Raw genomic sequence first — 243,793 nt, forward strand, 5'->3', positions numbered from 1 at the left:
TAAGAAGCATGGAGGGAGCCTGTGGTTGTGCAGGAACCACCAGGAGTACGGGTGCTGGCAACACTCTGGGCGCTATGTGCTTGGCCGCAGCAGGCTTAGGCTGAATGGGCCGGTTCACCAGCTCCGGTTCCTCACCATCTAACCTGTGTGAATATTAAACATGTGATGATGAGTGTCAGTATGATTTATCTCCACACATTACAAAATTTCTACATTTCTAGCAATGACGAGCTTAAATAACTTACCACCGCTTCTCACCACGCCTTTTACCAGCAACGTGATGAACCTCCTGGTACTGCACCTGAGATCGATCTGGTGGTGGTAGGGATGTTGGCAGAGCTGGAGCTGCTGGCATTTGCTCATGTGAGAGCACTGTCCGGTGAGGCTTTGCTGTTGGTATTACTGTAGCCCTGTAGCTGGCCTTCTTCTCCTCTCTGGTGATGAAATTAGAGATGGATCTGGCATTCAGATTGGGCAGAGGGATGGAGAGAGTGCAGAGGATGGGGTCGTCTCTAACTCTGTCAACAATCCTTTTGTACTGCCCCTTTATGGAAGATGTTATTTTACTGGGGGAGGAGAGGCGATTGGTTGGTGGCAGATTTTTGAGCATCTTGATGACGAGGTACAACAGACGACTATCCTCTGTCACCTGCGCTAACTGAGGGTACCTCATCCACCCAAACTTTGTTGTCTGGGCTTCTCTGGTCTCGGGTGTGTCAGCCCCAAGACACCGGCCAAACAGCGTGTAGCCCCACCTGGACTCATACCTCTTCACGAAGTTGGCAGCAGTCTTGTCATGCTCCGGAAAGGAACCTTCTGCCTGAGGTCAGCTGGCACAAGGTGGTGGTGACTGTTGTCTGCCAGTTCAAGCTAACGCCTCCACTTCCTCTATTCCTGGCAGATGGAGATGTCGCCGGGTCATCAGCACATCCTGCAGAGCGGGACTATCCTCCTCCTCCACGTGTTCTGCTTGGGTGAGGATAGCGTGTTTCCTACAGATGTCATCAATAGGATCCTCCTCTGCAGGCATGTCGATTCCCTCATCTGCCATCTCCTCCTCGCTTTGCTCAGCCAACTCCTCTTCGTCACGAGTCTGCTCTTCCTCAACTGCAAATATGTAATTGTTCTAATCACAAATGTGTCTGGCCAGTTGTAACCACTTGTAGATTCATGCATACACAGACCTGCACATAATATGTCAGTTTTTTTTTTTTTTCATATTACCGGTAATAGGAAATTTAACTTTATCATGTTTACTGTCATTGCTAGAATATGCACGAATAATAAAGGGATAGTATAGCCTCATATGTATGTATATTGTTGAAGTGTGCAATTAGCTTTACCTCTCTGGGCATAGTAATTCCTCGCAGTGAAGCTTGTTGACTGGCACATGGCATGCTCCACACCAAGGAGCTCCTCCTCTTCTGGGTCCCTGTACTGATCAGGGTAGGGCATAGGAGCAGCGAAGTTGGGCTCCAGGACATGGTCTTTGCCGAAGAGCACCTCAGCCTGCTGTTTCATACGCTGGATCTGCCGTGAGTCCATTTATGACGTCTGCCGACCCTGACCATCAGCAACCCGGATTGACTCCATCCGATTGTTCCACTGCACAGCAAACGCAATCAGATATACCTGAAACACTGCCCCAGAAAATGCTCCTGTCATTTTACACCTGTGCCATACAAAGCATCATTACATATAACATCATACACTCTTAAAACTGCTGGGTTAAAACTAACCCAAATTGGGTGAAATTGCTAACCCAGCGCTGGGTCCAAAAGGGATCGAGCCAATGCTGGGTTATTTATACCCAGCGCATTGGGTTGAGGATTTGACCCAGCGCATTGGGTTGAGGATTTGACCCAATGCGCTGGGTCTAAATAACCCAGCGCTGGGTCCAAAAGGGACCGAGCCAATGCTGGGTTATTTATACCCAGCGCATTGGGTTGAGGATTTGACCCAGCATGCTGGGTCAAGATTTTGACTCAACAATGGGTAAAAACTACTCATGCTGATGAGTTAAAGCTACCAAGAAATGGGTTACCAGGTTATCAGTATAGCTGTGGTAAAAAACAATATCAATTTTATTACCAACATTTTCTAAGAATGTTTCATTTAATTTACTTTAACTTCAGTGGATGTAAAATCGATATAAATTACTATTAAATGATCAAACAACAAAATACTCTTCAAAACATTATTTTATTGGTCATGAAATGTAATTTAACTGTCACGACATAAAACAGTATTTTAGAAAAAGATTACATCAAAACAGTTTACTTTAACTTGAATTACAGGCTGAATTCACAGAGACTTAGAGGCCATGTCTCTCAGCTGACCTGGGAACGCCTCGGGATCCCCCGGGAAGAGCTGGATGAAGTGGCTGGGGAGAGGGAGGTCTGGGTCTCCCTGCTTAGGCTGTGAGGAAACTACCAAGAGGACTTTCAGTGGGAGGAAGAAGTGAGAATTTACTGCAACGCGCAACAATAAATAGTTAAAATCATACAGAACAACAAGCCCAAATATAAATATACTTCTCCCCACTATTCTCCATGGACCATATCCATGGATATTGTTGCACAGGCTAGCGGAGTACATCGTAGCGGGATAATTCGATGTCGAGACAATATAAATTTGATAACAACACACTGCTTGCTCGAGTGTGATGTCACAGACGTCACTTCAAACTATGACATGCCTGATCTCAAACTCACACTGCTGTACCGAGAAAAAGCTGACATCGACAAAGTTGAGGGCCACATGTTACACCAGCTCTATGTGAATACCTGCCGAGAGTGAATCGATGTTTGCACTGAAAAGAGACAAAAACACAACTCACCCACTCTCCTCCAGTGACACGTTATGCAGCAACCTTCCGCGTCCAGCATAGCGTCCAGGCACTGACAAAACACGTCAGAGTCCTCCTGGCGTGCCTGGTGTAGCATCCCCGGCTGAATGATGGTCAGACTCTCCTTAACTGATGGTTTATTGCAGGAACCTTTAAACACTCCTTCGAACACACCATAAGAACTACAAAAAAGGTATAAAAAATAGATGCAAATATCTTCCTTCATGAATCATGACCTTATTGTATCATAAATTCACACAAAATATAATCATGCATTCTTCTCTTAGCTTCTTCAATCATTGTTACATTCACAGAAAAATCATATTTTAATCTGTTTTAACTTAAATGACAACCTCTATTAGAGAGCTATATGAATTGTTTTTAACTTATAATTAAACTTTTAACCAGGACATTTGTATTAAATATTAACTGTTAACTTTATATATTAAAGTCACTTAAAACCACACAAAATGCCTTTTTTTTATATTAACAAACATACAGATGAAATGAATGAAATGACCAGCAGCCTCATTTCTGCTCCTCTGTACCGACAGGACGGTTGGGCTAATGCTAATTAGCGTTCCCGCTAGCTTAAACACGCTATATCAAAACTGTTCAAAACTTTATGGTCTGAATCAAATACTAAACATGTCATGAAGCGACAACAAATGACAACAACAAACCTTGTGCCCTTTATCAGCCAGGTGCTAAGTAACTCATTTTCATTATGTTCAGCAAAACCTTGTAGGCAGACTTTCAACATGGAGACACACACGATTCACCAGCACACACAACAGATGCTTTTTGTTCACAGCGAGACGGTTTCAAAATAAAAGTCCCGCATTTGGCGTCTCATATAATTAATTAAATAATAACCTGGCTTCAAAGAATATTAGTAAACTGAATGAACGGAACCACGTATTTTATGTGGTGAAAATAACTAGTTAGCGAAAAAAAAAAAACTAGCTTGCCGAGCTCTCCCCAGGTGGTAATCTGTGTGGAGACCGGCACCTCAGACTTGTCAAGGACTTTTTCTGATGAAGAAATGCCACAAAAATGTATTAACTACATGGCTTCATATGTAGTAATGAATTTCACAAACCACAAATATTTCTCAGATTAGAAATGGCTGTAATGTTCTGAAGAAGCTTTCTTAATCTGCATAATTTTACACAAAAATTGTGTAAGAGTGGTTACGGCCATACCACTCTGATCACGCAGGGTGAGAGAGAGAGAGAGAGAGAGAGAGAGAGAGAGAGAGAGAGAGAGAGAGAGAGAGAGAGAGAGAGAGAGAGAGAGAGAGAGAGAGAGAGAGAAAAACATGCTTTAACTCAAAACGAGTCCAAAGATCAACTCATGCTCTATAACAGAACATAAAACATTGTTAAGGCTCCATATGTTGGAGAACTCTTCCACATTATTTGTGGTTCTGTAAAAACTGAAATCAATGTGTAATCTGGCCTTAACCATTCTAACAAATAAGGTAGCTGCATCAACATCCAGAGAATTTTCTAATTTATTCCTTCGACTGAGGTAGATCGCCATTTTAGCTTGGACCAAAATAAAATTAATCAATTGACATTTCAGTCTCTTCTTCTGTAGGTAAGGACAACCTAAAATGAACATTTCCTTAGAAAAAGTGTTTCCGAGCATCGTGAACATTCGCTGCAGCAGCTGAAACAAGGAGTCCAGTCTGCCACAGCCCATGAAGCAGAGAGAGAGAGAGAGATCTTTCTGTTTGTTTAAGTTTTGTTTTTCTTTTCAGCACTCAATGTGAGTTTTTCTTTTCTCTTTTTTCTTCCTCCTTCTCTATCCCCCAGCAGTGATTTACTGTCTGGGGGGATAGTGTCTTCCCCTCTCCAAATCGGGCTTTTGCTCACGGATTGACAGCATGGCGATGATAAGAGAAAACTCTTCCGGGACCATAAACCAGACCAAAGGACAGAGAGATCATGAGACAGAAAAAGAAAAAATCAACAGGATGGAGAAAAAGATCAACTATGAGAAAGACCTAACAGTGCAAGTTGAATTAAACGGAGAGGAAACAGTCACAACGATGGAATTAATGAAATGTATAAGGGACCTGTGCGGAGGATTAATAGCCTGCCGACTAACTGGAAACGTTTGAGATAACAATGACAAATCAAACACGCAAAAGCAGACTAATGGATGGATTTAAAATCGGGACGACAAACATCATTGCAAAGGAGCTGTGCAATGATGAACTCGTGGTGTCTTTCCTGGGATTACCAGCCTACATTTCCGACGAGGACATTCTGGAGAAATTACACGGATGGGGAGTTTCGGCAGTGTCTCCAATAAAAAGGAGGATGTGGCCAGGAACGAGGATTGCAGACGGGACAAGATTTGTAAAAGTCAAATTCAATGAAACAGTGCAGTCTCTCCCATACTCTGCAAGGTTCAACACAGCGACAGAGCAAGAGCATTTCAGAGTCTTACATGACAGACAAGTATGCAGGATATGTATTCAGCCTGGGCACATCCTCAGAGAATGCCCTGAATTTATGTGCCACAAATGCGGAGTTCAGGGGCATTATGCGAGAGAATGCGTTAAAATTATAAGGAGATGTGAACTGTGCCACAATAATTTAGAAAACTGCGTCTGTCATAATAGCAAAAATGAGGAGGATGTTTATGAAGGGTCTGAGGCTGGCCAGCTGGGAGATGAGAGTGATGAAAGCAAAGACGAAGAGGGAGAGGATGACATGGAGTGTAACACCAGAGCGGAGCGGCTGGTCAAAGAAAGCGCAGTGCGAGCGTCGGAGCTGAGCGCCAGCTTAAACACAGCAAAGACCGGCGATTCCTCCTCGGGACAAAGCAGGCACACTGAGGCTAGGACAGAGTCAGGTAAAGACTCTGAGTCCGACAAACTCCCTGCCTTAAATGGAAAACTCTCACCGAAAGGTGAGACTGACCTTGTGACTGGTGTTCCCTAGAGTCTCCCTCCCTCCGGGGAATCCTCCCAGCTGCTCTTTCCTCAGACTGCCGGCTCGGACTCCGACGTAGACATCCTTCAAATCCAACAAATCAGAAAAAGGCAAAATCCGGGAAGACAGGAAAGAACAAGTAAAAAAATCAAAGCAAAAACGAAAACATGAATATGGCACTTTCATTATTCCATCTACTCATGATAACCATTCTCTCACTCAATGTCCATGGCCTCCGCAGCAGAGAGAAAATGAGCCACATCTTAACAACAGTTAATTGTGATATGGACTTCCGGTTATGGCGTCTACCTGAGCAGCAGCGGGATCTGGAGCTCTGACCTAACGGGCTTATATTTGCTTTTCCATTTCGCTATAGAGTCACTCAACTGTTCACGCCTGCCCCAGTACTGACTTTACTACAACTTTGTCTACGAAAATGCCAAACCCACGCAGAAATAAACCGAGGAATGCGGGTGAAGTCGACGACGCTAACGAGGCCAACACAGACCGCACCTCGCTGGACGGAGAGGACGAGGAAGATGCTAATGCTAGCGCTAGCGGCCAGGTAGATGAAGAGGCTAATATTTTAGCGGCCATACGCTTATTGAGAGCGGACGTCTCTACTCAAATGCGAGAAGTCATAACATCTAACCAAGAAATAAAAGAGGCAATAGCTGTTTTCTCCGAGAGGCTGACCTCGGCCGAGACCCGTATCAGCAAAGTTGAAGACGACATCTCTTCGCTAGCTAGCAAAGAGTCATCCCTTCAAAAGAAAGTTCACGAGCTCACCCTGAAACTGGATGATCTGGAAAACAGACACCGTCGATCCAACCTGCGGCTAATCGGCCTGCCTGAGGGAACCGAGGGGGGAGATGCAGTGTCTTTCCTTCAAACCTGGCTGCCAGAAGTTTTGGGCACGGATGCACTACCAAGTCCAATCATCATAGAGCGGGCCCACAGATTACCGGGTCGACAGGCTCCGAACGACCCCCCCCGCGCCATCATCATGAAGTTTCTCAACTACCAGGACAAGGTGAAGGTGATGAAGGCGGCGCGTCAGAGTGGGAAAGTGATGTACCGCGACCGACACATTATGTTCTTCCCGGACTTGTCCACGGTGGTACAAAAACAACGGAGACAATATGACGGGGTGAAGCAACAGCTCCGGGAATTAAACATCGGCTTCGGACTAATTTTTCCGGCGAGGATGAGGATTTTCCACCAGGGCAGCCGAAACCTTTTTCACACAGCAGCGGAGGTGGAGGATTTCATCCGAAGGGTCCGACAACAAAGTGCTGGTTAACCATCCTGAGGTTCTGTAACCTGCTGCACTGAGCATACTGTTGCTCAATGATTCACCTGCATGTCGTGTTTATCCTAAAGTCTGACAATTCAGAACTGGCATTTCAATTTGCTTTCATTTTCGTACAAGTTTAATAACTATATATGTGAGGAAAAGATACTGTGTACTACAGGCATATTTCATTTAGGTAAGTTTTAAGGTGACCACTATGAGGCCTCTAGGGTCGGATCATAGGTCTGTATTAACAGTAGGTCGATTTCTCTGCTCCTTTTAAAGGATCAGGGACTATAACCGCGTCTTTTTTGTTGGGAGGGGGGGACAACTGTGCAGACTAGTCACAGGTGGGAAGTTGGGGAGTGGGAATTTGTTCACAAGTTTTCAATGTCTTTTCAGAATGTTCAGTTCTTCAAGTTGTAAGGTGCTTGCTTTTGTAGATAAGGCTAAATGTCATGAACAGGGTTCGGCCCTACAAATTATTTTACTAGGTAAATGAGTAGGAGTTTTGACCTGGAGCTTGGCTCATGGAATGTTAGAGGCCTGAGGAAATTCGTTAAACTAAAACAAGTAATGACCAGACTAAAACAGTACCACCCAAAAATCATTTTTTTACAAGAAACTCACTTACTCCCAGGTGAGACAGCTCGATTAAGGAAAAGATGGCCAGGCAAAGTAATAACTTGTTCCTTTTCATCGCACGCCAGGGGTGTGGCCGTGCTTGTGCATAAATCCATCCCACTACGCATACAAAAAACTGTGTTGGATCCAAAAGGCAGATTCATAATTATACAGGGTTCGTTACTGCAACAAGATCTGATTCTGGTTAATCTATATGGACCCAATAATGATGACCCAAACTTTTATAATAATCTATTCTTATCAATTTCTTCACTACACGGAGACATAATAATAGGCGGTGACTTCAACTGCACCCTTGATCCAGAACTCGACCGTTCTTCAGGCTCGGATATTTCTCACCCAAGAAGCAGGAAGATTATACAGCAGTTTATGGTCGAACTTAACTTAAAAGATATTTGGAGAGTTAGAAACCCAACAAAGAAAGAATATTCCTGTCACTCTGCTAGCCATAACACCTACAGCCGTATAGATTATTATCTAATTTCCAGTACAATTGTTTCCAAAGTTAAAGATTGTTTGTATAAGAGCATCCTAATTTCGGACCATGCTTTAATCTTGCTCAAGTACTCTGCTTCTGATGACCTTAGAGGTCAGACTATTTGGCGATTAAAATCATTTTGGTTACATAACCCCGCGTTTTTGGAATTCGTCAGTTCAAATATTGTGGATTACTTCCGTCTTAACACGACTGAAACTACTACAGCGGTAAGATGGGAGGCCTTTAAAGCCTTCATTCGAGGTCAAATGATGGGATACACTAAAAATAAATCAAATAAGCAATTTTTACAGATGTTAGAGCTTGAAAATGACATAAAGGAGCTTGAACTGGAAATATATACAAACAATAGCAGTGAGGCGCAAAGAAAACTTGCAATTTTGAAAGCAAAATATATTGCGCTATCCACTAATAAAGCCTCTGCAGGACTAATCAGACTGAAACAGACTTATTATGATCAGGGAGAGAAGGCGGGGAAACTCCTAGCATGGCGCATAAAAACGCAGCAAAACGAGAAAACAATTAATGAGATCATAGATACCAATGGGGATAAGATAACAACCCCCCAAAAAATTAACAATCTTTTTGAGACATATTACTCACAGTTATACTCATCAGAAACCCATATAACCACTGAATCTTTCCATAATTTTTTTGACCATATTTTAATTCCTTCACTTAGTGAAGAAGCTAAAGCTGAGCTAGACTCACCAATTACAAAAAAAGAAATTTCGCATGCCATTGATAAATTGAAAGGGGGAAGGGCCCCGGGTCCTGATGGACTTCCATTAGATATATACAAAATTTTTAGAGATAAATTAATATCTCCCCTATTCGATATGTTCATGGATAGCTTTCAAACAGGTGAACTTCCTACATCCCTGCGTAATGCTCTCATAATTGTATTATTAAAACCTGGGAAACCACCCACAAAATGTGAGTCATATCGACCAATTTCACTAATAAATTCTGATGTTAAAATATTAGCAAAAGTACTGGCACTTAGGCTTGAGAAATACCTGCCTGTTCTCATTGATCCTGATCAGAATGGGTTCATCAAGGGGCGCCAAGCTTTTCATTGTGTCCGCCGAGTCCTAAATATTATTCATGCAAAGTCAGAACATCCGGATACAGCATTATTGTCTCTGGATGCAGAAAAAGCCTTCGATCGAGTGGAACACCACTATCTCCATGAAGTGCTTTCTCGTTTCGGTCTAGGCAATTATTTCTCCACATGGGTTAAAATATTATACAATAACTCAGTAGCGTCGGTGGCGACAAATAATATAACATCCAAAGGATTTAAACTTGCAAGGGGCACACGCCAAGGCTGCCCCCTTTCTCCACTCTTGTTTGTGCTGGCAATAGAGCCTTTGGCAATTGCCATTAGGAGCAATCAAAATATCCTGGGTATAAATATTAATAATATGGAAAATAAGATTGGACTATTTGCGGATGACATTATTGTGTTTTTATCCCATTTGGATAAGTCACTACACTATCTGCTTGACATTATTAAGACTTTTGGCTCTTTATCAGGCTATAAAATCAACAAAGCAAAATCTGCTATTCTTTTCCTTAAACAATCAGATAGAGTAAATCCACCTATTCAAACACCGTTTAAAGTAGTCTTAGATAGCTTCACTTACCTAGGCATAAAAATCACCACTAAAATTGATAATTTAATATCTGCAAACTATGATCCAGTAATCGAAACGGTGACGGATTCAATTAATAGATGGTCATTGCTACCAATTTCCATGATAGGCCGTATAAATATTCTTAAGATGAATGTTCTACCGAAGTTCCTTTACCTTTTCCAGTCGATTCCTCTAAGTCCTCCTACTCATTTTTTTGCGAAAATGAAAAGCATGTTGTCTAAATTCATATGGAACAACAGAAGGGCCAGGCTTCGCTTATCCTTACTTTATCTCCCCTATGAAAGAGGGGGTCTTAAACTCCCAAATCTCCAGTGGTATTATTGGGCAGCCCAACTTTCTACTGCTTCCTACTGGTTCACATCAGAAACACAGCTGTCTTGGGTTAATACTGAAAGAGGTAACACATCCCATTTACCTCTTAACTCATACTTATACTCAGATAAACCAAAAGACCTTAAGAAAAGTACTCAGAATCCCTTTGTTAAAAACACAATACAGGTTTGGTATGAGGTACATAAACACAGAGATGAAACACTGTTGTTGTCCCAGTTTTCTCCGATCTGGGGTAATGGTCACTTTGCACCTGGTAAGAGCGATATGGGCTTTAAAATCTGGGCTGATAAAGGCATATGTAAGATTGCAGACCTATTTGACAAGAATGTTCTTATGTCTTTTGATGAGGTGCGACAGAAATATGACATTCAAGCCAAGCATTTCTTTAAATATTTACAGGTCAGGAGTTTCATATTTAAGTCGCAAAAATCACTATCTTTACCTTCTCTCACCTCTGTGGAAGAAATATCAGTTAATCACAACTCCAAGAGGGGCCTGATCTCTCGCTTTTATGCGTTAATTGTGGGTGGCTCCCAAGTCTCCTCAGAAAATAAAAGGGAGGCATGGAGTGAGGACCTAAAGACTGTCATCTCAGTGGAAGAATGGCAGGGTGTCTGCTTAAAAGCCCAAACACAATCCATAAACACCCACTTCAAATTAATTCAATTCAAGTGGTTAATGAGAACCTATATAACACCAATCTTGCTAAATAAATTTAATCCCAATACCCCTGATATGTGTGTTAAATGTGATATGAAAGGTACTTTACTCCACTGCCTTTGGGACTGTCGAAGTATTCAGACTTTCTGGTTGGAAGTTTTACATACCCTTTCATGTGTCACAGGTGTGAAATTACCTCTATGCCCAAAGTTGTGTATCCTCGGGATTTTCCCGACAAACTGTAAACTAAGCAAGGATGATAAGAAAATGACTGTATATTGTTTATTACAAGCTAAACACTCCATCGCCAAATCTTGGAGATCTGTTAACAAACCAGGTTTACAAGTGTGGCTTGCTGGACTATCAAACTCTCTTGCCCTTGAAAAACTTACTTTTGTGAGCAAGGGTAAATATTCTACCTTTGATAGGATTTGGAGTCGTTTTCTATCTTTTCTGGAAGGGAAGAAAGCCACTGAAGCCTTCCTGCCATAACAGTACTACTTCTTTTGATATGTATCATTCTTTCTTTGGTTGTACGTTTAATTTTATTTGGAAGCATGCTGGTGTTTACTCCAGACCATGAAGAGTGACTCAATGCAGTGCCCTGTCATAGAACTGTATTGGAAGATGTTTTGCCGCTACCCTGCACCTTACTTGTTCTTTCTTTATGTGTGTCTGTCTCTGTAAATAATTAAAATTTAAATAAAAACATTTAATTAAAAAAAAAAAAATTGTGATATTCTTTGTCTTCAAGAAACAAATTGGGATAACAACATTATGGACCAGGTCAGAAAACTATGGAGGGGACCTGTGTATCATGCGCATGGCTCGGCATCTGCCTGCGGAGTAGCGATCTTGTGCAGAGAAGACACATTTGATAATATTGTGTGTGCTCAGCAGGAGACTACAGGAAGAATGGTGGTAGTTGACATGAGGAAAAATGAGAAAAAATACAGAATCATAAATGTCTACGCACCAAATGTTGAGAAGGAAAGGAAAATCTTCTTTTAAAAAATCCCAATATGGTGCAATAGTGAAAGCATAGTGATTGGAGATTTCAATGTAGTACTAAGCAAAAAAGACCTGTCTGCACAGAATGTGTACAAAGAGGACGCAAGCAGACAAATCATTTACAACATAATGAATGATAACAATCTGATAGACATATGGCGAATAATAAATCCACACAAAAAGATTTATTCCAGACAACAAATAGTCCAGGGGAAATTGAAACAGACCAGGATAGATCTATGTCTAGTTTCATCCTCTATGGCATCCCAGATTAAACATGCTGAATACTGCTTTAACAGTTGGAGCGATCATTCTTTTCTAGAGGTGAAATTGAGAGCACCAGCAGAATCCGGGAACGGAGGACTCTGGTGTTTCATCTGCAGCCTCCTAGAAGAAGAAAGATTCAAAAACAAAATCAGAAAACTACTACAGGCAATGACAGAAGAATTACCATTCACAGAAGACATACTAGAATGGTGGGAGGGAGCTAAAGTGAGGATCAAAAAAGCGTGCATCAATTATAGTAAACAAAAAAGATGGTTAGAAAAGAAAGAAGAATCAGAGATCAAAAAACAAATTAGTAAAGAACTGAGGGAGTTAGAGGAAAATCCAAACCATGACCATATTCTAAAAAACAAAGCAGATCAGATTGAAACCAAAAGATGCAAGGGAGCAATAATTAGGAGCAAAGCGAAACACATAATAGAAGGAGAAAAATCCACTGCTTACTTCTTAGGATTAGAGAAAAAGAAACAAAGCAAAGTTGCCATTAAAGAATTAAGGAATGAAAGAAATGAAAAGATAACAGAACCATCAGAAATACTAGAAGCAGTACAGCACTTTTACAAAAAACTCTTCACCAAGAAGCAGATAACAGAGGAAAATATGAGAACAACGATAAGCAGCATACAAAACAAAATATCTGAAGAAGATAAAGAATGGTGTGATTCACAACTAACGGGAAAAGAAATTGAGGTAGCCATGAACAAGTTGAATAAAAACAAAAGTCCAGGAACAGATGGACTAACAGGGGAATTTTATAAAGCTTTCAAAGACAGCTTGGTTCCTATCTTACTGGCAATATACAAAAATATGCAAAGTAGGAATCGTACTCCTGGGACCCTTACACTTGGCCTGATAACAATAATATATAAAAACAAAGGAGACAGATCCCTGCTTGACAATTACAGACCAATCAGTTTACTTAACACAGATTACAAAATCCTGACTAAAGTACTCGCAAACAGGCTAAAAACAATCATAGCATCAATAATCAACTGGTCTCAAGCTTACAGCATTCCTGGGCGAGACATCACTGACACAATGCTATCAGTCAAAGAAACTATAAATCAGATGACAAAACAAGAAGGAATTTATTTGGGTATTGATTTGGAAAAAGCATTTGACAGAGTTGAACATTGTTTTCTGTGGGCAGTTCTGGAGAAATTTGGATTCGGCAACAACTTCATCAACTGGTTAAAACTATTGTACAACAATTCATACAGCTGTGTCAAATGTAATGGACAAATCACAAAGAAATTCCAAATCCAAAGATCAGTAAGACAGGGCTGTCCCCTTTCCTCCCTATTGTACAGCCTGGTGGCCGAACCCCTCGCCCTATTAATCAACCATGACAAACAAATAAAAGGCATAATATCTCCCACAGGAACGGAATCAAAAATCATACAGTACGCGGATGACACAAATATCACAATAAAAGATGAAAATAGCATAGAAAGGGTATTGACACACATCACAGAATACAGTAAAGCATCAGGAGCCAAAATAAATGTAAATAAAACAGAAATAATGTACTGTGGCGAGGCAGTGCGGCTACCAGGCAAGTGGCAATTCAGGGAGGCAGGAGAAAGTGTCAGGGTCTTGGGAGTACACCTAGGACCAGATCAGGGAGCTGCAAGAGATAAAACATGGAGAGAGGTGCTCAGTAAAATCAAAAATACGCTGACTCTGTGGAAGATGAGAGGGCTGACGCTGAGAGGCAAGGTGGTTGTCGTCAACTCCCTTGTACTCTCAAAACTAACTCATATACTCTCAGTCTATGACATGCCCAGCCGATTCCTCACCGACATTAACAACAGCATCTCAGCATTTCTATGGGGGAGCAAAAAGAACTTAATAGCACACAAAACAATAATAAGTGACTACAAAAACGGAGGACTGAAGCTTGTTGATATTATCACCAAAAAACATGCACTCAGAGTCAAAATCATTCAAAAGTACTTACAAACCTCCAATAATCATGTATGGAAAGACTATTTTCAAAAATCTCTAGCATCCATTGGTCATTGTGGAGATTACAATCTCTGTCAAATTCACCCGTAAAAACAATACTGTCATCTTGGTCCATTTGACAAAGAAGTGTTTGAGGAGTGGTCGCACCAACCTCCAGGCTTCAAAGTAAAAGCTGAAAACAAAACCCAAGTTCTGCAGCTCCCCTTTCTCCACAACCCAGATATCACATATCTGAGCAGCTCTCTGGCCTGCAGCTCCCTGACACAGGCAGAGATGCATAGAGTCAGAGACATTCTTGGCAGACAAGGACAGATAGATACAGAAAAAATACTAAATGTAATGAGAAAAAAGAAAATTAGATTCAGAAGAAAACAAATCATTAACATGTGCAAAAAAATTGAAGAAGGCTTGCCTCCAGAATGGAGACAAGTCTTCTCCAAATCTACAGCTAAGGTGCAGAATGACAATCTGAATTTCCTCCTGCTAACCAGCCCAAACCCCAAGAGCATCCAGAACACAACAAAACAACGGTATACCACACTTCATCACTTCAAATCACGAAGAGACCCACCTCAGAATCACATTGGCAAAAAATATTCCCAAATAAAAATATACCCTCAATTTGGCACAACTTAAATCCAATACTAAGCAACCCAAAATGTGTTAATACAGACTACAAAATAAGACACAGGAGAATCTTCACCAGCATCATCCTGCATCAAATAAATAAGAATGCATATGGGAGAGACTGTACTGTTTGCAAGGAGAAAGAGGAGGACATAGAGCACCTCTTTCTCCACTGTCCCGTCTGTCCGTTTTGCTGAGCAGGTAAGAAATCTCCTCTGGAGTCGTTGTGGACTGAAAATCCCAGAAGGTGACGATGGGAGATGGATCCTACTATTTGGACTAACAAAAAAGGTAAAAAGGACAAATACGCAACTAATCAACATTCTCCTAGCAACAGCGAGACACACAATCTACACTGCCAGAAACTACAAACTATACGAGAACAAGGACATTGACAGATGGATTTTCTTCAAGAACTCACTGAGAGATCACATCAAGAGTGTTTACTCGGCCAACCCAGCACACTTCAAAAGAACATTTGAACACAATGCAAATCTGGTGAATACAGAAGGAGAAGAACTAACTTTCAATTTTTAATTTGTTTAGAATGACCCCTGTATAACCCTAATCCTGTTTGTGTTTTTTTTTTTTTTCTTTTGACACATTGGACAAAACCAACACTTCATCACACTCTACAACTCACAATGTTGTTTGCAAACATAGTTTCTGCCAACATAATGAAGAAATGTTTTAACATGTTTTTGCTTGCAAACAAGTGCAAATGCTAAAATGTAAATAGTGTGTAAATGTTTGAATAAATTTGTACTTTTTTTGATAATAAAAGAGAAAAAAAAAAAAAACACGCCCGATCTCGTCCGACCTTCTCCGTTGCAGAGGGCGCTGCCGCTCCTTCACTGGAGACACGGCTTTGAACAACAGAGGAGCTTGCCTGGGAAAGATGTTCAGCCTTTTCTTTGCCGCTTGCGTTTTGCTCGCGTTCACATATTTGCATTAGTGTGTACGAATTATCTCATGACGTGCCTCGGAAAAAACTTGAACAATTGACTGCATGCCTTGCTCATGCAGAGAAATTAAAAAGTTTACAGCACCTGGTATTCCCAGGCGGTCTCCCATCCAAGTAATAACCAGGCCCAACCCTGCTTAGCTTCCTAGATCGGACGAGAACGGGCGTGTTCTTTTTTTTATTTATTTTTTTATTCTTTTTCAATCCACAAATTTACATCAGCAAACATCAAAGAGTAACATTTTCATGTAACCTCCTTATGGTAAATGGGGGCAAGCAAAAAACAACCTTTTACAATCATACCCAACATAAATTGCTGCGTTTCCCTATATCCCAGAGCACACTTTCCATATAAATATATATAGCTATTTCAGGGGGTGCAGGTGCTGCTTAGCCCCCCTGCCTTTTTCACCAGTTAAACAAAATCTCTCCCCCCTCTCCTTCATAGATCAGTTTGTTCCCACTCACAAAGAATTGTTTCGCCCCCTCCTCTCCATATTTGGACATCAAACTAACGTCTCTCTTCATCAGCGATTTAAACAAGTCTTTTATCTTAACTTTCTGTCCCTCGAAGTGTGCATAGTTCCTCCTGTGCACGACTGCAAGTCTGGCATGGCTCAAGACGAAGTTCATTAGCTGGAAATTAACCCCTTTTCTTTTTTCAAACATACCAAACAGAAACAGTGTCCTCCATCCTCCCTCCAAATCCAAGTCTCCCGTCCAGTTCTCTTTCAACAGTGCTTTTAAGAACTCAAAAAACTCAACTAGGCCTTCACAATCCAGGAAGTAATGTAAAAAGCTCTCATGAGCACTTTGGCAAACCTCACACATTGGATTTACATCATTATTGATTTTGTTTAGCACCACATTTGTATAAATCCTGTTGTGTCTGATCATAAAATCATTATTCTCGCACTCTATGCTGTTATAGCGTATCCCTATATTTGACCATACTTTTTCCACATCCATTCCCGCAAACACTCTGCTCCACACTTTCTCAGCTGCTGGTTCTTTCCGTACATCCATTATCAGCCAACTATACACTTTCTTCACATTCATCCGTTTCACTGTAATTTTCTTCCCGTTCTCTATCACGTACAGCTCAGGCATACTTGTCTCTCCTTTCGTCACACATTCGCTTTGGATGAGTTTAGTCCACTCCGGGGGTATACTTATTTTGATCTTTTCGTATATTTTATTTACTTTCTCTCTGTTATCCATTCCTTCCAACTCGCATACCTGGTCATAAATACAGTTGCTTCGTAGGAAACCTGGGATCACCTCGTAGATGATGTCCTTTATTTGTCTTATCCCTCCTGTCATAAATTTCGGCTCATCTAGCGTTTTACCATTGTGCTTAATTTTTTCATTGAGAAACAGGGGCAAATTTACAAGCGGTTGTATTGTGTTACATTCATATTGCAGCTTGGGTAGGAATCTCCTCCAGGCGTCTAGGACCTCTCTATAAAACTCTGGGATATTTACAGTCATTGACTGTTTTAAGCCCACGTACAGCACGTGTTGTCCCATGCCTCCCACCTCTTCGATGTATTTCCCCATGAATTCCTTCCATCCATATTTGCAGCTTCGCTCCAAGTATTTATTCACTGTTTTAATCCTCAGTGCCGCCTTTTTATTTCTATATCCAGTAGATTCAGCCCCCCTTCCCACCTCCTGCCCACCAGTGTTCTCTGAGCAATCTTGACTCCCTTCCCCTCCCATATGAAATCACATACAATTTTGTTAAGGTCATTTTTAGCCCATAGTGGCATTTCTAGGACAGTCAGCACATATACGCACACTGAGAGCAGTCGGCTATTCACTACAGCTACTTTCCCTTTTAGCTTGAGCCTCCTGGCCTTCCACCTCCCAAATACAGTTTTTATTTTGTTGATAACTCCTGTCCATGTAGCCTCGGTTGCTTCTTTAGTTTTGACTCCTAGATACACACCGAGTCCCTTGTCTTTTTTAATTTGTAGGGCAAAGGGCTCTGCCGCGATGGCATACAGCAGCGCTGATAGCGGACATCCCTGCCTTATTGATCTCCCTAGCTTGAAACTGTCAGTGAGAACCCCGTTAACTTTAACACGGCTCCTGGCATCTTTGTACAGCGTCTTCACCCACCCCACTAGTCTCTTGCCAAACCCAAATTTCCCCAGTGCTTTAAACAGAAATTCGTGCTCCACCCTGTCAAATGCTTTGTTCCAATCTATCCCTAGTACTATTTCCCCTGTGTTATCACTCTTCATGTGTTCAATTATGTCCCTGACTGTCCCTAATGTGTCGGCTATGTCCCGACCAGGTATGCTATAGCTCTGGGATATATGAATTATTCCCCCCATTAACTTCTTTATCCTATTTGCTAATACTTTGGCCAAGATTTTGTAGTCGACATTCAACAAGCTTATGGGCCTATAGTTTTCCAGGTCTAGTATACTACCTTTCCCCTTAAAAACTAGAGTGATCACGCCTTCTACCATGTTGCCCTGTGCTCTCCCTGTGTTTTCAATGGCCCTAAAAACCTCAACCAGAATTGCTGATGTCTCTTCCTTGTACACCTTATAAAGTTCAATCCCTATCCCATCGCTCCCTGGGCTCTTCCCGCTGCTCAGCCCCTCTATTGCCTCCATCACTTCCTTCCTATTTATGTCTCTATCACACCATTCTCTGTCCTCCTCACTCAGCTTGCTGTCCACACTATCAAGCACCTCCTGAGTACTGTCCTCCGCTGTTCCACCTCTTATACAGCTCACCGTAGAACTCCTGTACCCTCTCCAGTACGGCCACGTAATCCTCTGTTTTCTCCCCTTCCTTATTCCTGATTTCATGTATGTATGTTTTGCTTTGTTTGATTTTTTCCAGACCCAAGAAGTACGCTGTGCACCTTTCTCCCTCTAGCACATATTTTGCCTTACTTCTTAATATTGCTCCTCTACATTTCTCAGTCTCCAGTCTCTGCAGTTCCATCTTTGCCACAATATAATTCTCCATGCTATAGCCCTCCTCATCTTCCGCTTTGCTAAGCTCCACCCTCAGTCTTTCCCTCAGCTCCTTTTCTTTCCTCATCTTTTTCCTTCTTCTTTTCTTACTATACCTAATACTGATTGTTTTGATCTTATTCTTGATTTCCTCCCATCTCTCCCCGATGTTAGTGTCTACCATATTGTTATCTGTTTTCTTTTATCTTCTCAGTCTCGCATTCTAATAGCTCCCTGATCTGTTGCTTGTATTTGTCCTCTTCCATAAGCGCTGCATTCAGGATCCACATCCTTCCTCCGTCTCCTCTCTTCCTACCTTAATCCTAAACCTCACCCCGTCATGATCACTCACTGTGTTTATTTCATGTCTTATTCTGTCTATATGTTTAATATTCTCTCCTTGTGTCAGAACCAAGTCTATTCTGCTTTGCTTTAGCACTCCATCTCTCATCTGTCTCCTAGTAAATTCTCTCTTCCCTGGGTTCTCATATGTCCAGACGTCGACTAAACATTGCTCCCTCATCATCTTCAACAACATTTCCCTTGACTTTTCCCATCTGAAGACTACCCCTTTCCCTATATCTAACCTGCTGCATCTAGTATTAAAGTCCCCTAATATTATACATCTCCCTATCACTAGCCCTTTCAATTCCTCTATCGTGCTTCTTTTGTCTATCTCTATATTTGGGACGTATATATTGATTAATCTAAACAGCACATTTCGGTGTTTGAACTCTATTGCTATTATTCTACCTGTCTTATCTTTACATACCTCCTTTGTTTCATCCACACTGTGTTTTTTAATCATTATAGCCACTCCTCTTGCGTTCTTAGCCCAGTTGTTATAATAAATCTCCCCCCTCCACTCCTCCCTCACTTCTTTCACTTCGTCCCAATGTGTCTCTTGTGTCTCCAGGATATCGCTTCTATATCTTTATCTATCTATATATATCTATATATATATATATATATATATATATATATATATATATATATATAGATATATATATATATATATCTATATATATATATATATATATATATATATATATATATATATATATATATATATATATATATATATATATATATATATATATATATATATAGGAGTGACTTTAGTTTGTCTCTGTCCCTTAGGCCGTTCACGTTGATCGAGGTTAATATGGTCATGAGAGCTAAATAAAAAGAGAAGAAAACTAAAATTCCAACAGTTAAAGCAAACATCACATACCAGCCCGTGGTCCTTTATTCCTCTCTCCCCGTGTCTTATCTTCCTCTGCTTTCCTCTTTGCCGCCAGTCTCTGTTCCTCAGCTGTCTTCTTTTTGGATCTCTCTTCTCCCCTCTTTTCTCCCGTTTCTTGTCTGCTCTGCTGCCTTTGCTCCCCGTCCCCTTCTCTGGCCGGTTTTTCTTCTCTCCCTCCTTTATCGGTTGCTTCCCCGTGTGTGTCCTCTTCCCCCGCTTCTCTCCCCTGCGCCATTTCCTCTCCATTGCCGTCTTTCTCTCCACTACCGCTGCTGTCAGTTCTGTACCGGTACTCCAGCTCTCTTTCTGCTTCCTCGCCGTCGCGTCCTGCGTTCTCCCCATCCGCGCCTCCGTCCTCGCTCTCCTTCATCTGTTCGGTTCTCTCCTCCTCCTCCTCGGCTGCCGCTGCGTCCCGCTCCTCGCACTCCCGTGCGTAATGCCCCGTCTTCTGGCATCTGAAGAACCTAAAGTCAGGGCATTCTCTGAAAATGTGCCCCGGCTTGATGCAGAGCTGGCACACCCGCACCTGTCGGTCGTGTATGACTCGAAAGTATCCCGCTCCTCTCAGGGTCTCAAACTTTGTTGAGTACGGGAGTGATCGGACTTGTTCGTTAAAGCGGACTTTCATGTATCTTGTCCACTCCTCCAGCTTTGCCAGTATCGGGGCGTCTTCGATATATACTGGCAGGTTTATGAAGGACACCACCATGTCATTATTAACTCACTGACTGCCGTGGACCTCTATAAACGTTTATATAAATACAACCCTTGACTGCCAAAAACGTCCATAGACGTTAATTATGTTTTTCAACGTGGCAGGCGAGGGATCAGTCTGGTGCAGCTTGTCACTAAAAATCAGGCATGTAAACAGAGAATTTAGCGAACTGGCCCGCTAGGTGGCAGCAGTGCTACTTCGGATCGGATGGGAGATGAGTAACGTTACAGAGTAATGAGTGAAGAAAGAGAGCATGGCGCCATCGAGACGTAAGAGAAAGTTTAGGCAGCTAACACTTGAGCAGAGTATGTGTCGTACTGACCGAAATCCCGTCGTGATCGTTGAAAACAATCGAGACGATAAAGCCACTGAACAAAATCCCGCGCCAAGCGAAGGAAGTATCACACGGCGTCTTTCACCACTGCTCGGCTCAGACAGGTCCGAGTCAGATGACGATTTCAGCGAACCTGACCCGGATTCGTCAGATGAGTGGTTGCCGTCTGGATCAACTGGGAACAGCAGATCCTCATCCCCAGACGCGGCTCCAAGAAGACATGAGGGAGGTAAGAATGAACTTTTCCCCCTTCCCCTACTGATGTGAAGGAATTTACAATTTAGCAGCTAGCTTTAGCTACAGATTGTGCATCCAGGAGAGCTCTGTTAGCCCACTGTTATCTTAAATCCATGTCACATGAACGCCATTTAGTCCCACTAGTTCATAAACGTATATGTTGCCTACTGATGTGAGGGAATTTACAGTTTGTGCAGCCAGCAGAGCTAGCACTCCCACTACCATTGGTAGCTTCAGTCCATGTCACATGAAAACCATTTAGTCTCACTAGTTCATATTGTAACATCTGTTGCCAGTTGCATGCTGATGTGAAGCAATTTTCAATTTACACACTGTAAAAAATTTTAGGCTGGTTAAACTTAAACACTGAATACACAACTCAACTTAAAACACATTTATTTGAATTACAGCACCTTACAGTTTCATTCTTTGTTGAATGCAATTTTAACAGGTGGCAATCCTAAAAGCCAGTCATTTATGCATGTTAAACAAGAACCTCCTCCCTTCCTCCCTCTTTTTTCTTCATGCCTCCCTTCTTTGCTTTATTCCCTTCTGTCTTCTCGTTTGGAATGGCCCCTCATTCGCCTTCATAGCCTATCAGGATTCCAAGCTGCATCTCCCTCATGGCTTCATCCAGGCTCTCAGCATGAGACTAGAAAAGTAGAAACATATGACAATGTTCATCCACAACTACATCAGCTTTACAACACCATATCAAAATCAAAGGTTTGGAGAAGAAGAGCAGATCAATAGTGTTGAGGATGAGGCCAACTACAGAAGATATTTTAGCCAATTCTAACCTCTTAAAAGTCCCACCGTAAAGTATAAATGTCAGTTCAAGTGCAAACCGTTGCCGTGTTCCAATATCCATACTTTCCGTACTTACTATACTTAGTTTGAGTACGTAGGGTGTTCCGATATCTATCGCGGTGAAAAGAAGTGTACTTGAAGGACCCGGATGTTGCACTCATAACGGCAAAATCGTTGAGTGCGCAAAGATGTACACTTTGCGCACTCAACGGCCGCCATCTTGTCTACGTAGCGGAAGAAGCGGAGCCAGGCAGAGGCGCTCCGTTCGGATTTTTTTTTTTAAATAGCTTCTGAGACAACAGCGCCTGCAGCGGAGCCATATTGCAGGATTGTAGGATTGTAATTGTTAAAAAGTAAAGCCGTAGATGTCTTATGTTCACCGTTCAAAGCGGGATGTTTTTGCCGCCGCGGCGGCTGTCGCGATCGTAATTTCCGGTAAGTGCACCACGGAGTATTAGATTTGGAACAATACTCACCTGCTGAAATCTGCGTACTTAGTAAGTGTGGATAGTGTACTACGTTTAAGTGTACTCATGGAAGTATGGATATCGGAACACAGCACGTATTTAAATATTTTTTCGAAATAAAAAAATGTCTTACATCACACATCCTGATGACATTCGATGGATCTTCGCCTGATATGTAGTATGGCAGACCAAGCAGAGCAGCAGCCCTTCTTCTCTCATTTGTGTCCTACAAAACAAAGAAACAAGCAGTAAAATGAATGTTATGACAATCACAACAAAGGCTGCCTAATTTTCTAGTCATCCCCTCTTCCACTTACATCTCTCACAACAAGGCAGTCCAAAATGTTTTTAGTGACTGCTTCTTTTCAGATTTGGTTGCCGCATTGTACACCTTCAGCAGTCTTGGGACCAGACCATCAAGTCCTTCAGAAAAGGTTCCAGGAGGTCTACGGTGATAACCTTCCTTAATTCTGCCATAATCTGAGGAGACAGACAGAAAATACTGATCAACACATTTCTCAATAGGACACAGTAGCCAAACCGCAATGAATGGTCCAGCAGCACCTAAAACACACAACATACATTGTTAGAGTATGGTATGAACGCCTTAGTCATGCGAACTAGAAACATGAGCAAAAACAGTACAGGGATAGTTCCATTTTTTTTAAGTGGGGTTGTATGAGGTTCTAGTAGCCACCAAGTGTATTAGCGACAGTAGAGAACTATCTGCTGTCCCCCAGTACGTCATACAGCACACAGTGCCGGACAGAGATACAGGCAATAAACTGCAGTGAACAGTCCCACAAGTGACACACACACAACAGCATACTTTCACTGCCTACAAGATGCCCCATCTCAAAATAAAATACCAGTTTAAGTGTGTGCTATATATATAATTTTTTTTTTTTAGTGCATCAACTGGTCGGACAAAAAGCAGTTTATCTGGAACTCACGTAGCATACTCAGTAGCCATTTAAAAATCATACAACCACAAAAAAACTGAACCATCCCTTTAAACTGGTTAGGGTAAAAAATGAGAAAAAGGTTTGTGAGCATATTAATGGTATTCTATTCTCAAATTACTTTGCTTACTAGCATAACTACATTTCTTTACCCCCATTTATCACAACCAGAAACAGCCAAAATGGCACCAGTCGCCTTCCTCCTGATGTCTTGAGTCGGCATGTTGAGGTCAAGCTGAATGCACAGTCTAACGTCACGCGGATAATGGTGCTTAATGTTAAAAGAAACAAAATAAAGTAGTTCAACAGATAATGTTAAGTAAAGTCAATTTTTCTGGAGCAGCCCTGTAGCAACACAGCATGAGGCACGACTAACTGCTGATAAAACAGAGGACGGCGCACAGACTGACACAGAGCCTCGTGCGGAGCCGTTAATTTAACTCAAGTAATGTTACACACTCACACACGGGCCACGACTAATTACTGTCAAAGAGCCGTTAAGCTAACTCTGGCAATATTACAAACAACACAGCTTAAGCTACGGCGAATTGCTAACTAAACGGACGTCGCACGCGCGCGCACACACACACCACAGGCCACGAATAATTACTGACGGAGCTTCGTGCGAAGCCGTTAAGCTAACTAAAGCAGTGTTACTAACGACACTGCTTAAGCTACGGCGAGTTGCTTGCTAAACGGACGTCGCACGCGCGCACACGCATATACACACGAGACGAGCCACGACTCATTACTGACAGAGCTTCGTGCGAAGCCGTTAAGCTAACTCAAGCAATGTTACAAACACAGCTTAAGCTACGGCAAATTGCTAACTAAACGGACGCCGCACGCACACACACACACACACAACACAGGCCACGACTAATTACTGACACGTAGCTTCGTGCGAAGCCGTTAAGCTAACTCAAGCAATGTTACAAACGACACAGCTTAAGCTACGGCGAATTGCTAACTAAACGGACGTCGCACGCGCTCACACGCATACACACACACGACACGGGCCACGACTAATTACTGACAGAGCTTCGTGCGAAGCCGTTAAGCTAACTCAAGCAATGTTACAACAACACAGCTTAAGCTACTACAGCTAATTGCTAACTTAACGGACGCCGCGCACGCATACACACACGACACGGGCCACGACTAATTACTGACACAGTGCCTGCCGTGAGGCCGTTAACTCCTTACAAACCGTAAGGTTACATCGGTACCATACAACAGGTTCACCAAGCACCATGAATGTGCTTCTGAGGAGGTGAATGTTATAAAACTCTTAATAAATCCTTGCATTTCTTTTGACTGAAAGTTTAAAAAGTAACGTAAGTTAAGGCCTAAGAACTGTAACTAATGTTAGGCTCGACTATCCTGTGTTTAGAAATGTTACGGACATAAATTAATTTCTTCAGAACTAATTTACAATTTGGGTTACATTAATAATTTGATAAATTCAACCACTTACCTTATTTCATTGTTCCGTTTCCCGCCTGTTCCTTGGCTGCCCCTCATCCAAATGACGCACCGTACAGCCGCCAGACCTGATCCTGACCTTGCTAACAAACCGTAGTCATCCGCCAATTCTCTTTTCACCATCCTCAATCTGCTCAGCTAGTGTACCACTTCTTCTGTTAATAGGCAGCTGGAACCGGGTGGAGCACCTGCTCAAGTTTTAAAAAGCATTATATCAAAATGATTAGTCCCTTATCAGATCAAGATGAAATTTCAACAAGCACTATTTTTACGGCGCATTAATATTGCTGTCACACCACGGTCATTATCAGTTTTTAAGGGATCCGGTTAACACCGAAAACTCATACTGTTAAGTTATGATGACACATTGAAATTTCCATTTCACTTAACTGGCTTAAAACCTTGAGTTGGAATACCAATAACTCATTAAATTAAGTTTAAATTTCACAATTCATTATGTTAATTAGAAGTAAATGATAGAAACAAGTTATAACTTATTGAGCTTAACAATTTTTACAGTGCAGATGATGCATCCAGCAGAGTTCCCACTCCTGTTGGTAGTGCGAAGAAGAAAGGTAAAAAAAAAAAAAAAGTTTTCTCCACACAAGGCAGCAATAAAAAAAAAAATTTTGTGGTAATTGTATATATTTATACAATGTACAGGTCGTGTATCCAGCAGAGCTCACACTCCTGTTGGCAGAGCGAAGAAGAAAGGTAAAAAAAAAAAAGTATTCTCCACATCACCCCATAGCAATAAGAAAAAAAATATTTTGTGGTAATTGTATATATTTCTATAATTTACAGGTCTTGTATCAAGCAGAGGTTGCGAGGATGACTGGCATCAAGCCAGCGACCTGCCAGCTGACTTCCTGGAGCTCTTCCTGACCGACGAGCTGCTCCAACACATTGTGGATCAGACCAACCTGTATGCACGTCAGTATTTTGAAGCACGCCCTGACAATCTGCCATATAGCAGAAGTAATGCATGGAAACCTGTGTCAATCCCGGAACTTAAATCTTTCTTTGGACTCAGTTTTCTCACCGGTTATATCAAAAAGCCAAACCTTGAACTGTATTGGAGTGTTGATGAGGTAGATGCCACCCCTCATTTCAGCAAAACTATGGCAAGGAACAGATTTCAGATCATATGGAGGTTCCTTCATTACAATAATAATGCATTACAGAATGCATTGGACTTGGAGGACGTCCGACGTAATCCGAGGGCACCATATAACACTGACCCAGAGAGCAGGCTAGACGGAGACCTAAGCAGACACAAACTCGAACACCTGATGCCCACAAGCAAGAAGGTGAGACCAGCAAGGAAGTGTAGGGTCTGTGCTCGCAGGGGCCTGCGCAGCGAGATGTGGTGTCAGTCCTGTTGTGTCCCCTTGCACGCAGGAGAGTGTTTTACAGCTTATCACACTAAGCTGAACTATTCTGTCTAGGGGTGGAAACACAGACACACACACATGCGCGCACACACACACACAAATGCACACACACACACACACACACACACAGAGATAACCAAGTAAATAGTAAATTCATTTTTGTCAAAAGGTGGGAATTGTACAATTCTTTACATGTGTGTGTGTGTGTGTGTGTGTGTGTATGTATATTTGTAAATAAATTATTTTGCCATCAAAAGACCTTTCTCAATGTTGTTTTTACTGTTTTATGGAGGGAAACCACTTTTCAGATGTTGGAGGTGACATTAAAGCAAAAAAAGTTTCTTTACACAAAAAGCTTGTTTTCTCTCTCTTTTTGTCAAAAACTGGTGTTTTTGGTGAAACCAACCTATGTTCTACTGCCGACTGATGAGGAATGGAAAAAGGTAGAAACAAAAGTTTTTTTTTTCTGATGAAAGAAGAGAGTCTACTCTTTCTTTTGGTACTTTCAATGTTTACATAGTCATGGAACTCACTGTTCTGTGGGTCTTGGAAAATAAGTCAAAATGTTGTAAAACGCTTGGCAGTATGGGGCTCTCTGCACTGAAAATGGCTGGCAGTCAATGAGTTAAGTATTTCCTTTACGCGCACGCCGTCAAGGAGCTTGCGCTTTCCCTCCTCGTCCTTCATTGTAATCTCAAAAGTTTTTTCCCCTCTCACTCTGCACCCAGTGACAGTGCCGCATCGTGCTGACACTTCCCGCAGAATATCCATCATTGAGATCGCCGTCGTTCCCTCCACCTCCGCCTCCACCGTCAACTCTTTGCCATATTCTTTCTCCCGTCCTGCTCTCGTTTCTGGCCGTATGACCTGCACGCTCCTCTCTTCTTCTCTCAGTGGTCCATCTCCGTTGCCTCGTGTAGTCTCTTCCATTCCTTTGTCTGCTGCCATGTTATCCATCCGTCAAAAAAAAGCGAAGTCTCCCCACACAGCAAAAAGCTGTGGGGGGGGGAATGTTTTCCAAGATAAGAAAAAATTGATTTTAATAAAGTAAACAAGATCTGCGTTATGAACACAAGATAACTTTTTTGAAGCGCTTCTCTCCGCACACTCGTTGACACACTCACACTTGCAACTAAAAAATGCTGGGTTATTTCATCAACCCAACTGCTGGGTTATGAAATGTGTAACCCATTTTGGGTCATTATATGGGTTTTGGGTTATTATTTGGGTTATTTTGTGCAACCCATGCATTGGGTTAAATACAGTTGGGTTATCTACAGTCTATGGTTAAAATCCATCAACCAAACAAACATCAGTTGACCCAGCACTTGGGATGTTTATGCTTTGAACGTCAACACGTCATCACGCCGACTTCTCCCGTCCTCCACCACGAAGCACTGAGCGGCAACCCGACAGATCATCCTCGCCGCTGCGAGCCAAGTTGAAGGTTTGTGCACACGACATATCAAATTCACATTGTCCGTCTTGCGTTACGTATTTAAGTAGTATCTTTATATTGTCGTTATCATGGAAGCACACACGGATGCAGTTCATCTGTTTGGTTTTAGCCATTCACCAAATGAATTAGTGAAACGTCCATAATGCCCGCGGGCTTTTGGTCATGTTTATTGAGTTAGCCAGCTAGCTCGCTGGTTCGCTAGCCTGGCAGCCGGCAGCTAGCGGGATATGTTTATTCTAAAAGCTCTTTTTTTGCTTTCTATATCAATCAGCTGCAATCCTCCTCTCTTGTATTTATTTATTAACGTTTTTCTAGCAATCTTTCCCACTTTAGTTCCCCATATGAATTGAGTTATTATTTCATTCAAGCGCTTTAATACCCACAAGGGTAAATCTATTACTGCTAAAGCGTAATTCATTTTAGGCATTATTAAATTATTTACAACCACCACCTTCCCATTTAATTTAAGATCCCTCCTATTCCACCAGTTTAGTGTCTCTTCCATTTTCCTTAATATACCTGTCCATGTTTCATCTCTTGCACTAGAGCCATTTACTCCTATATTTATACCTAATATTTTTATATGTTTTGTCTGGACTTTCAGAGACATTTTATTCTGCAGAGGCTCATCCATATTAATAAACATGATTTCTGATTTTTGTATGTTTATTTGGGAGCCTGACGCTTTACCATAATTATTAATTATTTCTATTGCTCTATTTACACTCTCTATATCTTTTACCAGTAAAGTTGTGTCGTCCGCAAACTGCTGAATTAAAGATATTCCTCCCCCAGGTAGTTCGATTCCTCTCACATTTTTATCTTTTTTTAATAGTATACTTAGAAGCTCGACTACAATAGAGTACAGGATAGACGACATTGGACATCCTTGCCTTACTGATCTATCCAGACTGAACTCATCAGTAAGTATCCCATTTATTTTAATCTTGCCTGTTGCTTTACTATATAGTAATTTTAGCCATTTTATAATATTTCCTCCAAATCCAAAGTTCTCTAAGACGCTGAACATGAATTTATGTTCCACTCTGTCAAAAGCTTTATTGAAATCTAAAGCTACTAAGATTCCTTTTTGTTTTGTTGATGTCAGATATTTCACTGTGTCTCTGATTGAGAATATCATATCTTGTGCTTCTCTTTGTGGTATGCTGTAGGCTTGTGTTGGTGCTATTATTGTGTGTATGACTTGTTTTATTCTGTTTGCCCAAATTTTCATTAATATTTTGTAATCGGTGTTTAAAAGTGTAATGGGTCTGTAGTTGGCTAAATCATTTCTATCTCCCTTTTTGAAGATCAAAGTGATTACTCCCTCTGTCATTGATTTAGCCACGGTCTCACTATGAGCCATTTCCTTATAGACACACATCAAAAGCGGCTTCAGCACATTTGCAAATAACTTATAAAAATTAGCCGTCAGCCCATCACTGCCCGGACTTTTATTAGAGACTAGCTGCTCTATTGTTGTTTCTATTTCTTCCTCCCTTAATTCTTGATCACAAAATATTTTATCACTGTCCAATAATTTAGTTGTTATATTCGAGAGAATTTCACCCATTGACTCCTCATCTGAACCTTCTGATTTAAACAGGCTCTCATAAAACTTATATACTCTTTCAACAATTTCAACCAGATTTTATGTTGTATTTCCTTGTCCACAACTTCTAAATATAGCATTGTTCTTGTTTTCTTTTTTCAAGATTTAAGAAGAAAGCTGTTCTTTTTTCTCCTTCTACTGCATATTTCGCTCTGCTTCGTATGATTGCTCCTTCACTTTTTGTCTTTTCCATATTTTTTAACTCTGTATATAGAGCTTCCAAACTGTCTTCATTAATGTTGTCTTGCATCTCCAATTTCCTGATTTCAGTTTTTATTTGTTTTTCTTTTTGATATTCTTTGAAATGTAGTTTTTTGGCAAATTGAATGCTTTTTTTTTATCCTTGTTTTTAAATCTTCCCACCCTTTTTAACAGCATTTTTAAAGACAGGTTGTAAGCTCACGGTATTAATTAAATTCGATATACATTTTATATAGTTTTTATTCTCCAAAAGTTTTGCGTTTAGATGCCACAGTCCTCCTCCCTTCCTCCTTCTTAATTCACCCATATTGACTGATAGAAAAGCATGATCACTCAGAAAAGTAAAATTGTAATGTGCATTGTGAAAGATATGTATTAGCTGCTGTTTGACTAAGCATAAATCTATTCTGCTTCTGCACAATACATTCTTCACATTTTGCATTCTTGAGTATGCTCTTATCAATGGATTCTCACCTCTCCATACGTCACACCAGTCCTTCTGCAACATAAAGTCTTTTAAAATTGTTCTTGAGGTATCCGTTTTAAATGTTCCCTTTTCATTTCTATCCAACACACATAGTTTAACATTGAAGTCACCCATTATAATATCACTTGTAGCTCCATTGTGTTGCATCGTCTTGAAAAACACAGATCGTTCACTTTCCACGTTTGGAGCATAAATGTTCATTAGTTCATAGGTTTTTCCTCCACGGTGAATTTAATTTTCACCCATCTTCCCTCTCTATCACCGTCCACCCCAATGCTATTTATATCACAGTTTTTCTTATCTATTAATATACTCACTCCCCTCGCTCTGTTTGTCCCAAAGCTTGAAAAAATGTGTCCTTTCCAGAGTCTTTTCATTTGCATTTTGATTTCTTTATCCGAATGAGTTTCTTGTATGCAAATAATGTCTGCCTTACATGATACAATTAGTTTTTCAAATTTTGCACAGTTTCTTAGTCCATTTGCATTAAAAGATGCAAGTGATATAGTCATGTATAGAAGAAAAAACCTTAGGTTCTTCTTTTTTCACTACATCTTTTCATTTATTTCTTTGTCTCTTTTTTTCCCTCCTTCTGGTTTCTCTCTGAGGCCAAATTTCTCTTTCCTCCCCAGTCATGTCTTTTCCTCCCCCCTTAGCCATGTCATTTAGTCTTACCCCTTTTGCCTTGCTTGCTTGCTCATCTGGCATTAAACTGTCGCCTCTATCAGTGTTGCGGATGGCAATGCGACTTCGTCCCCGTCTGTTTCCTTCGTTTTCTGGCTCTGCTCTCCTGTCTTGCTCCATCATTGCACTTCTTCCTCTCAGCAACAGAGTGTGTGCAGCAGTTACTTCCACATTCACCTCCTCAAGGCCGTTCTTCTCCTTTTTGTTGTCAGTTTTCACCTCTTCCTCCGACTCTTCCCTCTCCTCCTCATCCGTATCCCCTTCGCTGATGTCCTCTTCCTCTCCTCCATCATCCACCTCCTCGTCCTCCTCCTCCATCATCTCTCCTTTCTCTGTGGACTCCCTTGTCCCATCCACACATTCACGGGCATAATGTCCCTGCTTTTTGCAGCGATAGCAAGCAAATTCTGGACAATTTCTCAAAATATGTCCAGACTGTAAGCACAGCCGGCACACTCTGACTTGTTGGTCGTGAAGGACTCTGAAATATTCCAGGCCCTCCAGAGTTTCGAATTTCGTGCTGTAAGGCAGGGACGAGACACCACTCTTGTGTCTTTCACTAGTTCTGTTGCCACTATCTTGGAATTTTTGATTTTGAAACCATCCAACAGTCTTTCCTTCCCTCTTTTGTTACTCATAGTGAGCTCCCAACGTTTATTAGCTTTCGTTCTGCAGCCTAAGACTCTTCCACATGTGAGCTCCACCGCTTTTAGCAGTTCAATCATTGTAATATTGTCATTTCCTTCTATCTCCACATTGATCACTAACTCTTTTTTGACAATGTCATCATTTCTGACCTCTTTTCTTTTTCCTCCTTCTGTTCCGTCATCTTTCTCGACCGCCTTTGAGTTTCTCTTTGTTTCTCCCTCATTGCGTCCTCCATGCTGCGTCGTCTCCGCCATTTTAGTTCTTCTCTGCTTTATGATTTGCTCTTTTCCGTCTCCTCTCTCCGCTCCTCCGTTCGCTCCACTCCCTCCAACCTCCACCGCACGTCCTCCTCTCTCTTCAGCCGACTGGGACGGACGCGATCCTTTCCACATTGTCCCTCCGCTCTCTGCCACGTTACCCGCAGCCGCCATGACACCGTTCACCATCACTGGCTTCACCAGCGCACTCCCCAGATCGCTCATCCTCCTCCGCTTGAGCCGCAAAAGGCTGTCCCCCTGGCAGCATGCGCTGCTGGGGGAACTATTAGCCTCTTCACTATTTCTTTTACTCTTTGTTCTTTTTTTCTCCACTTTAAACGCTACTTCCTTTGTCCTCTTCCACCACGCACCTCAGAGATCCCTCTCACACACACTCAGCGCACGTGCGTGTTCAGAGTGGTATGGCCGTAAGCCAAAGCGCAGGAGACAAACACACTATTTAAACCCGTTCAACAGTTATGTCTCTGTGGCACACCTAAAATAGGGTGACCACATTTATGTGATAAGCTTCCTTTAATGAGCACCATGATTATTTTGTTACTGTATATATGTTGTTTCATAAGAAGTCATATTTTGTCCTGAGGTGCCACGTTTATATCGGGAATGGGGGGGGCGGAACTGTTGTGTTCCCATAGGTTGCTCCGGGGAACGGTTAGAGAGCGTACCCGCTGCTGAGTCCTCAGAGGAAATCTGGGAGACTAGCAAGCTGCACTGTGTCCTCATTCCTCTTCTTCACCTGCTTTATACAGGTCATCTATTTGTTAATGTGGTCTCCCATCCCTGGGACCCGTAACAAATCTTGGGGGCTCGTCCGGGATCGGCGCCACCTTCTGGTTCGGAGCTGATCCATTGATGACATCTGGGACCAAGAGCGGAGCTGATGCTGGCAGAGAGAGCGGTTAGCTGAAGCAGAGACTGAGCTGTCGTTGAGCTGGGTGACCCATCGTGAGGGACAGGGAGGAGCTGCTGTCATGGCTGAGAGTGAGAGGAAGAGCCTAGTGTGGGACATTAGGAAAAGCCTGTTCACCCAGTCGGCTGGAGAGCTCTTCCAGATCGCCAAAGACGTGGGGCCAGTTGCAGGTCAGGGCCAGCCTGAGCTCAACGAGGAAGACCAGGAAGGCTGCTTTGACTACATCAGTTCTTTCATGCACAGTAAGCCCTTGCTTGAGTCAGAGGACAGTGGAATGGTTGAGTTGTTAATATTAAAGGACTGTATTGATGCTGTTATTAAGAATCGAGATGTACTGCTCTTATCTGATGTTAGGGGTGATGCAGAATCAAACATGACACCCATAACCACACAAACAGTGCATACTGCTCACAATCAAGGGGATGTTGCCAGCAGTCCACCTCAAACTGTACCTGTGACGGTTACAGATGACACAGCCACACAGTCTCAACCTGCAGATACAGCTAGCCATACTGGTCCAGTCAGTGCTTTTTTCCATAACAATGGCAGTGATTCTTCCACAGCTAGCCAAGTGGAATCAAAGTCAGCCAGAATGGTATCAGACATCACAAATACTGAGTTGCAAGAGATGCTAACGAGCTATGAGGAGCTTGGTAAAAAGCTTAGGCAGAACATGATGGTACCTAGTGAACAGTCACCACGACACTTTTCAGGGTTTCCATGTCAAGCTAACAAGCCCCATAGTGACGTTTCCCAGCACAATCCATCATTTCAGTATACAGCCCAACCTGCCCGTGAGGGGACAATGTCTTTGAGAGATCTTTCCTATCTCCAGAGAAGGGAGTTTAAAGTACAAGGAGGTCAGGTTGGTGATCATTCATCATTCAAGCAGGTAGATGAAGGAATCAGAGAAGGCTTTCATGACACAGAGATAATTCGTGGAGTGCTCAGAATAATAAAGCCTGGAACATTCAAAGACATGTTAATCAATAAAGACGACCTTACTGTGACAGAACTTAAGGGGTTCCTCCAGGCTCACCTCAGAGAGAAAAACAGTACAGAGTTATTTCAAGAGTTAATGTGTGCCAGACAGGATGAACACGAGACACCACAGCAGTTTCTCTATCGGGTGATAGGATTGAAGCAGCGAGTATTATTCACATCCAAACTATCAGATGCAGGCATAAAGTACAGTCCAGCCACTGTTCAGGATGTCTTTCTACATACAGTTTACCAGGGGCTAGGATACAAGCACAGTGATATCCGGCGAGAGTTAAAGCCTCTACTGTCAGACTGTGAAGTGAGTGATGAAACAATACTACGTCATGTAATGAGAATTACAAGTGAGGAAAGTGAGAGACAGAAGAGGATAGGTTCTTCTCGTAGGCAGACTACAACAAATGCCCATTGTGCCCAGCTTGAGCTTAACGCCATTCAAGAGAGTAGTAAGCAAGAGGTATCTGTTCCCAAATCCAAGACAGACCCAATTAAAGAGCTTACAGCAAAAGTGAATGAGCTCACAAGCCTGGTTGAGGCAATGAGACAGCACAGACAGCCGCGACCATCAGACCTAGTGAACCCATATTCTCAGAACAAGATGAGAGTCAGAAGAGACAAACCTTACGGTTGTCCAACGTGTGTTGAGCAGAACCGCCCAGACTGTTGTCATTGTTTCTCCTGTGGGGAAGAGGGTCACAGAGCTGTTGGCTGCTTAAAGAGGCAAAAGAACCAGGGAAACGTGAACCGGTCGCTGCAGAGGGGCACCCAGTGATCGGGTCAGAAAGAGAGCCCCAAAGTGAGCACCAAGCCAAACTTGGAACTCAAGCCAGCCACAACAGCCGAAAACCAGATCCCACCTTGGCAGCCATCTCAGAGGTAGCTAGCTACAAAGAAAGGGAACCACCTGTTCTGTCTAATGCTGCAGCTTTGTGCACTAAACGCGGGGCAGTTGCTAAATTAATAGGAAGGAAGGCTCTGATACAATGTAACTTGAGTGGCTTGGCAGTGACTGCATTGCTCGACACAGGTGCACAAGTCAGCATTATAAGCCGTGACTGGAAGGAGAGGTATCTACCTGATCTGGTCAAATTATGGTCAAATTATAGGAGAAGTAGATGAGTTGAAAGTTTGTGCTGTTAACGGGGAACCCATCCCATTTGATGGCTGGATACCCATAATGATCAACTTGCCTGGAAGCGAGGACCCCAGTCTCTCCATCAACACTCCGGTCCTAGTCAGCAGTCTTCCCATGGACAAACCATTGGTTGGTTTCAATGTTTTGGAGCAAATTATTGAGAGGCAGCCAGAACAGCTAATGTCTACACTGGTTGCATTGCTCCGCAACGCTATCTGTGTTTCTCCTGAAAAAGCTGAAGCGATTGTGAGCTTCATTCAGACAGCAGAGCCAAACTTGTCACAAGGCCGCTTAAGAACAGGCGAAAAGGATGTTGTTGTCCCTGCTGGGCAAGTCACCTGGGTAAGGTGCCGGGTTCCACCAACCATGAACCCCTGCGATCGTCTGGTGTTGTTCGAGGTAGATGAGGGCAGTCAGCCCTTAGAGCAGCTGGAGGTAGTGACAGGCTTAGTTGAGATAAAGAATCCCACCAAGAGGCTTCCGGTTTAGCGGCCCTTAAGATGGCAGCTTGAGAGAGAATCTCCCCCGACCACGAGGATTTAAGTGCCCATGATCTTGACGAACTCGATATAAAACTGAAGGTAAAACATGTATAAGGGCAAGATCTCATTGCGAGATAGGCAGAGCAAAGTAAAACTTAAGAAAACTGCACAGAACGCCGAAACACACGGAGACCCGAGCCCGAAGTCTTCCCTAGCTAGCTGTAACGTTAGCTCACTAGCTAATGATAGCGGAGAGGAGGGCGAAGCTAACATGGAAACTAGCTTGGATATCATTCTCGCTGAGATAAAAGATTTCCGACAAGACAATAAGCAACAACTCGAGGAAATCAAAGAGGAGATTAGCAAAACCAAAAAGAGACTTGACGAAGTAGAGGAGCGTGTTTCAAACACGGAGGAGAGAATGCAGTCGATAGAAGAAGTGACGGTGGAGCTGATAAAACTTCAAGCCCGCCTGGAAGAAAGACAGGAGGACCAAGAGGGAAGATCTAGACGAAACAACATTAGAGTCTATTCCATTCCAGAGGGGTCAGAGAACGAGTCCCCATCAATGATAGAGTTCGTCGGAAAACTGTTAAAACATGGCTTGTCTCTAGCGGAAGATGTGGATCTTCAGATCGAACGGGCACACCGGGCACTTGGACCCGCACCGAAAGAAGGAGCGCCTCCGAGATCCATCATTATTAAGTTTCTTAGCTACAAGACGAAAGAGGAAATCTTACGATCAGCGTGGCAGAAAAGGGGCTTTATGTGGAAAAATAAACAAATCAACCTGGACAATGACTATGCACCGAGTGTGTTGAAGAAAAGGCAGCAGTACATGGAAGCTAAGAGGGTTTTGAAGGAAAAGGGAATCCGCTTTCAGACACCCTTTCCGGCCAGACTGCGAGTTTTTTACGCGGCTGGGACACGCACCTACAACACGGCCGAGGAAGCAACGAAGGAAATGGCAGAGAAGGGGCTGCAGGTCGCAGTGATTAAACCACCCGAGACGCTGCTGGAGCAGATCCGGAGGCTGTCATGGTCGGTGAGCGGCAGACGAGGACAAACACAGACTCATACACGCCGAGGGTCAACGTTCAGAGACAAGCTGCAGAGATTCAGCAGGGACCCGGAGCAGAGGGCTCAAGAGACGATTGAGTAGAACATGTCCACGCAAGTATTGTTTAAAAGGAGTATGATTACAGAATTGGATTTTGGACTTCTTTGAATTAATCCTTGGGCATTGCACGGCGGTTTCTGGAGCTCCTCACTCACATTGTTGTATAATGAGTGAGTACAGACTTTTAAAGATGATGCAAAACCTCCCCTCCGTGAAAAAGAATGTTTAAAGCAGTAAGTCACTTTTGATGTTCTAGGTTTATGTTCTGAAGAGACTACTATTATCACAGAGTGAAGTATGAAGGTGGGAGAGGGTAGATTCAGGGTCCTTTTCTCTTGGGAATATTTCTGTGCAAAGTTTCCTTTTTTTTTTTTTTATTATTATTTCATTTAGTTATCAAAGCGTAATTGAGGATGATCAATATGTCGGGGGGCACTTTTTCTTTTTGGCATTATGGATGAGATTCTTGCTGAATCCATCACAAATGAGGGCCCTCTCGCAGGAGAGAGACTTTCTCCCTCTAAAGCCGCACTTAAACACCTCATGCAGGGTTTTTCTTTAAACCCCACTTTTGGAAACCCTAATCAATATTTTCAGTTAATAAGAGTTTCAAAGCTCATTGGTAGTTGTTTTGTTCATGTGTTTTCTGCAGTTCAGAGCAGAGATGTCACACAATCTCTATCTAAAAACTGGGAAACAATTCTTAATAATGGTACTGGCAAGTAATACTTTAAAAGTGGTCTCCTTCAATGTAAATGGAATCCTTAATCCTATTAAGAGAGGCAAGATACTTTCGAAACTGAGAAGGGAGGGTGCTCAGGTAGCTTTCCTCCAGGAAACACATTTATCAGAAACTGAACACGCAAAACTGAGAAGAGGAGGCTTCAAACATGTATTTCACTCATCCTATAAATCAGGGCATAGAAGAGGGTCTGCCATCCTTATTTCAAGTCAAGTCCAATATGAACATCTTTCAGAGACTAAAGATAAAGAAGGCCGATATGTAATGATAACGGGGAGGATTGAAGGGTTGATGGTAACTTTCTTTAGCATATATGCACCTCCGGGGAGTGATTGGACCTTTTATAAAAAAATATTTGATATGATGTCTGCTGAAGCTCAGGGTGTGCTCATATGTGGAGGAGATATGAATATCAGATTATCAAAAATGGAATCCTCCACCTCTAACTTAGGACATAGTAAACCCACGATTAATAAGATAAATTCTATAATGAAAGAAATCGGCATAGTAGATGTTTGGAGGGAATTTAATCCAACAGGCCGTGACTACACTTATTTTTCTGCTCCTCAGTCTTCTTATTCAAGGATTGACTATTTCTTTGCATTTAAGAGAAATCAATTTAGAATTCAGTCTTGTGATATTGGAACAATTGATATATCTGACCATGCACCAATAATAATGACAGTTAATATCGGTAACAATCCAAAATCTACTTTATGGAAACTGAACTCAAGTTTATTGAACAACCCTCAGGTAAAAGGAGAGTTAGAAAAGGCAATAGATACTTATTTTAAAGAAAACAACAATGGAGAAGTGTCTCCTCCTATGGTGTGGGACGCATTTAAGGCAGTCCTGAGGGGGAAAGTAATTTCTATTTCCTCATCACTAAAAAAACAAAGACAGGTGAGACTTAACTCTCTATACACCAAACTCAAAGAATTACAAAAAGATCATAAAGCTAGACCGGGGACCAATGAACTATCCATTAAAAAACTACAAAAAGAGATAGATGAGATACTCACAGAAGAGGTTAAGAAGAAACTGGTATTTCTAAAACAGGGGTACTATGAGGCAGGAAGCAAGGCAATGAAACTGCTATCATATAAACTGAGGAAACAACAGGCAGACGCCACTATTAATAAGATAAGATGCCCTCATACTAAGCAAATACACAATAGAGTAGCCCAAATTCAACAAAGTTTTGAAAATTATTATAAGGAATTATATTCACAACAAAAGCTAGACAACGAAGAGGAGATGAGGAGTTTTCTTGAATCTCTGAATCTTCCCATAATCACACAAGAACAAAACAAAGCCCTGATAGCAGATATCACTGAAATAGAAGTCAATGCAGCAATATCAAGACTTAAACCACATAAGAGTCCAGGTTCAGACGGCTTCACAGCCGAATGGTACAAGTCTTTCAGGGAACAGTTGGTTCCAAAACTGTGCCAGATATGTAACGGGGCTCTCAAAAAGGGAGAGATTCCCCCTTCATGGAAGCAAGCTATAATCTCAGTGATACCAAAGGAAGGCAAAGACTCATTAGATTGTAAACAATTCCGACCCATCTCAGTGTTAAATCTTGATTATAAAATTTATATGTCAATATTAGCTAGGAGAATCGAAAAACTTTTGCCATCTCTTATCCATCTGGACCAGACTGGATTTATCCATGAGAGACAGACTCAAGATAGCTTGAGGAGAACGTTACATATTATATGGCATATCCAGCAGAACAAGACACAAGCTATGTTAATGGGACTGGATGCCGAGAAGGCGTTCGATTCAGTAAGATGGACTTTTTTGTATAAGGTGTTAGACAAATTTGGTTTTCATCATACTCTTATTGAGGCTTTCAAAGCTGTATATAATAACCCAACAGCAAGAATTAAAATAAATGGCAGTCTCTCAAATTCCTTTACTTTGGAGCGTTCTTGTAGGCAGGGTTGCCCCTGTTCCCCACTTCTTTTTGCTCTCTTTATAGAACCTCTTAGTCAATATATTAGGCAAAACAAGCAAATCAAGGGTATAAATATAGCAGGACAGGAACACAAAATATCTTTGTTCGCGGATGATGTGTTAATTTTTTTGTCACAACCATCTACATCCCTGCCGGTCTTGATGTCGTCAATGGACATGTTTGGTAAATTATCAGGCTATAAGATAAATATTCAGAAAACCCAGGCTTTGACCTTTAATTTTAACCCACCATATGATTTGGTAACTAAATATAACCTGAGTTGTAACAAGAAATCAATGAAATATCTGGGAATTAATCTTACCCAAGACATTTCAAAATTATTTGAAGCTAACTATATTCCTCTCAATGTTAAAATTAAATCGGACATTTCTAGATGGAATCACCTACCTTTTCTCAGTCTAACTTCAAGAATTGAATCGGTCAAAATGGTGATTTTGCCTCGCCTGTTGTATCTTTTCCTTTCGTTGCCAATTGAAGTAAGTGATCGACAGTTCATGGAGTGGCATAAATTAATTTCTCGATAAATCTGGATGGGTAAAAAACCGAGGATAAAATTTAAAGTAATGCAACTATCAAAAGACAAAGGAGGAATGGCACTGCCAAATTTAAAAGATTATTATCATGCGGCTCAGATAAGAACTCTGGGGTATCTGTGCGACCCGCAGTTCAGGGCCAGGTGGAAGGAAATAGAAGAGGAAGGATCCGTGGGTCCACCTATACAGGCAGCCATGGCAGACAAAAAACTTGTGGACAGTCTCACAAATAAGAATAACCCCTGGATAAAAACAACACTAAAAATTTGGCACAAAGTAGTTAGGAAATACAATTTAAAGGGTGCAGAAAACATATTACGTTGGTGTACATATGACACGGACTTTATTCCAAATAGGACAGACAGTAGATTTAAAATATGGATGGAAAGGAGCCTTACGGCGTACTGCTGCTTCATACATAATGGGTCGGTGAAAAGTTTTGACGATCTTAAAAGGGAATATGGTTTAGAAAAGCAGGATTTTTTCAGATACCTCCAAGTAAGGCATCGATTAAATACAATTCTGACAGAGAACTTGAAAAGTGATATTCTGAAGGTCTTTGTTTCAATCTATAAATTTGGGAGTGGAAAGAAACTAATATCTAAATTATACAAAAGCTTCCAAGATTCCTCGAATTTGAGCACCCTACACATTAAAGGTAGATGGGAAAGGGAGGGAGATCTGGCTATACCTGAGGATGAATGGGAAGATATTTGTAAATTACAATGGAAGACCACAACTTCACACAACTGGCGGGAGTTTGGATGGAAAAATATTATGAGATTTTTTATAACACCTGCTCAGAAGAGATATCAAGGCAGCGGAACAAATTGTTGGAGGATGTGTGGTTCAGATAAGGCCAACCATTATCATCTATTTTGGGATTGTCCGAAAATTGTGTCTTACTGGCACGACATTCATGACTGTCTGGAATATATATTTCAAATTACGATACAATTTGATATCAGTTCAATGTATTTTGGTACCATGGCATTCCATACCCAATCAATAGCAGACAAATATCTAATGAAGATATTACTGATTGGAGCGAAGAAAGCTATAACAAGGAAGTGGATACAACCCAACGCTCCGACGCTGGAAGACTGGCAAGGAACTGTGCAGGAAATCTACATCATGGAGAGACTGACATTTGCTTTGAAACTACAATCAGAGAAATTTAAGAGATGGTGGTCAAACTGGATCAGTTACATAAAATCACGGAGACCTGAACTACTTTAACTACCTCTATTACATGCCTTGGAGTACCAGACTATTTAACAATCAGGACAGTTGAAAATTGTTGGCAGTAGATCTTGATGAGAAAATGAGGAAGTGTGACATCCATTGTTCAAATGTTCCTATTTTACACATTGTAAAATAAAATAAAATAAAAGGGAGAGTAATAGCATAGAGAATATATATATTTTTTGCAATACTGTGTATGTGTATGTAATGGCGCTGAAATGATTTTGTATGTTTCTCCCTGATAAAAATAAAATTATAAAAAAAAAAGAATCCCACCAAGCCCTACATCATGATTGCTGTCAGTAACAACACCAAACACAACATGACCTTACCAAGAAAGACGGCTCTAGGCACCTTACAGCCGTTTGATCGGATTGTTGATCCTGAAATCCCAGACAAACACACACCTAATGTGACAGTCAATGAGGTTATTGTTGAACTGGCTGAACCGACTCCACCTCTATGGGATCCACCAGTGAACCTTGATCACCTGGAGAGGGAACAGCAGGAGGTTGTCAGGAGGATGTTGTATGAGGAGTCAAAGGCTTTCGCCAGGGATGGAAATGACATTGGATGTAATACGAGCCTTCAAATGGTGATCAATCTAAAAGATGACATCCCAGTACAGAGAGCGTACACCTCCATACCAAAGCCACTTCTAAAGGAGGTCAAAGAGTACATCCAAGACCTCATTGTGAAGGGATGGATAGTCAAGTCCAAGTCCTCTTATGCCGCTCCCATCGTGTGTGTGCGTAAGAAAGACGGCACACTACGCCTCTGCATAGACTATCGCCTATTGAATCAGAAAACTGTGCCAGACAGACACCCACTGCCTCGAATACGGGACCTGCTCGATACTTTGGGGGGATACTCATGGTTTAGCATTCTTGACGAAGGAAAAGCCTACCATCAAGGTTTTATGGCTGAAGGCTCACGTCACCTCACTGCCTTTATCACACCCTGGGGGCTCTATGAGTGGGTGAGAATCCCATTTGGTCTCTCCAATGCACCTGCAGCCTTCCAGAGGAGCATGGAGGAGATGTTGAGCTCTCTGAGGGATGAGTGCTGCATACCATACCTGGATGACATTCTTTGCTACTCAAGGTCTTTTGAGGATCACGTGGAGGTGGTCCGTAAGGTGCTTCGGGCCTTACAGTGTCAAGGGGTGAAGCTCCGGCCTGAGAAGTGTGAGTTGTTCAAGGGGGAGGTTCGCTATGTTGGGCGCCTGGTCAGTGCTGATGGTGTTCGAGTTGACCCCAAGGACCTGGAGGCTGTTCTGGCTCTGAAGACCAAAGCGCCACAGACTGTAGGCGACTTGAGAAGGGTTCTCGGCTTCCTCAGCTATTATCGCTCGTACATACAGAACTTCTCGAGAATAGCTCAGCCACTGTATGAGTTACTCCAGGGGAAGTCCTCAACACTGCAAGCCCACTGCCGACAGAGTAAAGCCAAAGGGCCCCAGCTACAATCAAGGGCTCCTGTAGAGTGGACTGCTCAGCATCAGAGTATACTTGAGAGACTGATCGATACATTAACTCACCCTCCAGTCCAAGGATATCCAGACTTTGACCAGCCATTCGTCCTGCATACGGATGCGTCAGAGCAGGGCCTCTGGGCTGTTCTTTACCAGCATCAGGATGGAAAGCTGCGAGTCATTGGATATGGGTCACGGACCCTCACACCCGCGGAACGCAACTACCACCTGCATAGTGGCAAGTTGGAGTTTCTGGCTCTAAAGTGGGCAGTGTGCGCAAAGTTCAGGGATTACCTCTTTTACGCTCCACACTTCACCATCTTCACTGACAACAACCCACTTACATACATCATGAGCACAGCCAAACTCAATGCGGTTGGTCATCGCTGGGTTGGAGAACTGTCAGACTTCTGCTTCAACATCAAGTATAGACCAGGGAGAGTTAACGTAGACGCTGATACACTGTCCCGTGTCCCTCTTGACATCGAGCACTACATATCAATGTGCACAGAAGAGTTGTCGCAGGAGGTGGTGGGCGCAGCTTGGGAGGGAACCCGAGCAGCCCAGAGGAAAGATGTGGCCTGGGTTGCTGCTCTCTTGGCCTCCTCCCATGATGTTATCCTGCAGCCTCGTGCACCCCTCCAGGAAATAAAAAACGATGACTTGGTTCAAGCTCAAAGAGAAGACCCCACAATTGGAGAGATCTTAAGACTCAAGGAGTCGAATGTGAAATTCACCGAGGACATTAGGAGGTCTGTAAAAGGATCTGCGTGTAAGCTCCTCCGTGAGTGGGACCGGCTGCGCCTTGAAGACGGACTCTTGTACCGATGAACACCAGAAAGGAAACAGCTAGTACTGCCTTTCAGATACCAGTCTGTTGTCTTAAAACACCTTCACGATCACATGGGCCATGTGGGTACAGAGAGGGTACTCCATCTCGCGAGAGAACGGTTCTATTGGCCTCACATGAAGAATGATGTAGAGGACTATATAACTAAGAAATGCAGTTGCATAAAACAGAAGAAGCCGACAGTTCATGTGCGTGCACCCATGAGTAGCTTGAAGTCCAACTCACCTCTTGAACTAGTCTGTATCGATTACTTGCACCTGGATAAAAGCAAAGGGGGGTACGAGTACATCTTGGTGGTAGTCGACCACTTTACGAGGTTTGCCCAGGCCTACCCGACCAAAAATAAGTCCGGTCGGACAGCAGCAGAGCGGATATATGGCGAATTCGTACCTCGCTTTGGGTTCCCAAACAAGCTCCACCACGACCAAGGGCGAGAGTTCGAGAATGAGCTTTTCCGAACTCTTGGGCAGCTCTCTGGGGTTGGTCACTCCCGAACTTCTCCGTACCACCCCCAAGGTAATCCAGCTGAGCGGTTCAACCGTACACTGCTCCAGATGTTACGCACGCTGACAGACAAAGAAAAGGAAGCATGGAAAGACCATCTCCCGCAGGTTATACATGCGTATAACTGCACCCGGCATGAGTCGACTGGTTATTCGCCACACTTCTTACTCTATGGTCGACACCCTCGCCTCCCCGTGGATCTCTTGTTTGGATTGGCAGGAGAGACTGACCCATTGACACACAAAGGATATGTTGAGAAGTGGTGCAAAAGAATGACAGAAGCATATCATATTGCCAACAATAACAGCCTGTCATCCAGTGCCAAGGGCAAGTCTTACTATGATCAGAAAGTGAGAGGAGTGGTCCTGCAGCCAGGGGATAGAGTGTTGGTTAGGAACCTTGGAGAACGAGGTGGTCCTGGCAAATTGCGTTCCTACTGGGAGAAGAGGATATATGTGGTCAAGGAACAAGTTTCAGACAACCCAGTATACGTCATTCATCCAGAGGGCACTGACAAGGGAAGAACTAGAACCCTGCACCGAAACCTACTCTTGCTGGTCAATGATTTACCAGTGGAACTCCCATCGCAGCCAACCAAACCAGCGTCAAAGCAAACACAAAGACCAGGGAACACAGGGGAGAGAATTAGTGACAAGAGAGGTCCGACAGTCGATGCTGAGACCTCTGATTCAGACGATGAGTCAGAAACTGGATACTGGCTGAGGATACCAGCAAGCTGGGCTGGGCCGAGAGCAGCGGTTACCCCTGAGAGATCAATTATCAGCCAAGAGAGGAGATCACCGGTGCTGGAGACATCAGTCCCGCCCGGGGAAAGGTCCGCCCCAACTTGTAGGGAACCTGCTGGGGTCCAGGCCCGAAACAGTGGCAAACATCTGCCTGAGCCAGCTGGGATTCCTGAAGGAGGACAGACATGGATGGAGAATCAAGCTGTGTCTGAGACCGTCCCTGTGCCGCTGGTAGGTAAAGTGATGATGGAGGGTCCGAACCAGGAGGAATTACAACTGAGGGATGAGCAGAGCACTCCTCATGGAGTTGAATTGGAGGAGAATGACATGTCAGCAGCCCTCCACTCACCTCAGTCAGCTGCCGAGCCAGAGTTCCCTCACAATGGGTGCTTTGAGGAGCAGACGCCAGGCTCTCAACCCTACTCACTTATCCCAGTCCGACGATCCACTCGGCGGAGACAACCAGGCCAAATGCTCACCTACTCATCTCTGGGTCACCCGACATATGAGTCCCGTCCCTCTGTGAACACTGTGGATGCTTACCTGGTGCCTTCTGCTGACCTGTGGTATTCACAACCATACACGCCACCATTCCAAGGTCCACCTTTAGTCCAATTCCCCTATTTACCCTTTCTTTACCCCATACATAGCTACTAGAAAGTCACAGTTTGCACATTATTAGAACCCTGCAGTCTTATGTGTAGCAACTTTGACCTTCTTAAGAGTTTTGAGTTTCAGACGGCTTTGGTTTTGAGAATGTTGATGATTTTGATTGTTGGAAGTTTGTAAGTGTCAGGAGCCACTTTTGTTGTTGGGAAGAGTGTGGCACACCTAAAATAGGGTGACCACATTTATGTGATAAGCTTCCTTTAATGAGCACCATGATTATTTTGTTACTGTATATATGTTGTTTCATAAGAAGTCATATTTTGTCCTGAGGTGCCACGTTTATATCGGGAATGGGGGGGGCGGAACTGTTGTGTTCCCATAGGTTGCTCCGGGGAACGGTTAGAGAGCGTACCCGCTGCTGAGTCCTCAGAGGAAATCTGGGAGACTAGCAAGCTGCACTGTGTCCTCATTCCTCTTCTTCACCTGCTTTATACAGGTCATCTATTTGTTAATGTGGTCTCCCATCCCTGGGACCCGTAACATCTCCAAGAAGAGACTGGAGAGCGCCCGCGGTTGGATCCCAGGGAGGGATAGAGACGGCGGAAGCTCCCAAGGAGATCTGAGGAGGGAAGTAACCGCGGAGCAAAACCAGTGCGCACGTACGACGCGGAGAGAAAACTTGTTCGACTGTGCTGATGTTTCTCCGTTGATGGATATAGACGAGCCATCAGGACGGAGCCGGTGAACATGTTTGAATAGCGCGTTTGTCTCCTCAGCCTTCGCTTACGGCCATACCACTCTGAACACGCCCGATCTCGTCCGATCTCAGAAGCTAAGCAGGGCCGGGCCTGGTTAGTACTTGGATGGGAGACCGCCTGGGAATACCAGGTGCTGTAAGCTTTTTACCTTCTCCGTTGCAGAGGGCGCTGCCGCTCCTTCACTGGAGACATGGCTTTGAACAACAGAGCAGCTTGCCTGGGAAAGATGTTCAGCCTTTTCTTTGCCGCTCGCGTTCACATATTTGCATTAGTGTGTACGAATTATATCATCAGGTGCCTCGGAAAAAACTTGAACAATTGACTGCATGCCTTGCTCGTGCAGAGAAATTAAAAAGCTTACAGCACCTGGTATTTTTAGGCAGTCTCCCATCCAAGTACTAACCAGGCCCGACCCTGCTTAGCTTCCGAGATCGGACGTGTTCAGAGTGGTATGCCCGTAAGCCAAAGTGCAGGAGACAAACACACTATTTAAACCGGTTCAACAGTTATGTCTCCGAGAAGAGACTGGAGAGCGCTCGCGGTTGAGTCTTAGCAAATGATGCATTAATGATTACTGATGTAGTAATGAATGTAGAATAAAGCTCGTAGTAAATACATCATCTGAGGGGTAAGCCTTTTCAAGACTGCTGAATTCAAATCTGCTGTAATGCTTCAACATAGAGAAATAATAATATGAACCCCATTGACAATGCATTACAGGTGAACAGGGTAAAAAAGTCATCAGATACTGCCATGAAACTTCTGTAGATTACTGCTTACCCTGACACAACAAAAAAATCGTATTTCAAGATATGTGAAATTTTGGTTTTCACATCCAAATCAAGTGTTACATCATTAATTATGCAAATAACAACTAATATTGTTCATAAGGAACAAGCTAGGGAGGTTTCATGTAGATATGTGATAATTAAATTTTCTATCCTATTCACCTAACACATTGCCTATGTTATTAGGCCTACAGGCCTATGTTATTGTGGTAATTAGGAGGCTTAAAACTCATTTTTTGAGCCTGGCACATAGCAGATTTGGATTCAGCAACCTTAAATACCCCTACAAATGTTGAATAAGCCCATTTTCTGAAAGCCTGCCTAGTCTATTGGTGGAAAGTGAAAACTTGCAGTAACATCTTATACAAATATGCAACCAGTAAGTGTACAAACAAAGAATTGTATTAATGGCAGTAACAGGTTGCCTAGAGTCAGATAAAGCACTGGATGTCATTCTGCTCACAATGTAAAAAAAAAACAACAGCAAAAAAAGACACATTATCATTCTTATCCAACAAATATGCAAGAAAATATATTATATTATATTATATTAATAACAACAATAATAATAATAATAAACTTTATTTATAGAGCAGAACATCTTTCATGCAATAATGCAGCCCAAATTGCTTGAACAAAGCAAGATCAGATCCAACAAAACAACGGTTAAAATCAACAAATCAATTTCAACAAAATATAATAACAATAATAATAATAATAATATAAGCATCCTTTCCTACGGCTGCACGATCTGGCACAGCAGCTGCACTTCTGCTGAGAGGAAAAGCCTCCAGAAAGTTATCAAAACAGCGCAGTGGATCGTTGGTTCTACTCTCCACTGTTTTTTATGCAATAAAACTAGTGCGGCATTAGATGTATGCTGTACATGAGCTGGATGCAGGCCCGTTGCGAGAAGGCAAGCAAACCAAGCAATTGCTTGGGGCCCCGAGCTGGCCTGGGGCCCCAAGACAACAAGTGGTTATGAATAAAATGCAACGACAAACTGTGAGCGCCCCTTTGATAGTCAATGCAGTAAAGTGCAATGACACTGTTATCGGGATCCCCCTCAAGGGGGCCCCTCTCAGTAGTCGCTGACAGCAGCCAGCCAGCCAGGTTCGTGACCTCTGCTGCCGGCAAAATACAAAACCTCGGTAGTCATCACATGAAGCATAATTATGCATCAGGAAGCCAGAAAAGAAAGAAGAGAAAGGAAGAGGAGGATAAGAAAAAACAAGATAGTGGTAAGTGATACATTACACTGGATAAAATAGCTCTACTTGTCTTGTAAAATTAGTGTAATTTCGCAGCAGGTAGGCTAGCAAAAAATGTTTATGTTGACGGCCAATGCTGCTTGTAACAGTTAGTGCAACTTTTTTTCGAACGGACAGAATATGGTTACGTACTGTAATATGTTTATTAACAGGATAAGGAAGACACAGATCTGTTCCAGAATCACTGTTTATCGTATTTAATGACATGACGTCATTGCAATAGCTTTGTAATAGGTTTTGATGAAAGTGCCATAGCTTCTCTGCTATACTAACTATTCCACCGTGATAATCTGTTAGGAAAACCACACAATAAATTCAGTGCATCAAAGCAGATCGGAACATTCATGTCTAATAGTATTCATGCACACCAGCTGTTTACTGTCTTTAAAGCACCCGGTGCGTCTGTCTAATCCTCAAACAGCAGAATGCTTAAATGCAATGTTTATGTCCATTTTGCTTGGGGCCCCCAAATTCCTTGAAACGGCCCTGGCTGGATGTTAGGAATGTATAGTGATTTAGTGATAGTAACTTATTCCCACTGTGACCAAAATCTGCTGTTGAACATATGACATGAACGACATAAACATATTGACTACAGTAGAAAGAGATTTACCAGTTATCACAGCAAATAATATATATACGCGGCCGGTAACCATGGCAACATCTCAACCCGTTCACTACACTGTCACTAACGCCAAACTTCATTAGCGGAACGGAAACAACCACACAAAGAGCTGGAAAAATACTATACCGCTTATGGAAAACTCAAGTTGCCACAATTATTTACATCTGACACCGTTTGCCGAGACTTCGGCGTAGTTTGCACAACACATAAATAAGTCAGAATTGGATCATGAGCCTGCCAAGTCGTCAATGTGTTGTGTAAATGCAGCGAGGTCGCCATTGAAGTGTACGCTACGGCGCCTTATTACAGACCGAACCTCCGTTAGAAAAGCAGGGAAATAAAGAAGACAGTTGAAATACAACATGAAGGAGATGATATCGGGACGTAAAATTAAATCCTGTGTATAACTGCCAAGCGGCCTACTATTCGGCTTAGAAACGGCACCGTTTCAATACACATTAATCAATATTTCACTCAAACCAAAGTCCTTCTCTGCTCAAACTGTCCACTGCGGTGTCAGACTGTCATGGCCGCCGTACGAATGTGCCTCGCTCAACGATTGGTGGGTTGAGCGTTCGCTGGATGGCAGACCGCCTGGGAATGGGGATTACCAGGTGATGTTTTACCTTCTCAGTAAAGACAGCAGAGGCACATCTGACCCCCTGTTCCTCTTCTCTGCACCTAACGGTGCAAGGACACAATACAAAATAAATCCCACATTTAAGCCCTGAAAGCCACATTATTTGTGGACAATGCCTTCATATTTCTAGAAAGTGGCACGTGAAAAATACACGTTAAAATGTGAGTGTTGCACGAAGCCGCATCATCAATATTTTTCATTTGTTTTCGTTTTTTCATAAGGAACTATTTATCCAGAGTACGATTTTTTTGAATATGGACACCAAATAAGTGGAGGTTAACAATGTTGCTTATAATTGCAAGTCTTATTATTAGGTGTTCTGCGAAGTTCGCCAAGCTAACAAACGTTTTGTCGTGTTTACGGATAAAGACAAGTAAAAAAAATTACCTCCTTCGAGCCGGATTTGAACCAGCGACCTAAGGATGTCTGATGTGGTATACTCTACAGTCCTCCGCTCTACCAACTGAGCTATCGAAGGGAATGGAGGACTAGCTAGAACCCGCCATTGTAATAACTGAAGCCCTGACGATATTCTGGACAGATTCACACTGCGGTTACAAAACTAAATTGCGACAGCTTGTAGTAATAGTTGTTCTTGAAGGTTTTATCCAAAGCTTAAAAATAAGTCCTTCAAATGTGAAGAAATGTCTACAATTGACTCTTAAAAGTTGACCAGTGAACCTGTTGAAGATTCCTGTAGCACAACCTTATTGTTCGTTCTCCTGTCCTCCAAGTTCTGAACTGAGCAAACATTGCAGGACCTGTCTTACTTAATGTTGCACATTAAAGTAGTATGTAGTAGTAAATTGGATTTATTAAATTACCTAAAACTACTGGAGGGCACTGATTTCTCTGTTGGTAATCCAGCCTTGTTATGTTGTAATTTCTATGCTCTGAACTATGTTTTTTGACATAGACATCTTGGTTTAAGGCTAAAGTACAACTTTTAGGCACTTGTTCTTTATTTCAGTATTTCTGTTTACTGCTACTTTATACTTTCACTCCATTAGATTCATTTATAAAATCCTGGGGAACATTTTAAGACATTTAAGTCCACAATAATAATATATGGAACCGAAAAATATAGATTCAGAGATACAACTATTCTTTATGTTCAACTGACAGAAAAGGTTATCCAGTCATGGAAACAGTGAATAGGGTTTAATTCTTTATTATAAATCATTTACATTACAAAGTAAGACATTAGTCATTGCCATATCCATCCAAATAACTTGTTTACAAAGTAGGGTGAGTGAATCAACTGGTCAGAACCTTCACCTGCCCAGATGAGGGGTTATTGGGGTCTATTCTTAGTCACATTTGGGCCTAAAGGATGATGTTGGCACTGGGTTAATCATGTACCCATTATTGAGAATAAGCTAGTCGTTCCATGCAGGCACACACGCACACAAACACACACACTGACAGAAAGAATATCATCAGCCTTCAAGTATGAGTACACGACCACAGAGCTGCTTTTAGCTCAGGTGAAGAGCTACCGATGGCAAATGAAAAAACACGAGAAACAGCAGTCAGATGATGAAGCAGCAAAGACATGATAAGAAAAATGTGCAGGATAGACTAGACAGCAGGTTTATTTCTTCTTCTGGACCTTTTTTAACTGATCTGAGACTCCTTGTGCCCCGTTTGGATTATGAAATCCACTCCAGATCTTCTGAAGGAGTCAATCCATCAAAATCTTTCAAGATGAAGGCTTTACATTGTGATCTGCTCAACACACAGCTTCTCAGGCTTGATGAAGGCTTTAATGAACCTGACACACGCGGCCACAGTCAACTGGACCAAGTGTGGGGGATGTCAGCTGACGAGGTCATCAGTAGCTTGGAGTATTCTGGAATATGTTTTTTTGGTCTTTCCCTGCCCTTTACAAAGTTTTCACATAACACTTTTTTTTAATCTGTTAATCTGTAAATAAAAATGGTTTATAAATCATCTGCAAAACCTACATTTTCTATAAATTACACAATTCTTTTAACCCAAAGGTTAAAGCATCGGCTGAAAGTTGCAGTAGAAAACTCAGGGACAGAGAGATATAGAGATACGACCTCTGCATCCAGCAGTGACAAAAGGATTGGTAGAAAAAAACATCTATACAACAGCAAACTGATTTAAAAATTTTTTGCAAAAACACAAGGTTGAAGTGTCCTTTCTGAGTGAGAGTTTGTTCGTCTGACCCCTCAATGTCCAATCACGGCTCCAGACAGGAGCAGACAGGCTGAAAGGCAGCCACAGACTGGGTCAGTGTGTGTAGATAACTTCATGTGTGTATATTGTGTGTGTGGGTGTATAAATTAGTCAGCGTCTGTGATGTCATCATGCTCGTGTCAGCAGCTCCTGTGCCCACGTCTTGATGGCCGAGGTCGTGTGTTGAAGCAGCTGCCACGTGGAGTTGGTTAAGGACAAAGCGTGGCTCTGCAGACACGATACGGACACCTCGCCGCTGCAGGGAAACACAGGAAGGCAGTAGCAAATTTTTAGCAAATCATCGCAAAAATGCAACCTTTTGATTTGTCACCGGTTGTAACTCTTATGTAGTTTAAAACTAGTGATTTACTTAAGTGACTGAACCATTAAAACTAAAGAATTGTGTTTGTTAGGACAGGGTTAAATCTGTAAACTGGATGTCATAGTCTCATCATGAGCTGTAACATCCGCTTTGGGGGCAAATTACATATAAAAAACTTGACTGCCATTACATCATCAATGAAGGTATTACTTCACTGGAAAAAAATGAGTGGGGCTGCTTTTAAGGTTATTTTCATTATTGATTAGTCCACCGGTTATTTTCTTGATGAATCGTTTAGTTGTTTGTTGACCCTCTATTTCAAATTCCAGATGTTAGTGTAATCCAGTCAGCTCATTCAGAGAAATGAGGATGCACAGTTAAGGTAAAACAAACAATCAATCAAGTTAAAAGACTCCTCAAGGTTACTGACTTGCAGGAGTCCTGTAGGTTGGTCCATGCTCGCTGTAGCAGTTCAGTTACATAGGCCAGCGCTGGCAGGATGTAGTTCTGATGGAGGAAAAAGAGGAGCTCCTTTAAATAGTCCAACACCTGGAACACACTGTCAGGAGTGTTGGCGTTCACCTGGGCAAAGGTAGACAGAGATGAGACACGAGTCAGTGACATAGAATATGACTAGGCAGAAGGAGGTGACAGTTTTACATCCGTTTCCTCACAGTCTTACCCATTCTATGGCCTGTGGTGTCTTTTCTTTGACCCAGAGAATAAACTGTGTGGTGTTTTCAGAGATGAAGATGGCTGCTGTTTTTGCCTTTTCCAGACCTTTTTCCATTAGTGGCCCCATAACCCGAACACACTCAGAGTAATAATGAGGAGTGTTTGTCTCCAACCAGCTACCAAGGACACACAGACAAAAAAAGACACAAGTTGAATTTATCGACATGAAAAGTAACTAAACATGCTGTGAGTTGAACGATTTGTCATGGCTGCATTTAAATTTCTTTTAATAGATAAAAGGCAGTGTGAAAGTAGGCGTTTTAAATCCCTATTAATCGTTTCAATATTTTTAAGGCCAGTCTCATTTAAATCCAGTTCATTTTCAATAAATGAAAAAAAACCTACTGAATAAAATATTGTTTTATTGAAATGAATTAAAGATGTATTTTTAGGTGTTACACACACACAGGCCACTTTATCAGGTATTCATTGTCGATTAATTTGTTGATTATTTTATACATTTGGCTATTAGTTGTTTGATTTTTTAAAATATCAAAAAAAGACAAATCAGTTTACAGTCATACACGATTAAAAATAACAGAAAATATTCACATTTAAGAATCTGGAATCAGATAATTCAGGCTTTTCTTCTATCAAAAAAAAAATACTCAAACTGATCAATTTATTACTGAATAGGCCTAAGAGGTCGTATTGACAGTGGTGTTAAATTGGACTGCATTACATTGAGTAATTAAGTGTTTCTTACATTTTGTCTTTTATTTGACATATCAATTGCCTTCAAGGCCGTCAATGGAACTGCACCGTTCTACCTCCAAACACTGGTCAGACCACACACCCCAGCGCGACCACTTCGCTGTACTACATTTAGCTGGCAGGCTGGTACCGCCATCGCTGAGAGCAACCAAAGCTTGCTCAGCAAAGTCGTGACTCTTCTCTGTTTTGGCACCTCAGAGATGAAACGAACTCCTGGCCAATGTCAGGCCAGCAGAATTACTTGCCATCTTCCACAAAAGACTCAAGACTCATTTGTTCAGATTCACCTCGACCCCACATAGCACGACTCCCTCCCAATCCCATTTTTTTTCTTTATTACTCTAGCGATGGTGATATGTTGTGATTTCTTTCTTCTGACAAATGTACCTATTGTAAGTCACTTTGGACAAATGCGTCCTCTAAATGCCCTAAATGTAAATTTAAATGTAAATATCCAAAGGGGGACTGAAAAGTAGAAACACCTCTGAATGTAAAGCAGTTCAGAACTATGCATTCAGTGCTAAAATGTTTAATTGAATAAGTATTACTTTCCCACATTATAGGCATCATACAATTCACTGAAGTAAATTAGATTGAGCAGTTGTACCTTATAAAGTGGCCACTGAGTTTGTTTTATTTTCTATATTACTGTTAACTCATTCATGTTAAAGTAACTTAAGACAAACTACAATTATTAAAAACATCACTTTGGGAACATGTTTCTGCTAACACTGAGTCAGTCAGCAATCTGCTTTGTATACAGGAAGTGAATCCGATGTGTGCTGGATACTGAGCTATTTTTATTCTTTGGCGTGACTGGCCTCTGGTCAGACAAAGTGTACAAAAGCCAACAAGGACAAGGCCTAAAAGAGAGATACATTTGACAAATATCTAACACAGTGGATGGTAATTTGGTTCATTTGTGAGATGAGAAAGTTACATATACGGTGTATTGGTCAAATGATTGTTCGCAAATACTTTGTGACAAGAAAAGTTAGGTCATACCTGAAACCCTGTTTGGTGTACACTGATATTTTGCCCCAGGCCTGTTGAGATACGGCTGTGACCCCTGAGCTGCGGAGATGCTTGGCTGTGCTGGAATCTGAAACAAACCACACATTGTAAGACCTCAGGAACAAACATAAAAACTAGTTATTGTGACGAGTAAAGAGGACGAACCTGTGAAGGAGCCGTGGGATCTGATGTCATGCGCGATGAAGCCGGCAACAAACACGACCAGAACCATGAGGAGTTTGGACCAGGGGAACCCACGACCACGCATCTTTACCTGCAGATTCTGAAGGCAGATAAGGACAACACTGAGAAAACACTACTGAGAGTAATGTGTGTGGAACTATTTCTAAAACCTGTCAAAATTCCCACCATTTCTCAAGTTGTAAAATGACTGTTGACTTGATTCTATCTCACCTGGCACAGGCTATTGCACTCCTGAAGGTCCTGAGATTCAACAGTGTCTCTCATCTCCTCATTGGTCACTCTGAAAGACTGGATTGTTTCTTCGAGGTTCTTTCGGACCTATAAAAAAAGGGGGGGGGGGGGGGGGAATAAAGCACAATTAGTCAAACAAAAGATTAATACAGAAACAATAAAAGGTGGTTTTATTCTTAGTGTGATGCAGCAAGCAAGCTTAGAGTTAATAAATGAGTAAACACTTGCTGTTACACCTAAATTAAACTTAGTGAATCTGGGCTTTTAAACCATCAGATATCACGGCAGGAGTCGTACCTTTGGTGGCAGGATATTCCAAGACTTCAATAAATGATTCAACAGCAGACTGGAGAGGAAAACAGAAATGAGGTCAGCTCTTTTTATCAGTACACAAATGGCTGCAATCCAGAAATAATCTTTAATGTCTTTAACTTTAATTGTGAAGTATGCTTTTGCCATAGAGCTACACTGTTTTCTTTCTACTTCTCACATCTTAAAAAGACACAAACATGTATAACTCACCTAGACTGGGCTAAGTGTTTGGTATAGAGCTGTCTCCACACTCCTAGACTCTGCACGTCCACACACAAACACTCAGTCATACTGCTGAGCAGCTGCAAAACGAGAGAGGAAGAAGAGAAAGACAAAAAGACAAAATTTAATTTCTGATTCAATTCTATACATGTTTTAAGCTATAATTTTGATACTAATCTTTATTCATCTCTTAGTTACGCTAACCAGCGAATTTTATGATGATCGAACAACAGTGATAGCAGATCAAGACCACATCCTATTCAAGAACACATCTGGTAGCTACATATTATGGATAATTACTTGTATTATTGTTAAGTTAAATGCCATTAGAGCAGTCCAGGAAATGCTGTCATTTGTCAGCAGCAATATCTGGCCAGTTAGCTAATGGAATGAGTTAGCTGGCTAGTGGTTATAAACACAGTTGGAGTGCTTGAGAGTGTATTTTCTTTTCAAGCTGGTCACTTTAATGAGGTTCTAACAACCTACTGTCTGATAAGTCACATACACCGGAAAGATTTATGCAGCTGCACTGAGCTAAACTACATTCTGTCTTTTGTATTGGTCGAGACAGTAGTTTTATGTAGAAAAGATCAGTTTAAAGTCTAAAACACATTCGGAGTTTGTACGTCTGTGTGCGTACCTCTCTCTTCATGTCATCTGGACAGTGTGGTGTGGCTCTGGACAGAAACGATGGCAGGTATGTGTGTAATGTGCTTTCAGGTTTGGCTCCAAACGCGAGGACCTTCAGGCGAGGGTACAGACGCCTCAGCTGCTCCTGCAGACTGAACACAAATAAAAATACCTTCAATGATACGTTTATCACTTTTTAAACAAGCAGAAAACTGCCTTGTGCATTATGTTACATTTACCTTGGTGACAGGGCATTCTTGGGCATGAAGGCAAAATCCAGCAAAGGAAAGAACTCTTTCGGACCCATGATGCCAAATCCCTTTGTCAGGTTTGCATGAAGTCTGGGAAAAGAAGAATTTTACCCACAATCAGTCAAGACATATTTTAATTTCAGTCAGACATATACAAAACAGTGTCCCATGAAGAATTGACCGTAACTATACAGTGTACAGTACTACAGGTGTCATGGTTCTCCAAATCCACGATTCGATTTGCTGTTAAAGTCAAGACTTCATTTCTAGCACTGACAGTATTGCTTTTGTCACACCCATATTTAGATTTTAAAAAATAACCAACAGATTATTAGTTTCATGCTCTGACAACTGCCATTATAAAAAAGACAGGGGTATTTTACAACAGTTGGCGGAATCGCCAATACTGCCTTTGAATTCGAGGATCGAACTGAAAAATCAAACCAAAAAAAACAAAACATATATTTCTAAAAAGGACTTACAGCAGAAGTCTCTCCAGGTATGCAATGGCATATGAAGACAGGGATTTCACTCCGAGCACAGGAAGCATGATACCCAGCCACACTGAAACACAGATAAAGGACTTGATTTATCATATAAGAACTTTTAGTTCTGGCACTAAATATTTGTTTAACTGTTGGCCCAGAGCAACTGCAGAAGAACATGGGTTTTGTTCTCACGTGCCATATTATATAAGTAGCATAGTGAAAGAAAACATGAAGGTAGCTAGTATGGTGAAAACTAAAGCGGAAGGATTAAAGAGCTCTGCAGTCATCCCTCAGAGATGCTTCACTGTTATACAGGTATGTTATGTTGAATGCACTCAGATTTACTATATAGCAAGATTCCCATTGCATATCACACCAGTCAATTCTTGCTCAGTCTAATTATATCAAAAGCCCTTTTTAAACAGCCTCTCCGCATTATCTCCGGAGCGGTGGGTCGCCAATTCTCCGCTGATGGTGTTTCACACAGAGCGAAGCATCTCCGCCTTCACGTGTGTAATTCACACAGAAAGCCGGTTCTGCGGCTCCTAAAGAGGCGTGACGGTACACGTCATGTTGATGACGTTGGTGTTTCCCCAGGTGTTCCCCCGTTAATCCAAAACCCGCGGACAGTTTATAATCATATGGATGCTGTTATAATGTGTAGTGATTGAGATCCTGACCCACCAAACATCCTGGAAAGTGACAGAGTTAAGTTTTTCGTGCTAAATTACGTAATTATCCATAATCACCATCAGTAAACAGGACGCTGTCTGACTCCCTCACTCGCGGGGACGGAGGCTGTTTTCTGGAGGACAGTTCACTGAAGTCTCGGTCCGGAGGGCTGACGGTCGCAGTGATTTATTTTCTTCACAAACACTCGGTGAGTTTAAGTTTTTTTGCCGGTGACAGACGCTGTTTTTTGAGCAGAAATGTGAGGAAGAGTCGGGAGGACGGACAGGAGGACAGACGCTTCTGCATGTACAGCTGCTGTATTTGTTTTCTTCATATAAGTTGCCAAAGACAGTTACAGTTACTACATTACTTTTGTTCGGTCCTGTAACGTTGCTTTGTGGGGCATTTCTCTGTATTTAGTTGAGTGAAGGACCTGTGTAGTTATCAGACTGCACGACCGACAAGCCCTCGGTCCGCGCCTCCGGATTATCCGTTCTCACTGGGACGGCTCACCAATAATGCGGCCCCGATACTACCTCCATAGGTGGATCAGCGCCGGAGAGAAATTTCACCCCTCTCCGCATCCCAAACTTTCACACAGAGGAGGGTGTGGAGAATTGGCGCAGGATCTCTGCATGCAAACGGCAGTGTGAAAGAGGCTTGTGTGAATGGGGCTAGTGTGTGACGCTCAGACAGGAAACTCTTGACTGCTGTTTTAAATTCTCAATAACAAGATTAGAGTATACATGAACAGGTTTTAATCTGATATTATATTCTAACATCAAGATAATATGCAGCACATTTTGCATTTGCAGCTTTGTTAAGAATGTGTCTTTCTTGCCTTGAGCGAGTCGAATGGTACCTGATACTCTTCTTTTGCAGATGAAGGTTGTTATGCAATTTTCCAAGAATATTCATCCTCCTATGTCTGCACACTGTAACAACACCCACGTCTCTCCCACCTCATAGCCTCATTAAACACAGACAAAGATGAGGAGCAAAAGCTGAGTGTGTGAAGCTACCATGTGTTTAAGCTCACAGATGGCTGTCAGAGGATGTGTTACTGCTCTAATGTGCACTGTTGCTTTACTAACCCCCAACCCAGACTGGCTATTAGCACATATTGTTGGGAAAGTGGGAGAAAGGGGAGACACAGATGAGCTGAGAGGATGATAAAATACTGTTACTACATATTTGAGGGAGTAGATACTTTGTAGTTGGGGGAAAATGTGTGTAAATTATTTTGGTAAGTGCTGGCTGTTTGTTACCTCTTAGTCCTTGGCTGAGGTCAAAAAATCCAGCTTGTCCAAGAGCCCACATGATGGTCAAACATTTCACTGGACGATTCTGAACTGACCGCAACAACTCCAAATACTAGGGAAGAAAGAAAGGATATTAATATTAACGTTGAAAAAGAAAAATCCCCAGTAAATTAGACAATAGAACTTAAGTTTAAAAAGTCAGAGGAAGGTAAACCGTTTTTCAGAAAGGAAAGCAATTGTATATTCAGAGCAGACAAGGGCAGTGAAGCAGAAACCTGCCAGTTATCTGCAGAGCTCAAGGACACACACTCACTTACCTCTGATAGGTTTTGGGTGGCTATTCTGGGTTTGTCCTGTAGGATTGCCTGAATGCAAACTCTGTAGCCATGCAGAGGTTCTCCTAGAAACAGAGAGAAAAACTGTTGGGTGCTTTCTAAGGTTTTGTTTTTGTATATACTCTTAACAAATTAATAGTAAAATATTGTTTTGATGAGGTGATGGGGTCTAAGATGCAGACTATATAATCACTATTTCCTAGTCCATCTTAACCTATGTTGTATGTTTTCTACATTTTTGCTCTCTACCATTATTTCCTTATTATCAGCTAAATCGAGAGCCAATAATATTGACTTAACAAGAGCAGCATTTACACTCTAAGATAGGTAGGTGGCTGTTAGAAGAAGGAGAAGGAGAAATATTTTGAGTAGAAGATGGAATGATATCAAGGGCTGTTGCATTACAATAGCTTTCATTACTGCATGACCTCTGTCTTCATTTACAGCACAAACCACCTCCAACCCTCCATGTGAGCTCTTACTCTTACCTGACTGTCTGTCCAGCTCCCTGAGCATAGTATAAACACAGTGGTCGAATAAATCTGGCAGAATGTCACCGCAGCGTGCGATGAGACCTTTGATCACGCCCTTCAGCTCTTTTCCTGTAAGACAGTATGGGTAGTCTGGGGACAAAAAGAGGACTTGAAATAAGCAAAGTCCTTTGATTATTGTGTCAGTACCAACAGTCTGTTTGGGCTATACTGAATGTGCACAATACTTTCTTCCTAATCTTTCTCTAAAACCAAATAAAGTGTGAGTTTGACCGACCGTGAGCATAGCTGCTGAGTGTGGGCTCAGCCTCTGGCGCAGTCAGATGAAGGTTTAGGTATCCTGCCAGGTCTTTGAGCCACACTGATGGGTTTTCTGGAAACAGGGTCTGACTGTGGGCTAACTGCTCCTTCAGGTCACCAACATCCAACTAAAACAGAACAAGACAGAAATAAAACATTAAGAAACAAAACATCCATTATGCAGTGATGAGACTGCATTTCAGCATGTGATACTTTGCTTTGGAAATGCAACAATGTTGCACTGTTTCTGTGAACATATTAATGGCTTTTAAAGGTTTTACAAACCCCATTACATTTATCTTTTCATTCACTGACAAAGATCAGACTAATTCCTAAACCTGACGGTGATTACTAAATCAGTTAGTTCTTAAATCTTAGCAACAAATTGTGTTTTAGGGAAAAAAGAACAGACAGAATCTTCAAAATAGTCCCCAAATCTTCCTCTTCTCATAAGAAGCTGCAAGAAAAATGACTTATACAACAAATTTTACTGACCAAATATGTCAACAACCCAGAAGTTTCGTATTTGCAATACTCACAGCTTTGAAGGCCTCCTCAAGGCTCTTGTGAGCCGGGCTGGTGACTGTACTGCTGGATGGTGTCTTCTTGGATGGTTTACTTGATGAAGGTTTCTTATTTTCAGGCTCGGCTGCTGGTGGAACCTGCTCCTTGTTCTGTTTTTTTCCCATCTTCTCAAAGCTGTCGTACAGAGTCTCTGACATCTTCAGGGGTGCTGAAGGAAACAAGGCAGCTGTGGTTAAGACACACCTCTGTGCAGAAATTAGTCAATTTTCTTCTGTCCCCTTCAACACTTTTTTACATTCACCCTGTGAATGAGGTTAATCCTTGAAGCCAAGGCATTCCGCTCCCCTCACATTCAGGGCTTCCACCCGCCCTCTATGGCTTACGTCATGAGCTGTTATAATACCAGACAATATCCATGCAACACTCATTACAATTCACAAAGGAACAGAGTTAAGCACCAGAAGCATTCCAAGTTTTCCCCTGTGTGTTACTCGTTAAGATCCACTGTGCCTAGTGCTAATATTAGTGCTAATATAAGTATCAAAACAATGACATTTTAACATTTAGTTGAAGTGTTCAGCATAACCGAGAACTTATAATTTGGTAATATTTTGTATTACCAAAATGTAACATCATTCTATACTTTATTTATTGTCAACAAATCCCATGATCAATGAACAAATCCATAACTGTAGCTGTCAGTCTTTCCCCAGAAAGACATAAATAAAAACAGGCAACAAATACAGTTCCTTTTTTTGCCGTAGTAATTTCCTAACACAGCTGGGAACAGACGTTTCTTTTTAACAAACTATACGCAAACATTAGGAAATAAGGCACTTGTGGGGACTATTTTCAGCTGCAGAGGAATGCACATTTTGTACATGTAATAATTTGTAAATTCTTTTCTATAAACTTGATTGTTTTTTGTAAATATTCATTATGAATTTGAAGCCTTCAATGTGTAAAGTGGGAGGAACCACAGTGTACTAACTTTTTTAGAACTTGGGCTGTATGTGGGATTGAAACAAAATAAACTGCAGTTCCAATCTTCATTGTTCTAAAGAAAATGGTCACTCAGTAGAACATTATGACTTATCAAATGGTAAAGTATTTGGAAATTATGGGGTTCTATGCCACAGAGGAATAAGCTACATCAGGCTTGTAGGTTAATTTTGGTCTTTTCAAAGGATGGTTTCAAAATAAGAACAAAAAATTGCACTCACACTGAAACCCAGACTATTAGCATTAATTCATTCCAGAGTAAGCGGCTCGATTAGGCTCTGACCATAACCAACTGCAGTAAAGGTTGTATTTAAAGAATTCAACTAGGAGTCCATATGACTGCAGACACGAATCCCAGTCAACCCCACCCACAGACTGGAGCTGGTGTTGAAAGAGGTCACCAGTTGTTCACTGATCATTTAGCTCTACATGCTGCTTACAAACCTAAATCTATATTGGGTCTGTGTATGTGTCGGCATATCACAGGGCTGTGACGCAAAGAGGGGGCTTGTTGCATCATGTTCACGACAGACTATCACCATAACTTCTTTAACTGAATCCTCGACAGTCTGGATTATTTTTCACTTCCCAGAACAGAAATAAATCCATCACAACGGGCAGACTGAACTCATGAGTAACATAACGAAGTATTTATTACCCTCACTGAAGCCAGTGGTCATCTGCATGAATGTCTCAGTTTAGTAATCAGTGCCTGAATAGCAAAGAAAGTACTAAAAAGGCGTAATCTGACCAGTCTCGTCACATCTATTAATACTAAACAAATATCCGTAAGTGTCAGGAAGTGGTCATTTTCCAGCAGCACCTCCTGACATGCTAAGACTTATCAGTGAGGTACAGTAACAGGGCAACAACAAATGAGGCCACTTGAGTAGCAACAAGTAATACTTTAAAAATGACAACTTCATGTGCCCCAACACTGGGGGAAACAACTGACTAGGTGGAAACAAAACAGTATATTTATTGTTTTTTTATAGTCCTTATCTTTCCTTAAAACTTAGACACTGTAGTGTACAGTTAGTGTTTTCATGTAAGAATTCACTTCAAGATCATCTTAATCACTTTAAAGCCCTTAATAGTTCTGAAGAACTTCTTGAAAACACAAAGCTAATTCTCAACTTATTGATTCTCTGAATCTTGCAAAACTGGGTATGAGTCTCAAAAATCAAACGTCTTTCTCCAGGAAGTTACAGTTTGTTGAATAATTGCTTTAACTATTTGATTGTTTTCCATGAAACTGTGTCACATTGGTGAATGTAATTATAATTAATTTTACACAAAACACAGATAATGGGGAAAAATGCAGAATATTGTCCCTGATAATGGGCCAGGTTTATCCTAAGCTTTTTCTCAAATTATCACTCCAACTGTTTTATGTTATTGTCATTTGTTTACAACCATGCTTCCTAATGAAGAAACTGCTTTATCACGTCTTTACCACGTAATTCCAGCAAACACTTTGGAGATTTGCCACCAGTCTTTGTAAATGTCAAATACATCAACAAAAACAAATTCTGTCTTCTTAGTGGGAGCGTGTTTGCATTTGTTGTAGAGGTTTAAACAAGCACAAGATGAGTTTCAAAAGTTTAAAATAAAATGTACGCAATGTGTGGGGAATTACTATTTTATATATTTTAGACCCTGAAGTTCCATTAATGTTCTATAAAGCCTATTATTGGAGCACAGCTACAGATGCGGAAATAACTGCTGTGTGGCTCTACATCTGTCATTGATGATGCAAGATGATGATCCATATGTGTCTGAAATCTCAATTTACAGTGCTGCTCACTATATAGCAAACCAATCAGTGTCTGAGTGATTTTGGACACTGTCCTGGCATCTTATCAGCAGAGGGTCTTGATGTTGTGGCGGGGTGTAATCTGAGTAGTTGTACCCAGTGCGACCCTCTTACAGGGTGTGTGGACTCCAATGGATTCTCACACCAGCAGAAGAATAGCTGACAAGAAGCTTCACATATAGATACAGAGAAAAACACTTTCAGACACTTCTTAACAACATAGAGCAGACTGCAGCAAGGCAGGTCTTTCTCTGTGTATAAAGCCAGAGGGATTTATGATGTTTGTCTGGCATTATTTAAGAAAAACATGAACTGTGTCGTCAAAGGTTATGCTGGTATTTAGAAAGGAGGGCTAAAAAACGAATTAATACCAATACAGATATTAACTTGTTCTACAGAGATCATTAAAGTTAACAATTTGCATTTTAATTAATTCTACTACTGAAATGAATACAGTAATATAAAGTAAAAACCAATTGGATAATGTCTGACATTGTTTTTTTTAACCCTCCATAAATGAAGGTGCCTTCAAAATAGCGTGTGGCATGTAAATCAACATCATTTAACATGTTAGACTTGACATAATCACTCTTATTGAAAGATGAACCCATATCAGATATCCTATAACATGTTCAGACATGTAATGTGGAACAAGTCCAATATATGCATCGCATCAGCTGTCTTATATATGACTTCCTCAAGGTGAAGGTATGTATTTAAAATGCTATATCAGACATTGTAAACAGAACCCAAGGCTGCAGAGCAGAGACTTAAGAGAACCGCTTACATTTGTAATTTTTTGTCTAATTTAGTGATGTGAGAAATTCTTGGCTAAATCAGGGCTCAAGGATCCACCTCCTATGGTTGCACATGCGCCCAAAAATCAGTTTTCATTAGTTGCATCATTTCACCTGATATTCAACAGGTCTGATTCTTTAAAAAGCAGCCTGTAAACATATTTTTGTCTTTACAAACATCAACTGGATGTATAGACAGTTGCCTTTGAATTAGCATATAAACCCATTTGCTGAAGATCCCATGTCCTATTACTCTGTCTCTGGATTTTATGCATCTTCCACTTTATCTCTGGAGAATAATGTACTTTTAACATGAATAAAAATGCTTTCTGTGATACGACAATAATATTTGAGATTGATTTTTCCATTTTGAGTTTGTTAAGCACTTTCAACATTAAGGTTGTGGAGGTTATCCATTCAAATGCATTATTGGGTGCACTTTAATTATGTGCTGGTGCACCTGAATGGAAAATGCAGGTGCACCTGTGCAACCAGTGTAAAGGGTTAGTCTGGACACTGGAGCCCTGTCAGTAACAGTGACAAACAAACAAGTCTAATCTTACCTTCCAAAAGCTGTTTCGAGCTAAATCAAGCATTATATAACTAACACTTTCTTTCTGGTGTCTCCATGTGAAGACACGCAACCCACAAAGCTGCTCTAACACATACAAAGCCTGAAGCTGAACCTGTGGCTGGAGGATCATTTTGAATATGTCAAACCCAAAAACTCAAAAGTAACCACCTCATGGTTCAAATATGGAAGCCTTTAAGGCTTTAAACTGAGATTTGTTCATTATAACATTGATCATCTTTAAGAGTTCAGTATCTGATTATTTGTAGAGCCTGGTAATGCTAAAGCAGGGGAAAGTATGATCCTGGTATTTCTTTTAGAAAACACCTTTACACCACCTCAGCACCGACAGAGTCACTGTGACCAGTAAGACAGACTTTGGACCAGCTCATTCACTGATAAAACTGGTGCATAAACAAATAGCAGTGGCAAAGTCAGATCTAATCTGCTCTGTCACCCATTATTTAACTCACAACCATACCTGTGGGGGGGTGCAGTAGTTGAGGGTAGTTGTGAATGTTAATTATGCTAAATATAAACCAACACAATCCATCATGCTGTAGGTCTGTAATTATGTTCTACTAAGGTATCATCACACCACACAGAATAACTGCCAGATTTAATGTGGCCCAAGGGGAGATTAATCTGCTGTTTTACCTGTGTCAAAAGTTAGTTTATTGGCCTTTGTTGACCAGTGCTCTGAGCAATGTGTGTTTTTTTTTAAATACTAGAATACTACCTGTCCCAAGGATTGCTGTATGTTTATTTGATTAAAACATAAATTACTTAAGGAATTTGACATGTGAGAACATAACTGATAACGAAGATCTTGAAGCTGGATTTGAACTCAACACAGAGCTTCGAACAATTAAAGCAAGAGAAAATCTAAAACTCTGCTAATTCATGTGTATTACTACCATCTAACTAATACTGCAAAAGCACAGAACTTCAATTAGGATACAGATAATTATACTGTATCTATTCTCCTTTCATAAAAAGGGTGATGGTGATGGTTTCACAGATATATATCATTATCATCAACAGAACCAGCAATGTTAGTTAAGTGCACCCATATGACTACTATTGTAGTCACGAAGGTTCAAAAATGGGTGGCAAATAAACTGTATATTCTATTATTACTATTAGTCATTAAAAGGCCATTGAGTTTTTTTTTGTTTGTATTTTCAGCAGCAAATTCATATAATTAGGTATTGGGACTGGGAAAGAAAATTTTAATATTTTTATACTTTTTACAAAATATCTCAATTGATGATATGGCAGTATCGTAAGGATGACAATTGCTACTTTCACTAAATATTAAAACAATGAGATTTCTGATCAATAATCACAAGTAATGTGGATATAATAACTGAATGGATAAAGGCAAATATTGGAATGTTGGGAAAAATAATATTCAGGGTTCTCCCAAGAAATTTTTAGTGTAGGGGTGCGAACGCTCGTCAACGTCAGTCCGGGGGGGGAGACACGGACGGACGGACAGACGGTCATCAACTCCGTCAACTGGGGGACGGACGGACGCTCGTCACTGTCACGCGCGGAGTATAGCGGCGCTGACCTAGCGGTATAGCGGCGCAGCGCCGCTGTTCCACCGTCTGGGGAGAACCCTGATATTTCATTGTAATGTAGCCTTTAAAACCAGGGAAAGATAGCACTCATGCGTATCACGAAATAATGATATCCATCATATTAGAGGATAAAAAGTCTCACATCATGAAAACGATATATTGATATATTACACAGGCATACTCAGTAGTATGTTCAATTAAATCTTTGCATAGTGTCTTTTCTTATACATGTTGACAGTAAGAAAAAGTGTATAGCGGGGGGAATCTGGGATTCAATTAGCCACACTGATGAATGATCACTCATGTGACAGCTGTCCGTGTAAGCTACATGGACAAAAGCCTATTTAATAAGCCTAAACTCATACGGTTCAGCTGTGTAACAACAACCTCGAGTTGAATTTAACAGCGTAACAGCAAAATAAAAACAAAAAGTCATTAAGTCAGTTAACACATTGACCAGAGATGCAGCTCCTCAGTGATGACGTTGCCTGTGTTGACACACTGTTCGAAAGGCTGCTAGCAAGCTAACTGCTGATTAGCAATTCCTTCTTGCTGTATGAGGCAGGAGCGCATTGCCCAAAAAGATTTTATAGCCATTTGAAACTAGAGCGTCAGGAGATACGGTTAAGTATAGCCACGCAGACAAACTGGTAACCCCCCTCCGAAGGAGACAAAAAAAATGCCGTAGGAAGTAGTCACTGCGCGATGCTATGCTACAGCGGCTAGCTTGTCAAATCATATGACAGTTACGAGCCATCGTCATTTCCAGTATACAACCGACCAAAAAGTAAATGTCAGAAGAGACAATTTCGGTCGTGGACACAGACAAACAGGTAGTTCCATCGGTTTTCTTTCATGTGAACTTTAGCAGTAAGGTAATTGGGTCACAGAGAAGCTAGCAGCAGTCTATGGAGGGCCATGTTCACTTACGTCTGGATGGCTGGTTAGATTCGCCCAGGGCTTTCCTTCCCCCGCTGCCGGTTTTCTTGTCAGTCGCGTTCTTCGCTCCACCTGAGCTGGTGTTTTTCTTTCCTTTCTTCACTACCTCCCATTTGCCGACTGAGCCATTATTTGAAGCCATGTCTGTGGTCCAGTTGTGGTGTTATCAGTTAAGAGTTGCTGTGACTTCCTGCTGCTGAATGAACAGGACTACGGGACGCTCTCTCAACCAACAGCTCTCTGATCATTTAACCGTCCGCGTGCCACGTCTCTTTTGTCGGCATGACGTCAGAGTGATGCGTTTCGACCGTTAGTTTGACTTCCCTGAGGAAGCTCGAAAACTTCAAACATGTCTAACTTTTGAATACAAATATCCGAAATATATACCTCAAGTAACCCAGAGTATCTAAAAATTAATGTGTGTTTACTCTTTGTTTAAGTTATAATTGTATGTACGTTGAAAAGTAAAATATGAATTTGAAAATACATTTAAAAATGGCGACTGCTTTGATTTGGGACAAATAGGCTAAACTGATAACAAAAACATATCTCAGGCCAATCTATTGGATCCGATATGCCCATAATTAAAAGCTTTAATCCATGAATAGATTAGCTGACTGACCATAAAGTGCCAACTATTTTAAGAAATAGTATTTTAGTCATAAAAAACACACCAAATGATCCTCAGATAATAATAATAATAATAATAATAATAATAATAATAAGCCCTACACTAGCAAGCATTAAAGTTATGGTATCGTTAACAGCTGGGATGTAGTGGAGGGTAACCTTCTTCATATGAAACATAAGTTTTACTCACTTTTTTACCAGTTAACCATTACTTCACATTGGACAGTTTAGCCAGCGGACATTCCCAGTAGTTTTTGTTTTACCACTAAAGCCCTGGATACCAGTCATGTTAACTGGATGTACATACTGGTATCAAACAGTACTTATGATAACTGGAATTACCACCTCCACGCACCTTTTGTTTGTCAAATGTCATAAGACATTTGAATGCCAAAGCTTATTTCACTCATATGAATTCTTAAGTTATGTTCATGTCTTGTGAGGTCACTGTAAATAACATTTTTTAACCTTTTTAAGTAGAGAGTTTTTCAACAAAAACTAAGGAGTTTGAGTTAAATTATGACAAAACAAGGGGTTCTAACATTTGGACATTCAAAAATAATTCAAAGACCAGAACAAGCCCCAGGTACAAGAATCCTTATGTACTGACCGCTGCTCAGCTTATAATTTTCTTTTTCATATTGTAGCAACAAGGGAAATATGAAAACTTTGGGTTTGGATAACAAAAAAAAGAAAAAAAAAATTTTAATTCTTCATATAAACTGGATCTGAGATGTAAACAGAATAATGCAAAGCAGTATCAAGAAAAAAGTTATGATGGCAGCAGGTTATAGTGAGTTTCCATCGGGAGGTTTGTCCTAACACTTGAACTCCTGCACTGTATTATCTGATCCCTGTAAGCTCTCTGCTGAGGGCTCGATCACTGATAAGTGCCAGGTCCAGTTAAACCATGGGTCTGCTGCAGGTTTCTGTCTGGCTGCGCTGTGGAACAGACGGTGAGTTTTGGCTGCAGTGTCTCTCAAAAGAGGCACTTAGTTTCGCTCAAATGAGTCTCTTAGTGTTTGGCACAAACCTCCTGGATCCCTCTCAAGCCCTTGTCTATTTCATCTGAGTGGAAGCTTAACCACAGACAGCAGTGGCCGTCCTGCACGGTCACTGAGTTATTCTTTTGCAAGTCAATTTTACTTTTGTTTCCTTAGCAATAAACCTCTATTATAGTCCCAAAATTGTTTTCAAGTACAACTAATTTCTTGGCAACGACTGCCAGACTCATCCTTATGTTTTTACTATAAGTTTCACACTGATTTACATGAGGAACAACATACTACTGCTGATAAATGAGAAATACAACAGCAACATGGCAGACAGCACACACAACAACAAAGTTAGTTACTTTTCTTGAACCTCAGAGCTTTATTTAATTCCAGCAGTTAACTCCAAATGATGCAGGTTTATCACATGGCTGCCATGATAGCAAACAGTGAGAGAGGGTTTGATGTTATGTTCTCTCTGACTGGTCTAACCACTGTCAGTCACCCTCTGCCTGGCTGTCAATCACAATAAACCACCTATAGTGCCTTGGCAGCTACCGTGGCATTTGAACACTTTTGCAACAAAACTCAATTAAATAGCAACAGAAAAATAATGATAGCAGCTACAATGTTTAACTCATTTAACACAGTCAAACATTAGTATTTAGTAGTGTCTGTCCGTAATCGTATTTATTTTTTTTGTTAATTACATTTGTTCATTCATAGAATTCAAAGCCTGACATTTGTCTGATAAATAACTTTTACACTGACGCCTCTGACTTGGCCAGTGAGGAATTCAATGCAAATAAAAAACAAACCTCTTTAAAAGAAATCTACAAAATATAAAATAGCTTCTTCCTGTATCATCCTGGCTACAGCCAGTCACTGCATGTTGGCGTTTTGGATCATTTCAGTCGGTTTGTTTCAGCTACATTTAGTGCAAGATTTCCAAATCCAAAACCTCATTTTTTTTGCAGAAACTGTATCAAGCAGATTAAAAAAAGATAAATAAATAAAAACATAAATACATCATGCTGTCTCATAAAGCATTCATGAGCAATGGTGGGACAACTTGATGAATAGAGCATTTTCAACTGTAGTGCTTTTACCTTGGAATGATGACTTCTTTACAAGTACATGTGTGCAGTTCAGAGTCTTGCGATATGTCTGCGGGTTGAATGTACGTTCACGTGTCATCATAAGCAATATTTTAAAAATATATTGTATGTGCAGGCTGCTCTCTAAAGGGGCTAAACACCATTTATAATCTCACTTTGTGAAATTTACAGCCAAAATATACTCAAACTGATCACATTGTGTGGAAAACATTGTGTGGTTTCATATGTTAACTCTGTACCCTGATGCAAGTGCATGTCTTCTTGTGGTGACCAATCAAAGTGCATGGTGAAAGAAAGTGACAGACATATTGACAGCATTCTCGGCTGCAGGCTGTTAGTGCTGAATCTCTGTAATCTCATTGCTTTTAACCTCAAACCTCTGAGGTTAGCCTCTGGTTAGAATAAGTTGAGTAAGCCAAGTCAGGCTGCTGGGCCCTGGTCCAGACAGATCTGGGTTAAGTGTCATTTGCTAGTTTTGGGAAGCTAGGCTGTGCAACAAAGTCGTGATGGATATGGACAGCCACAGACACAATGGGAGAGGTAAGGGGGTCGTAAAAAGTCAAATAAAGAGGAAAAAAGGGGAATTATGACAATAATTTTCAGGTAGGTAAAAGGGTGAGAGGGGAGGGGGCTGGTTTATGAAGGTGATGAACAGATGAGGAGGAGTTCAGAACTCGTCCTGGTCTCCCTGTGCCACTTCGTCAATCTCATCATCATCTGGTGGTGCAAATCCCTCCTGGAAAAGAAGACTGAAGTCAGTGTATGACATTGTAATAGCAGTCATAATATCTGGTTTTCGTGGATTTTAATTGTATGGTGGGTATTAGTGAGAGTGTTTTGAGACATTCCTTCTTGCCTTGGCTCTCGTAAGATGTACTTGTAAGATGCTTTATGTTGCCTTTGACAGCTCACTTGTAATTTGGTAATCATCAGACTGCTGTAACATCTTAAATATAGTAGTCACAAACATTGCACAATGCTGTGATGGATCAAGGAGCAGATTCTTAAAAAACTGCAGTCACAAAGAGGAAAACTGATGCCACAAAGACTCTAAATAAGGACTGTAAAACACATCTTGAGAAATGCTTTGTCAGTTTTTCAGTTCTCAACTGAAGCCTTTTGAATAAGAGGCGAAATGTCTAAATCTAAAGCCAGCCAAGTTGCATCTTGACTAAACACTAAAATCAATATGTTTGAAATTACCACAAACCCCAGTCCTTAAATGTAATTATAGAGTTAAATCAAAACCTATGACAGTCTGAACTCAAATAAAACATTCACTACATTTAAATGCATTTGAGTAACCAAGCTACAGACTGCAGCAGTTACAAGTTATGTAGATGAGAAGCCAGGTTTCAATTATTGTGGTGAGAATTAATGAAAACTAATTTCCCCAGCTTGATTTCTTTGCCACTTACGGTACACCCATAACCAAGTTACCAATTGTGTTCGTAAACTTGCAAATGTGCAAAAACAAGACTTATGTCAGGTAAAGTGTTGCCTTGTCAGCATCAGTGTTTGGGGTAGCTTGTAACTAAGTAATCTGTTAGAGAAATCGGATTACTTTCTGTTATAATGAGTAATCCGTTACTGGATAAATTGCTTTTCCTTTCCTTTTGCCACCACAAAAATAAAATAAAATCCCTAAAGCATTTGCACTGTTTCTGTTTCTCTCCTACTGTTCAGCAGGTGGATGCATGCCTGCAGAAGGTAAACCTGCGGTTGTGTCAGTACGCATGCGTAGCTTGCTAATTGAATGTAGCGAGATTGCAGAGAGGACAGAATTTCTTTAATCGAAATATTCCCATTATTTTGAATTTTCGTGTGAAAAGGACAAGACCAACATCAGGGTGAAATGCAAGTTGTGCCCAGAGGATAACTGGTTGTTCTATAGTTTTCATTGAAACAGCTGTGCCTAATACTGTATGCCTCTGCTCAGTTCACTGTCAGATTGTGAGCAAAACAAAGAGCTGTTAATGCTATACTGCATCTGTCATTCCTATCATTAGGTTTTTACCAACTTTGGGCGGGAAAGAAGGCTACAAAATGACAGTGGAGTCAATACATTGAAAAAAGTACAAGTACAGTTTGCTACACACCACCTGGACAATATAACTGACATACGCAAAGAGTCGCAAGGTTTTAATGTCATTATTGGTAACTCTAAAGTACGCTAGCGCGTGACTTTTCTCAGTAGATAATGCAATAATGTAAGTTACTTTTAAATGTAAGTAATCTTTTAAAGTAGCGTGTTAATTTTAAAAGTAAGGTTACCCAACACTGGTCAGCATCAATCAATACATTTAGTAACAAGGCATCATCATATTTGAAATAGTATTCATCCAAACTAAGGTCTGAATACAACTTACACTGACACAAAGTCAAACTATACTAGAACTATGAACAAGCCACAGCTGAACCTTTGGCTGTATGCAAAAATTCACATTGAAGTGTGCTGTGTCACTGCAGTGTGTAAAAAAGTCAGGATCAGTAAGCAGTGTCTTCTACGACTAAAATGTTTTGATATGTGTAATATAGGTAATCTGTTACCTATGTAAGCACATGTGTAAGCAGTTACCTGGTTTCTTTTGTATGTGCTGTAAATGCAGGGCTTGAAATAGAAGGAAATTATTGCCCCCTATTTACATCTTGGAAGAAGCGGGGTGGTCTTTTCTAATTAGGCCTGCACATAGAGTTAATCTTAATAGTAATCTCATTAATATTTAACGTATAGCTTTTAGTTGTTCCTGGATACATGGGATGTTGCTTCTTTTGCAGCAATGAAGTTAAAACCATTGACTTGTGTGAAAATCTGCAGGGTGGGGTTTATCTGCTGCCACTAACTTCTGTGTCTGTTTATTTTTGAAGAATAAATATGTAAAACACAATAACAAACAGCAGTGACAGTATTTGTAATATATAATATTAGTTACATATATATGTGTATGTATATATATATATATATATATATATATATACACACACACATATATGTATACATTATGTATTTTTCAGCTTAAACTGATCAGATAAATGACTGATGATGATTGACTAATAATTGATGAGTGCAACTATTAATTCATGTAGTAAATACAGTGAAATCAATATATCTGGATGCATGTGCTCCATTTGTGTGATTTGTATTTACCTCTGTAGCATACAGTGTATCCATGATTTTGGTGAGGACTGGGTTATTATCATTGTCATTTTCCTGGCAGATGAGCTCGATGTCTCTCAGCTTTGTAAAGTAGAAGTCCCTCTCCTTCTCCAGCCCCTCTACAGTAAGCTTCAAATCGAGCAGCTGTGAGCAGAGACAGTGAAAAGACAACTAACACAACAACTAAAGAATGAATATGGTACAAATAAATATGCATAGAGGGAATACAACTTAGATCCATTAAATTAACCTTGAACCTATTTAATTTTGACTTTAAAATGCTAAACATACTGTAACAATGTGTGAGTACGTTCATTCAGTCCAAAAATTCTTGCACCCTCCTTTCATCATGGGACAGACCGAGCACAGTGACCTTGTTTTGTTACTTAATTATGAGAGAGCAGTGTGGTACTCCCAATGTGATGTGCTTGTGCCAAAAATGGCTCTCAAAGTTAAAGTGTCTCGAACATTGAAGGGTGTCACTAATCAATCCGTAGTGTCACCTGCTGGTTGAGCTCTATGAGCTCAGCGTCTCCTCCATTGCGGGTCATGGGGGCGCTCCTGCGGGCTGGTGCTATCTGCCTCTGAGGGGTAGGAACAGTCTTCGGTACCGTGGGAGATGTTCTCATGGGGCCTGGAAGACAGAAACACACACATTTATACATAAATACCTTTGGGCTGAGTTGTTTTCAGTCGACTAACAGTGAAATGCTTCATTTTAACAAATGCAGCTGTCTGTCTACACAGGAAATATAATAGCTCATGCATTTCTGGCATTATATGTGTGTAAATGTGAATCCAAAGCAACTTATCATAATGGATGTGTGCAATCAGTTGATCAGTCTTTTAAACATTGCTACTCTCACTTGTCAACACCAGAAATACCAGTCAATTCAACTATTGTTATTCTATCAATGTACACTGAATTCAATGAATTACTGCTGTAATCTGCACTGAAATGTTGTAATAATATTGCACGTTTCTTATAGATTTTTTGTTCAATAAACGTTATTTCTTAACCTCGAGTTAGTAATGTGTTGTCATGATGAAAAGAGGGGGGATGACATGCAGTAAAGGGCCACAGGTCAGACTTGAATCCTGGACCAGTGCAGCAAGTGCACAGACTCTGTACATGGAACATGTGCTCTACCAACTGACGAGCTGACAAGTCGAATTTTGAACTTCGTTTTAAACATCATGGAAATTAATCTATAGGAACATCCTCACCTTCTCTCTTATTTCCCGTGTGTAGCTACAGTATTGAATGTTGGGCTGTGAGATTTGTCAAAAACTTCTTGATCTGCAGTTCTTTGGCTGAGCAGATGCAGGGAAGACACGTATGAAGTAAGGCTGCCCGATAAATCGAATTTTCGTCGTCATCGCGATATGAACATGTGCAATAAACACATCTCAAAAGACTGCCTGACACACGATGAATAAGAAAAATCATTTTGTTTACATGCGCCATGCATGCACCTTGAGCATGCCAACATTTAGCCTCAGACGGAGCCCTGGATACAAGGGCCAATCAGATGAAGCCCCAGCTAGCATTAGCTACACTGACAAAATTAATCGGTACCAGTTTGGTGGTGAATGCCAGGTTATGATGGCTGAGAGAGGAGAGAAAAGCCATGAAAATGTGGTCGACGAAGACCTTGTGGTGAAAAGAAACAGCACTTCTGCTATATGGACTTATTTTGGATTCAGGAGAGACAACGTGTTACAGGTACTGTGTAAAACATACAGAGCAGTTGTTGCAACTTCTAGAGGAAACACAACTAACCTCCATCACCACCTACATAAACAATTCAAAACTAACATTAGCCATCATTAACTGTATAGTTAATAATATTCAAACTTTACCATTTGTTTATTTGGCAAGTTATATCGCCATCTCAATATTGAACAGTGTTATCGCACATCGCAGATTTTCTTCATGTCGTGCAGGCCTAGTATGAAGGACTTGTTGCTGCGAATCAGTTTTTTGCTTGCTTAAACCGACTTTAAACCAAGTTCTACACGTCTACAAGCCCCATCAAGAAGTGAGAACTGGCCAAATTACCTCATTTTGGTAAGGTTTTCTCAGCCTCAAGTGATTCAGAAAAACATATTCACATGCAAAAAAAAGCACACACATTCTTCCAGGAAGTCTTGTGGTTTGATTTTATAATGTTAAAAAACTATTCTGGTATTTTTGTAGCCATTTTGTTCCAGCTCATTTATTGCAAAACCTTGAGACCGCTAGCAATGTTTGAGTTACGAACTTTTTAATTTTTCATATTGCCCTTCGTCACAGTTGAACAGCCCCGTTTGAAACCATATATATATTTATTGTCCCTGAGTATAGAGCTTGACAAGAGCAGTTCTGAGACAATCGATTCCAACTTATGTCCTTTTTAAATTTTCCTCTTATACCATACATAACATGTATTAACATGTATAACACATTTAAATGCCATTCTGAATTTTAACTGACTCTGATCAACAACATATGGAGAAAAAGCAGAACATCTTGTGAGATTGTTTAAAACTATTAAAACATTTCTATTATGCAACTACAGAGATACAATCAAAGTCACAAATACTGCACACAACAGGCCAGAATAGACCAATCCCAGTAACTCCAAGTCTGAAAGTAGGTCAGACACTCTGCAAGCACTGACAAGCACACAAACACATACACATATGTTCGATGCAGGGGATGTTACCTGAGCGGGAGGGTCGTTTAGGTTTGTGAAGAATGGTTTCACCTGGGTTAGAGGTGGGGATGTGTTTGCATGAAGAGTTGAGAGCAATGAAATGAAGCTTTCGAGTTCACTCACAACTTATGGTGTCAGACAAACACAAGTGTGTGTGGTTGTGTGTACGTACCTGGGGTAGGAGGAGGTGGTGTTACATCCTGGCCCTGCCGTGTCAGTAAAGGGTCGTATTCTTTCCCATCATAGTTGGCGTCAAAAAACTTCTTGAACCACTGAAGAAACTCAAAGTTGTCCTGGAACTTCCCTTTCACCAGCCTCTCCACAGGAATGATCTGAGAGAGACAGATAAGGAGATCAAGAAAGAGAGGATGACAGAGATTATGTGTCAAGGTGGGATCTCACAGAATTTATATGATCTTTATAATGTAATATAAAGAACAGCAGAGAGGTCCCCTGCATTTATGATCTAAAATAAATGCTGGAAAGCCATAAAAAAACAAACAAAAAACAAAACAAAACATCAAAATGTCATTACATAAAATTTGGGGATAAAATGAGAAAGACAAAGTATTATTTTGGGGCTGGACTTGCACAGCCAGACTCATCTCCACACTTTGCTGAAGAAAAGTCTTGCTGAACACATTATCATTCTCGTATAGGGGAGACAAACACTGTGGCTTGTTTGCATTTCTTTAAACCAATCACAATCCTCTTGGGCAGTATGAAACACAGGATGCAGCAATAGTTCCCCTGCAAACTACAACCTCTATGATCTATGTGTGATATGGATCTTATCTGGAAACAACTTAAGTGTTTCAACAGCTTGATGTATTATGCATTTTTGTTTGACTTCTGTCTGTAAAGCAAATTGGAGGAAGATGTGTTTAATCAAATCTGGTCCGGATGTGTTCATATATGTGTGTGAGTTCTCACCTTGTCCACATTCATTCTCTTGAATGAAGCCTGTAAGACCTTGAAATTGTGGATGTATTCATGTTCCAACTTAGCACTGAACTTGACTTTCTTCAACAATATGCAGCCTGGAAACAGCATGTCCATGAACTGACAGTAGGCAGCACCTGAGGAAAAATTTTAACTTTTATATATTTTTACACATTTGAATTTAATAACAAGCTCAACATATACAAGATGTGTGGGTGTTTACCTGAGCCAAGCTGCTCGATCTTTGTGTAGGTGAGCTGTAGAGAGTCATTAACCCATGCCAACATGTCATGACGACTCAGGTTCTCTATGGTCATAGAGGTGGAGTAGACATTCACCGCCATCCTCCTGCTTCACACACACACACGCACAAACACACATAATAAAGACAGCATTAGAGGAAAAAAGTTTCTAACTCTGTGTTTTATCATTACCAAAGCTGTGGCATTTTTTCATTTAATAGAATCGTGTAAACCACTTGATCTATTATAATGCTTACTACACTGGTACTGTGGGAGAAAAGTCATATGTGTATTCCATATTACTGGGAACATAAGAGTGTTACGATTCTCCACATGTACGATTCAATTTTCTACTATAAGGTCATCAATCAGTTTCGATTATGAGCATCCACTGTCAACCCTCTCTGCATCTGCCATGTGTTTGGCTTGCAAATGATATTTGAGACTCAATGTACTTCAGTGGTGTCACACCGCGGTGAGGAATGTCCTGTCTTGGGTTTTTTGTCTTGTGAATTTCATGTTTTATTTTGAAAAGTAACTCTCCTCTCGTTTCAGGTCACTTGCCCTTCCTCTTGTGTCACCGGTCTGATGTCTCCCCTAATCCCTGATTGTTTCCACCTGTGCTCCCTTCCCTGGTGTATATATTGTCTTTGTCTTCCCCTGTCTCGTCGCCAGAGTATTTCGTCATGTCATGAATCTCCAGCCTTTCACAGCCTTGCCACAGAGTTGCCTTGAATTTGATAAGTATTGCCTTGCTTGTTTTGCTGTTTCCTTGTATGCCTCTGACGAAGAGTGATTTTGATTTTGATAACGTTTTTGGTCAGTTGTGAACCTTTTTGTTTTCTAGTTAGCTATAGCCTTTTGTTTTGTTTTTCCCTCCTTGTGGAGCGCCTTGATTTTGTAATTATTCTCAGCACAGTGTAGAGTAGATAATTTTATAGCCTTTTGTCCTTTTCCTCCTCGAGAGCGATTTTCTGTTGGTGTAACGTTTCTTAGTTTTTTCATTATAAGACCAGTGTTCTGTTTGCTTCTTGTTTCCCCTCCTTCGGGAGCGAATTTCAGTTTCTCGTCCTGTTGTTTTCTTGTCTATTCCTCTGTCTGTTGACGAGGTAGAGTTTATAGCCATTTGGTTATCACTTCTTCTGAAGAAGATACAAGTGTTTCAGAATAAAAGCCTGTCATACTTGTTCTCTGACTGCATCTGAGTCCTCATTTCGCCAGGTCTGACAGTATACTCTGGCCAGTATGGACTCAGCAGAGGCAGAACGGGTGTTGGAGGTATTGCGGACTCAGGAGGCGCGTCTCGGCCGTCAAGAGGAGTTCCAGACGGCGATGGCTGCGCAAATGGGCCACCTATCCTCCCAGCTCCAAGACCTACTGGGGCAATTTCCGCGACAGAATCCTACAGCTCCGCCCCCTACCACTAATGCTGCACCAGCTCCGGCCACGCCCATCCACGGAGCCGGTTGTAAGTTGGCTCCTCCAGCCCAGTATAGCGGAGAACCCGGACTGTGCAAGGTACTTTTGATTGACTGTTCAATCCATTTCGAACTGGCACCCCATGTTTTTCCCACCGAACGATCCCAGATTGCATTTATGATATCCCATCTGACCGGTAGGGCCAAAGCCTGGGCTTCAGCTGAATGGAGTCGCGGTTCAGCCATATGCAATTCTCTCCTAGATTTCCAGACAGCATTAACCAAGACATTTGACCCTGTCACCACTGACCGAGAGAAAGCACAGGAACTGAGCAGTCTGAAGCAAGGCAGCGGTTCCGTGTGCGACTACGCAATTCGGTTTCGCACCCTGGCAGTGGAGAGCGGATGGAACGACACAGCCTTATACGATGTGTTCCTGAAGGGGCTGGCAGCCCCTATACAAGATCTCCTCGTCCCTCTGGACTTACCTTCCGACGTGGATTCCCTCATCACGCTGGCTATCCGGACGGACAACCGACTCACCCAGCTTCGGCGGCAGCGAGGCGGAAGACCGGCAGCTGCAGAGAGGACAACGAGCTCGCCTTCCGCGAGCTGCCCGCTGGAACTTCGTTCACCGTCCGATCCGCCTTCCCAACCCAGCACCGATCGAGAGGTGGAGCCCATGCAGCTGGGAAGAGCTCGGCTGACACCGGAGGAGCGGAGGAAGCGGCAGCTGGAGGGAAGATGTTTCTACTGCGGAGAGGTCGGCCATCTTGTCTTATCATGCCCAGCCAAGAAATCCCAGGCGGTGAGTCATGTTACGGGTTCTAGCTCTGTGCCACGCACGCTCACCAAAGTTACGATAATGCATCACACAGCTACAGATCTGGAGGGGTGAATAGACTCAGGGGCGGACGAAGCCTGATGGACTGGGGATTAGCCAAAAGGTTGGGGCTCAATTCTGAGCCACTAGCCAAACCCATCAAGGCCAGTTCCCTAAATGGTAAGGAACTATTTGCTATTACGCACATCAGCAAACCCACCCAGATGTACATTGATCATCACCATGAAATTATTCGTTTCTATCTGTTCACCTCCTCCTCTCATTCATTGATTTTGGGACAACCTTGGCTGTTTTTGCACAACCCCCACATAGACTGGAGAACGGGAAAGGTCAGAAAATGGGCAACAGACTGCGCTAAGAACTGTATTACCCCTGTAACTGAGGAAGAAAAAGTCACCGAAATTAACCTGTTTTCTGCCAACCCTGCCACAGACACAGAATACCCGGACCTGAGCTCGGTTCCTCCCTGCTACCATCACCTCAGAACAGTCTTCAGCAAAACCAAGGCCCTGTCTTTACCACCTCATCGCCCATACGATTGTGCCATCGACCTAATTCCCGGTTCCGCCATTCCCAAAGGGCGTCTGTACTCCGTTTCGGGACCTGAGAGGGAGGCCATGAGAGAATGCATCACGGCGTCACTGAAAGCGGGCCTGATTCGACCCTCATCCTCACCAGCAGGGGCTGGGTTTTTCTTTGTGGGGAAAAAAGACGGGTCTCTAAGACCCTGCATAGACTATAGCCCACTAAATGAAATCACAATAAAGAACCGCTATCCTCTCCCTCTCATGTCCTCTGTGTTTGATCAGTTACAACAGGCCAAAGTGTTTACCAAACTTGATCTCAGAAATGCCTACCATTTGATTCGTATAAAGGAGGGCGATGAGTGGAAGACTGGATTTAACACGCCAAGTTGCCACTACGAGTACAGAGTTATGCCTTTCGGTCTCACCAATGCCCCCGCGGTGTTTCAAGCCATGATCAACGACGTACTACGAGACTTTCTTGACCAGTTTGTGTATGTTTACCTTGACGACATCTTGATCTACTCACCTGACCTTGACACACACCAAGATCACGTAAACCAAGTTTTAAAGAGACTGTTAGACAACGACTTGTATGTCAAAGCCGAAAAGTGTGTTTCATGCCGACACCGTCTCCTTCCTGGGCTTCATTGTAGCTCCTGGAAGGGTGCAGATGGATCCGGCTAAAGTTAGCGCTGTGGCAGATTGGCCTACAGCCGCAAGAAGGTTCAGCAATTCCTGGGGTTTGCTAACTTTTACAGGCGGTTTGTCAGAGGCTTCAGCGCAATAGCTGCCCCTCTCCATGCTCTTACCTCCACACAGGTGCAGTTCCACTGGTCGCCCGAGGCTGAGAAGGCATTCCAGACTCTCAAGCACAGTTTCACCTCAGCTCCCATTCTCACCATGCCAGATCCACAGCGCCAATTCGTGGTGGAGGTCGACGCTTCCAATGAAGGAGTAGGTGCGGTCCTGTCTCAACGTTCCAAACGAGATGGCAAGATGCATCCCTGCGCCTTTCTGTCGCGGTGGCTGTCCAAGGCGGAAAGAAACTATGATGTCGGCAATCGGGAGCTGATGGCGGTCAAACTCGCCTTAGAGGAGTGGAGGCATTGGCTGGAGGGGGCCGAACATCCATTCATTGTCTGGACCGATCATAAAAATCTGGAATATATCAGAAAAGCTAAGAGATTGAACTCTCGCCAGGCCAGGTGGGCTCTATTCTTTAACCGCTTTTCCTTTTCCCTTTCTTACAGGCCGGGGTCCCGGAATGTTAAACCGGACGTCCTGTCTCAATTATTTGACCCCGAGCCTGATGCCAAGGAGCCTGAAACCATCCTTCCACTGACCCGTGTGGTTGGAGCGGTGACTTGGCCAATAGAAACTGAGGTAAAGCAAGCTAATGGTGGTGCTCCGTCACCTTGTGGATGTCCAGATAATCGCTTATTTGTTCCTACCGAGTTACGTCCACAGGTGATCCATTGGGCTCACACCTCGCTGCTTTCATGTCATCCGGGAGTCAGGAGGACGATGTTCGTCATTTCCCGGCGGTTCTCGTGGCCATCCATGGAGCCGGAGGTCCTGGAGTACGTGGAGGCATGTTCGGTCTGTGCACGGAACAAGACCTCTTCCGGGTCCCGCATGGGCCGCTTCCCATACCCTCCAGACCGTGGTCAGACATCTCCATCGACTTCGTCACAGGGCTCCCGGTCTCCCAAGGTAACACCACCGTACTCACGGTGGTTGATCGATTTTCTAAGATGGTGAGATTTATTGCTCTGCCCAAGTTGCCATCCGCCAAAGAAACGGCCGAGGTCATGATGACCAACGTCTTCAGGGTCCACGGGTTCCCCAAGGACATCATTTCAGACCGGGGGCCCCAGTTTGTGTCACGGTTCTGGAGGGAGTTTTGTCGGCTCATCGGCGCCAAAGCCAGCCTGACCTCGGGGTATCACCCGGAAGCCAATGGCCAGACCGAACGCCTAAATCAACAGTTGGAAACCGGCCTATGGTGCTTGGTCTCACAGAACCCCTCCACATGGAGTAAACACCTGGTCTGGGTTGAGTATGCTCATAATTCATTGCCCACATCAGCCACTGGCTTCTCGCCATTTAACTGTGCTTTCGGCTATCAACCACCTCTGTTCCCAGATAATGAGCTGGAAGTGTCGGTCCCCTCCACCCACGCCATGGTCCGCCGCTGCCGCCGCATCTGGGCAGCCGCCCGACAGGTGCTGATCCGACAGGGGGATCGCGTCAAGAGAACAGCTGACTGCAAGAGGCGACCTGCTCCTGCCTATCAGCCAGGCCAAAGGGTGTGGCTGTCCGCCAAGGACCTGTGCCTTAAGTTTCCCTCCAGGAAACTAGCGCCACGATTCGTTGGACCATTCCCAGTCACCAGACTCGTAGGACTCGCAGCGGTCCGACTTCGTCTGCCTCGGTCCCTCCGCGTTCATCCCACCTTCCACGTCAGCCAGGTGAAACCTGCTAAAGAGAGCCCCATGGTTCCAGCCGGCGCACCTCCCCCGCCTCCGGAGGTGGTCGATGGAGGGCCGGTGTACAAGGTCAAGCAGCTTCTGGCAGTACGCAACCGGGGCAGACAGTTCCTGGTTGACTGGGAAGGATATGGACCAGAGGAAAGACAGTGGATCCCATCTCGCCACATTGTAGATCCCAGCCTCATTGACGACTTCTACCGGGACCATCCTGAACTATCTGGGCCGTCAGGAGTCGGCCCTAGAGGGGGGGGTACTGTCACACCGCGGTGAGGAATGTCCTGTCTTGGGGTTTTTTGTCTTGTGAATTTCATGTTTTATTTTGAAAAGTAACTCTCCTCTCGTTTCAGGTCACTTGCCCTTCCTCTTGTGTCACCGGTCTGATATCTCCCCTAATCCCTGATTGTTTCCACCTGTGCTCCCTTCCCTGGTGTATATATTGTCTTTGTCTTCCCCTGTCTCGTCGCCAGAGTATTTCGTCATGTCATGAATCTCCAGCCTTTCACAGCCTTGCCACAGAGTTGCCTTGAATTTGATAAGTATTGCCTTGCTTGTTTTTCTGTTTCCTTGTATGCCTCTGACGAAGAGTGATTTTGATAACGTTTTTGGTCAGTTGTGAACCTTTTTGTTTTCTAGTTAGCTATAGCCTTTTGTTTTGTTCTTCCCTCCTTGTGGAGAGCCTTGATTTTGTAATTATTCTCAGCACAGTGTAGAGTAGATAATTTTATAGCCTTTTGTCCTTTTCCTCCTCGAGAGCGATTTTCTGTTGTAACGTTTCTTAGTTTTTTCATTATAAGACCAGTGTAGTGTTTGCTTCTTGTTTCCCCTCCTTCGGGAGCGAATTTCAGTTTCTCGTCCTGTTTATTGTTTTCTTGTCTATTCCTCTGTCTGTTGACGAGGTAGAGTTTATAGCAAAGGGGTGTGGCTGTCCGCCAAGGACCTGCGCCTTAAGTTTCCCTCCAGGAAACTAGCGCCACGATTCGTTGGACCATTCCCAGTCACCAGACTCGTAGGACTCGCAGCGGTCCGACTTCGTCTGCCTCGGTCCCTCCGCGTTCATCCCACCTTCCACGTCAGCCAGGTGAAACCTGCTAAAGAGAGCCCCATGGTTCCAGCCGGCGCACCTCCCCCGCCTCCGGAGGTGGTCGATGGAGGGCCGGTGTACAAGGTCAAGCAGCTTCTGGCAGTACGCAACCGGGGCAGACAGTTCCTGGTTGACTGGGAAGGATATGGACCAGAGGAAAGACAGTGGATCCCATCTCGCCACATTGTAGATCCCAGCCTCATTGACGACTTCTACCGGGACCATCCTGAACTATCTGGGCCGTCAGGAGTCGGCCCTAGAGGGGGGGGTACTGTCACACCGCGGTGAGGAATGTCCTGTCTTGGGGTTTTTTGTCTTGTGAATTTCATGTTTTATTTTGAAAAGTAACTCTCCTCTCGTTTCAGGTCACTTGCCCTTCCTCTTGTGTCACTGGTCTGATATCTCCCCTAATCCCTGATTGTTTCCACCTGTGCTCCCTTCCCTGGTGTATATATTGTCTTTGTCTTCCCCTGTCTCGTCGCCAGAGTATTTCGTCATGTCATGAATCTCCAGCCTTTCACAGCCTTGCCACAGAGTTGCCTTGAATTTGATAAGTATTGCCTTGCTTGTTTTTCTGTTTCCTTGTATGCCTCTGACGAAGAGTGATTTTGATAACGTTTTTGGTCAGTTGTGAACCTTTTTGTTTTCTAGTTAGCTATAGCCTTTTGTTTTGTTCTTCCCTCCTTGTGGAGAGCCTTGATTTTGTAATTATTCTCAGCACAGTGTAGAGTAGATAATTTTATAGCCTTTTGTCCTTTTCCTCCTCGAGAGCGATTTTCTGTTGTAACGTTTCTTAGTTTTTTCATTATAAGACCAGTGTAGTGTTTGCTTCTTGTTTCCCCTCCTTCGGGAGCAAATTTCAGTTTCTCGTCCTGTTTATTGTTTTCTTGTCTATTCCTCTGTCTGTTGACGAGGTAGAGTTTATAGCCATTTGGTTATCACTTCTTCTGAAGAAGATACAAGTGTTTCAGAATAAAAGCCTGTCATACTCGTTCTCTGACTGCATCTGAGTCCTCATTTCGCCAGGTCTGACAAGTGGTAACTCATTTCATGTGACAGTACGTGCAGAGAACCTTTGTCCTATCGACCGAACCATCTGGCAGTGTTTTGAAAGTGAATTTGCCGTTCATAAGTCCTTTCTCCATTTCCTTTCACTTTCGCTTTTCAGTCCACCGTGTTTTTCCCGAACGCCAACCCTGCTTCTTGTTCTTCTGATTCCCTTTCTTATTCTTCTGCCACCCCCTTGATCAAGACTACAGGTGCCACCGGCGGCCGTAAATCAAACAATGCGCATTTCTTTCTTTTTTTAATACCGAGCATTAATCATGTGTTAAAAAAATTAACACCGTTAAGAGGATGTTGCGTTATTAACACGTTATTAAGTTAACTTTGACAGCCCTAGTATTTACATTTTAACCTAACCCTATATAGGGGTATTTTATACAGCATGACTTTATCCTGGTAGCTTTTTGCAGGTTAGGGCAAAGGGACATTCAAACAATATTACATTTTTTTTTTTTATATTTTGTTAAACAAAAAGACAAAAGGGTTGCATCAAGTTGTTTCTCAAACCCTCTTTCCATATAAATAAAGGATCTCAGAAGAAGTAAATGTATTCAACGTGACCACCATTTGTTGTGCACACAGTTTTAGTGTGGAAGTGCAGCTGCAGGCTACGGGTTCGATTGCTGTGTCTTCTTTGAAATGATTTTTTTTTTTTGTTCTCCTTAAAGACGCAAGCTGTACACACTTACATAGGTATAGATAAAAAGTATCTCCAATCCTGCTTTTTGTCTTGCTGATTGAAATTGGAAGCTATTAAAAGCTATATTTTTGTATCATTTCTTAAAAAGTCTGAACTGTCTCTTTCAAGCAGTCCTGAAAGGGTTTTGTTCAACAATGTAAAGCACTTCTTTTGTTTGAGTGTGCTGTAAAATAAAGTTTTATATTATTATCTAAATGTCTGACACTTGACACATTTATGCTAACATACTGTTAAAGAAGGTATCCTGTCTAAGGAGGCTAATATAAGAGATTTGCTTGGTTGACTCAATCATGTCCAGGCAAAAATGCGCACACACACACACACACACACACACACACACACACACACACACTTTACTCACCTGCGCTGGGGGTGTGTTGGGTGTGAACTGTTCAAATCAGGTTGTGATGGACCACCTTATAAAAAGACCTGGAGACAGAAACCAGCAACATGTGAGACATAACTTCTGCTACTGTTAAGATGATCATATATCAAAGTTACCTTGCTCGTCATCTTCTCAGAATTTTCCTCAAAGGTAACTGATGATTGTCTTTGTTTATAATTAATTTCCTCAAAACTTGCGTTTCTAAAAGGTCAGAATGGTTTCGTGTCGTGCTCTAGAGCGTCTCCACAAGGTTATAAAGAGATAAACTATCAGTCACTAGTTCACCTGCTAGGCCACTAATCTGTGCCACAGTTAATCCTTTTAGCTCAGGTCCAACATGATGTAATACTTCACAAAGGCCGCTGAGATCTCCAGCAGGTGTAACAAATAGGCAGAAAAAACAACATTCATCACACTGACAGCTGGAGATAAAAATCCAACAATAATGAAGAGTTTCCTGTAGTTTTCCTGCCTCCAAACCAAACACCAGCCAGGATGCTGTGCTGTACAATAACTTCCTGACTGCAGTGCTTCACAGAGGTAAAACCATAAACCAGGAAAATGCTGCTCATTTGGTTGCAGCCGGTGGAGCTACTGGTTATGCTGGTCTTCAGGTGGGTGAATACAAAGTGTCCTTTTAGCCAATTGATCTACTTTGACTAACTTATATGTTAGCAAAATAAAAGTCACTAACTGCCTTTTCATGTAAGAGCATACTTTCATCCTCGACTTTCTCTTCCAATTGGGAAGCTAACTGTATACACCAAGCACAAAAACTGATACATAAAACACAAGCAGTCCATTAGAAACAATAACTACTGACTATTTGGTCTCTTTTTAATTAAACGGAAGGTATCAGTACGAGTGATACAATTCTCAGAATATCTTCAAGCAATAATGACAAATATATATTGGTTCCATCATCTAAAACGTTATTTGCTGTTTTACACTGTCTTATATGAGAGTTAAATTAATCTCTTCATGTGTTGAACTGTTGCCCAGACAAAACAGGTCTTCTGAAGACATTAAGACTTGAAAAACATTTTTTAATTTCAATTGGACTTCAGTCCTGGTTAAATAATGGTACAATACATAAAATAAAATTGTCAAACAATAGTTGAACAATAGATATATTGACAAGTATTTGAAAAATGACCTGATAATGAAAATTATCAAAAGTTGCAGCCCTAGTTCTAGCCCTAAAGAGCAATGCTTTAGAAACACCTGTTTGGCTTTGTTTAACTTGTTAAATAGTCATTTGCCTAAAACGTGAGTAATGATGCATTAATAAATACAACAGACCACAAGGACAGGGTCAGTGACCTAAAATAAGATGCATGATCATACTTGAGTGTAACCCAAAACTTGGACTGTCCCATCTGACAGATTCCATTTCCACAACAGTCTCCAGTTCTTAAAGACATCAACACACTTTTTATTTTTGTTTCTGACTCTATATTATAGAGAAGTAGAGTACAAGTCTGTAGTAAATATAAAACTTAAGTCCAAAAAGCTTCTTCTTTACTCATGTTCTTGCTACCAGAATAAGACGCATGAATACAAAAATAAGTGTTTACCTTATTTGCATCTTATCTGGTCATTGTTTGATCTCTTATATAGTATCTAACACTTGTTTAGGCCTGTTTATTTAGTTTGTACTGTATTCATCATTGTAATAATGGCTGAAACAGTTTGTCAACTGAAGAAAGAAGAAAATGTATCGCAGACTATTTTGATTATGAAGTCAATTATTGCGAAAGTCTTTTTTTTTTTTTTTAATGCCAACAATTCTACGGTTCCAGCTTCTCAAATTTGAATGTTTGTCAGTTTTCGCAGTCTTCCATAATATACTACTGAACAAATTTGGGTTTGGGCCATTGGTCCGATAAAACAAGAAATATGATTTGGCCATTTAAGCCTTTGGAAAGTCTGATGCTATTGTTTTGCATAATTTATTAATATTGGACATTTTATTGATTTAACAGTTAATCAAGGAAATAACAGATGGTTCCATCAATAATGAGAATAATCTCTAAATGGGTTTTTCTTCTTCAAAATTTGTGAAACTGTCGCAATACTACTTTTATAACAGTTGCTATCAAAAGAAAGTATGTGATAAAAAATAATGAAAACATAAATGATTGCATAATCTGATTGATATGTATACTCTTCTTTGCACAATAACCTGCTTATTACACTGACTTTGCATTTAAATTAAATATTTTTTTGTGTAGTGTTTTATATTTACAAAACAATATGTCTTTGTGAATATAAACTTGATTTTCATTTCCACCTTTAGTACTTTTTTTCTATACTTTTTATATGTATGTGCATCTTATTCCCTATTTTATTGTTATCATCTTAAATACCTAAATTTAAATTACTTGGTTTTATATCTTCTGTGTGTGTGGTGATACAACTGTATTTTATTGCTCAATCCTGTATTGTACAATAATAGCAGAGGTAAACCTTGAACCTTATTTGCACTGCACTGCTGCCACACTACACAAACAGATAGTAAAGCCATTAAAAAGACAGATGAGGGGGATGACTGACACATGTGCACATTCATAGTAGCTCCAGAAATAGGGACAGAATAATAAAACAATTGAATTAGTTATAATCAAATTTTCTTTTCCAGGAAAGAAGAAGCAGTTTCTTGGTGAACTTGTTAAGGAGAACATGTTTTGACAAATCTGAAATTGGGCATATCCAATCAAATTTAATCAATTGTATGTATCCATACAGCCCATAAATCACAATCACAATGCCTCAGTAGGCTTTATAATCTGTACAGTAAACGACACCATCTTTATACAGTCATAAACCCCACATACAAAACATTATTATTTCAGATTTACAAAATGAACATATAGGATGAATATCTTTATAATAACGGATGAAAGTTATGTCGTATGTCGTACGTAAGCCTTCTATACTGCATTGGCTTTGGAGAGTCTACCAAAACGTGTTTCGATTATCAAATAAAATAAAGTAATTTGACCTACAGCAAACTGCCTCAGGCTGTCAGCTATCATCATATATGCGAGGAAACAAAACCCAGGGTCAGCAGATAGAAGAATACGGTCTTCTTGTTGTATTTAAGTACATTTAAAGACATGTAAACCCTCTTGTGTGTCTCTGTGGCTGCAGGCTGGTGCCAGTCGGATTCGCCGGTCAGCCTGCCTGTTTTGACAGTTGACTTCACAGCCGTGGTCGGTGCGACAGGCACTGCTGCCACTGTGTGTGACTGTATTGCACTGCTGCTAGCTCCGAGCTAACTACTTAAACAACGCTAACGCCGGCTGTAAGTGGCTGCTGTTGTTGTTGTTTTTTAATTCAAAGACTTCCCACCTGGTTTTATTTCACCTCAGAGACACCACAGGACTCAGCATACATCCGAGTGTAACGCTGAGTGAAAACGAGACTTTGTTTAGCCTGACGTTACCCCCCTCTGAAGGCCTGTTCGGTAATACACACGCACATTGCCAGTGACAGAATAACTGTCACCAACGGGAGGATACAAGTATTTATCTGAGACGTAAATTAAACAAGCCGTTAAATAAACTGATTTTAATCGTAAAGAAGCGAATTTTAAGTTAAGTTGAGTTAATAATACTCACTGGAGTGCGACAGCGTCTCTGTCAGCCGTCCCGTTGTGTCTGACGATGGGCTTTTCCGTTGCTATAACCCCGACTGTTGCAAGTTGCGCGAGACTGCTCTTACCTAAGCCGTTGACAGTGCGCATGCGCAGATGAGTTGCAGGATTGTTGTATTACTTTTAGTGAAACTGGTGTCCCATGAGCAGCCATGACGGAGTAAAGGAAAAGCACCACAGCGTGACAGCGACCCGTGTTTGCTCATTAAAGATTAAAGTGATGAAGCTCACTTTGAATTAAAGTTCACATGTATTTTAAAGAGGTAATTAGTAATAAGTACTCAGGCTTTTTACCTAAGTAGTAACAGTAATTGAGCAAGGTTATGTAATTTTTTACAACACAAGGGTATGAAAAACATACCTTTGAGTCCGTTGTGCTATATCCACACTTCTCCAAATTAGACATTGTGATATGGGTGCATACATGCGTGTGCATGGATATGCAATAAAAGTAAAATGTAATGTGCTGCATTATTTTTAGGGACCAATCACAATATAAAAATTCAGATATGTCACAGAATAAACAATCAAGTGAATCTCTAAAATATCCCAATAGGCCTATCCAATTTGAGTAGTGTATTTTGGAAAATGAAAGTTCTGTTTTAAGCTTAGATCCATACAAGTACATACTGTAGTCACCAAAAGTATGAAGACATAGTTTCTATTATGTAAATAATAAAGGTAGGGCTCATTTCCACTGCTTTACATACAATCAGGTAGCATGATGATAGTTTAACAGTGATGGAATTTAACAAAGTAAATGTATCAAATTTCTGTACTCAAGTACAATTTTGAGGTACTTGTACTTCCACTTTCTGCTATTTCATAATTCCACTCCACTATATTTGGAGTAAAATATATTATTTTTTACTCATTACATTAATTAAATAACTTTAGTTACAAGTTACCTTTTCAGATTACATGCTGCATCAGAGGGAAATTAATCCACATATCAATTAATTTATTCTATTACAATCAGATTAAAACAAAAAACAAACACTGAATTCAATCAGAAAAATGCTGAATACTGGATCTGATGATTGGCCGGATCAATAATAGATTGGCCTCTCGTATACATACATACATACATGTAAATATAAGTATAATTACTTGACTGAAAAACTACTTTTGATACTCAATTACATTTATCATCAGATACTTTTAGACTGAAGCACTATTTGTATGGGTCACTTTCACTTATACTTAGTAACATCCACAATGGATTTACTTTTAATCAAGTATGAGTTTTGGGTACTTTATACTACGCTGTATATATCATATTAATTAGATCACAATTTAATGGTTGATTTATACTTTGTATTCATTTTAATCTGCAAACCAACAACAGACTAAACATTTCAAATAAAAGCGGCAGAAAAAAGCCAAGCAGCATAAAATGTAAAATTCACATTTTATATTGACGTACAGTACTTAAGTAAATGTCGACTACTTAATTGTCACAGCAGGGTGGTACTGAGTGTATGTTTAATCTTTGCTTAATATTTAGGTCATATGATGCAGCACAGTAGGCTACCACAGAAAAATCAATTTTTTGTGCTGATTATATTTAGAGTTAGCAATTTCAGCTGCAATCATGGATAGTCTAGAACTTTTACCAGTATTTCTCATCAAGTTCTCATTATACTTAATATAAAACATAGTCATCTAGAAGATACAGGACACTTGTTTCAAGACAATTTCATTAATCTATTTAATCACTTTTGAAGGGGCCTTTTGCCAAGTGTAATAGTAAATGTAATATCAATAGTATAGTCTTTATTTACAGTATATAGCACTGGGCTAAAAGAGCCTTCAAGAGCAGAATAATTTTAATAAAAGCCTGTGGCTAAATTAAAGATTTAGTGCAAATGCAAAGCTTTACATTTTAAGGTAGATCAACCAGGATTACAGCAGTTACTTCAAACGAAGTAGCCTTGATTTCTGTATGTAAAAGTGAGTTTTACTTTCCGGTATATTTTAAGAGGATTTGGGTTCAAATTTTGCCTTTCACTATCTACAAGATAAACCTTTTAGACATTCCAGTTTTTCTGTGAGTGATATGTAATAAAGAAGTTCATAGTTCTTTTAAATGTCTTGTGTTTAATTTATTTTCAGACACACCTTTCTGCACAATTTTTTTAAGATGCACTGTAAAACATACTGCGGCCTACAGTTTTGAAGCTTAAAATTTGTAACATTTCCACTGCTCCCCTGCACACACCGTGTTGCAGTTTTACCGCAGTTTGGACTATCTCCCTTTATTTTTCTCTTTCTTTCACTATATTATTTTATGTTTTTATGCATACAGAGTATCACATTTACCCTCTGGACAATGATCTTATTTGTCTTTTTCTACTGCAACTGTCAAGTAGTTCTATGATGGCATTTCAGAAACATCAGATGACACATAAGAAGAATCAAGATGTTATTTTTCTCACTTTATTCTTTTGCCGTTACTCTTGTGGTAAGAAACAAGCAGCCACTTACAGATTCAACAGGTTCACTGTCCAACACAACAAGAATCTACAAACACACACAGCCACTGACCAGTCACAGTGCCTTCAAAACAACAAAACCATCCAACGATAAAATAACGCCATTGTAGGTTAATTGTAAAAAACAGCACCAGTTGTTGTGAACCTGTGGCGTTCAGGAGAGGTTTTACTCCTCTGTCTCCATGTGGTGCTCTTCATGCATGAATGTGAGTGTGACACAAGTGATTCACATTGGCACATTTATCCTTTCAACTAAAAAACAAAACAAAAACATCCTAAATATATAGTTCACAGACAAGAAGACGTGGTCATGTATAAATATAATACTGCTAGGCAGGAATGAGACATCGTCAGGAGGTGAGAGGATCAGTGGTTTTCTTCAGCCTGTGCAGCTCAATCTTCCTGCTCTGTGGAGACACACTTCTCTAACAACAGTCCCATCTTATTCCTACAAACAGGAAGTTTGCTCTCAAAATGCAGTGAGATGCTACTGAAACTCAACATCATCATTTAATTTCTTTCAGTTACTTTTTGGTCCCTCTGGGGCCTCATTTATCAACTGTGAAAACTCATTTCAACACCTTCTTCTTGTGCATGATGATGTCTTTGAGTGTGAGTTTAGATAAACAAGTATACAAGCTTTTCTTGTTTTTGCCAGAAAATTATCTTGTCAAAATGTCTTTCACAGAAAAGACACTTTTGTAAATCCCAAATCTTAGTCAGACTGTGGTTGGGTGCTAGAAGGGCAGAGTTTTCTGGGGAAATGATTATTAGTAATCTTTCTTGTAATTTGAACTAGCCTAAGAAATTGTCACAATAACTGATGGACTGGCAGGACTTTCAGAGCTTTAAAATTGTTAGATTTGATAAATTATCAAATAAAATAACAGCAAGCTATATTCTTTATGTTTTGTTTCGTCAGTAGCAAAGTCACAGAAAGCTTTTCCTTCTTGTTATCTTTGAAATTACGTTCTCTTCATTCATCCTTGAAGAAACAGAACTGACTTTCCTTTGAGTCCTTTGCAAGGTCTATAGATAGCACACTTCCATGACAGAAATGCTTACATTTAGCTGTTGTGGAACCAGATTTGTTCCCACCCACAGGTTGTATACTTCAGTAACTCTAGACCCTACTATGTAGCAGGTGAGGCAGGAATGTTTCCAGGATATGTGAGTGTTGTTTCAGTCAGAGGCAGTGAAAATATAAGGATGGATAAAGTCGAGTCTGACTCTATTTTAGAGAGTGTAGCTGTAGGATCACACAGTGTTTTGAAGCAGATGGATTTCACCACCACACAGCACAGTTCATCCATTGGAAATAAAAACACTGCTAGAGGAACCCACAGTGCAGCAGGAAGCCGAACACAGTGGGCGTTTAATCACAAACAGAATCCACACACATCTTTGTATGAGTCTAAAGCTATGGTGTCTACAGTGTACTGTATGTCTGTGTGTGTGTGTGTGTGAGTGAGTGACAGGGGTATAATAGATAAATCACTGAATCCAGTTCTACTATTTTTAAATAATTCAGTCGACATCACTTCAGTTGAAACCATCAAAAACTGTACTGGTTTTGTTCTTTCACAGTTTGTTTAGTTTGCGTTACTTCACGGGATACGAGCAGGGTGATAATGAGCAGACTTCTTCAATGTTAGTATGATCAGCTTGAATTTGGTAAAACATTTTAAAATCACGGATAGCCCTTCACTCTCTTGTAATTAGTCAGGTCATTCAATCCAATTAAGACACAAATTAGATTTGTAAAAGTCACTTTGGCAGATCACTGATCATCAGTTAGGTCTTCCCAAATCACAGACGTGCTTGAATTTATTTTCCCTTCTTAACTTTAATCCTGTGATTGAAAATCAGTGCAGTTTTCCTGGTTGCTCAGAATTATACAAAACAAGGAGGGTCGGACGGGTGAAGCTCCAGCACCAGTGATTACCAGATACCACTGGAGCGGCCACCAGGAGGGGCCAGGATACGAGCCGAGGATCTCTTCGGGATGTGGTCGTCAACCTGAGACCCTGAGAGGAGAACACCAATTTTCTACATAAAAATCACCAAAAACTGTTTTATTAAAAGACTGCAGTGTTTTGAGTTTTTTTTTCCAGCCTACCTGAGAGGCTAAAGGAGGACTCGTGGAGATCTCGGACTCCCTGGTGCACACGAGCCCCCTGGAGCCCTTTGTTGGGCATATCTCCATCTATGGGGCCTAAACCGAGCTCCTTCTTCATGGTGTTTGCCACCATGGCCACGTCACCAGAGTACGGATCCCTCGCAACCCCTTTATAAGCCTGAGTCTGAAATAGAGAGGGAAGAGGTGAAAAAACAAGAATAAATACAGAACACACACAAAATACAATACAATGGGTATGGATATGAAACTGGCAATAAAAAAGTGTTTTGCTTTAACGTATCGTTAGGATGTAAATGTTGATTGCACAATAAAATGGCTGTAGAATGACGGCACCATCTGCTTTTCGATGGTTCCCTGCAAACCCCATTGCTATTTTGTCTAACACCACATACAAAATCTACCAGGTAAATGAACACTGGTGGCAATCTAGTGCAGCCTAGCACCATCTCTATCATAGATAAACTCAATATTGTGCTGTGGTGTAGTGACTGATTAAAAAAGGAAACAATCCAGTTGTCTTTGTGACAGCAACACTAATACCAATTGGAATAGCTAGTAGAAGAGAAAGGTTGTCTGTTTCCACTTCAAGTGATCAATGAGATAAAACATTATAAATCCTTTCATATACACTCTCATCATAAGTTGCAAGTGGGGATGGCTATAAAAGTATTTGACTTGACATTTATGGTTTTTATCTTCAGGAGCATCCACAAGAGTAGACTAAAGATCTCATCTCAATCTCACTGTATACACTATCTTATTCTATTTCAGTTGTAGTTTACTAGTTCTTTGTTCTTATTTTTTCTACTTCTTTTCTTTTCGAGACTTCTTCTATTGTGTTTTAGTTTTTTTAATTTTTATGTTACTGTAATTTTGAGCATTCACTGGCACAAGAAGTTTCCTTTGGATTAATACAGTTCAAATGTTTTATTTGAGTTAATCTATTTAGTATTTGACTTTTACAGACTAAAAAATATCCATATATCTGGGGCTGGAATTGGTCCCCAGGTGCCATATGGTCGCTGCCCAGCGCTACAGAGACAAGCAGAGAACCAGTTGTACTCATTGTACAATGTATTGTAAATTGAGACAAATAGGGACCCTTTCTCTTAAACATTCTTGTAGGGAGGTTTACATTAAACTAGAAAACTACTGAATATAAAAACACTGAAATGCAGAAAGCACAGAAAAGCAATTCCCAAAGGCTAGCAGTATAAACCATCCAGTGCATCTAAAACGGAGCCGACCAAACCCTGCAGAGTTTGGGTGGAGGACGTTTTTGCAGACAAGCAGCAGCAGAAAAACAGCGTCAGCGTGCAGGGGGGAGCAAGAGCATTAAATCCTTTATATGGACTGTCAAATCAGTGCAGTTAGACACAGTATGATGGGTGTGTTAGTAGCAGCTTCACTGTCAGCTGACACAGCAGGGCACAGAACGAGCCCTCATGCACTGACAGATCTGCTTAAGCTGTGAAGAAACTTTTAGTCGTTTGATTCTGCTTTTATGTAAAACAGATGTGACTGAATGATATGAAAGTGAATGCACCTTTTCCCTCTGCACCATCTTCTTGTAGAGGAAGTCAGGGAAGGTGCGCTGTGGATAGAACTTCCCAGAGCCCTCAGCACACATGAACACACCGTTCTCACACACCAAACGTCCTCGGCTGATGGTGACCAGTGGAACGCCGTGGCAGCGCAGCCCCTCGTACAGGTTGAAGTCTCCGCCCTGCACCTGAGTGCTCACAGAGATCGTCCTGTGAAGACAGAACAGCCATTTACTACCAGTGCTTTTGGTTGGTTGCATTGAATAAAACACAAATTAGAAATAATCTGTGTTTATGAACCACTTCATCACCTTGTTGCATCAGGATCCCAAACTACGACATCAGCGTCAGCCCCAGGGATGATACGACCCTTGCGTGGGTACAGGTTGTAGATCTTTGCAGCATTTGAGCTCGTCACTGCCACAAAACGATTCTCATCCATTTTTCCAGTAACCTACAAGTATAAAAGCATTAAGAAGAACAAAATGAATATCAGGGAAATACAACTCCATTCCCTATTTGCAGAGAGAGTCTCTTCCTGTTACTGTCACTAAAATATGTCACTAACTCACACAATCTTGCTTGCAGGGTTGTATGTGTGTGTCTGTGTGTCCACTGTATATGCATACGTACCACTCCCCTCTCCCAGATGACACTCATCCTGTCCTGGACACCGGCCACTCCATGAGGGATCTTTGTGAAGTCCTCCTTGCCCAAAGCTCTCTGCTTGGTGCTGAATGGACGGTGCTCCGACGCCACAACACTCAAAGTGTCACTAGAAACAGGATGTCCATGTTCAGTATACTGCGTTATCTTAAATGGCAATACAATTCTAAATTATCAGTAATCATTGAGCTCAATTATCATAAAAAAAACATGTCTGTAATGTCTTTTAGGGGCACGTTTTACAAGTACAGCACATTTATTTTTGGACTGAGCACATACTTGCCCAGCAGGCCCATGAGGTATCCGGGCGTGTTGGGGTCGATGCGGAGAGGAGGGACGATGACGTGGGCGGCAGCATGAGCCCAGTCCTGGTGATAATACTGCATCCCATTCAGCACTGCATGAGCTACTGTGGTTTCTGCATGGACCACCTTACCTAGAGACACGACCAAAAGATCAAAGTGGTTTGTTTAAATCATCTTCACCTGGTTTATGTCATCACAACTGTCAAAATCTTCATGCTAGTGTTATTTTTTAGCTTCTCACCTTGCATCTTAGCAGCAGCAATCATATCTCCAGCAGACATACTGGACACGTTTACCAGGTAGATTGGGCAGCGAGCCTGCAATCACCAGAGCATTCATTAATTTATCAGTGACATACAGACACCAGCACAAAGACAATATATTAAAATTGGGTTTAGCGTCTGTTTACCCTGTTGGCGATGGTGACAGCTCTGTGAGTAGCCTCAGACTCCAGCTGTAGACAATGAGACAGAATCACAAAGTGAGAAGTTAAATAAATAGTCAACATTCATATATTAGGTCTTTCTCTTGAAGTCTATCCAAAGAGACTGCAATATGTGAATGGTCATGGTCAGCTTATTCATCTTTACAGGAACAGTCCATTTTGGACCAGTTGGACTTTTCACACTACATCTGTTCAGCCCAGGGCTATCCTGGGATACATAAGCCCCTTTCCACACATACATTGTTAACCAAGGGTTAACCTTGGCCCTGGGCTATACGATTACCACTGCATTTCTACAAGCCCTGGGTTGAATGTCCTTTGAACCACATAGCTAATGTTTACTTTCGAGATAATGCATGACTACTTTCAAAGTCTAGTGTTTACTTTGACCCCGTTTCACACTGGCACCTATTAGCCCTGTGTTCGGTCAATTTTCCTGCAAACTCAGGGCTGACCAGCAAGCACACTTGGAAATTTGCCAGGATTTAGGAATTATGAGTGTGAAAAGCTTTGTTAGCCGGGGTTTCACAAATGCTTTTAGCATCTGGGTAAGTGCAGTGTGAAAAACCCTTTGGATCATATGGATTACCTTTTAAATTAATTCATTGGGGTTAAGCACCAAAACTCATCATGCCTACAAGTTTGTCTAAATCTAGTTTTCATTGTGATGAAAACAACCGACCCTTAAAATGAGATTTTACCACAGTTTAAGGATTCAAGAAGAGACAAACTAAGAGCACAGACATTCTAAAATAGTTCAATTCATGTCACTTTAGCAGAGATGAACATCTCCTGGAAAAATTACTGACTGACGAGAAATAACCTTAGAAGGAAATTTACCTCTTCTGGTCGACTGATCTCAATACCCTCCGGTCCACTGATGCCTAAATCCAGAGCCTCTTTGGCGCTCTAAAAACACACACAAAATTGTACACAAACACATAAAAACACAAGTTCAATTTTATAATTGTTTCTTCATTAGAAGAAAAAAAAAAGCATACACATACAGAAGGTCACAGTATCTTTTGTAAGAAAAAAACTAACTTTTGCTTTGAGACTCTGACATATTTTATCAATATTGGAAAAGAGGGATTGAGTTTCTCAACCCATATAGAACAAATTTCAAATAAACAAGCTATATTGCACATATTGCTGCCATTCCACACACAGTCCTTTGGGCTTTCTGTTTGTTTTGTTTTGATTTTAAAGTTAAAAGAAATAAAACAAGTGAAGATATGTGTGTGTTGATTTGTGTGTTTTTTGGACGTGCACCTCAGCCACCAGCTCTCCGTTCTCAGCGTGGACGCGTGCAATGGCCCCAATGTCCTTACAGGTCTGCATCGCCTGGTAGAGCTCAGAGTCCCTCAGCATCATAAAGTCTTTGTAGGCCATGAACATCTGGAATGAGTTCACTCCGTGCTCCCTCACCAGGGTCTCCATCTCGTTACGCACCTGATCACAGGACATAGGTCAGGAGTTCAAGGATCTGAACTGACTCTAGCAGCCAATCACTGTTGAAGACTGGGGGAGTTTGTATTAGCAGAGGCAGATAGTAGAGAGTGTTAGCCAGGGGAAATATTGTCTTTTATTGTGTGTGTGTGTGTGTGTGTGTGTGTGTGTGTGTGCTTATGTGTGTGTTATGTGGGGCATGAAATGAGCTTGGAGAGCAGCCAGAGTGAGATCACATTGCATCCACATTAGTGAGTATCACAGTCCCACAGAGACATTTATCCATAGTAAAATCCATTTAATTCAATCAAAATACAGTAAACAGAAAGTATATGATGATTTGAAGAGTATATATTCTAGTTACACTGCAGTAAAGGAGTCATCAAAATTCAAATGAAGGAGAATACATCCTCACTAAATCCACATAAAAGAAGCATTGTATCTGTAGTATTGTCATTCATGCAGCACACATTAACCATTCTGTCATCAGGAACAATGCACAAAATCACTGCTGCTAATTAAATAAAACTTCCCCTAAAAAAATCTTTTTTTATTTTTGTTTACTGTAATTCATTCGAATGGGGTCAAAGTAAGTAGGATATAAAACAATTATTCAGGTTCCACATATTTTCATACCTGCAGGAACAATGCTAAAGAAAGATAATATTAAGTGTTGACCGAAAACATAATAGTAATTTCTTAAGTGTGATTTATTATTAACACTTACAAGGAATTTATAAAAGGTATGTGGCCGTAAAGGCTGAAGTAATTCATCAACAAATATGTCATTATAAACTGAACATCTTTGGGTTTTTGTGCTGTTGGTTGGACAAAACCAAACATTTGAAAACATCATGTGAATCTGATTAAACATCAGATTAATTGATAATGACAATCGTTCTCATTTACAGCACTAGTTGCCAGTATATTATGGTTATACAAGGAACAGCTAGATTTCAGACAATGTGGTGGTCTGCACAATTACTGGAAATCAAAATCACAATACGGCAATAAAAGCAACATCCAAATTACAAGAAGCTGCGATTTTTGAATAAAGGTTAAATGTTTGACAAAACAACCTTTTGATGCAGCATTCAGAAATGCCCTGGCATACGAATCTTGTCCTCCAGGGGGGTATTTCAGAAAGCGGGTTTTGTGAAAACTCTGAGTTTGTTAACCCTGAGATGAGAGAAACTCTGAGTTTTCAGTTCCAGAAAGAGAGGTAACTTAAACTCTGGGTCTGTTACTGCGGTAACTTACTCTGTGAACATAACCTGCTCACTGGCAGGTTTACCTGAAGAAACCCTGAGTCTGACGGAGCTGTCTGACAGTGTTCGTCCTTTCCTTCTCAGTCCGATCATGTTGAAGCAGAAATAATTCACATAGTTTTACACCAGGAGGAGAATTTAGATTCATTTAGATGAGCTCTCACTCCCTGACGAGGACTGAACCGAACAGTAGACCGCTTCTTATCAGTCCGTCATTTATATTCTCCGGCTGCACAGCGAATATCAGGCTACACGTCATCGCTGACGTGCTCTCAGATCTGAACAATCCTCTTCGGTTTTTTCTTTTTTTTAAATCACTTCGCGGGTTAATAAATCACCTTCCAGCAGCCATAAAAAGAGAAATAACTCACATTTCATTTGGCTCTCTTTATTTCCCACAGATAACTACAAAAGTAACCACTCAGCAGGATGTTAGGACACAGATGTGTGTTAAACAGCATCTGTTGGTGGTAAAAGCTACTACAAGTTAAAATATCCACTGAATAAACTTTTACTTTGTTTAATATGTGAAATAAAACCAAAGTGAGGAGCCATCGTGAGACTGTTTCTATATGTCATTTTCAGCTGATTTAAATAAAATAAAACAGCCTAAAATAAAATGAAACAAAGCATTTAACAACATTCAACCACTTCCTCAAGGGCTAATATAAAAGAAAGTGATGTTAAATCCAAAATGAAAAGACGACCGCATCTAAAACTCTGTCAGTGATTTTTATTACAGCCGCAGCCGTGTTACTTTTTTTCCCCCAGAAAATGTCTGCTTCCTGTTTTCTCCCCTGTTGCCATGGTGAATCACAGTATCGGAGTTCCATTGATGATGGCTTTTTACCAGTTGTCAGGCACGAGCTCAACTCAGAGTCAACATACTCAGAGTTGACTTACCTAACTCAGATCAGCTGTTCTGGAACTGAAAACTCAGAGTTTCACTTCACAGGGTAAGTCAACTCAGAGTTCAGGGTTAGGCTCAGAGTTTGTTAAACTTGCTTCCTGAAACAGGCCCCAGGTGTAAGAAAACATGTTTGTTTGGTACAGACACAAACAAATGTCACATCATTGTGATTGTAGATGTGTTTTTCAGTAGAAATGAAAATTCTTATGCAAAATGGTCATTCCAACTAACTCTGTATCATATCACAATTGCAATATCTGTCAAAATAATCTCAATATATTTTTTTATAAAATATCGTGCAGCCCTACAATGTGGCATTTAACATCTTACAATAATAATAAGAGTCAAATGCACAAAGTCAGCAGACGATACAGCACAGATATTAAAGCCAAAGGCTGAATGAAGCATGTTGATTCATAGAATCTGCCTAACGTGCCCAGTGAGCATGTGTGTTAACCTAGTTCATGTCAGGTTTAATCTAGGTCGTTACACATGTTACCCATATATGAAAATGGTTTGGTTGATTTATTATTCATTCAGCGAAGATAAAAGCTTAAGGAGCAAAACATCAAAGACGGATATTTGCTCATAAAAACAAAAATATCAATGCTGTTCATTGGTCCTGGTACAGTTCACATGTTGTCCCCTCACTGGCTCTTACCTTTGATCCCCACCAGGTCACCCCGACATGCAGAGCGTAGTCACAGCACGCCTTTGCGTCGGCCTGACCTCGGCAATTTTCATAGGCGTCCAGCAGGGAGCAGTGTTGCTCAGGCAGGACCAGAGCCATAACCATGGTGGTGCCACCCATCAGAGCCGCCTTGGTGAAGTGAGGGGGTGAGGAGAGGTGAGAGGAAGGAGGGAGAGAAAGAGAAAAGAGAGACTGATTGCAGACGAGAACAATGATGCCAGTGTAAAGCACATAGACTGTGCTTGTCTTGGTGACAATGAGCAATAGTGCTTCCTCATGAACTGTTTACTCATCATCATCATCATCATCATGGTCGACTAGTTGCATAAAGACCGATGCACAAAGACTGACATAATTATTCACATAAGAGTGTTAAAATCTACTAGCTATAAAGCTTTGGAGATGGAGACGAACTTCAGGCTTGTTGCTTTGTTTTTCTTTCTGTGAAAAATTTCTGTAATTTTTGGTTTTGTACATGCAATTACAGAAAATGTTTTATTATGTCGCTGTTTGATGTATAGCAGTGTCTTGTTATTCCACGTGGAAAGGGAAATAAAAATAACAGAAATAAAACCTAACTAAGTCTGTTACCTTATTATAACAAAATAAAACCTAACTCTATAAAATAAAAATAAAAAACTTCTGATGACATTGATTTGCTCCCTCTGAAGAAACCTCTGCAGGTTTCAGGTTTACAAAAATATTGGAAAATTGATGGTGAGTTTCATTTTTAAAAAGAGCACTCGGCGCGCAGGTGGTCGAGTGGTTGGAGCGCATGCCATATATGCAGCCGACCCCGGTTCGATTCCGGCCGGAGGTCCTTTGCTGCATGTCACATCCCCCTCTCTCTCCCGTATTTCCTATCTGTCTACTCCTTATTAAAGGTGTCTATGCCAGAAAAAATCTTTAAAAAGAGCACTCGAGTTGAGCTTTCACGAGAATAGTACTCCTTAGAATACCCTTTAAACAAGTTAACTTTTCTAATACTGATGCCTGTTTTTTGCAACAAGACAGGACAGGAAACATAAGGGGGAAGAAGAGGATGAGAGAGGAAATGACTGATGAAGAAAGGGAGACAGTGAAGAAAGTTAGACAGCAGACGACACAGAGAAGTATGAGAGTAAAAAGAGGATGACAGGCTGTGAAAAATGACGGGGATTGGTCTGCGTTGACTTCGAATTCGTCGACTGAATGATAAATGCACTTTCGTGTAGCCATGACAACAGATACTGCTCAGCCATGCCTGTCGAACGTCCCCACCCTCCTCCTCCTCTCGCCATCTGAAACTCCCATTCAATATCCTCTAACAGAGTCTAACAGGGATATTACACTGAAGCGTGATGGGGAAGCAGGCAATGATCATTTATGAAACAGGAAATGAGCAGAGAGAGATAAAAACAGGTAACACCCCAGTTCATTTTCACATCTTCTGAGCTAAAACAGGTGCTCACTACCAAAATAGTGCTCATCTTCAATCATTTCTCCAACCTGGCCTGAATAAAATTATATCTAATATGAAAACTCTGATTATTATATCAGTGCTCCAGACTCCAGACATGTCGCAGACAGGGGCGGGCTTGTCTACTTATAAGTGACAGCGCCGCCAGCCAGCCAGCTATCAGGTGGACCATAACCATAGTAACCAGTCGAATCATCTGCAGCGTCAGCATAAGGTCTCTGCATACATGTGTGCATGAGCTGTGTAGTGTAATTGATCACTGTCAGTGTGTGGTGTGTGTGGTGTGTGTGTGTGTGTGTGTGTGTGTGTGTGTGTGTGTGTGTGTCAGAGGACATGGACACAGCTGGGGATTGTGGGATTTACACTGTCTGCCTGCATGGCCTTAATTAAAATGTATTGCCATTACACTTCTCGAAAAAGGGCGATTGTGTGAGCAGAAGATGGGAAATAAACTCAACGCAAGAGCTAAGGGGAGAAAGCCATGTGCACTGAACACTATAATTATGCATTTTCATCAGTGTGAGAGTTGCTGAGCAAAGTATCTGATTTTCCTCTGCCAGGCAGGAATAAAGAAACTGTCTGCAGGACGAGGTGTCTTTAATCTTGCCCTGTTTCCACTTTTTAGGCTGCATCTGTTACTACAGTCTAATTTTAGACAGTTCTTAATTATAAATCTGCTAAGAAGAGATTTAAGAAATAACAATCATCGTCACTGACAGGCAGTTATCACCCATAGTACATATTCAGTCTGAGCTGCTCTGATGAAACTATTTGAAACTGGTGTTGCTGATGAAACCAGCAGAGGAACCAGATGAATCAGGCAGTTTTTCGACTTTTCTTTTCTTTTGTTTTAGTCCTTTGTTCAGTGGACTCTATTTGTGAGCAGTCATCTTTTGTAAATAGTTGAAAGAAATGTCCAAAAATATAAAATCTGGCCAAATTACTGTAAAATGTTATCATATATAAAGAATTTCATTAGACATCTAGGATTTTGGATCCCTTCCAGCCACATTTCTTACCCACTATTAATTTGAATCTTTTCACTAAAAAAGTATTGGTCCCAAGTAATGGCTCAGTATTGGCTTCCAGCTATCTTATGATGTCACAAATCATGCTCGTAGGCCCACCTTTTAAAATCAGCTTATCAGCTCAGAGAAAATGTACACTTTGGGCAGATGAATGTGAAAACAACCTTCTGGTGTCAAACTCTGCACATACATTATACTACACAGTAAAGCTCATACATTCAACTGTAGGAACAAACAGAAAACAAACATGTTTTTACTGTAAGGATTATGATATGTATATATTGTGTTAATTTAAACATGAACTGTGTGTTGTGATGCTGAAAACATGTTGTCATTGTGTCAGAAATAAACAACAAACATACTCATATACGTACATACATACATATGGTGCCTGACTGTAAAAGCAGACGGTGTTTATCCTTTTGTAAATCACTACTATCAGATCATCAACATGGCTTTAATCTAACAGCTCTCTTGTCAGTAAACCCAATATGCTGTCTGTACACCCCCCTTTGATTCCTTAAACATGTTACTGATCCTTGACAGCAGGGTTAAAGTGGATGTTGACAAATAAATCCCAAACTGTGTTTTAACATGAATCCCCCACTCTATTAAAGACCCCAACTCCTGCTGTGAAGATAATCCCCGACAAGAAAGTAAAACAGACAGAAGGAGAGGGGGTGTGTTCAAATGTGCATCTGTCAGTGTGTGCTGGTAGCAGATTGTGATGCACAAATCACTGCATCTAAAACAAAAGTCAACATGGTATTATAGAAAGAGAAAACTATTCAATAATCAATTGTGATTTATTGAATAAAAATACATAACTCTCACTCTGTTTTATAAAAAAAAAAAAAACTGAAATGACCAATTTGAAGCAGAGTTTAAATGAGCATTCGAATATACGATGAGTCAACTGGAAACATTTTTTACCACTGTTAATAGCAACTGTGGTGATAATTTATTAATTGTTTAAGCAAAAAAGACAAAAATATACACTGTTCCATCATCTTACAGTGAGTGTTTGCTGCTCTTTGTGTTTTCTTGTAGTAAACTGAATATTTTTGGGTTAGGGACAAATTTGAAGAGAAAATCAACACCTGAAAATGACAACTTGAGCTTTTGGAGACATTTTCTAACATCGTCTTAACGTTTATTGACCCAACTATTAATTTATCTAATGAGGAAGTAACTGGCAGATTAATGGATAATGCTAAATAGATTAGTTGCCACCTTAATTTTCAGACATCACAACATTTTTGCAATTTTATAGAAAAAATTATGAACTGAAAAAATATTTTTTTGTCGTAGCCCAAGTTTCCTGTAATCGATGACAATACATAATTTAATTGTTCAATCATATGATCCCAAAAAAACAATAAGCACACAGAAAGCTACATGTACTGTATGTATGACACAGGGGGAGAGAGTGAGTGAGATGTGACAGATCTGAGAGGATGAGAGGGTCTCTACATCATGGACTCTGGGAGAGGCTATCAGTGTCAGACAGATTACCACTGCTGCTCTGTGAACAGCTTCTATCAGGACCCCTCATGCTTCCCATTACAGCTGAGCAGCTCACCGTCTTTCATCCCCTTCACCTCCTCCACCTCATCATCTCCCTCTACGTCTCGTGCTTGCAGAGACATTAAAAAGATCTCTGCAGAGCCTACTCAGAGAAATACAGAGCTGGTCTGATGATATTTTAGCTGAGTATTTGTCCAGTGAACCAAATATGTCTTAAAAAACATCTTTAGATGATCATATCAACATTTTGTGACAGCGTGTAGCAGATACTTTATATTATTATTAAAACATCTACTTTCTGCCAGAGGCAATTCTTGAATGGTGTGTATATCTGATCTGGTCTGAGATCTGTTAGCATTAAGTCTATACACAACTCAGCTCAATATCTGGACACAAAACTATCTACACTAGTATCTACACTGCATGTTCTCCCTTTAAATGTTCTACCAGTCGACTCAGTTATATAAATCCCCCTCTTGCTGTAAGTCAGTGTGAATTTGCACTGCAGGGGAGCAGTGGGTGAGATAGAATGGGATGAAGGAGAGGAAACAGTAAGGGGGTAAGAGAGGAGGATGGAAGGAGAGGGAGCAGACTGTTACAAAACAATGGGAGGGAGCAAGGAGGATGCCAGGGGAAATAGTTTTGGGGTTCATCACAATTGCACATGAGCTGTTGCCGCAGCAACACAGTCACCATAGAGACCACACAATACTACCGTGGACATGCGTTCACACACATTTGCTGCCTCTGATTTCCACACTAAGAGCGGGGGGTTAGTTGCCATGGCAGCAAGGTCAGTGGGTAGGGGGTGATGATCGGGGGTTGCCGAGGTAAAGCTGGCATATGGACGATTCAATCCACCAAATTCCTCTCACCCCAATTCATCTGGCATTCCATTAGACTCAGACCTCATTCAGATACAGCACTGCAAAGACCCTGCAGTTAATACCATTTACCACAAAGTCTTCTAAACGCACTGGCACTGTTTTTAAGAAGACAGATACTAGAAATTATAATCCAAAAATTCAGCTGATGTACTTAGAGGGCAGATATAGTACTGAACCGAAAGAAGGCCAATATGCAGGACTGTGGATGGATATAACAAATAGAAATCACAATGAATAAAAATATTCTTTGATATAGATCATGATTTCTGTTTGCGTTTTTAGCTCTAATCTTACACAGTAATAGCAAAATTAATTTTCTACAGAAATCTGAATATTATTAGAGATTACTTTTGTTTGCCTGAAATACTTAAAAACAACAAAAATAACCAAGATAAGTTTGTGATTGTGCTTGATACAGATTTATCTTGTGTAATATCACCACCAACACACGCTGAGAGTTTAATTTGCAGGGAATAATTGCTGAACAAATCTCAAAATGATAGACAACAGAATAAAATCAGCATTTAAAACATTCGATAAGCATGACAAAATTAAAACCAGAGCTCTCTTCGGGCAGTCATCATCCTCTACCATTAAACTCACTCATTTTCTGGAACCCCAGTGGTGCAGTGTTGTTTTTGGCAGCCATTTTAGATTTAGTCTTAGTCTTAATCTTTTGGACTAAAATGCTTTTTAGTTTTAGTCAAATTTTAGTCATTTCTATATGTGATAGTTTTAGTCCAGGTCAAGTCGACGAAAACTCAAACAGGTTTTAGTCTAGTTTCAGTCAGTTTTAGATAAAAAAACAAAAGAAGAAGCATAGTCTTTTACAAGTACATAAGATCTGCAAGCTCATGATGTGTTGAACTTGTAGATCTGCAATTTTCACAACTTATGTGTGACACTCTTGTATGATGAAGTAGGGCATCAATTCATGAAAAAAACAGTTGAAATATGTTGGAAAAACAGTTGAAAAGTTGAAATATGGAGATAAAAGGTTTCTGTCCAACAGCACTCTCCAGTACTTACGGATTATATTTAAAATACGTCCATTTATCTGGGGGTAGGCGTAAACATGTGACGTGACGTGAAGCTCGAAGTTGGGCAGTGAACAGTGACAACGAATTTGTCTTCAAAATAACAGCTTCATATTGCACCCCATTGGAGCATAGAACTGGGTTCTTAGTGGGGGGCTTTTAATTTGAAAGTATCGACTGTTCCCAGCTTGCTGCTTCAAAGAGCCATGTTTATCTCGTCACCGTCTCGTTATCGTCATGAAAAAAAGGAGCGTCAACAAAATAATTTCATCATCGTCATCGTTGATGAAAACAACACTACAGTGGTGTAATTTTTTGGGGGGGATAAACGTGTTTCACTAAGAAAATCTTCATCATAGGAAGGAACATTGGTCCTAAATGCACAATTGCTGTAAGACTTTCAATGGATTTTTGCAAATGTGTTTGATCTAAGCTTACATTATGTCGAACAACTGCCACACCCTTGAACACTGAGTTGACGCCTATAATTTAACCCCCCCCCCCCGAAATCAAAATCTGTCAGGCAACAAGAACAAAAACAGCCCACAACATCCTCCTACACATACTGCTCTGGGCAACAATTACACTCCTTTCAAATTTTTAAGTCTGCCAATTATCAAATCATCTTCTCTGCTGTGAGTCTTAGGGGATCAGTGGAAAACATGCAGACCATCTGAAAAAAAATTTAATAAACCCACTATGAATGAAGGCTGAACAGCTGTGTGTGAGCGTGGGTAAAGATAAGTCTTTGCCATCAACCAGCTGTTTGGATTTAATTGATGAAGGACCAGCGTGAAAACATATGTGGTCATTAGTCTCGATGAATTTATATTGAAAATAAAGAGTGAGAGAGAGAGAAAGTATGTCTGTGTATGACAGCTGTCTCTGGTTTCTAAATGTGTTAATCACAGGCATGCTGACGGGTCATAACACAGTCTTATGTGTGCATATATGTGTGCATGCGTGTGTGTGTGTGTGTGTGTGTGTGTGTGTGTGTTTGTGTGTGTATACCTTGGTCCCACTGTAGAAGTCATCCTGAATGGCTGCATTCATGAAACTGTCCTGCATATGCACACTGGTGTCTATTCCGCCTGGCAACACCAGCTTTCCAGTGGCGTCAATCACCTTAGCCCCGCCCGGTATCATCAGTTCCTTTCCAACCTGCCACGAAGAACAAAAAGCATAAATTACACAACTTTATTAAGAAGCAATATGCCCCATAACATGCATCTGAACCTGAATTTATAATAATTATAAAGGGCTACAAAGGCCATTTGTGTTTGGGTCAATGTACTTTACTTTACTTTAGTCCAGACTAAGATGGTGAATATGGTAAACAATGCACTTGCTTAACTTCAGCATGTTAGCATTGTCAATCTGTGTATGTTAGCAGAAGGACTTAGGCCAGGTGACAACACAACAATAATTACTCGACTTTCAACATGTGTTTTTAATCAGGAATGCGCTAAACTTAACGTGGTATCAACAGATATGTCTTGTTGACCAGTATCAGCCTATTATCTCACAAAATGACATTCCCTTATACTGGCTGTTATTTATCTGATGTACCATATCAAATTTTTTTTGCTTGCACATTCATGAGATACTGGCTCGAGGCATCCTTGCCATCAGTTGGTAAGGCTATGTAAGGCTCAATCTCTCAATGTCACTGTTAATTGCATTAGCTTAACTTTCTCAATACAGGTAGCCAGCTAACTTTGTTTCAGTTCTATGAGGCACTGTTCTATTAGCAATTCTATGAGCATTTTTTTTTTTTACCTTTTCTTAAAAGAAGGTTATCTTAAAGCTTGTTTACTGGTTAGACCATATTTGTGCTCTTTTAAAGACGATGGAATGAAGGGCTGAATTACTTTTATAATCAAGATTTCTTGGTTTCCCTGACACAAAAGAGAAAGGAACAATAACAGCAAAAAACTACCTTATTGGCCCAAAGGTTCTCAACTGGTAAGTCCCTATATTTAATCGTAAATTTGGTCATTTCAGATGTTAATAGGCTCTGGCTTAACATACGTACATGCTTTCATAGTAAATGCTCACTGAAGAAAAATACCACTCTGCTTTACATTGTAGTGTTATCAGCCTACACCTGTGTCATCATTCTTTTAACTATGTTGTGTATTATCACCTTCTCAATGCCTTAAAAATGATCACTTAACTGGCAAATCAGAATAAACAACCTTATTCACACGTGTCTATGTTTAAGTTCTCCAAACACTGGTCCTCTTAACAATAATGTTACTGTAAGTGAAATATAAAATATAAAAAATGTTCACAAAGTGTGTGAGCACGACTATCTATGGCAGTGGTGTTTCAGTGGGTTTACAGCTAAGCTTTCCAAGTTTCTGAGTCGAATGCATCCTCCTCACATAAACTGGTGCTTATTTCCATGACAACGCTCTGTGAGCTAATTATAGCTTTCACTATCATCATGAAGAGGCCACAGAGTTCACAGAACAGTCCATTCTCCTCATAATGTATTACTGAGAAATGAGTCACACCAACAGCTGGGAACTCTCTGGACAATGAATGTGTCTGTCAAATAGTTTGCTTGTCTGTCATAACAGACAGAGAAATATCTCAAGAGAAATAAAGGTATGGCTTATGTTTTAATGTGCATGGTATTTTATGAAATTGTGTGTATTTGTACAGCGTGTGTGTACATATGGTCTACCTGCTGAATGATGCCGTTCTCAATGTAGACATCTGCTTCTTGGGTGAAGTCATCATTGACCACCTTCCCTCCCTTGATGAGGATACGCATCGAGCCCATGTTGGCAGCCATAGTCCTATCAGAGGAACAAAAAAGACATTTCACTTAATATTACACTATAAACATGAAGACCATAATGTCAACACTGTTACCACAGAGCTTGAGTTCTGTGCTGGCAGCTTTCTGCTGGGAAAAAAACTGGGAAATAACCAAGAAAATGCTGCTGAATGACTCATTTGGCGTGTCTGAGCGGCAGCCCAACTGGAAACCACTAATTTGTACACTCCTCCCACAAAGCTGTCCAATGATTCTGTGCAAAAATGATGAATTACGTTTTGCCTACTGCAAACCAATCCATGTTTTTGAATGGATTGAGCCTTAAAAAATTGTACTGTTTGAAAGGATACAAATCAAAATGACAAAAAACAACAAAGAACACAATCATTTGAAATCTAAACATCCCTCTGAAAACTAGGTAGATATTTTTGGTAAAAAAAATTCTTGATTCAAGGGTTCAATATAACGATGTGAAAAAAAAAACTATAATCAAGAAGAACATTTGTTTTCATCTCTCTTGTCTCATTACATGAACCTGAATTTTATAAAGATCCTTTTCATACTCTTTCTGCCAACTGCAAACAATAATGAATGCAAAATAGTTCACAGGATCATGAGTGGTATTCAGGTGCCTTAGTAGAAGTCTAATATGTGACTTGTGGCTTTGAGTATGTTTCACAACCTTTGTTGCAGAAATGATGTTGTAATATTATCTAATAATAAGTTTTCACTCATTAAAAAAACAGATTGGTACGATGTTGCCTCTGAAGGAGCTAATCATCCATATTACACCAGTCTGTTCATCTTGTTTTCTGCTGAGAAACAGTGTTTGACACATATTCTGTCTTTTTGTCTCAGGAGATGGAAAACTTCCTCCAAGCTTTTAGCGTGTCAGCTCGGTCTATGAAATATTAAGTAGCGAGCAGAGGATCCATAATTTACAAATCTATTACAGTATCTGTGGGATTGGAAAAGATTCTCATAGAGTATATCATGGACTCGTTTTTAGTGGACAAGCTTGACATACTCTGATGGATACAACCATCTAGAGCTGACACAATTGGAGAATTACAACGACAAAAAAACAATGTTTTCATAATCCATTCAATCATTGAAACCCACAGTAAGTAGTTTCTGTTGCTTGGGTTCTTTCAATCAAAACAATGAAAACAAAAAATGTAGTTTGATGATGTTGTGAAGTAGCATAGGATCATGGGAGTTGTGTTCTTTTTTGGTAAACAACCACCAGTATCTGCAAGATTCAGGCACAAATTTTCAAGGATGAGGTAATGTATGGAAGTTTTACACATTCTACTTTTAGTCTTGTTAACAAATGATGCATCATCTGACATTTTTCCCAGGAGTTGTAGCAATCAAATGAAACAATCATTACCATTAATTTAATGATTTCTCTTTGTTTGCCAATTGTTATAGATAAATAACAAAGGTCTGGTTGATTTTAGTCTTTTTAATAAAAACATTACATATAATTTGTTTACCTGGCAAATATTCCAAACAATACATTGTTCCAGCTTTTCCAATGGCTTAGATAGTAAAACTAAATATTTCATGGGTTTGGACTGTTAGCAAGTAATCTAAGACATTATTTTGGGCTTTAGAAAACCTTAATTTTTCCACTATTATCTGAAATTTAAAATCAAATGATTAATAAAAAAAAAATGTTGCTGGTTGCTGCCCTACTTCCTATAAATACTTAAAGCATGATGAATTTCCTACAGGGCTTCTAGTTAACAAACATGGATCTAATTAACCTAATTTCAGACATTTTACTGTAAGTTGCACAATGAGCACATTTAAAATAAATGCCTGGTGGTGTTTGTGGGCATTTCCCCCGCCCCCTCCTATACAAAAGATAATAATAACTTCTGGCAATGGTAATTTCAGGTTTCATTAGTTACAGTACATGTCACACACAGCTTATGTACAGAATCCTATTTAGCTAAATCTTGTGGTTTGAGAGCTTCAGACAACCTGTATTGATTACTGGCTTCTTGTACTTTCCAATGATCTGTCTGATGACAGAAATGTTACTTTCAGGTGTGGGATTTTTATTAGACTTTTGAGTACTTATAAATATCTACATATTTCAAAGTAAATTGTACATGAAAAGTGTATTTTAACCAAATGGATTTTTAACATGAGGTACTTTGAGAAGATTTTTTGGGGGAAAAAAGCAGCTTGAGCAAATCTAATGGGATCAACAAAAGTGAGAGGTTCCTCTACAAACATCCCTCTGTGTGTATGTGTGTATTCTGCATGGATGGCTGTACGCAATGTGTTTGATGGCAGGACACAATAGCCTCCCAGTCACACAGAATCAACTCAAAGAGATGGAGGAAAATAGAGAGAGGGAGGAGAGGAGAGAGAAGGGGAATGACAGAAGAAAAAGAGAATAGTGAACAGAATAATGAGGAGCTTGAAATTCATACCCCAACCACACGAGGCTGAAATGGGTCCAAAGAGGGGAATAGGATAGAGTTAGGCAGAAATTCTCACTTTAAGAAATACACGAGGCTTTGGATTTCCTGTTGGTCAAGTTACTTTTTAGGTAATGCAAACATACATAAAAAACCAAAATATTTTATATATGCCTGATAGAACAAATGGTGACTGTTCCAATTTAAGAGTACCAGGCTACAAGGTGCAACTCTTTTAATTGCACATTTTGGTGCAACATTTTCATTGGTTGCACTGGTGCACCTATCTTTTTAGTATATAATAAAGTAATTTCTTGTTGCTTGTTAACTCAAGAAAAATACGTATTTGCACCCTTAATCCTTTTTGTGATTATGTGAAAAAAATTGAAAATGCATTATTGGGTGCTCCTTAATTTTGCGCTTAATGTAAAAAGTTACGTACACCAGTACAACCATTGTAAACAGTTATATTGGAACCCTGAGCAGAGTAGAGCTTCAAGGTATGGTCAATTATTTGATAGAAGAAAATAATTTGCCAGTTATGTCAAATTCAACATAGAAATGTCAAACATTTGTTGGTTCCAGCTTCCTGCATGTATAGGAATTCAGGAAGTATTTATTGTTATTACCTATGGGTTCTGGACTGTTGGTTAGACAAAATAAGCAATTCAAAGTCATCACTGTGTGTTCTGGGAAATTGTCATGATCTTTTATGGACAAATCGATGAACTGATCAATAAAGAAAATAATCCTGATTTTCAGCCCTTTAGAAGTATCTGATTATTAAAGAAGAGAATAATAAAATGTTTGTACTATTTGGCTTTTGCTATAAGGCATTCTAAGCAGTGAGAGAAATGTTTTGGCACAAGACCAGACTCCAGTCAAACTCAGGGAAAACTGAGGGGAAAAGACAGGGTGACAAAGAGACAGAAACAGAAGGGAGGGTGAGTAGATGGAGAGTAGAAGGGGATGACTGTGTAGAGATGCGGGATAAAGTGATCTTGGTAAACTTGGTGGTGGGGTTGGGGGGGAGGTGCAGTATGGAAGCAGTGCCCTAAAGGCCTGGCAGCCAGAATAGAAGATTGGTTTCCCAGGAGATGGAAACTGAAGTGCATTCAGTGGAAAAGCCTACAAAGAAACACACAAACAAAAACAACTGCATGTCATTGTATGGTGACGCATACTAAAACACCAACACTGATTTACCAGCTTGAGTTCTTGATTGAGGTGGATATTAAAAAACTAATTTCATTCCCTTGATTGGATGATTTTAAATAAAAGCTCAACCTTCTTAACCTTCTGGCCTTTAACTGTAGTGCCCCCAGCAGGCCAATCAGTATAACAATTTTCTTTATTATAGACATTATTGTAATACACGCGGCTGCTGTTTGTTTCACATCTTACACAGCTTTTGACCCACTTGAAATGTGTCTACTCCTTAAGGGTTGGAAAAATGTTCGATTCTTTGCCCACTGCAACATTCAGTTTGCCTGCTGATTCTCTGCTGTACACGCATGCAAAACAAACACATGTGCGAGTTGTTTATGTTTGAGTGGCGACAAAATGGCTGCACTGGCTAGCACTAAGCCAATAAGACCGGCACCAATTCTTTGAAAGCTACTGTAATAATAATAATAATAATACATTTTATTTGTACAGCGCTTTTACAGCTCTCAAAGACGCTTTACATAAAACCAAAAACAGAGGAAAAATACATAGAGAAATAAATAAAAAGTACATGTAAGGACAAACAAACAATATGCAAGAAACTGTGTGTGTTTGTGATTACAAAAAAAATGATTGATGGGGGGCACAAGAAGATAGCTATTATTGCAGGTTAAAAGCAGATTTAAAAAGGTGGGTCTTGAGTAATGATTTGAAGGTGGATGGGTTAGAACAGTCACGGATGTGTTTGGGGAGGGCGTTCCAGAGGGAGGGGGCGGCTATGGAAAAGGCTCTGTCGCCCCAGGTGCGGTGCTTGGTCCTGAGCGGGTGTGAGAGGAGGTTAGCGTCGGATGATCGGAGGTTGCGGGTTGGAGTGTGGTGGTGGAGCAAGTCTGTGAGGTAGGAAGGGGCCTGGTTATGTAGGGCTGTAGGGCTGTATGGCAGCATTTTGAGTTCATGAAGTTGAGGGGAGAATTGACAAGACCTACACAGTTTGTAAGGTGTGTAGAACTCAACTGCGGCAACACAACTAATTTGAGAAACCCCTTTGCGTGATAGCACCCAGAGTTGGGAGAGAAGCAGTGACTTGTTGCAGATGCCAGCCAGAGAATGCGATGGAGCAGGCAGTGGCACAGCTTCAACCGAACTCTGAGAGGACAAAGCGGATTACCAAATCCATTGCGAGTTTTATTGCGTTGGATTTAAGACCGTATTCAGGAGAACGTGGGTTTTCCGACGATGGTGTTCACTCTAGAGCCAAGATACAATATACCATCTCAGCGTTACTTTACTGACACAGCCATACCGACGCTCTACAGTGGAACTAAAACAGAAGTTTTGGACACTTTGATGAAAGTGGTAGGTAAGGTAGGTAGGGTAAGTAGCCATGTTTTAGTATGAGAGCTGATACATGGGTCCATAATGTGTTGAAATGCAAGCTGTGTTAATTATTGCATTGAAAGCTTTTTAAAAATATTTAAATAGGCTCCAGTATACTGTTTTTCTTTCAGGGATATGCTCATTGCCTGTGACAGGAGGGTTCTGTGTTCATAGAAAGTCCTATCTATTTGTGACAAAGAAAAGCCTTTTCTTTAATAAAATATTAGAGAAGGAAATTAATCTGTTGATTTTTTTTAATGATCATCACAAAAGTGGGAAGTTAGCAAACTCTGAGTAGCAAACTCAGATTTAATTATTATAATTTTTTTTTTTAAATCATGCATGGAAATGTACACAAAAAAAATGTTGCATCGAGATGCATCAAGATGTATCGATAATCGGTTTAGAATCAATTTGTTGACCTCAGAATCGGAATAGAATCGAATCGTGAGATGCCAAGAGATTCCCACCCATACTACTCATATTACTCATCTACTAATTACATAGTCCATCCATTTAATCTGTGGATTACATAAAAGACTACATTTGAATTTTTGTTACTGTTTCCAAACACATGCACCTATCAGCTTTGACTGCAAATATTTTTAGGATTAATTGTTGCACTCATATGGTACTTGGCATCCTTTAAATGGTTTCTTTAGACTTAAGAAAAGGAAATACCTCAGGAAATATTTTACACTATAGCTGTGAAATGTTTGCTTTGGTTTGAAAAGTCATTTTAGCAGAATGAACAATATAAAATGGAAGTCGTTTTTTATTCCTACAACCAGATTTTTTACAGTTAATCCACATTGGACTCTTTTGGATACAGGTGATACTGATGCAGCAAGACCTCAACCCCTTATACAGAAAGGGAACAGCCACAGTCCAGCCTCACAGATCCAACAGAAACTGACACCAGACTGGGAACAGCAGAGGATCACAATTCCAGCGGGCCAGGTGCCAAATCAAAGGACTGATTGAGTTTTAAATTAGCCTCTCTTGTACAATAAATACAGATAGACTCAAACAGTTTCTGAAAAAAAACAAAAATGCTTTGGACAAAAGAGATCAACCACTCTCTTTATTGAAAAATGGCATGTAGTGTTTTTTTTCTGTCTGTCTCATTTAGTCCCCAGAGTAGTCATGTCAAAAACCTCACCCACAGTGAAATAGTAAGTAGAGGACAGTGAGAGAGTGATGGCTAGATAAAATTGTGCCCTCTATTACTCATATTTAAAGGCTGAAGCTGTTGTTGTCACTATTTTCCAGTCAGCTCTGTCCAAACCCACACAGCTGACTGACTGACTGTATGTGGGAATGGGAACGCTGACTAAACAGACCTCTGCAAAAGGACAGTAGGAGCTTTGTGTGTCTGTGAGGACTGTAAAGTCTGAGGAAATTAATGTCAACTTATATAATGACATTCTGGACAGTGACACCTTTAATACTGACAAACACACACAGGAAGCCCTTCGGCCGCACAAAGGAAGGAAGAATGTAAACCATAGTTCCTACTGTATGCAGCCAGCCAGCTACTTTCGTTGGCTCTAATCATAACTTATTCTAGCATGATAAATCAGCATCAGTCACAGTCTGACCTGTCTGACTGCCTGTCATGAATAAGTGCTTTAATCTATTTAGTGTAGTTTCACTAAATCCAATATTTTCTTCTCCAAAAAGAAGTTTTGTCTGTCCTTACATGATGTAGTCTGAATTAGGAACACAGACTTTTAACCAAAGAACTGGGACAACTTGAAGTAATGTGAGTCGACTTCAGGCGTGACGTGACATGAGGTGACTGAGGAGACGCTACAGGACATAAGGCAACGTGAGGTGTTATGAGGTCCTGTGACGTGATATGACATGAGACGTGAGGTGTCACGAGGAGTGGACCGCCAGTCCTCGTCACAGCTACTTATTTGGGTCAGCATGGTATGGCAGTGCACTTGAAACAATGTATTGATCAGGAAGAAATTCTTTTAATAATCAATTAATTTATTTAGTCATTTTTCAAGCAAAAATCTCAAATATATGCAGGTTCCAGCTTCCTAAATGTTAAAATTCTGCTTTTCTTTGGGTTTAGGAAGAAAAGAAGCAATTTGAAGATGTCACTGTTGAGTCTGGGAAAATGCGAGGAGCAATTTTCATAATTTTTACAGACTAAACAATTAATCACTTATGCATGAAAATAATGGGCAGATTAATCAATATTTAAAATAGTTACAAGGTGCAGCGCTAGTGCAATATACAATCCAAAGATGATTTTACGACCTAGATGATTTAATGGTGACACTGCTTCAGTTAATTGTGTGGCATCAAAAACCATTTAAATATTCAAACTTAAAAGCACAGATCTATTTTAGACTTCTTCACTGCAGGTTTACAGTATGTGTGTGTGTGTGTGTGTGTGTGTGTTCACTTTCTGCTGTGTCATAGCAGGTACTACAGACAGACAGCCAAAGAGAGACACACACCCAAGCAGTGGCACACCAGGCAGCATTTCTCACTCAATCTGTGACCAGCTGCTACACACACACACACACACACACACACACGCACACACACGCACACACACACACACACACACACACGTAATTTGGTTGCACATGCACAAACACGCTCACAATCATACACACCCAGACACACCCTCTCCATGCAGGCAGTTTTTTTAATGGGGGTGTTAATTAATAATGAATGAGGAGCAGCAGGCAGATTTTGTGCAGACTCCCAATGTCACATCGTGACAATGTCACGCACGCACATGGTCATATAGTGCTCACAGCTATTTTCACAGTTTAATATCTAAAACATGCACACTAGTCTTAAAGGTATGAACTGTTTCTGCATCATAAATTATATTCTACAAGAAAAAAGCTTATGCTTTAACAATTATGCTCAAACAATAACGTTTCTTCTTAAAGTTTTCATGGTTTTCAGTTATTTTCTTGATTAATCGATTTGTTGTTTGGCCTATAAAATGTTGATTAGTGTTTCTCAAAGCCCACAATGAAGTCCTCAATTTCCCTTTTTCTCTACAACCCAAACATATGAAGTTTACTGTCATAGATGAGTAAAGAAAACAGAAAATATTCACATTTAAGAAGCTCGAATCAGAGAATGCTTTCTTTGTTCTAATAAAAAATAATTCAGATTAATCGATTAGCAAAATAGTTTGTATATAATAATATAGTAATAACTAAGAGAGGTAAAAGCACCTTGGATTGTAACCAAAATAAACAGAAACTCTACAGTCTTACAAATAAAGAAATCAATTCTTAGTATGTCAACATATTATTGACATAGGCAGAGTAAAATCAGAACCAAAACAAAGGCAAGAGGACTAATAAAACTTCCAGCTCCTGAAAGTGCATGTTTAGAAACAGCATAAATGTGAAATAGTAGCTGCTGACATCCTCAGATGTCCGTTTCTGAACAAGTGCAGGCTACATGTGTGGTATGAAAACGTATGAGTGTGAGTGTGTGTGTTGGTGCATGCTGTAAGTGAGAAGAAAGGAGTGGACAGCTGCTGACTCCTGCTTGATGTTGTAGACCGTAATAACCACAGGGAGACACTGTGTATCTGTGTGTGTGTCTGTGTGTTTATTGAGTTGAATATGTGTTAGCCAGCGTGTGTGTAGAGTTATTTAAAAAGCTAGAACAATCAGGGGTTACAACCAATTGGTGACAAAAATAATAATTGAACACAAACACACACACACAGGATGGTTTAAAGACTTGTGGGTGCTACTGGAGGCCATTAGTGAATCACACACAGATAAACAAAACAAAACAACAGTGGTCTCATAAATAACTAGGCCATCACTCAGAGGATTAGGGACATCTCTAGCTCTGCGTGCTGTCTGGTCAAGTAAAAATAGTTTTTGTGAAAAAAGTTTGTATTAATCCATCATTTTATCTTGTTCACCTTCACTCTCCTCTGAAGAAGTTGCAAAGAAGAACTTCTTATATTTTAGAAGTATTTTTTTATCCAACATTTGACCTTTTCTTCTGTGCCACCAACAGGAAATATCGAGATTGCAAACAGATATCTGATTGGAGATTTCTATTGAGCACATTTATACATTTTAAATGGCCCTGGAATGTTTTCATTAGCATCAAACTTCAAGAAACTGGATGTAAGATGGTCTTAAACCCCCTGCAGCCACACCTTTCCTGCATCAGAATCTGGGTGTCCATGACTGATAATTTTTGTAACTTTCAAAATGGACAAAATGCAATCACGAACACCTCACATAGCAATTGATACGAGAGGAGACAAACCTGTTAGAAAGAGTTTGTAACTAGCAAACAAAACAGACAATTATGTTGTTGCACTGGCACAAAAACACAGCTAAATTCACACCAGTTGAACCAATTTTGAAGCCAGGAAGGAGCAGATGCTGGCAGACTTCAAATTAGTATCAAGGAGGTGGATATCACACAGGATTACCAAGAAAGCTGAGGTTATCTAAGCATTAGACAAGGGATATATGATTTATTAAATGCTAAATATAAAATGTTATATTTAGTAATATCAGCATTATATTAGGAAATCTGTATCATCAGTTATTTTCAATATCTGTGAAATTATAGCGGATAAATAGACCAGAGGCCAAATTGCCTTCATCGACTTTGCAAGTGCAGCAGTTGCACACTCTGATACATTGGTTGACAGTTTGCAACTGTAAACCTGGCCATGGAGCCGTGAAAGCAGTCGTGTGATGAAATCTTTGTGCATTTGCAGTAGAAGAATATCTGTGGAAAAGGGGTTTTGAACTTTAATCTAATGTCAGATCTGACTGGTTTTATATCCCTGGAAGTGAAGTTATGTCTCTATCCCCATTCATTTAGATAAAATTTTGGTCATGTTGTGAGGAAATAACTGCTCAGGGGTGTTGCCATGATGGCTGCTGAGTGGTAAGACATGCCTAAAAGGACTTTGGTGCAACACCACGAGTGCCTTTGAGGAAGGACTGTCTCAAAGTGTACACCCTGAACCCCATTTGCATGATTCATGGAGTCTCGCCCCTGTCTGTGGCAGAAAGCTTTTTTGAGTGTTGGCAATTCAGAACAGCCATGGTACTTTTTTTATTCAGATGTGGCCAAACAGCATGTAGTACAATCTGTACAATCTAGTTTGTTTCGAGCAAAACCAGGATGCCAGCATGCCACTCAAAAAATGTGTAACGTATGATCTACTCTAAGATGTACTGTACTCTTGTGGTATTTAATTGTTAAGTAAATAGTGTCAATTGTATCCTGGTATGAATATTGATTTCTTGGTCCTCTGTGGTTTACCCTACACCAGCTGGCATCCATACATTTTTAATCTAACTGTATCATATATGGTTCTGATGGTCAGAGCAACAGATATAGGACTGGGAATAGTCGGTTGACAGAATGTGGACATTCATTGATTGATTAAGTATAAATAACCATCCATTTATTTTCTAAACCTCTTATTCCACTATAATTCTGTACATTCACACCTAAAGAAAGAGACGAGTCTCAATATCAGCAGCCTATCCTCCATGTCTTTGGACTGTGGGAGGAAACTGACTTGGGCAAAGTCTTTTTGCCCACTGGATGAATGTGCTGCACATTTATCAAATAACCAAATCAAATATTTTCCAGCTACAACCTCCCAAATGTGAAGATTTGCTTTCTCATATGCTTCATACTGTTGCAAGCGTGTGAAGTGTGTGCCTATTCAAGCAACGCTAATGGAATATACCATGCTCAGGGAAACAGGTTACATCATCTAATTAGGATGCAATTTAATATATTCAATTCATTGTGCTGCACTGAGAACCCCCAGAGCCCCTTAAAGCACCCTTGAGGATCCTTAAAACCAAATAATGAAGGCTTCCACACCCTCCGAGGAGGTCTGCATGCAACACCCTCCATGCAGAATCCAACAGAAAACAGAGGATTAAATCACCTGTTCTGTTCACATCATGTTCCCAACCATGCACACACGATCGTGGTGCGCACACACACACACACATACACATACACACACACACACACACACACACACACACACACACAGTAGCAGGATAGTTTGAATGCATGACGACTCCAGACCCTCCTCTTCATCACCACTATGACTCAATACATTTGGTAGAACCTATAAACGAATAGCAGACTTACATAACGACCAACACAGACACATTACATAGAGACGTACTGCACTGATGGCACGCCAAACACACACACACACACACACACACACACACACACAATTCGTCGCCTAAAGGCACGCGATGCTAGTTTACAACAGAAGACCAAATCTTGCATCTGTCCCCAGATTTATGTAAAATATCAGAAAAATGTCATTCAGCAAAGAAATACTCGAATTGATGTCTATTCACGTGTAAACGCAGAATAACATCACTGTTTGACTAAAAATGTACAATAAAAATATTAAAAAAACTATCATATATTAAGCTAACGTTGATTTACAAAGTGTAAAAAGCGGAAATTAACGGTTGGACGCTGCGGTTATTAACGTCAGACGACATAAAACACAGATTTCTAATGGTCTAAATCAGAATATTAATTATTAATTCCTTCACTTCTAGTCAAACAGAAGAAATGACCCCTGACATCTTACTTTTCCTCACATTTTTTGGCTACTTACCCCTTTTTTTTCCAGATTCCCAGATCCTCCTCAGCAGGAGCTTCTCTCCGTTGCCCAGCACTAGCCGAGTGCTCGAGGACAGCTGGCACAGCGCGAGCCGCAGATGCTTCGGTGCCGACAGTCCGGCAGCAGCCAATCAGGAGCCGTTCAAACCTGAGCAACGGAGAAATCCACCAATAGGAGACGAGTTGTGTAGCGCGCAGGGGTCTCCTCTCCTCAGTAGACAGGGGCGTGTCCCCTACTGCTGCCGGAGACATATGTTGCCTTCAAAGGCTGTCGGAAATAATGCGGTTAGTACCAGATGAGCAGGTTTCACAAATTGTGGATGTTTTTAATGTTTTGAAAAAAAGATGTACATTTAATCAGTAAGTCATGTTTTAGTGCGAAAGTAAACTGTAAACCCAAGTAATCTCTAATTTATAAAAGATCATTTCTGTATCTATGGAGAAACTATGCATTATTGTAATAAAAATGTTGATATTGAAAGTTTAATCATGATTTTGGACAGTGGTTGACTGATCTCACCATAAAGTCTATTTGTAGCTGTCTTACAGCTTTCTGTCATATCAGACAACCATTTTCAGCAGATCAGGTTGCCCATTACACAATTATTAAGATATTCTTATTCATATATAATAATTCAGAATGGCTAGTCATGGACCCTGTGGAGACAGTGACAACTATGAATACATTATTCTTTACATCAGTAAAACCTTGTTAAGAATAACACTTCTTGACTCATTAGTCCTGCACATATACTCTATTTGCATTAATATATATAGTGTACAATGTAGTCAGGTAAACAGTGTATATAGCTTTTTCTGTATCTATTCTTAAATGCTTTATCAGAATTATTTTATTAAAATAGCTGTTTCTGTCTTTCTAATCTCCTTTATCCTCCCTTGTGCTGTGGTAATGTCTATATGATGTACATAGCTTTTTATTCTTTATCTCTTTTAATTTAATTGTTTTTTTATGCCACTGCCCATGTTCTCTTAGGAAACAACATTTTCTGTAAACTTAATCAAACAAACATGAAGCCACAAATAATTTGTTTAATACACCCTACACTAACTCTGCACAAAACAGTAGACAACATTGAATTTCCCTATGCTATTCAGTCCTGATGAAAGCATCAATCAGCCTACGCCCCCACATTTACTAAATTTTGCTCTGCAGCATCACAACATTAAAGCTGCACTCAATGATCTCTGAGATGAAACCCAAATCCTCAAACCTCCAGTCTGGTGTTATTCCTAAACCCGAGCACTTGAATGCTCCTCTTCTAGGCAGAGGGGCTTACAAGCAGCCCTTTAAGGTGACAATATGGGGTTTGAGGGACCACAGTATGGAGAAAGTGTGCTACTCCTTGGCAGCATTAGTGCTGGTGGGAATTGAGGAGGTGAGAGCAGCGGGAACAGCGGTTTATCACCGGTGTCAATCGGTTAATAATTTACTGTCTGCAGATGAAAAGTCACAGCATTTCTGGACCAGCATTGGCGCGAGGGCTGATGACTTACTCAATATTATTTATGAGTATGATAGCATGATAAATAATCTCTGCTTTTTTATGCAAACTATTACCTTGTAGGGTACTTGCAATACACAATGAGCCCTACATGATTATAACTATTGCAGACAATATCTAAATCTCACTTTTTTCAAGACCAATTTAGACCTTGAAATAATTAATGATGAACATGTATACCCAGACTTAATGTATCATAAGGTCGTTATGGCTCACTGACACCTAGGAACACACGATTAAAGCCTTTAACATCCTGGTAAATGAGTAAATTATTACATGTATAGTTGTACCTGTACTATACTTATGGATTGTCTGTTTGTGAGAAATGCAGCAACTCCAGACATCCCAGCAACTAAAGTAAAGGATGAAATTGTGGTATAAAGTTTTTAACATATTTCAATCCATTCTATTCTTCAAGACACAAACATTAGGCGTCTACCTTCTTTAAACCCACGTCATAACTTTAAAGACAAGAGACATATAGTGACATTTAGGGTGTAACAATTTTGACTTCTACATCAATGTTTTAGTTGTGTAAAAATAGCCAGTTTTCGGTGTTGTTGTCAGGCCCCTGCTGTCCTTGACAAACTCTCACAAGTCGACAAACTGTCACTAGCTAGAGCTTGATCTGTTCTGCAGACACACTAACAACAGACGAGGAAAATTGCTGAGTGTTATTGTGCTGATTTGATGTCAGCACATTTTTGCAGGGCCTCAACAGACAGGGAGGAAACACTTAAAAGTGTAATATGTAAGATAGTTGATTGTTGAGTCTTACTCCTAGGTCATCAAATACTGACCCAGCCTGACCTACCAACCCAAAGTGTCAGTATTCGACAATCAGGGAAACCCAAATCAAAACCCCCCAAAAAACCAGACTGTTATTGAGAATGTTATGGTTGTGAATCTCATACTGTCTGAGGAGAACTTGAGTTAAATCTCAGTCTCTTCCCTTGCATATTTTGGACATTAAGACGCTGTGTACATTCATATTTTGTACTTTATAGAAGCTAAAAAAGGACCTGAAAACGTCAGTATTTGACAACCTGGGAATGACATTCAACAATCAACTGTCGTTTTCCCACCTTTAACTAAGAAATTAGAATTTTGTCTGATATCTGAGCAGTCACACCCTTGAACATTAAGGCAGATAACACAGATGATCACAAGAAACAGTCTTTTTATTCACGTTTCATTTCTTACATTGTTCAAGTACAAAGTTAAAATGCCTTTTTAATTAGTTCATATTCATACAAGAGTAAAATAATAATAGTGCCTTTTCATTACTACGACAAACTTAAATACAGTCATTGTAAAGACAAACTCGATTTATACTCCTAACAATATATTTTTCTTATTTTCAGATAAAATTTTAGCACCTTTTGAAACACCACCAGGTCCTCCTTTTCCTAAAAGCTCATCTTTCATTTAGTCCATGAGATGAGTGTCTGAATGCGCCACAGCATTGTATCTTTAGGTGTTTGTGTTTGTGTATGTGTGTGTCTGTGTCTCTGTGTCGGAGCGTCGTCCGCTCTGCGTGTTCATAATTGCAGTGTTTTGTGTGCATGTGTTAATAAGTGTGTCAGTGTTGAACACAACGCGTCACTCAGACTGAAAGCTGTCGATAGGCGAACAGAAACATCATCACCGTGTCACCCGTCATTTCAAAACGTCAACTCCATTCCTCTCGCTTATGTCCCACTGCACTCTCAAACAGAGACATGTTGAAATAACACCGCTCGACAACAACAGGCTGACCTCCTGACCAGCGGTTTCCAATGTTTTTGGCTTCTGAGCCTTTAAAATCAAACCAGTTGTCAAACTTCTTATCTCTTATATCTCTCAGTTCGACATCTTGGGATGGTCAGTTGGTGGCCGCTAAAAGCGTGAATAAAAGGGCCTCTGTAGAGTCGATGTTTTGTTTGTCTCTTCTCGCCACTACAGAAACATTCCGGGCTCCGTGGAAGAGCTGCTTCCTCTGTGGATATAAAGCTCTCATTCTAAGGTAATGAAAGCACAAAGATTCTTAGATTCAGGTGATTAAACACTAATGAAAACACAATTGTGAATATAGTATTACAAATTATGAGTATTTCTGCTGATAAATCATCAACATTTTTTGTATCTTTTACATAACAACAGTGGCTTTTATGGCTTCTTAAAGTAAAGCAATGCTTTACTGCCGATGCAGTTTGTGCAACCAAAGATTGATATTTGCTGGTTGTAATTTTCTCCTTAAGGGGATTTTAGAGGCCACAACGAGGTCAGATTATATTTCACCGAAACAAAACAGTGGCTCAACAATTTTCCGTGACAGATTTGTCTCTTCCTCCCTTTAATCTCGGCGTGAACAATCACAGTTATGTAACAATCGCTACAGAATCTTTTTGGTTTCAGAGTCTTCTGGGGTAGTAAACTAAAAATCTCTGAGTTTTGGATTGACATTTGACATAAACATATATTTTTTTGCCAGTTTTTTAGACAAAACGATTAACCAAGAAAACAGTCGTTACATGCAACCTTAAAGCTTCTTTTGGTAAGAAAGTCGATTTTCGAGTCCTATTCCCAACTTGTCAATTACTGTCTGCCGTCCCGACCTACGATCCCAAAGTACTATAATCTTACCAACAGGAGCTTTAAATTAAACAGTCTTAATATTTTACAAGAAAGTTTAATTTTGTGTTGCAGACTTTTCTATTTTCTGTGTCTTGATGATCCTGTGGTCAGGAGGTCCTGATCAAAACTTAGGGAGCCACTAAGTTTGGATTTCACTTCGACCTTGTCACTACTTCACCCTGCCTCATCCGCCACTTTTATACTTGGTGTTATGTCAACCCGCTCTTGTTTGAAAGTGTCCTTTTAGCTCGTCGGCTTAACAATTTCTTCTGGCATCCTTGGGTACAATAGAACAAGTCACTATACTAACTGTAATATATGCTTTCTCTAGCCTCTCTCTCTCCCCTATAGGCTGAGACTGAACTGAACTGAGCACCAACCTGGAACAGTACACACACACAATAACAGATTATTATTGTAATTATTATTACCATTATTATTATGATCATTACTCCCTAATCTAACATGGAATCGGAGATTACACAGACTGACTGACATGCAGCACCTGGGGGTCAAGGGAGTGGGGTGGGGGGGGGGGGGGGTTTGGGAGCACCAAACGACGAGGGGTGATGATGTCACACCCAGCAGCGCCGTGGGAGGCCTGATGGCAACAGGCGGCCGGCAAAAACACAGTGTGTATGCACATGTGTGTGTTGATGTTTTGTAGCGAAAGGAGTTCAGAGAAGCACTGTTTCCAGCAAGTGTGTTTGTAACCTATGCGTGTATGTGTGTGTTTGTTTGCATGTGTGTGTTTGTAACCTGCAAGAACACTGTAAAAAAGAGCAGAGTTTAAAAAGCACCTGAAGGTTGGTTGTATAAACGGAGCGTAAACATGATGGAAAAAAAATTGAACCTGCTGGTTAATTGTTGGTTTTGTTGTTGCTGTTTGTGCATGTGTGTCTATGTGTGTGTGTGTGTGTGTGTGTGTGTGTGTGTGTGTATCGACTGCATGTGTCCAGTTGTTCGCTGGTATCTGAGGAAGGTCAGCGGATCGGAAGGCTTCCTGGAAAATTTGGTCGTTTGAGGACCGAAAGCACCAGACTGAATGAGTTGTTTTCTCAAAAGACAGCCCTGTCTAAATAAAACATCAGTCTGTTGGGACGTTCACACAAACTGTATGTGTGTGTATGATCGTTTTGGAAACATTTTATTTGATTTTACTTGGTTAAAGTTATTCAAGGTCACAGCGCAGCTGAGTTGATCCCAGCATGCATTGGGTGAAAGGCAGAAGAAGCACCCAAGACAGGAGGTACGATTGTTGGTATCGTTATTTATACAGGGCGATCTGTCTCAGTCGTAGGAAGTATAAACCAGCATAGTGTCTACAGATTAAAGGACTGGTTTCAGTGAATGTTGCTGCAGTAACTGATGGACATTTTGGATCCCTATGGAGCAAAGTATGAGCATTAACTGCAAGTTGTAACGGCTGGTGGACTTTTTCACCAGATGTGAAATGGCAACACTGGAGCTGACACACAAGAGAAGCTGTGTATTATCTGGAAGGGATCAGGTCTAATCCCCGGCTGACTTTCTTTCATTTTAAATGCTGCCGTGAGCAAGACACGAAACTCCTCATGAGTTTCATGTTTTAGTTTCATGTGTCTCAGAGGCAGTGCTGCTCTGGAGGTACAAATAATCTCACTGGAGGAATTAAAACCTGTTGCAAGTGTGCAACAATATTATATTGTTAATAATAATTAATAACCATGATATGAGACTGAATATTGTCCTTGATTTTGGATATCATTATATGGTGATATGACATAAGTGTTGTCTTTTCCTGGTTTTAAAGGCTGCATTACAGTAAAGTGATTAAAAAAACAAAACAATAAAATAAAGGGTGTTTATTTGATTATACAAAATTAAGTTGCAATATTAAATCCCTTTACAGGGGGCATATTATGAAAAACCCACTTTTCAGTGCTTGTGAACAAACATTCTTGTATCTACCAACCCACCAATTGTGAAATCAAACATCTCAGTCAGTTTCTGTGGGCTCGTTCAGATTATGGCCTCATTTTAATTACACTGCCCCACTCCGAGTATTTCCAGCAATGGCTTTAGAGCTACCTGTACAATCGACCACTAGTGCTAGCATTATGTCAGCTGCTCTGTTGTTAGTTGCACAGTTTAAACAAGGGACCACGGCATTTCAGCATTTGAAAGCGTAGAACAGCAGCATATTTTAACAAGACGAGGGCCAGTACGAAGCTAAAAGGTAAGAGCTGCTCTGTTGTTGGCTGCAAGAATCGACACAAATATCTTCATCTAATGCCAGCTGAGGATGTCACGACCCAGTGGTTTAACTTTATTTTTGCTGGAAATATAAAGAAAAACTCAAACTATGACAACAATTGGAAGGTATCAGAGAATCACTCACTGCCTAAGCTTTAGTGACAGAGCATGACACATCCCACACAATGAAAGCTGCTCTCATGATGGGTACAAACAAACTGAGCCACACCAAAGTTACCAAGCTACATAGAAAGATGACATCATATCATCATGTCAAAGTACACCTGTTGTGAAGTACACCAACATAGTGACCACTGGAGGCTTAAAATAGTGTTGCTGTTCACTGCCAGCTTAATAAAATAATTCCACTAAGGAGGCCAATGTTTGGTACAGTATATGACATCTAACTATAATCATTCAAGTGACAGACAATACAATTCCACTTTTGCATCATTACGATGAACATCACAGTCATTTGAGCAACAGTTTACAGTAGTCCATGCAATACAAGAGCACTTTTACGAATGTGAGTATTGCATGAGGAAATAAATCCATTCTTAAAAAGGCTACTAGTGTACAGTATATCACAGCATATTCACCAAAGCATTAGCTAAACTTATTGTACAATCATTGTCTAAAATATTGCAAAAGCCACCAGGAAATAATCCAAACAGTATAGGTTTTTTTAAAAGCACACAAAAGGATTGTTGTCTGGAAACCTATAAGTGGATGTAGGCCATGACAATGTGGAGGCATGCAGTGATTTTTCTATATTTTTCATATATATTTAGATTTTTTTTTCAAATCCAGTGACAGCTTACACTCACTCGGTGGAACACAAAGAATTGTTTTCCCCTAATGAGTGTTTCCTTGTAATGCAGTGTCTGTATTCTGTTTTGTTCGCCCACTAGAAGGCGCTTTAAACACTGAAGATGTAAACCGTTGCAAGGCTTTTCATCATGATCTTGTCCTCTGACTTTACTAAAGACGTTCAAAAAGAGGCCTTTTGTCTTATATCCTAATACAAATTAGTCTTGTTTTAAAAGATTTTGATTTCTTTTAATCTATCTACCTTTTGTTAATCTATTCTTTTTGTAGCTGAGACTTTCTTGATTTTCGAGTATTAACAATAAATACTAACAACTTCATTAATGGGAGCTGATGGGGATTCTGTAAACAGAGTTGGGTAATTAGAGAATACATGAGATTGGGATTACAAAATCAGATTGCAAAAAAATAAGAAAATGCAATCACCCCAGATTTCATTTGAAAAAAAGTATTAGATTATAAGAGTTTAGTTGCATTGTCAAGGATTACTTGATTACTTTTTGATAATGTCCTTAAAATATGGCTACTTTTTTATTTGATGTAATCAAATTGAAATACTAACCATGTAAAATGCATTTTATTGCCTTGAAAATGGTTTGAGATGTTTTATAAAAAACAATTACTAAGATTGAACTAAATGTTTTTTGAAGACTTGAGAAAGAAATGGGATATCATTCTGATTTTAGCATGTAACTATGCTGTTGGGAAAGTAGGAACAGAGGTAGCAAAGAAAACAAAGAAAAGAATAAGAAAAAATTAGAAACCTATGTTGAGTTTGAGTTTAAGAGGTTTCATTCATCAATTCTTTACACGCAGCCATATTTCAGCCAAAAGTCATCTTAATCAGAGGCAGATAAAGACCTTTCGTTGGTGTTATTTTTCCAGCCCACTGAGGTCCAACTCAACAACTAAAAACACTTGTACCTCCAAAGCAGCTTTTACAATGTGATTTAACTGTAGTAACATTAAAAATGTCTTCATGTGAATCTGTCTAAATCTTGTTGCCTTGTGTTTCCTTTTGAACGCTCCCTTTGCACACTCTTGCTCTGTCTGACAAAAAAAAAAAACTAGATCTTAAGAATTCACCTCTCTTACCTGGTGTTGCCTCCACCCGTCTGTAAGCATTTGGTTTGACTCTTTTAGGGACACAAAACTGTAGCGACTGAAACAACCAGAGACGGTTCAGTCTCCGAGAGCACCAAAAACTTTAAAAGTGTTGTATTAAAGTGGCACCATTTGGACTGCCTGACCAGCACCGTGAGCGTTAACTGGTGTGTGTGTGTGTGTGTGTGTGTGTATGTGTGTGTGTTTGTATATTTGTGTTCATTGCACTGTAATACACCGTCAGCACTTTCACTATGCATGAATACAGTTAAGTGTTAGAGGGATTCGTTGGTGTGTTGATGTATTCAGAGTTATTAAAAACAGAAAGTCTGGGCATCTTTGTCGTTTTTGCGCCCCCTGGAGGTTTGGAACTCCAGCTGCTATGACACAGTAAAGCCAGAAGACACCAGTTTCAAGGTCGGACAGGAAGTTTGTGTGTGAACAAATACAGTACAGAGATCCTGCACCAGTGTGTGTGTGTGTGTGTGTGTGTGTGTATGTGTGTGTGTGTGTGGGTGGGTGTGTGTGTGTGTGTATATGTGAGTGTAAATCAGCAAGGTAGCACCAGGGGGACTAAGGTCAGCCAGTGGTCTACACGGGATCTAGGGAAGCAGTCCTTTACAGCATGTGTGTGTTTATGTGTGTATGTCCGGTCATCTGTGTCATCCAACCTTCATGTACTAACTGTATACTGTTGTAATGTGTGAGTATGTGTGTGTGTGAGACAGAGAGAGAGAGAGTTGGTGGTGTGTGTGACTAGTTGCAGGCGAAGTACTCCTTGAGCGGGGCGAAGAGGTGCCTGATGACGGGGACGCTCCAGGAACGTCCAAGCAGCCTTTGCCTTGCCAGACGACTCATGTTGGACACGTCGGTGTAGTGGACAGGGAAACCAAACACCCTGGAGATATACAGGACATTTATCAGAATTTTAGAATCGCAATCGGAACCGGCTTTACTGACCGAATATGTGTACACAGACAGGAAATCTGACTCTTTCTTCATCACAGTCACACAGGAGTAGACGTAATAGCTGAACAAAATAAGGGAAAAGAGGAGACGGGACAGTGATGTACAAAGTATGTTGTAAAATTGGTGTACATGTAATACATCATATAAGACGCACAGATGAGAATTGGTGCCATTTATTCTACTTTGTAGATAAATTGTGCATGAAGTCAAGCTGAAACAACTACTCAATCAACAGCTGACTTAAAGGCAGTTAATCAGCAACTGTTATAATCAAGGGCTGACCAATGTGGCATTTTCAGGGCTGATACTCATTATCAGAAATCAAGGAGACTAAAAAATTGTAGTATGTAATAACAAGCAACAAGTGATGTAATACACCTAAGTACAATTTACTCAATCACTGTTTTCTTAAAGGGATATTCCAGTGTAAGTTTAATCCATGGTCTAACGCACCGTGAAACTGTGTTAGACTCCCTCTCGAGAGATCAAGTTAGCAGACCGCTAATTTACGGAGTTTTATCAACCTCAGAAACGACCACACGACAACAATACATTGCAGTAAATGGATCCAAATATAAACCGCCACCAAAAAGCCACAAATAATGCTCAGAACAGCACCAAACTTCAGCAACAGTACAAATAGGGTCTCAGCACATAGTCCGGGGCATCTAACCTCCGCTAGCTTAGCTGGATTTCTACTGATAAGCTGACAAAATTTACCACTCTTCTGCAGCAGCTTCCTGTTGACAGGAAGTCCCGACGAGTCGATTACCAAGTGCAGTATAGTTCCGTGGCTCATGGATGAAAATGTATGATTATGACTCCATGGAAAAGCAATCAAAGTTCATGTGTCTTACCTGCCAGTTTATAACAGTTATTATCGAGAGCGGACAGGGAAAAGAACGGAAGCCACGGAACTATACTGCACTCGGTAATCGTCGCGTCGGGACTTCCCCGACCCGGAAGCTGATGGAGGAGAGTTGAAATCTGTTTTTAGCTTCCCAATAGAAATCCAGCTAAACTAGCGGAGGTTAGATGCCCCGGACTATGTGCTGAGACCCTATTTGTACTGTTGCTGAAGTTTGGTGCTGTTCTGAGCATTATTTGTGGCTTTTTGGTGGCGGTTTATATTTGGATCCATTTACTGCAGTGTATTGTTGTCGTGCGGTCGTTTCTGAGGTTGATAAAACTCTGTAAATTAGCGGTCTGCTAACTTGATCTCTCGAGAGGGAGTCTAACACAGTTTCACGGTGATTTAGACCATGGATTAAATTTACACTGAAATATCCCTTTAAGTACAATTTTGAGGTTCTTTACTATTTAGTATTCCGTATTCTGCTGCTTTATTCTTCATCTCCACTACATTTATTTGATAAATTTAGTCACTAGTTACTCTGCAGATTCGGATTATTCAGTGTTAATAGGCTATTAATTGGGACGTGTTACCAGTCAGATTCAAAGTAGCACATTTTAAAATCATTTTATCAGCAATGTGACAGAAAAAATTACTGATAACGAACAGACAATGCTGAATATCAACCTAATAATTGTCCAGTGCTAATTATCATTTATATTTTGCGACAGTAGAATTGTGACAGGAATTCCTATTTTCTGATGTCTTATAGAGGTGTCTTATGAGTTGTTTCATAAATGAAGGGTTTGTAGAGGGACTGAGGTAGCACACACAGAAGTAGATCACACTGGAAAAACATATATATTACAAACTGTCACCTAATTAACAGGTGTAAATATACAGACATAACTAAGTACTACAATGTCATGCAAACAGAGTAGCTGTGGTAGATTAGAAACACAAATACCTTTCACAAAACAAGCCAGAACTACACTCAAATTCATCAGTTTCTTTTGTGATCATGCACACAAAGTCAAATTAGAGGGAAACACACACAAGAGCAGACACACACACACAAACACACACACACACACACACACACACACACAAACCACTGTACCTTTCCATCTCGGTACACCAAAGGATGTCCTCCTTGTTGTCCATGAAGACGGGGAAATGCTCGTCTTTCCCCTGCTTCACAGAGTTGGAGCGTGTCGTTATCGTACGCAACTTCTCAAACTGGAATTAACATCCAGAACCAAGCACACACACAAAAAAACACACAAACACAGACAGACACACACACACAAATCCTTATTTAATCCTACAGCTAGCCTCCTTTTTATACAGCAGCTTTCTATGATACAGTTGCAGTAAGACTAAAGTCATCATTTAAAGAGTTGACTGACTTTTTATCTTGTTTATAGAGCAAAAGTTTAACAGTAGATGCAGGAAAATGCAGTGAAAACGGACGTTAAAGACAGTACATTTCTGCAGATTTAGAAGGAAATGCCTCTGTTATAGTGTAAATCTATACTCAAAGGAGAAATAAATATTTCAGTCTTCCTATTTTCCAATTGACATACATCCCAGACATTAACTTTTAGATGCTGCATGCTCATCCGTTCATTATTTGACACCACTGACAGTAATCGTTGGCCAGTTTTTACTTTTCTATCCATCACATACTGTAGAAAGTAACATTAAATTCTTTCCACATTTGGCTTTATTTTCCAAACTTGTGTCCAACCCTCACCACTAATCATGAAGTAAGAAACCACATGATAATAAGCACACACATACAGACATACACACACTCACAGGGGTGGATACCTTGGCTGTACGTCCGTGCTCAAGGCACTCTTGTAGGTCAAGTTTGTCATTCGTCATGGGAGTCAAAGGTCTGTAATTAATAAAAGATGATATAAAAAGTTAGAACAATGAAGTAAACAGAGAGTGAGCTGATTGTCACAATGGTGTTTGAGTGTTTATTTCACCTGGACATGCCTGGCAGGTTTCCCCAGAAATAACGAGCGCGGTGGGCAGCAGAGACCTCCTTGGCATCAATCATCACTGGGTTACACTGAAGAGGAACAGCAGGGTCACTTTCTGTTTATCTTAATATGAACATCTATCTGAGAAAGAGACTCATACTGTGCCGTAGGTCTGTGCAAATCATACCTTATGTTACTGATGTAAAACCCTGCAAGTTTTCAAGTTGTTTAAGTTTGTCAAGATGTTTTTAGACAGTCAGCCTAAAGTGAGCAGCATCAAACCTGATAATTAAATGAATCAATGACTAAAATACATCGGGGCTGTACTGATTGTTGTTTAATTTAGCACTCGAAGCTTCTATTCTAGGTTTATGAATCAAGCTGTTGTCAAATTTCATGAAGTCATCAACCAAAAATCCTTAAACACAATCCTGAATTTGAATTAGGTAAGTCTTTTCTTTGGTTTGTAACTGCTTATGTAATTAAAATGGCGTTGAAGCAGAAATAGATTTTCTGTTATTTTGGTTGCACACAGTCAATGTAATTTATGCTGGCGTTAGATTGCTGCTATGCCAACCTGTTAATACAGGTGTGTGGCTCCCTTCATGTGTGGCAAGCATAGCATCAGCAATGCTATTTGTCTGCGGTGAAAAAGTTTTTTGAAAGGCTAGACACCAATAAACATGGATTAAACCTGATTACACGTGCTTACCGTTGTACATTTTGGAGCAATTTTGAAATCAATTTTTAATTATGGATTTTACAACTCAGTGTACTCAGAAATGTTTGCGTCACAAGAGTCAGGAACAATCCAACGCAGCCAGCCACCAATCTAATCCCACAAACAGTACTGTTAATTCTGCAACTGACAAAAAACCTGTGCAGCATTCAAATGTTGATTTTGAATTTGATTGTCAACTTTTAAATGCAGCTTTGAATCTTTAAACTATTCAGAACAACCCTAAAATACATTATACTACAGTGCTATCTTGTTATCTGTGTCGCTTGCTGTTTGTACTCTTGAGGTTGCTATAGAGATCATCTTAGGTAATTAAAGAAAACAATCTACTGTATAGTCAACACGTATTATAAAGTGGGTGGTTAATCTTTCCTGGCACAATGTTACATTTTCCCCTGCTTCAGTCCTCCCTCAGTGGATAAATGTATGTAAATGAATGGAATCTGTATTTATGTGTATGTGTTTTGGAACTATATTTGGCCCGTGTGTTTATGGTACCTCTAGAAAGCGGGAGATGTCCCGTTTGTCACTGACTCCCATAGCGACCACATTCTCAAACAACCAGAAGAACGGCCGATCGTCGCCCGGCTTTGGTCGAGCCTCATGCAGCAGGCGGTAAAACTCGAAAAACAACCGGCCAGTTCCCTCTGCGGGAGAAGAGATGAGACAATCTTCAGTGATGCTCAGCACTTCTGATCTTTAACATTCAAAGGGATATATTTCTTGTACTTCTAGTTAATAATTCTGTTCCAATTTTATTTTTGAACTCTTTACCGTAAAGGCCTTTTCTTGCAGGGTTGACTATGGAGAGGTCATTGCAGGGACTTCCTCCTATCACCAGGTCAAAGGGTCCCCACTCTTCGATCTAACAGTCACAAAACAGCGCAAGTTAACTTAAGCACCAGGAGGATGGGTTAGGGAGCAGTTTGGTGAAGAAATAAGTACAAATATTCTGCAAAGAGGAGTGTCACTTACATGTTTGTGTGTTACGTTGCGAACGTCGCCCACGTACATGATGCGGCCTTGGTGCCGAACCATGCCGACAGTGATCGAGTCTTCACACACCTCTGAGGCCACGTACTTGTCGACCTGGATGCCCAAATCCTTCAGCACCAACAGACCTGAGTGCGTGAACACATACTTATTTGTCATTACAGCTGTGTTGTAGTGACGGCCTAAACGTCTGTGAAAACCTTCACACCAATCCATCAAATGAGTGACGAGAACAAAATACCGGACCAACTGTGTACCTGTGGCAATGCCATCAAACAGAGAGAGAACTCTGATTGGTTTCCTCTTCTCTGCTGCCACTGGAGTATACAGCTTGGCTGGCTCCTAAAAGAGAGTTAAAAGAAAAAAGGGATATTGATGAGAACATGACAGAGCGCAGAGGGAACAGCAGCACATAATGCACCAGCTTCATTTACAATGATGAGCCGGTGTTTCTGGTGATTCTGGCTGAAAAGCATCAATAATTGAATGTGAACGTGGTCTGTTATGATGTCTTTTAGCTTCATGGATCATTTAAATGTGACAAGCCCCGGAGCAGAAGTCTCACTGAACACCAGACACTGATGTTTAACTGTGATGAATTTTTCTAGCAGGGTTAGAATTTGATATTAGACGGTCAACATATCAAATTTACTGCACCTAATTGACTTACAGTGTGTTGTCTGGACTGAGGTGGAATGATTGAGTTCGGATAGCTGTTACAGCGATCAGTGTTGATGTCATGGATAGTTGTAGAAGGAGTAGGGGTGTAGTTCAGTACAGAAGGACAGGTAGATAGAGAAGTTGTAGAGTCTGCAATGTGTCACCAGAGATGTGAGGTGGAGAATAATGGACAGACACATTAACACATTAATAAGATGACAGTTTCTAATCAATATTTCACTTGAATATTTCAATTTGACGCTACTTTATAAGTCTACTCTACTACATTTGGATGAAAATATTGGACATTTTACTTTGCTTAATTTATTTGACAGCTTCATTTAAACGATTCTTAAATCAACTAATAAATTAGCCTATATTACAGAAAGGTCTACCCAGCATTATATAAAGTAACTGAAATTAGCTCCACTTTTACCCGCTGAAACATTTAAATGATGACCACATTAATGCTGAACTAAGTATAATCCCATAACATCATATATATGATTCTGAAATGGGCCAATCTGCAATCTTTTTATCTGTTCTTACTTCCTCTGAAGTGATGCCGTCTATATGTCGCCCTGTAGTGATTTTATTCTTTTATTTATCTCTATTTTCGCATTGCTTTTCTTCTCTCTTTCTGATTCTGTGATTCTGTTCCTGTTTTGACTCATATTGTCCTTTTGTGCTTTTACATTTTCTGTTCCACGTTATTGTTTTAACTCAGCTTAGACTCAACTACCTTGTTTTTGGCTTGACTGTTGACTGTTTATTCTGTAATATTGCCTTCCTGAGTTTCCTGCTGTTGCTTGTTTGGCAAAGCACTTTGTAAACTCTGTTTTTAAAGGTGCTATATAAAAAATATATAATGAAAAAAATGCCTCTTGAGGTAAAAAAAGCAAAACATGTATTTCTGCCACCCTTTACCTCCCAAGTTTTCCCAATGAAATGAAATGGAAAACAAATGTAAGGTGTATAAAGTGGCCTGGGTGTTGAGGAGTTCAATGAGACTGAAAGAAACCTGAATGTCCCATGGCTGTTGTGAGGCCAGCCATTCTCTTGCACAAATAGCACTGAACACCTCCTTGATGCAGGAAGCCTAGCTGAACGTTGACTTTTAATAATCACTTTACAAGACTGCAGAATTCTAAAATCTTCCCTCACCCGGAAAAAAAAGACATGAAAGAAATCCAAACAAGCATAGACGAACTAGAGTTTCTGGTTGACGATCTGTTTGGATGAGGTCAGCAGAGTGTCAGAACAAGCTGGGTGTGCAATTCCCCACCTCTCTTAAGCATTCAGATAAGAGAGTCATTAAACTCTGATTGGCTAAAAGGGAGAATTCCCAAAACTGCTCTCATGCATTTACTGGGGGCTAGTCTCCACTCCCTGTACAACAGGTGATCTGACTTTTCTGCAATCAATCCAAATCAAGAGGAATTTTGACAGTCAGCTAAAAAGAAAGAAAGCACCAAACACTACGACTGCTACACTATAAATGTTGGTACTTCTATAGACAGTACTTTGATGCTTCAGTGTTTTTACTTAGGAATGATTCTGAACATAAGAGAGTATGTAGTAATGCTACTTCTACATACTTTATACAAAAGCTCTGAATACTTCCTCCACCACTGGAATTCCCTCTCTCTACCTGTTTGTCTTTTTAAACACAATTTTTTTCATATATTAGCGCATGTGGTGTCGAAAAAAATCTGAAAATGAGTTATAACTGCTCAAATTCACACAGACAAAGTCGCAATGTCTGCGAAAATTTAGCTTAATGACACACTGACTTTGACGTCATTTACTGTACATAGAAACAGGGAGGAAGAAAGTAAATGTTAAGTTGATGTCAAAAACAGATACGCCGTATAGATTTTATGCTGAAATGTAGTTTGCAATATGGTATTAAGTTGTCATGGTTAGTAGCTATCCAGATGTGTTAAAAAAGTTTGCTGTTGGCATCAATTCTGTCAAACAACAACAAGTCAGGTGAGGTATTATTTTAGTGGTTTAAAGGTGCACTTTGTCATTTTGAGGAAGACATCTTAATCAGAAAATGATCTTCACTGACGGATTTTTTTTTATGCCTAAATAAACTAAGTTCACAAACTCTCTTTGTTTTCACCACTGAATAAACTGAATAAACAAACATCAATTGTGATATATGAACAGTGTTGTCCTTAAAATTCTGAGTTTGAATTTCTTTCTCCAAAACTACATAGGCTTGTTGTTGTTTGACAGAACTGATGCCAACAGCAAACTTTTTTAACACATCTGGATAGCTACTAACCATGACAACTTAATACCATATTGCAAACTACATTTCAGCATAAAATCTATACGGCGTATCTGTTTTTGACATCACTGTGATATAACACAAATATTACTCTTATAATCATCGTCATTATTAATTCTGTATTATGTATGAACAGAAAAGAAACAAATGGAAACACTTACAAATTCTTGTTCATGGTTGTTGGCGAAGAAGTGCTGTAGTCTGCAGGGCCAGTCGTCCCGTCGTCGCAGTAACCCGTAGGTGCTCCGGGGGCCACACATGTAGCAGTTCCAGGGGTCTTCTTTTATGGCTGCCGCTGCTGAGCCGGCTCCTACCAACAGATCGACACACTCCACGCAGAAACACCTGCACACACACAAGTCTCATCTTAAGGTAACTTAAACATTATTCTTAGTTTTAGGTGATTATAAACTAATAAAAAAATAAAGTTTGAATCATTGTTATAATTCCGAATATTATACTGCATTTCTGCTGACAGACTGCCCTAAATTCTACAAACTGGACATTTAAGACAGCCTTTGGACGCATGGTATTTTTACACTGTGTTACTGTGGTCAGATCTGAATTCTCTGTCCACCAGTGCATGATTCCCAGTGTCTGCTGTGCTGAGCTGGTGCATGTTTGCACTGATTAGGACAGAGTCTGGATGCCAAAAATTAACTCTATATTCACATAAATAAATCTGCTCCACATGAGTTGGCTGACCCAGTCACCAATAAAATGAGCCATAAATCATGTTTGACATTTATGGGTAAATTGTTTCTGTTTATGTGAAATCCAAAACCTTGTTCTGGCCACAAAAAAGAAAGGACTGCTGCTTGCCAGTCCCCAAAAACTTGACGGTGTCTATATACAGTATTGTACTGACCTACAGCAGTTGTTGTTGCCGCACATGAGCACTTCCCTGCCTCCACAGCAGATGGTGCAGTAGGACTGGTAGCCGTCATCGTCATACTGATAGGCGCACTCCAGGAATGAATTCTGCCAGAGCACAGGACAGAATCAGGAGGAGGCACAGAGGGAGGCTGTCAAAGATTAAATCTGTTTTTCACGTTATATCTCATTATTGATATTCAACCAATGTTCACGATATTTTCACGGCTTTCAAAACAGTGAAAGTGCATTTGGTGTATTTAGCCTACTTGAGAAATGCAACTTCCACAGATATTTGTTGGACTAATTTGATGTTTGATAATTCACCAAGCTAAAATGTCAAACATACTCTGCTTCAAGTCTTCTCTCTGTTTGTATCTGTGTGTGAACTGAATATATTTGGACAGTTTGTTGAACAAATCGAGCAATCTGAAGGCATCTCCTCAGGCTCCGGGAAGTTTTGTTGGAGGTTTTTCACAGTTTTTTTTCATATCTTATACACAAAATGTCCAAGAATTCAAAAAACAATAATGAAATCTTTACAGCTGACACCTTGGAGGCCAATCTCACTTAGACACGTCGCTAGAAATGCGTCGCGAGCAAAACAATTGTGGGCCTAAATCTGTATTCAAAAGTGCTTGGTACATGTATTTAAATTCATCTATATATTGTGTGTTTGATTAATAAATGTTAAATGTTAAAATGTTAAGAAGAAAATGTTTCCTGAATACAAAATAACCAAACTGATGATGAACTGTGCAAATGAACACAATTTTGTAAAATGACCTCATGAAGTGATCATAATCCCCAATACCAACATTAGAGTATCGTTAAACCCACAGCGGGTTTCTTACTTTGCAACCCTGGCACATCGCTCCTACGAAGAGGGGATGCTCCAGAGAGACATTGAGGCTTCCGCAGGAGATGCAGATATCTGAACAAACACATTATTATATTCAACACACAGATTAATGCTGGAATTTAAAGGTACAACAAGTGAGACTTAATGACAAAGACTGAATAATTACTTGGCCGGTTAGCGTGATTTATAACTTTACATTAACATTTCAGCTCATAATCTGTTTTGGATGCCTTCACTCCAGTCCACCGGTGAAATACTACTGTAGGTCTTGCTGCCTAAATGAATCAGCTAAATTGGATGCCAGAGATGTTTCGTTCCAAGCTTCATAAACACTTTTTTTTAAAAATAGTTTTTAAGTCAAAGCTAGACTTCATTTAGGATATAAGTAACTTAATTTAGGTGTAACTGATTTCATATTTACCCTAATGGACAGAATTGACATTGTTTCTGGTTTAAACAAGAAAAAATACACTAATAATGTACAAACAGCCTGATAAACAGTATAATAATGTTTCAATATGAAGCTAAAGTAACTTCCATTATCAAAAACATCTGTTTGTATTGTAAAGGCAGATAAAGATAAGAAAAATCTAAAATGTTATCTTCAGAAGAATGCTTTCCTAAATAATGATGTGAGTTTTAAATGTAATGGTTTGTCACCTTTCCAACCCACTTAGAAGGATATTTTATTAGGGCATGATTGTTAACACTGTTCAGCAGCAGTTAAAGTGCAACTTGCTGAAAGGGGCAGGTGATAAAAATGAGCTAAAGTCAACTCTTTACCAAGGGTTACGCAAAGTGTATAAAACACTTCTGTAAGCCAGAGGAATTATACGAACCGGCTCTTAAAGCAGACTGAACGAAAGCATCACTTCATTTTAAATCTACACTTAAGAATTATGCTTGAAAAAAAGGGGAACTTTTACCTTCTATGTTCCTGGTCTTCTTTTTGATCTCATGTATGAGTCTCTCTGGAACGAAAAATAGAAACAAAATATATCAGCACACTATTTTGTACTGTATAGTCAGTATCTTGCAAAAGATACCTACAAACAGAAATGTATACATTTCCAGTTTTCCAAGTAGAAATTGTTTATTTTCTGATGATGGGTGTTTCTTTGCAATAACACAGTGAAGTCAACATTGACAGAAACATGTATGATTGAGAAGATCAGGCCTCTGTGAAGCTGTATAATTCAGTGTGCTGCTGGTCAACAAGTGACTCAGCTCTTCACAAACTTGAAAGCTCGTTGTATTTATTTCAACATTTTCCTCTGAGTGGAGGAGAATGCTCACTCACTCACTCTCTCACTCACTCACTCACTCCTCCACTTGCAGTAACTTTAGAAAATAAACACAGAAAGAGGTTGTAGGTTCATTTATGAAAATAAGCAGCTTCAGCTGAAATTGTATGTTTGCACATTTACCTCTGGTCCCTTCGTCGATCACCTCTCTGATCTTTGTTTTTTCAGCTGCGTTCTTGCGCGGCTTCTTGGCAGGTGGAGGCGTGTACGCCGCCTCAGGTTCCGCCCACATCTCTGGGTACACTTCCTTATAAGGATTCTGCTCGCCTGTGGGGATGATTAACTTTGTCTTTAGTTGTCATGGGTGTATCATCCAGAGTGAGTCAGGTTACTTTGAAGAAACAGTACACTGGGACTGGTTTAAAGACGTGGAGTCACTAGTTAACGCTTTTGTAGACTTTCAGACTAAGAAGTTGACATTTTTCCTTCTTTCTACGACTTCCTTGGTAAATGTTTGTGTGACCAACACTTTTAAAAGTGCACTATGTAGTTTGGTGGAAGAAATTTTAATCAGATTAATTTAAGAGAAAGATTTTTATGAATAAACCAAATAAAAAGAACATCTTTGTTTCCATGACTGAATAAACTGAATAAATACACAGACCTTACACGACAACACAATTTCGTTTTGTTTTACTAAACTACTGTTTATATGTGGCGGACCCTGCCACCTTTCTAGCTTCTAACAGTGCTCTGGGGACTTTATTTTCCTCTGAGAACAGCTTGTTCATTCACTTTAAAATATAAGTGTAAAATGTATATTTCTGAGTTTGTAATGCTTACTTATTAATATTTTAAAATCATCAATCACCTTTGGTCTCAACTGAGGGTCAACCAAGAGGAAGTTAAGGAGTTTTAAGAGGTCAGTATTGTAGGTGGTTGTTATCCCTTTCTGTCCTTTAGAAGCAAGTAATAAAATCTTAAAATCAATTTGAAAACGTATTGGCGGTCGGTGCAGATGTGCTAACACTGGGGTAATATGGCCTCCACATTTAGAGCCAGTAAAAATTCTAGCTGCAGCGTTTTGAAAGAACTGGAGTCCAGAAATTGATTTTTGACTGCGACAGGTAGAGTCTAGCCTGTCAGGCATGAATTACCCTCTCTAATTCAGCACAAGGTAAAAAAGACTTTATTTGAAGGAAACAGTTCAGCGAAAATTTGTTTTCTTGCTCCTCGAGGGTCAGGTCACTGTCAAAAATCCTGCCTACATTTCTGGCCACAGGCTTTATGTTCGATGACAATCTAAATCCTGTAAGATAAGATTTCTTCCTTCAGTCTGTCCAAATAAGATTACTTAAGGGAAATATAACACCAACAGTCATGTTCGGTTAATAGATCATCTATAAACACTTTTTGCCTTCACATACTTTGGGCAAACTTGTAAGTTTCAAGGATATACAAGCGACCACTGACCAACCAACCAACAGAGTAAGCTATATAGCTAAAAATTATGTACACTGTGTATTTAATGACCACTCCCATGAATAACATATCAATTAATGTTTGTTTACCCTCTGGAGGGTCAAGTGATGAAGGACCACTGGGCAGGAAGCCGGTCATGGCCCACTCAATCATCTGTCTGGTCTGAATCTCTACCCCGTCTGCATCATCGCTCGCATCACAGGAAGGAACTGGCCTCCCCGCCCGTACACTGGCCACCTACACACAGAATAAACACACACATACACAGTGTGGCTCATACACAGGACACAAAGAATATGTCGAGAATAAAAGCTATGTGCAGGTCAAAGTGTACAAATCCTTCACTGATTGTTTATACTTTTACCCCAGTTCGACTGAATGATAAGAGGGTAGAAGAAGGAAATGACCATGTGTTCTGTAATATAACCTGTAAAAATATGAGACTGACACTAACGTACCCACATGTTGCCACTTTTAAAATGTGGGCAAAGAGAGAATAGAACAACTCCTCCACAAATGCAAAATATCCTTCCAGTTTCAATGCAAATCTGCAGATCTTGTTACATAAGAAAGGAATGAGTAACATATGACCTTTAGTCTCGCACAGTTATATTTCTGTCTTTCAGATGTTGGATTTCATCCATAGAGAAATACAATGAGAGAAGCAACAACAACAAAAAAAAAAAACAGTCATCAGAAATGACACACTCTCCCTGGTGTTAACAGCAGAGATCAAACGTCCGCTTTGTTACCTGCAGAGCCTCAAAGATGGCTTTCCGGTACATGGACTGTTTGTTGTAGGTGGGCTGGTGGAAGGCAGAGGAGAAAGAGCTCAGAGGCATCAGCTTCTCCACACAAACCTGCAAAACACCGGAATTTAATTAATGTTATCAAGATTAAAGGGTAACACAGGTAAAAATTAACAAAGCCTTGAAAACCTTAATTAAACAGGAACTTTGCAGATTTTCAGCCAGCTTTGTATGACTACAATGTTGGTATTAGCCCACCCACTCTTATGCCCACAAAAAAATCCTCTTATGGCACAAAACACATCATCTGGCAGATTTTAGGGCTGTTGTATCAACTGCACATTGCTAATGTGCATGTTTGTTTTGCCTGCATCCAAGGACATAAAGAGAATACTTGGATCCAGAGAGAGAGAGTTGCCCTGCTCTCTCTGTTGTCTCGAGTGAGGGGGTGTCTCACCAAACTCTGATCAATCTGTCAAAACTAGGCAGGGCTGATAAACTCCAAGCCACGATTCTGTAACTAAACTGCAGGGATGGGACCATAAAATACTTTTTATCGGGATGATCATGAAAATCCTCACAAGAATTACCAGAAAAAGCTGTCTACCTCGCTGGACTGATTTATTTTGAATTGCCTAAGCCTGCCACCACAGCTGAAGGTCTGACTCACAAGCTGCAAAAACAAGTTAAATACTACAGATTACCAACTAAAAAACTTCAGGGAGATGAGGTTAAAATCATTTATCTATTTTGTTATTTATGTTTAGCTGCAATATAGAACGTTGGTGAACCAGAAGTGGTGATTGTTTCTGTTCATTGTCTTTTTCTCACCTAAAATGCTTCAGAAACATATTTTAGTGGACTGTTCAGATGTAATACGACTAACTGGCCACTTTACAGTTTCCTGTTTCAATTGTACACCATCAGCAGTGTTATTTGGTCTGGTGTTGCACAGTGCACAGTGGTGATTTTGTGTGCCATTGTGAGTACATCTATTTTAAGGAAAGATGGCTCAAAGGGTGAGGAGCAAGATATCTGTCTGATTGGGGTTATTCAATTCTGAATTTAAATAAGGCAAAAGGAAAAAGGTTCAAATTGAAGTAATGTTTTATCTAACCAAAGTAAAAGATCATGTTAATTTCCTAAAGTGTCTGCTAAGTGCAAAATAAGTGTTGAATTAACACTGACAAATCTGTGGAGCTGTGAAGAGTACATTTTATTCGAAAAAAGGTTATCAATGTCTTTACTGGGACAGTATTTTGGCGTGTATAAAAGCATGAAATTAGAAGACTGGGGTGTTAAATACTCTGGGTGTTGAAGCCATTAAGCTACTGCCTGAAGGCCAAATTGATTCCCTAAAAAAATTAACAACAGACTTTTTTTTTTCTCTCTCTTTATATGGACTTTATGTCCCCTTACTAAGTATCCAATATGTCTCTGCTAGGGATTAAAGCCCATTTCATTCATGTACTTGATCCTCAATAGAACTACTCACCACAGAGAACTTGCCGTCTCCGAACCACATCACCCAGCGAGTTCCGTCTGCAGCTCGACTTCGGCCGCTCATCCACCAAGAAACAATGCGGCCGGGCCACCAGGAGAAACCTCGCAGCTTCCCAAACACCAGCGTGCCAATGCCAAAACCCCGGCCATCCTGTAAATATCACAGTGAAAGCAATATGGCCGTCAGGACAGTAAAGAGTTCTGACAAATCATCTGTGCTACAAGATAAAAAGTATGGTACAAACGTGTGTGTTTGTTTGATGTAATAAAGTATAATCTTCAAGAAAAGGCACTAATTGAAAAAAAAAGACTCACTTGTGAATTTACCTGGTACTCTATCTCATTGGGTGTGGCCTGTTCTCCCCTGGCAACCGGCTCCGGAGTCACGGCAACTATCGGAGAGGCGGGGTCTGTATGTTGTTGTGATGGGGGAGGGGCCGGGCTCGGCGGCTCCTCGTCTTTATGGGAGTCTGCCTCTGATAGGTCGTCCATCATGCTGATCTCTGCCTCTCTGTACGCCCGTCGCTCTGCCTGTGGAGGAAGAAGAGAGTCAGGCAATGGGCAACAAGACGATCATAGAGAAAATCGACAAGTCTCACACCAAGTAACAATTTCAGTGAGGTGGAATAAGGCTGATATTTTTTCCCTTGAAACACATCATTTAATTTTAGGGAGTTGAAAAAACAGTAATTACATTGCAGTGTAAAAATGTGATTAAAGAACTTGAACAAGTAGGGTCACATCCAAGCAACACATACAATGAGAAGAAAATACATGTTAAAGTTATATTTTCTGAGCTCTTGATATTGGCTAATGACTCACTTTATGTATTTATTAAGTACAGTATAAGTGACTTAACTTTATAAATTCCATCGGGGCAACATAACAGCTTGCCTTGCACACACACCAAAAAATAATAATAATAATAATAACAATAACATGCGACACAAAAATAGATAATAAATACATGAAATAATGATAACATACAATAAAAAATTCTAATTAAATATGCTAAGGAGTTCAGTAGATTAAATTAACCTATAATAAAGGGAAAACGTTAATAAATAGTTTGATCATCAATTAATACAATAGAAAAAACCCCCAGTAAACTCAACAGATAACAGAGAAGCTTCACCAACAAGAAAATGTCCAGAGGAAGCTAAAATACTTTCTTAAGGATTTGTTGATGGAAAAAAGAGGTCAAGTTCCTTCTGTGATCTTAGAACACATTTTAATAATGCTGCTCATTGAAAATTAATTAACTTTATCCCATATGACATTTTGACTGGTGTTGTCAAAAGGGTTTCAATTAAAACGGCTAAAACAGCCAGAGATTCAATTGTTTTTTTAATGCATGCATGTTGATTATTACAGTATAAGAAGAAAGCGTGTTTTCTTGAGATAACAAGTTTTGTTATCCCAAGATAACGAGATTAAAAAAACCTGCTATCATGAGAAAAAAAAGGTTGTTCCCTCTTTTTACTTATCGCTTAAAGTTGATTTAATCAACAGTGCCATGCATACACTGCATCATGACTGTGATGAAATTTCAGATCAAGGAGTACCTATTATCGATTTGTACCTCAGTCTTTTTTATTCATTTACATTCTTGTCCCAGGGCCAACAAAAGGTTGTAGCCTATTATACAGTAACAAAGCTGATCACAGTAAGACTGTTGTGCCATAGTGTCTCACTCTGAAGTGTTTGTGTGGAAAAAAGCACTACATTATATTACTATGATAATACCATTGTTCTACCTACCTATTCTTTACAGTAGTACATTGTAAATATTCTCCTTTCAAATGAATAAAGGAAATATTCAAATAGCAACATTTTTGCTTTAAGACTCACGGACCCACATCACAGAGCAGTTTGCATGCAGTTGTCCACTCTTATGGATCTCATGACGTCGTCTTCTCGTAATGATGATAATCTCGTTGTCTCGGGAATAATGACATGAACAAAATTTGTTTTCTCGAGATCTCAATACAATTATTCTGTTATCTCGTGTATCTCAGTGACAATGACATAAATAATTTGTGATCTCAAGAAAACGGACAACACCGGAAACTTGGGGAAATAATATGTTTGACCCATGTTTATTTAGGGCTTCCATAAAGTAATACTTAACCCTAACTTAAAAAACCTTATCAGTCTCTGCACCTTAACCATTGTTTTATTGTGATCTATTGTTTGATTTATGACTGGACTTGTTCTGTAAATTTCAAACCTAGATAAGTACAGTACAAAGAGGCTGCACGTGCAGGGCTTCTGTGGGACAAGCACTCAAGTTAAATAGGCAATAATTCCTCATGAATCCACCGCAAGCTAATTGAAAATTCACACAAGAAGAAAACAACAAACAGATAGAATGTGCCGCGTGGTGACACACTGACTTTAAATGATTTTTCACTTTCATTTGAGGGAGTGATTTCTTTTATTTTTTTGGTACTGGGGAAATGCTTTTCTTAATAAATTATTTCTGTGAGAACAGTCCTCTGGCATTTTCACATAATTACAAGGCAAACAAATTTCCCTGTTATTCTTCCAACAGCACCAGCACCAAGTCAACAGGATTCACCATTTATGGCTGAATATTTGTCAAATTCCCCTTCAGGGAAAATGCCTCCACATACTCTCTATAGCCTCCTCCACTAGTGCTGATACGATTAGATAACAGATTACTCACTAAGCTCTTTTATCAAGTAAAAATATAACTTTTTTTACAGCAGTCAACCTTTTAAGTACATTTGTCGACTATCATATCATCCATCTTATAAGCCTTTCTGCGTACTTGGACATCACAAGCCGTTGTCACTGATCATGTCTCACTGTCCGGCACCTTCTGAGAGGATCATCCCCCTTGCCTGGGTTTCCTCAAAAGTTCCCAATCTGTCATAACCTTCATGTTTTATTCTTGTTGGGTCTACAGGAAAACACTGCCCTTCAAGGAGGCTCTGTAATTGATGTTTCATGTGGGTCTTTCCAGCTGATGTGACGGCTGCTCCAGATCAAGGCCTTAGTGCCCCAGGCCGTAGGAACAATCCTTTAATTGTTCCTCTAAACAGGAAGTGAGTGGGGAGAAAGGGTGCGGTGGGGAGGCAGTTCAGCGGGTTCAGAGAGACAGAGTGAGGAGAGCGAGAGAGGGTAAATAGGATTATATTATAAAACTGAGGAATATAATAGGGACAGAGAAAGTGGAGCATGTTGAGCAGAAGACTGAGGGAAGAGTGCAGTAGGTTATGTTTTAAAGTCAGTTTTACAAATAATAACTCGTGGCCATACTACAATAATGATTTAACCAAAAATGTATCAAGTTTACGAAAGTGTTCAGATTTTTTACTCAAGCGAAAGTACCTATATCACAACAAAAACACACCATAACAAGTAAAAGTCCTGCATTTATAACTTTATTTGAGCAGCAGTGTAAAGTGTAGCATCGGCACAAAAATGAACTTAGGGTAGTTTGGGAAATACCCTTGTTCACTTTCTTGCATGAAGTTAAGTGATAACTCTCTGACATCCGTCCATTATATCTAAGGCTACATCCAGCAGCTAGTTAGCTTAGCTTAGCTTAGCTTAGCTTAGCGTAAAGAGGAATAGTGGGGAAACCCTGTGTCTCTGAAATCATACCACAAAATCTGAAGCTCACTCATTTTAACGTATCTAGTTTGTAAAACCGAAGTGTAAAAGCAAAAAGGTCATTAAAACATTTATATGTGGAACTTCTTCTTGGCGGGGAGCAGAGATTTCCCACATCCCCTCCAGATGAAACTGCAACCTGAACCTGATTTTGACAGCTTTGGACTGAGCCAGGCTAGCTGTTTCCCTTTGTTTTCAGTCCTTATGCTAAGCTAAGCTAATTCTGACTGTAGCTTCATATTTAATGGACAGACATGACAGTGGTATCGATCTTCCCGTCTAACATTCAGTGTGAAAGTGAATAAGTGTAAATCCCAAACTGGCAGTCTTTAAAGGATGACAGTATCAAAGTATTTTAGTCAAGTATTTCAATGTTTTCACTCATTAAAGTGGAGCTATTTTTAAGTAGTTTCTATCAATTGTTTTTTGTTTTTTTTGCATCATTCATACATTTTAGAAGTTGCTTGTGTCAAATCTTGACCTTCAAGGAACATACTTTCCAAGTATGATGTGAAACAACAAAGTGTCTCTACATTCTATTTAAGTTTGGTACCACTTTAACCTCATTTAAGAAATAATGGCCACCTTTATCAAACAGACAAATCGACTAAAACAAACAGAAGCTAAAAAAGCTAAAAGTCACAGTAATGCTTACACTAGTTACGTTCACACAGATCCTAAATCTGAACATTAACCAAATCTGAATAGAAATGCATCATGTTACCACCTCACTTGGAAGAGACTGGCTCAATCTTGATCAATGGGTTTCTGATGGGTGGTATATTCTTTATCTTCATGACACATTAGGATAACATTAGGTGGTGTGAACAAGTTTCTGTACGGTGTAACAAAACAAGATCACTGTAAGACCTTTAAAAATGACCTGGAGCTAAACATAACTACAGCTTTATAAATATTAACTTTTGCATTCAGTCCACCTGTTCTTGGCAGGGCCTCTTTTCACTGATGTCATTCACTGTACATAATGCAAAGCCCAATGAGTCAAAGTGATTGTGATTTTGGGCTGCATGCATAAAACTGATTTGATTTGATATGATCTAGCTAGCTCCACAAAGAACTAAACGAGGAAAATTCCATTCAGAAATCTGTCACTTTCCCACGTTATTTGGGGTCATGGAGTCAGCTAGAGTGGAGGACAGGTATGAAGCCCAGGCCATCGGTCTATCCACACTACCAGCCAGAAAACTGCTGCTACAATTCTGGAAATCTATGACTAGTGGCTGAAGGAAATATATCACATCAGGTGGAAATCTGATTTATCATGTCAAATACTGTTGCCGCTATTTCAAGGGTGTGGCAGTTTAACTGTGTTTTGGTGTCCTTAGTGTTTGTTATTTCCTTTTTCTTGCATTTGTTATTTGTAAGTTTGTCCTGTTATATTTCTGTAGCACTTTTCAAAAATCAATAAATAGACGGTAAAAAAAAAAAAATAAATAAATAAAAAATCTGTCAATTTATAGGTGCCTGTGCCTCATGGGCCAATGTATATTGGCTGATTAAAGTGGAAACACTTTACGCATGTCATGATATCTCTTATCAGAATGATTTCAATCAGGTTGAAGAAACATTGTCAGTGTTACCGCAGCTATGTTTTGATTGTAGGGGATGTAACCGTGGAGTCCAGGGAAAGACAGGACATCGGCTAACGCTTGGCATCAAAAGAGACAAATTTAAAAATAATCATGACCTCACTGCTTTCTAAACTGCACAAATCTCACTGGCCCTGATGTAAAGTCCCACGGCTCGCACAAGAGCCTTTCCATGATCTAAACAACATTCTTCCTTTTTGGTTTTCTAACACTGGAGAGAACAATTTGGTTTCCACTTTAGCTGGTCTGAAAAACCACCATCTAATACAATGAACGTGTGATAGAATTTGGTGGGAACACATTCTGCTAAATTCCTTGAGAAAAAAGAGAAAATATACAGAGGGGAAGAAACACACAGAAAGAAGGGGAGGGATGTCGGCATAAATCCACGTGGAGGAGACAGTAAAAGTGAGAGTTGTCGGGTCGTGACAGTTCTCTCCTCTGTTTGACCCCGAGGCAACAGGGTCACTCTTCCCAGCTCCTGTTGACCTTCGACCTCATAAAATCCTAATCAGCCTGTTACATGGATCGTAGACAGACCACACACACAAACACACTGACACAACACTCACACATATATGTGCGCTGTAAGGGAAACTCCATATGTCGTCACCAGTTTCTAAAACATCTGGAATGCTTGGGAAAAAATGCGTGGACTTTAAATTCCTACATCGAAACTCAAAAGTATCAGTGAGGCCCACAACAAAACTACAAACAATTTTTGAGACGAGGAAGAAGAATATTTTGATGATGTGCTGCAGAACTGACAACATGAAGGATACTCAAACTAGATGACTTATAAACAAAATGTGTTTAAGCGTGTTGTTGATGAACACTATTCTGACACAAAGCAGTGCACAGAGGAAATGGAGGAGCTGCTCACAGCTGGAACAAATTTTAATTAATTGTGGGTGGTGAGAACCTCAAAACATCTTAGGGAAAAAAGTATTGAATCTTAAAGACATGTGCTGTTTATTTATCTAGTTTAATGGAGAGTGACATACCAATGTTTGATTGATTTTGTACCATTGCCTTTAAGTATAAAATAGTATTTAAAAGTAAGATAAGACGATAAGATAATCGAGACGTACCTTTATTGATCCCCCGTATGAGAAATTCAGTAATGTTAAGAGAGTTTAATAGAATGAGCAATATAGTATGGATTTGGTACATGCAGAAAAAGGTTTTGTCTGAGTGTATTCTTCTGCTTTAAACTCATGTAACTTTTACATTTTCATGCTTGTATGTATCACATTTTGGGAACACTTTGATGTAGGTCAGATCAATACGGCCTTAAAATAACACTTGATATATATCTAAATAATCTTCTCAAAGGCACTTCATTCAATAAATGCCAAGACTGGGCAGCAAAATCAAATATCACAATAATTTCGACGAAAAATATCAAAGTTGTGACAAGTGTGTAGGACTGACTGTTGGTACTGTAACAAAATCTAAATACAATGACATTTCTGATTATCAGTAATCATCAGTAATGTGATTATTATAAGGAGGTGTGTAGAAGCAAGTATCAGAACAGGCAGAACAGTCAGACAATATCAAAATTATTTATATTTAGTTATTAATGCTAATTTGAGAATATATTTTAATGTTATGTAAAAGAGTAAAGTGATATCAGTGTGTCTATACCTTTTATGTTTAATTTATCTGTAAAGTTAATAAATCATATACTTTTGTACAGCTTATTTGTTGTATGTTTTAAAGATATCTATATTATTTATTATAGCCTGGATACCTTGCTGATGTAAGCAGGATATCCATACCCATATCGGTATCAGTACACTTGTTGTCCGATATGTCTCGGTCTGCAAACTTTCCCTATTCAGTGGTTTGAATTCAGAGAAATTGCTTTGGGGTGATTTATAACCATTAAATTCCCATGGAGGTTCACTGTTTCAGTGCACTGGTTTCATTTTAGACAGAAAAGTTTATAGTTACATGGTAAAATGTCTTGCTGTCGTTAAATATCTTTTAGTTTAATAATCACATTTGATGATCGTTGCAAAAAATGTGCATACCAATAATCTGAATCTTTTAACGCAAAAAGCTCTATTATTTATTTATTCAATGCCAGTTCACATACATATGTTTTTTGTTGGCTTGTTTTTTATTAATTTCTTGTGTTTTTGTTGACCTTGCTGCACACAATGCCTTTGCAGGGATAAATGAAGTTGTATTGAACTCAGCTGACCTGAACAAGACTTACTATATTCTCATTTGTACTTTCAAGTATTAATAATTTAGTATCACTATTTTCTTCATTAAGGAGAAAATCTTCCTGTAGCAGTCATTTATACACTTACACGCTGTTGTTGCTGTTGTTGTGAAGGAAACTTGATAATTTCTGTCAGCATCTGGACCGGATCAGCTCGTTAGAGGACTTGGACCTGACTCGTGTTGCTGTGAGACATCAGCCAAAATCCTGCTCACTTGGATGAAACTGCGTTTGTTGCCTGGCAACATTCGTTGATTGAACACTCCATCAGGAAGCTCTGCTGCTTCCAGGGATGCAGATGACTCATTGATGTATTCATCTGCTCAGGTTTAAATGCAACACTCTGGTCTGAAACAGGTCAGCGTCATACAGCCACAGAGTGGGCCCAAAAAAGACAAGAGCCTGCAGCTCTGCTTGATTCTTGTATCACAGCCATCTGATGATTGACTGCACCATAAAAGTTTAATTTTTCAGAGCTTATAACACAATTTAATTGCAGACATCTACAGAAATGGTATGTACAATACAGTGTAACTTGTTTTTTTTAAAGTAGGACATTTTGTTAAATACTAGTCTGTTTCCCCAACAATTCTGTATACTGAGCTGAAGAATAGAGCAAATTCACTGCGACATGTGCAATTTCAAATCACCTACTAACCCACAAAGAGTACAATAAATAGGTCAGTTGACAGCATTTAGACTGGGAGGCTTCCACTCTGCAGGGCCTCATTCAAAGCTTCAACAGTGAACATCATGTCTATTCAGAAGGCCTGAGAAACTTTCTAAACTTTGTGAAACACTGTCTGTGAAAGAAATCTGAATTTTTGGGGTCTTCTTGTAAAGATGTATATTAAGTTATATTTTTCTTTGTAAAAAAACATTGTGTCTGTTTGTCTCAGTGATGTACTTGTTTATTAGCATATAAAGCGAGGAGGCGTGATCTGATCCCAAGTGGTCACTCGAGATGCATGTCGAAACGCCTAATGCCAGGTGTGGACTGGACCTGTCCCCATGTGAAGCATGTTAACACCAGCGAAAACAGCCTCGTGGTTTATAATAATAATGCAGCTCTTCCTCCCTCATAGCTGATAATAATAAGGGGGTGCTGCAGCTCGCCTGCTGCAGTTCCTGGATCCATGCTCGAACATGTACGTGTATATTAGTGTTTGCGTTATATAATGATTGTTGATGTCATGTTAGAATAAAAAAGATCAATAGACCGTCTTGGTATTGTTACAGGAAATGAAACCGCGCAGGCATGTGTGTTTTCACGTGAGGGACAAATAAAGGCGGAGAGAGGTTGTAGCACTGTGAGTTACGACTTTGAACTTTGGCGAACCCCGTGGCCTGGTCAGAGATTTCACTCTTAGTGCCGCCCCCTTGACTTCCGACCCCTCACCCCACGACCTCGCCAGTGGGCCATTTCTCAAACCACGCCCCCTTTATGAGCGTGACTGACCCTGACCTCGAGATGGACCCCACGTTGCCCAACAAACACACAGAGTACAATCAAGAGAGCAGTAAAGACCCCCTCTCACATCAATAGGCAACACACCAAGTGACTGCGCTTTCATTAGCATCGATCGCAGCCGTGGGACATGTTTAAGGAAACAATCAGTGGTTTTCCATGAAGCTCTCCCGAGGTCTCTTATAATGAAATGCACCAAAGAACATCTGTGTGAATGTTTAACGACAACACTGAAATGTCTGACCTGATAGCGGGGCAATAATCTGGTGGCTTTGTGTTGTTTTCCAATTGTTAACATATTAGAAATCACTTTGCATGTTGTTCAAGGCCGAGGAAAACTGGGAACTGCTTCAAGATTCAAGATTCAATTTAAAAGTCATTATGCAACACAAGATTGTAAAATTAAATCATAGTTGTAGTCCCTTTATCCTACTTATGAAAATCAAAAGTTGTCACAATGAGTGAATAGATGTATAAGTCATGAAGATAAAGGTTTTATGAAACTGGTAATCCAACCAAAGTGAACGAGTAAAGTATTTTTGTGATTAAATTGATCAAACAACTGTCTAAAACCTGATGTTAACACTGCAGTGTAATAGGCTGGTGATTTGGTCTTATTTTCCAATTATTAACATATTTGGAAACCATTTGCACAGCTTTTATGGGGAGAGGAAAAGTGGAGAAGGCTTTTAATTTGAACCTTGCTCTTAACAAAACCAACAAACAAGTAAATCTGACTAAACAACAAGTGTCTGTTTAAGGACAATTCCAACTCTGATCTTATCCTTGCAACATGATGATTTGGTGGCTTGGTGATGTTTGAAATTGTTAACATCATTAACTTCTACTTTGGTTCAATATCATTCTATTTTTTTTCCTGCTTTCTCGTGAACTATTTTGATATATCATTTGCTCCTTCCAATCTTTCCTTTTCCTAGCAAATAACTGAACACCTTGGTTTCTTTGTGACTCTAAAAGAAGGGGAAAAAAAATCTTTGTTGACGGCGGTCACAATTGTGACATACTGTTTGCAATCGATGATGATGGGTCACAAGTAGAGGTTGTTTTGTTTTGTCAAAGGTTGGGAACTGCGTCTGACACTGTGATTTACCAAGCTTGATCGTGTTACATCCAGAGAAAACTGTAATGTACCAACTGTGAATATGGCTCTCACAGATTCTTTCATTATATACTATCATATAGTTATATAGTAATTTAGTTTTCTCTACATGAACTTCCATCTTCATTCAAACAAACATTAAGCTACACTGCAAAAAAACTAAATTGTCTGATCACAATCACCTGGAAGGTAACATTTCAGATATAACATAGTTTTTTTTTAAGACCATTTGGATTAGTTCCATTGGCAATCTTTTTCCCTCATTGAAAGTAGGAAACATCTTGTGCACATTATCCTTGTTCCTTATTTTTAAAGTGGCAAGTCTTCAGGTGAAGTAAAGAGAAATAAAAGAAAATAAGGTCTGTTCAGTCCAATCACAGTCTCCTCTAAATGTGTTTCTGCACCAGAAAACACAAAAAAACTAAATTACACACTATTTTAGTTCAGCTAACAAAAGGAAACCCTGCCTGCAAACAACTTGCCATGAATTAACATCTTGATAGCAGCTTGTAACACGTCTTATTTTAAAACACAACCTTAACACATTTCACACGTTTTACATACTCTGCAACACATGAAGAAGAAAGAGGATGAAATCACTTACAGACCGGACATGGCAGCTCTGTATCTGCAACCCTTCCTCCCTGGCTCTCTTTCTGTCTGTCATTTTCTTCTCTCACCTCCTCCTCCTCCTCTTTCTCCTACACTTTTCTCTCTGTGTGTCTCCTCGGACACACTCGAGTCGTCTTTACCCTCTCGCTCCATGCTGATTGGCCAGTGGTGAAGTGTGTGATTTACTGGCTCCTTCACCTAACAGATGTTTAGGTGGACTTCAACAAAACACACACACACGCACAGCGTGCGGTGGTGTGGAGTTATGTCTGGTAGCCCCGGGGGGTTAAAGGTGATGACGACACACATATACACACACAAATCCAAGCTAGTGTTTACATGTGTGTGTGTCAGTTGTGTGTATGTGCACTGAGGTCAAAGGTTAGGTAAGCTTCAGAGTTGACAAGGCGAGGGGATGTGTTAGGGTCAGGACCTAACATACACAAACAGGCCTACACACAAAAAAAGTACAGATAACAAGTCACGTGCAACGGTTTAGAGTTAGAGAAAGGAAAGTAAAGACAAGTAAAACAATAACATATACAGGTCATTACAGTGAAGGTGGTAGCAAATAATTGCCTTTTAACTATGGATCAACCGATGTGGCTTTCTCAGGACTGACACGATTATTACAAATCAAGGTGACTGAAAAGCGACAGAAAAAAATTATACTCTTTTCTCTGATCTTTCGATCAGTATTGATATTGGTTTATCAGATATTGTCTTGGGTGGGACATTGTGTGAGACTTTGTTGCATCAGAGCCAAAGCAACACATTTTAAATGAGTTTATTTGGTCAGCAGTCTGACAGCAAAATCACAGATCATCAGAAAAATTATGAGTATCAGCCCCAATAATCGACCAGGGATGATTAAGAAGCTGGAAGCAGCAAATGTTTGATATCTTTGCTTGTCCTAACATATCTGACTTTACATACAAATATTTGCATGCTCAGTGTGATGCACTAAACAAGTGCCAGCGCTCTTGAAGAGAGAAGGCTGAAATCTTCAAACATGTCCAAAAGAATAAAATTGAAGTGTTCAAGCGTAGAGGAAATTAGCTTGTTGTATAAATGTTGTTGTATAAATGTTTTGACATTAGATGAATAATTTTTCTTTTCAAGCTAAAATGTTTCGGTGGTGTATTTAGATATCAACTAAACTCTGGGAAATAATAACAGGCATGTTCCTCTATTTTTTTTTTTTTTTTTACATTTTATTGACATAATTGATAATTAAATCAGCACATTAATCAGTTGGCTGCAGCACTACAAGTAAGCCACAAAACACTCAACAGATGGTGGTGGTAACAAGCGCCCGCAGAAGATTGAAAAGAAGACTGCCAGCTGATGTAAACAAGGACGTAAACAATGAAGTTTTTAAAATAATAGAACAATCAGCTTTACAGATGTTTTAAGAGGAGGCAAATTAACCTCACACATTCGTTAGGCCTGAAGAATAACACAATGCATTCAGATAGTTTGCTTTTGCTCATTTGAAAGTCTTCATTTGTATCTATTATGTTGTCTATCAGTCATCATTTACCAGATTGTTATAGAAAGTTTCAGATTATGTCTCTGCGGTCCTGCACATCACGTCGAGTGGTTAGAGGTCAAAATAGAGTCACAGCTGAGTGTGTGTTTGGCGTGTGACTCACTAAATCAAATCAGCACAAAATGAGGGTAAGGCAACGGTTTCTATTCTAAAGGGGGAAAAAACTACACTCTTAAATATATTACAGTGCATCGTACCCCAACTCAATGTTTATTTTCTTGGCTGAAACTTTAGACGTGAAGTGGAAAAGATGCCAAAATGGAAAAGACTTTTGTTGAGTTACCAGGTTTCCTTCAGACAGCAGCAATGTGGGATATTGATGGGGGTGTTAACAGCTGGCTGCAGTTCAGCTGACTGACAGAGCAAACACACACACACACACACATACGCACACACACACACACGCACACACACATACGCACACATGCACGCATAGGCAGAAACCTGGAACTGGTTAACCTCTGTCTCTGTCGCTGATTTCACCTCTCTCTGTCAAACACACACATACACTCTCAGTTTTTCTCTCTCTTCTCTCCCCCCCCTACAATTTGTCAATATCTGTCTCTGTCCTCGCTTTACATCGCAGTTAAGTCTCTATTTTTCTTGCCTGCCTTCATTTGTTTCTTTCTCTCTGCATTCTTTCATCTTTCTCCCTTCTATTCATTCCTTCTTTCATCTGTTCTGTAGCACTTCTGCTTTCCTTTTAAATCCTTCTCGATTTATTCATCCTCCATAATTTCCTTGCTCGGTTTCTTTTCACAAGAATTGCACTTTTGCACACTTCTGAGGTACTTAACTTTGAGTATCTCCATTTTATGGTGCTTTACGCTCCTACTTCATAAAATTCAAGAGAGAAATATGCACTTTTGACCCCTTGACATCTACTGAACAGCTGCTGATTTTGGTTACAATTAAGGTGAACAAATGAAAAGAATGTAAGACACAATGCATTGTTACAGGTTAAACCAGTTCATCCCAATCTTTCTGACTTTTGGCACCATACAAAGACAGTGTGTCATTAGAGCTCCTTGTCAGGTTTCTGATGTCTATGATTTGTCAGCAGCTCTACCAAAACGTGGGAAATCTCTAACAGGCAGCTGGAGGCCAGGAGGAATTAGTTACACTACATTTGATTGATTAGGAAACTGATTATATTAGACCATCAGTGAAAATATGTCATTAATGGCTGTCAGATTCCAACTTATCCAGGTTTGATACGGCATAAAAATAAAACAGTTTTTTTGTGGCGGAGTGCTGAAGATGAAGGGATATTAGAGAGTAAAACAATCCTGATATTGATATATTGGCTGATAGACACACATGTTTTGCAGCGATTCCTCAAATATGGATATTAAACCCTTAAATATGTAATGGAGACAGGATATCTTACAGTTTATCAATACACTGTGTCGTCTTAAATGACATCAGTAAACTGAAACACTAAACCTCACTCATTGCACTGATTTCTTTGAATCCAAAAGAAATACGGCTATACAGTATGTATTATAGGCTATTTGGTCGGGCTCCATGTGTACGAATGTATGATCCTTTTACTTCAGAGGATAGGGATCGAAATACTACTTCCATTTTTGCTTTCCTTTTTCTGCATTTCCATCCTTTATTCCCATCAAAGAATTGTTTATTTGTTCGTCATTTACTTTTTGTTGACTTTCATTCACTATATTGTTAAACTCTATCATCCTTCTTTCCATTCCAATAAATATAAAGTTATGACGAGAGCCAATCCTTTAGTCTCAGTTTATTACACTCCATTCATGCCATGCCAAAAAAACATCACTTATGCTCATGGAGAGTAGATGATGAGTCAGTAAGTGAGAAGAAAGTGTTGACGGGAAGTCACACATTCATTACCTCCCTCTATGGTACCTCTCTCACTCTCTCTCTCTCTCTCTCTCTCTCTCTCTCTCTCCAGCTGTCGCATTCTCATGCAACAGTCTACAGTTCAACCAACTACTGCTGGGTGTGTTTTTACACATTGTTCAATTATGCATGAAAGATGTTTATTTTCTAAACCATCCTCTTCATAACTTTTGCAGACCTCCTCTCCTCCTGCTCTCACACACTACGGGCTGTACATCACACACACTCACATCCTTGTGTGTTACCTACAGCCTGTCTATCAATCAATTCATCTCTCTTGAATGTCTTCTTCAGAAACTTTCTCACACATTCTCCCTCTCTAGGTTACAGCATAGAAGCACTGTATCTTCCCAAGTGTATTGTAGTGTCTTCTCTGTACACTGGTGCCAGATATTAATACTTTATGAGTGCATGCATGTGTTTCTTTTTGGGCACTTCAGGGCAGCAGAATAAGTTGTAAAAACAAAACATATTCTCAACCTTTTAAGTTATAGTCAACAGCTGCTTATTTATACATGTGGGAGACATGCATGAGCATTAGCAATAAGGATAAGTATCTCTGGCAACATGGTGAATATACATCCAATGTTTACTCTTCTTTTAGCTCTGTTTTTGGTCTCCTCCACCTTCTGACATAATTTTGTGACTCTTTAGATGCTAAATGCTCCACCATGTTGATCGACTTGTTGCTGGCTTCACCACTGTCTGCCGTCTGGTGCTAGGAAGGTGAAGTGCTGTGCTTTTTCACTGACAACATGTACCTCTTTCGGCCAAATGACCATGTTGATGAGAGTAATGAGAGAACTAAGACAGTTTAGTTGTGGGCAGAAAACAAAACAAGCAACCACTCTCCCCCTTTTCATACAAGTTGTTGATGTTAATATTAATTTAGATTTTAGCTGATTTAAATTGAGTGTTGTGTTTTGTCAGACCTTCGTTTTCATAATGTGGTTGACAATACTTGAGGTTTCACCATCTGTCAAAGTAACTCCCTTAATTAATTTTTTTAATTACCACTTATTATTCATTTTAGGCCAATAAATTGTGTTTAGGAGAGAAAAACTAACCAAATAGGAATTCAAATTGGGCTTTGTCTGATAAACTGAGTGTTCCAATGACAAGTAACATTCAAGCTATCACAGGTCGGCTGCACAACATGGCTCAGTTTCCCACGATTCAATTTCAATTCAATTCAAACTTTATTGGGGACACATCTCATAAGAGGTCCATAGCACCAACAAACACATACCTGAGTCAGCTGTAACATCTTAACAGCACATGTTGCAATTGAGAGAGTACAAAAAAGAGGTTTCCACAGAGCCAGCAGCAAGATTTTTTAGAAATACTGTAGTCATGAGTCTAAATTCCTCCAGCAGAGCACCCAGGCATGTGCACACATAAGGCCCAAGGGGTGCTTGAGCCCCTGCCATTTTTCCCTCGTATTATAAAGTGCCATTTTTGTGTGTTTTGTTAATGAATAAATAAATTCCTGTTGTGCATAGGGCTGTAAAAAAAACGGCAGTATAAAAACACGGTTATCTACCGTACGAATTTCATACGTAATATGGTGTTGTTAGTGTGTTGAGCCTAAAGCCGCGTTTCTGTCCGCTGCTTGGCTCTGTCTCTCACAGAGGAGAGAGAGAGAGAGAGAGAGAGAGAGAGAGAGAGAGAGAGAGAGAGAGAGAGAGCTGCCTCATAGCCTAATAATAAACCAGTGTTTTATTGCTTTTTAAGAATTGCAGCTGAATTGCATATCTTCCAAACCTCAGTATTATGATAATGTGAATAAAATCATATTGACAATAATTTGTTGACACAAAAGAAATGGCAACTGCGCGCGCACGTACTGCCCTTTCCTGAGTTTGAGCCCCTGCCCCTCTATAATCATGTGCACGTCCCTGAGATCACCACCCACTTAAGAAACTTTTCTCCAACCACCGGCCTAACTATAAATTAGCATTAAAAAGAAATAACTTCATGGCATTTTTAAATATATCCAATAGTTGTTTTCAAAGTTTTCTATACAGTTATGCAGCGGAGAATACTAAATCCCTAAATAACTAAAAAATATATTTTTAAAGATATTTAGTCATACATATCCAAATGAGTATGAAAGTACGTATGAGAATGCAGAATCCACTTGATGTCATTTAATCCCCCAGATTTCAAGAAATAGACATGACCATGTTGGATTTAATGGTATGTCTTTTGTTATCAAGCAGGCAGAAAAGTAAAAATAGCTAAGAGTAAAGGACAGATGGTTTAAACACCAAGCTTCTGCCACTCCATGTGGTAGTACTACAAAAGCAAAGTTGAGCCAAAACATCAACAATTTGAGGATCACTATCTTTTATATGAATTCAAATGTTATGATCTACCACAGCCACTGTGTCTCTCTGCAGTTAAAATCAAACAGTTCAGTCAAAGACTATGAACCCATCTGACAGGGCTGAGTGAGAAAAAAAAGGCTAGAAACCGATTGTTTTATGGCTGTGCTGAAAAGCTGAAATGGTGTCTACCACCGCTGCACTTTCGAGCGATTCATGTCAAAATCAACCACAGCTGAATTCTTCTAAAAACACAAACGGTGCCTGACAGGGATTTGCAGCCACTGAAAGGCGAAGCACCATTTTCGCTTTCAATGGCACATCATCACGTTGTCAACAGTTGAATAAAGGCAATGAAATCGAAGGAACACAGTTGCTGTTTCACCAGCCAACTGTGTGTTTGTATAGAAGGGAAGTCCACTCCCTTTCAGTGTAAACAAATACACACAACAGAGTGGAGACGGGCAGGAAGACTGCAAAACAGAGTATGATGGAGGCTGGAGAAAATGTCAACGCAATGTGCAAATTCAACTACGAACAACTAATGACAATGCTGACAAAAAAATACTTGAATGTCAGTGGTTTGGCTTTGACAAAGTATTTACGGTTTGGATCAGAACAGACAATTGTCCTGCATTATATAAGCTGAGGATGCGCTCCAACAAAAATATGGGCATCTCATTAGTCGTGAATATTTTTAAGGACCATAAAGTGCTCTGAAACAATACTCTGGTCATGTTCAGTTAAATGTAATTGTCTAAAAATGCACAATGTATTTCAGTGTGCAGGGTTTCTGGAGACATTTTAAAGACCTCTTTGATAGCTGTTTTGCAATCACAGTGGCCAAAACATGATAGTCACTGTTTTCTTACATTTCCCCTCTAGTTTCTAGGTGTATAATAATAATTACTAAAGGTATAATTAGTTTAATTACCATGACCTGGACCCAGGCAGGCAGTTTAAAATCGATATATGGATTAAGTAATTAAAACTACTTAATTGAAGTCATTTAAAGGTCCAGAGTGGATTTAGGGCAGCAATGGAATATAATATTTCTAATTGTGTTTTCATCAGTGTATAATCACCTGAAATTAGGAATTGAATGAGCCTTTCAGATCTAGAGAAAGAGTAGGTCTTCTCTCACAGAGTCATGTTGCGTCTCCATGTTTCTGCAGTAGCCCAGAGTGGAAAAACCAAACACTGACTCTAAAGAGAGTCATTGACGTATTTTGGGGACCACTGTAGGAAGTTGCGGTGAGGGGTAGTCAGTGAGCTGTAATCTGGAATCACATGACCAGATGCCACTAAATCCTACACAATGGACCTTAAAGTTTTTGCTGAAATTGACACTTGCCTAATTGAACCTGCATGGGTCACTCTGTGGTCCAATAACAGTTGAACAAGCTAGGGACCCTAACCAAACTGTTTCCTGTTAAACTTGTACGTGCTAGGTTTATCTTTACTGAAAAGAAAAACAAGATGGCCCAAAGATATTTCTGGGGGGCCTCTAGCACGCTAGACCATAGATTTATAGAGAAGAACTAGATACCAGATGCTAGCCAGCTTACTGGTTGTTGTACAAATTATAAACCTCCATAGATCAAAAATTCATAATAGAAAGAGTCATAAATGACCTTGTTTGCAATTCTTGATGTCCTGTCAACAGTTTTACAGATGTCCCTTTTATAACTGTGATCTATGGCGAAAATGCTTTTTGGGCCGCATGGTAATTCTTTTGCTGCAATACCAAGAGTGGCCACCAGGCCAGACTGGAAGCCAGGCTGATCGGCATCATCCGGTGCCCTGATCATGTGGAATGAGTTGTATTTATTGCCTTCCCAGAACCAAAGACAACTTTTGTCAGATGTAAAGAGTGGATGTGGATTGTGGTCAAGCCAGTTGCCTTTCGTTTTAATGTGGTCAAACTAGCAGCAATAACAACTTCACTAAAGACACCTACGTGTGTTCAAACTTAACATAACATTATGTTGATGCCACAACCTTCACCGACATGTCAGGTTGTGTACATCTTAGGTCAGTGCAATGTTTTGCCATGTTCATAAAACATATCATCGTGAATATATCCTTCCATCACGTCCTATAGTCCTAGCTGTTGACTTCTTGAAGCTATATTGCCTGACTCCCAGAAAGGATCTAACACACACTGCTGCAGCCGGCTAGAAGAGACCGGCATTGTCATGCCTGTCCGACCTTGCAACAGTAACTAATTGGGGCGAACTGAGGATGGGTCAATTATTAGTTGATGAGCTCCCAAGCTACTTTGAAATGCTTTATGAAGTGTAGCAGTGGTTGCAGCAGAAGCAGCAAATGACAGCATCGCTTTAAGGTGAGCAGCGTGGGAGCCGCCATGCAGCATGAGTGAAAATAAAGTAACGACTATGATAAGATGTGTGCATTAGATAAATGAAGCAGTGAGCGGGGTATGTCATGTAAGCAAAATGAACTAGCTTCATTCATTTTTTTAAGAGTAAAAAATACCCTTCAATAGTTAATTGTTATGAGTCCTCTCTCATTTTATTTGAGTTAAATCAACATTTAACAAAAAAAACAGCAGTGTTAATATCCCTGACACATAAAATTTAACTGCTAATCATTAACATTTTTAGCGGAATCACCCAGTACTGAGCACACTGCACTTCAGTTGTGGAGGTGGATTTGACATCTTACAGGGATTTCCCCTTTACTTGACGAGTCATTTCTGCACAAAGAAAACCACAGAAGACTTCTGCTGTAGTTGCTTTACAATACAAAGCGACCGTCTACAGGTCCAATTCAAAAGAATACAAATCTCTCTCAAGCAGAAATGTCAGCCAGTTAAATTAAAAATGTAATTCAGTGGAGTGTTTACATGAAAAATGAGTCTGTCAAAAAAGCGTCTGATTGAGGCATCAACATGAGGCGTTTTATTCAAGAGGAAATAAAAGCCTCCATGTTACTGTAGCTCTAAATTCACACAGACAGAGACCTGTTTCTCTCCCACCTCCATCTTCCAGCGGCTGAGCCATTCTTCTCTCTGTCTCCTGCTGATGTAGTACGGATCTCCAGCCTGGAAAGTCACTCTGGGGACCGGCCTCCTCCGCAGCCTCCCAGTCTCAACCTGCACACACACACACACACACACACACACACACACACACACACAAAGCTTGTCACATGCCTACTCTTAAATCTGCTTGTACTGTGAGAGTCATTTTTCTTCATCTTTTTTTTTTATGTAAAAACCATCAGAAGCAGGGCAGAGGCTGGTTTTCTCACCTCTCTGGGGGAGTCACAGTTTCTGTCATCTGGCTCGTCTGCAGGAGGAGAAAAAGGAAACAGGAAATGGGCCATTTGTACAGATTTAACAAGAGCCTTAATGAGGAGGTAAAGTCATGGTTTCATCACTTAGCCATGGCATCCATATCTAAAATGTAAATGCATTCAAACAATGCAATCTGGAATTTATTTGACTATTAAAATATCCATTAAACTGACAGGTGCTAAAGACTTGACCGTAACTTTTCACATCCTTTAAGCATCAAATTATTGCATATATGTGAAAAAATTACATGACTTTGTGTTAAATCAATACCCTTATTCTTCTCGTTTTGCTCTAGTTTCCGACGCCCACGCTTCTTGCGAGGGGAGGGGGAGGGCTCCGGCTCCTCTGGCGGGGTTGGAGGGGCGTTTGCACAGGGGTCAGAGGTCGCCATCTCCTGGGAAACAGACGGAGAACAGTCTAGGTCTGAGAAAACTGCTGCTGGTCCTCGTCTAGACTCATCAAAGGACTGCACAGACATTATAACTATACACACACATGTACAGACCTTATATACGCACACACACACACACACACACACACATAAAAAGCATGCATACACACACACACGCAAAGAGCTACATACCTATTAGTCTGCCCTAGCAGAATGTGTCTGCATAGGATCAGTATAATAAACACCTCCAGCTCCCATTAACACACACACAAACACACACGAGAATGGGAGCAGCTTCGATATCGTTAACAGTGCTGATGATTAATGAGCACATGTGGGAGGAGCTCCTTGTGTTAAATGATGCAAACCCCTCATATAATTAGCTTTAAATTACATATATAGTAGAATAATCTCCAAAAATACTTGAAATTTCACACTTTTCAACACACATAACGTATACAGTGCAAAACATTGAGAGGATGGTACCTGGTTTGTCTAATTATACACTCAAACAATCTCCGTGTATATAATCCTGTCTTTTATTCAATGGCTTTTCCATTAGCTCTGCTGCATTAATGATGCTAAACTCTGTGTCCCCTCTAAAATGCCAGCAGGATTTTTACGTGTGTGTGTCGCTAACAGGCAGATGGATTTTATAGATTTGTACTTAGAAAGTGGAGAGCAGGGGTGAATGTCAAGCTCAAAGGCTACGCTAACGCTAGCTAGGGCTAACAAGCCCACAAAGGCTGTAATGAGCAGGTGAGAAGGCCTGTAAAAGGCTGAGAACACAAAAGGTGACTAAAAGGGCCTCAGGGCAAATTTAACTACACCAGCACACTCAAACAGGAACAAGGCTTTAAAACATAGGTGGATATTTGGAGGCTCAAAGGCACCCAAATGATCAAACCTATACGCAAAAAATTATAATTTGCGTTAATGTGCACCTTTCTGTTTTTAAACTAATTGCAAAAAGCTATGTGCGTGAACTGTATGAGGCCATTTATTTACCACTCATCAACATGTTTTTTGTTTAACCATCACGCTCTAAAAGGCAGCAGGATTATGATGTCTCCAGTCTGAATATAGACGACAGTACAGCCATTCAGCTCTGAATTTTAATTTTGTGTTTTTTGTTGACAATAATGCACTTTATTGGAGAGTTGTCAACAGATAGTAAGACAAATAAATCTCCAACAACTCATTAAAAGTGTGTTTTCACTGTGTAAAAATGATTTAGTCATTTTTATTTTAAAATTATTAGCGACATGTTTAACTGAAATTGGGACAAAACACTTGAAAATGTACTGTTCAAACAAAAGTGAAGTGACTGAAAAGATAACAGCGACATTTCTGTTTATGACATTTCATAGACTCTGTTTATCAATAAACTGCAGGAAGCATAAAAGACAAAAACACATTCAAGCTAAATAACTCAAAGCAGTCAACTACACTTGAGTCAAGTGGTTGACATCAGCGTAAAACTTGCTACATAAAAATAAACAGGGTGCTCTGTTAAAAATTAGCTCACATGTATATTAAAACTGTGCGCAAAACAATCAAAATCATGACAAGACGAAAGTAATAAGCTTCTTAAAATTAAATAAAATGAGTGCACAAGCGTCTATCATGCGCACACGTGCCCTTGATGTGAACACATGGCCATAGCATTTATTGTACTATAAACCCAAACTGAAGTTAAAGCTGCATTAAGCAATTTTTAACATTAGGAGGCAAAAGAATCTCTAATTCAGCTCCTACATCTAACTTTTAAGCAAACAACTGACTACTTACACATTCAGCAGAAACAGAGGAATCTGGACTTGCAGTCATCTTTTTGGTCACATGTCGCATGTAAATCCAATTCAGCCCTGGTTTGGTCCAACAAATCCTGAGAAAAATATCTGGATGTCTTTGGATTACTAAATGTTTCGACGTTCTTCAGCCACTTCGCCTCTCCGCCATTTTGTGCTCAACAGGAAGTGTACAATCGGCTTGTGCGAGCTGGTTGTACACGTCCTTTTTTCAGAGCTTTGGTTGGGTTTCGTTTAGGCCGGTGAACCAAAACTATGACCTCAATGCGGCTGCAGACTACAAAGTTGACTCACAGAGATTCAATATGACCGTATTGCTTAATGCAGCTTTAAAGTAGTATTGCGTGAATCTGAAGACATCTTTAAGCGTGACTAACGTTACCTGTAGTCATACTGAGGATTAAACTCACAGACAGAGACAGACAGAACCTTCTTTATGCAAACTGGTGGTTTTTGTTGTCTTTCAGCTTTTCAAAGCACTCCTTGCTGACCTGCACTTCCTCTTCTCTCAGCATCTAGCCTTGATCTTGAGAGACAGACATTGTGGAAAGTACCTGACTTCACTGACTCTAACCTAAGCTGGGTGTTGCACAATATAGCAATCTAACCAAAGGCAGTTTTTAGGGTTGGATGAAACTCTGATGATACCCGAGGGGAGGCTAAAGAGAGAACAGGATGCAGCAAACAATAAAACAATAGTGCACCCAAAATAATAAAATAAGCAGTCACACTGAGCTAATATTGCAAATCAATGATGACAGGCCAAAATGTAGTGTAGCTGTTTCCAATATCAGTGTGACAGATGGAGGTATGTGCAGGAATATGTGCACAGCAGGCACTTATTATTAGCAGTACACATCACAGTGGCTGTGAATCTCTTCCAGATTATGTTTTGGACGTGACATGATTTGGAGAATGGCCCAAACTCTCTCAGATTTCTGCCCTATAGCAGCCTCTAGAAGGAATAACTTCTGCAGCCATTGTGCTCTTAATTTTCAAGCTCAATACTTCTTATCTGTTTTTATTCTATTCTATCTATTGTTTTTAGTTTTGCTGGCTAACAGTTGTCATTATTAGAGATAGCTATTGTGGCTATGTCGGCCAAAATAGCTATCTCTAGTTGTTGGATTAACTGAGTTTTCAAACAATCCAACAAAGTTGTTAAGGTTGTCGTCACAAACCTTACAATAGCTAGGAATCACAAATAAGTTGATTCCTTTACATTTATTTACAGATTTTTATCTCAAATTATTATTGTTCATTTATCATTGTCTTCTATTTACTTGTGTAGTCTACCGAGGTATGATTACTTTCAAAAAGTATAAGACAGAAGTGGGATAAATGGAGCAAATTCATGCACTCAGCTGATTTTTACCTCAACAGCACCAAACTGTCAGTTTATTAGGAACACCTAGCTGACATTATATGCAGTCTAATGCAATAGTTATACATTAAATCCTATCAGATCCTTCCTTCACGTTAGTTTCTGTTGAAAACCTTTTATACAGGTGTTGATTCAACTTCATGGTCATTTTAGAAGCTGCAGTTTGTGATGATGTACAACTTTTATGTGTTAAACTGACGGGGCTGCAACTAACAATCATTTCAATGATCTATTAATCCTTAGGTTCATAAAATGTCAGAAAATAGTTAAAGTGCTTTCAGTAATCACTACAGCCCAAGGTACGGCTTTCATCTCTCATCTTTTGTCTTACCAACAGTCCAAAACCAAAGACATTCAGTTTACTATCATGTATGACTAAGAAAAAGGAAAAAGAATCTCACATTTAGTGAGCCTGAACCATCAAATGTTGGGCATTTTTGCCAAAAAAAAATTATTTTTGACATAATACTTGCAGGCTATTTCCCATTTATATGAATGATGTTTAAAACACCCCTTTTCATAATCTAATACACATCAACAACACTAAAATATTGATCTCTGCTGACACTTAAAAAGCCAGTTTATGAAAGAGAATAGGTTTGACAGATTTTCTCCATCGTATAACCCACAAGATCAAATGTTATTTAACTACTCTTAGTAGATTTCCCAGTTAAATGACTGAAAATTCTGATTAACCTAATAAGACCCAATAGACTTATATTAAATGCATTCTAAAGAACCTGTGGTAATGTTTCAAAACACCTCCTAAAATCTGTCAGTTTTCTGAAAAACTTGACAGAATTGACAACCTTAACCCTCTGGAGCAGATTTTAAATAAAAAAAAACATTTAAGAGTTTAGGATTACTACCTTTGCTGGAATGTTCATTAACAAATCCCAACATATCTTTCAGTCACGCGTCTTGAAGGTGACAACATCATCCAAAACACACTCACGTCACTTCAGGTTGAAAAGTGAGAAACATGCTAACGTCACAATCTGTCTTAAAGGCAAATACATGCAAACATTGTATCTAGTCTTAATGGGTTAAGGAAACGATTTATTAAAAGTTATTACATTGTTTGCAGACTTCCATAACAACCTGAGTTTATATGATTTGCAAGAAAAGTTAATCAGTGTGATTGTTATATATAGAGAACACTATAGAGGACATATAAGTTAAATAATACAGGACCTTGACTTAGTTGTAACATAAAGACTTTTTCACTTTTGGCCCAAGCAAGTTTATTTTGTATTTTTTATTAACCAGCCGTAAGTCATGAAACTTTTAACCACACACAAGTTTTCCACAATACCTCTGTGACCTTTGTGGTTTTAGTGCAAAACGGAAACACTGAAAGAAACCTGAATAAGCCGCATAGATGCCAACATCAAATGGTTATCAAGTCACCCTTAGTCCAAGTAAGACTTCTGGTTTTACATGACGCTTCCAGTAATTATAGTTTGTCCTTCCTCTGGATAATATCTAGTTATTAGTGTGCATGAAAAGTTTCATTATTCATACCGGTTGACATCACATCTGACTGTGGCTGTGAGGGGATTTTCATGTAAAAGCATTACATAAATGTTGGGAAACGTACCAATATATCTCTTTGGTCTTACTGTAATTTAAAATACTTGAAAGATTCAAGCAAAAGCCACACACACATGCATCAGCTGCATTGCACATGGGAGAGGAAAGAAGAAAGAGGAAGCGATCCACACCCTTGCCAACTTATAGCCTCTCGTGCGTGCAAAAAAACTTGAAGACTAGCCGGAAAAAATAAGAGAGAAAATCAGTGTAAAAGTACAAGACCAGAGATAGAGGCCTGAAATATTTAAGGCTCATTTGGTTAATCCACTTATCCATGACACTATCATCTCTAGTGTGTGTGTTCAGAGCAGTGTAAATGTGTGTGTGTGTGATTGCTTGTAATGGAGGTGAACGAGTGAGTGAAGTAGACAGAGGAGAGAAAGAGAGGCTCCGTCCCTCTCTGCTTTCTATAGTTAGTGTCGCTGACAGCTCCACCCTGAGCTCCACACAATGGCTCTATTCCTGGAGACACTGTGTGTGTGTGTGTGTGTGTGTGTGTGTGTGTGTGTGTGTGTGTGTGTGTGTGTGTGTGAGAGAGAGAGAGAGAGAGAGAGAGGGAGAGAGAGAGAGAGAGAGAGAGAGAGAGAGAGAGAGAGATAATGGGTAACATACTGTTGGCAGGGCAAGAGGATTCTGTTATGTATATTCCACGAATACTACATGTGATAGTACCACTTTATCATCATCAGGAAGTTGGGTTAGACTGATTATCTGGGCTAATATTCAGCATTTTCAAATATATGTTTTGGTGATTTTTCTGTCGGATTGACGATAAAATAAACTCATTTTAAAATGTGCCACTTAGGCTCTGATGCAACATCCTCTCACGCAGTGACTTGCACACAACATTACCTGGTAAAATGCCACAATTCATAGCCTTAAACACGGAATAATCTGAATCTGTAACTGAATTCATCAAGCAAATGTAGTGGAGAGGAAGTATAAAGTAGCAGAAAATATCCCCAGTACCTCAAATTTGTACTTAAATACAGTACCTGACTAGTACTTAGATTCATGCTATCACTGGTTCAAACAGTTTAATTTTTACTGCAAATGAATATCTGATCTGGATATCGGTTTTCAGTCTGCTTGATTTCTGATAACCAGCATCAGTATCGGCCCTGAAAAAAGCCATATTGGTCGACCCCTATCAGTAAGTATCACCTTACCTACTCCTAACCAGTTATTTTCTACTATTACTACTACTGCAACTGCTACTATTATGCTGAACTGTTATTTATTATTTAAGCCACTATGCTATCCCAATACCACTGCTACAATTACCAGCACTACTAGTATTATGCAACTACTGCCATTATTGCTCCTACATGTATAAGATAGAAGATAAGATCATTGTTTATTGATCCCCAGAGGGGATCAAATTTTGCAGCAGCACAACTACTACTTTTACTACTGCTACTACCACTACTACGCTGTTGTGATTGGTTTTATTACAACTTTGATTTTACTACAGCTGCATGTGTGTTATAAGCGTAGGTTTTTGTGTGTGTGTGTGTGTGTGTGTGTGCATGTATGCGTGTGTGTTCATCAGTGTGTGTGTGTCTGTGCGTGTGGGCGCAAGCATGTACATGTTAATGCTCTTCTGTGTGTGTCTTCATGACAGGACCCATATTAATCCTGCCTGCCTTGTCACAGCCCAGACATCAAAGCATGATCAGACCTGCTCTCCTGCAAACATGAATGCACACACACATAGATACATTCACGAATAACACACACACACACAAACACAAACACAAACACACACACACACACACACACACACACACACACACACACACACACACACACTCACACACACTTGCTCTCTCACTGTAGTTCACTCAGTATTCCTTTCTGTCTAGGGTTGTTTGATCAGCTATATTGACTTGCTGATTCGACCACAGAGTTCACTGAGCACAGAGATACACTCTCTCTCTCTCTTTCTCTCTCTCTCTCTCACACACACACACACACACACACACACACACACGCACACACACACACACACACACAAGGTGAGCGATAAGAGGATGGATGGAGAAAAAAATATAGAGGAGAGGAGCTGCCAAAGACCTGAAGTCACAGCAAGTGAAGAATTATACAGTTTGGTGTCATTACAGTCATAATGCCGCTCTCTAACACCACTCACAGATTATTACTACAGGTGTAAAGGTCATTGGAAGGTTGCCAGTTCAAACCCCAGTCCAGTCAAGCCCACACAGAGGAAGTGAATAACATGTTCACCTTGTGAAAAGTAACACAATTTAGTTCCCGACTGTCTCAGCAGAAGCAGCCTCTGACCAAATTCCAAAACACAACTGACCTGGAAAAATTTGCAAACTTTACAACATTTGCCCATAAACATGCATATTTTCATGGAACATCCAGCAGATTACACCTTCTATACATTATAGATTGTATACTATGTCCCGTGATCAGTGCTGGTTGTTTAAATGGACAGTTCATCCTAAAATTAAACCGCTCACAACAAAGTCTGTTGATTATGTTGAGTAACTGGATCATGATTTCTGGAAAGAGACCTTACTGTTGAGTTTTCTATTTTGGCACAAATGCCTTCTAGTGACATTATATTGGAGAGAAGACTCACCTCCCTCCAGAACTCTGCAACTTAAACAAACACAGGTATGAGGAAAACATCTAGGTATGAGGAAATAAGGTGAAATGTGAAGTAAACTTTTTAAAAAGATTTGTGATGAGTACTCAATCATTGCCCTCACTATAGGTATTGTGTAACCTCAACTCGATGAACTATCTTTCTTTCTATCATGCTATCTAATTTTGTTCTTCAAATGAATTTTGTGTTAAATCTGGTTGGATTTGTTTGGTTATTTCCTTATTTTCTGTCAAGGTAAAGGACTGAAAGACTTCATCATGATAAATAAATATATAAATCCAAAACTGTGTGTCTGTTGTGATCACATTTGCTTTAAAGTCTGGCTCATAATGAGCGAAACTAATTTAAAGGAGCCTTATTATGCTTTTTGTTTGCTTCTTCTCCTCTAGTGTTTTATATATGTTTTTTTTGCATGTAAAAGATCTTGCCTTGTGACTTCATGACATCACATTACATCACAGAGTCACACATTTGCATAATTTATGCCTAATGGTTAGTTTGGCACCTAAGAATTGATTTAGCAAAGCTGCTTTGTTAGCAGTGCCTGGTCTGCAGTGTGTGAGCTGACCAATCACAGCAGACTGGAATTTTAAAATCAATCAAACAAAAGCAAGGTAAAACAATTTTTTTTAAACTCAATTTTCTTCCAAAGCTATGGCCATCATTCCTAAGAGTTACGGTAAAATTGTATTCACTGGAGTAATTGCAGAGACCTCAGGATGCGCCAACATCACTAAAAATAGGTTTGAAGGTTGAAATCAAGCCAGTAATTTTGCCACATTAGCTCCCACGTTGCTAATTATCCCTCACTGCGCAGGAAAACCATGACGGTGCAAAACTACAGCAAGTATGGTAGGTCACAGTTGAACCAGGAACTTTGCTCTTCACTTTGGAACTTTGCTGTTCCTGAATTTGTTTTCTCTCCTAAATACTTTTGCCTAACTGACTTATCTTTAACACTGTTGCCACATTATGAGATCTTACTTTGGCGAGTGAAAAAATGAGGCAGAACGACATGGAAAATGTGGTGGATGAAGGAAATTAAGCAAGCATTTCATATTGAGGGAGAGGATATGCATTGACTGTTGCGTCGGGGAATCTCTTTTCTTAAACACATTGATTGGAAAAAATCTTACATGTAAAAGCAGAAGAAAAGCAACAGAAGAAGCGGCTGTGAAGAGGCTTTGTCACATTATCTGTCAAACACACTCAAATGTGACAGTTAATTAAAGCAGTATGTCTAGTGCTGTGTGTTTTATGTCAAAGAGCTGAGCTAACAGCGTGTTGCCACTCAGCAGCTAGCAGGTGTGAATGCATAAATGTGAGGCAAAGTGTTCCTGGAAGCAGTGCATGCATGTTTAACATATCTTTTCAGACCAAGACAGGGGATGTTGTATAGGTGAATGGATAATCAATCACTCTGCTGCAGTGTGGAGTATAAAAGGCCGACGACAGCCTGTAATTACAGTACTCACAGGAAGCAGCTGTTTGCGTTTCCTGCCAGGACGACCCACTCTGCGCTTGGTGCGGGGGCTCGCTGGCGTCCCCTCCTCTGGACCGTCCTGGTCTGCTCCATCTTCACTCTGGCCAATTATAGAGAGGAAACATCAAACACTGAGCCAATCCAACAACTGTATGAAGTTATAATTGATGTCAGGAGTGAGGCCGCATTAAAGCAACAGATCTTCAAGGCAGTGTAGTTAGGAAACACTGCAGGGCAAAGACTGGAAATCAGGATTTACTGCCTAGCACACTCTTGACAACTGACATTTGCAGTTAAGAAAAGTGAAATTTTACACTTTTTTTAAAAACTTTTTCAGCAGAAGACAAAAAGCTAAACTGATGATCGATTTCAAAACAAACAACTTTAAAACCGAAGGTCTCAAAAGCCTGGCCAAGTTCTGATTGAAGAAAGCAGCTCTCAAAATAAAATGGAAAAGACAAAACCAGTATATTATATGTTTGCAGACATCAAATCCAGCTGTGTTTAGTCAAGCAAACAGAACGCATGTTGTGGTGCTTCTAAGCCTGCTGTGGATACGCGGCTCAAAAACCCCCATAAGATGAAAAATAACACTTTGAATTTAGATCATCATTCAAGGTCTTTTAGAAACTTTGATGAAATACTGTTATATATTTCTGCCCTGTCTCATATTGAGGCCGTTAGTGAAGCTTTGAACCTAAATGAATTCGTCTCAGCAGTTTGTTCCCCTACTCAGATCACAGCAGAGACAAAGTGCTATGGTACAGCAGAGCTGTTGAACAGAAGAAGTGTAATTGTACAGTGATATATAGAATTAAAAATAGCCTGCAACACCTGCGTGTCAGCTAGAGCGCCATGGGTCAAGAGCAAACACCTTCAAAAGGCTTCTAACCAGAAGAAATCCTGATGAGATCTCATCCTGCCTTCACCTTTGCATCATGACAAACTACAGAAGCTGTTTTTATTATGTTCTTAATCTCAGTGTTTTGACTTGATATCCTCCCCAAGCCAATCTAACGGCTGCCCATGTTGTATGTGCTGGAGGGCAAGTTTCCCATTGCAAATAACAGACAATGGATAAAATCTAAGGTTATGATATGTAAAATAAAAGACAGCAACATGAACACTCAGGTTGGATACATACTTAGTTGTCGGGATGTTTTCTTTCCAAATACCAATTAACTAAGTTCCTCGACTCAGGGTATCTGATACCAATACAGATTGGATACTTGGCAAATTGTGATGAATAAACCTGAATGAACGTACAAAGAAACTGTTTTTAAAGTGAAACCGTCACAACTGGCTGATACCTGATCCACTTCATGGGGAAGTTCATCCAACACTTAATATTCAATACTCCAGAGTAGCATTCTCCTAAACACCTAAAGTAGATGAGGACTTGTTTATAATGTTCAAAAGAACAACTGAAAAAAAATGGCTCCATATCACAGTGATTGGTTGGCCAATGTTATCGGCTGATACTGGCCTGCAACAAATAGATGGGCATATATTTGGCCTGATATGAAAACTTTTTTTTACAGAATGTGACACTATGGGGTAACGGGGTAATGTATGATTATTACATTTTTTCAGTGAAGTTTATTGTATAGCTGATCTGATAAAGTTTATTGTTAAAATACCACTATTACAGATGTACCTTTGTCCAAAGCGTTTCTTAAGCACATTTGGAGGATCATTTCAAAAATTGTGTGTTTCTGAACTGTATGTATTCTTTGGCAATGGAAAAATCAGCCAATATATCAATATCAGAATTTCTTTAAACCCTAATATCAGTATACGCCCAAAAAATCCAATATCAGTCAGCTCAACATCATATAGCTCATCCAGCTTAATTCATCTCTCCAGAAGTCCTCAGATCCCATATTGATTTGAGAAGTCAATATTTACACCCTCGACATTTTGGCTAAAAAAAGGGTGCAAATAAATCAACACCGGACGAGCTGCATGGAGCCATTTTATGTTTTGTTATTTTTAGTTTTTTTTTTTTTCAAATCTGAAAACAAGTCCCCATCTACTTCAGCTGTTTAGGAGAACGCGACAGCACTGTTTTGTCATGAAGCTCCAGATATGTTTTGTAGACCACGAAACTGCTTCTGACTTTCCATCTACATGTCGGTGTGTAGATAATGTCTGAATTTTTGCTTCTGAGAGAACCTTCCCTTTAATAAGGTTAGTATCTCTTTTTAAAAGTTTTAAAAACTCAACTCAAACTCAATCGTGTTTTATTGACATGATAATTCAAGCAAAGAGTATTTATTTAGACACAGTAACTTTAGAATAGAACCCTCCCCCCAACATATCTCAGTCACTGTCACTGTTTGTTTGTCTCTTCTACTGTCAATACCCTCAAATATTCTCAGGTTCTGACCAAACTCAAGTCTGGTCATGAATTTCCATTTTTACATCGGCTCTGGGTTCTGACTGAGTTGCTAAGAGTGTAAGGTCTGTGCAAACGTTTTATCGGGCCCATGGGACCATGTGAAAAAGGCCAAATAAAATAAGCAACACCTGCTGCATCTTTAGTTAAACACTCAAGCCTTGAATGTGGTTTCATTGTGTGTGTTGCCTGTTGCTTTAAGAGTATCATATTTTACCCAGAAGGTAGTAATTTGCCAGCTGCAATGATTTTCATCATTGACCTTTTTATTCATATTGAGTTCTCTCTATGTGCATCGCTGCCTCAGGCAGAAATTAAATAAATGTCACTGTTACAAGGGAAAACCATTAGACTCTTGTAGTGCTGGAGTGAACCAGGCAGCTCAAAACGTACCAGTTAGGAGGAATAATGTTTTTAATCAGAGGTTTGCTCAACTTGTTCAAAGCTGGGTTGAGATAACAGAGGCAAGTCATCTGTGCAGGATAAACACAAATGGGAGGTGGCACATCGGATGACTGTGAGTGTTAACTACGTTCTAAGTACACTGGAGACTCTCTTTGAGATTTTGAAGTAGTTGCTGTTGAGTTTTTCTTTATTTTTTATGGACAGAGCCCTCAGAGGTTTGAGGGTCACTGGATATTGAACATACCTCAGACAATGGCTTTCAAGCTTAAACTAAAACTAAAAGCAAAACATTTTTCAAACAACAAAAACTAAACTAAACTAACTGAAACTAAACTGAACTGAAATAAAAAATCAGAAACAAAACTACAGCAACAGCTGTGTGTGCTGCCTGCTGTCAGCCTTGTGTTTCCAATAATGTCTTCCTCTCTCTCCTTGGTGGACCGTCTGTTAGGGTGACAGTGGAGTGGTTGCTAAGGTGCAGAAACTGCTTAGCAACTGTCTCCGGCGGGGCCGCCGTGCTGACTAAACATTCTGATGTCACTTCCCTGACGATAAGCATAGCAACCAGCTAGAACGGGTAATGGCCCAGTGCCTGTCTGCCTGCTGTGCTCCTGTCTGTATGTCTGTGTCACGACGCACACTCACAGACATACACACACCTTTTATTGGTACAAGTGTACAAAAGGGAAAAAAGGGGTATAATTATGTCCCGATACAACTGCAAAAACATGTTTTTCTTATGCACTTTTGAGATGTTGGGCGGTTTTGCTTCCATAACATGTCCTCTTTCAGGCTAGTGTAAAGAAGATACCAAAAATTGACTTTAACGTGTTTATTTAAGTTCAGATTCCTGTTCTGGAAATATATGACACTTACTTGGGAAGTTTCATGGTTAAAATGTTAAGAAATCGTGCAATACCTATCTTAAAGATCCAGGGTGTTGAAACCCAGCGTCTCACCCTTACCCAAAAGTCCCTCTCTAGAGCAAGTGTTTGTTTTGCCTGCTCTGGGCTACTGTAGAAACATCGCTTTGCAACATGGTGGACTCCTTGGACGATGACTCACTCCTTCTGTAGATTTAAACCATTATTCTAAGAATGCATTGAAACTCTTCACCTAAATCTGACACACTGGACCAGTAAGGCTGTTTTCTCAAAGTGATTTTTCTCTGAGCCAGAGATCTCCACTTTAGTAGCACCAAACTTTTTTTTCCATTTTTTTAAATCTACAGTTCATTCTGAAGGTTTTTCAAGAGGGGTTTGATCATTTATCATTCATAAGGCGATTTATATAACATTTTATTCCCCCCCAAAATGTTTTCAAGACTGTTGACAGTACTGTGATAAAAAGAGGTATCCATAGTTCGTTCTGTGAAACCTTTTATTCTAAAACCTTGATTCCACTGAGCACCTGACAGAAGTGGAGCATCCCGCCTGATTTAATTGATTTTTTAATTGCTAAGATGGTGTTTATTTCACCTTTTTTCCTGGATTTTTGTGTCTCTGCCACAGGTGCGCAGGCTATGTAGTAAAATCATTTTTGTCTGTTTTAATTGTGTTGTGTGTTTTTGACTCATGTTGTGCTGTAGAGAAGTCTGCACAGGGTGTTTTATTTTTTGATTTTCACCGGATGTACTATATCATTCCTGTATCTGACTGCTGAATCTGGAACACTGCTAAAATGTGCCTTGGCGCAGCTGGTGGAAACACGAGCATGAAATGGCTGCAATCAGTTCTTGCTGTGTTGCAGCAGTGTCACGGCCATAACACAACTTTAACGTGCCATGTGGAATCTGGCGTAATACCACCTTTACACCAAAATCTGCATGTATATGCAGAATTTTAAATGCAGGTAAACCCACTAGAAATAGGTGCTTGACTCCCTTCCCAGTGCCAGGAGACTAGTTTGCTATCTGTTTTTCTTTTTCTTGTGTGTCACTTTTGTCGTCACAAATAATAATGGATTGGATTTGTATGGCGCATTTCTAGGTACTCAAAGCGCCTAACAGGGTTCCAGGTTCCATTCATTCACTCACAGTCATACTGGTGGTGGTAAACTACAAAGTAGCCACAGCTGCCCTGGGGCAGACTGACATTCAGCACCAACTGCCCCTCCGACCACCACCTCAAACATACAGCAGTCATAAACATCCACACAAGGTGGCAAGGTGGGTTAAGTGTCTTGCCCAAGGACACAACAACCATGGCACAGTTGGCAGGGGCGGGAATCAAACCACCAACCCTCCGAACACAGGCCGACCCACTCTACCACCCAATGTGCTGAGAAAAACAGGCAACAGTAGAAAATGACACCTCATATACCTTATCACACGACATCCAGAAAACTTGTTCAAAAAATCCAATAACATTATGAAGACACATTGTTTTTGTCCAGAGTGCATGGTGGAACTGGCTAAGGAGGGACGCGTCTTGCTTCTTTCTCATCTTTGTCGAGAGTTGCACATGTGCAGTACCAAACAGGCAGTCTGCAACGATGGGGTAGCCACACTGAAGCAATATCAATTTTAACAGTCATAGCACGGCAACTGACTGGGGGGGATATTAGCGTGACCACATGGGTGTTGTGTCTCCATTGCAGCCAATCAGAGCTGGAGACGATAAACACCAGTGATCACTGCAGAGTCATTTGAATTGGGAGTGCCGATTGTACCTATTTACATTATGCAAAAGCCAGATGTTAGTGTTTCTTTTGTCCAGTGTAAAAGTAGGTATCATATATTGGCGTAATGAAACAAGAACCTGGTTTAATCACCTGGAGGTATTTCATGGTGACATCTATTAGTTAATAGTTTTACCCTTTTCACCTGTAGTGCCAAACCAAATGTCAAACATTAACGGACAGAGCTTGAAAATCACTCAACCAAATCCCTTCAGAGGATAAGTCAACACACACAAACACACACACACACACACACACACACACACACAAACACACACACACACACACACACACACACACACACACACACACACACACACACACTGTCCATATATCTTTGGTCTATTTCTGTCTCCCGGCAGGTTATTTTAGGCCACCGCAGTTGCTAAGCTACCAGACTGCAAACCAGGCGGGCAGAGGAGGATCCCATCGGCAGCAGACAGCTTGTCCTCTTTCTTTCTACCCCATTCCCTCGTCCTCCGCTCTGTCTCTCTCCTCGTTTCCTGTACCTCCCTCCTCTTCTGCCTTCACTTTGAATGTACTACTCAACCAATCATTGGTTAATAAAGATGCCAACAGAACAAATACTAGATTGTATCTATTTGGTAGCCTCGGTACATATTTACAACATTTAAATATCATTGCAACAGCAGGTTTCTCCAATCCCATCATTAAAATAATCAATAATTACACATTTAGGTACGTGTATTTGCAAAAACACACTGCAATGGACTGAGAACACACAACAATGGACCAGTCCTGGGCACTGTTCTCCAAGAGTTACTGTTATAATACTGTTTGTGGTGACAGCTACGTCTTTGCTGGTTTTAGATATGGAATAAACAACCCCATCCACTCAGTCAGAACACAGAGTAATGCTGTTAAAACCCCCAAGCACATCTTTTTACCATCTTCAATGTGTCCTTGAAGTTTGAAGTACATGCTGTCTACATAGACATTTGGCAACTGAAGCATTCAGGCCTGACATGCTTAAAACATAGAGCTTGTCATGTGGACTAACTCCATAATCATGCTGTTTTTTACATACTGATAGGTGACATAGGAATCCTGAGCTATTGTAATAAGGGAATTTCAGAGTTCAGGGATCAGTAAAATCTTATTTTATCTTATCTTAAATTTTAATACATTTTGAGTGTACAAATTAGTGAAACGCAGTATATCGTCTTTAAAGAGAACTTGTACAATCAATTGGTTTTTGACAACTATGCTCAAAGAGCAATCAAGAGGGCCCTTTCGATGGAGGTACAAGAATGCTTAGATGTCAGGTGTTTTTGGCCCACCTTAAAGTATTGCCATTCAGATCAGGAATAAAGACTTTTGCCTTTAGATTTGGTCACATGCACTAGATAGTTTCAAGCGTATTCAAGCCTCAGGACTCCCAGGAGATGGGATAAAACAACACTGTCTACATGATCAGAATAATGACCCAGGTATATTGTAAATTTGGGCGTTTTGCAATCAAAGAATGAGAGGAAAGATGACCAAATTTGTCAGAGACCGTGCTTAGCTACAATTGGAGTGTTGAGGGAAGATGGCAGTGCTTACGACATTGATGGCATTGTATTGTCTCAAATACGGATCAGAAAGGTTTTGAGCTTGTGAAGTAATATTCATGAACAATTTCACATTTAATAGGTGCAATATGTAAGAAAATCATACTTCAAAGAAATAGGGGGCAGCATATCAACAGAGTAACTACTGCAGTAACTGCCGCTAACTGTTGCTACTATTAGCTAGTGAGCTTAGTTAGCAGTGCAGATTTTCAGGCCCAGGACGTACGGGACCCAGCGGTAAATGTTGGCAGGGTGCAGCGCCATAATATAATAGCATTACTTCATATTCTGTTGTTGGTAATTGCTCATTTTCTGGTTGATCATTTTATTTTGGGTCACTATTGGGCTTAAAAAGCACATCAGTTTTCTTATAATGTCCAGCGCTGCAGCCTTGTACTCCCCCTCTGTATTTCATGCAGAGTTTTATTCATGTTACTTTTAGTCATGTGGCTGACTTCCTTCCTCACTCTATGACAATGTTTTTCCGGAGGTTATAGCAACAGATCAACAAATAAAATTGCAGATTTTCTCTTACTTTGAACACACAAACTCAATTCAGCAGAATTTATAACAAAGTTCTCGTTGTTTTAAGATATTCTAATGTGGAAAATGTTACACACTGAATCCCTAAACAATAATCTTAAAACTGAATCTCAGTTTATTTCTTTATCTTTAAACTTTCTGCACATTCAGTTAATGTGTCCTGTGTCCATGTCTTTCTATCTTTAACATTTGAACTGTAGCGTCTGTCATGCGAAATCAGTTCTAACTGGAATCCATCAAATCTCACACCTCTATTTTCTATCTCTTACAGTGTCTTGCCATGTCTTCCCCTCTGTCCTCAAACTCTGGGACTCACTTGGGTTTCTCACCAGGCTTTTTTTCCCTTAACTCTTTCACTGAGTTAAGCCTTCGGAAGTTAAAAAGAACAACAAACTATAGTAAAAAGAAACCTTTATAAGGGAAACGTTGTACTTGTTGGCTCTCTGCCAGTCTGTGAATGTGGAAGTAAGTGAGTAAGACAGCTCTTTATTTAGCAGCACTACAGAATGAACTTCAAACTTCTCACAGATTTACGAGGGTTGCCCTGGGCTCCGGGGGGCGCAAATGAAAGAAGCCATTTTTCACCTTGTGTATGTCTTACTGTGTGTTTATGTGTGTGTTAGTGTGTGTGCTTGCCTAGGTTAAAAAAAACTGCTTGAGACTCGAAACCTTGTGCTCGTTTCACCTGCATGTGGTCGGATGAGTGTGTGGAATGTAGAAAGGCCTAAAGTGAACGTAAATAAATAACTCTAAGTTTAATTATTGCATACACACACGGTCTTACTTGCCAGATTTTCAGTGTGTATTGGCTAAAAAAAGCTCTCAACTGCAGCGTTAGGAGCCAAAGTAGTAGTGGTAATGATAGCTGTAGTAAAAGTGGTTGTAATAATATCTGTGGCTGCAAAAATAACAGTTGTAGTAATGTAATGTTATAATAATAGAAGCAGCGATAATATCAGTAGTGGTGGCAAGAGTCGTTAGAGTAGAGGTAGCTGAGATAGTAGTACAAGTGGCGGAACAATGTGTGTATTTATTCATCTGCTTGACTTAAATACAATATCTCAGTGACAGTACTTTAGTGAAAATAAGGTATATCACTCTGATGTACACTGTTTACATTTACTGTTCTTTGCTGCTACTAATTACACCACTATATCACTCTTCTAACTTCTTTCTTGTATAGTTTATATCCTTATTTTAACATTCTCTACTTATCTGTACTCGTAGACACACTTGTGTGTTTATTTACACACCTCTTGAGATCAATAAAGGCATATCTTATTTTATCTTATCTTTATTGGTATTTCCATTTCCGCTTACAACACTATTTACAGACGGTATTATGTTTTATGCGTGTACATTTATTTGATGGCTGCAGTTATTGCAATGAAAACAAATGATGTAGTGCAATAATGTAGCTGAACAGCTGAACAGTAATTAGTTTGAGACACCTGCATGTGCTGCGCGGCACTGAAATACTGCTGATATGTTAATGCATCAGTAACAAAAGTAACCAATAGTTTTGACACTTCTTGTAACCCTTGGTATGTTCTGAATTTATAGACTTTGAAGAGTGCAACTAGAATAGGTATTACCATTTTCACTGTTTATTTATTATCACATATCACTGAATTAATAGATTTGCACTTCTGTGTTGTGCTGGAAGATTGTTGTTTGCATTGGCAGACTCCATTTGAAAGCTGACGTTATCTGCTGTTGCGCTCTGTTAGCAGAGCTGAGAGAGGCACACTGAGATGAGGCACTCGAGAACGTGCATAAAACACAAATTAAAGTTTTTCTCTAGTTTTCTAGAGATTAATCATTGAATTTCAAAATTCAAAAGTCTATTTTGAAAAGGCTTTTAAGTTTTACTTTTTATTTTGACTTATTTTAGATAGATATATTCCGCACATTTCCACGTCCCCAAATATCTAGATATACTCAATATATACAGCAGATATATGCAATGCATGCAGTTGAAACATCGTTATAAATGCACATCCACATATTTAGATCCCCACATATAATTTAGTAATGAGCTATTTGTTGCCTGACTTAACATTTATTGTTCATTTACAGCACTATTTTGCACACTTCTGACTCCATACTTTACATCTTAAAACTTCTGTAGCGTAACAAAGATCTGGATCGCAGGACTCTTGTTTAGTAGAGTATTATATCCATTGTTATCCATGAGTTTCCTGGGGAGGTAACTGAGATGATACTTCCAGTAATCATTTGTATAACTGTAACTGTATGATCAGCAGTAGTAATGATACATTACTTCAAAATAAATTCATTCAAGAGTTTGCAAAACAAAAAAACAAAAAAGAATAATCCATCTCTCTTACCACGTCATTGGCGGTGTCATTCTGAGGTGTCTGAGGCGGTTCGGCGGCAGCAGGACTGTTGGACGGCATGGCAGGAAGCGGCTCGGTGAAACCAGGTTCAGAGAATAAAAAATGGAGCAAATCAAAACATGGGAAAGGCCCTCAGAAGCACCAGGTGCAGCTTCATTCAATCTGTCGGTCGGTCCGTCTGTTCCGACGATCACTTGCTCGCTCAGTCCTGACCCCTCTCCTGGGAGAAGAAAGACAAAGCAACCACACACAGAGTCAGACATGAGTGGATTTACAGTACAAGGAAATTTGTCACTTCTGAGTAAGAAATCATTTGCAGTGAGTGGCTGACATCTTCCTAACTCTTCCTTCCCCTCTTCCTCAGTCTAGGGCCCCAAGGTCAAGGCTCTACAACAGGTATGTGTATTTATGACGTGTACTGTACAGGATTGATGACACCCCACAAATATCACATTTCAGAGTAGTAACATGTTAAAACACGTCAACACAGATTTATGCACAAACACACACACACACACAAACACACACACACACACACACACACACATACAGGTGTCCTCAAAGGAATCCGTTGGAATCAGGGTAGCTTTCAACATGGCTGTCAGAGTGTGATTGATGTGACCGGATAAAACTGTCCCGTTTTATTAGACAAAATGGCTGCCTTTGAACTGCAGGTAAACAGGGACAAAAATCAAAAAATGTCCCCGCAAACATGTTGCAGATCATATTTTAAATGAAAGTTTAAACAGGAAAAATCAATATGGAGCTGAAATCTTCAAGCTTAATTTGGACCACTTTGATTTTTGGCCCTAACTCTGTTAATTACACTGATTAAAACATTATCTTTTAATGAAAACATTATTCAATCAATTGCATTCATGATTACTACAGTTTACCTATCTTATTATTTGTTCTTGTTAAGTTTACTTTTCTTTTTTGGGACAGCAGGTAGTAGAGACTGTTATAAACAGAGAGAGAGGAGAATAAAAGGTCACTTCAAGTATGTTTTTACACTTCCAATATCCACCAACATCAACCATTTTATTATGTATTTATTTATTATGTTATCATTTATTGAAAAAAAAAAAAAATATATATATATATATATATATATATATATATATCCCTGAATTTAAGGTGGCATCTTTAAATTGTCTGTTCCCTCCACTGAGGTTAAATCTATGATGATATAAAACAGAAGAAAAGCAGCAAATCTGAGAATTTAAGAAGCCGTATCAAGCAAGTTTTACGTCACTCCAATTGCACATTTTTCATGACTCCTAACAACCAAGCACAGACATCATTGGTAGAGCTAGTGCGGGAAAAAATGGACGGCAGCTGTAAAGGAGGAGCTCAGTGGAGAGTCGGCCATGTGTGACCTTGTAAGTACTGGGGCTCATCTCGGCTCTCTTCTGTCTCATCACCCTCATTACCATTAATTTATTGTATGGATGTCAGTAAGTGAGGAGAGTATTGAGCAAGCACAGGAGAAAGTCAATCTTTAATCAATTGTCAAGGGGGCACAGGGACAGATTTGTAAATGCTGGAGAAGTTTGCAGTGTAAAACTCTGAGATTTGATATATCTGTGTGTTTTTCTCCAATTGTTTTGGTGACCTGTTAGAGACTGTTAAAGGACCTTTACCAAAGACTGTGAGGCTCTTGTGTGTTCACAGTATCAGACAAATTAACAAGCTGAGGAGCACAACGGGATGCCTGATGTTACTTAAACAGTAAAGAGGGAATACTGTTCACTGAGATTAAAAAAAATATACCCCTCTTGATTACTTAAAACAATGCTCACACTCACGATTCTGTTGCGGTTTCAACATATACTGTGACTCATTAGATTACCTCACTTAGACTGGTTTTGTGCTCACACCTCTGACATAAAAAAAAGAAAGAAATACATAACCAAATAGACAATGTGGTCAAGTTTGCTACTTTATACATCAGGACACAGCAAATCAAAAGCTAAATCACAAGTTTACTTGGAGTCTATTTAGGGAATCTTACTAATTACTAATGAAGCATCAAATAGGGCCGGATTAAGCCACTTGGACGCCCTGGGGCTACATTACACTGCGTGACTCTGTTGATACCAGCAATGACACTCCGTGGCTCAGTTGCGTTGTGGGTAAGGTAGGCACCAAATTATGAAAAGGAAGAATAATGCAAGAGTGCAATGCTTGACCAGTGGACTGACTTTCAAAACATGGCACCTCCATTACCCACAATCCAACTTAACAAAAGGGAAATTTCTCAGATGTTATGCAGCTTCCTTCAGAGCCACAAAAGTCTTCAGACTACTATTTTACATATGCAGTAATTCCCAAGACCTGTAAACAAATTAATGTGTATAACTGGTGAAGTTACCCTTGAATCTCAGTTTCCTTTAGTGGTGCATATTCTCCAAATTTGCCGTTTAAGAAATTTCCACGCAGTGATTCTTAGTTTAGCTACATAATTTAAAATCAGGGCCATCCAAAAATGGAGCCTGCAGGCCGAAGTTGACCTTGACCAACAAAAATATTTATATCACTTTTGAAAATAATTCTTAAAAACACGACTTGCTGTTTTACAGCAGTTAACAACGGTCGCTTTTGGCGCTCCAAGGGAAAACGTTTGGGCATGATCTGGATCATGGGGCCACATCATCATTAAGATTTCAAGTGTGACTAATCATTTCCATTGATTGCACTGGTGCACCTGATAGTCAGGAGGACAGATTGAAAAAATGTATTCAAATAATTTTGTTACTGACTTTTCTTGTGATGTGCAGTAATTCAAACTAAGAAAAACATTTATCTGCATCTTTAATCCTGTTATCTGTGTGTTATCCTGTGTATCTAAATCTTGTGCAGGTGCACTTCACTGAAAAAGTTAGGGCACACTAGTGCATAAAATTGACTAATATTCCATCACCATAGCTCAGCTGCACCTTAACATCCAAATTCCACTACATGTGATGGCTTTAGGCAAGTGTGTGATTTGCGCGGACTGGTGTCAGATACTGATCACAATCTGAACACAGAAGCAGCTTAAAATGCAATCTTTGCATGTGCCTTAAAGAAAATTGGACCTCAGCAGTGATTTGGATTTGAGTACAGTGTGAGTGCAGCCAATATGTCTGGCTTTCCTCAAGACTGTACAGTATGTCACTCCGCACGCTGTGGCCTTACATCACCTACTGTGAAGACAACAGGCAGCCGGCCAGGGTTACCAGCGGAAAGACAAGGGTGGAAACTTTGCAGAAATGGGTGTACAGTATCCACCCCACACCCTCGGGGGCTCCCTGCACGAGCTCCAGGCTCCAGGCCAACCAACTCCTCCAAGTTCTGCGTATTTAGGTCACCCACACACCTCACGCTCCTAAAGCAAGTCTGTACAAACTGATTTAAATTGTTTAAGTCTTAATACAGCAGTGGTTTACATTAGACTATAGTCAAAAGGCCCCAGCAGAAGCCTGTACTGGTGGGAGGAGAAATAGTTGCGCAGAGAAAAAGCTTCAGAGGTATGTCAAGGTAGTATGAGTTAGGCAGTGATAACATCGGGAAGTAGGTGATTTGTCTCCACAATAAAAGCATAAAATATGTAATTTTCTTTATTGTCCTCTTTAATTTGTTAATTTTGAGAGCTCTTTGTCATTTAATTTCCTCTTGTCCTGTCATTTGTGCAGATGCAACTTTGATAATGTCCTCTTGTGATGATCAGTTTTATCTTTACTAGCAGAGCTTGAGAGATTTCTGAATTAAGTGGAAATCGTGTTACTCTAACTGTCTCCTCATGAAAGGTACACAGGTGAACAAAGTCACCATTTTTTAAAGGCAGGGAATTCTTATTTTTCAAATTAAACATCTGACTTTTAACACTTCAAGATGTCTCTCATCATAGAAATCCAAGTGGGCCGGGATTCAGAGATAAGAGGTCATCCGAGGTCAGTTCATCTTCAGGCTTCTCCAGCTCTAACTAACTGGAGGGGAGTTGCAGGCCTTAAAGTCTCCCCCCCAGTTAGTTAGAACTGAAGAAGCCTCTTGGATGAGAGGTGACACGTCTTCAGTAAACTGAAACAAGTTCAGGTGCCTACGATACAGCATTTGGAAGTTTCACTTGATTTCTTATTCTGTGACATATCAGATTTTTGGTCACCAAAATTAATAATACACATTTGGTTTGACTTTTATTGCATATCTATTAACATGCATATATGCACCCATATCTCAATATCCCTAGTGTATTTTTAGTAGTGTAACTTGACAATTCAAGAAAGAAATTATGATGGAAGTGACAGTCGGTTGCAGCAGTATATTCAGGCTAAAATACAATGAATTTACAGAAAATAATGCAGTGGAACAACTTGTCTATTTGATTAAACAGTTCGAAAGATTAAGTAAGAAATGACTTTGTTTACGTTCGTAAATGGTGCTTTTATTTTATAAGTGTATGCCGGAATTGTGGTAGTGATTCTCGCGAGCTTGACGCAGCCCAGCTTTATGACAATTAATACTGGGAGCGACCTCACGCGGCCTTTACCGGACGGCCTCTCACAAACGCCGTATAATCCCGGCGGGGGTGTGTGCGGGGCGGGCAGCCGGTGAGAGACACGTGTCTGAGTGTGTAGCGACGATAAGCTTTACTGGGTCAGGTAAAAAACACACGCGGGGGCGCGTTTCAGACCGAATGCACTCAGTAACCTCTGCATGCGCGCTCCCGCCCGCTCGCTCGCTCTCCGCGGACGCGACGGTTCCGCGCGCTGATGTGTCTGTCTGCATCTGGTGTGTGAAGCGGACGGTGCGCTCCGGTTTAACGTTACCTGCTGGTGTCAGAGGGGAGGGAGGGGAGCTGGGAGATGGGCTGTACGCTGCGCCGGAGACACACAGTCGTTAAATCACGGTTTGTCCGGTCGCCGTGATTTCCCTCTAAATAACTCACCAAGTTCACTCGCCCCGTGTACGAACCCGCTCCGTCTTCACGCGCACATCATCCGCTGAAACGGAACCAACGGTTTGGCTCTGGAGCGCGCGAGCGGTGACTTTAGGAGATGACTGTAGCTAACTTAACGGCTGCCGGCGTGCGTTCACGAGCCAAAATGTAATGTTTATATTTACCGTGTCGTCCGTCCCTCAGGCACACGGACCCTGATGGTCGTCGCTCTCTCTCTCCTCTCGTTCACTCTCGATCTCTCTCTCTCTCTCTCACTCTCTCTCTCTCTCTCTCTCTCTCTCTCTCTCTCCCTCCTCGCGCTCTACCGGGTCTTCTCTCTCCGCGGCTGGCTCGCGCTCCCCCGCCTGCTCCTCTCTCTCTCTCTCTCTGCCTCTCTCTCTTTCTCACCGGCCTGCTCTCTCTCTCTCTCGCTCGTTCCCTCTCTCTCGCTCTCTCTCTCTCTCTCACGAGCCGCAGAGGCTGCCGCACCGGAGAGAAAGTTTCCGCGAGGTCCTAAAGTCTACAGATACACACGGCACGCACACGCGCGCGCGCACCGACGTATGCACGCAAGCAGATGAAGACAGGTGTAGAGTGAACAGTAAGTGACAGCTCTTTAGATGAAGTAAGCATCGGTCGGACCTGACTTTACAGAGTTCTGGCAGGACTGTCACATGATTTACACACATCGAAAATATTCCAGAGGAAAGTTACATCCAGTGATGGAATGTAATCAAGTATATTTACTAGTACTGTACTTAGGTACAATCTTGCGGCTCACGTACTTATTTCTGCTACTTTTTACTTTTACTCTATTACATTTAGGAGGCAAATATTGTTGTTCTTACTCCCCCACAGTTATTTTATAACTTTAGTTACGAGTTACTTTGTAGATGACACCTTTACTTGAGTATTCAACGACTCCAAGTTATGTGATTTGTACTATTTTTTTTCATTTAAGTAGTTGTTCATGGAAAATGCTACTCATTATGGATGTAATGTAACTAAGTACATCTACTCAAGTACTGTACATAAGCATGGCTCATTCGGACCTTCCATATGTTATTGGACCGAATTGCTTAAATTATGATAGTCAAAGAAGTCATATTGCAGGGGGTGGGGACGCTCAGAATAATTTATCAACCATTTTACAGATACTACTCTCATAATGGGTGAATTGTTGTTTTCTCTTCTGTTACAGCTGTTTCCAGGGCATTCGTGGTGTGAAACATGACGTCAGCAAAGTACAAAGTAACGCTTCAGATAAAAATCACAGATGGGCTGCCTTGCTTCCAGGTGGTGGAAATGGGGTTGCGGGTTGACCAGCATTTAAAAAACCTATGTAGACCCACTTATTTGGTGGAAAAGCATTATAAGCAATTCTGAATCCACACTTCAGTATGAGTTAATGCAAAGATCCACTCATCAGTGGTGGAATGTTAGTAAGTACATTTACTCAAGTCCTTTGTTTAACACAAATTATTTTTCTCATATGGTGCATTGCTGCAGCATCCCTTTTCTCACTGTGTCTTGAACACTCTGTTTAAGACATCTCGCTGTTCAGTCTTTGGTCAGAGTTGAACTGCATCAGATGTAGTCAATCAGAGGCAGAGCAGGTCATGCCGAGAAAGGTAGTGTAATCAAAAAATACGCTGCTGCAGCTGGTAACCATGGCTGCGGTAAAGCCATACATATTTTAGTATATATAAATATATATTTATATAACGGCTGTTGCATAGGTTATGGGAGTAAAAGCTAGACACCAAACCAGGTGTTTCAGGCAGTGTTTTCTGTGTTTTCTTCTCCCCTTGGCGTGGACTTTGGGCTTTTTCACTTTGCAGACCTTTTACATGCACAAAAATGCTACATAAAACATAGGGGTGGTGAAAAAATTGATTATTGATTAATCGCGATTATAATATTGACGATTATGATTCGATTATTAAATTTCCAAAAATCGATTAAAAAAAATATATATATATATTATTATTATTATTATATATATAATAGTAATACAAACTGGAGTCCTCCTCTTACTGGCTTCCGCTACATGGTCCACAGTCTGGAGCCAAGATATGTTATTCCATCCCGGAGCTTTTTCACACTTAAATCGATTCCAAGTCTTTACAAGGAGACAAACCTTTCCGTGCAAGTGTCCCTCAACTCTGCTCACAGGGTAGCAATAACCTGCGATGCCTGGACATCCAGAGCTACAGTCTCATATGTGACCGTTACAGCTCATTATGTCAGCAGTTAATGGAAGCTAATGTCCCTTCAGATGAAAGCTATGGATGATAGCCACACAAGCGCAAATATGTGTGAGTTTCTCAAAGCAATGGCAGACGAGTGGGGAATAGAGAAACACGCCCTGGTTCTCGTCACCAGCAATGCTTCTAACATGAGTCCGGCTGCTGAGCTTGGCAGCTTTCTTTTAACAGTGAAACACTACATTTAAAACAAATTAAAAAATAATAATTTTGATATTACAGTTACACTATACAATATTGAAGGTGCTGTGAGGTGTTACTCAAAAGATAAGTAAAATAATTCAGCAGCTGACTGATGTTAAATGGAAGATCAATAATCGTTAATAACTGAAAATCAAATCGATAATTGTTAATAATCGAAAATCGAATCGATAATCGTTAATAATCGAAAAATAGTTTTGTAATCGAATCGAGACTTCAATAATCGGAATCAAATCGAATCGGGAAATTGGGCTGATTAACCACCCCTAATAACACAATAAAGGAAAGGGAAAGGTATTTTTATTTTCTGCTACTATATGCTTTCCCTCTTTTTAAACTTTTTTAAACACTGGTGACATTATTCTGAGAAATTGCGTCAGTACAGAATACGTTATAAAATTGACAAACAATCTTCAGAAAGAGAAATAAACCTACAGCCTTGAACAAGGACAACTACGTTGAGCAAACATACAATGTCTATGCAAGTCAAGTGTTCAGGTTGAATCATATTAGAATATAATTAGACAACATAAGGTAGCATTGTGTATTGTTCTGTAGTCCATTTAATGTGTGTACTTTGTAGTTAGTGAGCCCTATAAGTATTAGGAAAGCACTGCTCACCCTATAGGAGTTTCTGAGAGCTCTTGTATCGTGTTTCACTGCCACAGAGGAAATAAATGAAACATGCCAAAGTATCTCCCGACGTCTTTCACTGCGGAAACAAAAATGAGACCTGAATCATCTGTCAAACAGCCTATTACTGCTGGTTTCACAGATGACGAGGAGCTCAAAAAGTCAGTGTGAAAAATGCTAAGTGCCAGAGAAAATCATTTCCCACCTTTTCCAGGAGCCTGACAGGAAAGTGTGTGAGCTTCTGACTGATAGACACAAATGTGGGATTTAATGATTTATTGGAGGTATTTCATGTTTTACTTTGAGGGATGGCAGGTTTATTCTCTGTGCATTCACTCAGTCTGGAACTGAGTATATTACATGACGACTCGATGTGCGAAAAAACGTGAGAATCAACATCTGTAATTAGCGACTTCCCCCGAGCCTCAAGACCCTCAGGAGGCCTGAAGGCTTCAGATTCACTGTGTGGTGTTTGTCATAACTGAACAAATTGCAAATTGATTTGTTAGAACTGTATGAACCACTTAAAGTAAATCACAACAGCATTACTTCATAGTCTTGTAAGAGGAACTCAAATTAAGCCTTAATTATTTCTGGTAACTTGCACTTAGATGGCACATATCCTGAAATAAATTGTGTTCCTGATTAAGCTGCCACAAGCTAATTGCTGACGAACACATTCAGAATGCACATAGTAGAGTGGGAGACAGCTAATGTTTTGCTCTTGGCTGAATCATAAGAAACAGAGGATTAATTCCACGCCTAAGGTCTTAAAACTTTAAAGTGTATGTTATTCACAAATGTGCAGAAATACAAGCAGAGGGATCCAATATCAAAATCTTTATACAAAACAATAGAACTTGGATTAATTATTTTGCATTTAACCCGCCCAGTTCCCATGATACAACGGACACCTGGGGATATTTCCATCTGTTTTTGTGACGACAAAAAAATGGGTGTTTTCCTAAGGAGAGGGGCATTTCCAGAGTTCCATTTGTGTAGCAGATACACATTGTTTTTTGTTATTTCCTATCTTTTAATCATCAGGTTGGGAAACCACACTGTAAAACTTAATATTTTTCAGTTTAGAAACAACAGCCGTTGATGCACAAAGGTTCATTTTTTTGTCATGTTTTCTCGAGGTCACTTGTCTCCACCCACAACTGACAAGCGAATGCAGTACATTTACCCATTTTCTGGTTTGGCGGGTTACTTTCTTGTTCTTTAACTCCTTTCTCCTCATGTCCCTCAACAGGTGAAGCTGAAGCCTGCTGCGACAAGTTGAAACCTGCTCTCTAACTGCTGTGGACACGCTATTCTAGGAAAGAAGAAAAACAGTACATGCATGAGTGAATTAAGCAGATTCTAGTTATTTACAAAGTAATTTGTGGTTTGCACTGAATATTACAGCAGATACAGAGAAGTATCAGCTGCCATTCCAGGAGACTATGGAACAGCTTTATTTCTCAGGCTGTGAGACGCCTTTGAAGGAGCATGAAGGGACTTTTTTTTGTCCTTTTTATTCGTACCAGTATGAATTGGATGCATAACTGGCAGTGCTGTTTAAAAAAAACACTATAAAAGTCTTAAGTAAAAGTAAAGACATCATTACAATATTACTTTGGTAAAATTGAAAGTCACCCAAATTAGTGCTTAACTAAAAATCATGAATGTTAAATAACATAACATAACATAAAGTACAGTATATATTAACATGCATGTATTTATCATATACTATATGTCAATTACACACAATTTGTGATCTAGTAATTATCAGAATCAGGGTTTTTTAATCTACTTGACTCCTTATGCAGCATGCAGTCTACAAAGTAGTGTAATTATCACATTTAGGTACAGTACTTGTTAAATTCCATCACTGATTAGTGGTATTTTCCATTACCTCATATTAAAAAACATTTTCAGAATTTCTAAGTTCATAAAATGTAATCAAATAGTAAAAATCAACCAACTTGATGTCTTTAAATTGCTTTTCCTTTTTTTTTTGCCCGTCAAAAATCAAAAAATACTCTATTTACATTGAAAAGTAACAAGTATCTGAAGTTAAGTGGAGTAAAAAGTGGAGAAACTGAAAATTGTACTCAAGCGCAGTGCATGAGTAAATATACTTAGTTTCATTCCATCACTGATTTCCATTAACTCATACGGAAGTTAGTCCGTCAAATTGTAAATATGAAGATTTGATGATTTAAAATTGCTTTGTTTGTCCAACCAACAGTTCAAAACCCCAAATAGCCTCATTCACAATTATATAAACAGAGAAACACAGCAAATGACGATCCTCATATTCAAATACATTTGAACCAACTAATTTTTTGAAAGGTGCACTATGCAACTTTTTTAACAGGCACATAAACAAACAAAGAGACAGGGCTATTGATACATGGAATAGCATGTGTATAGTGTGTACAGAGTTTTAGATGTTCTTAGTGATGTGCCATTTGTTTACATTTGTATTTGTAGACATCAGAGCAACTGCTTGTATTTTGAGATATGGTAGGTTAAGAACAAAGAAAGCACACGACCCATCTAGAACTATATGACAAAAAGTTACATAATGCACCTCTAATAAATGATTGAAACATTTAGTTGATCGACATCATTCACTTTTGACTTACTGTTAACCACAAATAGATAACTTGATTCAAAAGTGAAAGTTACTTCTACTACCATTCAGACCAAATTGACCTTTATTGCAGTACGACTAGCTGATTTTTGCCAGGCGCTGCTCCAGAAGAGAGTTAGACTCAGTGTGACCCCCGAGGAGAACAAAGTGTTTAGATCCACACTAAACAGGGTCATAACTGCGCCGGGTGTTGTGAATGAGTTTAGGAGGTGTTGGGTGGAAAGGGTTATTTATAGCAGTCAGTGAGGTCACCAACAACAGACAACCTCAATGAGCTTTATTCAGTCTATAATTTACACCCCCTCCACTCATACACACTCACATACACGCACACACACACACACATTCATGACCTCTGGGGGAAGCTCATGGGAAAGGCGCAAACTGCTCATCCATACTAATGAGGACACTAAATCAGGGAGAAAGTTAAAAACACGCAGGAGAAAAATTGGGTTTATTTTTGGAGTCCATGCTGGGGTGTTTATTTATAGAAACTGGGTTATGACCAAAAACACTCGCTCAGAGGAAGGAGTAAGATGAAAGTGTCTCTCCCCGGATTACTGTGATCAGTTCTTGCACTACCTCTACATTCCTAAAATACTTGAATTTTTGTTAGACAATGTTGGACTTAAATCCAACTCTGAGGTACTTCTACTGACCATTTCCTGCTATATTAAACATCTACACCACTGCATTTCAGGAGCAAACACTGTATTGGTAACACTTAAATAAATGTAGTTAATTCCACTAATGTTTTTTCACTGAAATGCTTTATAAACCATTTGTTAGGGGAATTGTTTATTGTTAATTGCAACAAGTTAATAACACTTTGTAAATGGTTTATAAGCATAATGTAGTTCATCTATAATTATCATTTGGATTGCCATTATAAAGGCGTAACTTGTGTTGTTTATGCATTTTTACAACTGCTTAACAAGTTGTTCATAAGGCATTTCATTGGTTGTTAGCGGTGAAATAACTGAAGGAACTACTAACTAATGGTGGTTATTTAAAGTGTTACTGCCAAACATATTTTCAGTTGTTAAATTTGATGCATGACTGATGATTAAAATACCTGAATAGTATATTAAGTTGTTAAAATTAGGTCAGACAGATTTTCAATGCAGTACTTCTTTCACAGAGACATAAACCAACTGTGAAAGCTTCTTAAGTTCTTTTCAATTTTATTGTCTTTACCTCCTCTATGCTTGTGTCCCCTGTCTGCAGCAAAACCCCTAAATGTATAGAATTAAGCAACAGTGCTTTACGTATTTAATGGAGTTTGACTTTTAATTTTAGAGTAAGAATTTCTTTTCTCATACAAAACGTTTTATAGTCCCCCTGACAATGTGATTTTACCTGTGATGTAATGAATATTCATATTATTCAGGAACTGCACTCAAGTGCAAACTGAGGTAAATGAGCTACATTTAATGCTACTTTCTACTATTACTCCAATAGATTTCAGACAAAATATCGTACGCTACATTTTACTTGACTCTTTTTCACTTACCTGACAGTTATGGTTACTAATTTCATGGCTACATTACTTATTACTTATTTCATTATTTAGCTCTGCTAGGACAACAGTGAAATGTTATTTACACAATGCTTTAGCTTTATTAATGTCATTATACTGTATACTGTACATCAGTGTTACACAGGCTCATTACTCTATGGCATTATTCCCAAAGTACTTTGAGGACATTTTTCATAAGTATTGCATACTTTTAGTTAAATGGGCCTTATGTAGTTTTGGAGAAGAAATTCAAACTCCGAATTTTAATATTTACAATATTAATGAGCCCCCAGAACACTGTTTGAAGCGAGAAAGGTGGCAGGGTCTGCCACATATAAACAAAGTAAAACAGTATGAAACTGTGTTGTCCTTTAAGGTCAGTTTGTTTATTCAGTCCAAGTTTGTGTATTTAGTTTGTTTAGGCATAAAAATATCTTCTTCTGATTAAAATGTCTTCCCATAGCAGTGCATCTTTAAGTAACATTGTCCATGAAGGAGTTCTACTTGTAATACCGATCTTTTACATTGTAGTGTTGCGACTAAAAGAAGAATACTTCAACCAATTGCTTTTTGTGTCCTAGCTTTTCTCAAACTACTGAACATTATTTGGTTGCCTGGTACATTTTATGGTTCAAAAATAGGTGACATGTGGTGCAACTTTTTCCATATTGACCCCAAACCTTTAATGTAAATCGTTCAAACAATCTCCTTTCAGCCATGCTCTTATCTTTTTTTAATTCTCTTGCCTCTAGTTTATTTTCTTCGCTCACAGTAGTTTGGGAGTTGCTGCAATATCATGGGATTTGGAAAAGATTATTCCAGACAACTTTACAAATGGGTCACTGTAGTTTCCAACTTGTTTCACCGGTTTACTACATTAAATATTGTTTTGCCAAACTGAAGTGCAAAGCAAAGCTTTTAAGGAACAGAGACATGAACATACCAGGAGGGACTAAAATGTTGAGGTCATAGGAAAGCTATGACATACTAGTGGAAAGTCATGGAGAAGTTATTGAATTATACGTGACATATACTTGTTTTATGTTTCTTCACAGCCTTGTGTGTCCTGGGGATGAAGAACAACAGTCACAGAGAGAGACTAAACTCAGGGTTTGACGTTAAATATCATTTATTGCAGATGAAACACAGATCAACACTTTTCACACACACTGTCAGCTCCAGCAGCCTCAGAGCTGAAGGTGTTTACAGTTTCATGTCAGGACACGTCTGTCCTGTCACTTTCTCTCACTCTCTCTTTCAGACATATACACTGAACATGAGCTCATTCATTTATTAAATCACTCATACCGTCCATTAATCATTCAACGATCTGAAAATATGATAATCTCAGTCACAAGCAGTCAGTCAAACTATTTGGATGGCTGGTGGATCTGTGCGATAAAAAAAGCTGTCCAACAGATCCTGAACTGTACAAAACAGATCATTACAGCTTCCTGTGATCAGACGTGCGCTGTAATGCTTAAAACATCTTTTTGATCGATTATCTCACATCTGTTACATGAAAATAAAACAACCTGACCTGATGCAAGCTCACTAAGTCACTTTGGGTCATGTTGATTGATTTGCATAAATATATAAGTCTGAAGGTTTTTGGAGAGCTGTGTGCAATTTGACATCTACAGAGAACATTAGGTCTTTTGCATTTTTTTTTGAAAGACTTAAGAGAGTAGAAAAGTGTGAGGAGTTATTGTGGGGAGACAGTGCTCATATAAAAAAAAAAGTCTGATTCTGTTCTTTTGCATAGATCATTTTAGGTAACGCCCACTTGGAGCTTCTTGTTCTGCATGCAAGACTAGCAGGAACAAGCAGGATTTTTCAGAGTCTGTATAATTATATTCAGGAGTTGTAGTGTTTCTATGTTGAGAAACACTGAGGTTAATTGTGGGTTCATTAAAGGATCAGTTCACCCAAAGACAAAATATTAGATTATATAAGATATATAAGACTACAGTATTTCTTCAAGAAAAAAGAAGTTCCACCAAAAAGTGTTCCTTATGGGTTTGTGTGTTACCATAGATTTTTTTTTTAATGCTGAGTTTGTATGATACGACCGCCACCATCCACCTATGTTAAATATGTGTGCAGGAAATAAAACGTGGGAGACAGATGTTTTAAAACGTGTCCAAATAAAGCCAAGACTATCTAAGTTCCCAAACCTGAGCTGTGATTTTTTTTTTAAATGGGCTGCACTCTCTTTGAGCAAGTGTGGTTTGGACTAAACCCTAAATAGTATGTCGTTTTGGACAAAAGACACATAAATACATTAATAAAATGTAAATGAATGTTGATTTGTTAATACAGATGTTTCTCTTATTTTACCATTTTCAGAAGAAATTGTATTAGCATTAAAGTCAGTTGTAACTTATTGGTTATTTTCACTGTCGATTAATCTGTTGATTATTTTCTTGATTAATCTATTGATTGTTTGGTTTACAGAAAATGCTGTAAGGTATCAGTGTTTCCCAAAGCTCAAGATGTCCACAACCCAAAGATGTTCAGTTTACTGTCATAGAGGAGTAAAGAAACCAGAAAATATTCAGATTTCCGATGAAAATACCGATGTATCAATTATGAAAATAGTTGGTGATTCATTTAATAACTTCCAATTTATTGACTGATCAATTAATCTATGGAACGTTCCATTGAAGGCTCATCTAAATGCAATAAATGATTATTCAGAGAAAATAATTTCACAGTATTTTTTTAATAATTCTGTGAGTCAGAATGTTTCTTCTCCTTATTTCTATAACAGTCATATTTGTAGTGTGGGCAAACTGATTTTAAAAAAAGTTTTTATATTTGTTTGGATTAGTAATTCAGTAGTCCCTGCCCAGGGACTACGGGTGGAAAAAAGCAATTTGCTAAAACCCCGTGCAATGCATCTCTCCTTGTTATATACAGGGTTAATGTTTTATTGTGCACTGTTCCTGTTCAAATAAAAGAAATATTAATAATAATAATAATAATAATAATAATAATAAACAGAGCCCAGTTCTCACACACTTTTCTACTCTATTGCGATCTTGTTGAAGCAAATGGTCTTATATTCTCTCTCTTTCTCTCTCTCTCTTACACGCACAGACACACAAACACACACAGTAATCAGATATCTCCTCTTTGACTGGAGTCCCACTGCAGTACCGAGATACAAAGAGGCCTGGACAACTTGAGCTGCTATCATACGAGCACCAATGGCACTAATTTCATCCAGGTTTCAGACACCTGGACCAGGACCGGGACCTCAACTTTCCACCTCCTATCGCCACCACAGCCAGAAGGGGCTGGGCTCGATCCAGCAGGAAACGTCCCATTAAAGCTTATCGTCTCAGCAGGGCCTGACCACACTCACACACACATAAACACTCAAACTGAATGAATAAATGTCAAAAATCAAATCAAAAGCAATAAATACTAAGCACACAGTGCCGAAACTTGAAACGTTACAACTCACTTCTCTTCGTCTTTTTCACTTTCTTTTCTTACATCCTATATCTCCATCCCGAAACTTTCCTGCACTTTTATCCCTCACAAATCTCCCACAGGCATCTTTCTGTCTCCATCGCACTTACTCGACCCTCCTGCACCTCAAAAATGCAGAGCGCGCACACACAAACACATGCAGGCTACAGTACAAATCAGTAGGTTTCAGATTCCTCATTTAGCTACACATGATCAAATGAAAACAAAAGTAAAACCACAGTGACAAGACACACACACAGAATCACAGCTATACATCAGTAGGGACCCAGCGGCCATTTGGTGTCCAGCATCTTGATTGGTTGGCGGTGGAGGTCTAATCCCCACTGGCTAACGATGAATATAAGAAGATATATTTTAATCCCAGCGAGGTCAGTCTTCTTTGGCCGTGACGATTCATCACTCTGTCTGAGGAGAGAGCGACACGACAGTCAGACAACCAATCAGAAGTTCAGCTTCTTTTGTACTCTATCATTAAAGGAATTAAAGGAATAGTTTGACATTAGGAGATATAGCTACCTAATTTTTCTTGTCAAGAGTTAGGTGAGAAGATTGATAACACTCTTGTGTTCGTAGGTTACATATAAAGCTAGAGTCGGTAGCCAGTTGGCTTCACTTCGCATGAAGACAGGAAACATATAAAAAGTGCTAGCTTGGCTCCGTCTAGAGGTAAAAAAAAATAGACCTATCCACACCTCAAAACCACGTTCATGAACTGAGTGTATCTTTTTTGTTTATTCATATACTAATCATGTTGACAACAAGACTAAAAGATGTTGCTGCTCCTGGCAAAGAAAGCCTGGCACATAACATCCAATAAAACCACATTATGTTGTGTTTATGCTTTGGTTTCTGCACAAATTAAACAAATGAGGGTCTCATTTTCAAATAGTTTTGTTTTTTGTCCGTAACTACGGATAAATGCCTCAAATGTGAATCACTGAATAGACTTTAGGGTTGACTTGCATATGTACACAAAGCTACTGTATGTGGAAACAAGGCTTAGGCTAAATCTTAAGGCTCAGATAAGCTAATAAACTGTGGTTTCAAATTTACAGTACAGGCATGAAAATGGCATCAATCTATTCATCTAACTCCTGGGAGTAAAGAGATTCAAAATATTTAACAAATCCTACAAAAAGTACCACGAGAAAACGTCATCAGTTCAAATTTGATAAATATTCTTTGAAATACAGTTTCTAGTGACACAATACGTTTTTTTGACCAGCATGACAAGAAAATGTGTCTTCTAATAAAGACATGTATGCTTTTATTTTAAATAAAAACAACAAAAACAGAAACCATGAAAATACTTCTCAGATTTTCTGTCCCTGGTTGACAGTGCAATGCTTAGTTTGTGCATGAATTGAAATAAAAGATCACAAAGTGCTGATCAGGAGGAATCAAAACCGGACTGTTTGGAGGCCTGTGCAAACAAGTCCAAACATAAACAAGGTGCTGCTTTGAGTCATCAAATCGTTTTTCCCATAAAACATGAATGCAGCCTTTTTGCTGTAGAGCAGAAACACTTTTACAGCCCACTTAGCGATAAATAATTTTTGATTTTATTTTTAATTGTATGATTAAATCATAAAAGAAAGTTGCATCTTTAGATTTTCATGCACTTTGACACATCCTAGTTTAGAGCTAGAGTGTGCAAAAAATCAGTCTTAATGCACTGAAAAACTAAATTTTGTTATTTTTGTTTTTATTATCATGTAATTAAAAAAGGACTTACTTACTGTTTTTGTTTGTCCTGCGATCATTTTAACCTGCTAAAGAGAGAAACGAGGTTTGTTAGCAATTCGCAGAGGATAGTGCAGTCTAAAGCTAAAACAAGTGCTCCAGGCTTCTGCCAGAAATTGTCATAAAAACCAGACCAGTGCTTTGCATAGAATCATAAAACACGACTGTTCTCGGCAGGTGCTAAACAAATCCACAGAAAAAAACCTCTAATTTGAACAGTCTAACGCAGTTTTTTAAGGGGTTAAGACTTAACTGTGCTGAACACGGGGCTGAACCCTGGCCTCCTGTCTGTCTGGCTGTTCAGGGGTCGCTGGCTTAGTACTGCAGGTTAGTATTCTAATAAGGGTTTAGTCTGAGCCTGGAGAGCAGACCAGGAAGTAGTTTCACCACTTGGTCTCTGCAGGCGGTCCTCTTGTAAAGAGGAGGGGCTCCATAAAGCACGGGTAATGAGATGGCATGTTAATGAAGCTTGCTGCAGTACAGACAAGAGCACCTGGAGAATAAGTGGAGTCGTAAAGACTGTGTGCACGTGGTCACACAGCACACATACAGAACCACATGCAAAAAAAGCTGCAAGAACATTTGCATTTGTAGATACAGCAAGTAGCTCATGATATCATTCAGAGTGACACGTATGTGTGGAAAAGAAAAATTAAGACTCCGTTAAATTATCTCCAAATAACTGAAGAAACTATACAAGGGATCATATAGTACAGGATATTAAGACATCTTATTCAAAGAGAGCTAACTGATGTTTTTTCGCCTATGAACGATTGTTCTCTGCAGCCACAGTCCTTTATTACTATTACTATTTACTTAAGATAATTTCCCTTTAATATTTTCTGTTAGATGTAAAATCTGCAAACACACCAGTATCTCTCTTCAGTTGTTGACCCCACCAGCAGAATTCCACTCTTTAATACAGCTTGAAATGTGCATTTATTTAAGTGCTGCACCACCGTACAATTTGTATTTACTTGTACTTTATTTCAGAGTTATGGCTCTTAACTACATTTCAGAGGGAAACATTAAACTTTTCACTGCACTACATTTATCTGCCAACTATACTCACTTTGATTTTACATAATGATCAGCTTATAAAATAGGATTCATTATTGTAGATTAAAGAAGCTGCACACAGATGTTTTCAGTTATGTAGCTGTTAAGAATAGAGTTTGTTCAAAGCCCTGCTGGAATTTACCTGAAGTCACCAATGAGAATGATAAAGTTCTAACTCCTCCAATTTAACCAACTGTAGCTTTCCTGAAGTTCCGAGAAATGTCTATTTTTAGACATGTGCAAACATAACATTATCTTTCAGAGCCTTTGGGGCACTGTATTCTAACACTCTGAAAAGGGCCATCTGTTAAATTAGTTATTTTACTTCGGATAATTCAAGTACATTGTGCTGGTGATGCTGTTGGCTGTATTTGAGACATTTGCTAGATATAATAAAGTCCTCCACAACTGTCTTGTAACAGTTCATTATTCATGATCAATTATGGGTTTATTGGGGGTATTTCTGCCTTAATTTTTTGACAGTAACTGCTAAAGAGAGACAGGAAAGGCAGGAGGGAGAAAGGGGAGGGCATGCAACAATGGGCTCAGCAGGAATCAAACCCAAGCTGCTGCAGTAAGGACTCAGCCTTGATACCAGATACATGGGACATGTTCCACCAGGTGAACTACCAGGGCGCCTGGGTTTATGATTGAAATAAAAATGAAGTTCATTCCCTAGAGAGCTGAGAGACATGATCAACTCAGCTGATGTGTGGACGGTCTTACTAAGTGAAAAAACAAAACAGATTTAAAGTTGATTTCAGTCATGAAAAAAATCACCAGTGGTGGAGTTTTTATTGATAGGTTATTTAATATATTTACTATGTCATTTTGCTGTGTGGTATTGGTTTTGCATAAAAAGTAAACCCATAAGGCACAAATAACTAGCTTCTCACTGTAGATGTGTTAATTAAGCAATAGTGAAATCCATCTCAAGCAACCCATGTTAGTCACAGTGCAAAGATTAAGCATTATCATGATCAGGTTAGTGTGAAGATGTGTCAGTAAACTGAAAGAGGATAATGATTTGGGAGGAGATTAATTTACCTCTGTCCTTCCCATTCAGCAATCTCTCCTCCTCCTCCCGAACATCATCTGAAAAGAGATGAAAACATATGAACACGTCTTGGACAGACAGATACAACCTAATCTTTTGCCTTAATTTGTGAAAAATAGATCAACTGGAAGCTACACAGATGTCAAAAGAGCAAATGCAGGATGTTTACCAGAGTGGAGCTCTTTGACCAGTGAGGACACGGTGTTGGTGATGGAGTCGGCTGCTACCAGAAGGTCATTCCTCAGGTTCCTTCTCGGGCCTGAGAAGAAGAGATGCGATAAAAATAAAACAACGATCGTGTAATGTTGCACATCAGAGAATAAAGATTACATTTACACAAATCGAACATTCGTGTCACGTTTTTAACTGTTGCACTGTCAATTACAACAAAATCATAAAGCAACCCAATGTCCTGCTGATATTATGTAAATTTAAGTAATGACATATAACTCATCACTTTTAAAACCAGCTCACCTCCTTTCCCCCTTCTTACACGTAACACATTTATTCAAGAGTATATCTAAAGCATCATGAGATTCATTAATTACACGCTGTACATCTTGGAGAATCACTTAATTCCCATCTTTCAAGCCCTCTGAGGCAAATTTGCGATTTGAGACTTTGATCTGTGTGAATGAAATCTATCTTGATCTGACTAAAGGTTCCAGACCAATCTCTTGATATTCTTGTTAAACATAACATTTGACTTTCACACAGCATTTCCTTCACAAGTGGGCTACTTGTTGAATTATTCATTCCTGTCAAGTGGTTTGTATTACAGGATGAAGGTTTTACAGTGCACCATGAACTGTTAATAAGGTGAGAATGACCTGAAACACTGACTGGGCACTTTAGCTGGGTAGAGATTCAATAAAACATGTGGGAAAAGCTCAAATTAACACACAAAAACATTTTTTCAGATGAGCAGTAAAATATCTAAAGATATCTTTTTTTATAAGTACAGATAAAATTCAGACTTTTTATCTGGAAACCTGAATTGTAGAACTTTATTTAAATTCACTTTTAGAAAAGCAGTTTTTCCAACTCACATGTTTTATGATGAACATCCAGGTTTAAAAAATAACATAATTCCCCTTTAATGGTGAAATAGTTAGGTGGAGCAACACTAAAACCTCATTGGCTAAATCCTTCAAGAAAACACCTCTCTCGTGTGTCTCAAAAAAGTGTAAAAAGGACAAATGAGGAGACTGTCAGTAAAAATGAATTACTCAAAGTTATACCTTTACCTCAGAGCTATAACTAAACCAAACCCATCAGATCTATCTGTTGCTTGTTTTTGGCCCTTCTTTAAGTTCCACTCTTACCTTGGGCGAATGCTTCCTGTACGTCGCCACCCACCCCCGCGAGTGAATCTTGAGGAGGGTACATGTAAGCCTGAGGAGACACAGCACCTACAGAGCGGACGGTTGACGGGCTCGGTCGAGAAGGAGAGGCGTGAGAAGAGCCAGCCGCCTGCGCCTGAGAGATGGATTTATTAGAGCTGTTACATCATTGTCATTATTCAAGATGTACAGAAACACTGAACTTGTGATTTTTGTTGCAGCTGACATCATCGCCACTAAGTAGTAAACGTTGTGGTTACTGCTGGGAAAAGCCGGGCCATGATTTAGCCCCCAATTGGAAAAATGAAGCAGTCGCTTGTAAAGCTGACTAATTTTGACATTTAAAGTTTCTGAATGATGTTAGGGCTGACTCTCACATTTACACCACTGTGAGTCCAACATAAGGGGGGGGGTTAACTTACTGCCTGTCGCTGTTCCTCATCCTACATGGGTGGTCAGAAACACAAGAGGAAAAAAAAAGGATTGAAAAGAAGAGGTCAGAGACAGTCAGAGCTAGAAAAGGTGCAATTATTAAGGAGGAAGAAGCAGTGGGAAAAGTGAGGCTTGTTACTGCGAGGACAGACACAAGGAGGTGTGAAGAAAAAAAGGGAAACTTTGCCCTCATGTGTGACCACGCTGAAAACAACGAGCAGTCTGTGTGTGTGTGTCACCTTGAGCAGCTTCATCAGTCCCTCCAGCTGTACCATCAGCTCCCTCCTGCTCTCTTGCAGAGATGACATCCTCTGCTCCAGCTCATCTTTCCTTTGTCTGCAGTGCACACACACGCACACACACACACACACACACACATACATACACACGCACACACACACACACACACACACACACACACACACCCTCCATTACCCCCTCCATTACTGTCATATAACAGAGTGTCAGGAGGCAGCAATAAAGGAACTCAAGGACTCACAGTAGGCAAAAGACACTTTTAAACTAAAAAGATTTGAGACTACACGGGTATGGGAATATAGACAGCCATCAGCACAGCAAGCTGGAAAATGTCACACTTGTTATGTCATTTATCTCCAGAGTTGATTTAGTACACATTTATTTTGACTTCACCATGTAACTGGGGTGGACTGATCCATTGATATGGATCAATAAATCAACGCATGATCTACAATCCAATAAAATCAATGAAACATGAAAACATCAATCCACAACATCATCTTTGAGATATGCCTTTGGCACTGTGTCACCTTTGCTGTCGAAGCACACAGTGCTAGCACAAGGCAGGTAATGGCAAGCAGCCAAGAAAAGATGATGAGGCTATTTACTCCCCTGTCGGAAATAAATCTGCACTGTTGATATATTTGGGATATTGGAGAAAAGACGGGCAGTCAGACAAACAGAACATCTCACTCAGCAGTCTGCTTACTTGTTGCTCTCACTATGACAATATTAACTGCTCTGTTTCATCAATGTTAGGCTTAAAAAAAGTGCATGCTTTATGTTCTGTTGGCAGATGAGGTGACTTAAAGGAGACATATTCTGCTCGTTTTTAGGTTCATAATTTTATTCAGGGTTACTACTAGAATAAGTTTATATTCTTTAATACTAAGAAAAACACATAACACAAGTTTTCTCATACTGTCCAGTGCTGCAGCAGAGTTTTCACCCTCTGTATGAACCGCTGTTTTAGCTGTCTCCTCCTGAATACCCAGTCTGCTCTGATTGGTCAGCTCAGGCATGCCTCATACAACACAGCTCACATGTTTTCCGTTTCAAGTTAGTGGACACTTAAAATGTGAATGTGGGTATAAATCATGGGAATATGTGACCTGGTGATGTACAGTGTTGGGAGTAACAGCATTTAAGTATAACGGCGTTACTAACGGCGTTATTTTTTCAGTAACGGAGTAATCTATTGAATTACTTTTCCCATCGTTACAACGCCGTTACCGTTACTGACTATAAAATGTGGCGCGTTACAAATTGAAGTTTGTCATTGAAGCTGTTGTCATCCAACTTGGCTCTCAGCCACCGGAGCAGCAGGGCTGCTTTATTTTTCTCCGGTGAGGCAGGAGGGAGGGGCGGGACAACCGCAGAGGTGCTGATTGGCTCTCTAAGGTAGAGTGAGAGTTCGTAAGCCAATCAGAGGCTGTGTTCGGTTTACACACAAACCACACAGCCTTGCACACACAAACTAGCAGAGGTGAGCTGCAGAAATGGCGAGTCCAGAGGGATGGTTACGTTTTCAAAGTGGAAGTACAGACACTACTTTAACCTCCTTTGTCCACGTCCGTTTTAAGCAACTCTAATCTAATGAAGCATCTCTCAACTGCATGCGCTTCTACAACACTAGTGGCCAAAAACACCGTTGTTGACACTGTTGATGATGATAGCAGGTGTGGCTAAAGTGAGCTCCGCTAACACAGAAGGACACGGAGCTGTCCGAGCAGCTAAAGCTGGATGTTTCTGCTCCAGCTTCACTAAAACTTGTGACACAGACTGAACTGAATGCAATGATAGGCAGGTATGTTGTTGAGAACATGCTCCCGTTATCAAAAGCTGACCCAGACTCCTTCATTGGCTAAATACCTGGGAGAGCAGGTGCCGGTCCGCCATGCAGAAAGACATTTTCTAAATACATAGATGCAGAGTACATTAAAATCAATGCCGAGCTCAAAAGGGGAAGAAAATAAAGTAATGCAAGAGTTACTTTTCCTGGTAACTAATTACTTTTACATTGGAGTAATTCCGTTACTAACTCAGTTACTTTTTGGGAGAAGTAACTAGTAACTATAACTAATTACTATTTAAAAGTTACGTGACCAACACTGATGATGTAGTCAAGAAGTCTCAGGCGGGAAGACCAACGAGGTGCTTCAGGAGCAGTGTCTTCTGTGGGAGAAAGTAGCGTCCATTGGCCTGGTTTTGTGCTTTTTAACCCTCAAGATCTTTTAAATGCCCAAGGACCTATTTAATACACTGAAGGTAAGGAAAAAAATTTAAAAGCAAAATATGTCCCCTTTAAACCACCACTAAGTAAGAAAAAGTCCACATGTAATTTGTAAAGCCATGAGCAGAAGAAAAGTCTGCTAAGCAGAACACTATGATTATGAAGGCACTGACAGATGTAAAGTTGAGAGATCTTTGTTTTGTTGATGTAATGCTGTTTTTGTTTTAAATCCTGTGAATATGTTTGTGTGTACATTTTCCAGGGTGAGACAAGAGATTATTTTCCTGCGCCGGCTGGACAAAAAAGTTATTCTATTCTTTTCCAGCCAATAATCGAAAAAGGGGCAACAGCTTCTTTTGTAAGTGACTGTGTTAAATGGGCAGATGATAAACTGTATTGAATCAAAATTGCATTGTGGCAAACTGAAACGTGATGTCAGCAAATATTGTATCGCTGTCAAAATAATTGGTATATACTGCATTTACTGTGAATGCTAACACACCCCAGTATGTTTGATGAGATTTATGAATAGACACAAAATAATCTAGACCCTCCCAAAACTCCTGTTTCACTCTTACACTTAGGCAGAAAGTCATCTAACATAATAAGAGATTGATGGTACTCAGATCATCATCCTCAAAAACTCCCAGGACATCCCTGTTCCAACAGCAGATGTCAAGTGAGAGCCAGAGAAAAAAGTTAATTGCACTGTGTGATTATATGGAAACATGGATGGTTGGAGATCAGAGGCAGAGGAGCACAAGGTCAGAAATCCTTGACATTTTCCTGGGTGATTCTTTGGTTTCAGGGCTCGGAGAGGAGACGCAGAGCTCGCTGACGTGGAACATGAGAGCGTCATGAACATCTCAGACGGACCACAAAACTATGAAACCAAACTTTAAAAAAATGTGAAAGCACAATCAAGACAGGTTTATGCTGATGGCAGAAGCAGTAGGGATGTTCATCATGGAGACCACCAAGGCATTCAAACTGAAATAGAACTGAACTGTCAAATGATAAATCTTTACTACTTACAAGATTTAAGAGCCAACATATGTAACTAACAGAGTAAAAAACATACAGAGGTGTTTACAATCTTTGTTCCCAAACAGTATGTGGTCTGGATGGGACATTAAAGCAGCTCTTCTCTTTCCTTCTTGGCTCCCCAATACATGGTAGGATAAATGAGTAAATAAACAAGTAAAATGAGTCTGAGTCACACAGTAACTCCAGATTAAAGTAATTATGATTCGAAAGTAAAGCTCCAACAGTGGGACCATTTTATCTGTATCATTTAACATATTTCCCAGAGGTTCTCTCAAATAATGCTGTCTCATCATGAATCTGTACTCCTTAGAGACTGTCCTGCACATGTACACAGGCACTGCTGAGAGAACAAACGTCATAATACTTTTGTGGTATGGAAGCAAATAATTATAAAGGAATGACTGCAATGAGCTGCAAGAGGTAACATCATTGGACAACTCCAGATAGCAATTTTATGGGTTATGGCGGTAAATTACTCATGAGATGAGTAGTTACAGTATCAGCTGTTAAGATGAGAAGATGGAGGGGAGAGTTGGTCATTTCAGGGTAGTCACCATAAACACTGTATTTACAGGGAGTTGTGTAATGTGTGTCAATAAGGTTGTGTTAGTTTTTACTACATGTGCATGTAATTTAATCAGATCATAGAAAAGTCATTCATCACAGTGTAGTTAAAAAGTCCAGTGAACACCATTTACAAAGATCTAACCGGTGCATTTTGTGAGTTGCATGACTTAAAGGCACCAAGTGCAGAATTTGAAAACTTTTGAATCTGGCACCACCTAGTTGCCCCATCTAAAAAGACACTGACAGCAATGCATACTGCTCAGTTTAAAGGAGGAATAGCATCAGAGGAAATTGTACCTCCAGTTTATAAGCTTGTGACAACACCACTGTTAAAGATTACACTGGACATTTTACAAGAAAAGACACTCAATATTTGAAGAGCGCTGTGTTAGTTTACTGCTAATGCAAACTGAACGTTTCCTACTGCTGCAGTTTCAGATTAAAAGCATTTAACATCTGAAACATGAGTTGACTTCTGAAGTAGTCACAGGACATACAAGATGTTTGTAAGTGAGTTTAGCACTTACTGCTATCGTTGATCAAAAATGCATCTACAAAACAAGACAATGGCCGTTTTCAGCATTCGCTGACAGCAGATCAGTATGAAGAATTGTACAAGGAGCAGCTTTATACACTATTCATGTAATGCAACAAGAAGAATCAGGCACAGTGAGCTGTTTAATGAGGGCATTAGGCTTTGGGCGATATAAGATATTATTGAATGATATTTGGGCTGGACAATATCGTGATATAAGTCTAGAAGACATTTAACAGACTGCATAAGTGAAGTTATGTTCCCGGTTTTACTGTTCTGTCCACATGCAACCGTGCTTTTGGAACACTGAAACCGTGGTCGTCTGAAACCGGAGTCCAGGGTGAGGTTTTCGGCCAATTCAGGTTTCAGTGGTTGTGTGTGGATATGACAACCGCGAATATTTCCGTTGCTTACGACAGAGCTGAGCGCGTGCACGCGCAGCAATGTAAACACAGAGTAACGACAGTTAGAAGGTGGTTAGAGGTTAACTAGCTTCGCTTGATACCTTGGCTATTATGGATGTGACAAAGTTGTTGTTTATTAGCTTGCTGTCAGCTGTGTTTGGCTGTCATGTCCAGCTGCTCAACCTGATGCAACAACGGCGGTGCCTGGATGAGCAACGAAGGAGACTGCTCCTCTTGCTAGGAAACAAACGATGCACCCTTGCGAGTCGCCATTTTTGTTTGTGTTTTGGTATTTGCCACGCTTCCCCTTTCCGGTTTTAAACTATTTTGATTGGTTAAAACAGCCTTCCCGTTTTACCTTACATCCCCACCTATTGCTGTGGCATATGTATTACACGTATATTGCATCACTTGGTGGCGGATTTTACGGTTGCGTGTGTACGGAGTTATTCTCGGTTATTTTTATGACACCACTCGTGTGGACGCGGAATTTTATTTAACAAAACCTCAGTTGCAAAATAACCTGGTCTGGTGTGGACAGGGCCTCAGTGAAGTAACCAGCTCCTTTTGCCTCAGAAACATTGTCACATTCCCTATTTTAAATCTGAAATACTGCCAAATAAGCACTTTTGCTTTTTTCTTTGACTAGAAATCCTCCTCCATTGTCTTGTTGATTAACTCTTGTTTCGTGATAAATGAAATCTGAATCTGTTGCTGTACAGAGAAGACACTTTCAGTTTGTAATTAGTGACCATCATCTGACTTTTGGTTACTATAATTATTGATTAAAAACACCAACAAAACAACAGTGGGTGCGGTCGGCAAGTAATGTCATCGCTGTATGTCCGAAAGCCACGGTTTACCGCAGCAGGTTTAAAGGATATTATGATCACACAGTAGAGTTAAAGTTGCTCTGTCGCACTTTAAACCACCAGAATTCTTACACAGTCATCACTGCAACTCTCTCCTTCTCAGATTATTTATATCAAGTCTCCCTCCTCTTGCTTTAGAGTTTTTGTGTTTACCAAAAAAGCATAAACACGTTGGATTTATATTGGCTTTCACTTAATCCACCATCTGTCACCACCATCTGCCAAAACGCACTCTCCCTCTGTGCTGCAAAGCAACACGGCAGATTTCCCGCCAAATCTGACACTGTGGCACACAATGCAGGAAATGCGGGGTAAGGCCCTGACAACCTTTGATGGGTTTTGAAAAGTTGGTTTTGGCATAATTTCAGTGGGTATGAGACACGAGGTTGAAAACAAAGAAAACAATCATTGTTGTATGAGTCCGTGCAGTAGGAGACCACATTGCAGAGCTTCTGGTATTTTCTGGTCTATGGTGGAGTGTTTGTTTACCTGAGCAGGCGAAGCTCGGCCAGCAGGGTTGGGTTGGTGCTGCCCTTCTCGGGGCTGGACTGGCACGCTGCGTCATGCTCTGCACGGAGACGCTTGATCTCTGCCAAGATCTCTCTGGGAAATGAAAAACATACTCGTCAGCTGAGGCTTGGGGAGCGTTACATGACTGATCAGACAGCGAAAAGACAACAACAAGCACATGCTTCTGCAGACTTCTGAAAGAACATGTTGGATTTACAAAACACAAACTCAAACATTTGACATATGCAAATATACACACAGGGCACTTTTACTGCAAAGGAATGTACCTTTCTTTTAGCCAAAGGAACTAACATGTTTACAGTGTTTCATACCACAAAAAAGGCAAAAGTTAATGTTTTGTGCACAACAAACATTACATCCATTGTTAGTGCACATCGTAATTTTTTGCCTTAATTATCAAACAATATAATTTCGTAAACACTGACACGCTGCATGATTTCAAGTATTCTATAAACATGAGGGAAAACTGGGCATGGGCACCAGTACAACAACCAGTGCAGGGACAACCAAAGTCCTACTGCAGTAGCACCTCAGTCTGCACATCTATATACATTCCGAAACACAACTACATTGTTACAGACTTGAAAAGAGCAGCAGTCAAACTAAAAGGGGATGAATTAAAATGAAAATGTCATCCACTATTCACACATTTCTACCTGTTTTTGCACTCCAGCTGAGCGATGAGCTCCCTCTTTTGTTTGTTAACATCAAAGTTGATGCTCCGGTTTGGTATCACCTGAAAAACACACAAATTTAGTGGAGCTTGGTGGATTTGCACAGACTGTGAGTTGATAAATTGTCATCTAAAAATATAAGACTTTAGTTTAGAGCTTTAAGATCAGAGAGAATCCGCCTACAACTGTGTGTCAGAGCTCTGTGTATATGTATGCATTTATGTATTTGCAGTTTGTGAGAAAACAAGGTGTTATTGACTCACTCCTGTGCCGTCAGTCTCTGCTAGTCTGGACGTGTAGCGGGCGATCAGTTTGTGCTCCTCATCTTGCCTGCTGGGACTGTTAACACTACTGTAACACACAGAGGACAGACATTGAAGTACATCTGACTGAAAGCAACAGTTACTCATGGTCAGTTATTTTTTCTTAAGTTGTCAAAGATTCATTTACAGTATGAATATGTCAGAATGTGAGAAATGGGAGCTTATATGTTGTCGCCACTATGTGGTCAGCATTAGGGAAACATGCCAACCCTGTATAACCCACTGCAAGACTGGACTGCTTTCAGGCGAAAAGGAAGTTATTGGATGGTATTGTGAAACTGTCTATTCAGTAACTTAATGAAGCTAAAAGGATGCTGGACACATCAGTGACGTTGACAGACTAGTTGGGAAGTTTCTCTGAAGCACATGACCCAGAGGCTGATCGTGGACAGTGGTTTTCAATCATTGGTTCACACTAGACAGCAAAATATGAGTTCAGTTTATGTATAAACATTATTTAAATATTGATTGTTTGCTTTTGCTTGATCTTTGCTCTTCATAATGATCAAACAAGATCAAATGTGGATTAAGTCTGATTAAGATTCAGCCTAACTGTGCTCCTGCACATTGTTCTTCTCTCTTCAACCTCCTTGATTACCAGTGTTGACAGCATTAGCTGTTAGTGCTTTCAACTTGAGTCTGTTTTTGTGTGTCATCATGGCAAAATGTGGTCCTAATGTGGACACCCACACAGAAGCAGTTTGAGTACTTCATGAAGTGTTAATATGTCTGAGTGTGAGTTTGTGGACAGGTTTTGTCAACAAAATTGCATCACAAGCCTGCAAGATACAGTCACAAAACTTTACAGGTTTGTAGTCTCGATAGAAATAAAGGTTGAGTTTGAAGAGGAATGCAGTCTGACCCATACATAGTGAGTTCTTAATGCAATAATGTAGTAATGACTTCTAAGAAGTGATGGTCAGAGCATTAAACATGTAAACATGTGTCATGGCTGGTGTGATGCAATTGCAAGACGGCCTCTTGTTCCCTTCTGTAACCCCCTGCTGTGTCACCTCGCTCACCTCGGACTGCTCTGGAGACGATTCACATACGCAGCGATCAGAGAGTGTTCTTCGTTCATACGCTGAGCAGCTGACAAACTGGATGAGAGAAAAACAGACAGGACAGGACATAAACCTAAATATTCAGATTAAATTATATTCTCGTTAACTATGGACAAAACTATTTTACCTATCTTCCAACAATAAAATGCTATCAAATGTTTTCAAAATGCTTTTTGTCTGTCTTAGTAAATCACTGTTATTTTGCTATCTATTCTGCATACAGCAAAAACGATCTTGTTTCTTTGATTTGGTAATATAATGCAACGTATTCATATCAGACTTCATCAGCAAAGAAACAAAAATCTTGGACTTATTTCTATCATTAGCAGTGGTGTTTTCTGCCCTCCACTGTTTATCAAGACGTAAAGAAAAATTCAATGAATAACTTCAAAATAGCAGAAAATAGGGACTCAAATATGTGCTGCAGCATGATGTGCTCTCTTAGCCTCCATAGAAAAAGTTCAATTTAAAGTCAAAGATAACATCTTCAAATGTCTTGTTTTGTGTTAAAAACCAAACAACATTCAGCTCACAATCACATAAAACGAAAATGCAGCAAATAAAAACAATTCAAAAGCTAAAACTGTTTAGAACATGTAATTAGATAAATGACTTATCTGACTATTAAAATAGTTGCCGGTTCACTTGAATTCTACTTTCCTTGACTCATATTGTTACTTATTCCTGCACAACAAACCCAATTTTAATTTTATTTAAATCAAATCGGTGAAATGAAACTGGCAATGGGTGAAAGCTACGATATAGACATAGTAAATTACAATAGGAAAAAGGGAATCAAGGAAGCTAAGAAAACACCTTTTATGTTGACTCAAGCAAATCAAGACCAATGTATCCCATTATTTCTCATCTCCAGAAAACTTCAAACTTCTAATAAGAAGATGAACACGAAACTGGTATTTTTCCGTAGGGGTCTGTACCTCTTGGAGGACTCGGGCGCTGATGAGGACAGCAACATGGCCTCACTGGTGTTCCTAATAGGACGAGAAGGGCTGCACACACAAACAAAGAATGTATCAGACTCATATTATTAAAAGTGTAAAACCAGAGAAAGAATATCAACATTAAAACCATACACCACGACGCCCTGCCTATCAGAAAACACATTCTCTCACTCACACTCACATACTAACACGCTCTCACATGCTTTTGAGTGCAATCATGCAACAGTGATTGTACTAGTCTGAGCAAACACAGACAGGGCAAAGATCAGCAGAGAGAGCGAAAGACAGAAGAAGAGCACAAGAGTGAGAATGCAGACTGAAGGGAAGTGAAACACCGAAAATAAACCTGAGTTTGCATCATTTTAAACATACTCACAATTGTGCTAAGTGCAGTCTCTGTGTGCTGGCCTGAATATGTGCCCAGTGTTTGGAGGTTTGTATTGACCCAGTCTGCCGTGGTTGGGAAAACCAAACAAGGTTGATCCACCAGAAGGGGCGGAGCAACCAAAGTAGTTGGCGATAGAGGTGGGACTTTTGAGGTCTTGTGTTATCTGAACTTTGTGTGAACATGTAACTCTAACAGTGATAACGGACCAAATGTTATTTTAGAGTTTGCTCCTTGGGAGTAACTGTTTCACTTTCTGTAACGCCGTTTTCTGTGTTGAGTGTGTTCTCTGTAACTGTGTACAGTCTTTCAGAGGAATAGTATCCTGCCAGTATGATCCAGAAAAAGTTTTTCTTGCTGATGACTCCATGAAATTTTTGATAAAAACCCAACAAGTTCCAATGATGTTCGACTTTAATCATATAAAGCCCTATGTCTGTAACCTTCAATGTGAAAATACCAAACCAAATACTGACATTGTTTCCACTCATATTGTTGAGATATCAACGCCATTTACATTCAGTGCAAGACTATGAAACTTTTGCGCAATAGCAACCAACGTGGGCATGGTCGGTAAATACAGCACATTGAAATTCATTAAAATCCTTGAAGATTGTCTTGAGTCAGCTCCTTCAGTGACTTCATCTTTGGGCAAACTGACTGGAACCTACCGCTGAAACTCTGACCCAAACAGGTGATCTGTGAGCGGCGCGAGGCCCAGTTGCGCTAATGCGTAGGGATACGGAGGTTCTGCCGTTGAGAAAATGTAGTGCCACAAGAAAGAGTGGTCTGACAGCAATGTAAAGTGGTGTGAATTTTCTCTACATAACGTACACTTGAGCTGATATAGATTTTTTTAGGTGGGCCTTGTTTTAGGTGGTTAAAATTTGCTTTGTGTCTGGACTCCGTTCACTGCAGTACAAAGCTGCACGTCTGGGCTGGAGCGGCTCTCTGCTCCTCCGAACTGAGGCTGCGCTGATCAGCAATTACGGTAGGGAACATAAGAGTGTGTGAGTGTCCTGAGGACTTACACTATGTTGGCGAGGTTGAGGGTCCTCTCAGGTTCCTCTGGGTATATTGGATGAGGGGGCTCTCTGGATGACACACAGCCCAGAGTCCTGCTCAGGGCTCGACCAAGTTTTGTCGCCGGCGACTTCTACAAACACACACACACACACACACACACACACACACACACACACACAAATATGTTAGCAAACAAACATGAACTTTGTGACATTTGAGATGCAAGAATTTTCAATAGCATGTTAAAAGCAGCAACATCAGCAGCAATGTTATACCACGTGACTCATGTTTATGTACCCATTCCATTTATTCACTCTCTGATTATCTTGGTTGTTTCTGTTTGTTATCACATTTTTGCACCTATTCTGTTTGTTAATTTTGTTCTCGACATCATTGAAAATGAGGGCTTGCCCTCAATGATTTTTAAAGATTTGAATAAAGGTTGAATGAATGAATAGATGAATGAATGAATGAACTGCATTTAAGAATAGGACTGAACTTAATGGATACATTTTGGTGGTATTAAGTGATGTCGGTACGTTTAGCAGATCCTCAGCCTTGTCAACAAGCTCTACATGTGTGCCAAAGCACAACAACATTTTTGAATGACAATTGATTTGACTAGGTCTGATCTAGATTCAGAGTGTTTTAACTGTTTTTTCTCTCCTGGAAATCTTTGAAGATATGTGGGTGATAACTTGCTACAAAAATACATAAAATATTTCTAGTTCACTTTATCAAATGTTTCATAAGTAGATGCATCATATATGTGCATATGTACAGGAATATGTATGTAATTTCACTTTTTATAAATAAATAAACAAACAGATAAATCAGGTAAAAAATATTTAAATCCAAGAGATTTAAGATCAGACAATTATCATCAAGTTTTGGCTCCAGTCTCTGATTTTATTTGCATGCAGCACATGTGATTAAACTGGTGTGGCAGATGTAACTGAGTTTCCTTGGTGTAACAGTAAGAATCTGTCCTATAAAACACTGAAGATAAGCAGATAAACTGAAAATAAAATAAAGTCTGAAACTGAATGCTGTTGAATTAATATGTAAAGCCTGCTGAAGATTATTAGGATGTGTTGCCTGAGATGAGAGGATTCCACTGGACAGGCAGGAGCTGCACTTTTGAGGAAATTTTCTCTCAAACTGAAACATTAATAATACAAATTATGCCAAGCCTGGATGATGAATAATTCAACAACTATGTTTCCATCTATTAATACATAATTTCTTCATTGAAAACATTTTCCCCTCAGGCTAGTGTGACTTTTTGGGAACATAATATATATTTTAAAGGATTTTTCCCTCAAATAAATACATCATAATTAGCAAAGAGTTTACAATATTTGAAAGGGAATACACCTGTGTTTGGCTACTGACCCCAAGTCCAGATTTATTGAGGGATACTTGCAATTTTTGGATAACGTGTAAAAATCTGTTGCGTGTTTCTAATGTGTGTTGTTATGCTAGAACCTGTTTTAAACCAGACTATCTTAATTTTGATCAGTTTAAACTAAACCTGATTCTTACACGAACCCTACAACCTAAGTCTTAACCCTCACGCTGCACTGTAAAGATCTAAAGTTCATAACAGTCCTTACAAAGAAGGTCCTAGGGCACGTGCACACATGCATGCACAAATGGAGTGCCCCCTGGTGTAATGAATGAAGGCTCACACAGTGACTCACCCAGGATGAGTGCTCCTTCATCTGATGCTTGTTGCTATGAGAGCCACTGGCGTTGCCACGCCAGAAGCAGTTCTGGCAGAGCTGGTAACCCCGGCAACGGAGGCAGCGATAGCGGAAGCCCGTCATACCGTTGCCACGACAGTAGGAGCATGAGACGGGGTGATAGACTGACAAAGAGGCAGAGGACACACAAAATCTGTCAGCACAGGTTGATCAAGAGAAAAAAGGGAAAGGTCAGGAAATCCAAGATGGAGATGGAACTAGAGCCAGAATAAAATTTGACTTTTCAGACCCACATTGTTATCAATATTTGAAAATAATTTGATAATAAATAACATGATTTGACAGTAAATTGCATATTTTTGATCAATTCCTATTTTTTGGAATGCCTTAAACTATTTGTATATAAACTGATTAAAAAAAACTGAAGCAGCTTATGTTACACTGAAAGAATTATACAGGGAGTTAAAATGTTCTTAACGAAAATTGTTAATATATATAATATTGTTAATATTTTGGTGGTAAAACATTAAAAAAATATCGGATATTGGAAACTGGAGACTGAATGTAAAATTTCAGGATACAGAAACAAGTATTGCTGCAATTTACTGAAATCCAAGTGAATTTCAGCCAATAAAATTGGCAAGCTAATATCTTTATGTGTATGTCTGTTGTGTGTAGGTGTGTGTACCATTCTCCACGTTGGCCATGCGGTGCATAAGAGGCAGCCACACAAGACACTGAGGAGGATCAGCTACAATATCCAGGAACATGTTGAGCATCACCCTCTTCTACAGAAACAACAACAACAAAAGACAAAATTCTTCATGAAACCAGATTCACAGTCAGTTTTAATAATCCTGGGTAGAGGAACTGGGTTGTAGAGGAAAACACTGTAGATCTGATGGATGAGGTGTGTGAGCGTACGTGTTGTGGGAAGCATGAGCGCGCTAAAGTGTGTGTGTAGCCAAAGGACGGTCCTTCATGTAGAGCAGTTGGCAGCTTGAGAGCCTCTCTCAGAAAACCATCAAACTTGGACTGTACCAACACACCGCCGGAGTCAGATACCTGAGAAAACACATCTACAAACACACACGCAAACATAATTACAAAATGAATGATTGTATCCAACCTTAACCTCATGCACACTACCCTAGCCCTGACCCAGTAACCAAATTCTTAACCTGCATTGTAATGGTTTACTGATTCAGTTTGTTTTTGGTTTAACGGTTTGGTTATCTATGTTCAAACTGAATAAACAAACTGACCTTAGAGGACAACCCAATTTCATACCGTTTCATTTTGTTATATTTGGTGGACTCTGCCCACTTTCTAGCTTCAAACAGAGTTTGTGGGGACACTAGTTTTACTCCAATGTAGCTTGTTTATTCAGTTATCGAAATAAATATATATTTCTGAGTTTGTACTGTTACCTCATTTAAATTGTAAATATTAAAATTCAATGTTTGAATTTCTTCCCCAAAACTAGTTAGTGCCCCTTTAATGAAATCGTGGGCAAGTTAACATAAGCAAACAGACGCACTGACCTGCAATTTCCACAAGGTGGCATATTTGTGACATTTATTCATATATGAAGAAACTCACACCGAAAGAGTTGTGAGAATTAAACACAGTACAAATGTGAGTAAAATGTATTGCAATATGACAGAGTGTGATGTTGTGTAGTAAAATGATTGAATGATGGTAAATAAAAAATGTAAACTTTGCAGTGAACACCTCAGCCGGCAACACACACCAACGATTTAACATTGTAACAAACAAATGCAAAATTAATCTAACATGTGTATTAACATTCTAATTAATGTTAATTAAAGTGCATTGTAATGTCAATACTGCACTTACGTGTAAAACAGTACAAAAAAACAACATGCAAAAACACAAACTCTTATTCCTTTTATGCTATCATATCTCCGTATTTATAACCAAGGCCTTTATGTTAAATCAGTATAAGCTAACTTGATTTTAGATGTGAAATCACTGATCTGAAACCGATTTCATGTTGGTTGTGATGGTATTAACTAGTACTCACAACGGAGTTTATCAACCAGTTTCCCTCCACACAACATGGACAACATCGCCTTCACAGAGAGAACCGTCAGACGGCTGTCTGGTTCACTGAAACACATATGACGAAAACCTTAAGCAACAGAATGTCAAAGTGGAAAGCTGGACATCAAAAAACACAATTGCCCTTCTTAATGAACCACAGATTACTTTGTACTGACCTGTCAACGGCGGCCAGTAAGAACTCAACTAACAGAACAGTGCTCTCTCGTGGGTTGATGGTGTGTGTGGTGGGCAGGCGCTTGCTGAGCTGGTTGAACAGGGAGGACACCAAGTTCTCCAGTCGGATCACAGAGATGCCGGCGTGTAGCTCTACAGCATTCAGACCAGCATCCCGCACCGCCTCAATCACATTGTATATGTCAATCAGATGCACTGGAATGAGAAAGTCAGTAAATTCTTGACATATTTGAACAAAAAAGTTTTGAAAACTTCCTCAAAAAAGAAGCACAAGACCAAAATTCAAACTGTCATGTCATTCTCTGACTAATGTTGCCATGCTGAAGGTGACCAGGGTTGACTTACAGTTGCATCTCTTCTGTATGTATCTGAGCTTGCAGGCTGTTCGATATGTAGAGAGACATATGGCATCAAAGTTCTGCTCCCCTATGATGAAAAGAAAACATTTGTCAGCCCTGCAGAGTCATTATGCATCCACAATAGAGACATCTCTCTAGTCAATCTCAGACCATAGCTGCTCAGAGGCATTGATAGAGTGAAATCCACATAGTTGGAAAGGAAAAATCCACTCTGGGCACCTTGCAGAGACTATGTAAGGCTTATATTAGGTGACAAAGGTCACTCACCAAGCTCCACAAAAATCTGTCTCGCCTCTGCTCCTGGTGTTGCTGGAGTCCCCCTCCCTCTGTCTCTCTGCGCCCCCTCCTCCATCACCATTCTGCACAAAACACAAAACAGCAAGAAAACTCAGAACGAGGCTTTCCATCTCAGCATTGAGAGACTCTACACACAATTAAAAATGTTAAAGCTCCAGTGAAATGAAAAATGATATGAATCAATGAATGTATGTCTTAGCCTAAATACAGTACAACTTTTCCTGTTTGGTGTATTATATCAGAGTTGGCTGAAACATCGGTTTCATCTGCAGTCCTCATCTTGTACATTGTGCTTGAATGAGCATTGTTTGGAGTTGACTCAGTGCATTTCCGTTGGTGGGCTTTCACAGGAAACATGGTCGACAACGACTTCAAAGACCAACAGCAATCGATTCTTGAGATGTTGTCTTTGTTTCTGACAAATGGGATTTGTTCTACTTTTTAAAAAATTACTTATCATTCAGAAACTGGATGGAAAATACAACTTTGATACTGATAAACATGACACTGAGTAACTATAACTTTTATTTTTAGTCTCAGGTCTACTGTATGCATACCAACACACCCACCAGCACACGCACACAAATTACAGGCAGGCTGAGAGTCAAATTCAGGGCCACCACAAGATGAGTTGAGTGCCTGGTAAATAAACACATTAATGAGAACAGCTGATGAAATCTGACCTGTAGGCTGGTATTTAGACAACTTAACAACAGACAAACAGGGAGAGACGGGCACATGAGATTTTCACCGACTAGATGACTGTGAGGAAGAAACAAAGAAAAAAGAAAGAAAGAAAGAATGCAATGAGGGAAGGAAGGAAGGAAAGGAAAGGAAAGGAATGAAGAAAGAAAGAAAGAAAGCTGTCAACCACTGCTGTCAGGTGACACAGAAAACACCAGAGGATATCAGTAGCCATGGTAACTGTTACACTACACCACACAAAACTGAAACACACATGAACACACGCATGCACCGACACACACACAAATATTTGCATTCCTTATATAAATGCGGTGACAAGCCAACCCCCAACACACACACCCACAAACACACACAGTTTTTCCAAGAAACTGACACTTGCACGCGCACACACATACACACACACACACACACACACACACAAGCACACACACACACAAGCACACACACACATTCCAGAGAGGATTTGAATGCTTCCCAGGAGACTTCATGCTTCATCCAGACAAAAGACGGATTCCTCCTTCTTTCAGTCACTCTCTCTCTCTCCCTCACACACACACACACACACACGCACACACACACACACACACACACACACACACACACACACACACACACACACACACACACACACTACCTCTCACATTGGCACACATCTTTATACAGCTGTTTCATTGCTTTTTCTCACTCTCAAACACACTCTACAGGTTTTTTGACTCCAGTTAGTCAAGTGCAACTTTCTTTCTTCTAATCCCAATTTGCTCTGTGGACAATTTACAGTCGTGCCACCTCTTCAAAGTGCCCTTGAATAAGACATTAGACAGCTTCTGTCAGAGGACATCTCATGTTACTTGACTCTAAGTTCCATCTTAATTGCTCATGTGGGTGATGATATTTAATATGTTTGATTAAAACTGGAATCTGCATCAGGGTACATCAAGAGCTTAGGAAAGCTGTTACAGTGCATTCATTTGGACAAAGGGGCCAGCTGTCTCTTCCCTCAACAGATATTGCACACATGCAGCTGTAAATGGGCGGGTGTTTTCATTGCACATTACTACTACAAGAAACAGCAAGTATGCTCTATTATATTGCCTACTTGCTTGACAAATAGGTTATTTTCCCTTGTGCTTTAATGTTCTTTAGATAATATCTTCAGGGCTGCAACTAATGGTTATTTTCATCATTGATTTACTTCCAGATTATTTTCTCAATTAATCATTTGACATGTAAAATGTCAGGAAACAGAGAAAAACTGTCTGTGGAGACGGCATCAAATTCTTTGTTTTGCGCAACCAAGCGTCTAAATTAGAGATATCCATTAAAGATCACACAAGAACAGTTAAAGCAGCATATCCTCACATTTAAGAGGCTGTAACCATGAAAAGTTTGACTTTATATACTTTAAAAATGACATAATTAATGAATCGATTCTTATAATAGCTGATTAGTAATTGCTGCCCGTAAAACCTTTTAAGAATTATCTTTAGCTTCCATTATCTAGTATTACAGAAACAATAAGGATGCCAAAGTTTTACAAAGATTAAATGGCATTGCAGCTCTAGATCTTCAAAAGGAAATGGAGCTGGTCTTGGCTGGTTGACTAATTCCTAGAACCAGCTTGCTTGAGATCCTTTGTTATTGGTTCCTGTTCCTATGCATCCAAGCACATTTACATAAAAATAAAGCTTTCATGCTGCACTGCAACAGAACATTTTCGCTGCTAGCCCCATAATGTGACCCTATAATGACACCAACTGCCATGCTGCCGCTTTGTATACATATATCTGAATGCACTTCCAAACTAGACATACTGATCCTCTCATAGCAGGGGGGACAACAACAGTTGCAGACCCTGACCATGATATGTAAAGTATCTGTCTTCCTGCCTAAACTGTCCTCAGTTATCAAGATGTCCTTAAATAAAAAAGATTAAAGATTAAGTGTTAAGTTGGACATTTTGGGAAATGTCCTTACTGGCTTTCTGGAGAAGAGTTAAATGAAAAGATAAATCACCCTGCATGTTTAGAACACAACTTTAGATGTGCTGATAGGCAGATTTTGTTTGTGTCAGTGTTGTTTCCAGTATTTATGCTAACCTAAAGGAACCAGGAGTTGGCCACAGCGGCTAGGCTTGTTTGCCAAAATGCTGAACTATTCCTTTAAAGGACAGCCAGCAATGAAAGAAGGCAGCTGAACAGGTGGTTGTATGTGAGTCAATGAAATGTTTGTTGCTGAGAACTTTTATTGATGCTAATTACGACTTCACTGAAGAGCTGCTTGGATTGGATGTTACATGAGTTAAGTAAGAGCTACGACTGTTTCCAAAAGTCTCACCAGTTACCACACTGGACTCCCATGGTGAGAAAAAAGTTATTTCCAGCCTGTCCTTACTGATAACTACACCCTGTCTGTCTGTCTGTCTGTCTGTCTGTCTGTCTGTCTGTCTATGTATGTCTGTCTGTGTATAGCTGACAGGGAGGAACATTTGGTCTATGAGGTTTACTTCCTATTTTAACTCTGAAAGCTTTAAACCATCTTCGATATAATTACCCTGCCTGCAATTACCCCCAACTATGTCAGAGGGCAGAAACAGCTTGGCTGCTGTTTTCCTAATCGCTGCGTCTAAGTACAAAGGTTGATCACAAGAAATGGATCCAAACATTTGGAAATTTGCAGAAAGTCCAAAATTAAACAGTTCTGCCTGATCCCTGCTTCCCAAATGAATGGTACACCTGCAGCTACCTGGCCAAAATCCACTCAAAATAATCAAATATTGAGTTAAATATTGTACGTAATAATAAACACACATCATGCTGAAGCAGTTCTATGCTTAATTACTGCTTTTTGCTTAAACATGAAGTTTTAAAATAACATCCTTGCCATGTCTCTTACCATCATAAATAAGTGTTACATTTATTTAATTATTTCTCATTTCAAAGATAACATTATAACAGTACTTATTAATGGCTGAAAGTCGAAGTTTCACTTTTTGGTTTATGGGTTTTGCATAAAAAGTGATAAACAGCTGCATCTTCTCTTATCAACAAACATTGTGATAACCTAAACGCAGCTCATCAGGAAATCAGCAGCTTTGATTTTTTAAAGTTCTGTCCTTGTGAGGACAATGACAAAAGGTGAACCAAAAAGGTGTGAAGCTTTGTGGGGCTGTACAGAGGCTCAGCAGTCCCTTGCTATGCTAACATCAGCATGCTGGTCACAATGTTAATACTTATGTACATGCTGATGTTAAGCAATATTTACCATAGTTACCATCCTCGCACAAAACATGAAGTACAGCTAAGTCTGATGTGAAAGTCTTTATTTTTGTAGGTATTTAGTCATTTATCAAGTATTGACTCCTATCTATCTTTTGTTTTTATCCATGCAGGTTTTGATTTGTAAAACTGTCCCTGAGCTGAGATAAGTTGGATCTGGATGTCGTCACAATTCTAAGTGAGTAAGTTTCTAGTCAGGGCCAATGGGAGAAACACTACTGTGCATATATTTACTGAGCTCACTAGCAGGACTTAAACCTGGAAGCCCGACAAAAGCAATTCTCATTGGAATGAATGGATGGCATCTTTGCATTCAGTATTTAGTTTTATCATCTGACCAAACCTCATGGCAATCTATCTAACATCTAACGAAATACTTCAGCCTGGAATGAATGACTGACAGGTTAACAGACCAACACTGCATTCATACGAGCCACACTGCAAGCATGGCAAAAATTACAAGTGTTTCAGCTTTGACAACTGTCTTACTGTTTCTGCTATTACAACACACACATTATTTGGATGAGTAGCAAAGTAATTGCTTTACTAACATGCTGCTCTCAAAATGATTATGGCCTTAGCAAAACACCAACTGCATCATATGTTCAGGTGATAGTGATATAAAGAGCTTTACTCACAAAACAAACTGTATTCCTGAATGAGCAGTGAAAATGTCTATATGTTTCCAGTTGAAATAAAAAAAAAAAAAAACACTCACTCAGTGGAAACTCTAAGGTGACTGACAGATGGCTGTTTTTTGTGCTCAGTTTTCTCTTTTGTAGCTCAGCTATGGAAAGTGAAGTGTAGATAGTGAGAGACAGAAAGAGAAGGGAACGGAAGTGGGGTGGTATATACAGCTGACTGACTGCAAGTGTGCTGTTCTATGTTTGTGTGGGTGGTGATGCACACTGCTGTTGCACCATGGTGTTTTATTATGGCTGACATTTGCTGAGCTTTACGGAAACAAACACACAAGGATCACACACTGCTCCAAATGCACACACACAAAACCGGAAGACACACTCTCAGTCCTCCAACAAATTCTGCCAAGACAGGAAACACATAAACATAACCGAATGCTTCGATTTAGCCTCTGCGTCCCCATTTAAAGGGTGTGTTGTTTGTATGTGTATGTGTGTGTGTGTGGGTGGGTGTGTGTGTGTGGTCATACCTCTCTGTGTCAGGGGGTCACACAGGACAGAGGAGCCTCAATAAAGGATGTCTAAGAGAGAGACACAGAGAGATGAGAAAGGCAATTTGAAAAGTCTTTTCAGGCTGTGGACAATAATGTCAAAGGCTCTTTGGGGACAGAAAGGACACACTCTAATATACATTAAACACAGCCAGTGTGACACACACATTCTCCCACAGCTCTATACACTGCACATGTCTGCGTGGCATCAAAGTCCATTCTTATTATGTTATGAGTAAATTCTGTTCAGTTCTGTGCTCTGTCTGATATGATGAAGGATTCTGACTGATTGTGGCTCACCTTAAACAGCTAAACGTCCCTTAATGTTCCCTTTTATCTGCTGTGTTTTGTCAGTACATCATTTTATGACTGTTTTATGACTTTTATGACTTTAATTCACAGCCTCATTTGGCAGATTGCTCTGATTTAGAGAAACCAACTGACAGTATTTTATTCAGCAATCACAATTATCACTCTTATTTGCAAAACTAGAACTTCAGATTGAAAAATAGCCCAAAGTCCTCACTGTATTGATGCTATAGCCACACTTGTCATGTCATGCTACTGCTTTACACATTTGAGGATGGTTTATACAAATTGTAAAGTCAATCAATACCCTGTTCTTTTTGACTCATGCACTAAATACATTCTCTTAAATTGTGACAGGGTTCCTACACCTTCTTAAACACGAAAATTCAAGGACTTCTCCAGGTCTTTCCAGGCCTAGTTCCCACACATTCAAGGACCTACATAGCATAGTTTGAGAAATGGATTAATACTACAACATTAAATACTATAACAACACTGACAATTTTTAAAATAAGATCGAGCAGACTTTGCAGAAACTCAATCTGAAATACAATGGTTTCACACACCGACATGTAATTAGGCTCTGTTCAGCAAGCTCTCACACCAGCACAGTCAGCAATCCTCCCAACAAAGGATCGAAACATTATCCCACAAACAGTCAACTCAAGACTCATGGACACAATGAGTTCAGACATTGGATATTTCTTGACCTGCATTATATTTCTGTTCACAGTTTCTACATTCAAGAATTCATGCAGACAGCTTTAAGAAATGGCTGTGAATGTACCCAAAGGGTGTTGGTTGTAAATGTATCTGAATGTTAGTAAAGACATCTGTGAGAAAAGGACAGTTACATCCTGTCAGCAGGTGTCACAGCAAAAAGGATAGACAGATATTTTACAGAAACTGATTCATGTGTACTGCAAATATTTCCTCATCTTGTAGACAGAAGTTCACGTTCCAAAGTAGCAACAAACATAAAAGGTACTGACACAATGATGTGCTATGTGTCAGGTGAAAACTTAAAATGTGTTTTTTTGCTATCAAATTATCACTCGACATGTTGACATCACACTTACAAGAATGCGAATTCCTTGCTCACAGCCAATTACCTCAAATACCTCACATGACCTGAATCATCACACTAAAAACTGTCAGCCTGCCCCTACATTAACCGCTTTATTTTCCGCTTTTTGAAGTTTCAAATGATTAGTCAAATAATCTATTTGTTGAGTGACAGAAATGTAATCTCTACTTTGATACTCAATTATTCAATCTAAATGATAAACATTTGACAATTGGGGAGTTTGCTATAACAGTATGAAAACAGCAATTTGTTACTTTTAAATGTCTTTTTATAGTCTAAAAGGGCTAAACACAACAAACTGACATCAAAGGTCTGGTGGCAATGAAGGCTGACAGTTGTGTCACCTCACACTGCCTTTGTTTCAGCCAAAAAGATGCACTTCAGCAAACTACAAAGACGACAGCCGATGGCGACCTACCGTTTACATTTCATGGCTGCATAAGAGGAGACACCTCTCCATACCATCAGGAAGCACTAGTCTATATTCAACGCTCAAAAAGCAAAACAGAAAACCTCCGAGTAATCTAGTAAAGCCACCTGTAATCCTGAATATGTCTGATAAAAGGTAGCAAATAGCACTGGCGAAGAGGTGGAGGCAAAAAAGTGATCAGACACCACCATTTCTGTACACTCAATCAGCTAAAAAGCTGCTGACAAGGGCTGATGCCAGTGCTAGCTGTGTGGGACACACCGCAACAACTGGAGTCACTGACACTCACTGATGGCCCTTACAATGAGGCCAAGGACGGCTGACCCTGGTGTGTCAGGGCCCTGTATCAGGGCCCTCTTAAAGGGCAGTCCAGGGACCCCCAGGGCTCTTTGAGGGGGGTCCCCTGCAAAAGGAGAATCATTATTTTCAAGTAACACTAATTCAGAATGTATTCTAAACTATTTTGGTCATGGGTTTCAAGCACTTTCTGTGATAAAACATCTAAAAGTTTAATTCTTATCAGATGGGGGACCCTGGGACAATATCTGGGAATGACATGAAAAGCTTTAAGAATCACTGGCCTAAATGATGGATCAATTGCTCAAAAAGAAAATAAATAACCCAAAATAGTCCACAGATTAATCACTAATGCCCATTAGTCACAGCCCTATGCGTATGCAGTGCACGCGCACATACACTAAAGTCACTAATCAGCATGGCAGCATTATGTAAATGTTATGATCAGTCTCATCAACATTTACTTCACTCTGCTCATTACAGGATGTTTGTGTGTGTAGGAAGGCACTTCGCATCACTGCAGACCACCCAACCAGTGCACCTGTGCATTAACCACACATACACACACACGCACGCACGCACGCACGCACGCACGCACACACACACACACACACACACACACACACACACACACACACACACACACACACACACACACACACACACACACACACACACTACTGTATTTCATCAGAAGCGTGGTTACGTTTATGTAGGCCCAGCTCCTGAAGACGGCAAATGGTACGGAAACAATCACACACTATCCCTTCGTACTGTTTCTCTCTCTGTCTCTGTCTCTCTCACACACACAAACACACACACCCATACACACGTTCTTAGGAATCAGTTGCTCTCAGTCCAAAGCATGCAAATTACAAATCATTCTGTATCAACAACCACACTCGACTCACCGCTGTGTCTATGGGTGAATCCACAAACTAAAGTTTTGTGGAGCAGAAGCAGCGATGACACTAACGGCGATAGGCGTCAGTCAGGCAGGCGAGGTGGTACTAAAGAGGGGTAAGAGGGTGTTTACCACCCTCTGTGCACCACACACACACCATGCATGCCACATGACCACATTACCATTTGCAGCTGTTCGCTATTCTCACCGTCTGCCCTGACAGGACCTGACTATTGAGTGTGTGTGTGTTATACATGGCATATACAGTACACTACAACTTTAGACACTGACGTTGCTGAAATACCTATGAGCTCCATTTATCCTCTAAACGACCCTGTTCTGTAACACGCGAAACAGATGAGGTTTGTTGGCCGCACCCACATATCCCAACAAAAGCTCTGCAGCAACTTTCTAAATTATTTTTTATTAAGAGTTAAGATTTCAGGAAATTGAGGGGATTGGAAGTTGGGGGATTTTGAAGTGCTGACTGCATTACCGGTAGTTTTCCTTGGTCTCAAATGTCCTGAAACATTTTTAGGCATAATGGATACCAAACAAACTGTCACTTGATATTAAATAAAAAGCTGGAACATTTTAGCTGAGGTTTCTGCAGGACAAGGAATGCAGTTAGCCTTTTTACAGAAAAACAGATTTGGTTCAGTCAATGTAGTCGAGCCCTTGTATAACACATGCTGAGACTGAATGCACAAAGTATGTATTGATACTACATTGTTGACTATTGGCGGCCTGACTAACCAGAACTGATTCTAACATATTGCTGCAAGCATGCAATAATATGTCTTAGTAGTAGATCATTTTTTGCTGTTCTAACTGTACTCTGGGTATTAATAGAGACTTAGGTGTTGCATGATGGGAGGGCTGTTATCTAATATTCATTCTACAATTATATGAGTATATAAAAGTAGCAAATCCTTAAATTTATGTAGCTGAAATCAACAAATATTTGACATTTTGCTCGAAACTGAAAAACGAACCAATGAATGTTCCCTCAGATGACGAATCGATAAATCATCTTATGGTTTGAGACAAAAATGATGGTCTAATTGGAATACGCTGACGGGGAAAACATCAAATTGTTGTGTATTTTTGAATTGAATTTAAAAAGAGTAAACTGTGTCGGTTTCTAAACACTATCAACTTCTCCAGTTTCAAGCAGGTTGAACCGAAAGCACAAGTCTTGCTTCTCCAATCTCTGAGTTCTGACCTCTGATCCCCGCCCTGCCATAGAGACAAACTGACTGACCTGACCTGACCCCAGGGTTGTCACCAGGCAGGTAAAAACAGAAGCAAACCGTCTCTGGTTACACATTTAAGATGGACAGCTCGCATGCTAATGGTGTGTGTGGGACCGGACCAGACTTTATAGCATGTTCTGAGGTGGGGTCATGGTGGAGTCTGTTGTAGAGGAGTTTACAGGTCCAAATAGCTGGAAAAAAACACAACTCAGAGAACATATTCCACCCAAACCCAAACTGGACACTAAGCCTGAACTGGATTTAAGGATTTCTCGAAGGCAACTAGACTCAAGTGGGCGATATTCAGTGATTTTGATGTATCCAAACTGTTTATTTTCAAGCTTTTCAAGATCAGTTTAATCGCATTTAAACTGGCAAAAAGAAATGCATCAATAAATGCATCTCCCCTCATTAATTTTAATGGGAAATTCACAAACATTGACACAGCGGGCATATGTGCCAAGTTCCACACTGGGATTTGGCAAAAAGATACCTAGTCATTCGGCAAAAGAAAAAAAGGTTGAAATTGGCTCAAGACACCAGGCACTGCCATGTCATTAGTTAAGATGCTGGACTGGCTAAATGAATGCATAAAAGCTCACATTCTTGGAAACATTTTTAGTATTTCTACTGTTGATCTGGTAATTGGGACAAAAAGCAAATACAACTACTGCCATGACAATTTTGTAGACATGTTAAATCCAATCTTCCAGTCAACTTCCACTTGAACTGCCATTTGAAAAGCTTCCACATTCCTGGATCTATTACTCAAACTGATCAACCTGGGTTGTATTTCATAGTCTTATTATTACTTGAAGCAATATGCCCCAACTTACACAGATCCCTGTGTACACAGTGCTGTTTTCAGTCTAAATTTGTGACCATAACATGACTGACCTTCTACCATTACTCTCACATCCATTTGTATTCACGCAAACCATAGACCTGTGCCTAAAAACCAATTAACACTTAGGTCTAGAACTGAAAAATGACCAGATTTGGCTTTTAGGTGGAGAGATGGATAGTATGCCAGTAAGATGCACATGCCAATTCCAAAGAAAGGGAGGAGGAATTGAAGAGAGTAACAGTAAATCATAGAAAGAGACAGGTACAGCAGGAACGTCAGATGACTACATGAAGGAAGAAAGAGTGAAAAAAAGAGATGGTAAAAGAGACAGGATGAGTATGAGAGAAAAACAAAAAAGAGAGGAAGTGAAAGTTCTGCCTAGTCCTGAAGAAACTAGAATGCTTAAGAGAGTAGAATTATTTGATTGTTTGATGTTAAACTTGCAGCCTGAAATACCTGACATACTGTAACATGTGCAACCCGCTTGTGGGTTTATATAAATACTTCAGGTGTGGGTAATACAATAAAATAGTAATATTAGTATTGTTAGCAGCAACAATCTAAACTTTTTGTACTGAATTACAAAGATTTAGTCACCAAGCATTATAGCCGATGTGTGATCAGACAGACTGATACAGTACCAGTGAACTTAGAAACCATTGCAGGAGTTAAAAACAAGCTGTTATACCAACTATTAATCAGTGACAAAAATGGGTTCTTCTTCTTTGACTAAGCTTAACTAGCCTTTCATTACACTTTATTTTACGGCTCGCCACCTGAGCATTACCTCAGCAGCATCAAACATACCAAACCATAAACGAGTATAGAGCTCTGAGGTCTCCAAAAGTACTGGAGGGCCATCCAAATGAGGAATACTTAAATTTCACTATAATTTAACACTAAAGAAATTACATGAACTAGAAGTTGGATAGGGATGACTGCTCTTCTAACCATAGGTTTCAACCTTAGTGCTATTATCTCCCCACCCACAGTGGAGACAGTAACACAATCAGCACCGCTGTAAATCAGTCACAGCTAAAGTCTTTCCATATGGAGACTCTGAAATTAAATGTGATGATGCAGAGGCTGGTGTGAAGAAACCACCAAGGATTATCTTCAGGTGAATCATATAAAATACTGAGCTAGGATGCATGCATACATTTTTAATACCGGGTTATCATGTGCAGAGTGGTGGGATGGTTAATTATCATTGTGCTCTCTCATTTTAGCCCATTAGAGATGTAAACAAACCGCCCACCGCCCAATCAGAGTACACAATATGCATCTGCCAGGGAAAAGTAAAGATCCTCAGGGGACAGTTTGGGACAAAGCCCATCAGTTACTGTGATCTCTCTCTTTCTCTCTCTCTTTCTCTCTCTATGTCATCAAACTCTTTTTAGTTTCCTCCGCAGGGAGCAACAGTTTGAAAAAGTCTGCAACCTCACTGGACACACATTTAAAAATACTCTAATTGTGTTTTTGGTCAATGCTTTGTATTCTTTCTTGGCCAAATGTTTCAGTCAGAATCTATAATCACACTGCTAATGAACTTGATCTTTTGAGATCTTTATGAGATGTTTCTTTTGTTTATGGTCCCAAAAAGATATTTTAATTTTGACAACTCAACCTTTATATTCAATCAGGGCGGGAGAAAAAATGCAGAGAATTTAATAAAAGCATTTTGATTAAATTATAAACTAAAGCAGTGGATCCCAAACGGTAGGATTTTGTTACAAACATACATCTATGTTGTAATGCATAACTATACAATAAGTAATTTGTTTATTTTTTTTTTGAGAAGTTTTTGCGCATTAAACTCCCAATACTGAGGCACTTTCTGTAACTTAAAACCCTAAAAACTTTCCAGGGAACCTCATTATTTGTCAAATGTTATTTGGCATTAGTAGATAATTTGAAAAATGAATAAAGAGTGATTAGATAACTGGCATTATACAGGCTATTTTGCAGACATGATCAATAAAGGTGTGCCTTGAGAGTCAGGACTGCCCTTTGGTGCACCTTAGGCACATTAAGCTGGAGTCTGAACTTGAGCATGACAATGAATGGACATGCACCAATAGTCCAATATCCCTTAATAATTTTGAGTAGTGTAAATGCGCTGGACACATTTGGGGGTATAGGGGTTGGGGGGTGGGCCGCCTCTCTGCATGAGCTCCAGAAATGCTTGGGCCATCTCTGGTAACACATTTTGGCAGGCGGGGGGTGTGATAAATCATTTCAGCTGACCCCACAAGTCAGGCAGGAAGATCCATTAGAATGCTGATTCATTAAAACACATTGATTCATATACCACTTCATTTCACCTAATTAATCAGCCCAGTACTGACTAATTATCCTTATGACAACATACTTACTAGTTAACTTTCATCTGTTTCCATTCAGCTTGTGGCATTTTAATTGTGCATACACGCAGCCTGCCACTTAAATCAATCAGACCCACTGGAAAAGCTTTGCCGAAATCCAAAGCGAATAGTAATGATCCCATTTCAGTATTAAGTTATAAACTACGAAACCTGTATATTTGGCGACACGCCAGATAACGCAAAATTGCCAGATCTTTGAATGGAATAACGTTCCTCCCATACAAGAGAACAGCGCTACTACGTACAGGTCAAACACCAATAGTAGTTTTGATTTGAAAAGTGGGCATGTCTCGAGTCTAACGTTACTAAGACACCCAGTCAGCAGCACAGAGACTGGCACCGCGTTAGACAGTTTTTTCAAGTACAATATTTGAACGGTCTCTTGAGCTGCCATGAATATCAAAGACTTGAGTCAAAGCTCATTTTTAGTTCTGCCTACTTCTGGGAAAGCTTGTGTGACATCTGAGCGGCCATATTGCAGAAAAGTTTAACTCCCTGTTCACCTTATTCCACCAAGTTGAACGTGTTCTTTAACTCCCCAAACTCGGGTGAAACGGCGCATTAGAAGTGAAACTTACCCAAACTAAAAACCGAAACCTGGCCTCTCCTGTTTGCATGCTAGCTATAACCTTTTAAAGTGAGACGAGGGTTACTCACCGGGAGGACTTTTCGGCAGGTATTCGTGGCCAAATACCAACATCAACACTGAAACGTGTGGCACTGACTTTAGCTAGCAGTTTATTTCTCTCTTCAGTTGGCCGCTTCCTCTTTTCACCGTGTTTTGTGTTTCCTCATTGGCTTGAATAATACCGTCCCGGCCCCGTTATTTATTTCCGTAGTAAGCCATGATTCACACCCTCCATACCCGGCCGCCGCTGCTGTACCGGTTGCTGCTGTGATGAAGTGTACTATTTTTGAAAGAAAGTCACTCCTCTCCTCGGTACAGTCCAGCCCCCTTCTCTCTGACACTGAGCGCGGCTGCTGCCTCTTAAACCTACTCGACACACTGGGCAGCCAGCACCAACAATGTTAGTATCATTCTACAGCTAATCAGATGTTATTAATCGATCAAATAGGTCTTCTACTTCACACTGGGAGGATTTTATCGGCTATCAGTGTCGAACCGTTACAATTTACAACGGTTAACGGTTGCCTGCTTGTTAAAACGTCATAAACCTCCATGAAGAAACTACACCCTGAACATGTTTTAAGACAACTTAATTCATTCTACTTTCACCCTCCATAGAAGACAAACATACATAGGTATTTTGGACTGCTATTTCAAACTGAAAGTGTTAAACTACCTCAAGGCTATTCAAGTATAAATACAATATAATATTGGGAATTCTTTACTTCAGCCTGTCCAGTGGCGTAAACGGACCACGTAAGCTAGGCTAATGTTGTAGCCAGCGGTTTTAACACAGTTGAACTTGATTAATATTTCATTTTGTGCTATTTTAGATGTCATCTACACAACATTTTGTATGTAGCCCTCTCCTCTTGTTTTTTTTCCATGTTTGGTATTTATTTCTTGGTTGTTTTCTCAGCTGTACCGGAGTTAACTAGCCTATGAGCTAATTTACAATCACAGTCCCCGAGAGACACATATCTTTTATTATTTTACATGAGCTACAGTGTAGTTTAGCTTAAATGTGGTGACGTAATAATTAAAAATGATAAATTCATAATTTGTCTTTGAATTGTAGTAAAGGACTGGAAATGGAAAAACTCAAAGTAAAAGTGAGCTGACCTCCACACTGTCGCCCACTGTAGTTAAAGCTGTACTGTGCAATTTTTTTAAAGGCTTGTAATCAAACAATGGCCCTTTTCACACATAGATAGAGCGCAATACCACTGCAATGAAGGCTCGCCTTTGTACCGCCTTTGTATTTTCACACTGAACCAAGCAGCGCTGGTGTAAAGACACTCCAGTGTGTCATTTCATACAGCGTGCTGAAGATTGCAGAACCAAAAGATGCGTGACAGCGTTGTTTGTTTTTTTACGTGTTTCTCCCAGTAACCCCATGTATCCGCTGACTGTTTATAATCATATGGATGCTGTTACAATGTGTTGTGATTGAGATCCTGACCCACCATGCATCATGGTCTACATAACATCACAATCACCATCAGTGAAGCCACTCTCTGGCGCTCACTTGTGGAGAGGGGTGTTGTTTTCTAGGAGGAAGTTTACTGAAGACTCGGTAAGGAGGGCTGATCATCGCAGTGACTTTTCATGATTAAATTTGTTGATTTTTTCTAACTACAACAACACAATAGTGCAAGGCGACGAAGATATTCCGAGTTAAAATCACATCACATAATCATCGCCAATCATCCATGAAGCTTCCTGTCTCCAGCTGCCAGAGACAGACGCTGTTTTTCGGGCGGAAGTGTGGCAAAGTGTCAGTAGGTCAGACAGGATGATAGCAACTTTTCCATGTATGAATTTATGAGTTTTTCTTCCACTCATATGATTTGCTGAAGACACTACCTGCTACCAAATTACTGTTGTTTGGTCCAGTAACTTTGCTTTATTGGTTGAAGTTTGGGATGTTTCTCTTTTATTTGATGAGTGAAGGATCTGTTAAGTTGTCAGACTAAACGCAATCAGACAGACATACTAATTGGCCCCTGTTCCAGCTCATCTTGCGTCTGTTGCAGCTCCGTTACTACCTCCACTGGTGGATCAGAGGCGGTTTGGGGGGCCAGTTTCATTCCACCTCTGACCAACCAGTGGCGGTACTAACAGAGCCGCAACAGAGGCAAGATGACGGTTGTGTGTAAGGTCACTTTCATACAGATGACGAGGTGGAATATCAATGCAAAATTCCTGCCTTGAAAGGGCAATGTGAAATGGGCTAAAGTGGCAGGGCTTTTGGCACTGTACATGGAATAGCAGTTTGTAAGAGCTAATATGAGATTTAGATGTATGTAAAGCCATCTGTTTACTACATCTGTTTAACAATAGAGCAAAACAGGCTTGTATTTTGAGATATGGTAGGTTTATAAGACAGACAGCACACATTTAGAACTATATGACCAAAAGAGACATGGTGCACTTTTAAATAACTTCAGTCAAAGTACTCAGTTACATCTTACATATTGCCATGTCTTTTTGAAACCGTTGCTCCTGAAATTTTGATTAATAGCTTTTTCTTGAAGAATCTGTGGTATTGTTGCCATAATGTCAGTCAACCTCTGTGTGTGTCTCTTTCTCTGTTTTGTGTTTGACAAAGCTTCATTCTCCTGAGGTTGTGACATTCACCAGCCACGTGTGATTAAACTACACGTGCACACCTCTGCACTCGGCAGATCACAGTTCAAATTTAGCAGCCATCATATTATATGTGCCATACTTAATTTGGACATTAATTGATTGTGATGTTGAAGTAATTGCAGGAATATTACAGGAGTGCTCAAGATTCATCCACAGCAAATGAATGTTGCGCATCGCCTTACCCTCATCTTCCACCTTCACTGAGAGCATTTGTCGTGTAAGCGTTTTTTTATACAATTGTTTAGATCTCATACTTTACATTATTGTTGGAATGTATAATTTGTAGTTCATATTGAGTGTTTATGCTAATGAAAATTCTCTCAAACAGAACAGGTGACAAGCTGGAATACAACACAATTTCCTACTGTGATTAAAGTGGTTGAATAAGTACTCTTCGACACAAGTAAATCACTTTCTAAAAATACAAGTTAAAATTCCTTCATTCAAGAATAAAGTAAAATGTACCTCAAAAGTAAAAGTACTTATTGGGCAGAGAAGCCAATTTGACATTGTTATATTTAGCGCAGAATTGGAAAATCATTAGTGATGCATTGACACTTTGGCAGTATTTGAATATTACTAATAAAATATCAGTAATATCTGATTGAGCTGGCATTACTACATTAAACACGGTTGGATAGTCTAATCCATGGCAATATATTATACTTTATTATTCATCATATGCACTTATGTAGGAATCATAATCTGTAAAGTGACTGCAGTATAGTTTTCAAACATATGTATTGCAGTAACAGTATTTACCTCTGAAATATACTAGGGTAGAAGAGTAAATTGTAAGTAGCATAAACGGGAAATATTGAAGTGAAGTACAAGTACCTCAAAATTGTACTCGAGTACATGTATATACATTCCACCACTGTGTAATTGGGTATCTACGACAAAAAGAATTATTCGACATATTAGAAAGGAACCTGGAAGGTCTTGATATGTGAAAGAGGAAGAGCCTTTTGAGGAAACTGTGGGGAAGAACATAGCAACTCTGAAATTATTTACTCATTGGTTACACATTAAGCAAAATCAGACCAAATGTTTTCTAACATATCCTGTGACTAAAGCAGTTTCCCATCAAATTCACCAAATATGTTCAGTACATATTAGTGTAACTGAATTACACATATCATTTCATCACTTGCAGGATTGCATAATTACTGGAATATAGACCATTTTTAAAATGCTGCACATCTTATATGTGATAATTACTCACACTGAAATACACTGTAGCAAGTTTTATAATAATAAGATAATCATAAATAGGATGGAAGATCAAAACATTCACTTGTTTCATGTTAAAACGTGTACCTGAAATAACAACTGTGTGTCCTTTTCTGTAATTTTGACATCCATTACTATTTCAACTTCAGTATATTTGTAGTGCAGCATCACCTAAAGAGTCTCTGCGGAACCAAATCCTGAAAAAACACTTAGCAATGGTAATCCAAGAATGACAAGGTAGGTAAAGGTAACGAAATTCAGAATGTGTGAGCAACACAAGATTTATACATCTTTAGGGTTTGACAGAAATTGGGTTTTTTGAAGACTAACAGCAGCAGGTATTTATGGTAAGGCTGTTGACTAATAATAATGAATCACTGATAGTAAGTTAAATATTTTCATGGTATGTTTTCAGTTTTTCCTATAGCGATATCAAAGGTTTTCACTGAAATCCATATATTTTAAATCATCGTCTAAATCTTTGATACAATGTTGGAAACAATATTCCAGACATGATTTACACAACAAAACGATAGAAACCTGTCAACATCAGATTTTTGGGAAAAAACCTGCCAGTTGTGCAAAACAATGTGCTAGCCTAACAACAACACACAACAACAGAATATACATCACATAGCAACAGCTGCAAGTGTATCAGTGTACTTCCCATTTTCATGTAAATCTGGCAAAAAAAAAAAGGAAATTCCACTCAGCGTCATGTTTACACAACGGGGTCAATGCACTGACCAACACAAATGACGCAAACATTTCAGATAAAAAGCGACCAACAATCTCTGCAATGTAGAGGTCTGGTTTTTACTACCAAGACTGGACCATTATTGTATCTTATAGGAGTTGGATTTCTTCTGGCAGGCAGCGTGAAGATGCTGACGCTCGGTCTTCAGGTGATCGTCATTTGCGTTTTCCTACAGGTATGTAAACATACGGCATGATAAAGATGTGTAAGTGGACACTATGTTTATACTGCAACTATTTTCTTTTTTTAATTAGCTTTAAGGTGTCTAGTAACTGGGTAATAATGCTAAAAGATGATATATTTGTAAAGACCGTGATGTTGACCAAAAATGTCAGCTTTGGTTCTTTAAAAAATAAAACTTGAGCAGAGAGGCATATTCTGCTGGCATGTGAATTTTTTGTAGGCTACTATATTTTGTTTCATATACACCATATGTTGATGTATTTAACACTGAGTTAAATGAGTATATTGAGTAAAAGTAGTTGCTAAAGCTACTTTTTTTAGCTTTAGTTTTACAAACTACTGCCAGGCTGAACTACATGTAGTTTTACAAGCTACCCTTGTAAAGTAGCTTCCCCAACACTGGTTGTAGCTTCATAAAAGGTTAGATACTGATGATCGTTGTGAAACACTTTTTTGGTGTGACACTGCAGCTGGCTCCTCTTTAGCAATCTTTATCCTACATTAATTGTGACTTTAATGTGAATTTAATACAGCTGCTGCAAAGGTGATTGTGTTGCTTTTGACGGAAAATTGATTTAACGAGTAAAAATGATTCTATTTGAGTATTATGGGTGTTAAAGATAATTATTTACACAATGATTTACACAATGTTTGACGTACAGACAACGTAGTTATTTTGCTTTTTTTCCTAATGACAGAGAGCTGCATCATGACTAAAAATAATGTTAGTGTTGTGTCTTCTCCTGTTCTCATCTCTTCACCCAAGTTGAGAATTCGACTCAACAATCAACCTTTAAGTTATTATTGGTTGACTTAATGAAAAAACACTCACCTTTCAAATGTTCTCTTGCAGGTGCCAGGTTGTTTTCCATCATGCCTCATTGTCGGCTCTGTAGCCAACTGTGCCTCCAGGAATCTCCGCTCAGTTCCTCCTCTCCCTCCCAACATCACCCACCTGTACCTGGAGATGAACCGCATTGCTGAGATCAACTCCACCTCCCTGTCAGGCCTGAAGGAGCTGCAGGAGCTGGACCTCGGATATCAGTATGTTCCTGCGTTTGTGATTAGGAACAATGCGTTCAGTGGACAAAGACGTCTGAGGAGGCTGGTGCTCGGCTATAACAAAGGCATTCGACTGGAACCAAAGGCTTTCGAGGGACTGTCTGGTTTGAAGAACCTCTACCTGGATTACTGCTCACTTGAAGACGACATACTGATGGAGAACTACCTGGAGCCACTGTCTTCTTTAGAAACTCTTGACCTCTTTGGTAACAAGATTAAGAAACTCCAGCCTGCAATGTTCTTTGCAAACATGACTAATTTGAAAGATGTGAATCTCAAGCTTAACCTGATTGACAAAATCTGTGAGTCTGATTTGGTTGGTTTCCGGGGAAAGCACTTCGAGGTTCTGAACTTGGACTCTGTTCTATTAAAGGCGATGTCTAGTAAAGGTTTTGACTGGCAGACATGTGGGAACCCTTTCAGGGGAATGTCCTTTCAGACACTCTACCTGTCAAACAGCGGGCTCAGTGTCCATAGATTAAAGCAGCTCTTCAGAGCCATTGAGGGGACGAAGATCTCCTGTCTGCAACTGTCAGGACACATAGGTAGAGGATTTTCATTCAATAATTTCCCTGATCCAGACCGCAGCACATTTGAGGGCCTGAAGAACAGCTCCATCCTCACTTTGGATCTGTCAAAAAACAGGATTTTTTCATTGCAACAGGGGGTTTTTAGTCAGCTGAAAGAGGTTGCAACTATCGACATCTCTCAGAACAGCTTGAACCAGATCCACAGGGATGCCTTTGAGGGTCTTCAGGGTCATTTGAAAATGCTCAACCTGTCACACAACCTGCTGGGGGAAATCCGTTCTTACACTTTTGCCTCTCTGACAAACCTGAAAGTGTTGGACTTGTCTCACAATCACATTGGTGTACTTGGTTTTCACTCATTTGATGGACTTAACAACTTGAAATCATTGATTCTAACAGGAAACTCGTTGCGAGATCTTGGCTTCCCTGCGTCTCTACCCAGCTTGGATTATCTCCTGTTGAACGACAACAAGTTGACCTCCTCATCACTGTTCAGTCTCACACGGTTTGCCGATAATGCCATGCACCTGGACATTAGGGACAACAGATTAACAGACCTGGGGGATGTTTACACCATTCTGGCTCGGCTGGAGCGCCTCCAGCATCTCTTCTATGGAGGAAACACCATCAGGGAGTGCAAACTTAATCGACAAGTATCAGCAGCTGATTTGAACAATTTCCAAACTCTCGATCTTCACAGCAGCTCTCTGCAGTTGATTTGGTCTCAGGGGAAATGCCTGAATCTGTTTGACTACCTCAGAAATGTGACTGTTCTCAACTTGAGCTCCAACGCACTGCAGTCTCTTCCTCAGGACGTTTTCAAGGGTCTCCGGTCAGTGGTGACAATGGATCTCTCATTCAACGCCTTGACCTATCTCCAGCCTGACATCCTACCAAAAAGTATTCAAGTTCTCAACCTGTCTAACAACTTCATCACCTCCCCTGACCCCACTGCTTTTCGCTCTCTCAGCTCACTCGACATCAGTGTGAACCGATTTCGCTGCGATCCAAACCTGAAGAGTTTCCTGACTTGGCTGAGCAACACAAACGTGACCTTCCTGAGTCCCGTCAAAAAGCTCAGATGTGAATTTCCTTCTAGTTTCTATAATGTGCGTCTGTTAGAGTACTCTGCTCAGGTCTCACACCAGTAAAAGTACCTAAAGGGGAAGAGATATGTGTTTTCTTTCAGGATGATGCCTACACTGTAGATTGTAAAAGTTGACTTTACTTGAAAAAAAAAAGGAAACCGATCACCTCAGAGTTAAGTTGACTTAAATGTTAATTGCACAAGCTGAAAAATGTGATAATGTGAAAAACTTGATCATTTAGATTATAATGAATTAAACAGAGGTTCCATATTGTTACAGTTTTTATTGATTGCTCTGACCTGTTTAAACAAACTGGGATCCACTCGGTTTTCATCATCACTGTCTCAGCAGAGCAAAGACACCTCTTGCAAATGTGTTAACCCTTTCTCATTGAATTGACACATTTTCCCCACCCTTTTGCAGAACAGTTAACACGGATGTCATTCAAGCAGTCCAAACTCCATTGTTTTAGCTATGGTAACCAAACAGAAACCATCTGTTCCTAACTATTAGAAACTACCTACATCAGTATGAAATCACTAAAGCACGTGTTTGACACTCCTAAACACAAATCTTCAATGAGCAATCAGTCTGCAGGCCTTAAAAAGTGCAGCGGCTATGTTGTTCTTTGCCAACATGGATTGAAGAGGTCTAAGGCAGATGAGAGTGAGAAATAGGTGCAGAGGAATGTCAAGGTTGGATGGCATGCAAGAAGATTTTTCCCTTGGTTCATTGCAAGAGAGGATAATGAATGTGATGTGGATGAGGCCATGTGGCCCCATCGTCAAGACAGAAGAGACTGAGTATCAATAGTGGCCATTTCTTATACTCTACAGTGATAGATTGTTATACTTTACTGTAATATTTTATATCTTTAACTTCTTTTCTATGTTTTAAAACAGGTCAGTTGTTCAGGAAAATGCTTGCTGTGAAGCTGCAGAAATGTTTTGTGAATTATGAGACTACCAGCTTTATTATTTTCTTATACTCTAATAGATTTTATTTTGGTTTCCATGTATTTTGTGTAATATTTACAGTATTTCAGTTTTCAGCCACAGTCCGAAAAAAAGAATCAATGGAATCAAAAAATGCATCAAAGCATTTCTGATTCTGGATTCAATTCTTTGCAAGACGGCAAATTTGACAACAAATGGCACTGGCATGAAAGCTACGTAGAGTAATAGGTCACAATGACAAGCAATGGTGCACTGATATAAATGTAAATCAAAATTTACCTGAAGGAATAAAAAAATGAGAAAATAATCACCACTGAATCCAAAGTTGCTTCTTGCTTCTGATTTTTTAAAGGGTTTGGGGGATGAGTTAAGACATGAGAGTAGGTTTTGTTGATATTGTGTTTAGACATCGTTGTGTGAGTCTGTGGTTGTACCAGCAGGGGTAGCTGCAGAACAGTCCTAAAAGCCTTTTTGGCTTTAAAAGACAAATTTCTTTTCCAGTGAATGCTGGGTGAAGCTCCAGCCCCTCAAAGATCACCAGAGGCTGGCTTGGAAAATGGCTAGATGGAGGACTTCTGGTAGATTTAAGCAGTATACACATACTCATCAGTATTCATAACATGTGCATTTTTCCCACCTAATAAAACCATTAGAGCAGCAGAGGACTTTTAGCCTTATACTCCATTATGTTTTGAGTTGTTACAATGCATGGAATTAGCATAAATTAAGATATTTTCAACATGAATCGTGCAGAAAAAGGCACAAACTGGTGCACAGAAATACACCAGGATGTAGAAAATTGAGTGTTTGATGATCAAAATTCTTTTAAGGAAGGACCCCTGTATCCCCCACTTAATGTATGTACCCTATAAAACTGAAATGACACCTATGCCCTCGGCTGACAAATTGTCTGCACTGAACCAAAGATGATATTGTCAATACATATGCTGTCATTTGGTATTTTGATGGTGGTGCTGTTGGTCAAAAATCTCCCATGCAGGAGGTTTAAAACTGATCTGAACTAAACCACTCAGCATTTAATTTTTCCACTGCTTTATTTAGGAATTTCTATGAATTTATCGCCTGCTTTATTATATTATAGGTTAATCGAGAATGTAACCCAATTTTATGTGAGATATGTTTTCTTATTTTTGAGGAAATAGAAAGAGGATAAAACAAAAACAAGTACATCCAGAAGGTATCAGTAACAATAACCACAGTCATAACTGAATAAAATACAAAGACGTTTCATCCTTTTTTTAAAAGAAAAAAAGACACCGCATGTTATTCTTTTCGATACTGGGTCCCAGGTCAAATCAAACACATCTACTCTGCCTTTATCATAGAGTCTCAGTATTTCCAGATGTAATGTGTTTGACACATCTATCAACTTCCATTTTCCACACATGCAGGATTAACTTTTTTTCCGATCACCAATCCAAACAAAACAGCAGTTTCTTATCATACTTATTTGCACGAGACAAAGAACTAGTCGCTCCAAGAATAGCTATGAGTGGGTAGGGTTCCCGCCGCTTCCCAAAATATTTCTTCCAATATGTGTACAGTTTACTGCATGACCAAAAAGAATGTGCTAAGTCACTGGTTGCAGACTAGCATTGGTTGCAAAATGGATGAGACTT

The 243,793-nt window shown here is 39.9% G+C and overlaps 8 protein-coding genes, 2 long non-coding RNA genes, 2 other non-coding genes and 1 pseudogene across 28 annotated transcripts in view; 4 read left to right on the plus strand and 9 right to left on the minus strand.

Moving 5' to 3' along the window:
• LOC115574399 (SH3 and PX domain-containing protein 2B-like) overlaps positions 1 to 824 on the minus strand; it is a 2,299-nt gene extending 1,475 nt beyond the window's left edge. The window contains exons 1-2 of the mRNA XM_030405903.1: positions 246 to 824; positions 1 to 143 (exon numbers count right to left, since the gene is read on the minus strand). The exon at positions 1 to 143 is cut by the window's left edge and continues 1,475 nt beyond it. Of these exons, the coding sequence (XP_030261763.1) occupies positions 1 to 143; positions 246 to 673 (571 nt within the window). The 5' untranslated portion in view covers positions 674 to 824. The remainder of the gene's footprint in view (positions 144 to 245) is intronic.
• Positions 825 to 20,880: 20,056 nt separating this feature from the next.
• Positions 20,881 to 26,652, plus strand: LOC115574397 (piggyBac transposable element-derived protein 4-like). Of its 3 annotated transcripts, none has more exons than XM_030405901.1 (4): positions 20,881 to 21,242; positions 25,494 to 25,549; positions 25,638 to 25,688; positions 25,779 to 26,652. In XM_030405901.1, exons 1-4 carry the CDS (start codon positions 20,933 to 20,935, stop codon positions 25,857 to 25,859), a joined length of 498 nt encoding a protein of 165 aa, XP_030261761.1. In that variant the 5' UTR covers positions 20,881 to 20,932; the 3' UTR covers positions 25,860 to 26,652. The 3 variants fall into 3 exon arrangements, with proteins under 3 accessions (XP_030261761.1, XP_030261759.1, XP_030261760.1); XM_030405899.1 differs by having other exon boundaries at positions 20,909 to 21,242; positions 25,499 to 25,549; XM_030405900.1 differs by lacking the exon at positions 25,494 to 25,549 and having other exon boundaries at positions 20,909 to 21,242.
• LOC115574400 (uncharacterized) lies at positions 21,630 to 25,808 on the minus strand. Its single transcript, XR_003982479.1, has 4 exons — positions 24,967 to 25,808; positions 22,845 to 23,007; positions 22,661 to 22,753; positions 21,630 to 21,902 (listed from the first exon to the last, which is right to left on the minus strand). It is a non-coding gene; the product is annotated as an uncharacterized LOC115574400 (long non-coding RNA).
• Positions 26,653 to 45,851: 19,199 nt separating the features above from the next.
• Positions 45,852 to 45,970, plus strand: LOC115574685 (5S ribosomal RNA). The gene has a single exon (XR_003982543.1). It is a non-coding gene; the product is annotated as a 5S ribosomal RNA (ribosomal RNA).
• A 212-nt stretch (positions 45,971 to 46,182) lies between these two features.
• Positions 46,183 to 46,291, minus strand: LOC115574688 (uncharacterized; annotated as a pseudogene).
• A 3,249-nt stretch (positions 46,292 to 49,540) lies between these two features.
• Positions 49,541 to 49,630, minus strand: trnay-gua (transfer RNA tyrosine (anticodon GUA)). The gene is given in 2 exon segments: positions 49,541 to 49,576; positions 49,594 to 49,630. It is a non-coding gene; the product is annotated as a tRNA-Tyr (tRNA).
• Positions 49,631 to 50,298: 668 nt separating this feature from the next.
• tmem214 (transmembrane protein 214) lies at positions 50,299 to 67,046 on the minus strand. Its single transcript, XM_030405832.1, has 17 exons — positions 66,768 to 67,046; positions 60,080 to 60,273; positions 59,518 to 59,668; positions 59,238 to 59,372; positions 58,732 to 58,814; positions 58,421 to 58,526; positions 56,475 to 56,556; positions 55,981 to 56,082; positions 55,752 to 55,893; positions 55,100 to 55,191; positions 54,875 to 54,923; positions 54,557 to 54,664; positions 54,308 to 54,425; positions 54,134 to 54,230; positions 52,362 to 52,530; positions 52,110 to 52,261; positions 50,299 to 51,613 (listed from the first exon to the last, which is right to left on the minus strand). Exons 1-17 carry the CDS (start codon positions 66,916 to 66,918, stop codon positions 51,487 to 51,489), a joined length of 2,058 nt encoding a protein of 685 aa, XP_030261692.1. The 5' UTR covers positions 66,919 to 67,046; the 3' UTR covers positions 50,299 to 51,486.
• A 1,710-nt stretch (positions 67,047 to 68,756) lies between these two features.
• Positions 68,757 to 88,822, minus strand: LOC115574450 (microtubule-associated protein RP/EB family member 3-like). 2 transcript variants are annotated; one of them, XM_030405985.1, is made up of 8 exons: positions 88,692 to 88,822; positions 85,045 to 85,112; positions 76,538 to 76,665; positions 76,306 to 76,451; positions 75,545 to 75,704; positions 73,177 to 73,307; positions 72,665 to 72,817; positions 68,757 to 70,252 (listed from the first exon to the last, which is right to left on the minus strand). In XM_030405985.1, exons 3-8 carry the CDS (start codon positions 76,656 to 76,658, stop codon positions 70,184 to 70,186), a joined length of 780 nt encoding a protein of 259 aa, XP_030261845.1. In that variant the 5' UTR covers positions 76,659 to 76,665; positions 85,045 to 85,112; positions 88,692 to 88,822; the 3' UTR covers positions 68,757 to 70,183. The 2 variants fall into 2 exon arrangements, with proteins under 2 accessions (XP_030261845.1, XP_030261846.1); XM_030405986.1 differs by having other exon boundaries at positions 70,184 to 70,252; positions 76,538 to 76,662.
• A 2,321-nt stretch (positions 88,823 to 91,143) lies between these two features.
• On the minus strand, positions 91,144 to 121,265 carry LOC115574212 (dihydropyrimidinase-related protein 5-like). Its single transcript, XM_030405584.1, has 14 exons — positions 120,994 to 121,265; positions 109,270 to 109,384; positions 107,589 to 107,738; positions 100,610 to 100,768; positions 97,594 to 97,773; positions 97,162 to 97,230; positions 96,286 to 96,330; positions 96,118 to 96,193; positions 95,851 to 96,007; positions 95,539 to 95,680; positions 95,217 to 95,359; positions 94,908 to 95,115; positions 93,341 to 93,524; positions 91,144 to 93,248 (listed from the first exon to the last, which is right to left on the minus strand). Exons 1-14 carry the CDS (start codon positions 121,248 to 121,250, stop codon positions 93,163 to 93,165), a joined length of 1,971 nt encoding a protein of 656 aa, XP_030261444.1. The 5' UTR covers positions 121,251 to 121,265; the 3' UTR covers positions 91,144 to 93,162.
• A 2,419-nt stretch (positions 121,266 to 123,684) lies between these two features.
• Positions 123,685 to 188,812, minus strand: dnmt3aa (DNA (cytosine-5-)-methyltransferase 3 alpha a). 10 transcript variants are annotated; one of them, XM_030405580.1, is made up of 23 exons: positions 188,660 to 188,812; positions 183,545 to 183,773; positions 173,587 to 173,694; positions 164,565 to 164,688; positions 164,249 to 164,286; positions 163,974 to 164,090; positions 144,852 to 145,055; positions 144,517 to 144,675; positions 143,025 to 143,132; positions 142,362 to 142,509; positions 140,974 to 141,117; positions 140,473 to 140,517; positions 139,539 to 139,618; positions 138,680 to 138,792; positions 137,973 to 138,156; positions 135,110 to 135,194; positions 134,835 to 134,980; positions 134,634 to 134,724; positions 134,358 to 134,506; positions 133,124 to 133,209; positions 132,960 to 133,029; positions 132,247 to 132,317; positions 123,685 to 130,202 (listed from the first exon to the last, which is right to left on the minus strand). In XM_030405580.1, exons 2-23 carry the CDS (start codon positions 183,611 to 183,613, stop codon positions 130,061 to 130,063), a joined length of 2,481 nt encoding a protein of 826 aa, XP_030261440.1. In that variant the 5' UTR covers positions 183,614 to 183,773; positions 188,660 to 188,812; the 3' UTR covers positions 123,685 to 130,060. The 10 variants fall into 10 exon arrangements, with proteins under 10 accessions (XP_030261440.1, XP_030261437.1, XP_030261436.1 ...); XM_030405577.1 differs by having other exon boundaries at positions 132,247 to 132,365; XM_030405576.1 differs by having other exon boundaries at positions 132,247 to 132,365; positions 132,948 to 133,029.
• A 73-nt stretch (positions 188,813 to 188,885) lies between these two features.
• Positions 188,886 to 196,043, plus strand: LOC115574213 (uncharacterized). Its single transcript, XR_003982446.1, has 3 exons — positions 188,886 to 189,075; positions 189,676 to 189,916; positions 192,831 to 196,043. It is a non-coding gene; the product is annotated as an uncharacterized LOC115574213 (long non-coding RNA).
• Positions 196,044 to 196,849: 806 nt separating this feature from the next.
• Positions 196,850 to 234,175, minus strand: dtnba (dystrobrevin, beta a). Of its 5 annotated transcripts, none has more exons than XM_030405059.1 (22): positions 233,722 to 234,175; positions 225,530 to 225,580; positions 220,349 to 220,440; positions 220,068 to 220,148; positions 219,704 to 219,917; positions 219,508 to 219,593; positions 218,385 to 218,539; positions 218,149 to 218,248; positions 217,458 to 217,624; positions 215,760 to 215,884; positions 214,320 to 214,391; positions 213,340 to 213,417; positions 212,258 to 212,345; positions 211,977 to 212,056; positions 211,279 to 211,392; positions 205,113 to 205,209; positions 204,864 to 204,884; positions 204,424 to 204,577; positions 203,268 to 203,357; positions 203,089 to 203,136; positions 200,979 to 201,011; positions 196,850 to 199,644 (listed from the first exon to the last, which is right to left on the minus strand). In XM_030405059.1, the coding sequence occupies exons 3-21, from the start codon at positions 220,437 to 220,439 to the stop codon at positions 201,004 to 201,006; spliced, it is 1,869 nt and encodes a 622-aa protein (XP_030260919.1). In that variant the 5' UTR covers position 220,440; positions 225,530 to 225,580; positions 233,722 to 234,175; the 3' UTR covers positions 196,850 to 199,644; positions 200,979 to 201,003. The 5 variants fall into 5 exon arrangements, with proteins under 5 accessions (XP_030260919.1, XP_030260922.1, XP_030260920.1 ...); XM_030405062.1 differs by having other exon boundaries at positions 200,975 to 201,011; XM_030405060.1 differs by lacking the exon at positions 233,722 to 234,175 and adding an exon at positions 228,585 to 228,685.
• Positions 234,176 to 238,363: 4,188 nt separating this feature from the next.
• On the plus strand, positions 238,364 to 242,471 carry LOC115574263 (toll-like receptor 5). Its single transcript, XM_030405686.1, has 2 exons — positions 238,364 to 238,509; positions 239,371 to 242,471. Exons 1-2 carry the CDS (start codon positions 238,462 to 238,464, stop codon positions 241,258 to 241,260), a joined length of 1,938 nt encoding a protein of 645 aa, XP_030261546.1. The 5' UTR covers positions 238,364 to 238,461; the 3' UTR covers positions 241,261 to 242,471.
• The last annotated feature ends 1,322 nt before the right edge of the window (positions 242,472 to 243,793 follow it).

This window comes from Sparus aurata, chromosome 22 (assembly GCF_900880675.1).
Source record: "Sparus aurata chromosome 22, fSpaAur1.1, whole genome shotgun sequence".
Lineage (NCBI taxonomy): Eukaryota > Metazoa > Chordata > Actinopteri > Spariformes > Sparidae > Sparus > Sparus aurata.

Excerpts from the sequence above, each read along its gene's own strand:
- dnmt3aa (XM_030405573.1), bottom strand. The coding sequence starts at position 183,613 with ATGCCGTCCAACAGTCCTGCTGCCGCCGAACCGCCTCAGACACCTCAG. Across the intron at positions 145,056-163,973 it reads TCAGCCGCTGGAAGATGGAG|GCAGAGCGACGGGCGTACAG; the intron begins GTGGGAGAGAAA and ends CTTCCTCCACAG. Across the intron at positions 139,619-140,472 it reads GAAGACCAGGAACATAGAAG|ATATCTGCATCTCCTGCGGA; the intron begins GTAAAAGTTCCC and ends GTGTTTGTTCAG.
- tmem214 (XM_030405832.1), bottom strand. The coding sequence starts at position 66,918 with ATGGCTTCAAATAATGGCTCAGTCGGCAAATGGGAGGTAGTGAAGAAA. Across the intron at positions 60,274-66,767 it reads ATCTAACCAGCCATCCAGAC|CACCCCTGAAGATGTCAGAG; the intron begins GTAAGTGAACAT and ends TGTTTCCTTCAG. Across the intron at positions 56,557-58,420 it reads CCTCAGCCAAGGACTAAGAG|TGTGGCTGGGTATCATGCTT; the intron begins GTAACAAACAGC and ends TCTGTGTTTCAG.
- LOC115574212 (XM_030405584.1), bottom strand. The coding sequence starts at position 121,250 with ATGTCTCCGGCAGCAGTAGGGGACACGCCCCTGTCTACTGAGGAGAGG. Across the intron at positions 100,769-107,588 it reads ACTTCTACAGTGGGACCAAG|GCGGCTCTGATGGGTGGCAC; the intron begins GTATACACACAC and ends CACTTCACCAAG. Across the intron at positions 93,249-93,340 it reads GTCCTCCTTTAGCCTCTCAG|GGTCTCAGGTTGACGACCAC; the intron begins GTAGGCTGGAAA and ends TTCTCCTCTCAG.
- dtnba (XM_030405061.1), bottom strand. The coding sequence starts at position 220,439 with ATGGTGATGGAGGAGGGGGCGCAGAGAGACAGAGGGAGGGGGACTCCA. Across the intron at positions 218,249-218,384 it reads GCTCATGCTTCCCACAACAC|AAGAGGGTGATGCTCAACAT; the intron begins GTACGCTCACAC and ends TTGTTTCTGTAG. Across the intron at positions 212,346-213,339 it reads CGTCTCCAGAGCAGTCCGAG|TAGTGTTAACAGTCCCAGCA; the intron begins GTGAGCGAGGTG and ends TGTGTGTTACAG.
- LOC115574450 (XM_030405985.1), bottom strand. The coding sequence starts at position 76,658 with ATGGCGGTGAATGTCTACTCCACCTCTATGACCATAGAGAACCTGAGT. Across the intron at positions 73,308-75,544 it reads ACCACCTCCTCCTACCCCAG|GCCCCATGAGAACATCTCCC; the intron begins GTACGTACACAC and ends TCTGTCTTCCAG. Across the intron at positions 72,818-73,176 it reads TCATAGAGCTCAACCAGCAG|CTGCTCGATTTGAAGCTTAC; the intron begins GTGACACTACGG and ends CTCTGCTCACAG.
- LOC115574397 (XM_030405899.1), top strand. The coding sequence starts at position 20,933 with ATGGCGCCATCGAGACGTAAGAGAAAGTTTAGGCAGCTAACACTTGAG. Across the intron at positions 21,243-25,498 it reads TCCAAGAAGACATGAGGGAG|ATGATGCATCCAGCAGAGTT; the intron begins GTAAGAATGAAC and ends TTTACAGTGCAG. Across the intron at positions 25,689-25,778 it reads TGGCAGAGCGAAGAAGAAAG|GTCTTGTATCAAGCAGAGGT; the intron begins GTAAAAAAAAAA and ends TATAATTTACAG.
- LOC115574263 (XM_030405686.1), top strand. The coding sequence starts at position 238,462 with ATGCTGACGCTCGGTCTTCAGGTGATCGTCATTTGCGTTTTCCTACAG. Across the intron at positions 238,510-239,370 it reads TCATTTGCGTTTTCCTACAG|GTGCCAGGTTGTTTTCCATC; the intron begins GTATGTAAACAT and ends GTTCTCTTGCAG.